Source organism: Centropristis striata, chromosome 1, assembly GCF_030273125.1.
Source record: "Centropristis striata isolate RG_2023a ecotype Rhode Island chromosome 1, C.striata_1.0, whole genome shotgun sequence".
In the NCBI taxonomy this organism is placed as follows: domain Eukaryota; kingdom Metazoa; phylum Chordata; class Actinopteri; order Perciformes; family Serranidae; genus Centropristis; species Centropristis striata.
Genome location: NC_081517.1, coordinates 13,902,893 through 14,149,514, shown reverse-complemented (window position 1 = coordinate 14,149,514; position 246,622 = coordinate 13,902,893). Strand labels below are relative to the sequence as shown.

At 38.5% G+C, this 246,622-nt stretch overlaps 12 protein-coding genes and 3 long non-coding RNA genes across 17 annotated transcripts; 10 read left to right on the top strand and 5 right to left on the bottom strand.

The window, feature by feature from the left end:
- The first annotated feature begins 3,929 nt into the window (after positions 1-3,929).
- Positions 3,930-4,759, top strand: LOC131970917 (uncharacterized). The gene is made up of 3 exons (XR_009394324.1): positions 3,930-4,041; positions 4,138-4,467; positions 4,629-4,759. It is a non-coding gene; the product is annotated as an uncharacterized LOC131970917 (long non-coding RNA).
- A 27-nt stretch (positions 4,760-4,786) lies between these two features.
- Positions 4,787-16,776, top strand: LOC131972619 (Fc receptor-like protein 3; the record flags this gene model as incomplete). The annotated part of the gene is made up of 10 exons (XM_059334262.1): positions 4,787-4,844; positions 5,316-5,576; positions 6,267-6,348; positions 6,451-6,508; positions 7,981-8,222; positions 8,372-8,410; positions 9,213-9,315; positions 9,396-9,535; positions 14,571-14,642; positions 16,728-16,776. Coding segments are annotated over 10 exons (1,104 nt in total), but the record flags the coding sequence as incomplete, so codon positions are not given.
- A 46-nt stretch (positions 16,777-16,822) lies between these two features.
- Positions 16,823-31,688, top strand: LOC131972606 (B-cell receptor CD22-like). The gene is made up of 8 exons (XM_059334254.1): positions 16,823-17,024; positions 17,456-17,785; positions 17,944-18,159; positions 18,561-18,821; positions 28,504-28,591; positions 28,694-28,751; positions 30,926-31,011; positions 31,103-31,688. The coding sequence occupies exons 1-7, from the start codon at positions 16,823-16,825 to the stop codon at positions 31,007-31,009; spliced, it is 1,239 nt and encodes a 412-aa protein (XP_059190237.1). The 3' UTR covers positions 31,010-31,011; positions 31,103-31,688.
- Positions 31,689-32,179: 491 nt separating this feature from the next.
- Positions 32,180-41,549, top strand: LOC131970693 (carcinoembryonic antigen-related cell adhesion molecule 5-like). The gene is made up of 12 exons (XM_059332124.1): positions 32,180-32,393; positions 33,131-33,472; positions 34,673-34,909; positions 35,001-35,378; positions 36,185-36,409; positions 36,566-36,835; positions 36,990-37,253; positions 38,438-38,704; positions 38,794-39,054; positions 40,791-40,881; positions 41,019-41,067; positions 41,171-41,549. The coding sequence occupies exons 1-12, from the start codon at positions 32,291-32,293 to the stop codon at positions 41,249-41,251; spliced, it is 2,568 nt and encodes an 855-aa protein (XP_059188107.1). The 5' UTR covers positions 32,180-32,290; the 3' UTR covers positions 41,252-41,549.
- Positions 39,398-40,154, bottom strand: LOC131970928 (uncharacterized). The gene is made up of 2 exons (XR_009394335.1): positions 39,763-40,154; positions 39,398-39,665 (listed from the first exon to the last, which is right to left on the bottom strand). It is a non-coding gene; the product is annotated as an uncharacterized LOC131970928 (long non-coding RNA).
- Positions 41,550-42,188: 639 nt separating the features above from the next.
- LOC131972590 (B-cell receptor CD22-like) lies at positions 42,189-58,464 on the top strand. Its single transcript, XM_059334253.1, has 10 exons — positions 42,189-42,320; positions 43,395-43,477; positions 53,448-53,801; positions 53,943-54,152; positions 54,250-54,579; positions 54,741-54,956; positions 55,414-55,674; positions 56,690-56,780; positions 56,920-56,968; positions 57,072-58,464. Exons 2-10 carry the CDS (start codon positions 43,423-43,425, stop codon positions 57,150-57,152), a joined length of 1,647 nt encoding a protein of 548 aa, XP_059190236.1. The 5' UTR covers positions 42,189-42,320; positions 43,395-43,422; the 3' UTR covers positions 57,153-58,464.
- A 2,203-nt stretch (positions 58,465-60,667) lies between these two features.
- LOC131970873 (rho-related GTP-binding protein RhoU-like) lies at positions 60,668-67,521 on the bottom strand. Of its 2 annotated transcripts, XM_059332233.1 has the most exons (3): positions 67,062-67,521; positions 66,766-66,824; positions 60,668-62,590 (listed from the first exon to the last, which is right to left on the bottom strand). In XM_059332233.1, exons 1-3 carry the CDS (start codon positions 67,330-67,332, stop codon positions 62,102-62,104), a joined length of 819 nt encoding a protein of 272 aa, XP_059188216.1. In that variant the 5' UTR covers positions 67,333-67,521; the 3' UTR covers positions 60,668-62,101. The 2 variants fall into 2 exon arrangements, 1 of the variants encoding a protein (XP_059188216.1); XR_009394293.1 differs by lacking the exons at positions 66,766-66,824; positions 67,062-67,521 and adding an exon at positions 63,935-64,160 and having other exon boundaries at positions 62,484-62,590.
- Positions 67,522-82,127: 14,606 nt separating this feature from the next.
- dla (deltaA) lies at positions 82,128-88,685 on the top strand. The gene is made up of 11 exons (XM_059332130.1): positions 82,128-82,795; positions 82,940-83,242; positions 83,539-83,599; positions 83,730-83,987; positions 84,951-85,011; positions 85,135-85,265; positions 85,907-86,076; positions 86,222-86,438; positions 86,556-87,336; positions 87,439-87,547; positions 87,650-88,685. The coding sequence occupies exons 1-11, from the start codon at positions 82,727-82,729 to the stop codon at positions 87,653-87,655; spliced, it is 2,166 nt and encodes a 721-aa protein (XP_059188113.1). The 5' UTR covers positions 82,128-82,726; the 3' UTR covers positions 87,656-88,685.
- A 4,651-nt stretch (positions 88,686-93,336) lies between these two features.
- zbtb45 (zinc finger and BTB domain containing 45) lies at positions 93,337-111,290 on the bottom strand. The gene is made up of 6 exons (XM_059332092.1): positions 111,180-111,290; positions 107,305-108,613; positions 106,797-106,931; positions 102,227-102,367; positions 99,369-99,642; positions 93,337-97,645 (listed from the first exon to the last, which is right to left on the bottom strand). The coding sequence occupies exons 2-6, from the start codon at positions 108,346-108,348 to the stop codon at positions 97,233-97,235; spliced, it is 2,007 nt and encodes a 668-aa protein (XP_059188075.1). The 5' UTR covers positions 108,349-108,613; positions 111,180-111,290; the 3' UTR covers positions 93,337-97,232.
- On the top strand, positions 109,781-112,775 carry LOC131970667 (uncharacterized). The gene is made up of 4 exons (XR_009394200.1): positions 109,781-110,685; positions 111,213-111,264; positions 111,906-112,019; positions 112,275-112,775. It is a non-coding gene; the product is annotated as an uncharacterized LOC131970667 (long non-coding RNA).
- Positions 112,776-112,903: 128 nt separating this feature from the next.
- On the bottom strand, positions 112,904-149,215 carry LOC131970646 (hexokinase-1-like). The gene is made up of 18 exons (XM_059332084.1): positions 148,905-149,215; positions 145,056-145,218; positions 136,111-136,259; positions 133,788-133,907; positions 133,456-133,551; positions 132,093-132,192; positions 131,478-131,661; positions 130,284-130,439; positions 129,584-129,817; positions 127,182-127,486; positions 124,827-124,975; positions 123,155-123,274; positions 122,006-122,101; positions 118,790-118,889; positions 117,636-117,819; positions 117,358-117,513; positions 115,948-116,181; positions 112,904-114,068 (listed from the first exon to the last, which is right to left on the bottom strand). The coding sequence occupies exons 1-18, from the start codon at positions 148,965-148,967 to the stop codon at positions 113,915-113,917; spliced, it is 2,763 nt and encodes a 920-aa protein (XP_059188067.1). The 5' UTR covers positions 148,968-149,215; the 3' UTR covers positions 112,904-113,914.
- myom2a (myomesin 2a) lies at positions 145,077-197,915 on the top strand. 2 transcript variants are annotated; one of them, XM_059332073.1, is made up of 37 exons: positions 145,077-145,206; positions 158,217-158,282; positions 163,781-163,873; positions 165,052-165,190; positions 166,767-166,921; positions 167,874-167,966; positions 171,471-171,559; positions 171,670-171,708; positions 172,865-173,029; positions 174,002-174,163; positions 175,727-175,868; positions 176,574-176,773; positions 176,862-176,915; positions 178,148-178,275; positions 178,770-178,953; positions 180,705-180,879; positions 181,835-181,956; positions 183,016-183,203; positions 183,537-183,663; positions 184,010-184,188; positions 184,824-184,938; positions 185,423-185,582; positions 187,122-187,228; positions 187,316-187,360; positions 187,459-187,595; positions 188,788-188,932; positions 189,181-189,240; positions 190,357-190,424; positions 190,514-190,627; positions 191,501-191,588; positions 191,696-191,734; positions 192,079-192,184; positions 193,614-193,777; positions 194,133-194,169; positions 194,252-194,274; positions 194,976-195,031; positions 196,448-197,915. In XM_059332073.1, exons 2-37 carry the CDS (start codon positions 158,230-158,232, stop codon positions 196,964-196,966), a joined length of 4,470 nt encoding a protein of 1,489 aa, XP_059188056.1. In that variant the 5' UTR covers positions 145,077-145,206; positions 158,217-158,229; the 3' UTR covers positions 196,967-197,915. The 2 variants fall into 2 exon arrangements, with proteins under 2 accessions (XP_059188056.1, XP_059188049.1); XM_059332066.1 differs by lacking the exons at positions 145,077-145,206; positions 158,217-158,282; positions 163,781-163,873; ... (2 more) ...; positions 178,148-178,275; positions 178,770-178,953 and having other exon boundaries at positions 166,753-166,921; positions 176,574-176,785.
- A 2,253-nt stretch (positions 197,916-200,168) lies between these two features.
- Positions 200,169-217,630, top strand: LOC131972115 (protein FAM83B-like). The gene is made up of 5 exons (XM_059333885.1): positions 200,169-200,612; positions 207,313-207,477; positions 214,541-214,665; positions 214,852-216,074; positions 216,147-217,630. Exons 1-5 carry the CDS (start codon positions 200,169-200,171, stop codon positions 217,016-217,018), a joined length of 2,829 nt encoding a protein of 942 aa, XP_059189868.1. The 3' UTR covers positions 217,019-217,630.
- A 3,406-nt stretch (positions 217,631-221,036) lies between these two features.
- Positions 221,037-226,520, bottom strand: lgsn (lengsin, lens protein with glutamine synthetase domain). The gene is made up of 4 exons (XM_059334647.1): positions 226,372-226,520; positions 225,472-226,156; positions 223,950-224,137; positions 221,037-222,461 (listed from the first exon to the last, which is right to left on the bottom strand). Exons 1-4 carry the CDS (start codon positions 226,393-226,395, stop codon positions 221,268-221,270), a joined length of 2,091 nt encoding a protein of 696 aa, XP_059190630.1. The 5' UTR covers positions 226,396-226,520; the 3' UTR covers positions 221,037-221,267.
- A 10,916-nt stretch (positions 226,521-237,436) lies between these two features.
- Positions 237,437-243,663, top strand: ptp4a1 (protein tyrosine phosphatase 4A1). Its single transcript, XM_059332045.1, has 5 exons — positions 237,437-237,572; positions 237,908-238,000; positions 238,615-238,745; positions 240,294-240,368; positions 242,451-243,663. Exons 1-5 carry the CDS (start codon positions 237,468-237,470, stop codon positions 242,566-242,568), a joined length of 522 nt encoding a protein of 173 aa, XP_059188028.1. The 5' UTR covers positions 237,437-237,467; the 3' UTR covers positions 242,569-243,663.
- The last annotated feature ends 2,959 nt before the right edge of the window (positions 243,664-246,622 follow it).

Below are 246,622 nucleotides of genomic sequence, written 5' to 3'. Positions count from 1 at the left end.
TTAAAGTTTGCAGGTTAAAGGTCAAGGTCACTTCAACCTCACAAAACATGTTCTTGGCCATAACACATGTACAAAATTTCACACAAATGACCACAATAATGAAGTGATGACATTTAAAACCAAAAGGTCAAAGGTCAACCTCCGCTGTGACATCATAATGTTCTGACAAAAACTTTTCTTGTCTTTATTCAACAGCTTAACTTAGAAATCTGTTGGGAATTTAAGATACCTCTTTTATGAATAAATGATACCTTGCATGGGGCGTCAAATATGTAAATAAAAGGGCGTTATCATGAATGCTATTCCTTCCATAAGGATATCAAAAATGTAAGGATGAACCTGAGCAACACTTGTGTGAATCTCACAGTTCAAAAGTGTGGTTAGATGGCTATCGAAATTATAAATAATTATCATAAATAATTATTAATTATAATAAATTATATGACTTTATTTACTCTAAGTCATACAGATCAGGGCACCACTCTGTAAAACACAGAAAAATATCGACAATTCACCTAAATCAGTCTCATAAAGATACTAAATTATCAATTTGGAACACTGATTAATAATTAACTTAATACCTATAAATCAAATTACCATATTTATATTTAATAATCGTTGAAGGAATTTGGAATTATTTTCCATAGAAGAGTAGATATATCGTTTATAGTGTACAACATCAACAGACAGCATTTGTGGTCAAAAAGGTATTTATTCTAAATAAACAAGTAAAAGCAAATAAAAGCACAAATCTATGGAGTTTAGAGGTATACAAAGTCTAATCTAATGTAGGCTTTAAAAAGTGTGTGTGTGTGTGTGTGTGTGTGTGTGTGTGTGGTATGGTAAAATACCCTGCTGTGAAGGGATGGCCTGGCCATGTGTTGCTGTGTGAGCTGCTACAAACTGTTTGTTTAAAGCCAATTTAAAATATATTGTGTGTGAATCAGTGTGTAAGCAAGTCAAAAAAGTTAGTAAGGTTAGTTTGCATGTCCGTCTGTGTAAAGCAAGATTAACATACATGATAACATAAATGATTTAGCTATACCAATATCACAACAATGATACCTAAACACATACAGTATATAAACCAAATCAGTGATTTCAGGTCAAATCCTTTGTAATTCCTTATCTAAGCCCAGTTACATTAGTTTATGACATTAGTTACAGGTGTCATAAACGCAAGGCATCCTGGGAGAGAGGCATCTCTCTGTCCCTTGTCAGATGCCTAAAACGGAGGGGAGATCTCTGGCTGTTTCTTATCAGAAAGACAAAATGGAGGTGGATAAAATGCTGCTGCATCTTATTCCACATCAGTTAAAGTCCACAAATGAACCCAAGACTCACCTGTGGTCCAATCACGACAAACCGAAGGGGAGATTGTGATCATATTTCACATTTGGTCAGACACTGGATTAGTAATCTGGGTTTAGTCATCTTTTGTGCTGCTGGGTCGAAGATGTGTGTGAAGTGTTTAGAACGCTAACAGAGAGTGATGTGATCAAAGTTAGAACGTTAGGCGTGCATGTTGCAGCATTTTAATAATCAGCAGTCATTCCTCTGCCAGTGCATACTAATGATGTAAAGAGGAAGGATACCAGGCTGGACAGTGTGAAAAGTATTTCTAACGACTGTAACAACCACACTTTTAAGACACACACCGTCTTTAAAGATCACATCCTCCTTTTTTAATGCATAAATGTTTATTGTGACTTCCTGATAAACAGTATTTCTCATGTATGTGATCTACCTGCTGGTTGCACAGAGACGTGAGCAGCAGCGATGAGTTTAACAGCAGCAGCGAGTGGATTCGTTGTCCTCCTTCTCTCTGTACAAGGTACTGCATGTCTACATTTATATCGTTAAGCAGTTAGTGCACCTCAGAAATAGACATTTTACAAAAAATACATAAATAGTTTTGATGTCATGCTCTGTGGTGTGATTCTTCTCTTTACAGAAGATCTGTGTGTGTTTATAAACTTAATAAACATTTTGCATCAGTAAAGCTGTGTCTGAGTGGATAGAAGCACTGATGATACATGCATTAACAAAGAAACAGTCCTCTAATTAATTTGTTGAATGAAACGTATCTCTCTCTGGAACTTCCTTTTATTGTTCTGCCGTCCTCTAACACAACGTTAGTCAATGTGCCTTCTAACATGCCCTTAAATGGAGAAAATGTGATGACGTATCCTCTATGTATAAACATTAAAGTGCATGTAGAGGCTGTCTGCTCTATGGAAGCACAATTAATACGGGAAATACATGAGTCTGTATCTTTCATGTCACAATAAGTACCTAACTGTAGGATTTGCACGGTGCGTAACAAAAATTCTAAATTCTAAAAAAGTTGTGACGCTGTGAAAAACATGATAAAAACAGAATGCAATGATTTGCAAATACTTTATACCCTGAACACAAGCTATGTGTCATGTCCACAAGTAGTAATGTGTCATGTCCTGTAACCATTTGACTACCAAGGTGCTCCATGCAGCTTTTTTAAAGGTGGAGCTCTAAAAACAGACCGTGCACTACCTGCCCAGCACCAAGACAAGGTTCATATCTAGCTAGTGAACATAGTGGAGCACCAGGTCAGTTATTTCCCACAGATTCACTGGCTGATGCTGCAAATATCTTGGTTTGAGAAGAGCATGTTTATATATCAGAAATGTAACTCAATACATTTTAACTAGGATTAATTAGGTGAAATTCCAAAGAAAAAAATAGGTTTTACACAGCTGTTATTGAAATGTCTACCCTTGAACTAGAAATGTGCATCAACTAAAGTTCATTTTTGCGGGTGTTCTTTATAAATATCAGTAGTTGTGTCTATTTCTCTCTCTGGAACACGTCTGTTTCTGTGATCTGCTTGTCACACTGTTTGCCCACGCCTCAGTGTTCTGCTTTTCTCTACAGTTTACACTCTGCAGCACCCTGAACACAGAGAGAAAAGCAACCAAGCAAATGTTTTATGTACCACACCCTTCTTCAGCTTTGGTCTCTCTCAGAGAAATGTGCTAAAGTAATGTTCACTTAACGTAAAATTAAAGAAATAAAATTAAAACTTGACTTAAAACTTTTTTTAAAAACCTAACACAGACTTAAAAATGTAAGAAAAACATGATACACAATAACTTTTAAACTCTGTTTAAAGATAAAACTGCTTCAACACAAAAAACAAGACAAGTTCTTCCTATGAGATTATCTTTGTCTCACACTGACCTGAAGTGGTAAAACATGACAGCATGTTGTTATGATGTAGCTTCACACACTGAAGATTTTTCTCTTCTAATGAAGTCGTCTCTTGATGTTGTTATGAGTCTGACTGTAGTTTTTTTGCTCTGTGTTACAGTGGTACAGAGTCAGAATGGTTGGGGAGTGACTTACACTTCTACTGAGATCTGTGCACCAACAGGATCAACAGTGGAAATGAGCTGCACCTACAGATACCCATCAAGAAGTAACCCTTCAGTTACAGTTGATAAAACATTCTGGTATACTAAAATGTATGGAGGTGAACATGTGGATCTGACAACAGACTCAGAATACAAAGGTCGTGTGCAGTCCAGTTGTTCTAATAACATCTGCACTCTGAGAATCTCAGACCTCAGAAAGAGCGACGCAGCTGAGTACAAGTTCAGGTTCTTTACAAACCAACCAGGTGGGAAATACACTGGTGAACCTGGAGTCACTTTGTCTGTCACAGGTAACACTTACATCCACATGTGGATCATTTCTAAAAGCTCAACACAATATGAATGAGTGCTGTGTTGATTTGTGTTTATATGCATTTTTATTAACAATTTTGTCTAAAATATAATTTCTGGTTTTTCTTCACATATGCAGATCTCCAGGTGTTGACACACTATAACAGGCTGCAGTGTGACAGCAGTTGTCGTTCACCTTATCGTTATCCCTATGTCTGGTACCAGAATGGACAGGAAATTCAGGAGAAGAGCTCTTATTATTTATACGGCTTTGATAATCGACACAGCTATTCATGTGCTCTTAAAGGATATGTGGACTTCCCTTCTCCTTCAGTGTGTGAGTTTACTCTGCAGTCTTTCACTAACATAACACCATCAAGTGAAGCCTTATCACTACATGTTTCTTTAACTGGCTTCTCACTGACTCTTTCAGGTGTCTATGGTAAAAACTGCAACAGATTGACTTACACTGACGAAAGAATCTGTGCCTCCAAAGGCTCTTCAGTGAAAATATCTTGCACGTACAACAAGTACAATTATGGTGAGGCATCAACATTCTGGTTCAGGAAGAGTCCATTACGACCTAAGGACCTTGTGGTAAACTCTCAGTATGCAGGTCGTGCTGAGGTTGAAACAGTGAGAGGACGCTCCACTCTGACAATCTCTGAGCTGACAGAGAGCGATTCAGCCGAGTATCACTTCAAATTCAAAACACCAAGCTCTGAATGGAGCAGTTCACCTGGTACAACTCTGACTGTCACAGGTACTGATGAACACAAACTGAAGTCAATACACTAACACAACACATTTAAAAACATTGAACATATTAATAACGATCAGTTGTATGTAGCCTTATTGCTGCTGTAGCATTGCTCATTACTGATTTTTTAAAATTGTTTTGTTGTGTCTTGTTCTCGTCTCCAGAGCTCCAGGTGCAGGTGATCAGAGTCTATCAGTCCTTTACAGACCTGAAGTGTCACAGCAGCTGCAGTCCAGCTGGTCGTTCTTCCTTCATCTGGTTCAAGAATGGAGAGAAATTCAGCGAGGGAGAGACAAATTATTATAGGGGCCGGCTTAATTCCAGAGACGACGTCTCTTGTGCTTTGAAAGGACACGAGGAGTTCCCCTCTCCTCCAGTGTGTGAGTTTGATTCACCATATCAGGAAACACACACACACACACACACACACACACACACACACACACACACACACACACACACACACACACAGTGACATTTTATTGTGTTAACTAGGTTAAGGCATAACTTCACTTGCGATGCAATAGTATTATTTATAGAAGTAAAAAGCAAAACTACTACCAGTACAAAATTCATTGTAAGAAAAGCAATATTAAGATATGCTGAATGTTGTGATTTAACATTTTTCCAAAATAAAACTCAAGGTTCACTCTCCCCAAATAATTACGTACAGTCTATTATGTAGACTTAAGCTGAACTTTAAGCTAAATTATTCATGAGAGATAATAAGGAAGTGGTCAGCACTCTGGACATCTACCATGACAAATAACAGGGAGAGTCTAAAAGAACCAAAAATAATAACTAAAATAGATTGTCTATATTTTCTAATCTTTAAGCCTTTTCTCCTCCAGATGCTCCAAGACTTCCCTCTGTGTCAGTGAGTCCCTCTGCTGAGATAGTGGAGGGCAGTTCAGTGACTCTGACCTGCAGCAGTGATGCTAACCCAGCAGCTAACATTACCTGGTACAAGGAGAATGAAGACTCAGTAAAAGCATCAGGACAGATCTTCACCATCACTGACTTCAGAGCTGAACACAGTGGGAATTATTACTGTGAAGCCCAGAACAGCAGAGGACGCCATAACTCCACTTTACATCTGACTGTTGCAGCAGGTCAGTTATTTGGATTCACCTACATTTACCTGTAAATTCACTGTTACTCTTCATGTCCCTCACACATGCTTGACTTGACTTGCGTAATGTCAGCTTCTATCAGGTTGCTGTTTCAAATAAATCAAACTCATCAACCCATTCATGCAGGCTACAAGCCTTCTTTAATTTCAATGCACTAAAACATTTTTTGTTTGTCCATAGGATATGGTTAGTCAGATAACATTGAGCTAAACTCACGTTAAAGCTACAGTTGGTAACTTGTATATAAATGTTTTGGTCATATGTGAACTTTAGACCCTTTTTCTGTTAGTAAACACTTTGTAATTTCGTGTGGGCGGAGCTTAGCTGGAGGCAGAGGAGAACAGACAAGAATAATGCCAGTGCATGTTTTTTTTCAATGGCTGAAGAAAATAGAATTTCTCTGAATATGTACAGTCTCTCTTTTCTCTGTGACCACAAGTGTTATTGGAAAAAGTTAACATTAACCAACTGAACTGTTGTCTGATTAACGTTACCTCCGGTGAAACAGGCGGAGATTTACACCTGATAGAGAAACAGAGTGTAAAGAGAAACTCCTTAATGATCATGTACAGGACGTGACAGATTTTATGTTTAATTATCAGTCGCTCATGAACCCAAACAACCTTTAATTCCAAGCTTACTGTATTCTGTTTGATCACTGTTTCTCAGGTTCGATGAAATCAGTCGCTGCAGGATCACTCACTGCTATTTTTCTGGCGCTCATATTCCTCGCTGTCTTCCTACTGATCAGGTGAGCAGTTCACTTTTACTCTGACTACATCCAGTAATGCTTCTGAAACTCAGTGAGTCATTCAGTAATTTCATTTGATTGTTCATTAATTCTCCTCTCCAGACGAAAGCGGTCTCAACAAACCACCAATCAGAGAGAGAGACCAGACAATAAAGCTCAGGTGAGGAGGAAGAGGTCAGGTGAGGGTCCACTCTCACCTGGAAACTCACCTGACTCGTTCTTCATGTCCCTTTTTGGACACTTTCTAAACCTTCTGTGCCTACTCTCCCCTCTCTTTCTCTCTCTCTCTCTATCTTTTGATAAACCCTTTCCCACATGTCTGTGTCACAGCCTTGTTTTCCTTCACCCAGTCATTCTGTGTCTTTAATTATAAGGTGCTGACACATGAACACTGGTGTTAATATTTTGGTTGATGCATAAATGTTAAGGTTTTGTTAATTAAAGGGGACTAACCCTTTAAAACCTGAGCCTCAAATTTTCCGCCTGGACTTTTTGTTTATTTTGACCATAAAAGGGTCAGAAAATGTCCTGTGAGTGTTTTTGCCCATTTTTCCTGAAAACTTTCAGTTGCACTTATTTACAATTTACTGTATTCTAGAAGAGTGAAATAATTTGTTACATATATGCATTAGTACCTATTTTTATATTTTATTCAGTTGTACATACCCCTATTTTTTTACTCCAATTTTTTAAATACATTTTCTATTTCTAATTGTACATATCTTTATTTTATTTTACTCCAACCTTTACTACATTTTATATTTCTAATCGTACATATCTTTATTTACTTAAGACTTGCATTTTTATTGATATTGTTGTAAATTTAATGTACAGTGTTTTTTACTTTTTACCTGTATTGTTTACAGAAGTACTTATTTTTCTATTCTTATACAGCAGCAACTGTAACAAAAATCAATTTCCCCCTGGGGATAGATAAAGTATTTCTGATTCTGATATTGATAACAGTTTTAAATAATAATTTTAAAAAAACAGAATTTGATTTCAGAGATTTAGTAGGGAAAAACAATGCAATTGAGGAAGAGTAACGGATTTTGCATGTAAAACTTGAAATTTGAAAAGTATAAAACTATTCACTATTAAATGTGAGTCTTTGTCTTTAATTGTGCAAAATTATAAAATGGAACTATGTACAAGAGTTTTTCCTCTCAATCCTTGGACTTTATCGCCCTCTACTGGTGACTTGTAGGAATTACAACTACAAAAAACTGAAACGAATTCAAACCTGTGGTTCATCTTTTGATCCCACAACAGAGAACATGAACTAAATGTTGAAACCAAGGAATTGTAGCATGTGGTGTGTAAATGTAGAATTAGCTCCTTACCTTTTAAAGCAGCAGATTTTTTACTATATGGTTAGTTTGTGTTACAAGCCAGTAAAAATATTACTTAACCTTTTTCGCCACATATTTTTGTGCATACAAACACAGTAGCAACACATCCACAGATAGTTCGACAGTTTTGTCTACAAGTGATTTAATGAGACCCAAAGAAGACACAAGTGCCTATAAACATTATATTATTACAGCTTTCACTACTGTTGATGCACGGAGCAGCCGTCTTGGATGTTGCACCATAAGTAGCTGAGCCCTCTCTGTGTTGTTCCCCCTTCAGGTTCATATGGATGCAGTGTATGACAGCCCTTCAGCTCCAGTACAGAGAAGTGCAGCAGAGCAGCAGGACGACCTTTGCTATGCCAGCGTGAGCTTCACTAGAAACCAAGAAGATCCTCTCTACTCCAACATCAGGCTAGCTCAGCCCCTCAGACACAAGGAGGAGGAGGAGGAGGAGGAGGAGGAGGAGGAGGATGTGGAGTACACTGCTGTCAACTTGAGGAGTGCCAGTGCTACAGCAGAGTGAGTCCACGAGGAATTTTTATTTGTTCAGAAACATTTTATTTCTGATTCATGGTGTCTGTTATTTTTAAAAACCTGTTCTGAGTTTATATCTTTTCTTTTTCTTTTTCATCTTTATGATTCTCTGATTATGTGTTTTTCATACACAGATCAAGAAGTCAAAAGGCCGTGGAGGATTCATCTGAACTGTACAGCAAAGTCGTCAAAAAACCAAGAGTATGAACAGGAACCTGTGGTCTCTTAAACAGAGTTTACACACGTATGAATGTGAGGTTTGAGTTTTCAGTTGAGTTTGAGTGGAAATACCTTATTAACAATTTAAATTAATGCTTGGTTGTAATTTATAAGTCAACAGAATTAGTTTTTTTTGTTTTCTAAGGAGCAATATCTTACTGCCAGTGCTGTCTGACTCTTTACTACAATATTTATCTGCTTTCCTTTTTTCAGTTTCAAATTTTGCGATATTACATTTTGCATATTATCTGCTGATTTTCTCGGTTTTTACTTCTGGTGCATCCCAAGTAGTGTTTAGTTTAGGTACTCATTACATCTTAAATGTGTTTTTTAACTGTGGTTTTGTGTGTATTTTATGCATGTGAATAAAAATTATTATGTTGATTGCCCTGATGTATAATGCTTAAATAACCAGATTTTTCTGTATTAAATAAAGATTTTCTGTTAATAACTTGTTCCAACTGTCAACATGTTTATACATGGTGTACAATGTTTGAGTTATGAGGGAACCATGGAGACCTAAGACCAACAAAAGTAAGAGTTTTGGACATATATAAAATAAAGTGTGAGATTATCATCTCTGAATGTGACTGTTTTAAGTGATAGCAAAGGTGTAAACAGACGCCTGAAAACCAGCCTGCACTGACACTTTGTCATGTGACTCACAGCTTGCAGGTTGAGCTGGTCTCTGAAAGTCTTCTCCTTTGTTGCACAGCGGTCATAGAAGTTTGTTCCTCTTTGTTTCAATGGTTACAGGTTTGGTGAGATAGAAAGCATCCGAGTTCTTCATGAGCGTTTCTGTGCCTTCCTCAACTTTAAGAATGCCAACATGGCTGCCAAAGCCCTGGACAAGCTGCAGGTGAGTGATAAACAAACATGATGTGATGTTTCTCATCTTCGATTTCATCGTCTGTGTCCGTTAACTACTGTTTCCTCCAGGGGGTGGAGATGGGGGGCAGCAAGCTGGTTCTGAGGTACCCCGACCGTTGGATCCAGAGCACCATGCCTTCCATCCAAAGGAGCAACACCAGCCTCAGCCCCAACACTGCAGGAACACAGCAGAGCTCAGCTGCCACAGGGTACACAGCAACTTATTCTCAACATGTGTATCTGTGGTGCTGCTTTCTCTGTCCACACTCTGTCTAAACTCATACTGGTCCTATACAAAGTGAGGACATGTTTAGAGTTATTTTAGGGTCTTGGTTAAAGTTAGGGTAAAGATTCATGTTAGACCTGTTGGTGTGACGTTTTGTGTGATATTTGGGGAATGCTTATTATCATTGATGATACCAAATATAATATAATATACTATAATGAACATATAACACATAAAATCTGATTTAAATAGTTTTCTTTCCTGTGTTTTGTTTTTAACTATTTTCTTTTTGTTTGCTGTTGTAATATTCATTTTGGCCACTAGATGCTGAAGTGCACTGCTACCCCATGTTCTCAATAGGATTAAAAATATTCATATTTTTCTTTATTCCTCCATGCACTCTAAGCAAATGGTGAAAATAATTTGGATCAGAAATTAAAATGAAAAGGATTTGTAGTATAGTAATCACCCTTTTGCTTTCTAGGTAATGTATTTCTTTTTAGTTTTCTTTTTCTGTCTGCTATTTTACTATCTCTAGCTGTGATAACTGCCCATGACTTAATGTCCCTCTGCCCTTACCCAGAGGATCACTGTTCACTCTCTTCACTACATTAACCCAAACAAGTCTGACCTTCAGAGAGCCTTGAGTTAATCTACAGTCCTCAGCTGTGATGCAACAGTGCAGCTATGCTAGAAGGAAAAGGAAGACTAATAAAAACTAATAATAGAGTTTCATTTCCTCTTTTAATTTACACTTACACAGAAACTATAGTGAACAGTTTACATTATATCTCTAGTTATAGCACAGGTATCATATGGACTGGGCCTGTAATTGAATTGGACCTGGCTTGTAACATTTCCAATTTAGGAAATTAATGGATGATTTGCTAAACAATTTGAGAATCATTTCTACATTTAAACTTTGAAACTCATAGTCTTAGTTTGCTGAGTTATCTTTGCATACTAATGATGTAAAGAGGAAGACAGGCTAGACATGGTGAAATGTATGTATTTCCTACTTTACTGTACCAACCACACTTTAAAGATGAACACTGTTTATAAAGGCCACATTCTCCTTTATTAATGTAGAAATATTTATTGTGACTTCCTGATAAACAGTATTTCTCATGTATGTGATCTACCTGCTGGTTCCACAGAGACGTGAGCAGCAGCGATGAGTTTAACAGTTTATAGTTTTGATATCATGCTCTGCGGTGTGATCCCTTCTCTTTCTGTAAAATGAAGTAGTTACAGGAGATCTGTGTGTGTTTTCTCCACCAGCAGCATTTCTGTGCACTTAAAGACAGTAAAGCTGTGTCTGAGTGGATAGAAGCACTGATGATACATGCATTAACAAAGAAACAGTCCTCTAATTAATTTGTTGAATGAAACGTATCTCTCTCTGGGACTTCTTTAGTTGTTCTGCCGTCCTCTAACTCAACGTTACTCAATATTCCTATCCATTAAAATACATGTAGAGGCTGTCTGCTCTTTGGAAGCATCATTAATACAGGGAATACTTGAGTCTGTATCTTTCATGTCACGATATATAAATAACTGCAGGATTTGCACGGTGCATAACAAAACTTAAAGTTGCATTAATGGATTTCTTTATCTATAGGTTCTATATGACTTTATAATGTGAAAGGAGTTGCTTGTACAACCGAGATTACATTTACATTTAGTCATTTAGCAGACGCTTTTATCCAAAGCGACTTACAGGGAAAAAAAGGGGAATAATCAAGGTATAGTGCAGAGTCTGGATTGCCTTGGACGAACGTTCATTGGAAGAGTGCAACGGTCGTGAGGTAGCATATGCCTGAATCAGGGCGTTCAAGTAGCTGGGTGCATAACCGGAGAAAACTTTGTAGTCCAGCATTAGAGATTTTAATTTAATGCAGGCTCTCTCTCTCTCTCTCTCTCTCTCTCTCTCTCTCTCCCTCCATCTGCCCATTTGGTATTAAATCAGTAAAGTTATGAACCTCCTGAACAATGAGCTGAAAGCAGCCAAAAACATTTTAGAGCTGCAGGAAACTGCAGAATCAGGTGATAATTCACTGTGGCTTAAATATTATAACATCCTAGTTAAAATTCGATTTAAATTTCTGAAATTTAAACGTGCTCTTCTCAAACCAAGAAATCTGAATTTGCAGCATCAGCCAGTGAATCTGTGGGAAATAACTGACCTGATGCTCCACTATGTTCACTAGCTAGATATGAACCTTGTCTTGGTGCTGGGCAGGTAGTGCACGGTCTGTTTTTACAGCAACTTTAGGAAATTAGAAAATTAGGGGAAGAAATGTTTTACTGTTTTATTATAATTTCCATTTCTAGCCTTAAAATATAAATAAAAATGTACTTTCATATTTTTTGAGTTTGAGCAGTTTTATTTTTTGTGGAGACAGAGCAGCACTTCTTACTACACTGTAGTACATACCAAGACATCAGAACAAAGTTCTTTACTAAATGAGATGTAAAGTCCCAGACTTCGCTTCCCTCTCTGAGCAAACTAAAATGCAGCATATATTTGGTGAACATGGTATCAGCGCCACAGAAGCAGCAAGATATGTGAGCGCCTGTCACAGCCTGAGAGAAAACCAGCACAACACATAGAACACACACACTCCTCTACTACACAATATTACTGCTGACACAGTGTCTCTTTATTTACTAGAGTTACTTAATGAATTGTATATTTGTCATTGATTTGTCTCACACATATATTTTATGAAATGAAGAGAGATGAGCAGTTGTGACAGAACTTTTTCAAACAAATATTTATATGTATATATATATGTATATATACATATATATATATATATGTATATATATATATATATATACATACATAATATTTTTTTACCTGAACTTTTAAATGTTTGTGTTCCTTATTGTTCAGAATAAATATTTTGTTTGCTCCGGCTTATTTTCCACATCTCCTTCATTTATGTAGTTATGAATCCAGTAAGCTCAGAATGCATCAGTCATCAGAAGGATTTTACTTTGACAAATATGTTTGGTTGAACCAAAAAGCCCACTCAGTGACAAACTATGAATTGTCTTAAAGTCAAGAGTTATTTTCATGTTTTGAAGAGATGATTTGAAACGAATCAGTGTTGAAAAATCACATCAAAAGGTTTTACTCAGCACCTTCTTTAGTCAGGTGTCTTTCATATCCCGACTTCCACATCATCTGAATGCAGAATCTCAACGTCTTTATAAGGCAAATTATATTATTATTTTTGATAGATGGACTCAAAGATGAACTGATTAAAGTTTGCAGGTCAAAGGTCAAGGTAATTTCAACCTCACAAAACATGTTCTTGGCCATAACACATGTACAAAATTTCACACAAATGACCACAATAATGAAGTGATGACATTTAAAACCAAAAGGTCATTGTCAACCTCCGCTGTGACATCATAATGTTCTGACAAAACACTTTTGTCTTTATTCAACAGCTTAACTTAGAAATCTGTTGGGAATTTAAGATACCTCTTTTATAAATAAATGATACCTTGCACAGGGTGTCAAATATGTAAATAAAAGGGCGTTATCATAAATGCTATCCCTCCCATAAGGATATCAGATATGTAAGGATGAACATGAACACTTGTGAATCTCACGGTCCAAAAGTGTGGTTAGATGGCTATCAGAATAATCAATAATTATCATAAATAATTATTAATTATAAAAGATGATATGACTTTATTTACTCTAAGTCATACAGATCAGGGCACCACTCTGTAAAACAGAGAAAAATATAGACAATTCACCTAAATCAGTCTCAAGTTACTAAACTATCAATTTGGAACACTGATTAATAACTTAATACCTATAATCAAATTACCATATTTATATTTAATAATCGTTGAAGGAATTTGGAATTATTTTCCATAGAAGAGTAGATATATCGTTTATAGTGTACAACATCAACAGACAGCATTTGTGTTCAAAAAGGTATTTATTCTAAATAAACAAGTAAAAGCAATAAACGCACAATTCTATGGAGTTTAGAGGTATACAAAGTCTAATCTAATGTAGGCTTACAAAAGTGTGTGTGTGTGTGTGTGTGTGTGTGTGTGTGTGTGTGTGTGTCTGTGTGTTTGTGGTAAAATACCCTGCTGTGAAGGGATGGCCTGGCCATGTGTTGCTGTGTGAGCTGCTACAAACTGTTTGTTTAAAGCCAATCTAAAATATATTGTGTGTGAATCAGTGTGTAAGCAAGTCAAAAAAGTTAGTAAGGTAAGTTTGCATGTCCGTCTGTGTAAAGCAAGATTAACATACATGATAACATAAATGATTTAGCTATACCAATATCACAACAATGATACCTAAACACATACAGTATATAAACCAAATAATTGATTTCAGGTCAAATCCTTTGTAATTTCTTATCTAAGCCCAGTTACATTAGTTTATGACATTAGTTACAGGTGTCATAAACGCAAGGCATCCTGGGAGAGAGGCATCTCTCTGTCCCTTGTCAGATGCCTAAAACGGAGGGGAGATCTCTGGCTGTTTCTTATCAGAGAGACAAAATGGAGGTGGATAAAATGCTGCTGCATCTTAGTCCACATCAGTTAAAGTCCACAAATGAACCCAAGACTCAATTGTGGTCCAATCACGACAAACCGAAGGGGAGATTGTGATCATATTTCACATTTGGTCGGACACTGGATTAGTAATCTGGGTTTAGTCATCTTTTGTGCTGCTGGGTCGAAGATGTGTGTGAAGCGTTTAGAACGCTAACAGAGAGTGATGTGATCAAAGTTAGAACGTTAGGCGTGCATGTTGCAGCATTTTAATAATCAGCAGTCATTCCTCTGCCAGTGCATACTAATGATGTAAAAAGGAAGGATACCAGGCCAGACAGTGTGAAAAGTATTTCTCACATCTGTACCAACACACACTGTCTTTAAAGACCACATCCTCCTTTTTTAATGCATAAATGTTTATTGTGACTTCCTGATAAACAGTATTTCTCATGTATGTGATCTACCTGCTGGTTCCACAGAGACGTGAGCAGCAGCGATGAGTTTAACAGCAGCAGCGAGTGGATTCGTTGTCCTCCTTCTCTCTGTACAAGGTACTGCACGTCAACATTTATATCGTAAAGCAGTTAGTGCACCTCAGAAATAGACATTTAAAAAAAATAGTTTTGATGTCATGCTCTGTGGTGTGATTCTTCTCTTTACAGGAGATCTGTGTGTGTTTATAAACTTAATAAACATTTTGCATCATTAAAGCTGTGTCTGAGTGGATAGAAGCACTGATGATACATTCATTAACAAAGAAACAGTCCTCTAATTAATTTGTTGAATGAAATGTATCTCTCTCTGGAACTTCCTTTTATTGTTCTGCCGTCCTCTAACACAACGTTAGTCAATCTGCCTTCTAACATGCCCTTAAATGGAGAAAATGTGATGACGTATCCTCTATGTATAAACATTAAAGTGCATGTAGAGGCTGTCTGCTCTATGGAAGCACAATTAATACAGAAAATACATGAGTCTGTATCTTTCATGTCACAATAAGTAACTAACTGTAGGATTTGCACGGTGCATAACAAAAATTCTAAATTCTAAAAAAGTTGTGACGCTGTGAAAAACATGATAAAAACAGAATGTTATGATTTGCAAATACTTTATACCCTGAACACAAGCTATCAAATCCTCATACTGGGAAAGTTTCAGTTTATTGGTTCATTACTTTTTAAATTACCTTTTACAAAGCGTCCCAACTTTTTGGGAATTGGTGTCATATCATTTAAGCCACAGTGAATTATTACCTGATTCTGCAGTTGCCTGCAGCTCTAAAGTGATTTGGCTTCTTTCAGCTCATTGTTCAGGAGAGAGAGAGAGAGAGAGAGAGAGAGAGAGACTGTTATGTATAGAGGGCCTTTATTTCAAAACTACTATATGCCTTATTTATAATATTGTATATATATAATACAAGCCTTTGTACAGTGTAAGTACAATTTTCCAATTTTATTATTATTATTATTTTTACCCCTATATTTTCTGTTAAGATATCTATCTATGCTTTTTGTTCATGTCATACTTGCATTGGCAATGTTAACAATGAATCCCATGCCAATAAGAGTGTATTGAGTGAGAGAGAGAGAGAGAGAGAGAGAGAGAGAGAGAGAGAGAGAGAGAGAGAGAGAGAGAGAGAGAGAGAGAGAGATCAGGATGTTGTAGTAATGTGTCATGTCCTGTAACCATTTGACTACCAAGGTGCTCCATGCAGCTTTTTTAAAGGTGGAGCTCTAAAAACAGACCGTGCACTACCTGCCCAGCACCTAGACAAGGTTCATATCTAGCTAGTGAACATAGTGGAGCATCAGGTCAGTTATTTCCCACAGATTCACTGGCTGATGCTGCAAATATCTTGGTTTGAGAAGAGCACGTTTATATATCAGAAATTTAACTCAATAAATTGTAACTAGGATTAATTAGGTGAAATTCCAAAGAAAAAAATAGGTTTTACACAGCTGTTATTGAAATGTCTACCCTTGAACTAGAAATGTGCATCAGCTAAAGTTCATTTGGGCGGGTGTTCTTGATAAATATCAGTAGTTGTGTCTATTTCTCTCTCTGGAACACGTCTGTTTCTGTGATCTGCTTGTCACACTGTTTGCCCACGCCTCAGTGTTCTGCTTTTCTCTACAGTTTACACTCTGCAGCACCCTGAACACAGAGAGAAAAGCAACCAAGCAAATGTTTTATGTACCACACCCTTCTTCAGCTTTGGTCTCTCTCAGAGAAATGTGCTAAAGTAATGTTCACTTAACGTAAAATTAAAGAAATAAAATTAAAACTTGACTTAAAACTTTTTCTGAAAACCTAACAAAGACTTAAAAATGTAAGAAAAACATGATACACAATAACTTTTAAACTCTGTTTAAAGATAAAAACTGCTTCAACACAAAAAACAAGACAAGTTCTTCCTATGAGATTATCTTTGTCTCACACTGACCTGAAGTGGTAAAACATGACAGCATGTTGTTGTGATGTAGCTTCACACACTGAAGATTTTTCTCTTCTAATGAAGTCGTCTCTTGATGTTGTTATGAGTCTGACTGTAGTTTTTTTGCTCTGTGTTACAGTGGTACAGAGTCAGAATGGTTGGGGAGTGACTTACACTTCTACTGAGATCTGTGCACCAACAGGATCAACAGTGGAAATGAGCTGCACCTACAGATACCCATCAAGAAGTAACCCTTCAGTTACAGTTAATAAAACATTCTGGTATACTAAAAGGTATATGTATGTAGGTGAACCTGTGGATCTGACAACAGACTCAGAATACAAAGGTCGTGTGCAGTCCAGTTGTTCTAATAACATCTGCACTCTGAGAATCTCAGACCTCAGAAAGAGCGACGCAGATGTGTACAAGTTCAGGTTCTTTACAAACCAACCAGGTGGGAAATACACTGGTTCACCTGGAGTCACTTTGACTGTCACAGGTAACACTTACATCCACATGTGGATCATTTCTAAAAGCTCAACACAATATGAATGAGTGCTGTGTTTATTAGTGTTTATGTGCATTTATATTAACAATTTTGTCTAAAATAACATTTCTGGTTATTTTTCACAAATGCAGATCTCCAGGTGTCGACACAATATATCAGGCTGCAGTGTGACAGCAGTTGTATTCTACGTTATGATTCTCATGTCTGGTACCAGAATGGACAAGAAATTCAGAACGAGAATTCTTATTATTTATACAACTTTGAAAATCGACACAGCTATTCATGTGCTCTTAAAGGATATGTGGACTTCCCTTCTCCTTCAGTGTGTGAGTTTACTCTGCAGTCTTTCACTAACATAACACCATCAAGTGAAGCCTGATCACTACATGTTTCTTTAACTGGCTTCTCACTGACTCTTTCAGGTGTCTATGGTAAAAACTGCAACAGACTGACTTACACTGACAAAAGAATCTGTGCCTCCAAAGGCTCTTCAGTGAAAATATCTTGCACGTACAACAAGTACAATTATGGTGATGCATCAACATTCTGGTTCAGGAAGAGTCCATTACAACCTGAGAACCTTGTGGTAAACTCTCAGTATGCAGGTCGTGCTGAGGTTGAAACAGTGAGAGGACGCTCCACTCTGACAATCTCTGAGCTGACAGAGAGCGATTCAGCCGAGTATCACTTCATATTCAAAACACCAAGCTCTGAATGGAGCAGTTCACCTGGTACAACTCTGACTGTCACAGGTACTGATGAACACAAACTGAAGTAAATACACACACACACAGCACATTTAAAAACACTCATTAATAATGATCAGTTGTATGTAGCCTTATTGCTGCTGTAGCATTGCTCATTACTGATTCTTGGATTTGTTACTGTTGTGTCTTGTTCTCGTCTCCAGAGCTCCAGGTGCAGGTGATCAGAGTCTATCAGTCCTTTACAGACCTGAAGTGTCACAGCAGCTGCAGTCCAGCTGGTCGTTCTTCCTTCATCTGGTTCAAGAATGGAGAGAAATTCAGAGAGGGAGAGACAATTTCTTATAGTGGCTGGTTTAATTCCAGAGACGACGTCTCTTGTGCTTTGAAAGGACACGAGGAGTTCCCCTCTCCTCCAGTGTGTGAGTTTGATCCACCATGTCAGGAACACACACACACACACACACACACACACACACACACACACACACACACACACACACACACACACACACACACACACACACACAGCAGTATTATTTATAGAAGCAAAAAGCAAAATTACTGCCAGTACAAAATTCATTGTAGGAAAAGCTGAATGATTTAACATTTTTCCAAAATGAAACTCAAGGCTCACTCTACCCAAATAATTACGTACAGTCTATTATGTATAGACTTAAGCTGAACTTTAAGCTAAATTATTCATGAGAGATAATAAGGAAGTGGTCAGCACTCTGGACATCCACCATGACAAATAACAGGGAAAGTCTAAAAGAACCAAAAATAATAATTAAAATAGATCTTAAAGCCTTTTCTCCTCCAGATGCTCCAAGACTTCCCTCTGTGTCAGTGAGTCCCTCTGCTGAGATAGTGGAGGGCAGTTCAGTGACTCTGACCTGCAGCAGTGATGCTAACCCAGCAGCTAACATTACCTGGTACAAGGAGAATGAAGACTCAGCAAAAGCATCAGGACAGATCTTCACCATCACTGACTTCAGAGCTGAACACAGTGGGAATTATTACTGTGAAGCCCAGAACAGCAGAGGACGCCATAACTCCACTTTACATCTGACTGTTGCAGCAGGTAAATAAAACTCATCAAACCATTCACAGCTGGTTTCAAGTCTTCTTCAGTTTCAGTGTATGTCTTCAGTATTTTGCTGCCAAGCTGATGTTATTATAAATGCTTTTATAAATTAAATATGTTGCACTAAAACAATCTTTGTCCACATGGTATGGTTAGTCAGCTAAACTCACGTTAAGGCTTTTAAATAAGTGTGTTTTGGTCAATTTGAACTGTGGAGCCTTTTTCTGCATGAATTTAAACCTTCGACTAAAGCTTCAGTGCTGTTTATCTAATGACTATCTGTCTCCATATTTAGATAAATCAGCTATGATAATAAATATCATCAGGTTCATTCTGATGGTTGTGATGCTGATTCCTCTGCTTCTTCTCTGTCTGTGGATGAGGTAAAAATTAACCCCCGCTGGTCTTTTACTGTGAATCTTTACTGTCATACTTTTGGACTTTGAACACTTTTTTTTTTTTAATCCAGGAAGATGAAAACTCTGAGCTCCACAAATGAACCAGAAGAGACTGTGGAGGTGAGAGAGAGAGAGAGAGAGAGAGAGAGAGAGAGAGAGAGAGAGAGAGAGAGAGAGAGATGAGCAGCAGTGACAGAACTTATTAAACCAAATATTTACCTTGATTCAACTAAACAGATATTTTATATGTAACTGAAATGAGTAAATCTGACAACAAAAACATGTTTTTTTAACCTAGAACTGGATAAGTAAGACGAGGCCTCTGACTCTCTTCTCGTTGTCTCTTTTCATCAGTTGGACGATTATCCTGTGTACGAGAACAGGCCAAACGCTGCAGCACAGAGAGAGGACACAGAGGAGCAGGAAGACCTGGTGTGAAGGTCAGCCCGGTTTTAAATCTGCTGCAAAAACCTCAGAACAACTTCCTGCTTCCATTTGTGAGAAATAACTAATTCAAATCTTTCTGTGATTTTCTGCAGAAGCAGCCAAACAGAGAAAGACTTGCCTGAAGTGGATTAATTTACCTTCAACTGCAAAAGTTTTTATTGTCAGTTTTCAGTATGGTAGGAGAAGATCGGAGCAGAATTTAAGTTTTATTTTGTACTTGTGCAGCATTACATATGCTCTGGATTTAACTTTGTATGCATAATGTTCATTCATTTTTTTTTTTCATTCATTACCATTAACCGCTTATCCGCAATTGGGTCGCGGGGGGCTGGAGCCGATCCCAGCTGTCATTGGGCGAGAGGCGGGGTACATCCTGGACAGGTCGCCAGACTATTGCAGGGCTAACACATAGAGACAGACAATCACACTCTCATTCACACCTACGGGCAATTTAGAGTCACCAATTACACCTAAGTGCATGTTTTTGGACTGTGGGAGGAAGCCGGAGAACCCGGTGAGAACCCACGCTGACACAGGGAGAACATGCAAACTCCACACAGAAGAGCTGGAGGCGAACCTCTTGCTGTGAGGCGAGAGCGCTAACCACTACACCACCGTGTAGCCCCATGCATAATGTTATTTCAGATTTTAATGCTATGAATTATTACAGCATCATATGACACCTGCAGAGAAAACAGACATGCAAGCAGATTATTGAACAGCGTGTCCAGTATTATTTGTACAATATAGTATATTTTAACACTTCAAAGAAAATAACTAAAGTAACGGTCACAGTTTGTTCATCATAACATTTTCACAGTATTTTAGTGGCTGGTTGAAATAAACATCCAGCTTCAGCAACAACTCTGCAGTCTGAACATCATGTCAGTTCTCTCTCACTGCAGCAGAGGGCCACAGTGTGCAGAACGTTTTTCATTTTATATTTATACATAATATTTTTTGACCTGAGCTTTTAAATGTTTGTGTTTCTTATTAATCAGAATACATTTTTTTTTTGTTTATCAGCTATGAATGCAAATTAAATAGAAATAAATGTGTTTGCTCTGGCTTATTTTCCACATCCTTTATTTATGCAGCTATGAAACATGTAAGCTCAGAATGCATCAGTCATCAGAAGGATTTACTTGGACAAAATATGTTTGGTTGAACCAAAAAGCCCACTCAGTGACAAACTATGAATTGCCTTAAAGTCAAGAGTTATTTTCATGTTTTCAGATGAGTTGAAGTGAATAAATGTTGAGACAAAACAATAAATGAATGAAAATCACATCAACATGTTTTACTCAGCACCTTCTTTAGTCAGGTGTCTTTCAGATCCCGACTTCCACATCATCGGAATACAGAATCTCAGCAAATTATATCAAATTATATTATTATTTTTATAGCTGGATTAAAAAATGAACTGATTAGAGTTTGCAGGTCAAAGGTCAAGGCCACTTCAACCTCACAAAACATGTTTTAACTCAAGAAATCATGTACAAATTATGACAAAATTTCACACAAATGTCCACAATAATGAAGTGATGACATTTAATATCCAAACGGTCAAAGGTCAACTTCAGCTGTGACATCACAATGTTCTGACAAAACACTTTTCTGGCATTTATTCGACAGCTTAACTCAGAAACCGAAGGGGAGATTGTGACATTATTTCACATTTGTTCGGACACTGAGTTGGTAATCTCGGCTCCCAACAAACTGATGATTTCATGGATCTTTTGTGCTGCTGGGTCGAAGATGTGTGTGAAGCGTGCAAGTTTTAGAATTTTATAATGCTTACAGAGCGTAATGTGCAATAAAAGTCTGACAAACAGCCAAACAAAATGAATCAACAAGCTTTACTCTTTTTGCCCCACTAGTAGAAAAGATGGAAGAGTGTTTGATTTTACATTCTGATTCATGCAGATTCCTTCTTGCTGTATTCTGTAAAATTTGAATAATGGATGCCTGCATAGATGAAGTGAAGAAACAAAAAAAATGTGGTTAGTGCTTATAGCTATATTATGATATAACACTTCTAATAATAAGTGTTATAACACTGGACCGCACACATCTTAACTAGCTGTGATAATTACTGTCCCTCCAAACTCACCCAGAGGATCACTGTTCACTGTCATCACTACATTAAACTCAAACAAGTCTGGCACGCACACGTACGGTCTTACGTCATCGCGCAGACAGACCCCGCACACACACACACACACAACTGAGGCAAAATGCACATACAGGCAGGAGATTAAAACAAAATATGATGGACGAAATTAAATGTTTTTGTGGAATTCACATCTGAATCTGCTTCACATGATTGGAGAGAAAGAAGCAAATAAGTTAGACATGATTCCAGCAGTATCCAATAACACTGTGTCGCGCCGCATCGATGCAATGTCTGAAGACATCCTGGCTACATTAGTCAGCCGTGTAAAAAGAAAGCAAGTTTTACTCTCTGCAAGTAGACGAGTCTACAGATGTGGCAAATCTGTCCACTTTTATGTCCGTTTATGTCAGTTACCTTTATAAAGGCATGGTACAAGAAGATGTTTTTGTTCTGTTGGCCCCTTGCTACCCAAACAACAGGAGAGGAAATCTTCAATTTTATTGACACGTTTATGAGGACCAACAGGATCGACTGGACACACTGCGTGGGCATTTGCACTGACGGGGCAAAATCGATAACGGGAAGCACACAAGGCTTATAGCTCATATCAGGAAAGTATGTCCATCCATTCACTGGTTACACTGCTGTGTTCACAGGAAGGCCTTGGCAGCCAAAAACATGCCAGCTGATCTATTTGTAGTCCTGAATGATGCTGTGAAACTATATTCAAGACTGTTCACACTGTTATGCAATGAGATGGGCAGCAAACACAAAGCATTGCTGCTGCACACTGAAGTTCATTGGTTGTCCTGCAGCAAAGTGTTAACAAGGCTTTTTGAACCGCGACACAAGCTTCAGCAGTTTTTTTTAGGACAATCTGTTTCATTTGGCTTCCAGTCTGCATGACGAGGACTTTCTGAAGAAGCTCACCTTTCTGGCGGACATATTTTCTGCTCTGAATGAATCTAAGTCTGCAGGGAGTCAGTGTTACCGTGTTCAACACACAAAACAAGAGCGAAGCTACGTATGATGAAGAAGCTACGGTTCTGGTCAAGCAGTGTGAGTGGGAACACACTCCTGTGTTTCCCTACGAGTTCTTGGGGGGAAATGACGTGCACCTGGGTGAGCATGTGAAAAGTCTCATAATTGAACACCTCAACCAACTCGCCCAGCAGCTAAGGAAATACTTCCCACCTATAGACACATCTCAAGCGTGGATTCGCAACCCATTTGAAGTTTCCCTCCCGGTCCCACAGCTGTCATTTCACCAGCAGGAACAGTTGATCAAGCTGTCATCTGATGGGGCGCTGCAGTTGCAGTTCAAACGAAAGCCACTTGTGGACTTTTGGACTGAGTCAATGCCATCATACACAGTCCTGGCAAAGCAGGCCTTGAGAGTTTTGATGCCCTTTGCTACCACTTATCTATGCGAGGCTGGTTTCTCTGCTCTGACAGCAGTTAAGACTAAACAACGGCAAAGACTGGATGCTGTTGAGAAAGATTTGAGGCTTAAACTGTCTTCAGTTTCGCCAGCATCAGAGAGCTTTGTGCCAAGATGCAGGCCCATCCGTCGCTTTAATATGGGTAAGTATTTGGCCAAATGGTATTGATATTATTGCTACAAATAAACTGGAAATACTCACACACACACCTCCCTCCTTCCCTCTCTCTCTCTCTCTTTCTCTCGCTGCAGGCTGAGCCACCTGTGCTGCACTTGAAAATCCGCAGCATCCTGTTTTATTTTTGTTATTTTAATCTGTTCCTGAGCCATGCTCTTTGTTTTTTATGTTGTGTGTAACTTTATTGCAATTTTATTCAAATTGCTGGTGTTCTAATTTTATTTCCATAACCTGTGTTATGATGACGGGGTTGTGTTAGCTCCTCGGTCATTTAAAATTGCTGCAATTTTTGTTCAGCACGGCTCAAATTATTATAACATTTCAACCCAGTCTCAGTGTTTCAGATTAATTCAAATGCGAGAGTACATTGTTGTGATTGTGATTATTTTATTATGTGCGTGTTCTGGTCATTTGAGCATGATTAAACATGCAGCCTTTAATATGGCTATAAAAAAGCTTGTTGCATTGTGTTTTTTTGAAGGTGTGGGGGATTGGGGGTGCGTCAACCTGGTTGGGACATAGAAGGGTCTAAAAAAGTTTGGGAACTGCTGATCTACACAGAAAAGAAAGAATTTGCAAAACGACAAGAGAATCATTTCTCCATTTAAACAGGGGAATTTACAGTCATTATTTTGCCCATCCATACTGATGATTTGAAGAGGAAGGAAGCCAGGCCAGATTTAAAAAGCTTGACATGTATTTAACAGGAATGTACCAAAATGAACACGGCCTTTAAAGGTCACATCCTCCTTTTTAATATAGAAATATTTGTTGTGACTTCCTGACAAACAGTAATAAGAATCTCTTATTAGACCCACAATAGGGGAAATTCAACCTCTGCATTTAACCCATCCTTCTTTGTCACATCAGTGAACACACCATGCTGAGGAGCAGTGGGCAGCACATTACTGCACCCCAGGGAGCTGTGTGAGAGGATTAGGTGCATTGCTCAAGAGCACTTCAGTCCGGTTACAAGCCCGGTTCGAGGCCACGGACTGCCCTAATCTACCTGCTGGTTGCACAGAGACGTGAGCAGCAGCGATGAGTTTAACAGCAGCGAGTGGATTCGTTGTCCTCCTTCTCTCTGTACAAGGTACTGCACGTCTACATTTATATCAGTTAGTGCACCTCAGAAATACAGAGAGGGAGGGGATTTAAAAAAATACATAAATAGTTTTGATATCATTCTCTCTGGTGTGATCCCTTCTCTTTCTGTAAAATGAAGTCGTTACAGGAGATGTGTGTGTGTTTCCTCCACCAGCAGCATTTCTGTGCACTTAAAGACAGTAAAGCTGTGTCTGAGTGGATAGAAGCACTGATGATACATGCATTAACAAAGAAACAGTCCTCTAATTAATTTGTTGAATGAAACGTATCTCTCTCTGGGACTTCCTTAGTTGTTCTGCCGTCCTCTAACTCAACGTTAGTCAATGTTTCTATGCATTAAATACATGTAGAGGCTGTCTGCTCGCTCTCTCTCTAAATAAATAAATAAATAAATAACTGTAGGATTTTCAAGGTGCATAACAAAACTTAAAGTTGCATTAATGGATTTCTTTATCTATAGGTTCGATATGACTTTATGATGTGCAAGGAGTTGCTTGAACAGCCAGGAAGCCGATTCTAAAAAAAGTTGTGATGCTGTGAGAAAATAATAAAAACAATGCAATGATCTGCAAATTCTTTGTACCTTAAAGACAAGATATCTGATTCTCAGACTGGAAAACTTTAGTTTTTTTTATAAAGATATACACTTGTTAATTTATCTTTTACAAAGCGCCTCATCTTTTTTTTTTTTTTTCATCGGTGTCATGTTATTTAAGCCACAGTGAATTATTACCTGATTCTGCAGTTTCCTGCAGCTCTAAAATGTTTTGGCTTCTTTCATGTTATTTTTCAGGGGGTTTATAGCATCATAACTTTACTGTTTTAGTTCATTCTCACTGGTCTCACCAGCCTTATTTCTAGCAGCAGCAGGAAGCTTTTTTCCATCATCTCTAATTTTAATTTCTACCCTTGAAATAGAAATGTGCATCAGCTAAAGTTAATTGGGGCACATTTTCTTTATAAATATCAGAAGAAGCAGAACACGTCTGTTCCTGTTACCACACACTTCTAAAATGTAATCTTCAGCTTTTTTTTTTTTTATCCCTCTGACAAATGTGCTAAAGTACACCGATTCAAAACGTAAAAAAAAACTAATAAACAAACAGTCTTAAACTCCTATTTCTTCCTATGAGATAATCTTTGTCTCAGACTGACCTGAAGTGGTAAAACATGACAGCATGTTGTTGTGATGTAGCTTCACACACTGAAGATTTTTCTCTTCTAATAAAAGTCGTCCCTTGATGTTGTTATGAGTCTGACTGTAGTTTTTTTGCTCTGTGTTACAGTGGTACAGAGTCAATATGACTGGGGAGTGACTTGCAGTTCTACTGAGATCTGTGCACCAACAGGATCAACAGTGGAAATGAGCTGCACCTACACATACCCATCAATGCAAAACCCTTCCACTAAAGTTAATAAAGCATTCTGGTATACTAGAATTAATCTTAGTGAACCTGTGGATCTGACAACAGTCTCAGAATACAAAGGTCGTGTGCAGTCCAGTTGTTCTAATAACATCTGCACTCTGAGAATCTCAGACCTCAGAAAGAGCGACGCAGATGTGTACAAGTTCAAGTTCGTAACAATCGCGCCAGATGGAAAATACACTGGTGAACCTGGAGTCACTTTGACTGTCACAGGTAACACTTACATCCACATGTGGATCGTTTCAAAAAGCTCAACACAATATGAATGAGCGCTGTGTTTATTAGTGTTTGTGTGCATTTATATTTTCAGTTTTGTCCAAAATAACATTTCTGGTTATTCTTCCAACAATGCAGATCTCCAGGTCCAGCGCTACAAGTCAACACACTCTGACTGGCTGCAGTGTGACAGCAGTTGTATTCTACCATATAATTCATATGTCTGGTACCAGAAAGGACAGGAAATTCAGAAAAAGAATTCTTATTATTTGTCCAGCTTTGATAATCAAAACAGCTATTCATGTGCTCTTAAAGGATATGTGGACTTCCCTTCTCCTTCAGTGTGTGAGTTTACTCTGCAGTCTTTCACTAACAAAACACCATCAAGTGAAGCCTTATCACTACATGTTTCTTTAAACTGGCTTCTCACTGACTCTTTCAGGTGTTGATGGTACAGACTGCAACAGATTGACTTACACTGACGAAAGAATCTGCACCTTTAAAGGCTCTTCAGTGAAAATATCTTGCACGTACAACAAGTACAATTATGGTGATGCATCAACATTCTGGTTCAGGAAGAGTCCATTACGACCTGAGAACCTTGTGGTAAACTCTCAGTATGCAGGTCGTGCTGAGGTTGAAACAGTGAGAGGACGCTCCACTCTGACAATCTCTGAGCTGACAGAGAGCGATTCAGCCGAGTATCACTTCAAATTCAAAACACCAAGCTCTGAATGGAGCAGTTCACCTGGTACAACTCTGACTGTCACAGGTACTGATGAACACAAACTGAAGTCAATACACACACACAGCACATTTAAAAACACTCATTAATAATGATCAGTTGTATGTAGCCTTATTGCTGCTGTAGCATTGCTCATTACTGATTCTTGGATTTGTTACTGTTGTTTCTTGTTCTCGTCTCCAGAGCTCCAGGTGCAGGTGATCAGAGTCTCTCAGTCCTTTACAGACCTGAAGTGTCACAGCAGCTGCAGTCCAGCTGGTCGTTCTTCCTTCATCTGGTTCAAGAATGGAGAGAAATTCAGAGAGGGGGAGACATTTTCTTATAGTGGCTGGTTTAATTCCACAGAAGACATCTCTTGTGCTTTGAAAGGACACGAGGAGTTCCCCTCTCCTCCAGTGTGTGAGTTTGATCCACCGTGTCAGGACACACACACACACACACACACACACACACACACACACACACACACACACACACAGTGACATGTGATATCTACAATTTCAGGCATAACGTCACTTGAGATGCAGCAGTATTATTTATAGAAGCAAAAAGCAAAATGACTACCAGTACAAAATGAATTGTAGGAAAAGCAATATTAAGATATGCTGAATGTTGTGATTTAACATTTTTCCAAAATGAAACTCAAGGTTCAATCTCCCCAAATAATTGGAGCAGGTGGAACTTGAAATGGCAACCATTGTTTAAAATAGCTGCGTTTTTCTATTCATGTTCTCCTCCAGATGCTCCAAGACTTCCCTCTGTATCAGTGAGTCCCTCTGCTGAGATAGTGGAGGGCAGTTCAGTGAATCTGACCTGCAGCAGTGATGCTAACCCAGCAGCTAACATTACCTGGTACAAGGAGAATGAAGACTCAGCAAAAGCATCAGGACAGATCTTCACCATCACTGACTTCAGAGCTGAACACAGTGGGAATTATTACTGTGAAGCCCAGAACAGCAGAGGACGCCATAAATCCACTTTACATCTGACTGTTGCAGCAGGTCAGTTATTTGGATTCAGCTACATTTACCTGTAAATTCACTGTTACTCTTCATGTCCCTCACACATGCTTGACTTGACTTGCGTAACGCCAGCTTCTATCAGGTTGCTGTTTCAAATAAATCAAACTCATCAACCCATTCATGCAGGCTACAAGCCTTCTTTAATTTCAATGCACGAAAATATTTTTTGTTTGTCCAGAGGGTATGGTTAGTCAGATACCATTGAGCTAAACTCACGTTAAAGCTACAGTTGGTAACTTTTATATAAATGTGTTTTGGTCATATTTGAAGTTTAGACCCTTTTCCTGTTAGTAAAAACTTTTTTTAATTTTGTGTGGGCGGGGAACAGACAAGAGTAATCCCAGTGCATGTTTTTTTCAATGGCTGAAGAAAATAGAACTTCTCTGAATATGTACAGTGTCTCTTTTCTCTGTGACCACAAGTGTTATTGGAAGAAGTTTTACATTAACCAACGGAACTGTTGTCTAACGTTACCTTCGGTGAAACAGCCGGAGATTTACACCTGATAGAGAAACAGAGTGTAAAGAGAAACTCCTGAATGATCATGTACAGGACGTTAAAGATTTTATGTTTAATTTTCAGTTGCAGGTTGGATGAAATCAGTCGCTGCAGGATCACTCACTGCTATTTTTCTGGCGCTCATATTCCTCGCTGTCTTCCTACTGATCAGGTGAGCAGTTCACTTTTACTCTGACTACATCCAGTAATGCTTCTGAAACTCAGTGAGTCATTCAGTAATTTCATTTGATTGTTCATTAATTCTCCTCTCCAGACGAAAGCGGTCACAACAAACCACCAATCAGAGAGAGAGACCAGACAATAAAGCTCAGGTGAGGAGGAAGAGGTCAGGTGAGGGTCCACTCTCACCTGGAAACTCACCTGACTCGTTCTTCATGTCCCTTTTTGGACACTTTCTAAACCTTCTGTGCCTACTCTCCCCTCTCTCTCTCTCTCTCTCTCTATCTTTTGATAAACCCTTTCCCACATGTCTGTGTCACAGCCTTGTTTTCCTTGAACAGTTGGTGTTCCTAAAAATAATAAACACAGTTTATCTCCTTTTTGTAGGCAAAAAACATAAAGTCTGATTTAAATAGTTTTCTGTCCTGTGTTTTGTTTTCAACTATTTTCTTTTTGTTTGTTGTTGTAATATTCATTTTGGCCACTAGATGCTGAAGTGCACTGCTACCCCATGTTCTCAATAGAACATATTGTTCTTTATTCCTCCATGCACTCTAAACAAAAGGTGACAATAGTTTTTATCAGAAATTTAAATAAAATGGATTTGTAATATAGTCAAATGAAATAATATCACTCCTCACATCTCATTACAATGGAGACTAAAATTTAAAGACTTTTTAAGAGAGGAAATCCTGTTTCCTCAGAGCTTGTTCAGGTTCAGATCCAACAACTTCCACTACGCTAATCGGTGATTTAAACACATATTATATTCACAGGATGATTGAAAATAGGAAAATGTATTAGTGCGTTCCTGTTTAATCAGCATATTCTTTAGTTTTCTTTTCCCGGAAACTAAATAAAAATCGTTTCCTAAATTCACACACATATCTGCCTCAGAAATCACCAAATAATAACTTCATCCCTAAGAACCAACAGCAAAATGTCAACAAAGCTCTCAAGGAATTAAAATGGGATAATCTAATCTCCTGCGATGACATAAACCAGAGTGCTGACTTCCTCTCTCAAAAAATCAAGGAGGTTCTGTTGTCTTTCTCTGGGGCAGGGAGCTCTAGGACCAGGCAATCCAGCTCCCTTCCCTGGATGAATAATGAGTGTCTTACACTATTAAAAGTTAGAGATCAGCTGTTCAAATCTTCACTGATAACTGGTCTAACCACTGACCGTCAAAAATTTACATCAGCACGAAATAAAGTAACATCAGCGTTAGGAAAAGCTAAAGCAAACTTCTTCTTAAACATAATTGAGAGTGCAAAGGGAAATTCAAAAAAAGTGTGGAAAGTGATCAATAACCTACCTGGCCGACAGACCAAACAAAGCAGTAAAGGACTGGAACTAAACATCAATAATCAATTAGTGAAAAGTCCTGTCACCTTGGCTGCAGAATTTTATTCTTTTTTTTTTATCAATTCTGTTCAAGAAATATCAAGTCCTTTCACAGCACCTGACTGTGTTTATTATCCTGTCAATTGTGAACAGCCTGTTTTTAACATAACTGAGATGTCTGAAAGAGAGGTAATGAAAATTAAGAAGTAAATCTGAAATGAACAACTACAGACCAATCAGTATTCTTCCTGTAATGTCCAAAATAATAGAAAATGGGTGGCTACACAGTTAGTAGAGCATCTCAACAACGATTGTACAGCGTTACATCCGATGCAGTTTGGCTTCCAGACTCATTGTTCCACAGAGTCAGCCATAAATATGTTTATTGAAAAAAACAAGTGTGTCCTGGATAGGAAAAGCTGTGTGGGAGCTGTTTTCTTGGATCTTAAAAGGGCCCTTGACACCGTTGACCACTGAATACTGAACAAAGCTGTCGAAGCTTTCTCTACACAGGCCCTCAATTGGTTCAAATCATATCTTGCAGATAGAAAGCAGTGTGTGGTGGTCGGTGGTGTCAAATCCTCGTACCTGGACTGTCCAGTAGGGGTCCCTCAAGGATGCATATTTGGACCTATTTTGTTTTCTTTTTACATTAACGATTTCTTTAGTGTGTGTAAGGGTATAAATGCACAGTTGTACGCGGATGACGCAGTTATCTTCACCCCCGCGAAAAACATAAAAGAGGCTGCTCAAATCTGGCTCCTCCTGCGTCTCACCAGGATTGACAGCTGAGCGTTGTGCTGCTCAACATCATTCTTGCAGATTACTTGAGAAGCCTTACTAGAAAATTACTTGACTCACCTGAACGGACATTTCATATGTAACTGAAATAAGTAAACCTGACAAAACGTATTTTTTAAATATAGAACTGGATAAGTAATACGAGGCCTCTGACTCTCTTCTCGTTGTCTCTTTTCATCAGTTGGACGATTATCCTGTGTACGAGAACAGGCCAAACGCTGCAGCACAGAGAGAGGACACAGAGGAGCAGGAAGACCTGGTGTGAAGGTCAGCCTGGTTTTAAATCTGCTGCAAAAACCTTAAAGAACAACTTCCTGCTGAGAAATAACTAATTTAAATCTTTTATGATTTTCTGCAGATGCAGCCAAACCAGATGGAGACTCGCCTGAAGTGAACTAATTTACCTTCAACTGCAAAAGTTTTAATCGTCAGTTTTTTAGTAAGATAGAAGAAGATCTGAGCAGAATTTAAGCCTTATTTTATACTCGTGCAGCGACATTACATATGCTCAGGATTGAACTTTGTATGCAGAATGTTATTTTAGATTTTAATGCTATTATTTATTACAGTATCATATGACACCTGCAGAGAAAACAGACATGCAAGCAAATTATTTAACAGCATGTACAGTATTATTTGTACAATATAGTATATATTAACGCTTCAAAGAAAATAACTAAAGTAACGGTCACAGTTTGCTCATTAGAACATTTTCTCAGTATTTTAATGGCTGGTTGAAATAAACATCCAGCTTCAACAACAACTCTGCAGTCTGAACATCATGTCATTTCTCTCTCACTGCTGCAGAGGGCCACAGTGTGCAGAAAGTTTTCCATAATATATATATATATAATATTTTTTGACTTGAGCTTTTAAATGTTTCTTATTATTCAGAATTTTAAAAAATGTGTTTCTCAGCTGTGAATGTGAATTCAATTGAAATAAATATATTTGCTCTGGCTTATTTTCCACATTTCCTTCATTTATGCAGCTATGAAACCTGTAAGCTCAGTTTCTTGGCTCAGCAACTGAGCTTACACAATGTAAAATTTTGAATCAACTGAACATGAGTCACACTAACCAAACATGCTTTATGGGACAGGCACCAGTTTTTTCTTGATGGGACAAGAATTGTAAAGGACACCAAACCAAGCTCAAAACAAACATTTACACGTTCTGACCGTCCCTGTCAAAACAGGTAGGAGATGGTGGAACTATAGCTGCCACATCCTTGATTGTATAGGCTGGGAGCACCAGGCCCAGGTGTTACCATCCTGTGAACTTAACAGTGAGGTGAACTATAAAAACACTGATGAACAAGTAACAGCAGGGGTCACCATCCATTTCTTTATCATCAGTTTCACTATGATAGGAAGATAACTATCTTATGTAATCATTTATGGCCACTTCCTGACCGCAGGATAGTCACAGACTTCTCTCTCATGAAAATGTAGCCTTAGTTTTTGTAATGCTAGTGAAACTATAGCAGTGTAAGCAGCACATCATCAGCTGCCACTTGTATTATTATTTGATTGATTTGTTTTTCATGTATGTTATTTACCAGCTCTCTGAATTCATAGCAGAGAGACCAATTATGGGTTTTAAAATAGCAGCAGCTGGATTTGTTGTCTTCTTTTTCTCTTTATCAGGTATGATATATATTTAAATTTCTTTCACTTTCACTGACGCTTTAGGCAACTACACTTTGTTCATATTTTGGAAACAATCAATAAAATGTGTGAGCATATTATTTACATTAATGGCATTTCTGTGCATTTGTGCATGATTTTGACAACAAATGTTGTGTGTATGTGTATTGTCAAGACACTGCAGAAAATAAACACAGGTCACCACATTGTACACTGTGTCCTACAATTAAACAGTCTGGACTGTATCACTCTTATTATAGCCTGTTATTACTGTTTGTGTGTGAGCCATGTCCATTTATGGTTAGAACTGAGCATGCAAAGTCACATGTTCTGCATTTCTCCTTTCACAATCAGTGACCTGGATACAGGCAGAACGAAACAATGCCATAAATGACTTTATCTGTTCACACACCTACCTGCTAAAAGTGAATGATCTGCATTGGATTAGATAGAAAATGCATATTTGAAACATCTGTAATGTTTATTACTGTTATTATGTCTTTGTTCACTGTAATTACATTCAATCATGTAATGTAATTTATTGGAACACATGTTTTCTTTCAAAGTTCGACAACAGAAATTAATTAATTAAACATTATTATTGACATTTTAACTTTCCGACAGTCCTTGAATGGATCATCTGTTAAGAAAGTTTCTGTTAGGAAAAGTCAACAAAACTTGTCAACCTCTGTACCCTGATCTATGAATCTGACTGTTTTTATTGCTCTGTGTTACAGTGATACAGGCTCAGAGTTACCAGGGAGTTACCTGCACCTCTACTCAGATCTGTGCCTTAGCAGGATCAACAGTGGAAGTACACTGCAGCTACACATACCCACACACAGTTACAGTTACAGAAACATTCTGGTTCACTAAAGGGACTGATATCGCACCGGTGGATCTGACAACAGATGCAGAGTATGCAGGCCGGGTGCAATATCACTGTGTAAACAACATCTGCACTCTGAGAATCAGAGACCTGAGAGAGAGCGACTCAGCTGAGTATAAGTTCACGTTCATGACAAACCAACCAGGTGGGAGAGTTACTGGCTCACCTGGAGTCACTTTGACTGTCACAGGTAACATGAAAATGCTCTAGAAAACACTTTGAGTGCCTGTGTGTATAAGTTAGGGGTGGGAATCATTAAAGGCCCCATGATATATTATCATAATACTTCATGATACAATAATTTTGTGATTTAAACCTTTATTTTATATGCTGAATTAATTGCAATTTATTTTACTTTTTTCAGCTCCTTTTTTTCAAATTGTTTTATTATATTATGTTGTAATCGACGTCTTACAATTGATAGTTTTTTTTATTGGTAGTTGCCAGGGCAAAACATACAGCTTACAATTATTTTTATTATATATTATTTGTAATTTAAGTTTCATTATTAGAAATGTATCATTAGTACTGGCTTGCAACTGCTACTTGCATTTTACTTCAGTATTTCCATTTCATATAACTTTCTTCTTCTTCTTCTTCTTCTTCTTCTTCTTCTTCTTCTTCTTCTTCTTCTTATTATTATTATTATTATTATTATTATTATTATTAATAATAATAATAATAATAATAAGAAGAAGAAGATAAGAAGAAGAAGAAGAAGAAGAAGAAGAAGAAGAAGAAATCTTCTTCTTCTTCTTATTATTATTATTATTAATAATAATAATAATAATAATAAGAAGAAGAAGAAGAAGAAGAAGAAAATTACATTTTATTTTTTTTAAAGTACTCTAAGGCAGAAGCAAGAATTATTAAGTAGTTAAAATTAAAACCCTGCTTACATAAATGCATCAATAATAATAATAAAATAATATATTTGGAATATATTAAACAATCTGATTGGATCCATTCTGCATAACAAGTACTTTTACTTTTGATACTTTAAGTACATTTTCATGCTGATACTGTACTTTTACTTGAGTAAGTTCTGAATGCAGGACTTTTACTCCCCAAAGGAAAACTTTGACAACATGTGTTGTATCTTATGAGATTAAAGTATATATAGTCCAACTGAATGCAAATGTGTATTTTTAAACAATGCATTTGTGCAAAAAATTTAAAAAAAAGAAGTTATGCAGCACCTTCAGCAACTGGGGAATTTGAAAGTAAGTTACTGTTTCAACTGAGCACCATCTAGTGGACTGAAAAAGAAATTGCTTAATTATTCTAGTACCCCAAAGGTTTCAATTGTATTTGCAGTATTAATACTTTATATAATAACATTGGGTTCTGTGTAAATATTGTGATATTGTGCTGTTCTTTACATGTACAGCTCTCCAGGTGCAGGCCAGGGTATTCAAAGCCTATCCCCATGCTGTCCATGCCGAGCTGTTTTGTGGCAGTACATGTCAGCTCCCTGGTCCCCCTTCCTACTTCTGGTACATAACTGGACGGAGTTCGATTAAAGGACAGACAAAGGAAGGAAGATCTTATCAAACTAACTTTTATTATAAAGACAGCTTTGCCTGTGCTGTGAGAGGATTTGAAGACTTTGCATCTCGTCCAGAGTGTGAGTGTTCTCCACATCCTTCATTTCCTTTATCATAAGTGCATTTCTTTCAATATACAGTAATTGTGATTAAAAATGTGTAATTTTCCAGGTGCCCACAACAGATACTGCAACATAGTGTCCTACACCAAGAGAAGCATCTGTGCCTTTCGGGGCTCATCCGTGGATATTTCCTGCAATTATTTTGGCAATGAATTAGGCTTATATATGGTATCCAGGTTCTGGTTCAGCCCTGCACGTAGTCACCAGTGGCAGAATCCTTCACAGCCTGAGGATATTACTAAAGACTCCAAGTATGCAGGTCGTGTTCAGTTTAGGGTATCGGGAGCCATTGCAACAGAACGAGGAGTTGCCACTCTGAAACTGACAGACCTGAGAGAGAGCGACTCTGCCGAGTATCACTTCAAATTTACGGCGCAACGATTCGAATGGATCAGCAGTTTACCTGGTACAACTCTGACTGTCACAGGTACAACACATTCACAATGATTTAATATAACATGTAGAACTGTTTAATGTGAACCTGGTGATGATTCATCTCACTCCCAGCTTAAAAAAGATTATCCTGTTTAGTCACTCTAAAACCACTTATCGTCAAATAACTGAACAACCAGATCATTAGTTTAAAAATAATGACACTATACAAATAACAGTTTTTTGTGTTGTTGTTTTTTTACTTTTCTATGACGGTGTTTGGAGAATTTTGCTGCCAGACAGTTTACTGTTTTTAGTCTTTCAGTCTTTTTTACATTTGTTATATATTCAATTTAAAATGTTACTGTAAAAAAAAACACCAGAAAGTTTCTATTTTTACAGTTTTATATTTATATTTAAACTTTATTTATCTGACTTTTCAGAGTACAATCACTGTGAGCCAATACAAATTCAGTTCAATGTGCATAATTTATGTCCAATAAAATAATAATAAAATAAATGACAATTAAGTCTAAGTCTTAATTTTACAGTCAGCAATATGATTTTTTTTTTTTACAAAGAATTCACTGTAATTTAACATTCAAGACCATTATATAATTGAATAATACTCAAAGAAAATCTATATTGTCCCATTTTTCAACATTCATTTTATTATTAATATTTATATTAAAAGTAATTTACCTTCTTAATGGCATTTGCACTTAATGTCAGAAATAATAAGGACATTTCAGGAAATAACTTTTTTTGCAGTGTAGTTCATTTCAACTTAATACTTTTTTAAAAACTTTCTTCAAGGTATTTAGTTCCCAATGTTATCTCTTTCCCTCTTCTTGTATCCAGCTCTCCAGGTACAGGTGACAAAAGTATTAGCCCAGCCATCTTATATTGAGGCAGAGCTGAGGTGTCACAGCAGCTGCAGTCCAGCTGGTCGTCTTTCTTATGTCTGGTTCAGGAACGGAGGGATTGTCCAAGGAGTTTCGTATTCATATAAAGGCCAGTTTCATCTTGGAGACAGCATCTCCTGTGCCTTCAAAGGATATGAGAGTTACCCCTCTCCTGCAGTCTGTGAGTTAACAATGTTTTAGTTTAATGTTTAATGACATATCAGGTAGTAGGTAAATATATGCCTCTTACTTTTAACTGAGATGGATATTGCCATGTCTTTCCTCATATAAATATATTGTTTTTAGTGATATTACGTTGCATGATATTTTTTTCCAGATGCTCCAAAGCTTCCCTCTGTGTCAGTGAGTCCCTCTGCTGAGATAGTGGAGGGCAGTTCAGTGACTCTGACCTGCAGCAGTGATGCTAACCCAGCAGCTACTTATGGCTGGTACAAGAGAAATGGTAATCCAAATGATGCACCTCTCAGTGAAAAACCACAGCTTGTCTTCAGCTCCATCCAGTCCTCTGACTCTGGAGAGTATTACTGTGCAGCTGAGAACGAGCTAGGGAGAAGGAAGTCTGAATACATCTCTATTAGTGTGAAATGTGAGTGAAACAGTTTAATTTAAAAACAGCAAACCGTTTATTGCCAGTACAGGTATGTTTAGTATTGTCAAACCGTTTACTGTGGTACATAATCTCTAGTGGTATGAATAAACGTCAAACTAAAGTTAATTTATGTTTAAATATCCTCCTCCAGATGCTCCAAGACTTCCCTCTGTGTCAGTGAGTCCCTCTGCTGAGATAGTGGAGGGCAGTTCAGTGACTCTGACCTGCAGCAGTGATGCTAACCCAGCAGCTACTTATAGCTGGTACAAGAAGAATGTCAATCTCAATCATCTCCGTGTAGGTCCACAGTTTGTCTTCAGCTCCATCCTGTCCTCTGACTCTGGAGAGTATTACTGTACAGCTGAGAACAAGCTGGGGAGGAGCACATCTGAATCCATCTCTATTAATGTGAAATGTGAGTGAAAACAGCTTCACTTGCAAAGCAGCAAACAATTTAATGCCAAACAATATTGTTTATGTAACAAGCATGGTGGGGACCCAATTGCAGCACACAAGACAGCAGGAGTAGTTGATAATTACTTATTCTTGGCAACATCAAGGAATTCAGCAATAGGTACATTGCAGTAAAGTTCAAAACAATGAAGCAGGTAAAGTATATGTGTGTTGGGGAGGACTCAAAAAACCCAGAAGGGGAGAATTGAGCTGGTTACTTGGGCACGCACATACAAAAGTTCACAGAAGGGCTGCCGTACCGTGTGAAGCAGGGCTGGGAGCGTAGCAATGGATGAAGCAGGCGAGTAGACAGGAGGCAGACGTGGGATCCAGGAGTGAGCAGAACAAAGTACAAACAAGGGGAATCAAGACTCACCAAAAGCATCAGGACAGACCTTCACCATCACTGACTTCAGAGCTGAACACAGTGGGAATTATTCTTGTGAAGTGCCAGGACAAAATTGGGCTTAAAAAAAAACTCGGCAGAACAAAGCACACAGGTGGACTCACTCAGTGCTGTCGAGGCAGGGAAATGCCACACTGCCACAAGAACAGGCAGACAGAAACCAGGAGGAGCAGAGGCAAGACTTGTGGTCGGGGACCAAAGGCTCATGCGTTTACATTGGAATCGACAAAGATTAAGATTACTTTTATTAATCCCAGAATGGGGAAATTCAACCTCTGCATTTAACCCATCCTTTTTTTACACACAAGTGAACACACCATGCAAGGAGCAGTGGGCAGCACATTACTGGTTAAGGGCACTTCAGTCCTAGACCTGTCAGTACCGGGATTCGAACCGGCGTCTCTCCAGTTACAAGCCCGATTCCTAACCTTTAGGCCTCTAAGCAGGACAGTCAGAGGCAGGCAAGGTCGGCAACAGGAAAGCAGTCCAAAGTAAAGCATTGAAAAGTCTGGCATCAAAGGCTTAGAACAATCTGGTAGTAAATGTGTGTGAAGCAAGAGTCTTTATACTGGATTGATTGGTGATCTGTAGCAGCTGAGTGAACAGGTGAGGTGGGAGTGGCTTTCAGGTAGAATGGAAAAGCACTGGGAGGAGCAGGAGGAACCAGAGCTGAACTGTGACCGTAAGTGTTAAGAGCATACATTTTTATACAAGTTAATTTATGTTAATTTCTCCTCCAGATGCTCCAAGACTTCCCTCTGTGTCAGTGAGTCCCTCTGCTGAGATAGTGGAGGGCAGTTCAGTGACTCTGACCTGCAGCAGTGATGCTAACCCAGCAGCTACTTATAGCTGGTACAAGAAGAATGGAAACCCACACCTGCCTGTCAATAAAGAACCACAGCTTGTCTTCAGCTCCATCCAGTCAACTAACTCTGGAGAGTATTACTGTACAGCTGAGAACGAGCTGGGGAGGACGACATCCGAATTTATCTCTACTGATGTGACATGTGAGTTAAACGCAGCCTACTTAAAAGAAATAGACACCTATTTTTTCTTCACATTCAGTCTGCTGAGTTAACTTTTCCATCTCCTCCAGATGCTCCAAAGACCTGCACTGTGTCAGTGAGTCCCTCTGCTGAGATAGTGGAGGGCAGTTCAGTGACTCTGACCTGCAGCAGTGATGCTAACCCAGCAGCTAACATTACCTGGTACAAGGAGAATGGAGACTCAGCAAAAGCATCAGGACAGATCTTCACCATCACTGACTTCAGAGCTGAGCACAGTGGGAATTATTCCTGTGAAGCCCAGAACAAATTTGGGCATAAAAACGCTACCATTTGTCTCACTCTTGCCACAGGTAATTTGTGATAATACCTCAACACATGTCAGAGTTTATCTTCATATTGACATTTACAAGTCAGGAACATTTTAGGCACCATTCATTTCTCCCCCAAAAATAAATGATTTCATAATATTTTAACAATTTACTTCTCACTTTTTGCATAAAGTGATATTATAGTCTAGTCAAGACTAGTCTTGTACAACAGCGTATTAGGGCCAAGTATGACAAAAAAAAAAAAAAAAAAAACGATCCGGGAAAGGGGGGGGTAATACTTCGAGAAAAACCTGCCACTTAATCTCTTAAATCTGCAACTTTCTCTCGTCGATTTGACACTTTTGTCATGAATCAGGCAGGATCCCACTGCGGCACAACCAAGATTGAGAACAAGGTCTCTTTTATTGTTCCACACATAGCAGGTAACACAGGAATCAATAAACAGGAACACAGTCTTGCTAGAGACTAGAGTCTCTGAATGTAACAGAAATACAAAAGTCATGAGTAGAGCTCTGAAGCAGGGAAGGCGAGTTCAGTAGTGACCGCCCACGATGTAGGAATGAACCGGCAGGGTAGGCCGGTCGAACACTGAGCTCCTCAGGAAACTCCAGAGATAGCCAGCGAGGACTTCTCTTCAGAGAAGCAGCAGACACCAACACAGGAACAGTGAAAATCCAACCAGGAAAAACACAGGCTGGAATCAAAGTCAGGGACAGAAGGCAGGTTTACCAAGGCAGAGATGAGGAGACGGAGTCAGGAACAGACGGGATTGGAACCGGGAAGTCAAGCCGAGAAAAAGCGCTGGAAAGTTCTGCATGGTACAAAGACAATCTGGCAACTGGTGCTGGGCTGGTGAGGCTTAAATGCTGGAGCTTGATGAGCTCAGAATGAGCTCCAGCTGAGCTTTGCAGGTGCAGCAGATCTCCTCTGATGAGGGGGCGTGGTGCGCTGCACCAGAGCCCATGAAAACTTTAATCTCATAAAAATATGTTTTTCTCAAAATATTAACCCCCTCCCCCGGATCCGATTTATTTATTTTTTTCGTACTTGGACCTAATACGCTGTCATAAGTCTTGAGTTTGCATGTCAAGTTTGCATGTTTTCCGCGGGCAAACTTTGAGGGCCAGCTTTAGCACAACTATTGAACATCAAAAATAAGTAGCTTTTTTTCCAGTAAGATAGTATTTTTAAAAGGTTTTTTTTAGGTTTTAAATTTTATAGGAGGAGTTGCAGGGAAAAAAAGAGTTCGGACACAATTCAAAATGGCAGAAAACAGATCTAGACATAAATGTCTGTGGCTTACCTGGATAGATTTTGTTCCTGAGACTCGAGCTACAAAAGTTACGGGTTTCACTGCGCCACCACCTGGCCACATTTCACCAAATTCTACACTGGAACACACCCACCAAAAGTTCTCCTTGTTCTTTTTGTTTTATAGTTGGATGATGTCAGTTTTGTCAGTCAAGGAAATTGATGTAACAGAAAGTAATGTTTACCTCAGAGTTTTGTCTCTGTTGTGTTTCAGCCAATGAGAGGACACTAAAACTCTGCAGTGAAACCAAAGTGATAAGAAACTCTTTTAGTGTTATGAGGAGTATGAGACATACTCTTTGTCTTAGATCATGTCCTTCATGATAGAGCAATGAAAATACAGTTTTTCTCTAGTTGTCATCATATCAGATTCACCTGGTAAACTGATTTATTACATAATGTAACCATACAGCTAAGGCATATTTTATGTCTATCCTCATTTCTAGGAAAACCTCCAATAGTAATTATTATCACAATTGTGGCTCTGCTGGTTCTGGTTCTGATCCTGATAGCTGTCCTTCTGTGTCGATGGATTAGGTGAACAGTTTCAACTTTTAACAATTTCTCTTTGTTTCTGCTGATCTTTTTTTGTTGACTTTTACTCCTTTTTGCCTACTCTTGAATTGTTTTCATTTACTTATTCATTTATTTTGTGATTGACTGATTTAATCCAGGAAGAAGAAAACTCTGGACACCACCAGTGAACCAAACGACCCTGTGAAGGTTAGAGTGAGCGAGAACTTAATCATAAAAGAAATATAGGTATATAAAACATGACGCCCATGTCAAGATGAAATCTAATGTTAAGCTGTTCTCTCCCCATCAGTTCGACTCTGGTCTTGAGTACCAGAGTGTCAAGACTGCAGCAAAGACTGAAGACAAAGAGGAACAGGAGGACCTGATGTGACTGCACCGTGTGAAATGTGCATTTTTTGAGTTTTTTTACATTTTGCACACTGTGTTCTTGTATTTCACTGCAACATACAAAATCTATATAAATCTTTAAGTGCTGTAGTTCGATGGAATCAGCACAATCATGGCTACAAGTGGGAACGACTCAAACATGTCTTTGTGTAGAATAACAGTAATAATGACATAAATCATTAAAAAAAAAAAAAAAAAAAGTTGAATTTCTCTGATAAATATTTTTTTAAATGGAATAAAATGGAACTTATATACCAACACCTTTCCAAGTGTGCCATGAATATTGGAAAAATAAATTGTGTCTCAACGTATTGAAGTATTGTTTTAAAGTCGGTTTTAAAGTCTGTTCAACAAAAGTGTAATAATTCAAATAATCTACTAATGTACTCTAATATGTGTGTGTGTGTGTGTGTGTGTGTGTCTGTCTGTCTGTCTGTCTGTGCAATAGTGCAATTTCAACTATTGAGTCTGTCTATATTATACATATTTTTCTTAATTTTATCTCTTCTTGCTTAACTTGTTAATACATTTTATATTTATGGTTAGTATTGCTTGTCTTTATTTATTGTTATTTTATTTATTCTTCTTTCTATTTTTGCTGCACACTTTGGGCGACTAATAAAAGACTTATCTCATCTTATCTCATCCTAAACTGCGGATATTACGACCTCTGCTGGTGAGCAGCGGGTATTATAACACCACCAGACTGAGTTTTCAGCAGTTTAGAGTTCTTTGGCATATCAAATCAGTATCTCCACTTTTTACCCTGTAGATATTTCATTCAAATTTTCTACGTCATTCTACAATGCAGAAACATTTTAATTACCACTCCAAGTAAGATGGCGATACATGTAAAGTTGTGTATGACCCAGCAGGAAGGAGCTGCTGTCTACTCCACCCTCAGACCCGCAGGACAGAGGAGAGGACTGAAACCAAAAACTTGTCTGCTGCTTTCGAAACTATTATGAGGTGTTTGGGGGTTTCTTAACGAGTCTTTTACAACTTTACCAAACGTAAAAAGCCAGTGAGAGACAGGACAACATGGATCTGAGGTCTGTCTTTATGCATGCACTTCCGATGCACCTTCTCTTTGTAACGTTAGCACGCCAGTAAATTCTTTGTATTATGTGACATGCAGCATGGACAGGTAAATCCTGTGGCTGAGGGTGCGGCCACCGAATGTGCAAAGAAGAAAATGTGACGCAGTCTTTATGTAGGCTACTGTCGTAAATTTAGCTTAATGGCAGCTGGTAGTGGTAATATATTATTGTAGGGTACTTATATTATTTTACTAATACTTATTAGTACCATCTGCAAACTTTTGTGTGGGCTGCACGGTGGTATAGTGGTTAGCACTTTTTGCCTCACAGCAAGAGGGGCGCTGGTTCGCCTCCCGCCTGCGGCTCTTCTGTGTGGAGTTTGCCTGTTCTCCCCGTGTGAGCGTGGGTTCTCTCCGGGTACTCCAGCTTCCTCTTACAGTCCAAAAACATGCAGCTAGGTTTAAGTGGTGACTCTAAATTGCCCGTAGATGTGAATGAGATCGTGAGTGTCTGTGTGTCAGCCCTGTGATAGTCTGGCGACCTGTCCAGGGAGTACCCCGCCTCTCGCCCAATCTCAAGCAACCCGATTGCGGATAAGCGGTTAAGGATCATGAATAAATATCTTCTGTATACTTTCCATATTATACATCAATATTTATATTTTTTGTGTATATATCTTTTTTATTTATTAATAATCTATTTAACATGCCACAATCTATTTTTCTCTAATGTGCAATATCTGTGAAATACAACATACTATAAAAAAGTATTTTATGTATATAATGTGCATAATGTATTATGGAGGTTGTAGTTTGCAGTCGTTTTGAACTGGAGTGCATTATATTAACTAATATTTTTACACCTGTCAATAATGCAGTATACCACTATGACCTCAATAACAAACAAAGTAGAATTATTAACTTTCTGCGAGTCAACAAAACCTGAAAAACCTCAATCTTGTTAATTGTAGAATGAATGGCAGAGCTGTTGTGTAACATTGCATTATATTGTACTGGTGTACCTAATGAAGTGGCCAGTCGGTGTATATTTCTCATGTATATTTTTATTTGCTTGTGTTTTCTGAAGTCACAGCAGAGTGATCTGAGGACCAAACATGAGTTGTAAAGTAGCAGCGGCTGGATTTGTCGTCTTCCTTCTCTCTCTGTCAGGTACTGTACATTTACGTTTTATTTATTCAACTGATTATGTTGGTTATTATTATAGCTATCAGTTTTTACGGTACAGTACAGTGTCTGCCGTTTACTTTACAAACACAAAACTATTTTGTACAAACTTTTTTGTTTCTAGGATTTAGCAATCCTGTGAATCACTAAACTAATATTTAGTTGTTTGACCACAGTTTTTTATAACTGCTTCACATCTGTGTGGCACGGAGTCAACCAACTTGTGGAACCTTTCAGCTGTTATTCCACTCCAAGATTCTTTAACAACATTCCACAATTCATTTATATTTCTTGGTTGTTGTTTTTTTAAACAATCTGTTTATTGGATTTTACATTTTTATAAAACAAACAAACAATATTGTTCCATACACCAGTAATTGCAAGTGAATACAACATACTACAGAACAGATACCAACCCCCCACCCCCCTCCCATAGGCACCTAGCCCCAAGAAATTGGCAAATATAGTTGAAAAGTAAAGATAAACAAACAAAGGAAAAACCCAAAAAGATGGGTTGTGATAAAAGAATAGATAAAATGATAAAATAAATAACAATAATAAAAATAAGTAAATTAATAAACAAATAAACAAATAGATAAATAAAATCAATAAGAAATAACAAATACCTAACGTATTATATATACATATACATATTTAATTTTAAAAAATTGTAGTAAAAAAAACAGATAACAAAAAATAAGTAAATACAATTAAAGGGAAAACAAACAACAAACAAACAAAGGCTCAGCTCATTTCAGTACTCAATTCACAGTCATCAGACATCTGGTGCTATTGACATAAGACAAAAAGGGATTCCAGGACTTCTCAAATGAGACAGCCTTACCAGTCAAAGTCAGTCTAATTTTCTCTAATTTAAGAAAATAAAGCACCTCCTTAACCCAGTGTGAATAGGTAGGTGGGACTGAGGATTTCCATTTTAAAAGTATCAACCTCCTGGCCAGTAGAGTAGTGAATGCTATCAGGTCCTTTTTAGCTGGGGAAAGAGTAAGTGGGAAAGGCCATACACCAAATAGGGCAGTTAAAGCATTGGGAGTCACATCCCTTCCAGTTACCTTGGATAAAGTACTAAAGATCTCAGACCAAAATCTAGTCAGAGAAGAACAGCTCCAAAACATGTGTGAATAATTAGCTGTGGCTTGTTGGCATCGATCACATATGGGAGACACTGTATCAAGTATCTTTGCAAGCCGCGCTTTAGTGTAGTGAGCTCGATGGAGAATTCGACATTGCATAAAGCTGTGTCTAGCACAGATCGAAGACCTATGTACTCTCCGAAAAATCTCCTCCCAAACATCATTTGAAATCACCTCTCCAAGATCTGTCTCCCAAATTGTTTTAAGTACAGTTGAAGAGCCTTGACACAGGTTATATATATTTAAATAAATAGAAGAGATTGCCCCCTTTAATGAAGAGAAAGGCTTCAGAAATGTTTCAAAATCTGAAGACTAAGGAAGAGCAGGGAATTCTGGGAATGAGCTACGGATAAAATTTCGCACCTGAAGATATCTAAAAAAATGACCTTTAGGAAGCAAAAATGTATCTTTCAATTGCTGAAAAGAGGGAAAAATAGAGTCAACATACAGGTCTCTAAAAGTTTTTATGCCCAGCCTAGCCCATATAGAGAAGGTGCTGTTCAATAATGATGGGGGAAAAATAGGATTAGCTGCAAGCGGAGCAACAGTAGAAAGTGTTTGCAGGCCAAAATGACGTCTAAATTGAGACCAAATTTTAATACTGGAGGCCACTATCACATTGTTAGTATAACCAGAAGTGGAAAAAGACAGGGGTGAGTACAATAAGGCTTTCAATGATACCGGATAAACAGATTTTGCTTCCAAGATCAACCATGATGGAGGGACCTCAATATCTCCATAATTAACCCAATAGTTCAAATTTCTAATGTTTGTTGCCCAATAATAGTAAAGGAAGTTTGGCAATACCATTCCGCCCAGAGCCTTGGGCTTCTGTAAAACTTGTCGACGCATCCTAGGAGTTTTCTTGTTCCAAAGAAAATCAAAAATAAGACTATCTACTTTACGGAAGAATGAAAGAGGAAGAAAGATTGGAATGCATTGGAATAAATATAAAAAGCGCGGAAAAATGTTCATTTTAATTGCATTGATTCTGGCAGCTATAGAAAGGTTTAATAGCGACCATCGCTCAAAATCTATTTTAATTTTTGTGAGCAGAGAGACAAAATTTTCCCTATAAAGATTAACCAACGTTTTGGCAACATATACTCCGAGATAGACAAAGCCAGAGTTCACAACTTTAAAAGGTACGTTTGGGAGTTGAAGTGAATTTTCATTTACTTTTCCATTAACAGTGAACATTTCGCTTTTGCCCAAATTAAGTTTATATCCAGAGAATCTACTAAATTTGTCTAGAACTAAGAGGACTGCAGGAATAGAACGTGACAGATTAGACAAAAATAATAAAAGGTCATCAGCATACAGCGCCACCTTCAGCTCTACACCATTTCTGGTTATACCACAAATATCAGGATGAGACCGCAGAGCAATTGACAAAGGTTACATCACAATGGCAAATAAGAGCGGACTTAAAGGGCAACCCTGCCTTGTAGAACGATGTAACTGAAAAAGTTTGGTGAATTCAGAATTTGTGCCATTTGTCCTGACCAATGCCTGAGGAGAAGCATATAATAACCTGACCCATGAAACAAATTTTTCCCCAAAACCAAATTTCCCCAAAATGAAAAAAAAGATAATCCCACTCTACCCTGTCAAACGCCTTCTCTGCGTCCAGTGCTATCAGAGCTTCTGGGAGAGCAGTTGGAGGGGAATTATAAACCACATTAAACACCCTTCTAAGATTAAAAAAGGAATGTCTGTTGCGAATAAACCCAGTTTGATCCAAAGATATGATTGAAGGTAGGACAACTTCTAGGCGTCTGGCAAGCAACTTGGACAATAATTTGAAATCAGCATTCAGCAGACTAATGGGACGATAAGAACCGCATGAAAGTGGGTCTTTACCTTTCTTTAAAAGCAGAGAAATGCAAGCCTGGTTTAGGGTGTGGGGAAGAGTGCCTGACCTATAAGACTCAGTGAACATCTCTAATAGGTGTGGGGCCAGCTGTTTCCAAAATGTTTTATAAAACTCGGCTGGGAAGCCATCCGGACCGGGACTTTTACCACTTTGTAATGATTTAACTGCTGCCTCAAGTTCAATCAATGTGATAGGACGTTCAAGCTCCTCAGCCGCAACCCGATCCAAAGTGGGAGTGCTAAACCTATCAAAGAAAGAGATCACATCTGCAGAGGTATTATGACAATCCGATGAATATAGCAATTTATAGAATTCCATAAAAGTTTTATTAATTTCCAAAGGGTCAGATGTTACACCCGAGCCAGTATCAATCCGAGGAATTAACTGAGACGCAGAAATTTGACGTAACCGATGGGCCAAGAGTTTGCTAGTCTTATCTCCATGTTCATAAAATTTTGATCTTGATTGTAGTAAAAGTTCAGTAGTGTATTGTGACATAATAAGATCATATTCAGCTTGTAAAGTAATTTGCTCCTTATAAGTATCTGGCAGTTTTGATACTGCATATAAAGAATCTAATTGTGCGATGCGTTGGGATAGCTTGGCAAGCTTCTCTTTTCTACATTTCCTCTGATGAGCCTTATAGGAAATAATTTCCCCCCTGATAAAAGCTTTCATAGTTTCCCACAACACAGAGGCAGTTATTTCTGGAGTTTTGTTATCCTGGAAAAAAAATTCTAATTGCTGAGAAACAAATTTAATAAAGTTTGTATCCAACAACAAATGTGTATCTAGGCGCCATGGTGGTCTTGTATTAACAAACTTCTGAAAGTAAACATTCATAGAAACAGAGGCATGGTCCGACACAACAATCGAATCATATTTACAGCCAGAAATGGAGGATAACAACTTATTATCCACTAAAAAGAAGTCAATTCTTGTATAGGTACGGTGACTATGTGAGAAAAATGAGTATTCTCTTTTATCCGGATTTAAAAAACGCTAAGGGTCAACAACATTAAATTCATTCATAAAGGCTTGAACCACTTTGGTTGATTTGGACAGAGCAGCCGCGGTTGAGGAAGAACGATCTAAGGAAGGATTCAGCCAGCAATTAAAGTCCCCTCCTAAGATTAAATCATATGTGGACAAGTCCGGTAGCATTGAGAAAACCTGTCTAAAGAAGGATTCATCATCCCAGTTGGGTGCATAAACATTCGCAAGAGTCACCTTTACATCGAAAATGTGTCCCATAACAGCTGTAAACCTGCCAGCAGAATCAGAGATTGTCTTGACATGGACAAAAGGAATATCTCTATGTAAAAGAATAGCAACCCCTCTAGATTTACTGGAAAATGAGGAGTGATATATTTTCCTGACCCAGCTCTTCCTAAGTCTAACACTATCTATCTCTTTTAAATGGGTTTCCTGCAAGTATATTATATGAGCATCAAGGTGGCGTAAGTTATGCAAAACTTTACTGCGCTTGATTGGATTATTTAGGCCCTTACAGTTTAAACTCACAAATCTAATATCCCCACCCACACTGGATAATGTTCTGTTAACGTGGGTCATCGAAAGACAAAGAATTCAGTATGTAAAACAGCAGGGGAAAAATAAATTACTAAATAAATAAAAAAAATAATAATAATAATAAAAAAAATAAAATAAAAACATCCACTCCATACATCTGAAAAGTAGCATAGGTGCCAACCCATTACCCGGAAAAATTACACGAACTAACAACCCCCCCACATATGAACAGAACACCCCACCTTCCTCCTCAACTAGCAGAAGCATCCAGACAATGATGCGTGCTACCTCGCCCAACAGCATTTTTGATGTCACCCCACAAGTTCTCCATTGGATTAAGGTCCGGGGATTGGGCTGGCCACTCCATAACATCAATGTTGTTGGTTTGGAACCACGATTTTGCTCGTTTACTAGTGTGTTTGGGTCATTGTCTTGTTGAAACACCCATTTCAAGGGCATGTCCTCTTCAGCATAAGGCAACATGACCTCTTCAAGTATTTTGACATATGCACACTTATCCATGATCCCTGGTATGTGATAAATAGGCCCAACACCATAGTAAGAGAAACATGCCCATATCATGATGCTGCACCACCATGCTTCACTGTCTTCACTGTGGACTGTGGCTTCAATTCAGAGTTTGGGGCTCGTCTCACAAACTGTCTGCGGCCCTTGGACCCAAAAAAAACAATTTTACTCTCATCAGTCCACAAAATGTTCCTCCATTTCTCTTTAGGCCAGTTGATGTGTTCTTTGGCAGATTGTAACCTCTTCTGCACATGCCTTTTTTTTAACAGAGGGACTTTGCGGGGGATTCTTGTAAATAGATTAGCTTCACACAGACGTCTTCTAACTGTCACAGCACTTCCAGGTAACTCCAGACTGTCTTTGATCATCCTGGAGCTGATCATTGGCTGAGCCATTCTGGTTATTCTTCCATCCATTTTGATGGTTGTCTTCTGTTTTCTGCCACGTGTCTCTGGTTTTGCTCTCCATTTTAGGCAAGGCAAGTTTATTTGTATAGCACAATTCAACACAAGGCAATTCAAAGTGCTTTACATACACATTAAAACAGCAAGACACAATTGAAAACAGTCAATTAAAACAGGGAAATACAAAAAAAATACAAATAAGATAAAATAAGATACAGCAGGATAAGAAAATAGATAAAATAATAAAAAGCACAAGTCAAACATTGCGTAGTTAAAAAGTAAGGGCAGTAGAGTACAGCAGATAAGTGTTGAAGTTAAGAGTACGCTGTAGTAAACAAGAGTGTTTTCAGTCCTGATTTAAAGGAGCTGAGCGTTTGGGCAGACCTCAGATCTACAGGTAGTTTGTTCCACAGGTGAGGAGCATAATAACTGAAAGCTGCCTCACCCCGCTTAGTTCTTGTTCTTGGGACACACAACAAGCCAGTTCCAGATGACCTAAGGAGTCTGGATGCTTCATAGAGAGCTAGCAGATCAAGCATGTAGTTTGGTCCGAGATCTTTCAGTGCTTTGTAGACCAGCAGTAAGATTTTAAAATCTATCCTCTGAGTCACAGGAAGCCAGTGTAGTGATTTAAGGACCGGTGTAATATGGTCCAGTTTCCTCGTGTTTGTGAGGACTCTGGCGGCAGCGTTCTGGATCAGCTGCAGCTGCCTGATTGATTTTTTGTTGCTGTGAAGATGCCATTGCAATAATCCAACCTACTAAAAAAATGCATGGATAAGTTTTTCCATGTCTTGTTTGGACAGAAGCCCCTTAATTCTAGCTATGTTTTTCAGGTGGTAGTAGGCAGATTTAGTGATAAGCTTTAGATGGCTGTTGAAGTTCAGATCTGTGTCAATAATTACACCAAGATTTCTGGCTTGATTTGTAGCTGTCAATGACATAGAGCCAAGGTGAGCGCTGATCTTAGATCTTTCATTTTTAGGGCCGAAAATGATCACCTATGTCTTCTTTGCATTTAGCTGGAGAAAGTTCTGGCACATCCACTCATTGATTTGATGAATACAGTTACTCAATGAGAGTAAGGGACTGTAGTCATGTGAGTACACTGAAATGTAGAGTTGTGTGTCATCGGCATAAGTATGATAGGAGATGTTGTGATGTTCCATAATCTGAGCTAGCGGTAGCATATAGATGTTGAATAGAAGCGGCCCGAGAATGGACCCTTGAGGAACCCCACATGTGATCTGAGTTCGCGCAGACTCATGGTTTCCAATTGACCTATGGCTAAGCCACACCCCCAAACGCGATGAGCCAATCACAGTGCACATAGCTAACTCAATACACTCGGACATTCTCTGCTTCCACATCCATTGAAATGCATTGGAGTTAGTCCTTTTTCAATCATTTTTATGTGTTTTTTGTTGAGATTTTAAGTTTAAAATGGTCAAACGGTGTGCATGGGGTACATGCAACTCTGACACAAGGTATAGCCCAATAATATGGGAGCAGTAACCCGAAGAAATCAATATCTATCAATATCAAATCCAGCGACTCCGTCTAAACGAGCGCTAACAAGGTCGGCCGGCTCGTTAACAAGAGCCTCTTGTTAACGAGCCGGCCGACCTCGTTAGCGGTAGTTAGCTACAGTTAGCTCTGTAGCAGTACAGTGTGTATGTGCTGCTGCTGCAGGAGGTGTTCACTTAGCGATCTCTGTTTGTTTACAACAAGCAGCGGAATGAGCGGTGTCAGTGGGGTGAAAAGACGAGTGAAAACCTCTAACCTGTTAATGAAGGCCCTTTTGGTGACTTCGAGATGATATTTCATTTTTCTGTCTCCAAAAGTGATTAATTGCCTCCTGTGAAATTTCTCTGACTGTCACAGGTGCCATAGCGCCCGTCACCGAATGTTGACAGTTTGTCCGAGTGAGTGGAGGGGGCGGGGCTTAGCCATAGGTCAATTGACACCAAAAAGTCCCTATCTTGTAAGTAAGATTTGAACCACTGTAGCACAGTGCCGGTGAGACTGTTCCAGTCTGCTGACTAGTATGTTATGATCAACTGTGTCAAATGCAGCACTGAGATCCAGTAAAACCAGAACAGAGGATTTGCCTGCATCCGTGTTCAGATGAATATAATTTAAGACTTTGATAAGTACAGTCTCAGTGCTGTGGTGTCGCCGAAATCCAGACTGAAATGTGTTAAAAAGATTGTTTTGCATCATAAAAGCATGAATTTGCTCAAAAACAACCCTTTCAATGATTTTCCCCAGAAATGGCAGATTTGATATTGGCCTATAGTTTCGAATTGTTGTGGAATCCAGATTTGATTTTTTTAGAACAGGTTTTATTACTGCAGTTTTCAAGAGAATTATTTATTATCTGCAGTACATCTGGATCTATGCAGTTGAAAACAGTTTCAAAAAAGTTTGAAGGCAGAATATCAAGGCAGCAGGTTGTGGGCTTTAATTTTGAAATCGTTTACGTTAGTGTTGTGGTGTCTAGGAGGCTAAAATGTCCTAGCTTAACTAGAGGATGGGAAGGCACCAGTGTTATCATTCCTGAGCTGGAGCTGCACACTGCTTGTCTTATCTGTAATATTTTGTTTGTGAAAAAGGCTGCAAAGTCATTACATGACTTGTTACACAGCAGTTCAGGAGGGACTGATGCTGTGGGATTTGACAGTCTGTCTACTACAGAAAAAAGTGTGCAGGCATTATTACTGTTTCTATTGATAATCTCTGAAAAATATGACTGCCTTGCATTCTTCAGTTCCTGATTATTGTTGCGAAGACCCTCTTTATAAATGTCGTAATATACCTGGAGTTTGTTCTTTCACCGCCTGCGTTCTACTTCTCCAGGGTGACTTTTTCCTCCCCGACAGAATTGTAAAGCATTGGAGATCATTTTAGCTGAACAGCCTATAATTGTTTGCGCCTCTTTATAAGTTTTCCCTTCTCCAATCAACTTTTTAATCAAAGTACGCTGTTCTTCTGAACAATGTCTTGAATGACCCATTTTCCTCAGGATTTCAAAGGGAAATGCATGTTCAACAAGTGCTGGCTTCATCCTTAAATAGAGGCCACCTGATTCACACCTGTTTTTTTCACAAAATTGATGACCTCACTGATTGAATGCCACACTGCTATTTTTTTGAACACCCCCCTTTCAACTTATTGCCAATTGCACAGCCTTAAGAGCTGCATATCATGAATGCTGGGTCTTGTTGGTTTTCTGAGAATCTACTGCACCTACTGGTACCTTGTTTGCCATGTAGCAATGAAAAATATACTAAAAACCTGGATTAATCTGGTTAGTTACATTGGACTGCTATTATATTGAACACTCCTGTATATCTTTGAATAAACTCAAAGGTTACACTTTGCTGTGATGTTAAAAAATAATAAAGTTTCAGCCATCTGTGTTTCCCAACCGGTGTGCCGGTTACAAACCGTTATTAATTCATTTTAAATTTTTTAATTTTAAATTTTTCCCAATACAGAGGCAAATTCTATACGACCATCAAAATAATTATTTTCAAAACTTTTCCTCAGTAGTTTCGCCCGTTGAAATAAGTGGCATTAAAACTTGATTTACAAAATAAGTCCATTTTTTTTAAACCTGACACAGAAGTAAAAAAATAATAATAATAAAAAATACATATATCTATTTATATATATATATATATATATATATATATATATATATATATATATATATGTATATATGAAAAACGTGATACACAATAACTGTAACTCCCTCCAAGCACCAGGCAAACACAAGTCGATTTCTTTCAACTGACTTAATTTGATCGTCATTCTTCCATCTCAAAATCCACCGTGAAAACTGCACATATATTATAAAGAAATAAAGGTTAAATCAAATTCACTTAAGATTACATTCCACAAAGTAAAATACAGATAAATCAAACAAAAAACCTTGTTGGCTGCATGCTACATAAAATGAATTATTATTATTTTATCCTTAGTCTCCTTTTTCACATTAATGACCAGTCTCTCTTGACAAACAATTCCATCTGAACCATTGTTCATGCTTCCCGGGAATTCTGCTATGCTCCAGATGCACCCGAGAGCAGCCAAACGAGACTTGGGTTAGATAGTTCACCTTCAAAATAGAAGTGTTGTAATGTATTCCAAATAAAATAACATTTAAAGAAAAAAATACAACTTAAATTAATTCCTTAATCTGTTGCAATAATTTGGCAACAGTTACAATAACATCATAAACCCTGTTCTGTTTAAAGATAAAACTGCTTCAACACAAAAAACAAGACAAGTTCTTCCTATGAGATTATCTTTGTCCCACACTGACCTGAAGTGGTAAAACATGACAGCATGTTGTTGTGATGTAGCTTCACACACTGAAGATTTTTCTCTTCTAATGAAGTCGTCTCTTGATGTTGTTATGAGTCTGACTGTAGTTTTTTTGCTCTGTGTTACAGTGGTACAGAGTCAGAATGGTTGGGGAGTGACTTACACTTCTACTGAGATCTGTGCACCAACAGGATCAACAGTGGAAATGAGCTGCACCTACACATACCCATCAATGCAAAACCCTTCCACTAAAGTTAATAAAGCATTCTGGTATACTAAAATTAATCTTAGTGAACCTGTGGATCTGAGGACAGACTCAGAATACAAAGATCGTGTGCAGTCCAGTTGTTCTAATAACATCTGCACTCTGAGAATCTCAGACCTCAGAAAGAGCGACGCAGATGTGTACAAGTTCAAGTTCGTAACAATCGCGCCAGATGGAAAATACACTGGTGAACCTGGAGTCACTTTGTCTGTCACAGGTAACACTTACATCCAAATGTGGATCGTTTCAAAAAGCTCAACACAATATGAATGAGCGCTGTGTTTATTAGTGTTTGTGTGCATTTATATTTTCAGTTTTGTCCAAAATAACATTTCTGGTTATTCTTCCAACAATGCAGATCTCAAGGTCCAGCGCTACAAGTCAACACACTCTGACTGGCTGCAGTGTGACAGCAGTTGTCTTCCAGCTTATCGTTATCCCTTTGTCTGGTACCAGAATGGACAGGAAATTCAGAAACAGAATTCTTATTATTTGTCCGACTTTGATAATCAACACAGCTATTCATGTGCTCTTAAAGGATATGTGGACTTCCCTTCTCCTTCAGTGTGTGAGTTTACTCTGCAGTCTTTCACTAACATAACACCATCAAGTGAAGCCTTATCACTACATGTTTCTTTAAACTGGCTTCTCACTGACTCTTTCAGGTGTTGATGGTACAGACTGCAACAGATTGACTTACACTGACAAAAGAATCTGTGCCTCCAAAGGCTCTTCAGTGAAAATATCTTGCACGTACAACAAGTACAATTATGGTGATGCATCAACATTCTGGTTCAGGAAGAGTCCATTACGACCTAAGGACCTTGTGGTAAACTCTCAGTATGCAGGTCGTGCTGAGGTTGAAACAGTGAGAGGACGCTCCACTCTGACAATCTCTGAGCTGACAGAGAGCGATTCAGCCGAGTATCACTTCAAATTCAAAACACCAAGCTCTGAATGGAGCAGTTCACCTGGTACAACTCTGACTGTCACAGGTACTGATGAACACAAACTGAAGTCAATACACCAACACAGCACATTTAAAAACACTGAACATATTAATAATGATCAGTTGTATGTAGCCTTATTGCTGCTGTAGCATTGCTCATTACTGATTCTTGGATTTGTTACTGTTGTGTCTTGTTCTCGTCTCCAGAGCTCCAGGTGCAGGTGATCAGAGTCTATCAGTCCTTTACAGAGCTGAAGTGTCACAGCAGCTGCAGTCCAGCTGGTCGTTCTTCCTTCATCTGGTTCAAGAATGGAGAGAAATTCAGAGAGGGAGAGACATTTTATTATAGTGGCCGGCTTAATTCCACAGAAGACATCTCTTGTGCTTTGAAAGGACACGAGGAGTTCCCCTCTCCTCCAGTGTGTGAGTTTGATCCACCATGTCAGGACACACACACACACACACACACACACACACACACACACACACACACACACACACAGAGTGACATGTGATATCTACAATTTCAGGCATAACGTCACTTGAGATGCAGCAGTATTATTTATAGAAGCAAAAGCAAAATTACTACCAGTACAAAATTCATTGTAAGAAAAGCAATATTAAGATATGCTGAATGTTGTGATTTAACATTTTTCCTAAATGTAACTCAAGGTTCACTCTCCCCAAATAATTACATACAGTCTATTATGTAGACCTCAAGCTGAACTTATAGCTAAATTATTCATGAGAGATAATAAGGAAGTGGTCAGCACTCTGGACATCCACCATGACAAATAACAGGGATAGTCTAAAAGAACCAAAAATAATAATTAAAATAGATTATCTATATATTCTAATCTTTAAGCCTTTTCTCCTCCAGATGCTCCAAGACTTCCCTCTGTGTCAGTGAGTCCCTCTGCTGAGATAGTGGAGGGCAGTTCAGTGACTCTGACCTGCAGCAGTGATGCTAACCCAGCAGCTAACATTACCTGGTACAAGGAGAATGAAGACTCAGCAAAAGCATCAGGACAGATCTTCACCATCACTGACTTCAGAGCTGAACACAGTGGGAATTATTACTGTGAAGCCCAGAACAAATTTGGGCATGAAAACGCTACCATTTGTCTCACTCTCGCCACAGGTAATTTGTGATAATACCTCAACACACGTCAGAGTTTATCCTCATGTTGACATTTACAAGTCAGGAACATTTTAGGCGCTAATCATTTCTCCCCCCAAAAACGAATGATTTTATAATATTTTAAAGTAAAAAAAAACAATTTAGTTGAACTCACTTTTTGAATAAAGTGATATTATTTTATAGTCTCGTCAAGACTAGTAGGGCCAAGTATGAAAGAAAACAAGATCTGGGGGAGGGGGGTAATATTTCGAGAAAAAATTTACGAGATTAAAGTGGCAAATCTACGAAAAAAAGTCACAGATTTACACGATTTAAAGTGGCAAAACGACTGGCAATGCAACTTTATTCTCGCATGTCGTGTTTGCATGTTTTCCCCGGGCAAACTTTGAGGGCAACTATAGAACAACTGTGGAACATCAAAAATAGGTAATTTTTTTCCAGCAAGATAGCATTTTGTTTTAGTTTTTAAATTTTATAGGAGGAGTTGTCGGGGAAAAAAAGTGTTTGGATACAATTCAAAATGGCAGAAAATAGATCTAGACATAAATGTCTGTGGCTTACCTGGATAGATTTTGTTCCTGAGACTCGAGCTACAAAAGTTACGGGTTTCATTGCGCCACCACCTGGCCACATTTCACCAAATTCTACACTGGAACACACCCACCAAAAGTTCTTCTTGTTCTTTTTGTTTTATAGTTGGATGATGTCAGTTTTGTCAGTCAAGGAAATTGTTGTAACAGAAAGTAATGTTTACCTCAGAGTTTTGTCTTTGTTGTGTTTCAGCCAATGAGAGGACACTAAAACTCTGCAGTGAAACCAAAGTGATGAGAAACTCTTTTAGTGTTATCAGGAGTATGAGACATACTCTTTGTCTTAGATCATGTCCTTCATGATAGAGCAATGAAAATACAGTTTTTCTCTAGTTGTGATCGTATCAGATGAATCTGGTAAACTGATTTATTACATAATGTAACCATACAGCTAAGGCATATTTTATGTCTATCCTCATTTCTAGGAAAACCTCCAATAGCAATTATTATCACAATTGTGGCTCTGCTGGTTCTGGTTCTGATCCTGATAGCTGTCCTTCTGTGTCGATGGATTAGGTGAACAGTTTCAACTTTTAACAATTTCTCTTTGTTTCTGCTGATCTTTTTTTGTTGACTTTTACTAACCCTTACCCTAACCCTTGAATTGTTTTCATTTACTTATTCATTTATTTTGTGATTGACTGATTTAATCCAGGAAGAAGAAAACTCTGGACACCACCAGTGAACCAAACGACCCTGTGAAGGTTAGAGTGAGCGAGAACTTAATCATAAAAGAAATATAGGTATATAAAACATGACGCCCATGTCAAGATGAAATCTAATGTTAAGCTGTTCTCTCCCCATCAGTTCGGCTCTGGTCTTGAGTACCAGAGCGTCAAGACTGCAGCAAAGACTGAAGACAAAGAGGAACAGGAGGACCTGATGTAACTGCACCGTGTGAAATGTGCATTTTTGGAGTTTTTTACATTTTGCACACTGTGTCCTTGTATTTCACTGCAACATACAAAGATATTTATGAATCAGGCGGCAACCTCCAGGTCTGAGCATGGAGGCAAACCAGGAAGTGCAGGGGCTGCAAAAAAAAAATCTGTCCGTTCATTTCGGTGCAAAATGAGAGAACTTCCCACTTGATTTATTACCTCAGAATTTTTTTTTAGGACAACACTTTAGTCTCAATAGCTAGTAAAACATCTTCTTCAAGACAATTTGATGTTAATAGTTCTAACAATGGCCCCATTTAGAAGAAAATAGAAGATAAAGAATCATATGATTTGGGGCGTGGCTAGCTTTGATTGACAGGTCACTGACAAGGTGAGCCCTCATCATGAGAGAAGCGGAGCAATGCGTATCCACGGCAACATGTCAATAAAGTTATATATAATGTTACATAGATATAAAAAAGACGTTTACCGATTTGGTCTCATAACTTTGACCCTTTCACACTGTATTTTCACTTAATGACAGTTTATTTGAGCGTTTTGTTCAGTAAAAATGTCTTGTTCAGTGTTTGGTTGGACTAACAGACACTCCAAGGAGTCGCTGTTCATTTTTCTGAGGTAAGTAACGTACATTTTGTTTTTTGCTAGCCAAAATTAACATCCCAGTTAATGCTAACATGGATTAGCTTCTCTCAGCCAGGTTGAGGTGTAGAGAGGCGTGTAGTCAGTGATCAGATCCCTCTCGCTCCTCCGCAGTCCAACTATGGTCTGCTCCCCTTATCGGAAACAAGATGGTGACGAGTGTAACGCTGAAGTCGATGCTTCCAACAGGCAGTCCACAAACCAATGGGTGACGTCACGGTGACTACGTCCATTATTTATATACAGTATGATATGAATCTATCAGTCTTGCAGCTCTTTGGAATCTGCACAACCATGGCTAGAAGTGGGAACAACTCAAACATGTCTCCACATATTGTACATATTGAAGTACTATCATGTTTCCAGCCTTTCCTGTCCTCTCCTCTCTGCTCTGTGTAAACAGCCTCTCCTCTCCTCTCTGCTCTGTGTAAACAGATTTTCAGTGAATATTTGTCATGTGACCGTTGGTCTCAGCAGAATCAATCATGTCTTCACAGTGTCTCTGAGGAGCAGAATTTATCTGGTTAGTGTAAACACTTTATTTTAAATGACATTTTGAATGAATTCTGACAGAAACTTTTCTGTCAAGGTCTGTCATAAGTTCAAATTTTGACAATAAAGCCTGTTTTTACATTTTTCTTTCTCCAATAAACTGTATTTTTTGCAGTCTTTTTAGTTTGAGTATCATTTCAGTTCCCTCTCACTGCTGCAGAGGGCAGCAGCGGTTAGAGAGTTTGGGATTTAATTCATCATTCATTTCAGATTGTAGGCAGAGGTTTTTCTGTTTATTTTCCAGAAATATTTGTATGCATTCATTTTTTTATGTGAAAAAGACTTCAAACAGCTGTAGATGGTTTATCAGCAGTGCTTAGTCGATTGAACTTTTTTTTTTCTAAAAAGAAAAAAACTGCTCCCTCCAGTAACTTCGATGTTAAATGAGCATTGGACAGCATTAGCAGCAGCTGCAGCAGCAGGACCTGATGATCCGACAGTTAAACACACCTGCTGCTGTTTGTGCCTCTGAGGGAATGTAGGCCAGGTGATGTGAGGTTAAACTCCCTCTGTGACATCTCTGGACATGTTGCAGAAAAAGACCGCTGCATAAAAGAAGATTGTTTCTAACGTGTTGAATCAAAACACTCTACATGCTTCGTACATGTTATGATTTAAATTGAATATGAATATTGGGGTTCGATTAGTTTGCTTTATCAAGAAAAGGCTTGTCAATTACCGACTTTTGCTTAACAACAAAATATTACATTTCTCTTCAATTTTCCTCTATTTTTGTTATAATCACGGGCTTGTTTTGGGGTTTTTTTAGGCCAAAACATATTTTCTATGTTAGAATTTTAGCACTTTGAATTAGATGTCCTATAATGTATGAACAAGTACACAAAAGAATAAGCCTATAGTTCTTGTTGTGTCTTGAAGTTCATTGGTGTTTTTCCCTTCTGAAGCCATATTATGTATTTGTGAATGTGTATTAATATGTGGAGACTATAATAAGAGGACTTACCCGCTTTTAGGAGAACAAGTTTACAACTTAAATCTTTAAATGCTATGGTTTGGTTATGGTTAGGTTTTGGGTCTACAGGGAATTAATAGTGTGTAGAGTCATTTGTAACCTAATTTATTAAATAAATGCACTATAAATACAATTCCTTTACTTGCAGGTTGCACATAAGAACTAGATAAGCCCTTAAAGGTGGAGGAATCTGCCTCTCCTTCCTTTTTAAAGGTGTGAGGCATCCGTGGGGAGAGAATCAGGCTCCATATGCTGGTCTAATCCAGTCCAGGTGGTCCTGTCTGCTCCTATTAGAGGAGCGTGAGGAGCGGCTCTGAGTCAGAGAGGAAAGCCGAGCCGAGCAGAGCGGTGATATCACTCTGATGTTACAGTGAAAACCACCCAGCAGACGTTCTGTTCTGCCTCTGACTGCCTGAGATAACACATCTGAAGTAACAATGCATTTTTATGCACGCAGGTCCGTCTAAGTCTGGCCGTGCTGGGTCAGTCAGGAGGATCAGAGCTGATGAGACAATCAACAGCACTTGATCCCTATTAACTCTGCAACATGGCCTGTTTCAGTGAAGGGTAAAGAGCAGAAGTTGTGCACGGGAGAAGCTGCTGAATGCTGCTCAATGTTTGCATGAAATCATTCTGTAACACCTTCTATGACTGTAACGCATCATATACATACTTAGAATGAATTATAATCTTCTTATAGCACTTCATAATTACAGTTACAAGCACGCATAAACATTCACAATGCTTTATAACAATAACTTAACACATTATAAGGGCATATGGGCACAGCAATATGCAGCCCGCTGCTCCTTGCATGGTGTGTTCACTTGTGAGTAAAAAAGGATGGGTTTAATGCATTGTGGAATTAATAAAGTAATTAATCTTAACCTTAATCTTAAATCTTAATATAAGGTCAAATGTCATTATACTTTATAACTGCTGGCCCTTTTTGTATTATAATCAGTTGTAATACATTCAAATATTTCTATAATGCATTATAATATGATTCTGGGGTTAGGGTAAGGGGTTAGGCTAATTCTGACCTAATAACGCATCATAGGTATGTTTATAATGCATTATAGACACATGCTTGCAAAAACAATGTTGGTAGGTGACCAGTAATTATGAAATATTTTGATACTTGAGCTTTTAAGTCAATAAAATGCTTTATAATTGGCTATGATTATTGTGATAGGGCAATGTGAATATGTATGAGTGCTTATAAGTATAATTATACAGTGCCATAAACACTTATAGACACAATCCTCTGTATTTCACTGAAACTTTGCTGCAAATATCTTGAAACATTCCTTTTGTTCAATAAAACACAGTTTACAGTTGTTATAAACTTTAATCAAGGCTTCTGGGCATATTAAATGATCAGCGATGGCAATGAAAATAACCATGAATAAATATAGAAATAATAACTTAACTTCAAACTAACAGTCATACAAAGTACTACAGCAGTTGGGGTGTAAAGTGACAAATAATACACAATGAGTCAAAAACAAAAGAGTGTATATCTCAGACTTCTTGCCTCTAAACAAAACCTGGGTCTCATAACATCTGTGGGGTTTGTTTTAACCTCCTGGGAGTCTCAGACGGATGGAGTTAGTCACATCAGGTCAAATTTAGAAAGAATCCTAAAATCCTGATCACATAAGCGTCCCGGCTTCAAGTTCCAGTAATTATACTGAGGCTAATAAAGCCAAGAAAAAACAAGGATATTATGGAGAAAAGGGAGCATCAAGAATCATGAAAGTGAGGAGAAAAGAATCTTGTAACAGCTGTTTCAAGTGAGCTTTGAAAGCAGCAGTGCCTCATTTCAGATGTACACATTTTTGTACTCAAATTAATCTTTTGAAGGCATTTTATGCAGGAGCTGTCACTCACTGTTTGTAGTAAGCATTCAAACGCAGCTGATCCTTCCCAACTCAGTGAAAGTGAAAGAAAACCCCCCAGATTCACTCACGTTTTGGGACAAGTTTTGGTGTTTTCCTTGCTAGATTTTAGTTTTTTCAATGGTATTTTTATAGCTTTGAGTGGCCCAGAACACAGAAAATAATAAGAAAAGAGAAAATACAGATCGTAGGCAGGGTCTCTGCAGATACAGACCCCACAACACACTTCTAGTTCGAGAGGGATTATTGTTGTGTAAATCTAGACTTTTTTTCTCTTGTATTAGACTCGCTTAAACCTGAAGACCAGAACATCATCAAACAGTGTTATTAAACAGATGGTGGTTACTTTTGTTAACAGTTGAATCCAGAAATTACAGATTGTGCTTTGTCAAGTTGGGGGACCTGCGAGACACAAAAATAATAATAAATAATGAAACAGTAGAGGCAGAGATATCCTGACTTTTTTAGTATGTTAGGCTCAGAAATCTTTTCCTAAATGCAATTCAATAACATCTCTCATTTGAACCTCCCTGCCTGCTAAATGCTCAAAATTCACACTCTTAGTGTCAAACCAAGGTTTCTGTTATAATTTAAAGTCTCGTGCATGTGAGCAGCTGTCAAAAGACATGTTACGACTGCTTTCACAGGCTGTTAAGAGCTTCTTAATGCAAGTAAACTGTGTAAAATCTGTGGAGTCTCTTGCTCACACTTTCTCTGTCGGTCTGGGGAATTAAACTGCCAAATGTCTAAGCTCTTCTGGACCTCGTGGTGTTGTGTGGTGATAATCCCCACCCATCTGGCTGAAACAAACCAAATCTACCAAAGTATTTTCAAACATGATGTGACCCAGGTTTGTAATGATGCAGGCGCTCACTTGAAGTCGCAGCTCTGCTCTCCCATCAGACAGTTGATCTTCTTCCACCAGGTCTCCGAGAGGCTCTTGAGCTTGTCGGGCGTCTTCTTCCTCAGAGTCAGCCTCTGCTGCTGGACGCTGCAAGTGTCTGTCTGCTGGATGCTGGCCAAGATGGCAGAGTCGAAAGCGTCCTTCAGGTTCTTCTGGGTCAGCGCGGAGCACTCGGCGAAGCTCACCACACCGAGCTCCTGGGCGAGCTGCTGGCCCTCCTCGGTGCCCACCGGCCGCTCCTGGTTCTTCGCCAGGTCGATCAGCACCTGGACGTCCTCCCTCAGGTCCAGCTGGGTGCCGACGAGAACCAGGGGCGCGCCGGGGCAGTGCTGACGGATCTCAGGCACCCACCTTTCGATCAGGCTGCGGAATGAGCAGGGCCGCACCACGCTGTAGCAGAGGAGGAAGACATCGGCGTTCTTGTAGCAGAGAGGTCGAAGGCGCTCCAGCTCATCCTTCAAGCCGGAAACACAGAGGTCAGAGGTCAGGTTAGAATAAAACTGAGTAAGTGTCTCTCAACACTTACTCACCTTCCTCACTGGTCTGTTCAGTTTCATTTTTATAAAAAGGTTCCATCATTGGCTAAAAAAGCTGGTCACTGCAGTTTTTTTAACCAACAAACAGGAGGAAATAGTGCATTTTTGAGGACCGTTTTCCGTCGTGGATTAATCCACAATTGGTGCTCTAGTGCAGAGGTTTTTTGAGCCAAAGTCCCCATACAAATAGAGAAAATACTCTTGACCCCTTGTGTAGCCTATTCATATACGTCTCTTGGAAAAATTTCACCAAGTCCTTTTTTCCCCCTCAGTAAAATAAATCATGGCTTCACAGTGTCACTGAGGAGCACAGTTTAACATTTTTAACAGGATCTAGTTACTCCCAACAGTTTAGTTTTATTTTTGGTTCAAGTTTTGAGACATGTAAAATAAAGTGATTTTGACAGAAATATCACAATTTTGAGGTTCCTTTTGGTTACTTTGTCTAACAGAAACTTTAGTAACCTATGATCCGTTCATGGACTGTCGGAAAGTTAAAATTCCGATGATAATGCCTTTGTTCACAATTTCTTTCTACGATAAGCGGTGTATTTTTGGCAACTTTTATAAAGGAAAACATACTTTTCAAACCCACCGACAGCTTGGTTCAGAGGGTTAAGGGACCAAAATATTCCAGTTAACGCTGATGAATTGAAAACAGTGGACTGTGGTAGCAACCTGTCAAACATATGGTAGCTCCACACTAAAACATCCCGCTTTATCATCAATTTTACTCTTAATGGGACCATAAGTTACAAAACTAACATCATGCTGTATTGATGAAGACTTAAACCGAACAATTGAGATTATATACTCATTATTAGAATGTATACTGAGGTCATAAATCTAATAAGAAATAGGCTCATATTTCCATTGTCTTACATACAAACTGAGTTCTTTCTGCAGCCAGAGGTGTCGCCCCCTGCTGGCCACTACAAAAATGACTTAGGCAGTGTGACGATTTCTAATATTTTTCACAGAGATGGCCAGTCAATTTTAGTAACGTAATTTTATAATCTACGTAATAGCGTTGTTTTACGTCGTTATGTCATCACGCCCTGATATCAGCGCCGTTGATTAACGGCTCTGCGTGACATCACATTTAGCAACTATTAGCTACAAATAGACCTGCCTGTAGTAACTTCCCCTGAAAATGAATTGGCAACAGTGTGGCTCAGGGGGAGCTGCCGCTGATAGCAGGTAATTTAGCAGAAATGGCGGGCAGTGAAACAACCGGAGGAACGGTAAAAGTGGAAACTGTACCCGACGAAAGGAAAAGAAAAGCCCCGTTGACGGAGAGAGACAGAAACAGATGTTCAGCTGGTCTTCTTTCTACTCGATCGGTTAGTTACAAAACATGCCCATTCATTACCACCATCAGTAATGTTACACTCTCTTTAACACAGCGTTTATATCGGTGCTTCAAATTGGGATTAACGGTTAAAAAACAACCGTTAAATTGGACGGTAGTCGGGATGCTAGCGGTAGCCATGTTGCTAACAAGCTATGTTATTAGTCAATATACAGTTATGAAAATGTCGCTTTACCTCTTCAGTAAACGTGCTTGCGTCTTCTTCTTCTACTACAGTAGACACGCTCATTTCCTTTCTATTGTTTCCAAAGTACGGCTGTGTTGACTGTAGACTGTATACACCTAACATGATGTAAAATGTCAACCTATGGAAAGTTACGTTATGGAAAGCGGTAGGGTTGTCTTTACTACAGCGGCGCAAACATTAATAACACTTGGAACCGCTAGGGGGTGCTAAAGGGCTAACAGTAGAAATGCTGGCTGTTGCCACATTAACCCATAACAACCCAGACCTATTTATCCTTGAAGGAAAATTATGGGGGATATACCACAGACCAAGTGGACCATATAGAACACATTTATGATGTTTAAAAAAAAAAAAAATACTACCCCTAAATGTCAAAGATCTGTGGTGTGACATTTATGTTACATTGAGCGTTTATGGTATTTATGTTTATGGTATTTCTTATTTTAAAATAAATAAACTAGACACCTACAGAAACACAAATTTGCCTTTTTCTTTACATCTCCACAACATATATCAAATTTGTGACAGGATAGGATAGGATTTTTTTTGTTGTTGTTTATATTTGGTCAAATGTACTTTAAATTGAACAGCAGAGCATATATTAATTTAAAATAATTCAAACAGTGAAAATAATTAAGTGGCCTATTACCATTTTTGTTATTGGGACAAATACGTCACATCAGGTTTTTAATTTTTAGGTTAAAAGCCTGATGTGACATATACATCACAACAATATTTTTTCTAACTTGTTTTATATTAATTTGTTCAGGAAATATGGTCAAAACAGGTTAAATGCAATACAGGATATTAACAGATTAGAATTGTGAAATTAGTTTAAACTTAGCCTAGTAACAAAAAATAAGCTTTTTCAAATTAGCTACTTTTCCGCATTTCTGTTTCCAGTCACAGCCACATTTTGGAGAAGTCACTTCTTGTCAAAGTCACATGACCACCACACCAGGGTGTTGAGTATGTGTCACTTAGGGATTTAATGAGTTAATGTCAAGCATAAAGCTGAATATGGGAGATTATAGAACATTTAAAGTGTTTGTTACCATGGGTTCTTATGGGTTAAAACCATTAAAACCCATAAAAAAGTTTTAATTTAACCTTTTAACTTGTTATCATTCTGCCACCTTTTAAAGAGAATTGGGTTTGTGTGTAGTGGATTTTTTAGGGATGATAGCAGCTCAACAATAGATATCACATAGAAGTGGTGTACATCACCTGTACATCACAGCTGTGACCCCAAAGATTCATTTGAGATGCAGTTCAGTACTGTCAAGTTGTTCAAGTCATACATCTCTAATAAAATGACTTAATCAATGAATTAAACCTATTAAGGTGTATGAGGGTTCAGCACATTAATCTTTGGCGTTCTGAAGTCCATTTCTATGCTTAACATACATTGCAGCAACTTTTGTGTTGATACCATTTGTTACACAAATTCTGTGCTGAAATAGACATTTTTTTTATTAGATGTTATCATGTTGGAGACATTTTCCAGATTTCTGTATTTTCAGCGATTGGATGACGAGCACTTCTGTTCTTTAACTGCTGAGAAACCCTTATTGTCAATATACACAGGAAAGCTATACATTCTCTGAATGCTACAGGCTGTGTAAGAAAAAACTACTTAATTTTCACCTACCTCCATCGCTCAGGTATCAGGGACACTTTTTTTTTTTTTTTTTTTTACAAATGTTGCTGCAATTTTTAAATAATCCTACTGTTTCATTTGACTTCATCATGCTAAACAAAGACTTGATTTTTTTTTACTTAAAAAGAAATAAAAAGCACTGAATCTCGTTCCCCAGCTTATTTCTAGGGGTAAAATGAAAGCTCCTTGAAGAAAAGGTTTGTTGATGGATAAGAAACACTCAACCAAAAGAGGGCGATGCAGCACAGGGTGAAAGAGGGGGCAACACTTCTGAATTACCAACTGGGTTTAATTCCTGCAGGGGGCGATGTAAGGTGTGGGGTCACAGGACTACTTGTCACTGGGGGGCAACTTAAACTAAAAAGGGTCTTAAAGGATTTCAGTCCAGGACTAAAAGCAGGCTGCAGGGAGCAACCACAACAGAAACAACTGTGAACGTTTATAGCAACAACAATAAGTGACAAACACTTAAACACTGATGACTTACATTGATTGATCCGTCAACCAGACCCCATTTCTATGATGTCAAAGGAATGCAAAAAGAAGAGTATTGCTGAGTGATTGGATTTCCAATAAGGGAAAACTATTATTCATTCACCTGATATACACACGGTTAAAAAAAAAAACAGTTATTTTTCTGGAAAATTAATGTGTTCTATAGGGTTTTTCTTGTTTTTTCTACATTAAGTGCAAATGCCATAGAAAACTAAATCATTTTTATTACAGGTATTAACCATACAATGGACTTGGAACTGTTTATTACCTATATTTTTCTGAATAATTTATCTGTAAAATAACTTTTGGTTGTTTACTGTTATTTGACGTTAAGTGTTACATTTGTTGTGAATCTCTGAAAGAGAGAAGGTGCAGCTCACCTGTCCAGCCGTGTCACAGAGCTGCAGTCTCACTGGTTTCCCGTCAACCACAACCATCACTGAGCAGATGAACAATTATTGTACATGTTAAATGATTTAGCTACATTATATTTATTGTAATACAAGCTTCGTCTGAGGTACAAAAAGCGGGAATGTACACCATCTACCAGCTTTAAAACAGAAAACTTGACATGCGAACGACTAAAAGAACTACAGCTTTAGGTAAAATCTTTTCAGGTGTGCGTAAAACCTGTGCGTAAAGCTCCAAAAACAGCCACACTGCTGTTAGACATTACCGGTGAAGTTGTCAAACGCTGTGGGAACATATTCCGTCGGGTATCCGTTGGTGGTGTAGCTGACTATGAGGCTGGTCTTGCCCACAGCTCCGTCTCCAACCAGGACGCAGTTCACCTTGCGCTCAGGTGCGGAGCCGGACCGCCGGCGCTTCACGCTCAGAGGGAAGTCCCGGTTCTTTAAGCGCCGAATCGGCATCTGGGGGCTGTCTATCCCGCACATTGGCTCCGATACCCGGCGGGGCTTCTGCTTCCCGACATCCTGAGGAAGCATGGCTCTGCTTTTTTAGACTAGGAAGGATTTGTTTTGGTTGTCAGACGGTTCAGAGTCTTTGGAGACTCCCTGTGTGCTCCATCTCCTCAACAGCTTACGTTTTTTTCTGCTGCTGGTTTAGTTTGCAACCCACAAACGCATTTAAAGCGCCAAACGATTTTTAGCTGCGTTTCGTGTGAGCCGTGGCAGAGATTTGAGGCGCGCAGTGGCACAGCCGTCGGGTTTCTCCGCGCAGCAGGAGCTCCTGATTGGCATTCTCCCTGCATCTGCTGTGGCCGTGATTCCTAAGAGGCTTACCGCGCAGAGCACCATATGAGGCTCCAGAGATTTCCAAGTGAAATGAACTAAGCTTACTGGAAACCTTTATCCCACAGAGTGAAACATACAGTATGTCACCCGCTTGAGCCAATTAAAACATAGAAATATAAACTTTCATACTGATTTATACATTTTTGTGCAGCAGTCTGCAACAGGAGCCATGCAATAAATAAATAAACAGGTTTATCTGAATCTTTTTTTTAATAAAAGTTATTTTCCAGACATTTACTGTATTATCTAGAGGGATTTTCTTCAGTTTTTCTCTACATTTTGTGCAAATGCCATTTTAAAAACGTAAATGACGTTTCTTGCAGTATTGAACATAAAAATCTTTTAAATCTGATAATGCCAGTATTATTCAATAACTCAGTGGTCTTGAATGTTAAATTACACTGAATTCAATATAAAAATACAAAAAAGAATACACATTGCTGAATGTAAAGCAGCTTAATGTTTTCTTACAGTTAAACCTTAAACTTAATGTAACAAATGTCAAAAAAGACAGTTAAATAAAATAAGTCTGACAACAAAAGTTATTATTTTTATAGATATGTTTTTTTTTAAAATACAGATATTTACTGTATGTTGTTATTTCTAAAAGAAATTATCAGTAAAAAAAAATGTTCTGCTGCATTAGTTTTTATTTTTTTGCAGCTGTCTACCAACAGTAGATTGTCTTTAACTATAAAAATCTTCACAGATTGAGCTCCTTGAGATAAAACCTGTCCCCTCTGTTCAGTAAATCGTAACATTTATCAATAATCATATCATTCTGACTCACTACCTCTGTGTCCAATTAACTCGATCAGCCTCATGTTTCACCTCCACCAGCCTGTTTATATGGAAATATGCGGAGGTGATGTGGCGGGCCGACGCCCCCTAGTGGTGGCATCACGTCAGCTGTTGGGACTGAGGAAGCAGGAGAGGATGCAGCATGAATCATCGTTTCTCATCACTGTCAGCAGCAATAAATAAACAGCAGAGAGAGAGAGAGAGAGAGAGAGAGCCTGGAGCTGAGAACAGATTAAAACATCAAAAGAGGAGAGAGGGGGCTGCAGCACTGTATAGAAATCTCAAGCAAACAAGGGGGGAAATTGTTTTTTGGGTTAAATGTGTTTTTATTAACAAAAACACACATTACACACATAGTTCTGCTGATATGGGGGCTTAAAAATATGACCCTTATAATAATGTTGAGAATTTACAGTTACACTTTCTAACATGCACATAGTTAAAATGCATTACAATCTGCGTATGACACTTTAAATATTCATACTACTTTATTACAATCATAGCACATTATAAAGCATGTCATAATGGCTTATAAGGTCACATGTCATTATCATTTATAATTGCCGGTCACTCACTGACATTGTTCTTAAAAGCCCCCGTCTATGATGCATTGTAAACATACTAATAATGCTTTATAGGGTTAGGATAATCCTGACCCCCAACCATAACCCTGTAATCACATTATAATGCATTCTGACTGTGAGAATAATAATACACTATGGTCCTTGCAAAAACAATGTCTGCAAGTGCCCAAGAAGAATTATGATGCTTGACCTTATGTTATTAAAAATGCTTTATAATGTGTTATGATTATTGCTATAAAGCATTATAAGTATTATGCAGATTATAATGCATTCAAAGTATGTTTACAATCCATTATAGGCATGGGAGTCATAAAAAGTGATACCAATTTTTTCATTTCTTGAGCATCTCAGGCCATTAAAAATCTCTGCAACACCTCTTTTAGGTGCCTCCTACATCCATTATGTTAGATAAGTTAAATAAGCAATTAATTGAAATTATTATATTGCATAAATCGGCAATATGGACTGTGAAATATAATGAAAAATATGCAGGTTTTACAGAACTTGTAGCTGTCAGATGGAATCCTTAATCGAGTCTTCATTAAAGGGCAAAGGCATTAAACTAACGTGGTTTTATTCTTTCATTACAGACGAGATGAGCAAAAAAAGCTCCCTGAAACACAGCAGGCGTCTCTGTGTGTCTTCACTTCTGCAGGAGGCTGCAGAGACACAACAACATGGTGAGAAAGCAGCAGCAGTGTGTGTGTGTGTGTGTGTGTTTGTGTGCGTGCGTGGGAGGCAGAATGTGTTGCCATGCATTGAAAAGCATCAAAAACACCAGTGAGTGGGAGTGAAACCATACGTACCCGCAAAGAACAAGACTCCTTTTCAAACACACACACACACACACACACACACAGCACACACACACAGCACACACTGTGTTTACATACCAACGTGTCATTAAATTGTCAGTCTGTCCAAATTTCTTCCTTACGACTCACCCTGCTGGGATCCACTGTCGGGGTTATTTGTCTCTGAAATTAAATACTCCGCAGAAATCAGTGCAGTTTTTTTCAGTTTTGACTCTGAATTATTTTCTGCCAAACACAGAATTTACATTTATCGAATAATAATGCAGTAAAATTACAGTAGACTATGTGAATCATTCCAAGGTGGAAACAGAAACGTTGTTTCGGATGGGGAGACACAACAGGACAATAAGGTTAAAACTTTTAAATGATGGATATCACAATGTTCTTTCTTTTCTGACATTTTATGTTTAAATATGTGATGCATTATCTTAGGACATATGTGACAATTTGCATTATTTCCAGATCGTAAATCTGAGGATATAATAAATTGGGTTAAAAATTCTCAATTTTTTTAATTTTTTTTTTGACACATCGAAGTCAAAGGTTATTTCTACGGACTATAGTTGACGGAAGCCACCAAATCAAGAATAAAAATAAATGAACTACTCAATAAATAAATTAATATGCCAAAAAAAGAGAACATTACTAGATGCAACAGGACAATAAGGTAAAAAGAAATTGAATTATAGATATCACAATTTTGCATTATGCATGTATGCATTACAGGGTTTCTGAAATATTATGTTTAAAAATGCAATTGATGCATTATCTTATTAAATATGTAAAAATGTGTATCATTTTCTGGATCAGCAATCTGAACATTTAATAAAACAGGCTCAAAATGGTTATCCATATGGATTACGGTGAATGGAAGTTGCCACATCTAAAATAAAGAAAATAAATGATTAAAAAAATAAACATAAAAAAAATACAATTTATCATTAAAAATTACTATAAATAAATAAATATCCCAAAAATAAAATTCAGAAAACATTTTAACATTAAGTAATTGATAAAATGCAACATGAATTTATATTTCTGTTTTTAATTACTTTATTTATTTATTTACCCCTGCATTAATGGTGGAAAATAGTAAAAAAAAAAAAAAAACTACAGTTTTGAAGCAAAAGCTTCAGATTTAAAGCCTGGTGTAATAGAAGGGATCAAAATTTGTGGTTCTGATGGGTTTCATCTTTATCTCTAAGGGTCTAAGTGTGGTCTTGGATGCACAATTTATTTTAGACTTAATAAAGGAGATGAGGTTGAACTTCTAAAATGTAAAAACAAACAAAAAAAGGCACAATTTTACAAAATGTATGCCGTGTTTCAAAGCCAAAATGATCTAATAATAGATAGTAGACCTACTTCATTTGCAGAATCATTTACAGCTTATAGCATAGCATATTGTTTGTACTTCTTCTGTATACTTATAAATTCTTATTAGGTCATTGACCAAATTAAGTCCTAACCTGAACCATGAGCCCCTGCTTCTCCAAAAATCTTACTCTTACTCTCCTATACTAAATTTGATCATTGTGAAGGCAGAAAAAATAGTCTCTCTGCTCCTCTACGGCTTCAGATCTGCTAAAAATAATCTTTAACCAGCCGCTGAAATCACTGCTTAACAGGATTAACGAAGAGTCAGAGAAAAACAACAGAGATCCACCAAGTCTGTGAATGGAGACGTCGGGCAGCCCGGCTCCAGGGGCTGGCACAAAACCCAGAAAACCCATAAACCCTGGCAACTCACATGCACACACACACACACACACACACACACACACAGACACACACACACACACACACACACACACATATAACGTACAAAGCTGCTATTCTCCTCATGTACAAACAGTCTCCCTCCTCCTCCTCTTCCAACATCTGATAAACTAGACACCTAATCAGAATCTTTGGGGACCCCGGGCCTCCTATTGGAGTTTGCAGACCAGGCAAATACATTAACTCAATTTAGAGTTTGGGATTAAGGACCCACCCCTCCCCCCTTACAACACACACATAGATACAAACACACACCATCGACCCTCCTCCTCCTCTTCTGCCTTTCCTCCTTCTCTCATCTCTCTTTTTGATGGGATCAGCTGAGCGCTACATTCTCCTCTTCTTCCCCTGCACCCTCTCTCTCCCTCTCTCTCTCTCTCCCCCGCTCTCCCTCTCTCTCTCTCTCTCTCTCTCTCCCTCTCTCCCTCGGGGGACTGGGGTGCTCGGACTCTATAGTTATGGGCCGGGGCCATCTGTCACCGTGCGCATTCACGCAGCCACCAGAAGGCCGCAACATGTGCAGATTTAAATGGAGAACCCAACTTTCCCAGGACACACAGGCCTGACCCCGGCAGCCGCGGCACCCACCCCCTCCTCCTCTTCCTCCTCCTCCCTCCCCATCACCCCGTGCCTCCCCCCTCCTCCTCCCCCTCTTCTCTCCCATCCCACGACCATCACCAGCATCCCTAAAAACCCAGACCCCACCCACCTGCCACACCCTCCTCCAACACCACCAAGAAATACTGTCTGCATGTGAATCAGTGAATTAGAGCCCCCCCAAACCTCCTGGACCAATCATCCACCCCCCACACAAGCCACTAAGTGTGTGTGTGTGTGTGTGTGTGTGTGTGTGTGTATGTGTGTGTGTGTGCGTGTGTGTGCGTGTGCGTGTGTATGGTAATGGCTGTGCAGCGTGCACAACCACCTTCTTTACACACAATGATGGATTTCCACCTTACGTAGCAGCTGATGGTGAAGGGGGAGGAGGCTGGGAGGAGATGGGGGTGAGGGCAACCCCTGGTGGATGTGTGAGAAAGAGAGAGATCAGCTGATTGGTAAAATTGATTGTGAAGAAGAGAGGGAAAGGAAGAAGGGGAGTGTGTGTTGAGCAGCAATATGAGAGTGTGTGTGTGTGTTGTGGTTTTTGTGGTTTGCGAGGAGGGGTGGTGGGGGGGTGAGGGGTGGGAGGGTAACAGGATTGGTCTTGTCTGTGGGACCCACGGGGAGGACAATGGGACCGGCGGGGGTGGGGTGAGTGTCACACGCTTTTGCTTTGTGGCTCGGTCAACAGGCGTGTGCCACGGGTGTCGTCTCGCCTCCCCTCGCCTGCTGTCTGACTCCGGGGAAAGGACCGGCAGCCATGAGAACCGGGGCCCCGGGCCCTTTAATGAGGGGCGTGCTGTTTCTTATCAAAGATGGACAAGCCATCATTACAATCATCATTAGAAGCTGCACAATGGAGCACGCCTCCCTTAGCTATGGATGGGAAAATCCTCCTACAGAGCTGCGGCGGCGGCGAAGGCGGTGGCAGTGGGGGATGAAATAATCACACAAAAAAAAAGAGCACAAAAAGTCTCAGTGAATGTGTCTATTTAGTGAATCTGCAACAGTCACGTCTGGTGAGGCAGCACGGCTCATCAGATGCAACACAGAGAGTTTCCGCTCCAAACAAAAACAAAATCCTCAAATTCAAATTCTGTCGCTCTTTTCTCTCTTATTGTGGCCAGTTTTTCATGAACTGACTCAAATGTCTGATGCTGTGTTCACATCATCTGGGACATGCGGTAGACATGATTCCCTTCAAAGTGCTCACATCCTGAGACAATTCAAGGAAAAAATACATCCTTTAAATTTGTGCATAAACCAATAATTCACTCCATAATCAAAAATAGATGGATAAGTAGAGTTTTTCTCCGACCCATAGTGCAGTTTTTTCAATTCTAATTGTTTTGGTGTGAGTTGCAGAGTGTTGCAGAGATATCAGCTATAGAGATGTCTGCCTTCACTCAGATATAATAAACTACAAGTGAGAATGTTTGTGGGGCCCAAAAAATGCATTTGAAAAACTCCTCTTCTCTTTACAGAAATAATGGCCCAAACAGACATTGTGTTTGGCGCTTTCAGCAGAATGCCATATAGTTCTATATATTCAAGAGAAAGCAGACATCTCTTGTCAACATGCCAAATAATCTAGGTTGATAAATAGCTCTGCAGGCAAGAGGAAAGATTTGTATTTTTAAATTATGGGGTGAACTGTTCCTTTATTACCTTTTAAACGTAAGATTCAGTATTGAGCTTTCCAGGCAAAACCTGGATATTGGTCCAACATTTTGTCTCTGTTCTTTTACAGATATAACGCCCTGCTCTCAAAATAATCCAGGTGCACGTCGGTACACCTGAAGTGATGAGGCTGCATGTGGATTAATGGAAACCTGATAAGATCAGCGTCAGTATTCTGCATAATGAAAGACGAACTTTGCTACTTTTATGGTTCGAGTCTAAAGTTGAAGTTGTGATTAGACTTTATAAGAAGCAACACATTCTTTGGTGCTGGCAGTATAGTCAGTGAGAGAAAGTGAAAGAAAAATTATTCAAAACTGTTTGGAAGAATTGAGAGGAAATTTGCAGCCGGGATCAGGAAAGGAGTGTAGTAGAACTTCAGGCTTCCTTTGCTTTTGGATCTCGCAGTAAGTTTTCCTCCATCACACAGAAATTATGATTTTTTTTTTTTATCATTCAGCACTGTGTTTCATTGGCTCTGCGGGGGCTGGGAGTCAGATCTGTCCAGGTTACCGTGTCGTGCACCGTAACCCTGCTCTGAGTTTGTCATCATTAATGTTCGGCCAAAAAACATGTTGCTCCGCTGTGGCCTTTCTCAAGAGTCTCCTCCAAGTCCTTTTTAATGCTCTCCGCTGGCCTGTGGCCCTGGCCGCAGGGAGCATTGTCATGGTGCTGAAGGTGGAGGGGATACTGGGAGGAGGTGTGTGTGTGTGTGTGTGTGGGGAGGAGGGGGGGCATGACGCTGCAGCAGTGGCAGCTGGCGGCCCAGCTTGCAGGGGCCATCTCTTCACAATGGAGAGCCTTCCCCCTGGGGCCAGTGATTTAGGACAGGGCTCTCTGGACAGGCCCCTGGAGAGGAGGAGAGGACACTGGCTTTGGAGGAACGCACCCACCCTCCCTTCCTCCCACCTCCACCTCCCCTCCTTTTCCTTGTCTTGTCCTCTAAAGCTTCCCTGCTGGTTCCCTTGCCCCCCCTCCAGCTCCTCCACACACTCCTGACACCCTCCCCTCATCCCACCGTGGCTAAGCTCTCTCCTGGGACGAGCAGCCAGGCCTCTGGACGGGGAGCATTCCTGAGGTGTAGCACGCTAACGCTAGCCGGACACAATAGGGGGACGACAACAGGTGCGTGTGGATCCTCTGTCGTCCAGCGGCAGCTGAGAGATAGGGACAGGGGCTATTATGGCGCCATTATCCGCCACTGCTCTACCGGTGGGCTGTCGGACCTCCTTTTCTCAAACAAAAACAAGGCTTTTTATGTGTAACCTGGTCTTGTACCCACCCTGCTCCGACAAGCCTCTCTTTCATCCTCCTACCCCAGCTAGCACCTGCCAACCCCGGGCCCTCCAAACCAGCCCAACGGCCACTTATCCCAAGACTGGATTCAATTCAATCGAACCCCAACTGCAAGAAAACCTGAGCCCACTTGTTTAAAACACCCACCACTTATAGCCACCATATTGGAGCCATAGAAATTATCCAGGCAGCCACCTCTGTACGCCGAACGGCCCCCCTCCTCCCCCCCCCCCCCCCTTCCTCCTCTGTCCCTCTGAATTATGTTATGTCTCAAATGAGCAGTCATACAGCAGATTGTGTGGTGCAGCCACTTGATATAACTGGTGACAATGCCTCTAACAGAGCGAGTGTCCTGGGGGGATAGGCAGTATTTGGTTACTGCATCCCTGATCTCTCCCCATTGTGGTCCTCTCCGGGTCCCATGGAAGGTTGAAAGGGGGTTTGGGGAGGGGGACATGTGCGCATATGTGGGCCCACAACGCAGGTGCCTACATCTGTTCATTTCTGGGCAGATGCTCGTGGTTGTAGAGATAGAGAGGGAGAGTTGGAGAGAGAGAGGGGAGGGGAGGGAGGTGGACTTCCTCCATTTACTCTCTCATCAGTCATACTGGTGATTAAGCCTCGATGGAACAAAACTAGAGGACAGAGTTGAATGGTGACAAATGGAGAGTTGCACTTCTTCTGGGTCCAAAAGAAAGAAATTCAAATCGCCCATGTGTTCTGTTTACTCTACATCAAATACACTAAAGTGTTTTGGTCTGGGGTTGATGGACCCTCGCTCCACTGGAAAACAAAAAGGAATGTTACAACGGCACTTTAGACAATAGTGTGCTTCCAACGCTGTGCCAATAGTTTGTTTTACCCGTTTCTTCTTTCAACACAAAGCCAGCTCCATTAAGAAATAATTTTTCCCAGTTTGGTTTAAAAGAACTGGATTTGACTGCACCTCAACTAGTGCTAAACCATTTGGAAGATCCATTGATTAACTGTTTACATAAAAAAATATTTGTTGATGTCATTTATCTTTCACAAAATTTTCTTTGTCCAGCTCCCTGAATTTGAGTTAGTGGAAAATCTTTTTGGGTTTTTCAGTCAAACAAAACACATTTCAAATAAACCAGCTTGCATCTTGGGTAATTTGATCAGCTATAAACTAGTTTTACTGATATTTTAGAGCCAAAACAATAAACAAGTGAATGGAAAAATAATCAACAATGAATTGATCATTTAAATTCCCAAACTGGAGTGTCAACATCAGTGTTGGACTTCACTGATGTTCTCGTGGCTGAATGGGAGCAAATCTCTGCAGCTGTTCCCAAAATGTGCTGAAAACCTGCAAGCAGAGCAAGAGGAGGCTATTCTAGCAGCTGATTAATGATCAATGAGATCACAGATGGGTGTCCACATACCATCATAAGTAAGGTGCTGGTCATCAAGACCTGTGTGCTCCCTGTAGGAGATAAGTGACTTTATTGTTTTATTATTTAATTTGGGTTTGATTTGATTATATTGTGGTAGTCAACTCTACTTTTATTTTCACATACGATAACCTGTTACCTTAAAGCATCAATGAATTGTTTTCCAGCCACTAGAGCCCATTTCCTGTAAATCACATCAGAGGAGAAACATTACGGCTAAAGCAAAAATGGGCGAAGCGGTGGAGCTAGATGGAGCTCAGTCGGGATCGTATGAACACTAGTTCAAGCTGAATTTAGTAGGTAACCTGCAAAACTTGTGTCCTTTTAAATTGCATACAGGCCACAGAGGCATTAAGGGTAGCTGGAGGTGTGAGGTAGATGGCACAAATCCAGAGCTTGAGACGTGGATCTGTGTCCTATTGAAAACTTCCTTTCTAATTTGATGTCACCAGTTCATTGGTTTTAAGCCTAACCCTGTTACTTTTTCACACATTTAACTCAGCCTCAAGTGGCCAATGTAGGAACTGCAGTTTTTGAAACTTTAGTTGGCTTCACTTTTCAGTACTTTTACATATTTTTCTCCTTAGTGTAGTTCTGTCTATCAGTCCAGATTGATTTGGTGTGAGTTGCACAGTGTTGGAGATATGTCTGCCTTCTCTCAAACAAAATGGAACTATCTGACACTAAGTTTACATCTGAAAAACCCAACAGTAAAATCTCCTTCCAGATGTTGTGATCTGGTAACTCCAGATTATCCACAGACCTTTTTGTGGACAGTTTCATGTTGAAACTATTTTCTTTTTAGTGTAGCTACATGAGACTGCTCACAAAAATGGGTCTCATGCAAAACCACAGATTTGGAGAGCTTACAGATTCACAAAATTCCTGTATTTTATATTTTCTCTCTGGCACAAACACAATTTATGACTGGCCCAGGTCTTGTGCAGTTTCACACTCATGTATTGTATATTTTATTACTTTGAATGGATTTTGAGTTTGAAAAAATCCTGCATAAATTATAAAGTGAGAGAAAGTTAAGGTAATACCATAAGGCCCAATGTCTGTGATGATTACTGGAAACAAACGTTATTGTTGAGTTTTCCAAATGTGTTTTTTTTGGCACTTTGAGCACTATAAAATAAGTGCCATATACAGATTACAGAAAAAAATAATTTTAGGGTGGACTTTCTCTTTAAGTTTCTTTTCTGCATTACGAATATATTTTGCACCCGCATATGTGACACTAGAAGAGTTCACAATGGCTTTTTAAAAATATATATATTCATATAATGTTGGAGGAACCTGAACACCCCACCCTGTCGTTCTACCTCATTGTTAAATATTCCTATAATAACCACATAAAACACTATATTTATGAAGTTTTTGTTGATGTTTGTTTAACCCTTTAGCCCGTCGTCATTATGGCAGCTTGATCTCTCATCAGCACTAACTTGAGTATTTGTTGTGGGTAAACGTGTCGCGCACAGTATCAGTTGTTGAATTATCGATTTTATTCATAGGGACCCGCATATGTTGTGGTGCGTCACCCCAGGGTGCGCGGCAGATGTGTTTTCATAAACATTGGCACGCGACTGGCCACGTACAGCTCCCTCTGCCTCCCCCTTAGATCCCCAGTGTCTCTGCACACACACACACACACACACACACACACACACACACACACACCACCCCTCCCCTCTCACACACACTTATAACGCACACACTTGCAGGCGCGTCTCTGGGCCCCCCACGTAATTACTGCGGCACTCTTCCCATAAACTTAAGCTCAGCACGTCTCCAGTAACAGCAACGTATGCAAATGAGACAGCAGCCCGGACCGGCAGCCTCGATGAGCCGTGGGAAGCCGTGGGGAGCCTCGCGGAGCCCTGAAGAGCCCTGGGGAGTCGCGGATCTGGCCTGTGGCCCTCTCTTCCAGCAGCTGGCCATAGTAATCTGATCTGGACACAAAGGGGCCTGTTGATCTCTGCGTTTCATCAGGTAAAACGGACGAACCAGACAAAAGTGAAAAAGTCCAGGTTTAGTCTTAAAACACGGGTCGAAAAAAAATTAAGGATAATACGCCACATCACGGCAAATATCCGACAAATAAAAATTGGATTAAATGCAATTAAGCACCCATACACTCACTATATAGTGTCATAGTATCCTTTTAATTTCTCATGTAATTTAACAGTCATTTTTCATCATGTTAATCAGAGGTTTTTGTGCGTAATGATCGTTTTGGACTCGGGGGAGGCGTGCGTAAAAGCACCTCCTGAGAAAGTGCTGATTCAAAACCTGCCATTTCCTTCAAGCTTTTAGTATCAGCCTACATTTTTTTGCACGAGTGCCCTCTGTGAGACACCCGTGGCTCCCCTCCTCCTCCTTCTCCCCCCTCCTTCTCATCCTCTCCATTCTATCCCTCCCTGCCAGTGTTGGTGCCTTGCTCCTCCCGCATCACTCAGGTAATGGAACCACCAACCCTGGCACCCTCACAAGCTCTGCTCAGTGTGGAAGCTTTCACTCCGGGAGAAGATGCATCAATATTTCCTCCACTAATGAGGTATCGGTGTAAAAAAAATCAATTGATCATCACACAGTGGCACCCTCCCTCCACCCCCACCCCCCCTTCCCCAATCGCCGCTTCATATGATCGATATCGTGTGATGCGCGCCGTGTTTACGTTCCCACGAGTGACCATGTGGTGTCTCCTCTTCGGGGACCAAAAAAGGAAAAAAAAAACCCTCCTGGCTTCCCCCTCGCCATATGGCCCCGGAGGGCCCATACCGTTACAGGTCCTTTAACATGCTTCCAGTTGAGTGTAGACGGAGCCCGGTGGACGGGCGCATAGAGACGTGCGCTTCAGGCCGGAGGAGGGAGGGAGGGAAGCAGGGAAATAAACGTCGTTTTCTGGATGTGGAGGGGGGGTAGTTAGTGGCAGATGGCTTGTAAGGGTCTGTCCGCGTCTGAAGGCGTGTCGTGGTCCTTCACTGAAGACCCCCTTCCTCCCTCCCTCCTGCATTCACAATCAATGGAAATTAAAGCGCAGAGAATGGATGAATAGTCAGACCCCGAGTCACCCTTTTTTGTTTGGCGCAGCTACTGGTGGGCAGGAGTTAAACTACAGCAGCCCCCTACAGTAGCACTTTAGTTAAACAGTCAGAGCTCAGCCAGCAGCATCTTGGCCTGGAGGAGAAAGGGGGACAGAGAATATAGGGACAACTGGGTCCAAATTGGGAGGAGTTTTTATTTTAGTCCCACAGATTCAGGTCCTGTTGTGTTTGATTCCCAGTTCATCACAGATAGTTCTGCCTCTAGTTTAGTTTCTATGCAGTCATTTAAGATGCATTTTTAGTCAAAAAAAATCTGTGCTGGAGTGCACAAAGACTGCAAAGTGTATAATCATGCAGGAGACATCAAACCATCAGTTCATTTAAGGTTTTTTTTAAAAAATATATATAGTTTGCCTAGTTGTTACCCCAACTAACAGACTTTCAGCACATATTTTAAGCTTAGACTTTTCAGGGTTGTATTGGAGTGTGAGCCTGCAGTTCTTCACTTTCTGGCCGTTAAAGTCTAGTTATTCTAGTGGCACCAAGCTGAGATTTGTTGTATGTAGAAACCTTTTATAGAAGCTGTAAAACATTTCCTTTAAAGACTAAAGAAGTCTCTTCTTTCTTTGAGTGAAAATATAATTGATTTTTTTGTGTCACTTAATTGCGACGGTCACGGTTCAGCCGGCGTTTGGTTTGAGGAACAGCCCGGTGTGAAAGGAGAGATGGACAGGTTTATTAATGGAGGAGGACTTTGTTTGGTTGTTGCTGCCATTGATTGAAGGTAATAAGTAACTACGGACACATCAGCCATGTTATGTGACATCACGAGTCAGAAGTGAAGGTAATTTGGATGAGAAAGGGAAAGCATGTCACTTTTTTTTGGGGGGGGGGGGGGGGGGGGGGGAAGCTTCGCCTCCCCCGCTGACAGCCGGATCAGCAGCAGGTAACGGACACCGGAGAGACGCCAGAAAAACAGCAGCCGTGACGTGCATATCTGAGCACAGTGACGCAATGTAGGCCCGTATACGTGCACGGCGCGGTGCGGCAGCCTGCTATAGGCCCCATTATACAGCAGAAAAATCACACTTCTAATGAACGAACTAATTAAGAAACAACCCCCCACCTCCTGATCCTTATTCACATGCACGCGCACATGCACGTGTACACACAAATACGACTTAAGTAATGTTTTTTTTTTCCTTTGGTTGAATATGTAAGAAACAAAAAATATACGCGATATGTGTCTGCTTATGTTTGTTTGATGTGAAGGGAAAAGTGTGTGTGTGTGTGTGTGTGTGTGTGGAGGGAAGGGGAGAGTATTGTGTGTGGGGAAGTGTGGGCGCGCGCTCAGCTAAGGGAGGCGCGCGCACGATGTTATTGAGGGGAGAGCAGGTGCTGGCCGAATTACCATACAGCTGGGGGGGGGGGGGGGGGGGGGGGGGGAGCGAGAGAGAGAGCAAACTTATTCCTCCACCACACACACAATAAAAAAAAAGTTCCCCCTCATGTTGGCCACGCGAGCGACTCTGGTACGCGCGCGCCCCTTTTTTGCACGCGCGCACACACACACACACACACACACAACACACACATCTATATACATGCACACACGCGTTTTTCTTTTTTCTTTTTTTTAAATCTTAGCCCGGAGAATGAGAAGAAGGGGAGAGCAAAATGCAAAAGCAGGAGTCCAGCCCCTCAAGTCGTTTACCTCACCACACAGCTCTGCCAAGGAATGTTTTCTTTAGTCTTTTGAGTCGATTCAAAGCATCAAATTCTTCCCACAACCACAAATACCAACATTTAGAGGGTGTGTATGCAGGGGAAGGAAAGAGGGAGGAAGAGAAGAGAAGAAGGAGGAGGAGGAGGAGGGGTGTAAACAATTAACTGAGTCAGGATTTGACCAAGAAACATTTTTTTCACAAAGAAGAACTTTTTGAATCAAGCTTTTTTTGGAGGGGGGAGTTTGTTTTTTGGCATATTACCCAAAACATCTTAAGACGCCAAAAACAAAGAAGTTTGTGCAGTGAGGAACAGCTGGAGGGACCAATCCAACTACATGCCATTAACATCCTGTCACAGGGAGACATGGTTTAGGTTGTTCTTTACATTTTCACTCTGCAGAGATTAGATGTCAGAAAACTGCTCCAAACTTCACAAAAGTCAATTTTATGTCCTCCTTAATCCTGTAAATCAAGGATGCTCTCTTAAACCTGTGAATTCTTTCTGAAAGATTTTGTGAAAAGAAACTTTTCATTTATCCCTTCTCTTCCATCTGACAGTGTTTCCATTCCGCCTGCAGGGGCCACGCAGCTTTTCACTTCTTATTTGCTCGAAATACTCTCACACATCTCCATGTTGGGCTCAGATATGGACGCTGTATGGCAGCAGCAGTAGTAGGGGGGTAATAAGGAGGCTGTTGGGGCACTTGTATGGGATCCCATTGTGGAGAGCCGGGCCAGATTGGGAGGTGAAGTCGGGGAGGAGGAGGAGGAGGGGGTCCATTTGCATGTTATTACCATAGCATGTGTCAGGCCGTATATAACAGGCTGCAGGCGGCCTTGGCTAGAGACAGACGCACAGTTCACAGTGAGGAAAGACATTGGGAGGAAGAAGGAAGCATGTTGGATCAGTGACAAAACTGTCCTTGGGTTAGACCAAGACCTTCACACAAAAAGCGACTTCCTAAAAAATTGTCACTTTCTTTTAAAACAAAACAAAACACGGAACCATTTTCTCTCTTTACGCACTGGATTAACGCTTTATAACGGAACTGGAGGACTTCTCTGATTGTTTTTCTTTTTAAACTCAACACCGAACTGAAGTTCACACATCTTGTTTTGTGGTTTTATTTTTCTTTTCTTTTTTAAGGTTTGGGATTTATCCTTTTTTGTGCTCCTCGGGACATGAATGAGAGCAGCGTGGCTGACAGCGGCAGCAGTTGATGAGACAGAAACGTGCTCAATGCATCTTCCTCAGAGGGATTGAACAGGAGCAGGCACCCTGAGGACAAGCCGAGCCCCGAGACTTTTTATTTTATTTATTTATTATTTATTATGTATTTATTTAATATGGGGCGCGCCATCCTGCTGACTCTCGCCGTCATGTCCATGCTGTTGTGCCAGGTAAGCTACTGAATCTTTATTTCTTCCTAACAATGAAGCATCTACCCCCCTCCTCCTCCCCTTTCCTCTCCCACCACAACACACACTCACACACCAGCGGTTCAGTGTGTATAGTTGATGATAATAAGCTGCTTTCCTCCGCAGGGGTTTTGTTCGGGAGTTTTTGAGCTGAAGTTGCAGGAGTTCCTAAACAAGAAGGGAGTACAGGGCAACAAAAACTGCTGTAAAGGAGGCCTGACCTCGTCCTTCCAGCAGCAGTGCGAATGTAAAACCTTCTTCAGGATCTGTCTGAAGCACTACCAGCCCAACGCCTCCCCGGAGCCTCCGTGCACCTACGGCGGCGCTGTGACGCCTGTGCTCGGCTCCAACTCGTTCCAGGTCCCCGATGTCATCCCGGAGAGTTCATTCAACAACCCTATCAGAATTAACTTCGGCTTCACGTGGCCGGTAAGTACAGCCATTCATGTCCAATTTCACTACAGTAAAGTAAAGTGAAATCAGCTTTAAAAAAAATCGCGCCATTTTGGGGGGTAAATCCGTGCGTAAAAACGCGCTGCGGCACGATTTCTGACCACAACTTGAGAGCTGAGAGCGCACAAAGTTTGCAGGTATTTAGTTTCAGCGGATCAGGTTAGCCAGTTTGCTTTCAGTGAGTGTATGGCACAATCGCCTCGGGCCTTTGCTTGATGTTATCGCCACATCTCCGCTGGCCACCTGTCTCATGAAGCCATTTGTCTTCCCAGGGGACCTTCTCGCTGATCATTGAGGCATTACACACCGACTCCAAAGACGACCTCTCCACAGGTAGGAAATAAACACCCTTTCCTTTCCTTTTTTTATTGTATTTAAAAATATATATTTTATCACTTTTAGGCCACTTTCACCCTTTCACCCATCACCTAACCCCCCTCGCTCTCTGCCTCCACATGTGTAGAGAATCCAGACCGCGTTATCAGCACCATGACCACCCAGAGGCATCTGACGGTGGGAGAGGAGTGGTCCCAGGACCTGCACACCGGCGGCAGGACCGAGCTCAAGTACTCATACCGCTTCGTGTGCGACGAGCACTACTACGGGGACGGCTGCTCGGTGTTCTGCCGGCCGAGAGACGACGCCTTCGGCCACTTCACCTGTGGAGAGCGCGGGGAGATTGTGTGCGACGCCGGCTGGAAGGGACAGTACTGCACTGAGCGTGAGTACCACGACTTTATGTGTTATTGTATCAGGAGTGTAAATGTGTGTGTGAAATATTTGGAAACTTTGAGAAACCATCTTAAAATGCATTTAAGGGGAAAAAACGGGATATAATCTGACATAAACTTCATATAAACCGATTTTAACATCATTTGGAAGTTTAATTCGCTGTTTAAAATGTATAAAAAGTACATTTCTGTGTTGGGTCTGTAATCAGATCCCCTGAGTGCCGTTAGAAGGCAACTTGTGCGTAAACACCACACGCACCCCCTCCTCCTCCCTTACACGCACACGCACACACACACACACACACACACACACACACACACACACACACGACCACTTGATTTATTCTAAGGAAAGTTTTTGGGAATAATCTCACGCGTGCCATAAATTTACATGCTACCTTCCGATTCGTTACTCTCGGAGTGGGCCGGGCGCTGATTGGCCGAGGCGGGGGAGGTATTGTTTGAAGTGGGCAGCTGCCGGCAGAGAGGAGACAATGGAGCAGCTGTCGCGCACTGGCAACACACTCGCCAGCTGTCCACTCTTATCTGCCCCAATCCGAGACATTAAGGGGAGTGTGTGTGTGTGAGCGCACAGAGTGAATAAAAGAGTTTTGACCCGCAGCGAAGAAGAAAAAAAGAGGGTGGTGGGGTGGGTTGAGGGGGTCTGTGTGTGTGTGTGTGTGTGTGTGTGTGTGTGTGTGTGTAGACTCTCTGTGGCACACACACATTCACACACTCCCTCCTTTGTCTCAGCACTATGTTAAGCAGAAAATTCTTCCACGGTGATAAGGAGAGTTTAAGGTAATAGGTTTAGGCTCCTTTCTTTTAATTTTAATGACTTTATTGAGATTTAGGTGATCAGTTTTATATTTCAGGAGCAAAACAAAAACCTGTGTTTGAGTTGTTTTTGGCTCAATTTGTCTAAATAAAAGTCTCTCTCTCTTCCTGTACAGCGATCTGCCTGCCAGGCTGCGACGAAGAGCACGGCTTCTGTGAGAAACCCGGAGAGTGCAAGTACGTTTTTTGTTGTTTTTCTCTCCCCACCAGTTCACTGGGGCATTAATTAATTAGTGGGACACACATGAGGTAATGTGAGTGGACTGACCGGTGTTCCCCCTCCTAATTGGACAACAACAGGTGCAGAGTGGGATTCAAAGGCCGCTACTGCGACGAGTGCATTCGTTATCCGGGCTGCCTCCACGGGACCTGCCAGCAGCCCTGGCAGTGCAACTGTCAGGAGGGCTGGGGGGGACTCTTCTGCAACCAAGGTGAGTGTGAGGAGAGAGGTGATGGGGAAGGATGGAGAGGAGAGGAGAGGAGAGGAGAGGAGAGGAGAGGAGAGTTGGGAGGGTGATTTTCTGGTCGAAAGACGTCTAGGTGTTCAGGTTAAAACTGGGCAAAGTAAGGCATAAAAGTAAACTCTTTTGATCAATTTATTTCAATGTGAAGCAGTTGGAAGAAAGTTAATTCAAATGCTGTTAAAACTGAAATTATACATTTGAAAAAAACAGACTTTTCAACCATATTTGGCCCCAATTTCTCCTACATTCCTTGACCTAATTTGTGTTTTAGGGGTTACTGGGAAGAGAGTGTTAGTGGACAGCTCAGGATCTGCATGACTGAAAACATTTTAAAAGTCTGAAACAAAGAGGAGGGAGAGGAGCAAAACAAGACACAGACATAGCAACATAACAGGCATCAACACAGCAGTAAAGAAACACAACAACAGAGCAGCAGTTGTCTTGAGATGAACAGCCAGAACAGGAGGCACTGGCAACAAAAAAAAAACACTGGAAGAAGAGAAAGAGTCTAGTGTGCCAGAGGACAAAAAGACATTCTGTCGCTGCTGCTGTTGTCCTGCCATGTGTTGTGCTGTGGCTAATCCACATGTGCTGCCGTGTCTTTCCAGATCTCAACTACTGCACTCACCACAAGCCCTGCATGAATGGAGCCACTTGTAGCAACACTGGTCAGGGCAGCTACACCTGTTCCTGCAGGCCCGGCTTCACTGGGGCCAGCTGTGAGATCCAGGTCAACGAATGCGCTGGAAACCCCTGCCGCAACGGAGGAAGCTGCGCTGTAAGTGCTGTGTGGTCTTTTCTTCCATCTTTGTCTGTTTGAACCCAGTTTAAAGCAGAAATATCATGAGGCAGCGTGCAGCAGATTCAAAGCCGTTTGTAGCAGATCTTGATGTCAAGCCTGTTCTATTTTTTCCCCCCCACAGGATTTGGAAAACACATATACCTGCACTTGCCCTCACGGTTTCTATGGCAACAACTGCGAGCTCAGCGCCATGACGTGTGCCGACGGGCCCTGCTCCAACGGAGGCCGCTGTGCTGACAACCCCGATGGAGGCTACTTCTGCCAGTGCCCCACGGGGTACGCAGGGTTCAACTGTGAGAAGAAGATCGACCACTGCACCTCCAGCCCATGCTCCAACGGTAAGAGGGACCATGATCCCATTTGTCCCATTTTCACTCCTGGAGAGGCGTTCATCACGTCACCCTGCCCTGTGTAACCAAACATCATTTTTTCAACATCTTCTTCTCTGTTCTCAGGTGCACGCTGTGTGGATCTTGTCAACTCATACATTTGTCAGTGCCCTGACGGTTTCACCGGCATGAACTGCGACCACACCGGGGACGAGTGCTCCATGTACCCCTGCCAAAACGGCGGGACGTGCCAGGAAGGACCCGACGGTTACACCTGCACCTGCCCGCCGGGATACACCGGCCAGAACTGCAGCTCACCCATCAGCCGCTGCGAACACAACCCATGCCACAACGGGGCCACCTGCCACGAGAGGAACAGCCGCTACGTCTGCGCATGTGTGCCCGGCTACGGTGGCAGAAACTGCCAGTTTCTGCTTCCGGAGCACGCTGCGATCCGGGGGTCAGAGGTGCCCTGGATGGCTGTGGGGTCTGGCGTGGCCCTGGTGCTGCTGCTGCTGGCAGGATGCGCCGTTCTTGTGGGATTTTTCCGATCAAAAGCCCAGCGCGGCGGTCAAGTAGAAACTGTTGGTGAGGGAGAGACAATAAACAACCTGACCAACAACTGTCACCGCAGTGACAGGGACCTGGCGGTCAGCGTGATGCCAACGCCGGGCGTCAAAAATATCAACAAGAAAATGGACTTCTGCAGCGGTGATCCCGATGAAGGGTCTTCACCAGGACGGAGTGGCTACAAGAGCCGCAATCCGCCCGCGGACTACAACCTCGTACACGAGGTCAACTACGAGCAGGCGGCTAAAGAGGCCATGCTGGAGGCGGCCTGCGAAGACAAGTGCCAATCCCTGGACTCGTTTGAGTTCGAGGAGAAACGCAGCAAACGTTTAAAATGGTAAATATCAGCAAGTCAGAAAGCTGAAAGTCTCCCCAACAACAAAAACACTGAAGCTGGTAAAACAATAAAACTAACCACGTTTTTCTGTCTCTCCTGCAGCGATGCATCAGAAAAGAAAGCCCCAGAAATGTCTGCATGTGCGGACACCAAGTACAAATCTGTGTTTGTGATGTCAGAGGAAAAGGACGAATGTATAATTGCAACTGAGGTGAGTTTGTTTTTTTCACCTCTCAGTGTAAACAGACTTTTATCTGTGGTCCTTTTGACAACAAACACTGACGTTTTTTTCTGTCTTTCTGCATCTCTCTAGGTGTAACGAGCCACCAATGGGCTGCCCGTTGCTCATTTGCTCTATGGGAGAGTTTTTATACTCCTTCAGATGCTGCTCTAACCCTAGGGGGAGGTGTCCCGCCTTGAGACTGCTGCTGATACTGAGACGTTTAACTGATATTCAGAGTGAGCTGGTTCTCTACTGGAAAATAAGCGCAGGCAGCGGCGGCCTGTGGGATAAGAACTGGCGGGGTAAAAAAAAAAAAGTTTACGGTTGAAAGTAAACTGCCACTTAGCTTTCTGTTCTGCCTTTTTGTCGGGGAGTGGGGGGTAAAATAAAATATAAACGGACACTGTCTCGTGGCGATGACGTGTGATGCTACGACTTTTGTTTTTGCAACATTTGCACCCAGGCCTTTTCTCTAACCCACACGCCGTTGCTGAGCGCAGGAACTGCATCAAACGGTGGATGTTTGGCCATACTGGCCTGTTCTTCATGTGTTCACGTGGGCTGTGCACCCACCACCACACCTGTGGAGACTCTATGTATACTTGATCACTGTGTTAACTGAAGTGCGTTTTCTTCCCTAAGCCCTCCAAACCATTTATGACATAGTATTGTTCAGTTTTTTTCAGTTTCTTTTTTTTTTTTTTTGGGACATAAAAAAACTTTGTCTTAATTAATGAAAAAAAATAAAAAATGTTGCTTTTTTGATACAGATTGTCCTTTTGTAAAATAAAGAAAGAGAAAAAAACAAGAAAAAAGTTTAAAATTATGATTTAATTTAAGTTAATTTAATGATTTTGTGTTATTTTTATTTTGTATTGTATATTTGTGATGTTTGTTATGATTATTTAAGTTGCTTTTTTATTAATAATAATAATAATAATAATAATAATAATGATGATATTTGCAAAGGCACTTCAGGTCAATGGGACTTTTTTTAAGAAAAATGTTATTTAAGAGGGATTGTACTGTACAAATTGTTATGTTACTGTCTCCTTTACCGTTTTTGAATGAAGGAATTAGCCAAGACTATTTTTCCAAATAAATATTGCTAAACGTGAAATTTTAATTGCGTCCAACTTTTGTTTTGTCCATCTGCAAGCACTCTGAAAAACACTTCTTTAGGGCTCTGTGAGCAAAGTTAATCAGTAACATCTGTTGTCTTCCCCTGGCGACCCCATAGTGGGCTTTTCTATGCCCACACTGTTGGCTACTGCCAGAAGTTGAAAGTGTCTCCCTGGAGACAGGAGAGGGGGCCTATTCATAAAAAACAATGTCCCTACGCTAGATTTACCACTCCTATTTCTCCTCCTAAAGAACGAGTCAGGTAATTCATGGCTCCAAAATCCAGATCAATGTAGAGAAACGCCTCCTGGACAGCCAGCACTTTGGTTTTCCACCCTAAAATCACTTTTCTTCTCACTTTTTTATCTTGCAGTAAAGAGAGAAAATGTGCAATTTTTTCCCTCCAATTACCTCTTTAAATTCCCCTCAGTTTTCTGTCTTAATTGCCCCACAAAGACGCTGATTGTGTTTAGACACAAATAACTGTAAATCATCGGCCCGGTAGAGTTGGCCTCCAAAGGGGTTTATAACCCTGCGGCATTATGGGAACAGACTTCGGCAGACAATGATGGAATTGACAATGGGGGCACACAAAAGGCCACCCTTGGGAGAAGCCTGCGTGTCCCTCGGCATGCTGGGAGAAAGAGAGTAACAGGAACAGATGTTGTTGAGTAACAGATGCCTTCTGGCCAGAGTTCAGCCGCGACCAGCCAGACCTTCAAAGGCCCGAGCTGCAGGGGAAGAAAAAGAAAAAAGATTATCTATGGGCCTTCAAGAAAGGACAGCTTTTACACTGTCCTCATGATAGATTTGTTGGGATTTTGAGGAATGAGGCAGCGATAAGAAAACACCTAAGAAGACCTTTGTGTTGAGTGAAGAATACAGACAAAGAAACTACAGTACGGCTGCAGGAACACAACCATTTCATTCATTCAAGCATGAATAAATAAAAAGAGATTTGCTTTTTTTTCAAGGACCAAAACAAGAGTGAACATGTTAATGTGGCGTTAAAAAAAAGTGTTGTTATAACTGCCAAAACAACACAGTAGCCACAAAGGTTGCAACTAAACGTTATATTCTCGATCACTTATTGGCAGGAAAAAATGGGAAAATATTCCAGTACAAGCTCTGTTGACATGATTATTTAGCTTGTTTTTTTCAGACAACCAGTTAAAAAAACAGATATTCAGTTTACTGTTACGAGATGTTGAAAACCAGCATGTATTCACATTTCAGAAGCTAGAAACAGTTAATTTTTGCTTAAAAAAGAGTAACTGATTATCAAAATGATTGACGATTATAGTTCAACATGCTGGATTTTGGGTTCATTTATTTATTTTTTACTGTTTACCAGCTAAAATATTCTGAAATACCTGCAGATCTGATACAGCAAGTCTGGTAAGGTTACTTCACTTTGGTACTTTTTCTGCTACTTTACACTCCTTCTGTCCTACTTACAGAGGCAAACTTGTCCTTTTTACTCTACTGTATTTATCTGTAATCTACAATTACGACTTGCTTCGTTAATCGTTTACGTGCGAAACATACCAGTAGCTTTTTAAATAAGATACATTGTTACTGATTAAGCTGCTTAACTGCATTCAAAGTTAGTTAATAATTGGAGGTGATAACTGCTTAATGAAAACCCTGACAGGAGCGAATCTGCGGCTGAATCAGCATATTTTACTGATAATGCATCAGAAGCTTTCAATACCTGATATGATGTGATATATGGCTGCAATTAATGATTATTGTATTGTTTTCTCGACTTGTTGTATGGGATATAAAATGCAGTACAAGTGGATGCCTTTGAATGCCTTTGTTTTATTTTGTCCAAAACTCAAAGATATAAACTTTAATATGACATAAAACAAAGAAAACCAGGAACTGATGAATCAGCTGAAAACTGATTCCCGCAAAAATATATATTAACCTTTTACTCCACTACATTTAACTGACAGCTTTAGTTACTTTTTAGGTTGAGATTTAACATAAAAACATGAATACATTTTTTTAAATAAATCAAAGCACATAACAGTATTTTAAGCAGTTAAAATAAGCCCTTCCTTTACAACAATAAGATACAGTAGTGTTAAATATAATAGCAGTCCAATGTGACTAACCAGATTAATCCAGGTTTTTAGTATATTTTTTATTGCTACATGGCAAACAAGGTACCAGTAGGTGCAGTAGATTCTCAGAAAACCAACAAGACCCAGCATTCGTGATATGCACGCTCTTAAGGCTGTGTAATTGGGCAATTAGTTGAAAGGGGTGTGTTCAAAAAATAGCAGTGTCTGCCGTTGACTTTACAAACTCAAAACTATTTTGTACAAACATTTTTGTTTCTAGGATTTAGCAATCCTGTAATCCTGTACACTAAACTAATATTTAGTTGTATGACCACAGTTTTTTATAACTGCTTCACATCTGTGTGGCATGGAGTCAACCAACTTGTGGCACCTTTCAGCTGTTATTCCACTCCAAGATTCTCTAACAACATTCCACAATTAATTTATATTTCTTGGTTTTGCTTCAGAAACAGCATTTTTGATGTCACCCCAGAAGTTCTCCATTGGATTAAGGTCCGGGGATTGGGCTGGCCACTCCATAACATCAATGTTGTTGGTTTGGAACCAAGATTTTGCTGGTTTACTAGTGTGTTTGGGCTCATTGTCTTGTTGAAACACCCATTTCAAGGGCATGTCCTCTTCAGCATAAGGCAACATGACCTCTTCAAGTATTTTGACATATGCAAACTGATCCATGATCCCTGGTATGAGATAAATAGGCCCAACACCATAGTAGGAGAAACATGCTCATATCATGATGCTTCACTGTCTTCACTGTGTACTGTAGCTTGAATTCAGAGTTTGGGGCTCGTCTCACTAACTGTCTGCGGCCCTTGGACCCAAAAAGAACAATTTTACTCTCATCAGTCCACAAAATGTTCCTCCATTTCTCTCTAGGCCAGTTGATGTGTTCTTTGACAAATTGTAACCTCTTCTGCACATGCCTTTTTCTAACAGAGGGACTTTGTGGGGGATTCTTGTAAATAGATTAGCTTCACACAGACGTCTTCTAACTGTCACAGCACTTCCAGGTAACTCCAGACTGTCTTTGATCATCCTGGAGCTGATCATTGGCTGAGCCTTTGCCATTCTGCTTATTCTTCCATCCATTTTGATGGTTGTCTTCCATTTTCTGCCACATGTCTCTGGTTTTGCTCTCCATTTTAAAGCATTAGAGATAATTTTAGCTGAACAGTCTATAATTGTTTGCACCTCTTTATAAGTTTTCCCTTCTCCAATCAACTTTTTAATCAAAGTACGCTGTTCTTCTGAACAATGTTTTAAATGACCCATTTTCCTCAGGCTTTCAAAGAGAAATGCATGTTCAACAAGTGCTGGCTTCATCCTTAAATAGAGGCCACCTGATTCACATATGTTTTTTCACAAAATTGATGACCTCACTGATTGAATGCCACACTGCTATTTTTTGGAACAAACCCCTTTCAACTAATTGCCAAATTACACAGCCTTAAGAGCTGCATATCACGAATGCTGGGTCTTGTTGGTTTTCCGAGAATCTACTGCACCTACTGGTACCTTGTTTGCCATGTAGCAATAAAAAATATACTAAAAACCTGGATTAATCTGGTTAGTCACATTGGACTGTTATTGTTTTGAACACTCCTGTAAGTCAAGATGTTCCTTTATAAGTCCCACAACGGGGACATTAATAATGTTTTCCATGACTGTATGTAGCACATGCTATCAAAAAAAATCAGTCTGTGCTATGGATGATTTACCATCTTAGGACCAGTGACACCATATGTTACGTCTTCTAGAGTGTAGCCTACAGATGAGGTGTTTGTAACTACATACGGATGCTAGAGATTTTTATGGATTGTGCTACAAAACTATCAACCTCTGTAGCACCAGTACCATGAGCAAAAAAGATAAAGTACAGCCCGTGATACATCCTTCCACTGCATATTGCAGTCATTTGACTAGAGCTTTTGCAAACGGTCAATTCATTTACATATTTCAATTCTACATTTAACATGTTAAATGGGATATTTTGGTCATTCACTAAATTTTTAAATGAGTGGGGTCGGGGATTCATGTTTGTTTTGTTCAATGAAATAATTAAAATTTGATAAAGTTCTACCTACAAATCTGTTTAAATGTTTATTTAATTATATTATTTTGCATGGATGTCAACAAAATGTTTATATGCATGTTTGGATATATGACGTTTAAATTACCCCTCAGTTTACAGTTAATTCCCATAATTTTCATGGAAAGTTTGCAATTTGGAATATTTCCAAAATTCCCCAGCTTAACATCCCATGGAAAGTTTCTGGAAATTTACCGGACATGTTCCACCCCTTTGCAACCCTATACAGCAGCAAAAATAGAAAGAAGTATCAATAAAATAACAAGAAATATTTGCAATAACATGCATATATATATATATATATATATATATATAACAATGAATGCAGAACTTTTACTTGTAGTGGGGTCATTTCACAATACAATACACCACAGACACACACAGACACAGACACACACACACACACACACACACACACACACACACACACACACACACACACACACACGAAGAATGAAATGGTGACGAGCAGCTGGCCTTGAGCCATAGAAGACTTTTTATTTGGAGAAAGAAATCTTTGAAATCACTCATTTTTAAAAGTCAATTAATTCATTGAGTACGACATCTAAGTTCTCAGAAAAAGTTAAAATCATGCCTTTAGTCTTTTTATACATAAAAGATGTGGTTTTACGATGACAAGTGATTTTTTTCATTTTTTATAAAATGACTGTTTTCTTCTTCTTCTTCTGACATATTTTAACCTCTGTTAAAGAAATATTAATGTAGAAAAACAATTATCAACTTCCCTCCCCAATAAAACAGAAAACAGGAAACAAAAATAAAAAGGCATAACACAGTACGTTACAATGCGCTGACATGGCTTCAAAGCACACATATTACAGTACTGTACAAGGGTCCGCCTCAGACAAAATGCACCAAAACCACTTCCACTGCTGAGGCTTGATCAAACCTCTGAAACAGCTCAACACTGCTTATTTACCAAACCCAGACCACAGCACGGTGTTGGCAACTGGCAAATGAGGTAAATATTTCCAAAAACAAAAAAAAAGCACCAAAGGTTTGGCGTTAAATTTCATATATATAGCTTATAACCAACAGTGAGTTGGATGAGTTCCAGTCCAGCTTCTCTTAAAAGTCTTTTTTTTATTATTTAAAAACTGTTTTTCATCCACTGGTGAAACAAATTAACTTGCAATGTTCAGAGGCCAACGCTGCCGGGCCTGCTCCGCGTAAATAAGCAGTTTCTCCACATTTCAATGGGACATTAAATGTCAATATTTATAGTGAAGTCCGGACAGAAAGGATTTGAATCTACGTCTTTGCCGGACTCACTCTGTTTAAAATGATTTAAAGTGATATCTTAAAAGTCAAATTATCTCATCACTCGCAAAGTTCTCAAGCTCAAAAATGTCCCACGTGTTTCGTGAGGTCCACTTATGAAAATCATGTCAATTAGAAGGCTCTTACAAAGCTTAAGTAAACTACTAAATATCATATAATGCTTCGACTGACAAACATTAAGGAAAATGAGCAAAAAGCGGGGACACAATAAGGTCTTTTAAAGATCACCTTTAAGGTGTAAAAAAGGGGAAAGAAAAACAATCTTAGGCCAAATACTTGAGGGGACAACAACACCTAGGTCTAAGTCATATGATGTGCAAACTCAATTGTGCATAGAGATCAAATTGTAATAAATATTAAAGTGATAATTAACATTATCACGAGTTTGACTTGGTCAAAACTTGAAGGGGTGATTGTACATTTTCATGATTAATTTAGTTTTACTAAAAGGTTAAAAAGGTTTTTTTTTTTTTAACAATAGTGCCGCAAGAAAAGCTTCTTCTTTTTTTAAGCAACAAACACTTTTACCCATTTATTATTAACCAGAGCCCCAAAAGACAAACACAACCAAACACTCATTAAAAATCCTGATAAAAATCATTGATTTGTCATAGTTATTCAACGTTTAACTTCCTCTGAATGGCTCTTTCACTTTAAAAGTTGTTTTTTTTTTTTATCGTTTTCTTGTTTTTTAAATGTTCTGCCTTATTTCTGCATCAAAGAATCACATGAGCAACAAATAACAAACTGAGCGTCATAGCGATGTACAGGAATTTTACATAGAAGTACTTTAGTAAGTTTTTTCAAAAAAGTAAACGGATCTATGGTAGCTTTAGTTTTCACTGTTTCTTCGTTTGATGTAGCTTAAAAGATGTGAAGCATAATGCCTGTCTTTGGACCACCGAGGTAATTGTAGGTGTGTGTGTGTGTGTGTAAAACATGCTGAAATGTTTCCCAAACATTTCAAAAGAGAAAATAGTGTCCCTCCGAGCCACGGGGGGCTCGTCCTGGTTCGAGGTATATGATCCTGGGGCCGACCAGTGGCGCCTGTGGAAAATGTTACAAAGCTGTCTGATGGATGATGGTGAATTTCATTCACACTGCTGTGCATCGCGCCTCCTCCTGCTCCTCCTCCTGCTCCTCCTCCTCCCCTTCCTGCTGTAGTCTCACTCTGCACGGACTACTTTCCTTCTTCATTGAATCATTCATCAACAACTCTCTTTGTCCTCGTGAATAGCTCCGGGCACCATTCACATTCAATTCAGTTAATTCAGGAAGTGCATTTTTTTCCTCTTTAATAATTAATGAAAAAAATAGGGGGGAAAAACTTGTAAAACAATGAGGTTAAGGTGCAAATTTAACTTTCTTTTACAAGAATCCGAAAGGAAATTATTTGTGAGATAAATTCATGCTTTTCTCAAAAACTTTAGGGTTTTAGTGTCACGTCCCTCGATCCGGGACACATTTCTGACGGGCTGAGGAGCGATAATGTCTGCCTCTTAAAGATCTTGCTGGCAGTGAGCAAAAAGGCCATAAAAACTGCCCCACTGCTGGCCTGTTTATCTACTCTGTCAAACAGCTGCATTTATTAGAACAAATGACATAAACAAAACTTACTGGGTGAAAAAATGGTCTGAAAATTATTGTATTTATTTTTTGATTTTTACCGTGATTATTTTCTGTATTATCTTTTAAAATATTTGTGCAATTAAAGTGCAGCTTTTTGGCTGAGACATAGACCACGTGAGTCGGCTTTCACTGCCGCTACTTCTTTAATTTAAATTAGGCGTTCTGGGCTTTTCTTGCCCAAGTTTCCACGGCCTGCAGCTGACCTGAACTTTACATTAAACTGTCTAGATTCGCCTCGAGTTCGGCTGAGTTTCAATTTTTTGTTCATTTTGATATCCGTTAATATGACCACTTCTAAAAACAAAACAGGGAATTCAGGGTTCATATTTAAGTGCTCTAAAATGTGTTTAACTAAATTTATCACCTTCAAAAGGTGTTGGGAAAATCTTTCTTTCATACTTTTACGGCTTCATTTATTACATAATGAGGCCATAATGTTTAAATCCACTTTTTACGCATTATTTTGACGTTCTTTTTAAAAGAGTGAATTTGCATGGGCATACAGTATGCTATAATGGTTAAAAAGTACCAGAAGTACGTAATAAGAACCATAACAAGCTGATAGTTCAGTTTTTCATCAGAACATGATAAGGACATTAACATTTACTTGGGTAAGAAAGCTTATATGACACGTTGATATTAAAACAGCTCTTCAATTTTAAGAGATATTCTGGGAATTTTGGTTGTTTTTGTCACAATTTTGCAAATCAATCGGTTATTTTTACTCTGATATTTTGAGACCTTGGGATAAACAACAACTTTGTTATTTTTGATTTTATGCACTTAAAGACATCAAATTAATTTTGAATTAAATGAATTGAGGGTGAATAAAACCCTGCAACTCCTCCCTCCCGCCCCACTCACTCTTCCTTCTCCTTATTTTACTGAACTTGCATCTCCGTATAACCCCTCCCTCCCTCCCTAACTCCCTCCCTCACCTCCACCTCCCCTGGTCCTCACCCACTCCCAAACCCGCTCTGTATTCCTAACCTCTTTGGTGCCTCTCTGGTGTCTTTGAAACAGGGTTCCTACACGTTCTTTATTTAAACGTCCAGGCTCATTTCCCACCCAAAATAAAAAACAAACTTTCTGGCTGGATTTTGGATGGCTGATCTTTAACGATCTCTAACTGAACGATCCGTCGTCACAGATGTCACAACACAGGAAACGACAGCAGGATTACATCTACTGGAGATGGGTTTTTTGAGTAGATTTTTTTTTACAAACTTTTTGAAGACTTTTGTGCAATTCCAAAACCTTTAAAATGTACATAATGTCCAGCCGTGTGTAGGAACCCTGATTGAAGGTGTCGTTAAGATAAAACAATGGGAACCTGTAAGCGCTGTTCCCTCTAGAACTAAAGATCAACAAGGCTGTTAGGACCAAATAAGGAATGGGCTCGCTAACCTCCCCCTCTCCCCCGTATCTCTCTCTCTCTTTAGGTGGAGGAAGCTCCATGGCTGGGCATGTTGGCCATGCTGCCGACCATGCCAGCCGCGCCAGCCATACCTGAGGGCCCTCCCAGAGCCGGAGGACTGTGCTTGGTAGGTGAGGTCATGTCGGCTCCACGCCCCTGGCCTTGGCCCTGGGGGGCGTGGTGGGCGTGCTGCAGGGCGTGGCGCTCCAGCAAGGTGCGGTGGGTGAAGGCCCGGTGGCACACGTTGCACTGGAAGGTGCGCTCGGCACGGTGGGTGCGCATGTGCACGTTGAGCGAGCTTTTCTGGGTGAAGCGCTTGCCGCACATGGAGCACTGGAAGGCCCTGACGCCAGTGTGCACCACCATGTGTTTGAGGAGGTAGTCACGCAGGGAGAAGGAGCGCCAGCAGATGGAGCACTGATGAGGTTTCTGACCTGCAGGCACAACACACAGACACACACACACAGACACACACACACAGACACACACACACACACACACACACACACACACACACACTTTTTGAGTTGGAATAAAAGTACATGTTTTCTACGTGGATTGTGGTAATTAAACAACTTTAAAAATTGGGAAAAAATGGAATTTATATCTAAACACTCAAGTTTTCTTTTGTTTTTTTTGGTTACCTTTGTCAATTCTGTATTTTATTAGCCTGGCTAACACCAGACTAATCTCAAATGAGATCTAGTCTGGCAACCAGCCATTCATTTCTCCGTAGAGGAGGTGTGGTTTACGATCCTCCAGAGCCGTTTATTGGGCGCTTAGAATGTCTATCAAAAGCGTCTGTAGGTAGCTCTTAGCCAATCGTATCAGTTATACCAGATGACGTATGTAGAGCAACAGAAATGGATGTTTGTTGTGTGTGTGTGTCTGAGAGAGTGTTGCTTGCTGCTTTGCTTCTCCAATTCTCGCTTTCTGCAAGATTATTTATTTTCACGCTTTATTCCCCCTCATGTCATTCAGCCACACACATCCACTGATTTTATGGGCAATAAACAAGCTGCTGCGGGTCTCTCGGCGGCTCCGCTGTCCCCCGGCTCGTAGCGAGATCACCGGCGTTACGGTAGCGGGGCTATTAGCCGCTAGCAGCGCTCATAGCCCCGCTAGCGGTGATCTCGCTACGAGCCGGTGGACAGCGGAGCCGTCGAGAGACCTTTCGCCTTTCAACTTTCGCTCTAAACTATTTAAAACACCATCTACTGCTAAAGAGAGTTTCGCGTCTGCAGCAGCCATGTTGGATCCGTAAGAAAACTACAAGCTTCCGTCTGCCGGGTAGTACGCGTCATCGTCTTGCCGTCCCTCCCCCCTCTGTGATTGGATCCCTAAAACAGGGCTAAGAAACGGCCCTGGTTGCCAGACTGGATGGAGGTTCAAAATTAAATTCGAGCACGCAAGGCAGTATGGGTATACCCCGGCTAGTATTTGATTGCACTTTTTGCACTTTTATGTGAAGCACTTTGGTGCGGCTCAGCCGTCTATAAATGCGCTATATAAATAAATTTGACTTTGACTTTGACAAGTGTCATGAATATTGAAAATAAACCATTTTCTCCACATATTGTACATATTGAAGTATTGTCATGTTTCCAGCCTCTCCTGTCCTCTCCTCTCTGCTCTGTGTAAACAGCCTCTCCTGTCCTCTCCTCTCTGCTCTGTGTAAACAGCCTCTCCTGTCCTCTCCTCTCTGCTCTGTGTAAACAGCTTCTCCTGTCCTCTCCTCTCTGCTCTGTGTAAACAGATTTTCAGTGAATATTTGTCTCATGACCGTTGGTCTCAGCAGAATCAATCATGTCTTCACAGTGTCTCCGAGGAGCAGAATTTAATGTTTTTAACATTAACCAGGATCTGGTTAGTGCAAACGCTTTATTTTAAATGACACATGGAGAATAAAGAGATTCTGACACAAATAAACATTTTAGGCTTCGTTTTGGTCACTTTTTATAACAGAAACTTTCATAACCTATGATCCGTTCAAGGAAAGTTCAAATTCAGACAATAATGCCTGTTTTTACAGTTACTTTCTACGTTAAACAATGTATTTTTGGCGATCTTATAAAGGAAACATACATTATAACAGATAACGAGGAGAGAAAACAAACAAACAGATAAGGAGGTGCAGCAGAAGGAGGCGTGTCCTACCGGAGTGGATGAACATGTGCTTGCTGTAGTTCTTCCTGGAACGTAAAGATTTGCCACAGTGCGTGCAGTCGAACGAGGTCTCAGATCCCTGGGAGGAGGGGGAGGGGCCCGCGGAGCAGGAGGAGGTGGAGGGAGGCGGGGCCGGGGTCATCGGGGCTGGGGGCGGGGCCTGCTGGCTGGGCTCGGTCCCCGCCATGCTGTCAATCCCACCCATGGGCCCGCCCACGTAGAACGGAGCGGGCTGCGACTGGCTCACTGGGTACTGGAAGAGGAGCTGAGGGCGCAAACAATGAACGGCGTTATTACAATCACAGTGAGAATCTGCTGAAGTATTTTAGCGTTTGATTATTTCCTTCTTTGTTATATTTCTGAGGTGGTAATGCTTGGAATATCTTTTATTGTGCTGTTTTGTTTTGTTAATTAGCTCTTTGAGAATATTGAAAATCCAAACTATAATCAGTTCACTCTGATGCAACTGATGCATTTTTAATCTGTCTTTGGACAAGTGATTTCCTATTTGCATTCTATATTCTAAGGATAGTTGAGAATATTTCACCAATCACAAAGAGAAAAAGCTTCATAGTTACAGAGAGCTTTCGAAATCTGCGTGAAAAGTGAACAGTATGTCTACAAACTCTTCCCATTATACTGTTTTTTTTTTTGTTATATATATATTTTTTTTCTTTAATTTAGGGGAATAAATACTTTTACTACTAATATATAAATACTAATTTAATTTAATATTTATTTATACAATTAATTTGCTATTACTACTGTTACTGTCTACATTTTTATTGTTGCTTGTCAAGTAGTCTTTTTATTTTTCTTTATATGTATATATATATATATAATTTTCTCTTGGTATCTGGGTTAGTTGGAATGCAAAATTATTATTATATTATTATTATTATTATTATTATATATTATTATTTTATAAAAGCAGATATAAGGACTCCAAATAAATATTGAATGAAAGTTAACTTTCCCTGAAATAAAAGTGCAAATCTAGAAAGATATTATGAAGATAATATATAAATCTAATATGACACTTTCACCCAAATTCTCCCCATGTACAGTTTGTGATCTGCAACATCTTTACCATTCCTCCTCTGAAATCTCTTTGTTTTCCCATTTTATTTTTAACATATTCTGTGGAATAAGATTGTTTTTCATCTCTTGCAAAAAGAACAATATTGCAGCTAAGTCTATGAAAAGATAATCATAATTATATAAACGATTTTCAGACTACATTTTAATTAATTCCTTTTTCATTCAAATCAAAAACCCAATATTCATAAAAACCAGTTTCAATTGTAATCAAACTATCTCTGACAAAAAGTAATTATAATTCACTTTGTGTTTACATGCAGCTCTCCACGTGGCCATGAGTTCGCTCTGCACATGCAAATCTTCATCATGATCAAAGTCAACACACCTGTCAATCACACCGCGCAGACAAACTGTCGATTCAAAGTCAAACTGCTGCCGCTGGTTGGTTTCCTGTCTCATTGTTCCGACTCGAGTGGGTTTATTCTTTAGTTTTACTGCTGCACTGCGTTAAATTTCGCTTTCTGTCAATCTCCTCCGCGTCACAGAAACCAGAAGAGATTCAGAAGCTGTCTGAGCTTTTAGAATTAAATCTCCACATCCTTGTTGTCTCAGATGCTGCCAGTCCAGAGGGTAAACCAGTCATATAACTATTTTATTCTTTCATTCATTCATTGATTCAAGGTTATTCTATCTGCATCCTCACACCTTTAGAGGTATAGAAACATGTCGGCACTCACAGCTTTTCTGGGTGCAGATAATCTGATTTTGACTGTATTTTATCGCCTGAAAGTTGTTTTATTTATTCATTTCCAGAATATTGTATACAGTTAAACGTACCAGTTTTTTTCAGTTTACAATAAATAATTCAGTACATTCTTTATGCAGCTGTTTCTGTTTATGACCTGTGCCACATCAATATTCTTTTTTTTGTTTTGCCTCTTACCCTTTTAGAAAGTAAGAAACTAAATGTATATTATGTTTACCTACTTACTTAAAGAAATATACATAGAAAAAATGGAAAAAAAAATACAATCATATATCTGAACTCCCTTATACATCCATTGCAAAAAAAATAAATAAATAAGATTTAATTAAAATGAATACATTTTAAATTAAATAAATGGTAAATAAGTAAATCAATAAAACAACTGATAATAGAAAGGGGGGAGGAAAGCTGTTTAGTTTTATTATGTGTGTGAAAAACATCCCCTCACAGCTCCTGTATCTGTAGCCAAGTTTTACATTAATAAATAGACAAAACAATTCTTGATTGAATTTAATTTTGTGGACACAAAATGCAGTTAAACTGTTAAATTGCAATATATTTTATTGTACTACTCACCATATTGCAAAATGCTTAAAATTGCAATAATATTGCAATTATATTGTATCGTGACTCAAGTATCAGGATACAATAACAACCGATTTCTTGAGCCCAACAGATTTACTTTTAATTCAATTGTAAGTTAAACGGCAGTTCTTATTTGACTAACCTTAAAGTATCAGTCATAACAGTACGCATTGCAAAAAAGATTATTCTTTAATGTTTGCTTCTACGTAGTAAAAGTAAAAAAAGTAAAAATTAAGGATTTATAAAATGTAATTTGTACAGACAACAGGCTATTTATGTACAATAGTGTGGAACTAGCAGAGAACATGGGGTTACAGTCTGTAACCCTCTGACTCCGCTACAGACTTTGTTGTCGCTCTGACAATCTTTAAACTCGACACCCAGCTTGTAAAAAAAGCATTTTGTAGTCGCAGAAAATCTTAAATGCACTCACAGCGAGCAACACAAGCACACTGACCTGGTTGTTGATGGACTGTGTGGTCGGAGGCGGAGTCAGAGGCTTGTTGACCCTTCCTCTGGGGTTGAAAGCCATGGCCTGAGGAGGCTCACTCTGGGGCCAGAAACTCTCCGAAAACACCCCCTGCTCATCGTAGAAATCCTGCAAGGACACACACACACAGACATCATTTTAGTTCCCAGCACACACTCAAATAAACCCTCATGTTCTGTCAATCTTTTCAGAAAACATTAAAGGCCCAGGGCCACTTCTGCCATTGACATACTTGCTGAAAGCTTACCTGCTCCATAGATCCTCTGTGCTCTTTTGGTGAATGTGTGCATAAAGAAACTAATCCTTAGCGACTTATGTTTAATACTCCACTGTGCCTCCTCTCATGTACAAATGCACATCCCTCAATATTTGCATTTAACAACCGATTTTTTTTCTTGCATGTAAAGGATTTTTCAATCCTTTACATGCATGAACCAGACCGACTCTCACGGTGCGGTCCGACCGGTCGAGCTACATTACTGTCAAAACAGCAGTGTGATCAAACATACAGCCTAATATATAGCCAAGGAGATAATCTCAGGAGGAATACGGGCATGGGTGGAGCTCGTCTTTTGCAAAGGAGACGGAAATCCCAACATGACTCAGACTTTGTTTGTTAGGCTGATGCAGTTTAACCCTCTGAACCCCAACAAGACAGGTTTTTTTTGTTGCTGTTATTACATTTGACTCACTTTTGTCAGTCCTGCAGCTCATGGCTAGAAGTGGGAACAACCCAAACATTTCTTTGTGTAGAATAACAAAGTTATAAAGACATAAATCAGAAAAAAGAAACAAATCAAGTTGAATTCCTCTGATAAATTTTTTTTTTTTTTAAATTGGAATTAAATTGAATCCATATATATGCAATATATGCAATTTTCCACGTGCCCAAAAGTGTTGGAATAATGGACATATCGTACATATTGAAGTATTGTCATGTTTCCACCCTCTCCTGTCCTCTCATCTCTGCTCTGTGTAAACAGCCTCTCCTGTCCTCTCTTCTCTGCTCTGTGTAAACAGCCTCTCCTGTCCTCTCCTCTCTGCTCTGTGTAAACAGCCTCTCCTGTCCTCTCCTCTCAGCTCTGTGCAAACAGCCTCTCCTGTCCTTTCCTCTCTGCTCTGTGTAAAAAGCCTCTCCTCTCTGCTCTGTGTAAAAAGCCTCTCCTCTCTGCTCTGTGTAAAAAGCCTCTCCTGTCCTCTCCTCTCTGCTCTGTGTAAACAGATTTTCAGTGAATATTTGTCACGTGACCGTTGGTCTCAGCAGAATCAATAATGTCTTCACAGTGTCTCTGAGGAGCATAATTTAATATTTTTAACAGGATCTGGTTAGTGCAAACGCTTTATCTTAAATGACACATGTAGAATAAAGAGATTCTGACACAAATATCAACATTTTAAGCTTCGTTTTGGTCACTTTTTCTAACCAAAAAAAAAAGATCTGTTCAAGGATTGTCGAAAAGTTAAAATTTCATAGATAATACCAGCTTTTACAGTTTCTTTCTACGTTAAACATTTTCATTTTTCACAGAAAACATACATTTTTGGGATTAGGAAGGTTAAGATTACAGAAATATCACAATTTTAATGGAAATCTTTTGTAACCTATGATCTGTTCCTAAGACCAGCGCAATTAGCGCTGATGGGATGGTGGGGTTCAGAGGGAGCAGCATATCTCATATACTGCAAATATAATTTGATATTGCACAAGTGATATGCATCATTACTTAGAACATTTCATGGAAATTCATTAGAAAAGCCACTCACAAAAACAACTAGAGTGAAATGTCTGTTTTTGGTTAATGGACTAATTAGATATCTAAACAAAATTAAGGCAGACTGATCGGAAGCTGCAACTACAAAAGCAGTTCTGCAACATTTCCACCTGCTATTATTATTATGTGAACTGTTTGTTGACAGGATGTTTGGACAATGACATCTGATCACCTTTGCATTTAGAAAACTGAAAAGATTTCTTGTGATCTATACTCTGCCTGCTTTGTGATTTGCATGTTTCACCTGATTTACGACATGCAAGCTGCAATTTGCAACATCAATAACATAATTTCCCCTTTTTCACTATTCAAACAAACTCCTTACTTGTAACTTCTGCATGAGCATGCAGTAATGTATCACTTGCAAATGTATCTGCAATTTGCAAGTGACCACCATTTGAAAAATAAGACAATATGGCCATGTTGTAACATTACTTCTACTGAAAGAAGGCAATCAGAGTAATGGGAGAAGTCTGCAGCACCGTCAGTAACATGGCTCTCATCTCGCATGATATAATGGTCTTTCAACAATCTCTCAAAGAGTTGCAGCTGTATGTTTTCTACAGATTATTTCCCTTTCTGAACACAAGGTCATCTGTAGAAATAAGATGTACATCTGAAGGTTTTTTTCTTAAAATGTGGTCCAACTCCTCCTTTACATCTATCTGAGATCCAATCACAGTGTGAACCGGAGCGGACGAGATCACATCACAGCGCCTCCTGTGAGCTTCTCCTTATCCAGACAAGATATCAGATTGGCTCGAAATGAAGTATTAAAAAGATTAGAGATAACGAGACATCCTCAGCTAAAGAAAAAGGTATGGGCAGGTATGGGCTTTTCTTTCTTTGTCTCACAGAATATTTCAACATAGCAACCAATCTCAGAAGCCACTGGCTTTCTGTTTCACGAGCCAAGACTTTTTCTGTTCGCTGATCATTGTTTAAATCCAATTTGCAACTTCATCATTACTTTTTGCAGGGGTCTAGATGCATATCACTATAACTATATAAACACCAACACATCCTGCCCGCGAGTTTGAAACGAATGTTTTCTGAAAAACATCGCCAAAAATACACCGCTCATCGTATAAAGAAACTGTAAAAACAGGCATATCATCATTTGAACTTCCCGACAGTCTTTGAATGGATCAAAAAGACGAAAGGGCTGGGCGATATATCGATATAAAAGATAAATCAATATATTTTTATATGTGATATGGAATTAGACCTTATCACATATATCGATATAATTCAATTTTTTTTCTTTCTTTATATATAAATGCTGCCATTACTAGAATTTGTCATATTTAGATTTTTTTTAATGTTCGTTATTCTTTTCTCATATAAATATATTTATTGCGGAAAAAGATTGTTATTTTATTTGATCGAATATTTTTAATTTCAGATTTTTTTTTATTTAAATGTGCACTTTATATATGTTCACTTAAATAAACAGTTTTAGGGCGTTCCCGGTGGCACACCTGTTAGAGCGCGTACCATAGAGGCATTGTCCTTGTAAGCGGGCGGCCCGGGTTCAAATCTGGAGCCCTTTCCCGCATGTCTTCCCCTCTGTCTCCCCCTTTACTGTGTCCTATCAATAAAGCCCAAAAATGGCCAAAAAATATCTTTAAAAAAAAAAAAGTTTCGATAAAAATACTTGTGACATCTCATATTTGACTTTGACTGAACATTTGCTCTCACTTTGCGATAAAAATATTGGGATATATATATTGAATATCGATATTCAGCCTAAATATATCGGGATATGACTTTTTGTCCATATCGCCCAGTCCTACTTGGGCGTAAAGTGGGTTAAAGATTGCATTTTGTCTAACATGTTCCGCCTTATTTGCTTTCCACAAGGAGATTTATTTATCTGCATTCAACCAAGACCAGTTCAAACTTGATTGGTTAATACAACTTGGACTAAAAAACACGAAAAACAATACCAAAATCTTGCAGATTCTGAACTCCCATGCAGATTTATCGAATCAGATTTAGAAAAAAATTAATGCATTAACAATCTTAAAGAATCATATTATGGAGTATAATGATAAAAATATGTGTAAAGTAAAAAAAAAAAATTTTTAAATCTTCAATGTATCACAACTGGTGAAACAACAGGTTTGTTTTTTTTGCACGTCACTCAGCTGTGCAGAGCAAATGTAACGCGCTAGCATAAACTGTTTTTAAATCACCTCTAACAAACACTTCACACCACATCATGCGAACTAAAGAGCAGAACTTAAAAAACTGCTCTTAGACAGAAGATTACATTATTCAAGCCGCTGCAGAGTAAATTGATGATCACATGCTTTGCTTTGCATAAAAAAAAACACAACTCTTTAACCTCCCAAATTGGGTGGATTATTCCATTTCAATCTCCAGTTACTCTGCAGCACTTTTGAGAAAACTGACAAGCAAAGCTGAATCCTTTTGACTGTGTGGCAGATGTTCCTTGTGTAGTCTGCAGGGTACAGCAGGCTGCGGCATAAATCCGCTTCACCATGTTTTTACCCCCCCCCCCACTTACTTCAGGAGTTGTGACAGAAATGCTGAGAATAAATTTTACACAATGAGGTAATTCTAAAAGTTTCCTTCTAAAGCAAAGTATTACCTTGAAATCAAGGCTCAACACTTAAATGTTGTCCTTCTGCAAGCAACACTTGAAAAAAGATATAATACATTAATATGGTTTTACATTTAGTTATTTCTTGCAGTTAATTGGCTCCCGTAGCTGCAGCTCAGCTCATAGTTAAACCCACCTGTCCAAAGCCTGCCATGGATTCCTGGGAGCCCTCCTGCTGTCCGTCTCTGCTCCCGTCCTCCAAGGCGTAGACAGTCCCATCTGGGTCCTGAACCCCTTCATCTTTCACCACCACTCCTTCTCCTCCCAGCACCTAGAGAGAAAAGACAACAACACCAATTTCAGTTTGAAGCAGTAAAGAAATTCCGGTTACAGCAGCAGAAGCAGAAGCTGAAAACGCTGCAGATAAGTCTGTACGGTGAATTGACCCCGGCTACAGCAGGCACTAATACGCTTAATGACCTACAGTGAATATGCAGAAGTCCATAGAACATCAGCAAGGCAATTACTGCGGAAGTTAAGGCGAGAGCTTCTCTTCAATTGTGCAAAGTGCAGAAACATCTCAGCGATATACGCCAATGCAGTGTGAGAAGAGGGAAAAGCAGAAAAAGAAAGAAAAGCAAACCGTTGCAGCTCTGCATGCCTGAAAGCTGTAACCATGGCAACCCTTCCCCTTATCCCCCTACCTGGAGTCTTAGCGGCTGCCTCTGCTTGCGGCTGTGGCTCGCCCCCCTGTCTCTGTCTCCGTCTCTTCCCCGCTCCCGCCCGTCCAAGTCCTCCTCCTCGCTGTATCTGTCCATCCCCACCAGGTCATCAGAGAGGTCGGTTGTGTTGCCGCGGAGGCTGTCCCTGCCGATGCTGTCCACGCTGCCCACGCCGGAGCTGCAGCCCGCCGAGAGGTTCCCTGTGCTACTAGTGCTGGCTCCGTTGGCCGTCTGGGCCAGCAGGTCTCGGAGCTTGTACCTGACGTCCTGAGTGCAGCTGGGGCTCTGCTTCATGAGGATTGAGCCGGCACCGGAGCCTAGTCCGTCACCGCCGCACATGGAGCCGGGGCCCATGTCGCCCAGTGCCATCAGACTCACGGTGTTGGCCTGCTCCATTGGGCCCGGGCCGCTCTCGCTGACACTGACGCTGGCGCCCCCCAGCCCCCCGCCCATATTATTACCCCCGCATTCAGCCATGAAGTTGGGGAAGTTTGCGTAACCTCCACCCCCACTCGCTCCAACCGAGCAGCTTCCACTGCCTCCGCTCTCTCTCCCTTTCCCCCCGCCACGCTCCTCTTGCTTAGGGAGAACTCCTCCGAGCATCCCTCCTCCTGCCGCTGCCGCTGCCGCCGCCGTGGCCGCCGCCTTCCTCTGAGAGATGATCTGGGTGCACTCGTCGATGACCGTCTTGATCTGCAGGATGCTGGCGGCGGTGAGGATGCAGAGGGCCTGCGACTGCAGCACCACCAGTGAGCCGCTGTACATGAAATCCACAAGCTGCTTCACGGTTTCGGCGGGCACCAGCGGCGGCACGGAGATCTCGGAGTGACCCAGCAGCAGCTTGTCCTGGAAGAAGGGGCTGCCGGCCGCCAGGACGCAGGCGTGGGCACGCAGAGAGGCGTCATGTATCCGCACGGTCACGTCACAGAAGAGGCCCTCGCGCCGCTGCGTGCGCAGGGCTTCCAGCACCGACTGGCTGGAGTTATGCAGGTGGATGTAGTGCACGGTCTCGGTGCCGGACACCATGGCGGGAGGGGGCGAGTCGCTGGGGATTGGGTGGGAGTGGGGGTGGGGGAGGGGGGGTAGGTGTCTGGGGTTTTGCGTCAGCTTGAGGGATAAGGAGGACAGGGAGGGAAACGGGTACAGTGCATGGGCCACCGTGGGTCCGCGTCCCCTCAAACAGTCATGAGTCTGATGGAAGCCTGCTGCTCTGCGGTGGATCAATGTGAGGAGCTGCCTTTGTTTTTTCCTGAGAGGAACGTCAACCCGTTTCACTGTCTCTGTTAAAGCCCTGTTGGAACAAAATCATATTACGAGAAGGATTAAACACTAAGCAGAAACAATCGTTGAATCGACAGTTCGTCTGACTTCGACTTAGCCTCCGGGGGTGAGGGCCAACATTTCTGGGGATATCTGGATAACAGATATCCGGGCCAAGACTTCCTTTTCTGTGCAGCAGTCATTGTTTACAGACTGATTAGCAACTTCGCATTTGAGAGATGACGTAACCTCTTATTACATTAAAAATGTCAGCAACACTTTGGCCAACATGATGTTTGACAAACAGCAAGACCTGGGCGCCTAAAACATAATTTCTGCTAAGTTGTTTTATTCATGAGGATATTTTAAGATTTTTTTTACATTCTTGTGGGATTATTCTGAAGAATTGAAAGCTAATTGCTCTCTGAAAGGGTGTGCTTGCATTATAATCCTATTAAATTGTCATTATATAGTAAAATGGCATCAATTGGTCAATCATTTCTGGGACAATATGAGGTACAAAATGAGGTATCGTGACTGGCCAGTTTCTATGACCGGATATGCTTCTTCTGTATTTTGGCTGACACGCTCAGCCTCTTTTGTTTTTCACAGAGATTGTTTATCTTCATAAAACCAAAGCCCGCCGTAACATGATCAGTCAGTATGACTCAAACTAAAATCAGACGAAGCATGAGAGACGAGCACGCTTCCACAACACCAATTCTTCAAGTTCTTGGTAAATCAATCAACATAACAAAAAATCACCAACAATTTTGATAGTTTATTGATAATTTCATTCATTTATGAAGCAAAAAATACCAAAAATGTCTTGATTTGCACTTCTCAAATATATTTGCTTTTCTTTGCTTTGAATGACTAAATTGAACATCTACAACTTTTGGACTGCTGGTCACACTAAAAAGAAAATGGTGATGCACATTTTTTTAAACATTACACATACTATTAAATTACTCAATCCAATAAATAGAGAACCTGATATTTGAGGCTATTTGCATACATTCTTTACACTGATTTGTGCCCTTAGGTAAATCAATCAGCATTAATAAAAAGTAACGAGCATTTTTTGATAGTTGATTAAGTCACGTAAGCAAAAAAATACCAAGAATTCCCTGATTCTTGCTTCTCAAATATGAATATATTTGCTTTATTTGCTTTGAATAGCTGTAAATTGAACATCTATAAGTTTTGGACTGCTGGTTACAATCAAATAATTACAAAACCTGATATTTGAGGTGATTTGCATGCACTGATTTGAGCCCTTAGGTAAATCAATCAACATAACAAAAAAATCACAAGCCTATTTTAATAGTTGATTAATCATCTAAGTAATTTATGCTGTTCTAAGTCCAGCTTCTCAAATATGATTTTTTTTCCTTTTCTTTGCTTTGAATGGCTGTAAATTGAACATAATTCCCAACATTATATATCCTGTAAAATTTATCAATTAATGTAAATAAATACAAAACCTGATATCTGAGGCAATTTGCACACAGTGTTTACACGGATTTGAGCCCTTGGGTAAATCAATCATCATTAAAAAATAATAATCACCAACAATTATTGATAGTTGAATGATCCTTTAAGTCATTTATGCAGCAAAAATACCCAATTCCAGCTTTTCAAATATAAATAATTTTATTTTCTTTACTTTGACTGACTGTAAATTGAACATCTGTGAGTTTTGGACAGCTGGTCACACCAAAAACTCGCATTTTCCAACACTGTTTATCCTGTAAAATGAATCAGTTAATCTAAATAAATACAAAACCTGATATTTGAGGCTGTTTACACACATTTCTTCACACTGATGTGTGTCACTTTGCAGCCCATGTCATGCAGCTGTGGCTGAAGGTGACAGAGGTGACAACAAGAGGATGTTAATTAATGGTCCATAGAGTCGCGTGCATGAGGTGGGAACACCTGTTTTGGACAAATGACAGCACGTGCCGTGCGCGAGTCCCAATAGCTCGTCGGGTCAGTTTTATTTGGCTATTTCTGCTCGGCGGGTGGCCGGTTACCGCAACACCAAAAGACACATTTTCTGACTGTTGTTTGTGCCAAAAGAGACGCACGAATAGTGAGGTAATGGCATCGTGACAATTAAAACACGAACGTGTTAAAAATGTGTCAGTAAACAAGCTGCTAACCAGCCGAGGTTAGCTCCAGTTAGCAACAAGCGACCAGGTTAACGGTGCCGAGCTAACGTTAGCTAGCTGTTAGCTGTTGACATTAGCCGCTTAGCTGCCGCACGAAAATCTGCACGAAATGTACAGATTTCTACATGCAAACCGAGCCTCGTCGCCGATTAAAACCACAACGTGAATTGTTAAATACCAAATGGAAACTGGCAACGTGCCTAGCATAACATAAAATCAGCTTTGGGAGCTCGCCCCCCACGCTCCGATACAATGCTAACCTAGCTCGATTACTAGCTCGCTAGCGCAAATTGCACAACTAGTTAAGTTAGCATGCCAGCTAACGGGCTACCACCCCTTTTTTCTCCACACAGCGCATTAATGTAAACACTCAGGTAGCTGACCCGTGTCATTGCATATTGTTTAATCGTGACTACATACCTGCAGTGTGCAGTGACAGCTCGGCTCTTTTAGTTTCAGGCAGATGGATGCAGCAGGAAGCCCTCAGTATAACGCACCCAACCTGGTGAGAGCTGGAAACAAACACACACAAACACACACTCTCAGACTCACGCATACATACACAGACAGGCACACACACACAAAAAGAAAGGGGGATGTGGAGTTTCTGCTGCCAGCTAAACCAGCCACAAATTTGCATACAGTGATTCTTAACAATTACGGGCTCACACACCCTTTTTAAAAAAAAAAAAGTAGGACAAATTCCTGCACACAAGACCACAATAACACACAGCTATCAGACATGAAATGCCCACAAATGCATGCAAACACACCTGTGCACACCCACACACATGCACACACTGCAGGAAACATACTGTAACAATAGGATGATACAAACAAACACATTGTTTAATCTTTACATTCAATTAAAATGATTTCCATGGGGGAGTTGGTTCATGGCAGCAGACATTCATTAGAAAAAAATATATTAAATGCATTGTATTGAATAGGTACAGTAATGCAACAAAGACAAATATTCACCATAATGAAACCATTGTTAGCAGATTTATAGGTTGGCAGGTGTTCAAATGTTCAGCTTGCACACGCAGCACGCAGAGTGTGAATGTGTGTGTGTGTGTGTGTGTATGTGTGTGTTTAAGGGCTAAAATAGCATTTGTACAGTGAGTTGTCCTCCCTGTGCTGCAGCTCTGTTCCGGGTGGATAAACTTCAGTGACAGTGGCAGCAGGTCTGATGAACTCGGCAGTCAGCGAGCGGTGAGATTCCTGGATAAGCTTGTACTTCAAGGACACAGACTTGAAGTGGGTATGATGCAAGAACAGAGATGAGAAATGTTTGAGACGTAAATTTAAATTAACTTAGTTACAGCTCCTTTCCTGGATATTTTCAATTAATTGTAGAACATTTCTAAATAGAAGCGTAATATGCGTCTTGATTGGCGTCTTTTTTTCAGCCTTTTTCTAATCTCTAAAGAGTCATTATATAGTCATAATAATCTCCAAAAAATGTGGCTAATAGTTAAAGATAAAATGTATTTTTTTTCTCTTCACCTGCAGCTGATGAAAAACAACAAAACAGGATGAAAATAACGCTTTTGCAAACATTTCGTGGACATTTTTCGACAAATGGTGACATCTAGAAGATTTATTTTGTCGTGAAGCTTGACTGTAGATCAAATAAATTTGACTGTATGCTGATTTGCACCCATGATATTAATTTTATCTTATTTTAAAAGAGATAATAACATGTATTTATGAAAAGCTCCACTTATAGTATTCTTTAAAATGTAATAAGATCTCATTTCTTAAGAAGAGGAGTTCCATGAGCAACAATTAGCTGAAAATTGTTTTTTATTACCAAAAAATATTTCTGTCTTAACTCCTCCTCAACCTTAAACGCAGTCAGCTTTATTTGAGAGCTATCGCGTTCACCAACGGCTCAAGTGAGCTTTATTCTGAGCCAATTTTTCTTCTCCTTTTATCCAATAAGTGCCCCACATTTTCTGTACTTGACATGTGTCTGCCCGTCATTGAGTTCCCATCTAGTATTACAGGTTTAGGCATGCCTCTGCGGCTGCTTGATAGTTTTTAAGAAAGAGACACCAGGATTTACTCCACAACAAAATATAATTTAATGAGTTCACGTTTCACTGTGGCGGTCACAAATCGCTATTGATGTAAAAAAAAAAAAAAAAGAAGAAGAAAGGCAGAAAGAAAGAAACAGAGATAAAAGATAATGATCCAGTACTCTCCTTTGTCTTAATGTAAGGCATGCAGTCTGCACAGAGCTTTGGACATTGAAAGCTACAGGTCGTTACAGTAGGACACACTGACACTCAGCCACAAATACACACAAAAGCGCTCGTAGTATCCACTCTTTTCTTGGGGCCCAATAAACATTTATTCTTTGCACATACATATGAGTAGAAGTGGGATTCATATCACAACACCAAAAATATAGTAGTTCACAAATAGCAACAGGATACGCTAACACTTTCACTTTCTACCCTCTCAGCTTTGGGGGGGAATAAATGGTGCGGTGGTGCTGCTGGAATACTTTTAACATGTGAGTTTACACTGATAGTTACACAAAAAAGGTTGTTAGTAGCCAAGCACGTCGTGTGAGCACGTAAATGAGGGTGATTTTTGAGCAGCCGTGACTCTTGCATTCAACCCTTTGCAGCGAGCCCTTTTGGAAACTGGTTTTCTGAACCAGTGGAGCCAGCGAGAAGGACGTCCTTCATTTGGAAGTTACACACTGAAATGCTGCGGTTGTAACTCTCATATAAAAAAGTGCCAACATTTTCTTGTGTCTATGGTGCAAAATCCTAATGACCTCTGGGATTCAAAGTGGCCTCAGCTATATAAATACAGTCATATATTTGCCTCCATATAAAAATAAAATTAGCAATACACAAATATTGCACGTCTACGGAGTTAAGATTTATCTTATCACTGACAAGCTATTGAGAGAAAATGTACAAACATGGAAATAATAAACCCTATGCAGTATAAATAAATATTTAATTCCCTATCCATGCAGCATGACTCTCTGGCAGTGGGAGGGGAGGGGAGGGGGGGCCAGGTGGGGTAGAGGTGGAGTCACGGCTGCCAAGAAGGAGATGGAGTGGGGCTGTGCGGTGGGTGGAGGTTGGGGTGGAGCGGCAGGTTGTTCAGGGCCGACAGCTCAGGGCTCCTCAGTGCTGCTGCTGCGCCTCCAGCTCTCTCTGGCGGCAGCCCACGGCGGTGATGAGGGCAGCCCCCTTGCCGCTGCCGTCCTCGGATAGCAGGAAGTTGACGTCACATTTCGGGGCCAGCTCCTTCACTGTCTGCTGAAAGATCCGAGAGAAGCTGCGGGGAGAGGAGAGCGACAGGAAGCTGTGGTCAGGAGGCAGCTTGCTACTGAACTTTAAGAAATGAGAGATGCTTTCCAGTACGAGCAACAAAAACAGCTCGCAAAACAAGTTTTACACTGAGGATGAGTAGCAAGGGAAGCCCAACATCCTGATTTAAGAGCCCCAAAACCCTCCAACACCTACAGGTGCATCTCAATAAATTAGAATATCATAGAAAAGTTTATTTATGTCAGTAATTCAATTTGAAAAGTGAAGAAAACATCAACAATTTATAGATCCATTACATGGACTTCTCCATCATATTCTAATTTATTGAGATGCACCTGTAATAGAATATGATGTAAAAGTCAATTTCCAGTAGTTCAAGTCAAACAGCCCCAACCAAGTATTGAGTCATATAGATGGACAAACTTTTCAGAGGCCAACATTTCCATATTAAACATTTTTAAATGGTCTTTTGTAATATTCACATTTTTTGGAGACATTAATTTTAGGTCTTCATTAAATGTAAGCCATAATCATTATAATTAGAAGAAATGAAATATATTAAGACATAAAATGTTTCATTCTGTGTGTAATGGATCTATAAACTGTGTTATTTCCACTTTTTGAACTGAGTTACTGACATAAATAAACTTTTCTAAGATATTCTAATTTTTAGAGATGCACCTGTACACCTGGGTACAGGTTTGCAGCGGCATTTATTAAGTGCTTAAAAGTTACAATTCTGATTTATTTAATGGTGCACAGACTGATTTAGTGAATGCAACTTAAAGTGCACACTCGGACTGCCACATCAAGTAGAGAGAATTCTTTCTAACTAAATCAAACTTTTAAGCACTATCTTATTTTTACAGCCTATGTAATGCTCTTTTTTTCTGGTGAAATAATTAATAATATGATATCTTTTTATTCTTAAAGGTGCATAAATCTCTTGTGGTGGGCCCAACTCGAATGTAGAGCCTCATGAAGAAAACCAGTAAAAGGAAACTATTACAACAATGCACTATTCAAATTTAAAGTGATTAAAATTATTATTATTATATTTTTTATATATTAATATATTATATACAGGGGGCTGCAAAAGTGGGTATACAGTACGGAGTATGACCAGTATTATAATAGTGGTGCTAAGATGTGAGAACAGTTTGAACATTTGAGAGATTAATATGTTTGTTTTTGATATGTTTGTACATTTTGCTTTTCATTACTGTATACATACTTCTGCAGCACTCTGCATTATTTATTTTTTATGTATTAATCAATTTTTTAAGTCAAGTTTACGAAAATTAATTTGAAATAAGTGCATCATTTTTCCAAAGTCAATTAATAGTAATAATATTCTAAATATTGACCTAAATGATCATGATTATGATTTTCATCATAATTGAGCGGCAAGTCAATATTTAAAAAATAAAAAAATTACTCAGCTACCTTTAGACTGTGTTAGAAAGGTTTGAAATCATTGCTTGGTCTGTCAAACAGTACAAAAATCCCCAAAAAAGAGAAAATCTGCAAATCTTAATATTGTTAATATATTAATGAGCTAGACTCAGCAGAGTTGCTTGATCAATTTATAAATTATTTGTTAACAAACTAAAACAAATTAATGTACTAATTGCTTCACCTCTAGTTTTCTCCTCTAAAGTCGTTTTTGATATTCTTATGAAGGGCTTTCAACAGTGAACTTTTCTTTGAATGAGTTTTTAGAGTCCCCCTTTGTGCAGGCTGACATAGTTTTTGTAGATACAAGACAATAAAAAAGATACTTCTGCAGCCTGATGAAAACCGATATGTGCTGTAATGTTTGAGAATGAATGAAGCCCTTTCCTCCCCAAACACGCCTCCCATTATGTCCTCCTCCCGTGTCTTACTGTGGGTGCAGCTTGTAGAGCGTGCCGTCCACGCCCACGGTGATGTCCAGGTGGTCCAGTCCTCTGTTCTCACGGATCTTGTCCACCACTGCAGCCATCCCGGCTCCGCAGATCTGCGCGGCGCGGCGGGACACCGTTCCACACACCTCCTTGACGATGATACTGTCATCACAGGTGCTGTCGAGCCCCAGCTGCTGCAGGATCGCCCTGACCTGCAGCAGCGCCAGACGATCACTGTGGAGCGGGACGGGGCGGGGCGGGAGAGAGAGAGAGAGCGTGTCAGAGGTCAGCCAACAGCAGGAGAGTCACCGGATACCTCACAGCTGTTCCCAGAGGCTAAGGTAGGCTTAAACAGTGTATAAACTCCAGTTTTCACATTGTGTCCCCCTCCTCCTCTCGTACCTGAGTATGTTGTATCCAGAGATGTTACTTTGTGAACAATGCTGCTTAAGCACGTGCCTTTATGTGCTTATCCTCTTGACTGCTGTTTTTATATATTTAGCCATAAAGTTTGATCAGGAGTATTTTTACTTTGTAATGGAGTTGTGCACTTGTGTCCACCACTGGATTTCAGCGCTACTTTCTGCCATTAAAACATGTTAGAAAACATTTTAATTGCTTGAAAAATAGTTTGTAACAAAAAGAATTTGCTTCTCTGCTAAACTAATACCATTTTTATCTTTAAGTGGCCCAAGTTAATTTACCCTTACCTCAGAACCCCACCTCTGAAACATATATTTTCTTTTTTTAAAATCGCCCAAAAAAACCCCACTGTTTATTATAGAAAGAAACTGTAAAAACATTATTGTCAAAATTTGAACTTTACAACTGTTCTTAAACAGATCACTGGTTATGAAAGTTTCCATTAAAAAATTACCCAAAACGAAGCTCAAAATGTTGATATTTGTGTCAGAATCTCTTTATTCTCCATGTGTCATTTCAAAAAAATAGTTCAATATGTTGAGACTTAATTTATTTTCCTATATATATATATATATATATATATATATATATATATATATATATAGGAAAATAAATTAATATATATATATATATCTTGTGGGCACTTGAAAGGGTGTTGTTTATATAAATTCCAATTGTTATGATTTAATTCCAATGTTTTTTAAAAATTTATCAGAGAAATTCAACTTGCGTTTTTCCTTTTTTTAAAAAAATGATTTCTGTCATTCGAACTGTTATTCTGCACAAAGACATGTTTGAGTTGTTCCCACTTCTAGCCATGGTTGTGCTGATTCCATTGTGCTGCAGGACTTATAGGTTTTATATATATTTTATATTTTGCAGTGAAATAAAAGGACACAGTGAATCAAATGTAAAAAGAGCCAAAAAAGCCCTCAAACAGCTTGTTTGTTTGTCTTCAGATGCAGTGATACAAGTTAACTCACTCACCTCTCTATCTGTGACAGGAACTTTGTCTCAAAGATGCCCCTGGTCTTCAGCGTCTCTGAGATTTGTCCCCGGAAGAGGAAGCCGCGCCTCGTCAGATCAATCAAAATCTGCCTGACGATCTCTCCGAGGTACATACCGCTGCACATCTTCTCATATCTGACACGATGGACAAACAGACAAGTCTATGTTAGCAGGAAAACAATACCTTCTTTGGTTTGGTTTATATGAATCAGCAACAAATACACTGAAATATAGTTTAATACTGGAGGCGTGCTCACCTTTGTTTGCCTTCGTTGAGCGAGTTTTCGTCCACCGCCTGGTCGTACTTCGTCCTGATGTCGTCCAGGCAGCCGTTGTCTCCGAACGCCCCCCACTCCATATTGACACACATGCGTCCCTCGCTGCCCTCCACGATTTCGATGTTCTTTGCCTCCTCCATGTAGCAGGCGTTACTGCCGGTCCCTGAGAGGACACACAACCACAGCATGTCAACCTCAAAAACATGCACAAAAATTCATGCAATTCAAACATGCAAATTCAAGACTTTTCAAACTGAAGGTCTCTCAATCAAAACCATTAATAAAAGACAGAGTTTGGTGACGTCATTAAATCACATGTGCTCATGGAGGTCTTCACCATCAGCTTCTTCTGGTCAAAAATGCTTCAGTATTCATTGTTCAGGAGGTTTTTAGCAGGGATCATTATCTGCAGAGGTTTTTCTCCTCTCCAGAACAAACAAATCAGCTGATTAAAACTAGTAAAACCACTGAATAAAGCAAGTTGCATCTAATATTTAATTACCTTGTTTCTCTGATAACTTCTAGATCCTGATATCTGATGACAAAAGTCGGTCATCCGGTGAAAATATATAGTTAAAAACTACCAAGATCTTATTTGTATAGTAAAACCTAACCCTGATGCATGTGCAAAAGCATGTTTTTTTGCTTCCTATAATTTCCTGATGACCTTGGGCACCCACAACTCAGGGCTGTTTGATCTCAGGGGGCCAAAAATCACTTTTTGCGGACAATGTCAAGGTACTATAATTACATAATTAGTCATACAAGTATGAAATTTGGCAGGGAGTATCCTGAAACAAACATGAAAGTAACAAAACAATAATAACACAGGGGCCTTTTGTGTGTCTTTTATGGAAATATCACCCACAACATGTGATCCCACAACATCAAAAATTATTATTTTCCAGCACTTTATGGTGAATATCACTGCCTCACTTGTATATAGAAGCTCAAAAGCTTTAATTTGAGCCCAACATGACCTTTCTATGTTAAAAATCACTCTTTCTGCGGCCTAAATACAGATTCTCTGACTTTTTAAAAATTGTTCATGTGGAAGGGTTAGAAATAAACCTTTAAAACTTCTCACAGCAGCTTTCTAGATTAAAATCTCCTTTTTTACTGTTTTCACTCACCTGCGATCAGCCCCACCTCACAGGAGGGCTCCTCGTATGCACAAGTCATCATCGTCCCCACCGTGTCGTTCACTATGGCCACCACATCGAGCTCAAACTCCTGCAGAAACAAACAACATGAAAATGAAATCACGATAGAAGGATGATGTTCTGTTACTGTTACATAATCTCAAATCTCACAATTCAAGATTCATGCTCAGTGTTACAATATAATAAATCTAAAAACACAGTTCAAATCATGTTAATTTTAAATTATTTGAATGACGAAAAACCAAAACTAACTAAATTACGTTAATGTACTGTAAAATAAATAAATAAATAAATCTAACGTAACAACAATAATTAACCATAAGTAATTTTATAGATAAGTTATTTAAAAATACAGATAATATACAGTAAATATCTGTATTAAAATGTGTGTGTATATATGTATATGTATATATATATGTATATCTGTATGATAATTTTTTTTTTTTTTACTTTAATATGAAGGTAAGTTTATTTTCTTACAAAGAATAATGAATAATTATGTGTTTTTTCACTGCTTCATTGTAATTTAACATTCAAGACTATTAAGCAATTAAATAATACTGTAAAAAAAATCTATAATGTCCCATTATATTAATTAACAGATTTCAACTTTTTATTTTATTGTTAGTTGTTATGGCATTTGCTCTTAATGTAGAATAAAAACAAAAACACTGTAAAATAATGCATTTCTTTTTACACAAATTTGTTTACATTAAGCTGTAAAACACAAAAAAACACAATTGCCTTAATTTTACATTCAGCAATATTTTTTTGTATTTTTTTCTCATATAATTCACTGTAATTTAACATTCAAGACCATTAAGCAATTGAATAATACTGTAAAAAATCTATGATATGCCAATATATTCATTTACAGATTCCAAATACTATTTTCTGGTAATTTTTTTTGTAATAAAAGTAGTTATTTTTTTGTTATTGCACTTAATTTAGAATACAAACAAGAAATACCCTGTGAAATAATACAGTAAATGTCCATAATATTACTTGTGTTTCCAGGTTTCCCCTCAACATTAAAGCTACATTGTAATGTTAAGTCCACATTTTACATCCAGCAGTTGTTGCTGAATGGCTGTGTTGACAGAAGGATTAATATCAGGCCTGGTAACTTTTTCAAGCGCCACACTGAGCACAATGCAGTTCACTCACATTCCTCTCCAGACCGCACAATAAAATACACAAGCTGTTTCAGAGAGCTGCGAGAATTCAGCAGCACTGCCAAGCACACAAAGATACAGAGGATCATCGGTGTCATCGCGGTGCTAAATCTGAGTTTTAAAAAACGCAGACGCAGACACACACTCCTCCACAATCTCAGAGTTCATGCTGTTACACACACACACACACACACACGCACACACTGCTGCAGTTCTGCACCGCTTTACCTGTCAGGGTTTGATTTACAGTCACTTAATACTTACTGGATCCTCCATCTAAAAGGGTGAAATCGATATAAGAAACTCAAAAGTGATGATGAGAAAACAACCTGCAGAGGATGCAATAAACTAAAGTTTATTAATTATAATGAGTGGTTGGCCAGTTGTGTTGGCTGTGTGTTTGCACAGTAGGGAGGTGGCGTTAAGTTGTCTGCATGCAGAACTACTAAATGCATATCGGTCCAAATGTGTCACTATCCCAGGATTAGCATGTAGAAACAATGTTGTATGATATTTAAGTTCTTTGCCCTGCAGGGTTGTACTACAGGAAGCTGGACTGTAATGTATACTTAGCTGAAAAAACAGTATTTCTATACAGTTGCAACATATGTAAAAAGGACTTTATATCTAAGATCACTTAATCCCATTTAAAAACATACGCAGCATCTATGAGTCACTCAGACCTTTTATGTGTGCACTGTAAAAATAAAAATAAAAGTCTGGCAGCAAAAATTGCCAATCACACCGTCAAATAACAGTTAACAAGCGTAAGTTATATTTCAGATAATTTCCTAAAAAATATGGATAAAATATGTATTAAAAACAAATATCTCTAGAATAACATGTGTTTACTTTAATATGATGGTAAGTGTTTTGCAACTTTTGCTGCAATGATGAAAATATGATTTTTTTTTTCCCAGAAAGTTGCCTTCATTTTTAATTTATACTGTAAAAAAATCTAGAATGTCCCATTATATTAATCAACAGATCTCAACTCACATTTTATGGTTGATATTTGTAATGAAATTAATTTTACAATTAAAAAAAAAAAATTAAATACAAAGATTTACTGTAAAAATAAAGTTGTCTTAATTTGACATTCAACAATATTATGTGTATTTGTTGTATTTTTACATATAATGAATTGTAAATTAACATTCAACACCATTTAGCAATTGAATAAAAATAAAGATCTATATAAAACCTTTAATGCCCCATTATATTAATTTACAGATCTCAATTTTTATTTTTGGTAAATATTTGTAATAGAAGTAATTTTCTCTTTTATTGCATTTGCACTAAATGCAGAAAAAAACAAGAAAAATCCTGTAAAATAATACATTTCTTTAAACATAAATAAATTCTGCATTATTTAAAGTTTTACTACAAAAAACAAACAGGAATTTTACATTGACCAATATGATGAGTTTTTATTTATTTTATTTTTTTACATATAATTCACAGTAATTTAACATTCAAGACCATTAAGCAAATTAATATTACTGTAATTTTTTTTTATATATAATCTATAATGCCCCGTTATATTAATTTACAGATGCCAACTTTTATCTTTTGGTTAATGTTTGTTATAAAAGTAATTTACTTTTTTATGGCGTTTGCACTTAATGTAAAAACAAAAACAAAACACAAGATAAAACCTGTAAAATAACACATAATTCTCTGGAAAATAACTTTCTTTTTTTGCAGTGGAGGCTTTTAAAGCAACAGTCTGAGCTGCAAAGACGACAAATTGCACAAGATGCATTAAATTATATTAAGTGCTCAAACAAAATCTACATCTGTGCACCAGCAAAGCAGCAGCCAGACGTGAATTTAAAGTAGCGGGAATATAATGCGTATGAGCCACATTTGTATTACTTTACTTATCTCTCTCCTGAACGTTTTACTTTCCAGCTGAAGTTCCTGATTTACCTCACTTTGAGCAAGACTTGTTGCTGCAGTTCTAGTAATATAATGATGATAATCAGCTGCACTTCCTGTTAGCCTTTACCTCTTTCCTCTTGATCGCTTCCCTGAGAAGCTCCACCACGTCTTCCCCCTCGCAGTCTGTGGCCTTGAAGCCTTTGGTCCAGGTTACGAGGATTCCCTGGAGAGCACATACAAGCACACTTATAGGCAAACATCAAATACAATATACGGATAATACAACACATTTTGGTGCAAGTTCAACTCTTGAATCCCGGAAGAGGAGGAGGAAATATGGATGGAGACAATAGATTAGAGAGGCTAATAAATCCTTGAAAAATTGGCTATATCATAGCTATTACCACGTCTATACTTGAAGCTTAAAAATAATTTTAAATGGAAGTAAATGTAATAAATTTCCCTTTTGAAACTAAAATAAAACAAATAAACACACATGACTACATCCAAAAAAGAAATAATAATTTTAACAGGCACAAAAAACTTTAATGGGTAAAAAAAAACATTTAACAAGGAAAAGGTCAAATATATTCAGTATAAAAATCAGAACTAATGTTCTCTTTATTTCTTCACTGAACATGATTTTGTTCTGAAAGTAAAAAAACATGATTGAAAAAAAATAAACCCACATTTGTAGGGGGGGAAAAGACTTCAGCAAGAAAAAAAACTTTAATGGGATAAAAAATAACAGAAAAAAACTTTAATGGGAAAAAAATTACGAAGAAAAAACTTTAATGGGAAAAAACACACACGGGGACAAATAACAAAATAAAAAGTAAAACTGGAGATAAATGTAAAATATATTTAGTATAAAAATATAGAGCTAGGAATGAGATACTAAAGGGGTTTTATTGTTGAGAAACACTTCTATACTTGAAGCTTAAAAATCATTTTTTTAAAAGTAATCTCTCTTTAGAAATGAATAAATTATTGCTGCATGTGTTTATGTGTGGCACAAGTCAAGTAGTCGAAATGAAAAGAAGTTTTTTTTTTTTGTAAAGGTAGATAAAAAATACACCGCATGATAACTGTCAACCTTAATAACATGGACCTTGAAACCTTTTTCTGGCACGCAATTATCTTGTAGTAAGTTCTTGCATTGATATTTGTAGTAAGCTCCACTTTTTATTACACAGGACACAGGGCTGGTTCTTACTACTGCTTATTTTTTCAAGACATTTTTGCTATTTTTAAGATCATTTAAAAGAGAACATACTGCGTCCAGGCTGGTCTGATGGCAGGGGAAGGAGAAGGTGAAGCCCAGTGGCAGGCGAGCACTTTTCATCCCCATGTAGTCCAGGAAGTCGGAGATGCAGTGAACGATGTGGTCAAAGAGCTGAAAGAGACACACTGTTAGTGGTTGATATACTGGGAGAGTTTTTAAGGCTCCCTCTTAGTTTTTACTGTGGCTATTAGGCATTAAGCAGACAATTATTAAGATATTGTTAACCCTCTGAACCCCAACAAGCTGTTTTGGGGCGTTTTATGCTCTTTTTACATTTTCCCTCTCTGTGTTCTTATATTTCACTGCAATATATAAAATCTCTATAAATCTATAAGTCCTGCAGCTCTGTGGAATCAGCATAACCATGGCTAGAAGTGGGAACAACTCAAACATGTCTTTGTGCAGAATAACACAGTTAGAATGACAGAATCAGAAAAAAAGTTAAAACGCAAGTTGAATTTCTCTGATACATTTAAAAAAAAATGTTTTGAATAAAATTAAATTATATATAAACACTTTTCCAAGGGTCACGAATGTTGTAAAAACACAAACAAACAGTCAAAGCTACCAAAAAGTCACACAAAATGACAGAAAAAAGTCACAAAATAACCCTAAAAGAAAGATGTAAAATAACAAAATAAAGACACAAAATAAAAAAAGATCTAAAAATATCGAAAAAGACCAAAAGAAGACACAAGATGACCAACAACATACAAAATATAAAAAAAGACGTAAAAATATATAAGTCACAAAATAACCAAAAGCAAAGATGTAAAAAAATATCCAAAAAAACACAAAATTATGACAAAAAAATGAAACATGACCAAAAACAGTTTTCTCCACATATTGAATACTGTGTAAACAGCCTCTCCTGTCCTCTCCTCTCTGCTCTGTGTAAACAGCCTCTCCTGTCCTCTCCTCTCTGCTCTGTGTAAACAGCCTCTCCTGTCCTCTCCTCTCTGCTCTGTGTAAACAGCCTCTCCTGTCCTCTCCTCTCTGCTCTGTGTAAACAGATTTTCAGTAAATATTTGTCACGTGACCGTTGGTCTCAGCAGAATCAGTCATGTCTTCACAGTGTCTCTGAGGAGCAGAATTTAATGTTTTTAACAGGATCTGGTTAGTGCAAACACTTTATTTTAAATGACACATGTAGAATAAAGAGATTCTGACACAAATATCAACATTTTAAGCTTCTAATATAATATAATAATATATATATATATATATATATATATATATATATATATTAATTACATTTTATTCAAATAAAAACAAATAGAGGAATTCAACTTGCTTTTTTTATTTTTATGATCTATGTCATAACTGTTATTCTGCACAAAAGACATGTTTGAGTACATGTAGAATAAAGTGATTCTGACAGAAATATATTAACATTTTAAGCTCTGTTTTGGTCTTTTTTTTTAAACAGAAACTTTCATAACCTATGATCTGTTCAAGGACTGTCAGAAAGTTCCAATTCTGATGATAATGCCTGTTTTCTCAGTTTGTTTCTACGATAAACAGTGGATTTTCTGCGATCATACGTTTCAGTGTGGGTGGGGTTCAGAGGGTTAAATATATGCCAAAATAGCAATAGAGTGTTTCTGTCAATGCAAAATAGACTGTTTGAATCTTCAGGGAAAACAAAGAACCAAATCCCCACCTCCTCTCCTGTGCCCTGCATGACTTCTATGGGAATGGCGTAGATTTTGTTGTGCATCTCCACCGATCTCTTCTTCCCACTGCGGATCTTTACCAGAAGCACGCGGAAGTTTGTCCCTCCGAGGTCCAGGGCAAGGAAATCTCCGTTCTCTGTGTCACAAGAAAGGCAAAGTTAATGAGTTAAAAATCGTCAAAACTGTCACCACAAGTTTTTCTCCAATGTATTTTTTTTAAATATTTTAAATAACATACTGTTCCCTGAAGCTCAAATAATACACTTTAAAAGCATAAACATTGGATTCACAGCAACACATTGTTAGTTTTATTACATTTTTAGTGCCAGTTTGAGAATAACTGATAAAATATCAAGTTTTTCATCTTGACTTGTTTGAACTCGTCTGTGATTCTCCTTGCTGTGGAAATAAGGAAAAAGAGACGACTGTTTACAGTAATAACGACATATTTTGCCCGTGGATCTTTTCAAAAATAATGTGGAAGAACCTGATTCACTTGTGCACACTACGTCTAGAAAACTGCCAACTGCTTTACCTTCATGTGCAATCTGTGGCTCTGCAACTGAACTATTGACTCAGTAACAATAGATATTCAAACCCACCATAAATCACATGCAAAAGTGAACACAAATACATGATTTATGGTGGTGATGTCATCCAGGACACATGCAGCCGAACAAACACCAACATTTCTGAACAGCAGCAGTATCAACCAGTCAGTTAACACTGTAAACTAATTTAAAATCTGTAGAAACTTCACAGAGGATATGAAATTGATAGAAGGTAGGAACTTTATTGCAGGGGTCAGCAACCTGAGGGGTGCAACAATAACTGTGCAAGAGAGTTTTTTGAAAAGTGTCCTCCAGAGGTGGGGAAAAAATCCATACTGCATAGTATCGGGATATTTTGCGTGGCCATATAATATTGATTTGTGGCCGCCAAGTATCGATATTTATCATTCCGGTGGGTCGTAGTGGGCTCACTGTTAATAATATACTGGAGATCCTGGTATCATATGAAACTAGAAGATGTAAGGAATCTATAGGTAACATCAGGTCAGGATCTCGTGCCAGGAAGTTGTCAAAATAACTCTGCAAAGTTTGGCTTTTTTATGTTTTTAATTCAACAAAATTGAGAGCAGTGAAGCTTGTTGTTTGTGAAAGTTTGATAAAATGCTGCAGTTGTTGTCGTCCAAACATGTTTGATATCAATTCAGTTCAGTTTGACTGAAGACTTTTTTTGTCTGTGGGTTTGACTCTCATTGTGGAGAAATAAAAAGACTGAAGCGAGATTAATACACTGAGAATTTTCTCTTATTTGACAAAACAATTCTTGATTGAATTTAATTTTGTGGACACAAAATGCAGTTAAACAGTTAAATCACAATATATTGTATCACATTAATCGCAGTAATATTGTATCGTGACTAGAGTATCGGGATAAAATCATATAGTGGGGCAGATACGCTGATTCACACCTCTCATCTGCACGCCGAATGACGGTTGGATAAGGATGTCAGCATTCTTGTATAGTCATATTTAAAGTTTGTTGTTACACTTGATTCTCCCTTTTTGACATTTGCTGCTATTGCAACATTTTGTAAATATCAATTAAAGCAGTATGCTGAAATAGGAACTGTGCATTCAATTTGTAACCACAACAGGTAAAAAAAAGTAGTTGTTTATTCCTGATGAACAAGATTGCTGGAAGGTTGGTTGGGTAGTACCTTCAAGTACCTTCAAAAGTACCAGATGGACTCATTACCCAGTACTTTTTTTGGTCAAATAAAGTTTAAATTCACAACGGGTGTATATATTTACAAAAACAGGGTATCCTCGGGGTCTTAAAAATTAAAGTTTTAAATCCAACAGATTGAATTTAAGGCCTTAAAATGTCTAAAATTCTCTTTAAATCTCAAAATGTCTTTAATATGTTTTGGAAAGGTCTTCAGAATGTATTAACATTACTTTTATTTAAAACAAATGTATGAACGTTACTCTCAATTTCTTAGGACGCTATAACATAACTACAAAACGGAAACGGGGGGGAGTCAAATTGTTGTTCAACTAAGTCAAAGTGGAAAAAATAATTTTCAGGTCTGATAGGTGAGGTTGTGCTAGAAAAAAAGGATACAAACATGGCATGTTTGGCTAGTGGTATAAACAGGCAGAAGGTAAAGGATTAAAAAAAACTGACAAAATAGACTGAAACTGCAAATTAAAGAACACTAAAAAAAGTTGGAAATGCATCAGTGATTGGTATAAGTTGCATGAGGGAATAAACCCTACCACAGGATGCATCTCATCCACCTGTATAGTTTGCATATAACTATTTTTATTCACCTGTCCCATCTGGTGTTGTCCGCACAAAAGTAGGCAGCATTTTGACGGTGGCGTCCTCGTGGGAGGTCTTCTTCAGGCCTCTCTCGATCTCCACCCTCATTCGTTTCTTCACCTCGAGCAGCTGCGCTTTGCTGAGCCGAAACTCTGCCATCGTCTGCTGAATCTGGCGCGCCTGCTCCGTCAAGCGGTACGCCACCGCCGTAACCATGGCTGCGCCTTTCGCACTCCCACTCTCGGACAGCAGGAAGCGAACGTCTGAGTCTGGGACCAGGCGGCGCACGGTCTTGTGCAGACGGCGGGCGTATCTGTGCAGAGAGCAGGAGATAAGAGGAGCCTGATCAGTATCACACAAAGCAAAACATCAATATTTGATTATTAAAAAAATCCAACCCTTTGTTGCATAAATTATTAAATTGACTAAATTAAATTAAAGATTTATGAGATAAAAAGTGGCAAATCTAGGAGAAAAAAGTAGCAGATTTAAGAGAAAAAAGTGGCAAATCTGGGTGAAAAAAGTAGTGGATTTATGAGAAAAAAATGGCAAATCTAGGAGAAAAAAGTAGATTTATGAGATAAAAGGTGGCAAATATTGGAGAAAGAAATGGATTTATGAGATAAAAGGTGGCAAATCTAGGAGAAAAAAATAGATTAATGAGGAAAAAAGTGGCAAATCTAGGACAGAAAAGTAGATTTATGAGATAAAAGGTGGCAAATCTAGGAGAAAAAAGTAGTTTTATGAGATAAAAAGTAGATTTATGAGATAAAAGGTGGCAAATCTAGGATAAAAGTAGACCTATTTGATTGTTATTGAAACGGGAACACGGGAAGATGCTGCACAGTGTTTTAGAGATGCTTCACCTGCACTTGCCTGTTAATTTACACTGAAAAGGTTTTACAGTGTCGTTCGTCAAATACAGCTAATTTTATTCCACAAATCACACATTTGTTTTTCAGATTAACCCTTGTGTTGTCTTCACTTTCTGTATACACCTCAAAAATGACCCGCCTCGACTAAACCCTTTAAATAAAGCAGTTCGATTTAATTTTACAACCCCAAATCTATTTTGCATGAAGAAACAACCTGTCAGCCATCACAAACTTGGTGAATATTGAGGTTTTCCCTCTTTACAGTGCAGAAAAACTGGATTTAATTATGGAATCCACTCGTTTTTATTACAACACACCTGTCGTAATTGATTAAAGTACGGGTTTATATTTATTATTTTTATTTCTAAAGGTACTGCATTTGTGTAAACATGATTATTTATCAAACATGTATGAGTTTAATGTTTTTTGTGGTATGAAAATGGTTTTATAGACAAGATTTGTACCCTGTTGGTGTACAGCTTTCATGGAAATATGCACAAAGGCGATGTTGTCTTATGGGGTCATCGTAGGAAAAGTCATGGAATTTCAAGTTGAAAAAAGATCATTAAGGGGGTTTCTGATGCTGTTAAACAGTCTTTTTTGACCCCTAAGACAACACAAGGGTTAATTGATTTGCACAATAATTATGTAGCACAATTATAAACAATATGTCAGCCTATCCTACGACCAAATCACCCCTGAGAAGAGTTTTCAATGCAGAAACCTTAATCTGACTTAAAAACAGCAGAAGTGATCTGGATCTGTGTGGGAGTATCTTTGTTTGTTTGCTTTTTATGGGAAATCTTCATCGTGTGCATCCTCTGTATTCCTCAGAGGATCTTGTTTGTTTTGCCTTGATCCTTCAGTACACTCGTCGTCATGTCATTCTAGTTTTGATGCTTAGTTTGTTGTTATTTAATTTAGCTCCTTTATTGTCACATGCACAACAAGTGGAAAGAAGATTCCCCTCCCAATTAATATATATAAAAATAGTTAATCTAAGACAGAGCAGAAGTTAAGATATTGGAGAAAAATGGGATGATTGGGATAAAATATAACACTTATACAAATAGACAGGCCATTGCATAATTAATAAACTGAATTTAGTAAATGTAGATGCAATAACATTTCAGAAGTATTGATACTTATTACAATACTGTATGTTTAAAATGTTTAAAAACTACATCTAGTAGTTTAGTAGTAGTAGTAGTACCAAAATAACAGATCTATAATCAGATTTTCAACCCTAGCCTGCAAAGATGGAAAAAAAGGGAAGAAAATCAACAGCTCCCCGGTCTTTATTACATCTTATATTATTAATAAAACAAAATAGAAAACAAAATGTTATATTCTGTGTGCCTGGGACTGTTTTTGAAATTCTGTTATTGTGGAAACTTTAATGTGCATAATAAGGAGTAATAAACATATTTATTCACAGATAAAAAGCAGGCTATAGAAGTATTTGCTGATGCAGGGACAATATCTCACAGCTTTAAATAAAAATTCTCACTATCCGTGCTCGTCTCGTTACTCACTGAGGGTGCATCTTGTAGAGCGAGCCGTCGATGCCCACGGTGGTGCGTAGGCGTGCGACTCCTTTGTTTTCCTTGAGACGGGAGAGGATGCCTCCGAGTGTGGAGGCAATTAGATTTGCAGAGCGGAAGGACACGATGGTGCACACGTGCTGAACGGCTAGACAGTCTTCGTCTGACGGCTCCACCCCGAGCCTCGTCAGGATCTCCATGCACTTCTTTAGTCCTTCTTTCGACCTAAGAGTCACGCATTTATTTGTATTTCAAAGCTGTTAAAGAGCGCACTGTACAAAAAATAATAATCTAATAAAATCAGTGTTGCTGCTAATCATTGACAAATTCCAGGCTGCAATAATTCAAACAATTGTTTTTTTCTTTGCATGTAATATATTGAAAATAATTCATATTTTCAGTTTTTTCTCATCTAAAATTATGGTAATTTAAAGGGTTAAAATCTTTAAAATCAATTAGTATTTTATATCAATAATTAGATCGGATGTAGGTGAAAAAAATCAGTTTAATGAAAGTAGAATATAATATTGAATAATATTTGCGCTAAGCAGTACAAATGTGCACAATATTTGAACCGGCCCTGAGGGTTAAAGAAGCAATCATTACTTTTCCTTTCTGCATACAGACTTTTTCCCTGAAAAATCATATTTTCCTGTCATACACGAGTCCGCGAGTCATTCTTTCCACTTACTTCTCGATGGCAGAGACGTGTTTCGTCTCAATCTTTCCTTTTGTCAAGAGCTCGGGTGTGATCCGGCCCTCAAAGAGCAGCCCCTCTTTGGCCATCTTGACCAGGATGAGTCGAACCAGCTCGCCCATGTACATCCCACTGGCCATCTTTTCAAACCTGAGCAATAGCAAAAACAAAAACAAAGCAGCGTTTTTTAGACGACGTGTCATGGATACAGCTTGCGTTGGTCATTGCAGCTTCTCTTTAGAGATGCACAGTAGAGTTGACATGCTGCTGAAACCTCTTTCTTTAGTTAGTAGAGGTAGGGGGAAAATAGATACAGCATGGTATTGCTATATTTTGAGTGGTAATATTATATAGATTTATGGCTGCCAAGTATCCATATTTAGTGTTTATTTAGCGTCAGTATTTTTTTGTAGCGGGCTCACTTTTATGAATATCCTGGCGATACAGATTTTATTGTAAAATTGTTATTGTTTTATTGAAAAAATGCTTGGAAGATTTGATGCTGGTTTGAAGGCAAAGGGTGGTCACACCAAGTATTGATTTGATTTACATTACTATTTTGAAAGCATTCTTATTTTACAGCATTTAAAAAAAAAAAAAAAGCCAAATAGCAGAAATGTATGTATATGTCTCATTATTTTTATTCTTAGACAAAACTTACTAAACAATTTGTTGCCTGTCTGTTAAAGAAACACAATTTCAGGTGTCTTTTTTTAGCCCCATTTAACCATACCTGGTCTCCTAAAAATTCTGTTCCCTTACAACAAAACTGCATTTTCAATCACGTTCTGAAGGAAACTTATTTTCTCCTGTATTTAAGATGTATCATAAAATATGTTTCTTGTGTCCAGTGTGAAATCAAAAGTCAGAGTTTACTTCTTATACTTGCACAACGTACTTGACTATAGACTAAAATAACAGAGTATTTTTTTTTTAATCTGCAGTTGATAACATTAAAACTAGGGGTTTAAACTTCGACTGTAATCTGGAAGAAAATGTTTTAATAGAGAGTGCAGTTATGTCTTGTGGTAATGTAACTTATATTTTACATATCATGTACTATATATTCCTCTATAACCACAGAACCAAATCAGAAAGTCAGTAGCTACAGTATTCCCCCCCTGGAAAGTTTCTCAGAAGAACTAATCTTGTCTTGAGTTAATAAAGCTTTAAAGGGGGAACTCTTACAGCTGCTTCCCCGGGTTGATGGAGCCCCGGTCGATCTCGCGGTCAAACTCTGTGCGGATGTCCTCCAGGGACCCGTCGTCCCCGAAGGCGCCCCACTCCGTGTTGATGCACATCCGGCCCTCGTCTCCCTCCACCTGGTCGATGTGACGCAGCTCCTCCATGTAGCAGGCGTTCGTTCCCGTTCCTGAAGAGATGAACAAACGAGTTTGTGAAGGCTTTGTAAAACATTTGGCGCCCCCACATGTAGAACTCAGCTCATGGTCCTGTAAGCTGCTTTCTCACTACCTGTCTGTCTGTCTGTCTGTCTGTCTGTCTGTCTGCCTGCCTGCCTGTCTGTCTCTCTCTCTCTCTCTCTCTCTCTGTCTCTCTCTCAGTACCTGTCTGTCTCTCTCTCTTTCTCAGTATCTCTCTGTCTCTCTGTCCTCTATACCTGTCTGCCGTTCTCTCTCTCTCATTACCCGTCTCTCTCTTTCTCCTCAGTACCTGTCTCTCTCTCTTCTCAGTACCTGTCTCCCTCTCCTGTAAGCTGCTTTAGATATATGCATTGGACCAAAAAGCACCAGTTTTTATGATCTACCTCATTAGTTCTGTAAAACATGCAGTCTGTGTGTTTACCGATGATGATGCCCACTTCACATCGCTGATCGTCAAACCCGCAGGTCATCATGGTGCCAACTGTGTCATTAACCACCGCCATGATGTCCGCCTCGTAGTCCTGAAGAAACATTATTATAACGTTGAGCTCAAAACAGTCAGTTTGGACCGAACAAACTAGTTGTTACTATTAACAACTGTCATTATTGGGAAAAACTTTTGACTAATAAAATTTGCTATTGTTAGTGTATTTTTAAAAGTGGAGGAAAAAGTATTCAGATCCCTTAAGTAAAAGTACTAATACCACACTGTGAAATTACTTCACTACAGTAAAAGTCCTGCATTCAAAACGTACTGCAGTAAAAGTACAAAAGTATCAGCATCAAAATGTACTTAAAGTATCAAAAGTAAAAGTACTCGTTATTCTCTTCTCTTCTGTTGATTTTATAATTTTTATGATTTTATGTGTATGCATGTATATTTTATTATGTGTGAGCAGTGCATTTTATTTATTTTATTCTATTTTTATTTTATCTTATTGTATTTTATCGTTGTAGTGAAGCACTTTGGAAACCTTGTGTTTGCTTAAATCGTGCTATATAAAGATTGGATTGGATTAGATGCAGAATGGCCCCGATCACAAAAAAAATATATTGATGCATTTATTTTAATTTTAGTAAAGATGAAAAAGGCCTTTTTAACTACTTAATATACTATTAATGAGGTTACATTTTTAAATATCTAAAAACAAGTAGGATTAAGTATATTTTGAGTTGTGTACTTATATTATCCCAAATATTCCAATATTTTCAAACCCAGAGAAATCTGTCAATTCAATCGCCTGTCAGTGGCGTCATATATGGTTTTATCCAGGTTTCTGCCACATTTTCACAAAGCACTTTGGTCATTTCTAACTATATATTTTAACCAGATGATGGATTTTAGTTGCTGGACATCTGGATCTTAAGTTATCAGAGAAACAAGCTGAGCCAAAGAGAAAGCATCAGAGAAACACTGATTATTAACATAACACTGATTTATTCAGTGTTTTTACCGGTTTTAATCACCAAGTTATTTTTGGAGAGTAGGAGATCTCTGTGGATATTTCATCTCCTCTTAAAAAAACTAAAACTCCTGAATGTCTGAATGTTAAGTTATCAGACAAACAAGCTGAGCAAATTTGCAGCAGCTCCAGAACAACCTCTGTCTGCCAAACAATGTGGAGAAACACTGATTATTTAATATAAAACTGCTTTATTTACTGGTTTTAATCATCCAGTCTGTTAGTTTTTGAGAGGAGGAGATCTCCTGAAGAAATCCTAACCTCCTGAAGGGAGAAGAATTACATAATGTTTGTTTCAAAGAAGAAGAAAAAATAACTCACCCCTCGTTTCTTGATGGCCCTGTTCAGAAGACTCACGACATCCATGCCTTCTACACCACTGACTTTAAACTTCTTTGTCCATGTCACTAGGACCGCCTATAAAAAAACAAACAAGAGAAACAAACTTTAAGTTACAATTCGGACGTGCTTGGCAAGACAAAAGTGTCTGTCTATTGCTATTCCAACCACAGAATCACTTTCCAACAACACATATACCAACTTCAGTTACAAAGCCAAACATCTTTTAAAGCTCAAGTTACCAAAGTATTGAAAAATAATAGTCTGAAAGTAGATTGTGGCTCAGTTTTTCCCTTTAACTTCTAAGTGTTTACCTCATTAAGTTTGGTTTGGGCACAGGGGAAGGAGAACGTAAATCCCACAGGAAGCTTTTTATCCTTGATTTTTTGCTTCTCCATGAAGTCGCCCAGGCAATCTGCAACATGGCCAAAGAGCTACAGACAGAAAGGAGACATTAACACCGCACAATGACAAGATAATAAAACAAAAACCCTGGATCAGCACTGGACACTATTAACAAACATTCTGCATTTTTCATGAGAGGTTCATGAGCTTCTCTACTGTAACAATCACTCTTAAAGACAGTACCTGTCTCTCTCTCAGTACCTGTCTCTCTCTCTCTCAGTACCTGTCTCTTTCCTCAGTACCTGTCTTTCTCTCTCTCCTCAGTACCTGTCTCTCTCTCTCTCCTCAGTACCTGTCTTTCTCTCTCTTCTCAGTGTATGTGTCTCTCTCTCTCCTCAGTACCTGTCTCTCTCTCTCCTCAGTACCTGTCTCTCTCTCTCTCCTCAGTAGCTGTCTTTCTCTCTCTCCTCAGTACCTGTCTTTCTCTCTCTTCTCAGTACCTGTCTCTCTCTCTCTCTCCTCAGTACCTGTCTCTCTCTCCTCAGTACCCGTCTCTCTCTCAGTACCTGTCTTTCTCTCTCTCCTCAGTACCCATCTTTCTCTCTCTTCTCAGTACCTGTCTCTCTCTCTCTCTCCTCTGTACCTGTCTCTCTCCTCAGTACCTGTCTTTCTCTCTCTCCTCAGTACCCGTCTCTCTCTCAGTACCTCTCTCTCTCTCAGTACCTGTCTGTCTGTCTGTTTCCCTCTCTCTCCTCTTAGTACCTGTCTGTCTGTCTGTCTGTCTGTCTGTCTGTCTGTCTGTCTATCTCTCTGTTTCTCTGTTTCCCTCTCTCTCCTCTCAGTACCTGTCTGTTTAGACTGCATCCATTTGTTTTATCAAGTTGTACCCATTAAACTGGTAGTGTGTATCTTATTATATTTTAGTGTTTAGATGGATTGATGAAGATGAAACACAACACTATATTAATTATATTATAGATACATTTCTTTTCACCGTTTCTTCACTTTTACGTTTATATTTAACTGTGTCACTCTCCATTGAAAGAAACCTCATTGTTAACAAACCTGTTCATACAGCACGATACATTTCTGGGCAGCTGTTCCCTTTTGACATTTCATTAAACGGCATCTGTCTCTGCTCTGTCTGAGCCAATCACACAGCCCTCAGACAGTCTCTCATGTTTTGGTTATCGGGTTACAGTCCGACTGCCAGCTGTTCGCTACAAGTTCAGTGAAGGTCAGCGGCGCTTCTGACTTCACTGTCGTTACTCTGAGTGTTACTGAGGGGCTCGTTTTACACGCGTTGATCCTCGACCTGACCTGGAGTACAGCTGACCTCTGTACGCAGCGGCAGACACAAACACGGAGCATTTTGAGTGAAAACAGTCGAGCATCTGATTTCAGTCGTATGGTATGTGAAGTGTTTGTTGATGATGGGATTATCACGTTTAGACAGACCGAGCAGCTACATCCATCCAGTTCTTGAGGGAAAGAACAACTTCATCCAACCCTTTATGTTCCAAAACTACAAAACAGTCAATATTCAGTGCTTAACAAATGTTTTGGAGCAGCGGTTTGTGCCACAGCTGCCCTAAATTAACTAAGCAATAGTAATAAAAATCTTTTTTTTTTAATGTTTCTGTGATGGTTAATACAGCAGTATGTAGAAGGTTTTTAACCCAAATAATATTTTTTATGCTAAAATATAATTATTGTTATTCATGACTTTTCAAATAGACTGTTTTAGAAAAAATTCCCTGTCTCTCCCCTCACTACCTGTCTCTCTCTCCATAGTGCCTGTCTCTCTCTCCTCAGTACCTATCTCTCTTTCTCCTTAGTACCTGTCTCTTTCTCTCCTCACTACCTGTCACTCTCTCCTCAGTGTCTGTCTCTCTCACCTCACTACCTGTCTGTCTGTCTGTCTCTCTGTCTCTCTCCTCTGTACCTGTCTCAAATTATATTTTTAATGCTAAAATATAATTATTATTGTTTTCCATGACTCTTCAAATTTACTGTTTTACAAAAAAAACCCTGTAAAAATAGTAGAGCACATTATTATTTCTTGATTAAGAGTCAAATTATGTTTATTTACGTCATTTCTGACTTCTCGGAGAAGCCCAGTAAGCCGGCTCAAATCTGGCTATAAAAAGGTGAATTCAGTTTGTTATTTGCAAAATAAATAACATTTTGTACAATATGTATGTTTTCTTGTTTGTAGGTGGTCGACAGGTGGTTTGGTACATTTGTTAAGCAGATAAAATCAAAGTTTATTTATGCTGTGTTCGTGGTTACCCGTGTCCCGTTGCCATGGATGATGTCATCCGGGGTCTCGTAGACCTGGCTCTCCATTTGAACCGGCTGCTTCTTGTCCTGCGTCACTTTGACACGAAGGATTCGGAAGTTCGACCCCCCAAGGTCCAGAGCTATGAAGTCCCCCTTTTCTGTCAAAATAAAAAAAAAACATACCATCTATAAAAAAAACTGCTCATCAGAACTACAGTTTGTCTCATAACCAGCCGCCTCCTTTTCAGCTCTTTTTTTAGATTTCCAGATTTTTCTCTTTTTGCATTTCATTCACTGTCCCTAAAATCTATATAAATCTATAAGTCCTGCAGCTCTATGGAATCAGCACATTCATGGCTAGAAGTGGGAACAACTCAAACATGTATTTTCTGCAGAATAACAGAGTTAGAATGAAAGAAATCATAAAGTTTAATTTTTCTGATAAAATGTTTTTTTAATTGGAATAAAATGGAATTTATATGTACAATACTTTTCCAAGTGTCCACAAGTGTCACGAATGTTGTAAAAAATACAAAATTACCAAAAAGTCGCAAAATGACAAAAAAGTCACAAAATAAGCATGTAAAAATATTATAAAAGACACAAATTTGCCCCAAAAAAGACATGAATTGACCAAAAAAGACCAAAAAAGGCACAAAATAACAAAAAAAGACATGAAATATGAAAAAGATCCCCCAAAAATCGAAAAAAGAACACAAAATGACCAAAAACAGTTTTCTCTACATATTGTACTTATCGAAGTATTGTCATGTTTCCAGCCTGTCCTGTCCTGTCCTGTACTCTCCTCTCTGCTCTGTGTAAACAGCCTCTCCTGTCCTCTCCTCTCTGCTCTGTGTAAAAAGCCTCTCCTGTCCTCTCCTCTCTGCTCTGTGTAAACAGATTCTCAGTGAATATTTGTCACGTGACCGTTGGTCTCAGCAGAATCAATCATGTCTTCACAGTGTCACTGAGGGGCAGAATTTAATGTTTTTAACAGGATCTGGTTAGTGTAAACACTTTATTTTAAATGACACATGTAGTATAAAGAAATTCTAACACAAATATCAACATTTTAAGCTTTTTTTTTTTGGTTACATTTTTAACAGAATTTTTTTTAAGAATACATTTTCTTTAAAAGGTGGGCCTCAGAGGATTAAATGATTAATTCAGGTTTCAGGCATTTATCTGACCCTGATCTCGAGTGAGTTACAATGTGTGTGAAGAAGGATAAGGTGTCTGTGCAAAAGGACACTGCAACGCAACAGAACACATGATCATTTCCTTTATCCGGCGTCAGACCTGTGACCTTTCACTTACAAAGAAAGCAGCCGGGACATCAAGCCTCCCTCTCGACAAAACAATGTTCTTCATTTAGTGCTGCCATGACTGTAATGTTTGCTGCATCGTGCTATTTATCTCCATGACCGTACTGGAATGAGAGGTGACCGGCGCCTGACATATAGAAGTGTTACTGATTGGCCGCAGAGCATGTGTCCCACTCTAACCTCAGGGATACGTTTATATACGTGTTGGCTTTTCGGCATTGATTGCAGTACTTTTGTAATTAAGTCCATCCAGTCTGGTGTTAAGCTAACACAGATTCAACCCTCTGAACCCCAGAAGGGGGATTGGAAGCTATGTTTCGCCATAGATACATCCTTTATCGTAGAAAGGAACTGTGAAAACAGGCATTGTTGTTGGAATTTCTGATTTATGACAGTTCTTGAATGGATCATAGGTTACTGTTATAAAAAATTAAAAAAAACATCCAAAACAAACCTTTAAAATTGTGGCATTTCTGACAAAATCACTTAATTTTATTCCTGGAAAGTGTATATATAAATTCAGAGTTATTGAGTTGAAATCAGAAAAAAGTTGAATTGTTCTAATAAATTATTATTTTTTTATTAAAAGAAAATGGAATTTATATATACAACACTTTTCCAAGTGTCATGAATGTTGTTTAAAAAAGACAAAGTCAAAAAATTATAGAAAAAAGATCTAAAAATATCATAAAAGACATAAATTTACAACAAAAGATGTAAAATGACTAATAAAAGACCAGAAAGGACACAAAATATAAAAAAGATCTAAAAATGTCAAAAAAGACCAAAAAAATATGTAAAATGACCAAAAGAAGACACAAAGAGACCAAAAAGAAAGAAAAAAAGATGTAAAACAAATGTAAAAAAAGACAAAATGTCCAAAAAAAATTGTTATGTGACCAAAAATAGTTTTCTCCACATATTGTACATATTGAGGAATTATGTCATGTATCCAGCCCCTCTTGTCCTCTCCTCTTCGCTCTGTTTAAACTGTGGTTACTTCCAGCCATGATTGTGCTGATTCCATAGAGCTTTCAGGACTTATTATTTTATATTATATATTGCAGTGAAATACAAGGCCACAGTGAGTAAAATGTAAAAAGAACAGAAAAAAAACCCTGAAATGGCTTGTTGGGGTTCGGTCGTGAAAGAAAAACTGAAGACAACGATGCACAAGCACAAGTTATACATTATTTAATATAACGTAGTTTAATCCTGGCTTTAATACTGGCAACAGACTCAGGGGTTTAGTAGGTTTTCAGGAGATAAAATCAGAGCCAGAGCCGCTGAATGTGTGTTCACTGAAAACATCCAAGTCCCAAAAAGTATTCAGGTCCAACTTTGTCTCATTGCACTTCCCAGGTTTGTGAACTTGTGAGTCTGTACAATCGAAGACACACCTGACCACAGAGCTTTGTTTCCTGCCACAGTGAAATAGTCATTAAGTATTGATAATGTCTAGCTTGATGATGAACCCTCTGAGAGCCCTCCCTGCTGCAGTGTGGCCTCATTGCCTCCTGAAGCACAAATATGGCTGCAGAACTTGGACAAAACCACTGAATTGTAGCGTTGCAATCCAAATATATTTTGCAGAGTGTGTGTAAGAGATAGAATTAAGATTCTACAAGCAGCCAGGTGTCTGTAGCCAACAAGTCTTACTTTTTTAGTGAATACTTTCTGGTAAAATTTCCAGAAAGTTTCCATTGGAAGTGAAGCTGTAGAATTTAGGAAATTATTGAAAAATGGGAATTATGGAAATGTCTGGGTATTTATGTGGAAACTTGTATGGGAATTAACTGGAAATTGGGGGGTAATTTAAACAAACTGTATCATATCCAAACATAAATATAAACATTTTGTTTTGTCATAAGGACACATCCATGTAAAATAATGCAAATAAACATTTCAACAGATTTATTTGTAAGTAGGATTTATTCAAGATTAGTCTAAAATATATTTTCCCCAACTATAGTTCAGGGCCAACCTTCAATTCCTGGTTTATTCCCATTAATTCCTGTTAATTTCCATGGAAATTGTCAAACTTTAAAAATTTACGGAATTTCTGCAACCCTAGATATGGCCAAGATGTATCACAGTATATATATATATAATTTTATATCACAGTAATGGTATATGTCATGATAGAATAATTGTTCTGTAAATTCAATTTAAGAACTGGTAAAAAATAACTGTACTGTACTTAAAAACAACCTCCTCACACGAGACAACAGTTCAAGGTTCCTGTGAACACTTTAATCATTTTTAGAATAGGTTACCTCCTCCAGCTCTTTATTTGCCAATACTTGCAGGCAGCTGGATTCACAAAACCACGAAAGTGTGCATGAACACAAGGCTGCACAAGAAGTATGAGAATGCATGAAATAGCTGCCACAGTAGAAACGGCACTGCCAAATCTCTGCCAGACACATTTTCTGTTGCAACCCTAATGGATGGAAAACAAGATTACTATGCAGCCTGTCACCAGTCAGCAGATGGTGACGGATAGATTTCTTCAGCTAAAATATTCACACAAACTGTGCTGCCACTGAGAGGCTTTTTCTGAGGTTTTGGCTTTATTTCTTTCAAACTGGCACTATAGTTTGATCTCAATCCCTTTGGTGCCTTCAGAATTTGCAGGTATGATTCGGGCTTGTTTTAAAAGTTTTATTGTCTGCAGCCATTACTCATCTGTCTCCCCTCTCTGGCACACCAATAACTGCTGGAAAACAGTAACTAACTTTGCATCACTTGTGATTTTTCCTGGGAATGTCACCACTGACATCCAGTTTCTTATACTGCAAATTCAAAGGGTTAAGCTTTGGGATCTTACTTTAACTCAAGGTCTCCTTCGCTTTTTTATGAGCCTTCAACCCCATCGGTTACTGATCATTTCAGTGATAACCAAGTCATCTCCATGACAAATGGGAAAGCTTAATCCTCGGAAACGGACTGTGTGTGAGGTGTGGTTGAAAGCTTGAAGAAGATAATACATTGATCTTGATTTAGGATTTTTTGGCGAAGTTTTTAAAGTTATTTTCATTTGGTCAAACACCATATTTGTGATGCAAATTCTCAGAAAAAGCTATTCAGTATGTGTGCAGTCTTTTAGCTGCTTCTCTATATAGTATTTCATTTCTGTGCAGGATTCACAGAAAACTATTCATGCACATGTGAGACATGATGCAGAAGAAAACATTTAGTCATCTTTTTTTTCACTCAGTTGATTTTTTCTACACGTGAAATATCCCAGCACAAACTGAGCCTGTGAGATTTAAGATGGATTTATCAGGCAAAGATGAGCTGGTCTTTCTACATCTTTATCTTTTATTAAGCTTTTCCTCTTAGAAAAGGCTTCCCTGTGTAATTAGATTAGACCATGATTAGCGATTAGCTGAGCCATAATTTAATTCACTCATTTTCCTTTGAATTGCATAGAAAGTCTTCCCCCCCACCCGAGGGATCAGATTAACTGTTACTGACACTACAGTGTTGCAGTGGAGGGAAAAAAGTGTTCTTTGTGCTTCCTGTTATGACGTCGCTGCTCTGGTATTCAAAAGTTTATCAGTTTTTACTGTGGACACGGTTTCAACTCTGCCCTTTACGTGATCCCTCAGACCTCATGTCGTTGTTGCAACCTGTGGCTATTTATAATGTGAGAGCAGGCAGGAGAAGGCCTATCTCTCTCCAATGGCCTTGTTCGGGCCACAGTAATGTCTGACAAAAATAGCATCAAGTGCCTGTTTATTAACAGAGACAGGGCAGCAAACAGGCATGATTTTAAGAGCGAGCCTCTTAACTTGGGCGAATGTGAATCTAAAAAGCTGTTCTGAGGGGTTGTTTGGTTTCTCTGAGGACATTTAAATATGTTTTCTCAAAGAAAATCTGCACACAGATTCAGATAAGTGTTTTCACTACAAAATTAGTATTTATTTGTTTCACCAGTGTCAACGTTATTGCTGTCAATCAAGGTTTGATCATTAAAATACACTAATGCATGAAATTAAGAGTGTTTTTTGCATAACTTCATAATGGTAATAAAAATTTAAAAATAACATGAAATCTATTGAAATACTTGGAAAATTAAAATATCAACCCAACTAAGTGTTACTGGAGGATATTACAAGACTTTTACTTTTTGACTTTTTTCAAAATGTTTCATTTTTATGTTGCAAATCAAGGACAGTTGAGTTATTTTTATTATTATTATTATTATTATTATTATTCCAGTATTGTTCTTTGCCCGATAAAGTCTTAAGGCTGTGATGTGTTTTCTATTGTTTTCTTTTATCTGTTTTTTTAATAGTTCACTATAGTAACTTAAACAGCTTTTCATATCTGCATTCTGGAGACTTTTACTTTGAAGTGTATCATTCCAAACTCCATATGCTGTTTGATTTATTTCCTAAATATTTTAACAATATCTATAGCTTAGAGTGATGGGTATTGTTATGATTGACTCCTCATGTGATGGCGATGAAAGGCAATAATTATTTTAAAGTTAAATTACAATTCATATGTAGTTTATAGCGAGTAAAACTTTTTACTATCCTCCTTGACGCTCAAGTTGTCAATCATAAAGAGGACATATTATGCTAATGTTTTGAGGTGTATTTTTGTGTTGTATTTTGAGGTTCCTCTATAAAATATGTATATACTTTAATGTAAAAAAAAAACCAACGACAACCAAAACATATTATTCTTTTCATACTGTCGCTCCGTTTTAGTGCCTGTCTCTTAAAGCCCCCTCTCTGTTTGGCTTGCAAGATAAATCTTGCACCTTTTGCAAAACTAGTTCTCAAGCACTGAGATATCCTGACCAGCTTGCATGTAACAGACAGATGCAACCAGCAGGAATTTCCCCCTTCCCGTTCCCAGGCAACTTCCAGGCTCTGGTAGTCTTCCCTTGTTGCTGGGTGCGTGCCTAGACTCCACTGTAAACACACTCATTCATTCATTCAGTTGCAGGGTGTCACCATGACATGGCACTTCCTTCACAAATGCATGAACCCACAGGGTGAAAAACAGATTTTTAATGGTGGAATACAACTACTGTGCTGTAACTGCATTGCACTTTAGTACAATTTCTTAATTTAGTTTGCAATATTTCCATTTTATGCTACCTTATACTACTATTTTGCTGTATCTCAGAGGCAAATATTCTACATTTTATTCCACTATAGTTATTTTAAAGCTTTGGGAGGTCAGGAAATTAGGTATGGCTGAATCAGTACGAAGGGAAGCTTTATATAAAGGGTGATTTTATTATTTCACAGTTTATGGGTTGGGAGCCACTCCGGATACACAAAGGTACGTGCACAAGCTTTTGAGAAAGTGAGTTTTTCATGATATTTTCCTTCAAAAGAAGCTGTAATACAGTTTGTGTTTCCTGTATTATAATGAGTTGTTGTAAAGAAGAATAAGGGATCTTCTGTTTTATTTAAGGCATCATATTTTGACAGTCTTCTTGTAAATTACGTGGTGGACTCGCTTAGTAAATACATGCACCCGGAAAACAAGTGGAGGCCACTGCTAAATGAATATAGCAGAAAACCTGTAACTACTGTCTGGTAACAGGCCAGTCCTCAGACTGGCAGTCATAAATATTTAACATGCACCAGGTTTTAAAAAGGATTACAGAAGACAGACTGCATTGAATTATCTTGTTAAATTCTAATCAATAAGGCCGACATGATGAGGTCTTCATCCAGCGTTTGGCTGCATGTGATGAGATGAGTACAGAGGGCGATCGGGCTGGTTGTACTGTTTGACCCCCGAGGGTCTAAAACAATGGTGATCTACTGACTCCAAACCAAGAGCACAACACAAAGAGGCCCGACCGTTTCACCACATCAGCACATTGTTTATGGACAGATAGAAACAGGAAGCATCAGGCAGCGCTTCAACACAGTAAAGAAAGATGGACTGTAACATTAAAAAAGACTCTTTTTGTTGTCATCAATGTCTGGATGGGATCACTTTGCCTTTAATGTGATTTAATTTGTCTCATGATGTTTTGTCTTTTGCAAGTGACGTTCCTCAGTTGTCATTGTTGCTTGTATTTTGCTTGTATATTTATTATTTTTAAATTATCAAGACTATAACCCTATGTTTACCCAAATGTATGGTTTCTTTAAAAGGTCGCCGAAAATACATTGTTTATTGTAGAAAGAAACCGTAAAAAATAGGCATCATCATCATCATTCTCTGCCGGAAAACGGTGGACTGCCCCCTCTGGGTGGGGAGAGAGGTACTGCCTCAAGCGAAGGAGTTCAAGTATCTCGGGGTCTTGTTCACGAGTGAGGGTAGAACGGAGCGTGAGATGGACAGGCGGTTTGGTGCAGCGTCAGCAGTGATGCGGGCGTTATACCGGACCGTCGTGGTGAAGAAGGAGCTGAGCCGGAAGGCAAAGCTCTCGATTTACCGGTCCATCTATGTTCCAACCCTCACCTATGGTCACGAACTTTGGGTAGTGACCGAAAGAGCAAGATCGCGGATACAAGCGGCTGAAATGAGCTTCCTCCGTAGGGTGGCTGGGCTCAGCCTTAGAGATAGGGTGAGGAGCTCAGACATCCGGAGGGAGCTCGGAGTAGAGTCGCTGCTCCTTCGCGTCGAAAGGAGTCAGCTGAGGTGGTTTGGGCATCTGGTAAGGATGCCTCCCGGGCGCCTCCCGTTAGAGGTGTTCCGGGCACGTCCAACTGGTAGGAGGCCCCGGGGAAGACCCAGAACACGGTGGAGGGATTATATCTCTCTCCTGGCCTGGGAACGCCTCGGGGTCCCCCAGGAGGAGCTGGACGTTGTGGCTGGGGAGAGGGACGTCTGGAATGCCCTGCTTAGCCTGCTGCCCCCGCGACCCGGCCCCGGATAAGCGGAAGAAAATGGGTGGATGGATGGATGATTGAAATTTGAACTTTCCGACAGTCCTTGAACAGATCATAGGTTACAAAAGTTTCTGCTAGAAAAAGTGACCAAACTTGTCTTAAATTGTTGAAGTTTGTGTCAGGATCTCTTTATTCTACATATGTCAGAGGAGAGGACAGGAGAGGCTGTTTACACAGAACAGAGAGGAGAGGCTGTTTACACAGAGCAGAGAGGAGGGGACAGGAGAGGCTGTTTACACAGAACAGAGAGGAGAGGCTGTTTACACAGAGCAGAGAGGAGAGGACAGGAGATGCTGGAAACATGACACATTCTTCAATGTGTACAACATGGGGCGAAAACATTTTTTTTCCCACTATTAGTGACTTCTTGCCATGATGATGCTTATTCCATAGAGCTGCAGGACTTGTAAATTGTATATATATATATATTAGTGGAAATTCAAGGACACAGTCCTTCCAGCCTGAATATTCCAAACAGAACATGTTCTCCAGTAGAGTAAAGATAGTTAGAAGCAACATATCAATTCTTTCTTTAAGATGCAACATACCCTGATTTTGGTGCCTTTTACTGTCTCTAAATAGCCATTCTTTCCTCTTAAATTGGACTTTTTCCAAAATAATCTTGATGATAAAACAATCTTCTATATGTTAAGTTTAAGCCTTTTTTGCACAACAGGAACCTAAAGAAAGTGGCGTTGGGCACTCTTAACACATGTTGAGTTATCATAATAATATACATGTGTTTTTGTACCTGATCCGTCAGGGATGGACCTGACGAAGGTGGGCAGCATCTTGACGGTGGCGGTGGGGCTGGTGTCGCGGCCGAGCCCGTTCTCCATTTCCCTGCGGAACCGGTTCATGATGTCCCTCAGCGTCTCGTCCGAGAAACGCATGGAGTACAGGTACTTATCGATCTGAGGACACAGACACAGGGTGTCAGGGAGGATTCAAAACACCAGATTAAAAACATGATCTCAGTTAACTTAAAACTGATTTGTAGATGAACCCTGATGATATTGGTGCTGTATGGGAATTTTCATGGAGATTGTGGACTGAAATGCAGCTTAACAAAAGTAGCTCTTAGTTGTGTCATATCTTACTGAGGCTGAGTGAACTTCACCAGCCCGATTGAAACGTGTGTTTTCTTTAAGCGATTGCCATTAATACACTATTCATCGTGGAAAAAAACTGTAAAAAGAGCCGAAATTTGAACTTTCAGATGGTCTCTGAACAGATCATGGGTAACAAATTTTTTTCAGTTGTAAAAGGAACCAAAGCAAAGTTTAAAATTGTGATATTTCTGTCAGAATTCTACATGTCATATTTATTTTAGATATATTATATTATTATATATTATATTTATATGTACAGTAACCAAAAAAACAACAAAAACCCAACAAAATAATCATCAAAAAAATAAAATAATAAAAGAAATATATATATATTTTTTTTTTTTATTTAATTCAATTAAAAAAATTAAAAAAATATATATATATGTTTATCACAGAAATTCAACTTGCATTTTATCTTTCTTTATGATTTATGTACACAAAAGACATTTTTTAGTTGTTCCCATGCTGAAAAAAAAAAAAACGCCCTGAATTGACTTGTTGGGGGTCAGAGGGTTAAAAAGCCAATAAATCAATAAATTGATCACTTCACACAAAGTGCCACAGATTGTCAGAGGCAGCCTGAACAAGGACACCTCGACCCCACTGAACCACAACACTGATCTACAACCCAGATTCAAAATATATATTTTTTTTATTTTAACATTATATCTTATTCCAAAAAAACACAGATAATATTGTTATGATATAGATAAAATAACCCAAATATAGTAGTAGTAGTATTATAGTTATATTTAAAATAATTCAAACTGATAAACTTTTGTTTTTGTAAATATATACACTGCTTATATTTTATTTTAGATATATTATTATATATTTATATATACAATAACCAAAAAAAACCCCAACAAAACAATAATTTAAAAAATAAAATAATAATAATAAAAAGTAATATATATTACTTTTATTATTATTATTGTTATTATTTATATATATATCACAGAAATTCACAGCAACTCAAAATAATAATAATAATAATAAAAAATATAGGGCAGTTCACCCCCACAGCACCTCAATAGTTTTTACAAAAATATACAGACCTATATTCACATAATAATAATTGTCAAAATTGTCGCACCTTTGAGATAAGCACAATGTTTGTCTGGCCTTACTAATAATTATTTACCCTGGTTATCATATTTTTAATGCAGCAGTCTCCAGTTTGAACAAAATATATTGTCTTTTGTTCTACACTTAATCATATTTAGGTTAAAACGTATTTGCAAGTCTTTGCATTATATTTTTCCAACTTGTTGAAAAATGACTGCGGTACAAAACAAAGTGGAGATTTAGCAGATACTTAAAAAAAAATCAATGCAGGAGCAAAGTAATCACTTAGTTTAAAATAGCAACACTGCATGCAGTTTAATTGCAGTTTCAGCATCTAATTAATGGGCTGTTTGTTGGTGGGGATTTGCCCTCCACTTCACTGTTATTGTTACATAATCACACGGAGCAGCCATCAGGCACACAGCAGAACAGAGGTCCAGCGTGAAGCACAGGCAACTCATTTGTTTCTCTGTGTGGCATTACTATTATTAGCCACTCAACAAAACAAATGCAAATAATACTAATGCATACTTCAAATAACAGTCCTGAATGCAGATTTTGCAGGAAATCACTTCACGTTTTCTGCTTCTATCTTTTGCTGTCAACCTTTTGAGGCTTTGTCAAGAAAGTTTGTTATCCTGACTGTTATTCAGCTACTTTATCTCCTGATTTTCTTCCTTACAATTGACATTGAACAGTGGCACATAAATATCTGCTTCTTCCAACATTTAATTGAAGCTATTTTTCATGATAACCACGATTAATTAAATATAAGGCACCATGTTATTTATAGCTGCACCATTACATCAAATAGAGATTTTATAGTTCCCCTAAACTTAGCCTGGCATATTTATTTAAAAGTGATGGGAAGTTATGAAGTATCCCGCAAGAATAAAGTGCTTTAATAGTCTGGTTAACATGAGTTTGTAATGAGGACCATGAGGGGTGAAAAGGTTCATATAAATATAAATATTCTGTCGATTCTGCCCTTTTTATGATTATCACACCTTCATAACAAACAGTTTCATTCCACCACCATTTAGCATGAACCAAAATGACTAAAAACATTCATATATAAACTAAGTAAAAGTATCTGCACATTTACCAGCTGCAACATTAAAGTGATGAACACATTACTGCATCACAAAATGAGCCCTTCTGCACAAGGAGTACTCTACTTTTTACGGTCTAATTTGAAAAAAACTCAGAACATGGGGTGTTTTGTTTTAAAAGAGGGGAAAAAATAGACATAGACATGCAATCACACCCTTACATATAAATCATTAGACGTGCATACATAAGGAAGAAGATTTAAACATAATAATTTTTGGGGGGGGGGGGGGAATAAACACTTTCAATTTCTGTCATAATTCCTCAAATTTATTTGCTTGAAGCTTCGGGGAGAAATTTTATCGTACCCTTCTCTTGTAGAGTGTTGAGGATTTTACTTTTATTGCTTCATATATATTTTGATGCTCATACTTTTACGTGAGTAAGATGTTTAAAATGCAACATTTAGACATACTATTGCTAAGAAAAGATATGAATCCTTTCCCCACTGCTTCTAAGTTTGACTGCATGTCTTATTATGGTCTGCAATGAACCAGATATAAAAGGTTCAACTTTTACCCTCTCAAGGATCCTGAGTCACCTCACCAGAGACTGTTGTAAATTCTACTAACCTACTTCAGCAGAGGCACGTGCATCTACTGCACTGTGACATCATGCATGACATCATAAATCTCCCACTCCTAGCCCCCGCCCCCCTCTGGGAACATCTCACCGGTCTGTCATCCAATGCAGTGGCTAATTTTCCTCCTGAACCAAAGGTCAGTTTATTTTCACGGCCGGAGGACTCATTCCAGCTCAGGTTTCATCTGCTAATTAGTTTATGTTGTGTCTCCCTAAGGTAATCAGAGAATGAGTGAATTAAAGGAGGAAAGATGAAACAGGAGAGAAAGAGAGGAAGGCCCCAGTGAGTAGAGTAGGCAGCCAGAGAGGGAGGAGAAAGAAGAGCTCACGACTTTTCCCCAACAGCCTCTCGCAGACACCTGTCTGCTTCAGACGCCCCTGCAGCCGACGCTCCGGAAACACTCTGTAACGAAGTCTGTCTGCAGCACATCACCACCATCTCTGCCCCCAACCCTTCTCAAGGACATCCATGACAAACCCTCCTAACCCCTGAGCAAACTGAAGAAATGTAATCCAAATTAGAGTTCATCACGGCCTCCTCTTCCTCCCTCTACTTCCCAAATGCTGCATCCTCCTCTCCCAGCCTGATACGCCCCACAGGCTTCAGTGCTGACATGCAGCTACTGTCAGCCGGCGTCCATGGCCGTCCACCCAGCTGCTCTCACGTTACACAACTCTCCAGTCCAGCAGCACAGAAAAAAAAGGACAACTGTGGCACTTTCACTCACCTTCTTGAGTTGATCATCCTTCAACTCGGTGAAGTAGTAGGCCAGAAGCTGAGCCGCTATCATCCTGCCTGCACGTCCGCCAGGAGCTGTCAGCGACTACGAGGTTGTAGAGAGTAAAAGAAGGAGGGGAAGCAAGGCTGCCGTCTGTTCTCTCTCTCTCCTGTTCCCCCCACGCTGATCCTTCTTTATCCTGGAGTGGAAGAAGGAGAAGAAGAGGCAGGCCTGAGCTGTGGCAAAGGCAAGGTGAAAAAGGGAAAAAGTCTGGTGAAACAAGAGTGCAGCAACGGCCGTGCCTGCTAGTCTGCGACAGGCACACACACAAACACACACACAAACACGCACAGAGGCTGTGTTTGACCGTGTCTCCTCCCTCTGAGCTGCTAGCTGCCTGTTAGCTCTGGGGAGATGCAGCCAGCTCCGTACTGGAGTGGTGGTTCTGCTATGCCCTGCCCCCACAGAGAAGCCTGATTGGCTGAGCTGGGGGACGTGAAGGAGAGGAAGAAGGGGAGGGGTGGATGAAAGGAGGAGGGGGCTTCTCTTACAGCAGCAGGGGAGGGAGAGAGAAGGAAAGAGGAGGAGGGGGATTGGGAGCTGAAGCAGGAAGCTGCATCTGCATGATAACCTGCCCGCTCTCCTCCCAGTAGCTCAGAGAGCTTAGAGACTTTCCCCGTAGCCGGCACGTCCAGCACGTTGCCACGGCACCCAGAGGTGTACGTGCAGAGGGGCAAGGCAGCCGCACGATGATGTCATCATCAGGCATCACACGCAGCATCAGCTACAGGCTGAAGGGCATCAGATACAAGCTGCAGCATCCAACCATCTTTCAACAGCTCCACACATGCTACAGTTAGATAAACAGGCTTCTCTCCCACAGCAACTGGTGTCATATTCACACCCAGAGACACGCTGCACAAACTGGCATGTAACTGCTTAAAATTATGCTTGATTACCACAATATCCAAGCCTCTTTCTGTAGGTGATTAAGCATGCATTCTTGACCTTGGGAAGATGTAAAATATCGCAAATACAAGGTTCAATAACTTGGAGTTTCCAGCTGTATCCCCCAATCTTCTATACAAGTATTTTAGTGAACAATCAGTACGTATTTTATGTTCTTACCAACTCACCAGTCTGTGATGTTTAGACTGAAAATTTACAAGAGGAATAACTAACTAAATACTTGCTTTTCTTCCATCTCAAGCAGCTGTTTAGAGGTACAATTCAAGTCAATACAAGTCTCGGACGAGCCCCCAATTCATGTGATATCCCGAAACCTAGGGGTGACAAAGTTAGCGTAGAGTCCTTACAGATTTTCAGCCGCATTTGGATGCCCAAAACTGTTTGAGTTATAGCTTAAGGTAGAAGCTAAAAGTGAAAGCAATGCTCTTAATTGCTAACAAACATACTCTGCTACTCTACTTTTAATCCAAAAAATAAAAAGAATGTAACATAAATCTCCATAAACCAAAAACCATGAGAAAGAAGGTAATTTCAGTTTCCAATAACATGCTAATCCTAACATTAACCACGTTTTATAGTCATGGAAAAAAATATTAGACCACCCTTGTTCAATTTCTTGTTCATTGTAATGCCTGGTACAACTAAAGGTACATTTGTTTGGACAAATATAATGATAACAACAAAACTAGCTGATGGGAGTTCAATTTAAGAGCTGATATCTAGACATTTCCCATGGTTTTCTTGTATGTTAATAATCATAATTATCATAAAAAAAGTAAAATTTGCAATCAATCCCACAATTTTTTTTAATGCAGCACGAATAAAACCTTTTTGTTCCATGTAACAGAAATAAAAATAGGATCTACTTTGGGAAAACTGGGAAAAAAAACGCATGTGTGTATGATGTATGTGAACAGTTGCACAAACAGTAAACAAAACAATGACATGCTGGTGCTGGTCCTCTAAGCCATGTGTAAAGCTTTTGTTCTGCCCGCTAGTTAATCACATTCAGTTGCAGCTCCAGGTGTAAATCAGTGACTGATTAGTAAACTAAAACTAAACTGAGAACCAGTGGAGAAGGACACAGACTTTATCTCACTCTGTAGTTCATGTGGTTCATATCCATCACCTTTGTTAGACATTATGGGGAGCACTGAGTGTTTTCTAAAATATTCATATTGGGTTTTTTTGCCTTCTGTTCAGCACAACAACAAAGTAAGAGCTGGGCTTTTATTAATGCAGCTTATATCATTCTTTGGTTCCTCTTGTGTTCGGGTCTGCACTGACCCGTGTTAGGTTTCAAATGCATAAAAGTACCATGCAACTTTTGTTTATTGCATCAACGCTTTTTGACTCTGCCAGGAACCTCTATTGAAACAAAATAAAACAAAAAAGTAATTATAAAATGCCCTGGGGAAAATTATAACATGTGTGTTGTTTCAGTTAGAGTATAAGATTATAAAACAATATTTAGTGAAATATATACAGGTCAAAATTGACCTGTACCACCATAGATGTTACTATAGTTAATATTAAAAGATATGTCTTCTAATACCCCTCAGTTATAGTCAGGTAACATAACAACCTTTTATTTTATATAATCTCTTGAGGTTCATTTTACCATTTTTTATGTTATGCTGTCAAAAAAGGCCCAGGGAGGCACACAAAAAATATTAAAACTAATCTTTTCATGGATACAGAAGCCTAACGAGGTCACACAGAGGTAAGAAACAAATTGGATGATTTGAGGGTATTTTATGGATCATTTAAGGCATGGGTCAAAACTGACCCGTTAACATAAGAGATGGTAACAGAAAGCTAACATAAGAGCAAGGTTAAGTGGACTTCTGTGTTGTTTGAATCCTGCACTATAACAGAATAGTTTGGACTCAATGAGGCAACAACCACTCCTCCATCTTCTGAAATGTGTCACCAGTAACATTAATTTAATGCAATTTGGAAAATATCTTAAAATTCCGTGTGTAGTTTGAAGTCTGCGTTTGAATTTTTGCCTGATGCAACAAATCTGAGCATTGCTGTACAAAGTGAGGCGACCCCTCCTCTCTCCCTCCTGCAGCTCAGTTGCGTCACCACGCTCGGTGTAAAAAATGTCTGCTGACTTAATGACGTACAAAGACTCTGACGTCCTCCCTTTTTTTCCACGCTAAGCTGCTGTGATTTAGGAATTTCCCTCCTTGATTCCCCTCTCATAATCCCCCCTCCTACTCCTCCTCTGTCCCATCTTCTGCAGCCACGAGTCACTGACTGCATGAATGAAAGGAGCAGCTCCACTGTCCCGGCTCTCCCCCCTCTCTGTGAGACGGAGAGGAGGGAGGGCTGAGGCAGAGGATCCTGCCTGGTGTCATGGCTGCTTCAGGGTGACCTTCTGCAGTGACCTTCACCTTTGTTATGTATTCAGTGTCCTTTACTGATACTGACAGACACTGCTGACACACAAACCCAATAAACTCTGGCTTATTGCAATATTCAGGGTTCGTACGGTCATGAAAAACCTGGAAAAGTTATGGAAATTGAAAATGCAATTTCTAGGTCCTTGAAAAGTTATTGAAAAATAAAATCCTTTATAGGTTTTGGAAAAATCATTGAAATCTTGCTGGATAATATTTAGAATGTATAAAAAAAAATAAAAAAAAATATAATAATCCCTATACTGTAGTTTTAGGAGTACGCTTGTTACCTTTAATTGTCGGTGCCAGCTATTTTTAGAACGGCAGAGCAGAGCCGTTAGCTGCTCAGAGCTATGCTATCGTAGCTTAATCGCCTAGCAACAGTTTCGACCGTGATCCGTGATCACATACGCGACGGATTCAACACGGGAGACGCAACTGTGGCCACCGTCACTAACTGCACAACGTCAGCAGCTGATCATAAACAAAGCAGCATTATAAACATAGTGACCGTGAATTAACCAGCATAGCTAACTGTACCGTGTCCTGTGCTTGTTGTAAACAGAGATCGCTAAGAGAACACCTCCTGCAGCAGCAGCACATACACACTGTACTGCTACAGAGCTAACTGTTAGCCTGTTAGCTATTAACGGCCCGTGGCTCGTTAACAAGCAAAAGGAAAGGAAACTAAGCTGTGAAGGTCCTCTCAGCAGTCAGAATATATAAAATGTTTCCTTGAAATAATAAGGAAAATTAAAACATGTAATGAAAAGTTGTGTAGATGCTTGATTATTTTAGAGAGTAAAGACAAGCTTTGCAAAAGTAAAATAAAATTGAAAAGACAAAAAAAATGCAATAGATACAGTAGAACAGCTGTCCTCCTGTAAAATAGTATTGGTTGAGCATTTAAATGTGATGGCTGCATTTTGTGCTGAATTCTTATGCATTAGTATTTCTTAAGCAGGTGTCAAGTGTTAGAAAAATTGCATGAGGAAACCTTGAAAACTGAATAATCTGACACCAACAGAGAATCCTCACCAATTATTTCTGCGTAGTCGTTGATGGGGAAATGATGAGCAGGAGGACGTCCAATTTCTCAGTTTAACAAAAGTTTATTACAATACGTCAAAAAATGCAGTTAGAGAGCTCTGGGTCCAAAACTACATGTCCCTGAATACAGACAGACGGGTTTCAGTTCGTGAAGTCTGAACCACGTCCTTTCCCTAAGACCCAATATTTATCCTCACAATTGTTTACAAAACATGCTTCTTCCAGGAAGTTCCGCCTTCTTCATCCGCTGATTCGCCAGTGCCACCTGGGCTTGCTGCCCGGAACAAGGCCGTGACATCAAGTCCTGATACAGTCTATGGTCCTGACCTGGCCTCTTCTCCAGAACATTCAACAAAAACCTCCTGCCTTGTTATGTCTTACAAAGATATTATGTCTTACAGAGATATAACAGAAGCCAAAGGATTTTCACTATCTTACATGGATTCTAAAGTCTAAAAAATATGAAATACAATATATTCTTTGTGATTATAGAATCTTAATCAGTTTAAGCAAATTAAATATATGTAATCAAAGTAAATAAACTCAAACTCAAACCTCTCCAAGGTTTAGTGAATTATGCATACATAGTGACCTTTGATAGTGCCCTGCGTTACGCACAGAGACAGACACGGACAGGCAACAGAGAAGCAGAAATCCAGCAATCAAATCATTTAACAAAATAGAGAATAATCAATTTATTCTAACACAAGTAACCTGGAACATGTTTCAAACACTGCACGTGACTTGGCTGTAGCGCGAATACAATTTCAGTCAGTCTTTTTTTTTTTTACTTTAATCCATGTAAATGTGTGTTAATAAGAACTCAAGTTGCAATTAAAACAGCAAGGTTTATCAAAATGTGTCTGTGGTTTGATTTAGAGGCACCGACTACAGTGGTCCGACTGAAATGCGTTAATTTTTTGGTCTTGAAAATTGATTCAAAGGTTATGGAGAATTAATTGAAAAGTTATGGAAAACCATTGCTAAAAAAGTGTACGAATCCTGAATATTGTTATGTAAGAACTTAAATGGTGCAAATTAGAGATTTGCTGCTTTTCTGTTTTACAACATGAAGAGTTTTCTGAAGCAGTTCTATCACTTAATTGAAAAATAAATTGGTGCAATGAACATGAAAAGAACACGTACGTAAGGAAAATAATGAAATTTGTTTAATATTTGAGAATTGGAAAAAGTTTTCTCTTTACATTACTAAGGTTTCAGATTTGACACCTGTATAATAAATGACAAAAAAATGTAAAAAACAATAAATCTCCACCTTAAGCCTCTGAACTCTACCATCGGGATTGAAACGTGTTTTCTTTAAAAGATCAGCAAAAATACACTATTATTGTAGAAAAAATAGTTTAAAAAAAAGGCATCATTGTTAATCATTGTTTCTGTGTGAAAAAGTGACCTGATGAAGCTTAAAATGTTTATATTTGTGTCAGAGTCTCTTTATTCTACATGTGTCATTTAAAATAAAGCATTTGCAACATTAAATTCTGCTCCTCGCTGTGAAGACATGATTGAATCTACGGTCACGAGACAAATATTCACTGAAAATCTGTTTACACAGAGCAGAGAGGAGAGGACAGGAGAGGCTGTTTACGCAGAGCAGAGAGGAGAGGACAGGAGAAGCTGGAAACATGACAATACTCCAATATGTACAATACGTGGAGAGATTTTTCTTTCCAATTTTCATGACACTTAAGTATTATTTATATAAATTAACTTTTATACGAACAAAAAAATCATATTTTATTAGAGAAATTCAACTTGCATTTTTTTCTTCTTTTAAAAAAAAAGATTTCTGTCATTCTGTGTTATTCTGCACAAAGACATGTTTGAGTTGTTCCCACTTCTAGCCATGTTTGTGCTCCATTAAGCTGCAGGACTTATAGATTTATATATATTTTATATATTGCAGTGAAATACAAGGACATATAGAGTAAAATGTAAAAAGAGCAAAAAAAACAACCTGAAACAGCTTGTTGGAGCTCACAGGGTTAAATTACTGTGTAATTGAAGAAAACACTGAAGCTTGTTCACACGAAACGAGAAGTGAATTTTCACCTCAGCTGATTTATGCAGGCTTCACTCCAGCCCCTGTTGCTGCTTTGCATCTGTTGAAGTACAAGAGGGAAGTTTTGGGACGAAAGTGAGTCAAATACCATAAAAACACGCCTTTAAATGTGAAAATATCTTGCGTATGTTTGATGAGTTTGGGGTGATGAATGAACCATCCTAACATCCGACTGGAGCCAAGACAAAGGAAGAAATCTATTCATTATCAAATAACAACATGTTGGAATTTCTCCTCATTACTGGAGTCACAAAAACAAACAAAAAACAAAAAAACAAGTGCATGTGGGAGTGGATGCAGCTGTTTTCACTCAAACTGTCTAAAAGTTTGAGTGAATGTGGCTCTGCAGTGATGAGGCCCCTCAGACCTGTGAACTTCCTGCTCATCATATTATCATGCTCCAATAATCCCTTTTATTCACACCACAAACGTGCTGTGTGCTGGGGCCAGAGAGACGAGGGAGACTGGGATTCCAGCGGGAGATCTCTCTCTCACACACACACACACACACACACACACACACACACACAAGATCACACACACGTCAACTGGCATAAATACAGAGGGTGTATAACCAGAGAACTATCTAACAATGCAGCAGCTCTCTAAACAAACTGCAATTATTTGAAGCTCTTAACGTTTGGTTTTTAGAGAAGAGTTTCAACTTTTTTTGCAGCCGTCAGTCATGATGTGCAGCAAATCTCCTGCTAACGGTATTTCAGTCAGCCTGCTGTGAGCATAGTCTGCAGGAAAAAAGGAAAATGCCTGAGAGAGCATGGGTCAAAGGGTCAACTCCCACTACAGTTCTGTTTTTTTGTGGTGTTCAAAAGCTTTGTTTTGCATATTTCAAAGTCACATTTTCATAATTTTTCAAACTCGTTTGAACTTGTTTATATTTATAATTTTAGGAAATGTTTAATTGAGCATAAAAGAAAACTTTGGTTCCGAAATTGTTCATATTTTACTTTTTGCTGCTTTCTATTGCACACTGATAAAATACTTGCTAATCTACTTGCATTAGATTTTATGTAGCTCAAGCAAGACTAGTATAAACGACCATTTTTTTCTCTGCATAAAAAAAAAGGCAAGGTCAACTTAATTTTATGCCATACAACCTGATTCTAAAGTTGCATAGCTGTTTAAAACTTAAATAAAAACAAAATGCATCAAATTTAAAATTCACAGTGCAAATATACGAACAAAACAAAAACAAAATGCATCAAATTTAAAATTCACAGTGCATTTATATGCAAACAAATTTTTTATTAGTTTGAACATATCTAAAAATAACACTTCTTCAGGTAGGTTTGGAGAAAGGGAAAGAGTTAGGATAAGACAAAATTTTATAATATAAGGACTGTGAGGCCAAAATACATATATGTAGTTTGATTTTAAATTTTTTATTAAATTTAAAGTTAACTTGTAGAAAACGTTATTTCACTGACTCCACCATTTATCCCGTGGGTAGGTGAATTATAAGAACTTAAATATATTGTCTTTTTGCATTTTTAGACTGAATATATGTCACAAAGGATGACCAAATTATCACGTTTTGTTGTATTTACATTTTAGACAACGTCCAAACTTTTTTAGAGTCTGGGTTGTAGATCAAGCAGGGCTAGTAATTTGATGATTTTAAGCCGTATTTCTGAAAATGTTATTTCCAATGCTTCAAACCAAACATAGTTAACTGGATAATTGATAATGCCTCCAGTTTCTATTATTAGTTACTGCTTCAGTGTTTTTAGAATCCTAGTGGTGTAGAAGTTTCTTGTTCATTGAGGAGAGATCTTCTCCAGCTGAACCCTGATTTGTGTGTTTTAACAGTTTATCTTAAGGCCATGGAGACTTTATCCTCGTGATCCAGTGCAACCCAGGGCTAGTCCCACTGTGCAGTTATATTAGACCAGAATAAATAAAAGAAGATTATTGTTTTATCTGTGTGGGTGCCCCAGAAAAGATAAATTTAAATTCATCTTGTTATGGTAGAAATTGAAGAATGTCTTGTGGTTTCAAAACTAGATATTGTATTCATGTAAAGATTCAAACTTAATTTCATTCATTTCATAATCTAAACTTGGATTGAATGATGCCACAGTTACATCTGCTCACACTTCTTTTTCAGTGCATTTTGTAACAGTTTACAGTATTTTTTTATTTCTTGTGTTCGACTTGAATGCTTGTAATCCTGCGATGCTGCTGTAAAACCTTGTTTCAAGAGGAGTGGTTTGAATAAAATAATTTATTAATAATTACTATTATTATTGCGTAAAATCCCAAAGAATAATCAGTGTCTTTCCCCAGACAATATCTCTCTTTTCCTCTTCATGAGTAGCACAGAGGAACCAAAACATATGAAGGAAAGAAAGGATTTATTATTCCAGATCAGCAACTTAACATGAATGACCACCAGGTGGCAGCATTTAACAAAGAATAACACTAAACTGAATGTGGATTTAAAGGGACACTCCACTGATTTTACACTCAGTTAACTGTTCATGAAACTACTCAGCATTTAAAAAAAGTTGTGTGATCTTTTCTGTGGCTTAGTCTGAAAGCATGAAGTTGAAGCGACAATAACGTAAAGTTATCTTGACAGGAAGAGTCTTCTAACACATTATTATCTATTTGTTTTGTAGAGGAGGCACATTAAGTCAAGTATTAGTACTTTTCAGTGTTTAGAGTTCTCTGCACCTTTTTGCACCAGAGTTTAAGTCCAGTAACAAGAATACATAAACAAAATAAAATATTTGTTTTGTATTGCATTTATAGATGAGGTGATTGTAAAGTAACTATGTTTTCTCTCTGCAGGATCTCCTGATGTATGAAGGCAGAAGGTGGATCATCCTCTGGTGTCAGTTCATCAGGACAGTTGCAGTAAGTGTCAGTCCAGATTTAGTTTATCTGTCCTTTATTTGCACATTTAAGAAAAGTCAAAGAATAAGAAAAAAAACATGTTTAGGTGAGGAGATGAAAAAAAGTGAATAAACATATACATATAATTAAAAATAAAATAAATGAATATAAAGAAATAACTAAGCAACACAAATCATTAACATGCATCTATATGAAATGTAATTATAATCAGTTATGTCAATCAGTCACACGTTCTCATCATATTTTTGAGTTAGGTGGCTGTAAATATCAGCAGGAAATTAAGTGTATTCCTTACAAAATCTTTTTTACATCATTGGGTCTATTTAAATACTGTCAGAATAGAGTTTGGATTGTTTGAGATGCCAAGAGTTAGTACCTCTTTTATTTATTTATTTTTTATTTTGTCCCCATAACTCCACCTAAACCCTCGCTAATTGTCTGTTTACACTTTTTAAACTGGACCTTGTTTCCTAATTCAACTCAAGTCAAGTTTATTTATGGAGCACATTTAAAAACCACTGATGTTGACAAAGTGCTTTATAAACAGATCAAATAAAACACAGACATAAAAAAGGAGAATTTAAGTAAAAGCGTGAAGCATCTTGGACACAAAATACAACAAATTAAAGCAAGGCCGTGAAGAGGCTTGTTTAATAGTGATAAATTAAAAGGCTAAAGTAAAGAGATAGAAAGGTCTATAGACTTGTTTTAAATGCATCAATGGAGAGGGAAGATCTTCAGCCACTTTTCCACACTGTCATATTTTTTACGGCCACTAGGGGTCGTGAGATTTAAAGTGTGTCAACATGTCCTTTTTACAGCCACACTTGGATCCTGTATGTTGGACATGTCATACACATTTTTAGTGAGTTTAACGTGTTTATGTATTTTATTTAAGAGTGTGCTTTAAATGTGAGCAAAGTTGCAGGCCAGAGTCCTCGAACAGAGGAAGGGAAGGTGACCTTTCCAGCGAAGCCTCATGGCAGCGACAGCAGCTCGTCTGGGCCATAAACTCTAACCTGCTGCTGCTTTCACTTCACTGTGAAATGTTTCTGTCACATCTGAACATCACTGAAGTTTTCTTTCCTCCTCTGTGTCTTCAGTTATTTTATTTTTAAATGCACTTGTGTGGTGAATGAAAATAGCTGCACGGGGTTCTTGTACAGTAAGAATTGGGGGTATCACTGTAACCAGGAGGACCAGCTGGTAAAAATAGCCTGACTGCTGCACACAAGTGTGGAGCCAAGGAGGACAGGCTGTCTCGAGAAACCTAAAAAGGTCTCACAAGGCTCTCAGTGTTGGGATTGCCAGCAAATTATCACAACATTTCTCTCGGGCTCTCAGATTAATAAATATCTGCTAAATTTTTACGGTGAGCTGACTCTCTTTTTAGAAAAGGAAATCAGTCTTCCTGCAAACAATAGAAAGAATGGCATTAAGCAATTTTAACACTGATTTAAAGACTTCAAAAATGAGCTATTATTGTGTGTAAACAGTATTTCATGTTAGAAATCCAGGCTCTGTAAGCATTACCCAAACATTTATAATTTCCTTCCACAAAATGTCTTGCAAAAAAATTCAATAAATGCAACAGGATAAAAACATACCTCTAAATATTTCAATTAAACTGCAGGTATGGGTGCACACTCTTCATCCTCAAAGTGCAGAATGAGAACAAAATTTGGGGGTAAATGCTATATATAGTCTTAAGTGCGTCCATACATGGGGTGGAAGGGGAACAGCATTCCTCCAGTGACAGGGTAATATTTTTGTTGCCATCAGCAAGTGCTTCCCAAGCGGCATCAGGCTGGTCTAACACCGCTTTGCGCTGTTTTAATCTCTTGGGGTAAGTCACTTTTCTTCATATTTGGGCTAATTTTTGGGGGGGGAGAAGTAACTTTTGCAGAGGTTCAAGAGCAGGAGGAGAAGTTATGGTTAGTGTGGGATGTGTGTGAGTGAAATGTGTTGCTTTATAATGAAAGTTAATCGGTCTCCTGTGTGGGGAACAGCAGCAGTCTGTTGTAATCTCCCTGAGTGGTACTTCATCACATAGCAGGGCATTAAGGGGTTACTGACCCTCTTTTTCCTATTTGTATAATCTAAACAAAATGTAAAGAACTCAGGCCAAAATGCTTGTGTGTTGAAATAATTAATGAAGCCTGAAGTTTGGATTTAACAGCTGGTTTGGATGTTACTTTTGTTTAATTTAAAAGAGTCTGATCATTTCCTGCATGATGTTTTTAATTAAATAACAGCAAGAGGGATGCTGGTAATCACTCTATTTCCTTCATTTCTCCAATCATGGAATAGGCAGACTGCTGCAAGCTATTCATAGCTGAGCTGTTTGAGGTTGTAAGGTGAAACATTTCAAGTGCTGAGCTCTGGTGTATGTTGGGACGCTCCTGGTGCCTCGTAAATATTGGACTTTAAATGTGTCTTCTTCTGAGATAAATGTGATAATAATGTACTTTTAAAATATCAACGTTAGGGCAATAGTCATCTATTCTGTGTGATATAAAGTCAAACAGGAGTTAGCAACACTAGAGAGGTGTTGATGCTTAAGTATGAGTGTTTTTCTAGTAAAACTGTGTATCTCAGACTTTATAATGGCTGCAGTGACAGTAATATTAAAGGGACTGACGGATTTGCTAACACATGTCTGGTCTCCACCCTCCCCCCTGGTGCTCGCGGCCAGGTCTCCTCGAAGTGTTCCAGTCATGGCTTCCAAAGTCACACCTTGGTATAAGAAGAAGCGTGCGAGCCAGGTCAAAACTGATTATGCTTCTTATCACCACACTCACCAGTGTGTGTGTACCAAGCAGCAGCAGACAGCAGTAAGGTACGGAGCTGGATTCACCTGCTGCTGCTCCCTGTGGGAAGCTGCTGCTGCTGCTGCTTTGAGCCGCTGCTGACAGGCGTCTTCATGTTCCTGCTGCAAACGCCTGCTTCCGCGCCGGCTGTCCGTTCGTCATCGGACGCCAGATTTAGAGCTGTGCAGGGTCCCTGGTTTTCAAAGTTGAAGGCCAATAAGGCCAAACTCCGGTGTTTAAGACGTGTAGATTCTCATGGAAAGTGATTTCAAGTAAGCAGTGATCAAAAGTTCAGCTCCAAACTGTCTTTATATCCACAAAAAACTCATCAATGTCGGACCTTTGAATGCTTATTTTTTTCGGGTTCACATCATCAAAGACTAGGTCATGTGTGCAACTAAGGAATTCACATTTATAATTCTTGTCAATTCTTGTCTTTTATTTACATTCTGTACATATAGGATATGTGGTTTTTTTTTTAAATTTAATTTCATCCATAATTAACCAGAACAGTAAGCATCCATGGTTTTCCATGCAATGTTCACTTAAGCAATGTTAAGTAAACATCAGAGTTAATTTTCTTTTCATTATACATTGATTTTTGTAGATTATTTTCTTACCATTACAAAGAAAATTTAACAACAAAGTGCCTTTACATTTTCAGCAATAAATACAATAAAAGGATACAATTTAAAAAATAATAGTTTATAAAAACATCCACCATCTTTGTAACAGAAGCAAACACACACAAGAAGAAAGAGAGGTTCTCTGTCTCTTTAACCACCTGTTCTTATCATTTTTAATGATAAGAGATTTGTTTTCCCATCCTGGCAGCTTTACTTATTAAATTAATCTTTTTTTAAACATTTCTTTTGATTGGACACCTTTAATTGGACAGTTGACAGAAAGAGTTGAGTATGACATGCAAGAACGGCTGGAATCAATCAGGCAACATTACAGTTTTGTGGCATGTGCTGTAGCTATTTGGCTAGCAAGGTGGCAGCTTTAACCATCCATCCATCCATCCATCCATCCATCCATCCATCCATTCATCCATTTTCATCCAGTTTCATCTGCTCATCCTGGGCCGGGTGGCGTGGGCGGCAGGCTAAGCAAAGACATCCCTCTCTGCAGCATTGTGAAAGCAGAGTTAGTGTTTTTTGTTTCTGGCTGCAAAAATAGGTCTAAAAAAAATCATAAAAATTAAGAGTCATTGGGGGGTTAAGTTGCCTGAGGCCATGATCACAGACTTCACATTATTTTATGAGTCAAGGCACAAATGTTTACTGTTTCTAAAGTAAGATAAGAGATAAGATAAGATAAAATAAGATAAACCTTTATTGGTCCCACAATGGGGAAACTGCACCGTTACAGCAGCAAGTGGAAAGCAGAAAGAAAGATAAGCAGTTCTTACTCAGAGTTGTTAACAAGAAAATATTCCAGAGTTTAAACTGAGAGGCTGAAAATGTTACTTAATTTTGTTGTATTCACTAGGAATGCATATTCATCCCTCTGATTGATGCTTTTGGTTACTCTGCCAGATGTTGATTTAGGTTGAGATGATTCAACCTAAAGAACTCTAAAGAGATAACTAAAGACATCCAGTGTAGATGGCAAGTGAAAACATGGTGGAACATTTTAAAATGGTCACCAGTGAGTCTGTTCTCCACAGCTGAAGATAATGCTGCTGATGCTCTGCAGCTTCTGCCAACAGTTTATGGCTCGTGTTTGTTACTTTGGTTACTAGATTGCTGTAGAAAGCTTTTTTAAAGCATTGCACCCTCCCAGGCTCTTAGTCCAGCTCTGCTATACAACACTGCTGAACATGAGCTTATCTTTGTGGTGACTTGTGATCAGAGCAGAACTTGAAACTGCAAGCCAAGTTCAGATCACCAGGTCATCCTATAGAAAGCTGCCCTGCTTTATGTCAGAGGCTGCCCTGAACCTGACCTACATCTGAGGCCAGTGGTCCTAGCTGCAGATACTAATATCAGCTCTGACCAAGTTTTCCATCACAGAGATGTGTAAAGAAAAACATGGAGGGCTGAGTGTTTAGACTCTTAGTTTTTATACAGAATATGTCAATTTTCCGCCAGTTTCATCAGTCAAATTCATCTATTTGAGACAAGTTTTTGGGTTAAATGGAGTCCCATGTGTCTGATGCTCATTCATACTAGATTTGGTTGTAGTTAAGTTAAAGTGCATGGTGAATGAGGAGGTGGCATTTTTAAGGGGGATTTGTCAAAATATAACTTTTGAGATTGAGCAAAAGTTGAGTTTTTGTTGATGTTGGCCATGATTTTTCTGAAGGTTATTTGTTCTTGTAAAGAAAAAAGTGGATATAGTAATCAATTATTGAGGATACTTTATTAATAGTATAGAATTGCATTATATTGGCAATGCAAAGGAAAGAAATTGCTCTCGACAATGGGTATAGGAGGAGGAATTTAGTCTAGAAGTTTAATTTGGTTTCTATCAAGACAATTGAAACACAATATAACTTGAGAGAACTTGTCCTTCATTTGTTTGAATTTGGCACCATTCTGTACTAATTCCTCCATTCTTTTCTTGAGATATTTCAGTGCAGCGATTGCTTTTTATAAACACTAAAACCCCAAAGTTATCACATCATGGTGAAATTTCTTTTTCAATGCCTGTTATGTAACGAAGGACCTCCCTCCCAAACAGGAAATCAAGCTCTAAATCGGTGAGCCAGGTGCAGGCCCAGGCCACAGAGGCTATGGCGGAACCAGCCTATACCATGCCGGTGTTTCGGCAGAGGTGAGTTCCCATTGGCTGCCATCACATGTCAGGCTATTTTAGGTGTAAGGGAATACTGAAACGCAGTCTCTACTAGCTGAGCCCAGTCAAGACAGCACATTTCTGCAGCGTTACTCGTTAATTCTTCAAGGATGATTCATTCTAATTGTCAGATGTTGAGTTGGAGTTGTAGACTCATGTTAGTCTGTCAGATTTGTTTAATTAACTTTACATTTCTGTTACTGTACCAGTAGGTACAACTGATTAAAAACCCATAAGTAATTCTGGTGAATACGTTGCCTCATTCTAAACATTATCAGCATTTTTTGATGATGTTTGAGAGGTTATTGGACATAATTAGATAAACCAGAAGTTTAGTTACTACTTTACTTTTAATTATGGGATGGAAACTGCCCATGTAGATGAGTTCAAAAACCCCAAAATTGAATATTTTAGTGCCCAACAAAGGCAAATAAGATAATTTCATTTAAGTTAAAAGTTTGCTACAAAAGTATTTTAACTTTCCCGAACACATTCACAAATCTGTATTAGATTAAGTAAAAATTGACCCCAAGTGACACTAAAATAATGAATTTTATGTATGCAGTTAATCCCTACTGTAGATTAATTATCCATTTATGTATTTGTATTAATATTCAACAAGGTTATTTTAGTTGACTAAAACTAACAAAATAAAGAAAACTAGAATTGAACTAGAACTAGAACTAGAAACTAAAACAAACTAAAAATTATAGTGAAAATGTAATTTTCATCTTTGTCAACTTTTTTCATGCTGTAAGCATCTGTAAATATTTTTTACTGAGACTGGGATGTTTCCACTATGTGAGTCGATTAGCTTCAAAAAGTTCAGCACAGCAAGAGTTAATAACCTTATTGGGGCTGAGATCGATAAGCCAGAGGAGATAAAGGCACAATTCATGTGACCTTTTTGAATTTCGCACCCAACCAATACTCCATTACAAAAAAACTAATAAAAACTAAACTAAAAGTAAGGATTTAAAAAACTAGCATCACACTCTAAAAATGAATTAAAACTAATTGAAATTGAAAATAAAAAATCACAACTAAATTAAAACTAATGAAAAATCCAAAAGAATTATAACCTTGGTAGCAATATTCTTGAAAAAAGTTTCAAAAATATTGCTAAAAAAGGATAAGTTGAGGTTGTGTGTTGGCAGGACTGCGGAGGAGGGGACTGAGGAGTACCAGCGAGTGAGCACGAATGTTGGGAAAGGACTGACTGTGATTCAGGAGGAGCTCCACAGGATGAGGATGGCCACCAAGGCTCAGGTGGATAGTCTCGCTATCCAGAGAGAGGTAAAGCTGCAAAACATTTTGCATTAAACATTTTTACGATATTTAATATAGTAGTATTTTGTTGTCTGCAAAACTCGCTGATAGATTTGGCGAGCTTGATTGTCATAGCCAATGTTTAAAAATCACACTAGAGTACAATATTTCAGCAGGTTGGCAGAAAAAACAAGTCAATAAGAGCAAAATTTAAATTAAAAAAAATACCTTCAAGAGCAGAGTAGTTTTTAATCATGGTTTCATAATTTCCTATTTTTTTTAATTTAATTTTTAATTGAACATTTCATACGCCAATGTGCAGATGACACTCAACTTTATATGTATCTTTTAATGTAATAATCAGATGAATGATGAGTGGTGTTTTGATTCACCACACTAGAGTTCAGTATTTCAGCAGGTTGACGTCAGTGTGTAAAATTTTTCATTTAACTTTTATTAACCTTGATAAACCTTTGAGGGCGAGCCGTTATTTTCAGTGATGTCAAGGGTACAATTACAACAAATCCTAAAAACACAATGAAGTTAACAAGAAAACAAACAGTCAATAAGAGCACAGTTTAAAACCGTTACATTCAGGAGCAGAGGAGTTTGTTATCATTGTTTAACAGGGAACAAATAATTTCAAACCGCCCATATGCAGATTACACTCAACTTTACATGAATCTTTTAATGTGATAATTAGATGAATTATCAGATATGTTTATGTTCTCCAGTTCAATTGGCACAAAATTGAGATAGCTGTTTTGTTTCCTGTTTACCTCATTGTTGATATGTACCAAAAGTATAATTAACTGACCAAGAAACATGAAAACAAATATATCATTAAATAAAGTGTTTTGATCAACATTTCTCAACAGTACACTGTAAAAAACAACAACATTAAAAACCATAAAAAATAGGTAAAATAAATATGCCAAATACTTGACATCAAATAACAGATCATTTCTTTGAAAAATACATGTAGTATGGAGTAAATATCTGTTGTTTAAAATGGAATAACTAAAGTTTTTTTTAACTTTATAACATCTGATGTCTGATGCCATTTTTTTTTTTTACAATTTTCTACATTCAATTTACACAATTTACATTTAATTTATACAATTCACTGTTATTTAACATTCAAGACCACTAAGCAATTGAATAATTGCCATTATAATAACCATTCATGTTATAGTTAATATTTGTAATAAAAGTAATTTACTCTTTATTGCATTTGCAATTAAGAAGAAAAAATATGAAAAATCCTGTTCAATTATACATATATTTTTATATATTTCTGGCAAATGTCAAGTATAAAATGTGTCTTATTTTTATCATGTACAGTTAGAATAAACTCAAAGAATAATGGCGTTCTGTGTATAAATGGTTGTATATATAAATGACCTGCCTGCAGACAGATTATGCTAAAGTTAAAAGTTGTTGCTGACTGCAGAGTTAACCGCCGCCTGCTGACCTCACGGCTTTAATGCATCTTGTCCGGTATTAATGATGATGACAACATGTTGGCATAGAATGGTTTTATACTGATGTTTTATTTTCACTGTGCTATATACATCCACCTGACACCGTTCACTGTCTCCAGGTTAAGGAGATGATGTACAAGAGGACGGATCTGTTAGATGATATCCCCAAGATGCCGGACTTCATCGTTGCCCTGCGGCCCCACACCGTGTGGGAGAAGACTCCCGTCAAACTGTTCTGCACTGTGCAGGGAAACCCGAGGCCCGTTGTCAAATGGTTAGAATATTTACATCTCATGGGAGTGGGTTTTAGATTTTCACCTTATTTATGTCAGAAAAAGCAGTTTAACCCTCTGAACCCCAACAAACTGTTTCAGGGCGTTTTTTGCTCTTTTTACATTGTTTCCTTGTATTTCACTGTAATATATTAAATCTATATAAAGCATTAAGTCCTGCAGCTCTATGGAATCAACACAATTATGACTAGAAGTGGGAACAACTCAAACATGTCTTTGTGCAAAATTGCGTCTCCAGATATTGTTCAAATTGAAGTTTCGTCATGTTTCCAGCCTCTCCTGTCCTCTCCTCTCTGCTCTGTGTAAACAGCCTCTCCTGTCCTCTTCTCTCTGCTCTGTGTAAACAGATTTTCAGTGAATATTTGTCACATGACCGTTGGTCTCAGCAGAATCAATCATGTCTTCACAGTGTCGCTGAGGTGTCGCAGAATTTTAATGAATGTCTTCGTTTCAGTTCAGTGGGTTACAGTAGATGCCATTTAAGCGAAAGTTTTTCTACTTCTTAGAGTTTTTAATTTAAACAACAAATCAAGCAACAAAATACACCAAACAATGAATTTAATAACTGTATGTTTTACTGTTTATGATTGTTCTTTTGGTTCTATCGTTTCCTCATAGTAGTAGACATTATATTTGGATTTTTAAGAGGTCTATTTTAGTTGTTTTATATTATCCTGGGGAGAAAAACAGCATTGGCACTTCTCCAAAATAGGATGTTTAGCATTCCTTTCATCCTTTTAATAACAATCAATGTTCAGCATTTGCTCCCAGTTGTCATCACCTTGTAAATACCTGCAGCTATTTAAGCACATGACACATTTCAATGCATTGTGTGATGGACCGTCAGTGAGTTATGCACGCACACAGATTCTCCTGGTGTAAAGTGAGATGTGCTGCCGTGAAAAATGCTCACTAACTGCTGGTTGTTTGCAGGTATAAAGGAGCAGCGCCAGTCAACCCACTGAATGCTCCTGGAAAGTACAAGATTGAAAACAAGTATGGAGTCCACAGTTTGATCATTAGCAGGTACGGCACAAAAACAACTCTGCAGAGAAAACATGAAATTTTCATTAAAACACACGTTGATTTAAAAGGATATAGCAGTCACCTCCATCACTGGCTGCACATTTTTTTGTGTGCAATTTTTTTTATTTATTTATGATGATATTATGATTTGTTTTGATTTAGTACTGTCAGAACAAACATGTCCATTTTTACAATGAATTAAAACTATTAAACATTTTTTTTTAAATTGCAAAATACAGTTTCTGGGCTGTCATATGAAAATGGATCGAAATTATTATTTGGTAGCGACCATGTCATGATATCTTGTCAGGTAGAGGTCTAAATAACGCTACAAAGAAAAACTGGCATTTTATCTTATTTTATTTTATTTTTATTATTTTTAGACGCACATCTCCAAAGAGCATCAGGTTACAAAAGCACCTATAAGCATTACTAGAAAACAATAATTTACAATGTGTTTCTCGATGGAAACAACAAACATAACATATAAAATAAACAAACAAAAAGGGTCCCTCTCACCCCAAGGTCTCTGAATGAAAATGGATCCTATTGGTACCCAGGAGTGTCCCAAAAATCTATTATTACATCCTCAGTCTTGACCAACGGTGATTAGAAATTAGAAGAAATACACTAAAAGAAATCATACGAACACAAAGAAACCTGTGGCACAGGGCTTAGAAATAACTATTGCAAAGCTAAATAATCTCCTCTCTTTGACTCTTTAATGTGTAATATTTTAGCGCTCCACCTTCCACAGAAAGTATATTAGGCCTTCTGTTTATTTTCTGTATTATTATATGTCATATACCACTTGTACTATGCTGTATATATCTCTGCATACTTTAAATATATTTAATGATTGATGTTCATCTACTACATGCAACAACCTAATTAACCTTTTTACGTGCCTATATATATTTTTCCTCCAATGTACAATATCTGTAAAATGCAAAGTACCTTCAGGAAAACAAACAAACACAATATATATATATATATATATATTTATAGATAATTAGTCTCATCTTAACTTGACTTATCTTATCTTCTTAACTTATCTTATCTTATCTTATCTTATCTTATCTTCTTAACTTAACTTAACTTAACTTAACATAACTTCTCTTATCTTCTTAACTTATTTTAACTTAACTGAACATATCTTCTTAACTTAACTTATCTTGACTTAACTTATCTTATCTTATCTTATCTTATCTTCTTAACCTATTTTAACTTAACGTATCTTATCTTCTGAACTCATCTTATCTTAACTTATCTTATCTTCTTAACTTAACGTATCTTATCAACTTATCTTAACTTAACTTATCTTCTTAACTTAACTTAGCTTAACTTATCCATCTTCTTAACTTAACCTAATTTAACTTAACTTAACTTAACTTAACTTAACTTAACTTAACTTAACTTTTGGTGTCAAAACCAAAAAGATGGTTGGTGGATAGAGAGGAAAAGAGAGGACTGATAGATTGAGCCTGCTGCCCCGTTCGTCATCTTCAAGTCTCCTCAGCTGTTCGTGTCGAAGTGCTGACCTTTGCGTCATTCGAGCCATGAATTCCTCCCACTGCTCCCTCTCTCTCTCCCTCTCTCTCTCTCTCTCTCTCTCTCTCTCTCTCTGTCTCTCTGTGGCATTGAATATCTTCGGTTCTCCGTCATTGGATTACAGGGTCAGCAAGGAGACTTCATCTCCCTGAATTTGTAAAAAAAAAAAAAAGAGAAGAATTAAGAGTCTAAGTGAAAAAGCTTTATTTGAAGAAGAGGGCAGACTCATTCATGTTCATGTCTCCCCACAGCTCAGAATATAGTCTTTTAAAATAGTCTGGTCCAGGGTGAAGGTCACATTTCTTCCTTCTATTCTCACCCGCCCGTCAGACTCCTGCCTCAGGGCACCTTCTTTCCACGTCTCTCCTGCCACGTGAGGTCGTTTTTCAAAAGAGGCAGTACATGATGTCTTGATCAAACATTAACTGGAGGAGTTAACAGCTGCCACCGAGGAGGCAGAGTGGTGTTGTTGAGGAAAGAAAGAGATTAACTGCTACACGTATTGATGTTTGACCGTCTATCACAGTGCCAAGACTTTAAGATGGGCTCAGTTTTCAGCTCAGTTTCCTCTCTTACTCAAATCCTTTTTGTCTGTCAAGTGAAATGTGAATGTGACACCCATTTTTATGGGGAAATGTCTAACTCTTCAAAATCAGAAATTCAGAATAAAATTGACTTTTGTAGATTGTGCAGTTTTAACTTATGCAGACCTGGGCATTAGGTGAAATTAGGAGAATCAATACAACGGCAGTGCTTTTATTTTGAAGGCGATTTACATATATGTGTATGTGCATACCTGCACAGCAATGCGTTTCACAAAAAACACTGTTAAAATAATAAAAAATAGATAAAATAAATGGAAAAGTGAGATAATGATTGGAGTTTTATTTTTATTTTTTTAATGCTATATTTGAGTTACTCCACATTAAATGGTCTTATCATAACATGTATTATTACCAGTAGCAGCTCAAAACCAGATAATTTACTGTATTTCATAAAGCGATGAAATTAAAATAGAGCAGAATTTAAGTTCAGAGTTTTGGTCCGGTCCCCCGCAACCTTCACAGTATCTCATGTGGCCCATTGGGAAATTAATTGCCCACCCCTGCTCTAATGTATCAGTTGTTTTGTCATTCTGGTTGTTTTAAAGTTGTTGTTTTTTTGTCTACCCTTGCAGGGACAACAGATGTAAATTAGCCACTACCTAAATCTGGTGCACTTACCTTTAATTATGCATTGTTCCTCTAAAAATAAACAGTTAAATAAAATATTTGAAATATTGTATTTCCCCACTACAACTTTATAAACATCACTGATAATCAACTATGAAAATTAATTTCTGTATCCATGTGATTCAGATCTGCTCCAAAATTTTAAGGGTTATTTCTTCACCCATGCTACTCTTTCAAGTTTCATGAAATAGACCTTTATTATTAATCAATATAATAGTGCAAAATAAATGTTAGAAGTAAACGGAGCAATTTGTGGTTATCAGGAAAAAAACTATGTTAAATTACTTCTTAATAGACTAATGTTAGCATGTCAGATTCCTCTTTTATTTTACTTGCAGAAATTACCAACAGAACTGGAATCAGCCTCAAATGTGAATGTTTTTAAATCCAGGTTAAAAACATTTATCTTCTCATGTGCTTATGTTAAAGTACATTGAGTTGCCCTCTGTATATAAATAAAGCAGCATTACCTTGTCTTGCCTTGCAGAAAATTATTTAGAAAAGTTTTTCTTTAACAAACGGAAAACCTTAATGTAGAATGAATATTCTACATGTCAGTTATTGGAAAATTGGCCTTTTTCATACTGGATTTTCAATAAACATCTGATCAAATAATTAGAAAAAAGTAAATCTGTAATCAATATATTCAGTAAGAAGATGCAGTCATATGATTAAATAATGCACATAAAGTTAAAATTATAACCTCTGTGTGGTGTTGCAGGTGCGCTGTGAGCGACACTGGAGAGTACCGGGCTGTCGCCACCAATGCTCACGGCACCACGACCAGCAAGGCCACAGTCACCGTGAAGAGTAAGTCACACTCTTATTCTAGCTCTGTTTTATTATTAATGTTAATATTATATAGCGCCATTATTCTCCTGTCATGTGTCTCTGTAATTCTGTTTTTCTTTCCTTCACAGGACCAGCAGGAGCCGGAGAGTCCAGCCATCTGGGTTTAGGTAAGGGGAGCGAGGCGGCAGTGGCATTGGAGGGAGGGAGGGAGGGTTTTTAATTTTTGGTTGGAATCAGGCCCAGACACAACCAGTTCCACCACATGGGATCAGCTGGCTACAAATAGCCGAGCATGTGAGGCCTGATAAGCAGTGGAAACTATTGTAAGAAGCTGTTGTCCTCATTCAGACTCAGACGGAGTAAAAAAACAAAACAAGAGAAACCTCACAGTAAATAGTTCAGCTCTCATGGATTCATAGATTTTATGAGTCCTGATTTAGTTTACACTGAACAAACAGTATTGTGGGGATTTTTCTCACCCAATCAGTGACATTTGAAAAATGGCAAAACAGGCTGACAAACACATGAATTACTTAATTTTCATGAGTTAATGAAAAGTTAACTTGAAGTTTAATTGACAGGTGAGCAGGATAAAAGGTCCCAACTGTCAAGAAACCAAAGAATCCTGCACACTGTTCAACTTTATTGTCAAACAAACAATGCTACACAGAGGATTGAAATTGCATTTCCCCACACTCTAATGTGCAAGTAAAAGTATATCACAAAACAACAGTGGACACAACATACACAGACAAACAATGGACCGATAAGTTATATAAAGAAAATTCACATTATGCCAGAGTGTAGACACATTTTGAGGTATGTTATTGAGGTGCTATAATGAAGATGCAATGTTGAAAAGTGCAAGGTGCAGAGTAGCTTGGAGATGCAGTTGTAAACATGTATGATATTGTGTATATATAAAGAGAATAGTGCAAGAATAGTGTAAAGTTTATCACTAATATAATACTCCACACTTGACACAGGTCAAATAAACATTTTATTCATCACAGTTTATAATGAATTTTCCTGCTAAACCTCTAAGTGTGACACATTGGTAACAAATTACTGCGCTGCATTCTTTCGTTTTCTCATTTTCCCTGAATTTCACTGTCCAAACTGTTGCACATGTAATACTGACAATCAAACAAATGTTATGTATGTTTGTGGCATTCAAGACAGACAGATGAGCTGCATTTATTCAATCAACCTAATCAACCATAATTTAATATGTCACAATGCACAAATGCCTTGTGCTTCAATGAATAATATGTTGTGATACATTCATGATTATTCACGGTGATGTTCCTCTTCTTGCCTTAGTGCCCCACCTGACTGAGATCCATGCCAGTAAGCTGGAGGTGAGCCTCCTCGACCGGTTCTCAGTAAGCTTCGGTGTGGAGGGCGGCTCCATCAGCCTGGTGTGCACCATGGTGGTGGTCCCCGACCTGCCCAACCTGCCCCCCCTCGCCCAGTGGTACAGAGACGGTAAGACGTCCATTCATTCATTCATTCACATGTCATTCATTCACGGGTGATTCTAGACTATTCTTTTATCATTTGTATTTTATTGACATATTTTTTTAAACATATATTTTCTTTGAAAGATTACCAAAAATGTACAGTTTATTGTAGAACGAAACTGAAAAAATAGGCTTCATTGTTGGAATTTGAACTTTTCAAAAGTCCTGAATGGATATAAAAAGTTCTAAAAGTTACCAAAACTTGAGTTAAAATGTTGATATTTGTGTCAGAATCTCTTATTCTACATGTGTCATTTAAAATAAAGCGTTTGCACGATTGATTCTGCTGAGACCAACGGTCATGTGACAAATATTTATTGAAAATCTGTTTACACAGAGCAGAGAGGAGAGGACAGGAGAGGCTGTTTACACAGAGCAGAGAGGAGAGGACAGGAGAGTCTGGAAACATGACATACCATGATGTACTTCAATATGTGGAGACACAATGTTTCCCTCCACATCATACTTGCAACCTCTCCTGCCCTGTCCTCTCCTCTCTGCTCTGTGTAAAAAGTTCAATATGTATACGTGGGGACCCATTTTTTTTCAATATTCATGACACTTGTGGGCTGTTGGAAAAGTGTTTTATGTATGGATTCCATTTTATTACATTTTTTAAAAATTAATTTATCAGAGAAATTTAACTTTTTTTTTATGATTTCTGTCATTCTAACTGTTTTATTCTGCACAAAGACATGTTTGAGTTGTTCCCACTAGCTAGTGACTAGATTGTGCTGATTCCATAGGGCTGCAGAACTTCTAGATTTAAATAGATTTTATGTATTACAGTGAAACACAAGGACACAGAGGAAAACTTAAAAGAGTAAAAAACACCCTGAAACAGCTCGTAGGGGTTCAGAGGGTTAAAGTCAGACCGCTGGTTGTTTTCTTTGTATTTTGTTTCTCCTCACGGTGTTTCTGTCTCCTCTGCTGACAGATAAACTGCTGAAACCAGGTAAACTGGTGGAGATGTCTGTGGGAGGAGGTGTGGCCCGTCTGACGCTGCCTCATCTGGCCAAGGACGACGAGGGTCTCTACACCCTCCGCATCTTCACCAAGGACGGTACCGCCGAGCACAGCGCCTACCTGTTCGTCTCAGGTACGGTCCTGCTTTCTGCACTGTGTCACTTTTTTTACATAAATTATCACCTCAATCTGCAATCCACAGATTCAGCAGTAAGGGTGAAGGCTGTTCCAAATTTTAAGAGCTACGAAGACAAAATAAAAATATAATGTAAAATAAATAAATAAATAATAATAATATTTAAATATATTGATAAAATAACCAGTAAAAAATCAATAATAAAATAGAAATAATAAATTGAAAATATATTAGTAAAATAAATAATATTAAATATTAAAAATAAATAAATTAGTAAATATATTTATAAAATAAAAATGAAGTGTGTTTATTTACTCGAATGTAAGTAAATAAAATGAGAATAATAAACAGTAAAATAAATAATATTATATAATAATAATAATGTGAATTAAACAGTAAAATGAGCATTGGTAGTCACTCATGGCTAAAAAATAGTGGAAACAACCTAAAGAAATTCAAATATCTCAAGAAAATCTGATGAAAATAAATTGATTTATGTAAAACAACAACCAAATCTTTATAAAAGAAAGATAAAAAAATGCCCTTTTAGTGATACCTGTTGCAATTAACCTATTGTACATCGTCTCTGCTAAATAAACAATGGAATGTTATATAATAAATATTAGGTTGTTTCCTTTCTAGTTGATTTCCTCTTTTATTTTAAAGAACCACTTGCAGAAACTTATTTTACTCACTTTGTTTGAAAGACGATGTAATATGATCTCTCCAGTCTTAGTTTCTGTGTTGATGGATAAATAGTTGTGGGTTTTTTAGGACTCAAGCCAAGTCTCAACCCTTTCCTAAATGTCAGTTGTTCAACAGTTACTCAGTTCCCACCAGACCTGATCTGAGGATGAGCCTCAACATGACAGAATGAATGACAGTTCTCTTTATATCTAATCCTCTACTCATCAATTACTGACTGCTTCAGTCAGGATATCTGCAGCTCCCACCATAATCGCTGTAAGATAATTGGTTTAGATTGATGCAACTTATAGGAGTTATTATATATAATTATTATATTCAACAAGAACACATGCAAATACTGTACATAGTTATCAAATGGGTGTGTAGAAATGAAGACTGTCGCCGTTTAAAGAAAAAAACACATAGAACAAGAAAATCAAAAGGAGAAAATTCTTTTCTTCTTTTTTTTTAGTGCTGAACAAAAAAAATCTAAGTCAAAATCACTTTATTTTACATGTCTCATTTAAAACGTTCAAAAATTCTGAACAGCAAAGTGAGAAATATTCAGAACAAGCAGGCTGTTTACACAGAGCTGAGAGGAGTGGACAGGAGAGGCTGCAAGTAGAGCAGGCTGTAGAAATGTAAATAATTCAATATGTAGAATATTTGGAGGCCCAATTATTTTTTTCCAACATTCATGATATTTGTGACACTTGGGAAAATGTTGTACACATAAATTCAGTTTTATTCAAATTTTCTAAAAATATTTTATCAGAGAAATCCACTTTTTTCATGATTTATGTCAGTATAACTGTGTTATTCTGCACTGAAAAGACATTGTATGTATTAAGTCCTTGTTTCCTCGCTCCCCAGATGCCGCCCCCTCCTCGGCCGGGGCTCCTGGCGCACCTATGAGTGTGAAGGCTTATGACATCAACTCGGACTATGTCCTGGTTGCCTGGAAACCCCCCAACACCGTCAACGAGGCGGCGATCACCGGATACTTTGTGGACCGGTCAGTCTGCACCCTGAAAACTCCTCAGGCTTTCTTTTTATAGCATAGCACGCTAACATCAATGCTGTTAAATTACACTGCACCCAATGCCAAGGAAATGATTACACCGGTATGATGTCATGGTTTTTATTCAAAGCTGCATTCATCAATATCTTTTACAGGAAAGCTGCGGAAAAACTGTCAGGTTTCTTTTGCCTCAGTGGCTAAAAAAATTAACAATTAATGCAGCTTTAACTAAATAAGGTTATAAAAAAAAAGTAAAATTAGAAAGTAAATCTTTTGATTCACTTTTATTATTCTATTTTGTATGTGTTGTCTTGTATAAAGCATTTTGTAACATGTTTTGTGACATTTTTTGAAATTAGGATTATTATCTGAGACAGACACAGGTTAAGTGCGTATTTTTACGTGCAAAGATTTTTTTTAAATTATTATTTACTTTTTATGTATTTATGTATTTGCTCTTCTCCTTTGTATAATTAATATTATTATTTTTATTGTTATTATTATCATTTAATCCTTATTTTTATTACTGAATTATTTATTTTTCTTCATATTATTATTATTATTTATTATTCATTTTAAATAAATCTAAAATAGAACATATATATTACCTTAAATATAAATTATATTTAGGAAATAAATGGGGAATTCTTGTCACTTTTGATCTTTCTTTGACACACTGACATTGTTTGTTTCCTGCAGCTGTGAATCTGGCAGCGACACCTGGGTCCAGTGCAACGACGCCCCTGTGAAGGTTTGTAAATACCCGGTGCACGGCCTGAAAGTGGGGCGCTCCTACCACTTCAGGGTCCGCGCCGTGAACAGCGCCGGCATCAGCAGGCCGTCCCGCAAGTCGGACAAAGTGACCGCCCTGGACGAGGCGGAGAGCGCCAGGCTGCAAGGTACCGACGAAGGTAAACACCGAATACACACCGACAGGACGCGAACGTTTCCTAACCGCTCTGTTGTTGTTGTCGTTTCCCGCAACAGTGATTAAAATTGAAGGGAAATACGACATAGTGATCAAGGATGATGACCTGGAAGGTACGGTGGTGTTCACAGGCTGATCTGGGGTCAGAAAGTTGGTTTTCCTTCCCTTTCCTGCCGTAATACTTTTAAAACTCTTCATCTTAATCTCACACAAACCAAATACTAACACATGTTCCTCTTTTCAAACCACTATCAGAATACCAACATTCAACATTTCAAAAGGGGATTTTTACTGCAAATAAAAAAGCAGACTAATTTTAAATAAATATAAACATATTTTTATCCACCTTTAGATCCCCATAACATCCTCAGAGCTGCTTGCAGAGGTTTGTTGCTGAATATCTCAACATTTTTCTGCCAATAATTTTCCATAAAGGGCTGTTTTCAATGTAGAAATCCTTAATTTCTTCTTTATTATATTGCATGTCAGTAAAACACAACATTTGCAAAACATACCTATAAACACATCTATTGCCCTAAATTATACAGCATATCTCCGTCACATAAAAACTAACCTGTTTAGTTTATTTTAATGCCACACAGAACCAAACATGTCCCGTCTCCTCTCCTCCTAACTGTTGTGCTTTCATCTTTAATTTAACTCCATCTCTTCCATTCAAACTTTAATCGACTGAAGTGGTTTTTAAGTTTCAATTAAACCATTTAAAGTGTGTCGAGTATCCTCTTTAAAACAAACAAAACCTTTTAACACAAAAACTAAAAAAACGCGAGTTGGTGTTATTTAACACAGGAGGCTGTTGTAGAAATCCCACATATTTACTGCAACAAACCCGAACATTTCTAGACTTTATGTGAGTTATTCAGGGCTCAGATATCAGTTTGTATCTGTACCTGTACAGTTTTGTAATTTGTTATCTTTCTTTGTAAAAAGCTGAAAAATGGGCAGTTTTTTTTAGCTAAATAAGGCTGCTAGGAGTTGAAATTCTACATTTTTCTGAAAATAAAAGATTATTTGTTTTGTTTGCACGCAACACCTAAAGCTCCTATGAGTTTTTGGTTATGTTGCTGTTATTGACTGCAGAGGACAAATGTTCCCCTTCAGTACAGAACAATTAATCAAAATATTCATTGTTTTTTTAGAAAGAGCAGAGAAAGAAACCCTGCATTAATCTAGTATGTCAGCTTAACAAGGGTTTAACAGGACTTTGGCTCTTTATTTTAATTAGTAAAAACCCTTTAGTTCAGTAAAAACACCAAGTGTGGGACTTCTACAATAGGAGCTGCCATACGTAGTTTAGGCCTCAACTCGTTCACTCCCAATCCAGGCTACGTAACGATCCCGGGGGAGCCCACCGACGTGCATGCATCGGAGATTTTCAAATCGTACGTGGTGCTGAGCTGGAAGCCTCCCAGTCCCCGTGGACGAGCTCCGCTGTGGTACGTCATCGAGAAGGTGTGTGTGTCGCTTCTCCTCCGGCCGAACATTTACATCAATGTAGCTCTAGAGATAAAGAACACGTTGACCTCTTAAACTCATAGTTTTCCCCTCCAGTGTCCCCATAAATTAAGTTGTTTACATTAAGATTTCACCTCCTCCTCGTCTTCCTCCTCTCTCTCCCTTTTCTCCTCTTTCTCTCTCTCTCCTCCTCCTTCTCTCTCACTCTCTACTCCTCCTCGTCCTCCTCCTCTCTCTCCGTTTTATCCTCTTTCTCTCTCTCTCTCTCTTCTCCTCCTCCTCTCTCTCTCCTCCTTTCTCTCTCTCTTCCTCCTCCTCCTCCTCGTCTTCTCTCTCTCTCTCCTTCTCCTCCTCCTCTCTCTCTCTCTTTCTTTCTCTCTCTCTCTCTCTCTCTCTCTCTCTCTCTCTATCCTCCTCCTCTCTCTGTCCTCCTCTTCCTCCTCCTCTCTCTCTCCTCCTTCTCCTCCTCCTCCCCCCCGACTCTCCCACAGTGCTTAGCAGGCACTGGAGCGTGGCAGCGGATCAACACGGCGGTTGAACTGCGTTCTCCCCGTTATCCGGTTTTTGATTTGCAAGATGGGCAAAAGTACCAGTTCAGAGTGTACTCGGTCAACATGTACGGCTCCAGCGAGGCGTCGGTGCCCTCTGAGCCCGTCCAGAAGGTGGACCAGGATGGTAAGGGCTCAGATTCAGACACAAGGTCTTATATATACTGCACAGTACCATACAAATAATATAAATGCATACCAAAATTAGCAATAAGCCAAATATTCATTTTCTTTAATGTCAATCACTCGTTGTTTTGTTGGGTGCAATGGTGCCCTCGAATCAAAATCATTCTTGAATCTTACTGTTGAACTTGTACATCTAGAGGAAAAAATTGGGTTAAATTAAAGGTTAAATAAAGGTAATATCCAAAGATTTTTTTTTTAAAGAGATAAACTCTGCAGGATTAAACATTTTTGTGTCTATAAGAGAGATAAACAAATAAATATTCAAGACAAACTTATTGAGGAAAATGAGGAAATTAATACAGTACACATGCGTCTTTTTATTTTTTTTTAGTTGGTATAGCAAATAAAAGCTTTTCTATGTTTCAATTACATTGCAGGTTAGTTGTTGCACTTCAGCATTTCTTTGCAAAAAAATATACTGACTAAAATCCATATTTATGGGGACAAGTCTACATTGAGCTGGCAAAAAAAGTTTTAAGTTTTGTGCTAAAAAACTTGGGAATTAGTCTTTACATTTGCACATTTATGTCCAGAAATGTTTGACATTAAGTCTCTTCTCTTGCAGCTTTTGGTCTCACTTTTGCAGAAAGAGACGTATCAATCAACTACAATTTTTGTATTTATAAAAACACCGCAATGGTTTTCCAAACACCCTGAACTGCAAACAAAAAGATATGCATGAAATCTTCACATTGACATTTTGTTAAAAGTGAATGACTTTATGTTGCAGGTACTGAGCTGCCGGTGGGTATGTACAGTTTGAGGAAAAACACTTTTCACGCTGCTGTAATGTCACCAATGAGTTAAATTTTCACTGTGTGATGAGCAGAGCACACTGGAAATGTAATAGTTGTGCACAGTTCTTTAAATGTGACCTATTAAATGTAGAGAGATCGGCAGAAAGGCTTGATCATGCAATAGAAGTTCCACAGGATCTTTAAAATAAACCCCACATGTTGTTTCACAAGCTTTAAAATTCACCATGTTTGTTCATGTAATTTGCACTCTTTGCATGATGCACAAGTTTATTTTGCAACAATATGTGGCGGACATAAAATCTGCAGATCAGACCTGCAGTAAGTCATTTTTATAGATAGTTGCTGTCCCGGTGGTTCATTGCTACCAGAAGGTGAAGATGCTAAATTTTTTAAATAAGTCGGGTAATGAATCCCTGGGAGTGACAGCTGATCTGAATCACCTTCATGTGGTAAATTATCAATTTCTGGTAGATGTTCATGGATTTCTTTACTTGTTTTGGGGAGATTGGCATACATTTTCATAATCTTTCTTCTTAAAAAGCTGAAACACAGTGCTGCTGTTATCTGTAAATATTCTGAGCTAAATACACAGCTACTAATTGACATTTTTCTGAAAATAAAACTTTATTTGCAACAACCGAACCTCCTATGAGTCTTTGGTTATGTTGCTGTTATTGAATGCTAACAAAACATAATTTTATCTTCCTTAAAATGCAGAGGACAAATGTTCCTCGCCAGTTCAACTTTTTTTAGAAAGAGCAGAGAAAGAAACCCTGCATAAAAAACAACTGACAAGCAGAATATTTGTCAGGTTAAAAAGGGCTTAAAAGAAATGGTAATTCCTCAGTGTTGATCCATATACCTCTATGTGAAGCCAATAACTTAAGTTATAGAAAAATCACTAGTATTTAACAATATCTTTCTCCCTGACCAGGCGTCCCCTCTGCTCCCGGTATGGTCATCGCCACCAGGAACACCAAGTCGTCCGTGTTTGTGCAGTGGGACGCTCCCAAACTTCTGAAGAACCTGATGGGATATTACATCGACGGCCGCGTCGTCGGATCCAAGGAGTGGTTCCCCTGCAACCACAAACCCTTTAAACACTCCAGGTGAGGCTGCAGGACCTGCAGAGTCCTGAACAGAGAGCTTTCAGGAGATCTGTCATCTCAAGACGCTAAATTCAAAATGAAAGAAGAAAAAAAAGTTGTGAATCTTAAATTGTAACTTGATGCATTCTCTAAGCTATCGTTCAACATACTTTTTTCTAAGTAAACAATTTATTTTTTTGTCATGTAGGAGTATTTTGGCTATTAGAAACTGCAGAAAAACTACAGAAAAACTTTTGTTCATGATGCCAAATATTTGTTTCACACTACAGTTGCAGACTAAATAGCAAATGTTAGTATGGAATTTCAGATGCAGCAATAGTTCAGCAATAACCTCAACCATCATTAACATTTTCTGCATACCTCACATAGGATCAGGGACTTTGGCTTCCATTCATTCTTGTTTACAGTGTTTTAAATCAAGTGTGTCGTAGCTGTAGCTACTTGCAGATTGATAAAGCTTTTGCATTATTTGCAACTCTGCAGTTTAAGTAAAAAAACAGTATTTATTTTATATAAATAACGCCCTCAAGCTGATCTACCATGAATTTTTTTTCCTCAATGTTGCACCCATGAATCTCTAGAATCTCTCAGATATGTTTTGGAGATTCTTGGACAAAAGACATTGGTGAAACACACCATTTTTTTCTGCATGGTACTAATTTGGAATTATAATGATCTATATGACCCACCTATAAATATGTTATGTACTAAAATACAGTGGTGGAAAAAGTATTAAGATTCTTTACTCCACTACAAGTAAAATATCCGATATTCAACACCTTTCTTCAGTAAAATTACAGTATTAGCAGCTAAATGTACTTAAAGTATCAATTACTGTTAAGGTAGGGTTCATTTTAATTAACTAACTGTTATGTGGTTATAACAGTTGAAAGCATCTTTTGTTTGTATTTAATTGAGTGAAAGTGAATTAAATGAAATTAAATGTGTGTGTCAGGTTTGTGGTCCACGGTCTGATCCCAGGAGAGAGCTACACGTTCCGCGTCCAAGCCGTCAACGTGTTCGGCCTCAGTGAGGAGTCTCAGGAGTCCTCCCCCATCGCCGTGGAGCCAGCCCTCGGTAAGAGCTGCACCATGTTTATATTAAACTCTCTTAAAATATAGGAAAAGTGCTTAAAACTGTGACAAATACATCTGGTAATGTGTAAAGAAAATGTTGGATCCAGAACGAGGTGATGTTTCACCACAGGGTCAGAAATGTGATAAAAGTTTGATGTTCAGTTTGGTTTATTTCATTATTCTGACCAGGCAGGGGGGCGGATTATGGTATGTATGAAATGTTGATTTTGTCCCATTTGAATCACCCACCGCTCGCACTTTGTCCACTCTCACTTTGCATTATGTGTTTAAATCACAGAACTGCACATTTGCAACACAAAATTCACTGCTTGGTGCCAGAAAGATCGCAATGTAACACTAAAACTACTGTACACTTATTTACCTAGGTGTGTTTTTTAAATTACACTGTATTTTTGTGATAATCGACACCATTAAAAAACATTTATTTTCCCTGTATTTTTTTACAGGGTTTTTCCTGTGTGTGTTCTACATTAAGTGCAAATGCCATAAGCAAAGTAAATTTGTTTTATTACAAATATTGACCATTACATAAAAGTTGAAATCTGTAAATTAATATAATGGATTTTTTTTTTAATTTTAGAGGGTTTTTTTACAATATTATTAAAATGCTTTAAGGTCTTATTGTTAAATTACAGGGAATTATATGTAAAATAAAAAAATACACAATGTAAAATTAAGGCAACTTTCTGTTTTTTTACAGTGAAACTTTAAATTTAATGTAAAAAAAAATGTAAAAAGAAATTGTAAAAGAAAAAAAAGTGTTATTCTACAGATAAACGTTTGTTTATACATATATATCTTAAATGTATATTATCTGTATTTTTAAAGAAATAAAACTTTTTTTTTTGTATAGTTAATAAAGTTTATTAATATAAATAATATAAATTAGTAATATAATTAAATAAGTTAATAAATACATGAAGAGCCGACACAGCTCACAGTGAAGTTAAGAAGATAAAATACTTTTTACAACTCTGTATAAAGGTTCCAGTTAAGTATCTAGGATGCATATTAAACATTAAATATTTTTCTGTTGCAGCAACTCCCAGCGCTCCCTTCGGCATCACCATGCTGAGCTCTGACGGCGCCTCCATCACTTTGGCCTGGAAGAAACCCAAACACCACGGCGGCTCCAAGGTCAACGCCTACTACATCGACAAGAGGGACGCTGACACTTTGGCCTGGAAGGAGTTCAACCTGACGGCCGTCACGGAGAGAATGTGCACTGTGAGTGGCAGCAATTAGGCTCAACATTACACAATAATAAAAGTAATAGATGTGGGTTGGTTTAAACTTAAACTTTTAAAACTTTTTACATATTTGCTTGTTTGTTTTAGACTGTTTTCATCAGCAAAAGTAATCCCCAGGAATAAATATTAAGTGAATTAGTGATTAACTTGAATATTTCTATTTTATGCAACTTTATATTTTTGCTCCACTACATCTCAAACGTAAATATTGCGCTTTTTTTCAGTACTTTTACTTGAGTTAGGATCTGGATACTCCTTACACCACGAGTATCCGACCAGATATTCATCGAGTCTCTCTTTGTCTCTTCAGGTCGACAATCTGAAGGACGGAACCTTCTACGAGTTCAAGGTCCAGGCCGCCAACATGGCCGGCGTCGGCCTGCCCTCAGCTCCCAGCTACCCCATGAAGTGTGAAGCTTGGACCATGGAAGAGCCAGGTGGGAGAACAGTCACTGCTTCTCTAATGATATGATACTGACATCTGTCTTTCCTCCTGTATCCTGCTGATGATATTAAAGGTCTTCCGGGTGTGCCTATTGTTGTGATAATAGCCCAAGTTCCCCTGATTTTAATGTGAATAAGTAGAATCTGTATTTTGACAATCATAGCAGTGAATGAACCTCCAACAGAAGTCAGAACAAGAACTTTACCTGAATGTTTAACCTGTATCACTGCAAACGAACCTACAGAGAAAACTAAGGCACAGTTCTTTTCTCACATTTTTTCATATATATACATATATTATATTTCTCATGTTTTCGTTTGATGCTATCTTCCCTCCAGGGCCAGCTTACGACCTGGGCTTCAGTGAGGTGAGAAGTCACTCCCTGGTCCTCCTGTGGAAGGCTCCAGTCTACGTGGGAGCCAGCTCTGTCACTGGATACCTGGTGGACATGGCCAAAAAGGGCTCCTCTGAGTTTGTTACCCTGACTGAGGAAGCTGTGAGCCACCGTTACCTGCAGGTAGGATACAACAAGAACAACAAGAAACTACAGCATAAAGATGTTTGATAGCAAAGGAAAACGGTAAGGTTTGAATTACAAACTTATGTTTCAGACTGTGATAGGGGTATAAAGGTTCTGGACCAAGACCTAATAACCATGATTTAAGATTTAGTCTTAAATGCTTATTTGTTTTAGTAACATTACCAGTTCTAGTCAATGAAGTCTTTACATTTTAGTCAAACTTTAGTAAAAATGTGTTCTTTCAGTGTTTATTTCGGGAGCTGTTTGGGCTTTAGTCTTAGTCTTTACAAGGAAAAAATCTTAAATACTTTAAAATTAATTTGAGTTATTTTTATCCTTCATAGTTTAGATCTAGTTTTGGTTGAGGACAACTTAAAAAATGTCCAGTTGTAGTTGGTGGAGTCTTCACATTTTAACCAAATTAGTAAAAATGTGTTCTTTCAGTGTTTATTTTGGCAGCTGTTTAAGATTTAGTTTTAGTCTTAAATGGATTTTACATTTAGAAGTTTAGTTTTATGAACCAAACCAAGGCTCAAAAATCAAGGTCTGAATGCTGCATTTGGTAAATAGTTTCACCCCTAATCAGCTGTGTCACCCTGTTGATGTAAATGTGTTTCTGTGGTCTCCTGCAGGTGTCTGGTCTGGAGGAAGGAGAAACCTACGTGTTCAGAGTTCGTTCTGTCAATGCGCAGGGTGTCGGAAAACCTTCCCAGCTGTCTGAGCCGGTCTGTGCCAGAGCTCTTCCAGGTAACAATAACAACTGAACACTGCTCACTTCTACTTATTTAATCTGTGAAACACCTTTTAAACAAACAAAATAACTTTTAGAAGATACAAATGTAACTGCCACTTTATAATGACGACGTAAAAGCATGATTGTGTTAAATTAGTGACTGAAATTGACATATTAACATATTTTAAACAAACAAATTTTGAATATTTAAGATTCACTGACCTAAAGGTACAGAAAGCACAGTTTGAGACCGACATCCCTCCTTAAAAAACTAACAATTAATATTAATAAAAAACTCATAGAGAAAGAGAACTTAAATTTGCCTTGTTACAACAGTATTTGGACCTAAAATGTAACACTGAACTTATTCTCTGTTTGTGACTCCAAATATGATTTTTCACACAGTCCTGTGGCTAAAAAAAGGTTAAGGTGTTCAGAAATAATCTTTTTTCAGAAACATTTTGAAAGTGTAATTTTGCATGTTATTTGTGTTCACAGGCACCAACGAGATTTTGGCGAGTGTGGACGAGGAGACCGGAGACGTCTTCCTGTCTCTGGAGGCATGTGAGATCTCCGAGACTTCCAAGTTTGTGTGGTCGAAGAACTACAAAGTCATCGGGGACTGCCCCAGGGTTTCCGTCACAGACAAGGGCAGAACGTAAGCTCGCTGCGCCGCATTTGTTTCTTTGTAAAGAATAAAATAATCTACAGCCCAGAGACGCTCATGAATACAGCAGAGAAGACGGAGTGTTTCACCCTCCAGGCTTCATCTGGTTTGCTCTCTGTAAGCGTTTCCTTGCTGAACAGGATCAACTTTCTCTGTTTGCTGTTAGAACAAATACGACATTATTTGCTCTTAATGATGTTTAATATCTCAACTCGAGATTCATCAGCATTACCAGGTGTACAGGGTTTTTATGATCAAAAACATTCTGTCAAAGTCATAGAAGTTACTTACTAGAGCTATGGACTTTCCATTCTAGACTTGAGACTTTCCCGCCTAGACTTGAGACTTTCCATTCTGGACTTGGGACTTTCCATTCTAGACTTTGAACTTTCCAGTCTAGACTAGAAACTTTCCATTCTAGACTTTTAACTTACCAGTCTAGACTAGAAACTTTCCATTCTAGACTTGGGACTTTTTAGTTTAGACTAGGGACTTTACATTCTAGACTGGGGATTTTCCATTCTACACTTGGGACTTTCCTGTCTAGACTTGGGACTTCCCAGTCGAAACTTGAGACTTTCCATTCTAGACCTGGGACTTTCCATTTTAGACTTGGGATTTTCCCGTCTAGTCTGGGGACTTTCCATTCTAGACTTGGGACTTTCCCGTCTAGACATTGGACTTTCCCCTCTAGACTTGCGACTTTCCCCTCTAGACTTGGGACATTCCAGTCTAGACTTGAGACTTCCTATTCTCAAAGAGGGACTTTCCAGTCTATACTAGGGACTTTCCATTCTAGACGAGGGTCTCTCAATTCTAGACTTGGGACTTTCCATTCAAGACTAGCGACTTTCCATTCTAGACTAGGAAATTTCCATTCTAGACTTGGAACTTTCCATTCTAGACTATGAACGTTCCATTCTAGACTTGGGACTTTTCAGTTTAGACGAGGAACTTTCCATTCTAGACTACGGACTTTCCATTCGAGACTTGGAAATTTCCAGTCTAGACAAGGGACTTTCCAGTATAGACTAGGGACTTTCCTGTCTAGACATTGGACTTTCCTGTCTAGACTTGGGACTTGATTTTCCCATCTAGACATGGGACTTTCCATTCTAGACTTGAGACTTTCCTGTCTAGACTTGAGACTATCCTGTCTAGACTTGGGACTATCCTGTCTAGACGTTGGGACTTTCCACTCCAGACTTGGGACTTTCCTGTCTAGACTTGGGACTATCCTCTCTAGACGTTGGGACTTTCCACTCCAGACTTGGGACTTTCCAGTCTAGACTTGGGACTATCCTGTCTAGACATTGGGACTTTCCACTCCAGACTTGGGACTTTCCAGTCTAGACTTAGGATTTTTGTGTCTAGACCTTTGTATTAAAGTTTTTAATTTATTTTTATTTCTCTGTAAAACAGCAGCTGGCAGCTTTTCAAACGTAATTAGTTTTTCTCCAACAGGATCGTTGGATTTGACTGTGTTAACCTGAAAATATAATTAATAGTTGCTGTGTTTTTTTTCTTCAGCTCCAGACTGACTTTCACCAACCCCGATAAAGACGATCTGGGTAGATACTCTGTGGTCGTCACTGACACAGATGGAGTCTCTGCCAGCCACACTCTGACTGAGGACGGTAGGTCCTTGAGTTATGAACAGAGTCTTTTTTGGCCTTCTTGTTGTGGTTTGTTTGTTTCTCATGTTTCTTGCATCCTCTCTGCAGCCCTGAACACCATGTTGGAGCTCAGCTATGCCATCAGACATCCAAGTGAGTACTGTGCATTAGCAGCAAACCGCTCATATATAGATAAATGATCACTGTTTTCCTCAGGGTCTTATCTGTGTGTATCTTTTCTTTCTGTGCAGTTGTTCCTCTGAAACACGGTCTGAACTACGAGATTTTGGAGAAGGGTCACGTGCGCTTCTGGGTGCAGGCCGTCAAACTGTCCCCGTCCGTATCCTACAGGTTCATCGTTAACGACAAGGAGGTCAAAACTGGAGAGGTGACGCTACTTAACATTCATAAAATCTGACTGAAATGTCAAATCAAGTTTCTTTATATAGCACATTTAAAAACAACCGGAGTTGACCTAAGTGCTCTACAAGTTAAAGTCAAGGGCAGAGCATTAGGATAGATAGTAAAAAAAAAAAAAGAAATTAAAATTTGAAAATATAAGGGAATTAAAAATAATCTAAAACATAATTAAAAAAAACCCAATACAAGTATTAAAATATTTAAAACCAATAAAAACAACCCAAGGCCATTGAAAACATATACATCTTAAGATAACATAAGATAAACCTTTATTAGTCCCACGGTCAGAAAATTGCACAGTTACAGCAGCAAGTGGATAGAAGAGAGAAGTGGAATTATAAATATATGTATAAAAATATTTATAAATATAAAGGGTAGTGTAAAAATAGCATAAATATAGAATAAATATAAAATAAACAAGGGGTAGAATAGAACAACATCAACAATTAAAATTAAAAACTTATGTACAAATGGTCTTAAATGTTGTCTTAAAAGTGTACAACTTTTATATACAATTTTGGGGAACTTGCACATCAAAAACATTTAAATATATAAATACTTAATCAATAAATAAATAAGTAATGGAATGAGAGACACATGCATGTTCTAAATAATTTGAAAATGATTCCCCAACTTTGTTTGAGCTGAAATCTGACACACGATCTGTTATTGTCAAGTTGCCATCAAGGAAACCAAACAAACACCAAACACATGCACCATCCAACCTGTCAAACAGCTCTAATGCCACTTTTAACCCTCAGGTTTCTCTTAAATTAAATACCTGAGGGTGATTATATGACTCAACCAACTGTATGTGTTTGAATAGTTACCTTTTCTGTGATTTTTTTTTAAATTTCCACTGCACATATCTAAAAATGTAGAGAAAAGATTAAAATGCAAACCAAATAGTTGCCCCGCCATCATTTAAAATCAAGTAAAAGCATTGATTGTTATGCATCAAGTCAATGTTTTTTTTTTTGCATATACCTATAAATTACTATTTAAGGCTTTAATATTATAGAATTCCAGCTGTTTCTAATGTGCACTAAAGATATAATCTGTAGTTCAGGTGGGAGATTGATTTTACAGTTGTGACAGAGAAATGTAATGATTTCTTGGTGCATTGTAAATATAAATGGTTTCCTTGTTTTCCCTCTCAGGGAGTCAAGATCAGTCACGACGTGGCCACAGGAATCATCCAGATGACGGTGGAAACTTTCACCAGAGCCAACGAGGGAACCTACACCGTCCAGATCCACGACGGCAAGGCCAAAACCCAGAGCTCCCTTGTCCTGGTGGGAGACGGTGAGGCTTTATGTACCTGCATAGAACTGCAACAAGTAGCTGATGTATTTTATTACAATATTATTTATCAGATATACATTATGGTAAAGTATGTGAGAAAGGAATTTATGTATGATTTATATGGGAATATTAATCAGAGAGACAAATTAGACAGACTTTTAGATGAGTAGATGTTGCTGTTACTAATTCAAATATCTAAGTGCTTCTTCTGCCACTGAACTGATTTATTGATCATAACCCTGTTTCAGTGTTCAAAGTTGCTCTGAGGGAGGCCGAGTTTCAGAGGAAAGAGCACATCAGGAAACAAGGTACTGACACACAAACGACCTGGAAACACTTCACCAAGGCTGCTGTTATGTTTTCACTCACACACTCACTCACTTAAACAAAAGTTGTGTTTCTAAGAGTAAGTCATTCAAGTTACAGAACTTTTCAGTGTCGTTTGTTTCCCAGCAGGATTTTATTGAATGGTTTGTCATATTTATATATATTTATTTATCTAATGAGGAAGAAGTCACATTTAAATTGAGATCTTGCTGACAAGTGAGACCTGAGTACAGAGAAAATAAACAAATAAATAAGTAGATAAATAAATAAATAAATAAATAAAGCTAATGGCATAGATATACAGTAATAAAATAACAAAGATTTACATATATTAGACAGCATGACAAATTATAAATAATTGCTTCCTTCAATAGCAATATGAATAAAAATACATGCGTATTATTTAAAACAGTAACACCTAAAGTCAATAGAAACCCTGAGCATATTTTTGAATTACCCTATTGAGCATATTACAAACAAATGGGGCATGCTTTCTAAATGCTGTCTTTCCAGGATAAGCATTTACTGTATAAAAATCCATAATCAAAGACAGAGAGAAAGGTCATTTCCACAATCTTTTTCCTGCAATAAAACGGGAAACCGTTTGCTATTTCTGTACAAAAACAATAAATTGTAGCCTTAATTGTGACTTAAGTTGTCTGCATGGGTTTTAAAAGTAAATGTATCATCAATCCAGATGCACTTTAAGACTGAGGGATACTTTCATTAGTTCTAGAGAAAAACATAAACTTTGTTTTTATCTGAATTTCAAATGAGTTAAATAGTTGAAAAAAGTCAGACTACAGGGTATTAAAAACATTGCAGATTATTGATGGCTGCTGAAGACTTTAGAGGTAGAATTTTATAAAATAATATATAATCTGCATAGAAATGTATAAATTACATGCACTGATGACAATGCCAACAATATTAATATAAACATGAAATAAAAGTGTGTCAATATTAATGATTAATATTATTTAAAAGGACACATTCAGGGGGATTATACAGCCTTGGCAGAATATTTTTGATCCTTTTTGTTTTTATTTACTGTAACTATCTATATTCTTGAACTGATGTAATTGTATTCCCTTCAGGTCCTCATTTCTCTGAGTATCTGTACTTCACTGTCACTGAGGATTGCACTGTCATGCTCGCCTGCAAGGTAACAAATAAATCACTCTCATTCAAGTTATTTCTCTCAATTACATGAATGAATCCTTGTGTCACACCTTTTGTTATATTGTGTCTTAGGTGGCTAATGTGAAGAAGGAGACGTCCTTCCACTGGTACAAAGAGGACGATGAGATCGTTCCAGAAACTCCTCCAAATGTCCTCTCCGGAGCCTGCGCTCTCCCCATCCCTCTGGTACCTGCTGCAGCAGAACACAGTCACTATCACTCTATATATCTCACTGTATTTATATATATATATATATATATATATATATATATACACACCTTATTGTATATATTCAATTTGTTCTATATAATCTGGACATTACTTTGCACTTGCAGTAGCTGCTTTTTGCACTTCTGTTTAGATGCTAAATTGTGCTTCATTCTCTCAGTACTTTTACACATTTAAATATAATGTATAATAATGTTTAAAAAAATGTTTAAAAAATCACAAATTATGCATGCGGTGCTGGAAGTTTGTTTACTTGTTCATTGGTTGATACAAAATATTAATCATAATATATTCTTAAACACTTACTGCATTTAGCATAGGATATAGTTGATTGCAGGTGATTTGCATTTAATTAAATCAGAAGAAATGGAAAAGTTCTTTCTCTATATGAAGTCTTACTTTATTAGTCCTGCAACATGGATATGTTTAATTGTCGCAGCAGCAAAAATAGAAATAAGCATAAATAAAATAAGAATAAATAGTAAACATGCAATATAAACAAGAAGAGATTATTAACAGCTATTTGTTAAGATTAAAATGTCAAGTTTTCGACAAAACTGAAAAACATATATATTAAGATTTAGGCACTGTCTTGAACCAGCAGGGATTTGTTTCTCTGTGTTCATGTGATGGATAAAGCTCTACAGATGATGCACGTTCACCTGGGAAAATAAACAATATATGCAATATATGAATCCCATAAAATAAAACATAAAAACAAACTGAGCTGTCATGGAAACCAAGTTTGCATGTGTTTGAAAATGTTCTGATATTTTAATGTTATTGCTGCTTATTGCTACTTGTTGATGCAGTAATCTTTGTTTGTTCCAGTTCTCCAGAAAGGATCAGGGCGTCTTCAAGGCCGTGCTGAGTGACGACAGAGGAAAGGACACGTCTGCCTTCGACATCTCAGGAAAAGGTTCGTTCTCATTGTTCAGAAAGAACTCATTTAGTTTGACGTTAATTATTATTCATGTAAACATGCTTTAAGGTGTTTTGTGTCTGTCGTTTTTTTTTTACTTGCAGTGTTTGATGACATCATCAATGCCCTCGCCCAGAATGCTGGTGAGTTCGGTCAGCTGACTCGTATAAATTACAAAAACACTCCAAGTTTAACTTATTTTAACTCGCATAAAACTTTCAAAAGACAAAGTTACATCTTACAACAAAGTACATAATTTCCTCTGACTGTGTGTGTGTGTGTGTGTGTGCGTGCGTGCGTGCGTGCGTGTGCGTGTGCGTGTGTGTTTTAAAGCTGCGAGGCCTGGAAATGGGAATGGAAAAAAACCTAATGCTCCACTTTCCTAATTCGCAAGAAACTGTTTGCAAATCAAATATCTTTGACTCTGGCCCCCGTGACTCTCACCCATACATTAGTAGATTACAATTTGAACTGTTGTGTCTTTCAGGTGCGTCTGCCTCTGAGCTGGTGCTGCAGTGTACACCAGAGGGCATCAGGCTGCAGTGCTACATGAACTACTACACAGAAGAGATGAAGACTGTCTGGAAACACAAGTACAGTAACAGTCATAAAGCATTATTAATGCAGCATAATTCACTATAAATGTCCCTATGTACACTATACATTGTGCAAATGCCATAAAAAAGGTAAATGTATTTTATTACAAATACTTACCATAAAATGCGCTTTGAAATCTTTAAATTAATATAATGGTACATTATAGATTTTTAAATAAAAAATGTAAAACATGGAACTTTAAAAAAAAAAAAAATTATAATAATAATAATAATAAAAGGTAAAAAATTGTGACACTTATTATCATATTAAAGTTAAAAAAAATACTTAAAGTATTTTAAAATTATTTTAATTTTTTTTTAATACAAATATTAATCATACAAAAGACGTTGAAATATGTAAATTAATATAATGAGACATTATGGAATTTTTTATATTAATTATTATTATTATTATTTTGTTTTATTATTCAATATACAGTGAATTCTATGTAAAAAAAAAAAAAATACAAAACATTTACATCACATTTCTAAAAGTAAAATTAAAGCAATTTTGCATTTCTTATCATAAAACTTTAATTTAATGTAAAAAAAAAAACAACTTTAAAAAACGTACCGTCATATTAAAGTGAAAAAAAACTGTATTTAAATAACTTTGCTACAAATATTAACTATGAACTGGATGTTAAAATCTGTAAATTAATATAATTGGACATTATAGATTTTTAAATTATTATTATTATTATTATTATTATTATTATTATTATTATTATTATTATTATTATTATTATTAATTTGCTTAATGGTCTGGAATGTTGAATTACACTGATTTATATGTAAAAATAGAAAAAATACACCTCATATAGCTCAATGTTAAATTAAGGCAACTTACTGTCTCTTTACAGTAAAACTTACAGTAGATTGAATGTAAAAAAAATGGTAACACTTGCTGTCATATTAAAGTAAAAAAAATTACTTTATTTAAATTACTTTACTACAAGTATTAACTATAAAATGGATGTTAAAATCTGAAAATTAATATAATGGGACATTATATAAAAAGTTAAAATAAATAATTTTAAAAATCGGTTTAAAAGTCTGGCAGCAAAGTTGTCAAACTCTTAGCGTCATATTAAAGTAAATGAGAAACTTGAATTATTCTACAGATTTATATCGTTTCATTACAGATATTTTGTATATTTTCCATATTTTTAAAGAATTTATCCGTTGAAAAACTACAGTTGTTTACTGATATTTGATGGTAAGAGTAAAAGTAAAACTTTTGCTGTCAGACTTTCACCATTTTTAAGTTGTTTTTTTCCCAGTGTAGCTCTGTAGCTGAGTTCTTCAGCAGAGACGCTGCTGTTGTTGTGTCTGCTGCGCTGCAGACGTTTCAGTCTTTGATCTCACATCTTTGACATGTGAACTGAAGTGACTCCCGTTGACCTGTGATGTAAAAACCCTACAGGGAGAGTAAGATCGCCTCCTCTGAGAAGATGAGGATCGGAGGCACAGCGGAGATGGCCTGGATGCAGATCTGTGACCCGTCCGACAAGGAGAAGGGAAAATACACCATCGAGATCTCCGACGGTGTGCAGACCCACGCCAGGACCTTCGACCTCTCCGGACAAGGTAAGGAACATACTTTACAACTCTGGAACTATTATTTTAATTCTCTAGAGTCCATTTTGTTTAAATATCTGTTTATTGGTATTTTTAAAGCAAACAAATAGCAAATACTGCATTAAATTTGAATACATGCAGAATACTACATATGAATTATCTATCTATTTATTTTTACAAAAATAAAAGTTTTTATACACAAACACATAGAAAACGGGTCATATGCAGGAAAAAGACAGTATAAATATTGACCAACGTACATCTAGATTTGTTTTTATGTTTTTTTTTGTTATTTATGTATTTTTCTATGTTTTTCTTGTTGCTATAAAACTTTTAAATTAGCTTTTTTCTTTTCTTTTTGCAGCATACACCGATGCCTATGAGGAGTACCTTAGACTCAAGTAAGTAATGTCACACTATAGTTTGTGATGTATCTTTAAACTGTATTTAAATCATATTAATCTTTTTCTTTTATCTTTTTAGGGCAGCTGCATTTGCAGAGAAGAGTGAGTATATCATTATTTATCGTCCTGACTCTGTAAGTGAGACATGATATGGTATGGAAGCCCATTTTTGCCAGTTAAAACATTAAAATTGAAACTTGCCTTTGTTGAGAATTTTTTTTTGCCCATATCAAGTTGAAATTATGGGAAGCAAGGAACTTTAATTAAGTATTTTTTATCTCATAATTTCAACTTTATATCTCATAATTTTTACTTTTTATCTCACAATTTTGCCTTTTTATCTCATAATTTTTACTTTTTATCTCACAATGATGACTTTTTATCTCATAATTATGACTTTTTATCTAAAAAATTCTCAACAAAGCCAAGTTTTCATTTTATTTTTTAAATGGCTGAAATCGCTTCCGTGGACACGTGAGCTTGTCCCTTAAAGGGAAATATTTATGATTTTTTAAATATTATAGATCACGTCATGATGATGCTTTTAAAGACTCCTCAAGCGACATTCTGAACATTTTTAGACAAATGTCGCCTCGCTGAAGGAGTTATTTGCATGCAAAGTACAAATGAATGTAGAAGTTCAAAGAGTTGCAGCTTTACGTTCTGCACGTCTCCAGCTTGTTACACTGAGACGGCTGGAGTCTGACAGTCTCACATGATCTCACAATGCAAACATATTCTCCAGTTCTCTTCTTTTATAGTCGGATCAGAGGTTTAATGTGTGTGTTGTCCTCTCTTCTCAGACCGTGGCAGAGTGGTCGGCGGTCTGCCTGACGTCGTCACTATTATGGAACAGAAGGTGAGGATGTGTTAATTATATGGAAGATGACATGGGGTTTTTTTCATTCATTTTACGGGGTTTCGTTTGCATCATTAAAGCAAGCAGTAATAAGAGGGTCGAGGAGCTGCACCACCCCAGCTGCATTCCAATATGAAGCAAGAGCTGAAACAAAAAGGAAAAATTTGCTCTAAGGGCTGTCACATGCTTTTATTTTGTATCAAGTCATGCAAATACTTTAGGTTTTATAGGTTTACCTTTTTTTTCAATTTGACAAAATAGTGTCAACTCAAGGTCAGTGTTGGAGTTCTCAGATTAGTTTTTTGTGTAACAAGTGATGTAACACATTAGTTTTGCAATTCAAGGAATCAGTTATTTTCTGAAGTTAAAGATAAAGATTAACTACTTTATTAATCCCACAATAGAGACATTCACACTCTGCATTTAACCCATCCTTTTAACACACAAGTGAACACACCTTGCTAAGGAGCAGTGGGTAGCTGCATTTCAGCGCACCCAGGAAGCTGCATGGGAGGGTTTGGTGCCTTGCTCAAGGGCACTTCAGTCCTTGACCTGTCAGTCCTGGGATTCAAACCGGAGAAAAAACGATTTATATTATGCACTTCCAAAAGAAGTCATGAAAATATGAGAATAAAATCGAAATACACTGCTGAGGAAAAAAAGGTAGAAATGGCGAGAATAAAGTATCTATTAGCCTTTAATGATTATCAGTTGTAGACGAGGCTCTGCAACGGCGTTATCTAATATATTCAGTAGCAGATGTAAAGTAGGCTGCACGCTCTCTTGACTAAAAAAACCAACATGTGCAAGAGCCGTTTCAATTTTTTGATGCAAAAGTACTCTTAACCAGTTTTTTTAAAAGTAATGTTATGCAACACTGCTCAAGGTCCATTAGGTAGCTTTATCAGAGGTCTAAACTACAACACAAAGTCCTGACTAAATGCACTAAATGTCGGTCAGCTGTCATGGATCAGTAGCTTTGATGATTTTTCAATGCACAGACCTTTCATCTGTGTTGGCATAACAAATAAGCAACAAAATTGTTTGATTTTTATCTTGAAAATCCAACCAAAGGTCTACTTACTATCTGATCCCAAGACAAACTGCTTTTTCCAAGGACAAGAATAAATGTTTCTGCTCATTTCCTTCATGATCTAAATTATTTTTTGAGGCTTTAAGACTTGAAAGACATTTGCAAGAAAGAGCAAAGATCTGAAAAAATCAGCCCTTTTGTAGCCGAAAGATATATTTGTCTCAGATTTATCTTTTGACCCTTTGGAATCCTGATCCCCACATTGGGAGCCAGTACTATGGGGATAAGTATGTTTATTATAGTTTTTGTTTTTTGGTACAGAACTTAGACAAATGTAGATGTTGAATATCTGTTAAACTGAGCTGACTCTCGACCCTCTCCAGTCTCTGAGCCTGACCTGCACCGTGTGGGGCGAGCCGACCCCCGAGGTCTCCTGGTTCAAGAACGAGCAGGAAGTCTCCTCCAGCGAGCACACCAAGGTCACGTTCGAGGGCGGCAAGTTCGCCAGCATGGTCATCAACAAGGTCACCCCCGACGACTCCGGCAAGTACAGCATCAACGTGCGGAACAAGTACGGCGGCGAGTTCGTTGAGATCACCGTCAGCGTCTACAGGCACGGCGAGCAGATCCCCGAGCCCAAACTGGGACAGCCCAAGACGGCCGCCTCCACGCCTGTGCCGCCAAAGTCCCCTGCCCCCCCGTCCAAGACCCCGACCCCGGTCCCCTCCAAGTCCCAGACCCCGATGTCCATGAAGAGCCCGACTCCAGCCTCCACCCCCGCCTCCACCCCGGTCCCCAAGTCTCCAACCCCGACCCCCAAGTCTCCAACTCCCCAATCCCGCGGCGCCAAGTCGCCCACCCCACCCAGGTTCATGAAGTCTCCGACCCCACCGAGGAAGTAAAACCGGTGGTGACGTCTGAGGGGGAAACGTTTGCTGTCTGCTGATTTAAAACGTTATTGTGTGAAACAGCAAGGTGTTAGAGTTTATGTAGATGATGTTAAAAGTCCACGACCACTTCCAGAGAACGACTTCTAACCAGTCTGACGGTTCTCCATCATTTCTGAGAACTAGTTCATACTGAGGGACTTCTACAGCGGCTACACTAGATTTCATTTTCAGTATTATTCAACAGGCCACTTTGCTTTTGACAGGCGTAAAAAATAAGAAAAATATGACAAAAATTAAAAAAAAAAAAAACAGGGTAGATGTTCGTGTTTAATGTTATAAAAGCTGCACCTTCCACTGTCAGTGGAAAGACTTTATACAGGGATAATTCCTGCTTACTACAACTTATTAAAATCATTCATTTCTATCAGAGGGCATGTAAGTCAGACAAACACACAGGTTAAACAAACTTATTTGGAAGGGAAATCAAGGTAAAATTGTCGCCCAGACTGTCCATTGTTTGCAGAAAGTTTCCTGCACACTGAGCGATAATTATTAACATTTTCAGGTGGGATTACTTTGAGTTTTACCTCCAAAAAAATTGTTTAGATGAGGTTTGTTCCCATATTTTAGTAGTTATCATAACCAGTAAAAACGAAGACTAAAACTATAGAAATGAGACTAAAGTTGTGATAAACTGGATTGCTCTTTGACCTGGAGGACCTGGGGGCATGTTGTTGGGTGGGAAATCAACACCAGACACCAGATTATTTTTTGTTTTTCTCTCTAGTGTGGTAGTGTTTTTTTCCTCTTACCAGCAAGTTAATTCACTCCCAGGTATCTTTCATCATTTGGAGATCCTGTGAATAGAAATATTCACTCCTGATCTCTGTCCATCTGTCTGTCACATGTTGTATTTCCCCCTGATGCTTTGTGATGGCAATAAACTTTGCTTATCCACTTATCTGTTTCTCATCTGTCTCTGTGATTCATCTCTTCTCTGACACCGTTTTTCTGCTTTTCCTGTAATAAATGTGTTAGCAGAGTTAAAAAACAACAACTGTGTAATGAAAATTTACATGTATTTCTGAAATAATTTGAACCCTTTAATGCCCTTTAAGGAACATTAACCCACATGCTTTAAATGATAAAAACACAAAATATTAAATATATTTTAAATATATATTAAACTGGAATTTTTTGGGGGGATTATTAGACCCTTGAATACGTCAATAATTAACAACAACATTGTCTTTAATACATTATTCATTTTTGAGTAGTGTGGGTTTATTAAAAAATAGGCCACCTTTCACCCTAGCTGCAAAAAATGTTCAGTTCTAAAGAAGTGCGGTAAAAATATTATATTTTTTTATTTTATTTTTTTCACTTTCAATGCATTAAATCTTTTGACCAACTTCAGTGCTGATCAGAACTATACAATCTACATGTATTTCTTAAATAACTTTAACCCTTTAATGCCCTTTTAAGAATATTAACCCATATGCTTTAAAAGATTCAAACTTCCATTTAATGGTAAATGAACCTGCACTTATAAAGCGCTTTGCGACCACTCAAAGTGCTTTACACTATAGACAGGACTCATTCACACACATATTCATACTGGTGGCAGAGGCTATCCTAAGCGGTGCCACCTGCCACCATTGTGAATTAATTCGCACACCGATGAACGCATAGAAGCAATTTGGGGTTCAGTATCTTGCTCAAGGATACTTTGACATGTAGGCTGCCATGGTCAGGGATCGAACCACCAACCATCACTGGACGAATGCTCTACCAACTGAGCCAGAGTCGACATCTGCAGTTTTGAATGATGTCAGAATACTGTTGGAAGATTTAAATTAGTTTTTGAATTCGTTTTCCACTCAGCTCCAAATTTATTGTAAATCAGAAACAGGTTTGTGTTTAAATCTGCTCACATGTTGATGCAAAGCTTCCAGTTTCTTAAACCAATAATGCTGATTTCTTCTACTCTTATTCAACTCTTGCTCAGGTATTTTTGTGTCTTTCTGCTCTTTCAGTTGTCAGTGGGGTTTTTTTCTGTGAAGAGGACTTTCTACAACCTAAAAGCGTAAAAAAAAACATTCAAACATGCAGAGTAATCCGCTCAGACCTCTGACTGGATATTACAAACTTTTTGTGTGTGTCTGCAGCTCTGAGTAAAGTAGAAAATTTACTCAGTATGCAGAATGACTCCTTTAAAAGTGCATTATTATTATTATTAGAGCATATTTTTGCTGTTTTTATTATTGTCAGTGCTGATTAGTAGATTAGATTAGTAGACTATTACTGCATCATATCATAAATAAGGTTTTTACGTAACTTAAAAAGTTGACTATTTCCATCTGAAAAGTTATGTCTATGTCTATTTAACGTCTATAAAGTTGCATAAAAAGAAAATTCACATGTAAAGTTCAACAATGTCATAGTTATAGTTAAGTAAATATTTGAGTGAATGTACTTAGTTACATTCCACCACTGGTCATGGTTGCACATATCTGAGTTATTTTCTTGTATGTAGTCATGACTTATGACTGGAAACTTTGTCCTTCATTCTCTAAAAAGTTCACAAAAAGGCAGTTTTTAATCCCTTTTCAGTCATCTGCCATTCTTGCAGTTTCCTGATTTATAAGCTGGGATAAGCAGTTTTATTAAAAAGGCAAAATAAAAAGTCAGTCTGTCTTTTGATGCCCATGTTGTGCTGTATCCAGGCTCACAGCTGAACAGGTAAACAAACCTGCTGCTGCTCCTGAAACCCAGGTGAGCTGAGAGGAGGGCGGGGCTTGTTAACAGTCTGAGAGCTGTCAGTGGAGCTGACTGGGCAGGTACGACGAGCTACTGGTTTGTATAGACGGCTCAGATCCACACCTTACTGCGGCTGCTGCTGCACAGACACACAAAGGGAGTTTTTGTTTTTAATGTTTTAAGTTTCAGGACTCTACAGAGGATTCCTGTCCCCAGTCATGAAGTAAGTCTCTTAATTTTATCATGATGTAGAAGTGAGTTTCACCACATGCATTGTACTGTTTACCTACCTGTGGTGAATCACACTTGACGGACAGGTTTTTGTCACTTGACTGCTTTTTTCTCTCTCAATGAGCTTTCCTCTCTGGTGTGTTGCTTCATTAGTCTGATGCATGGCAACAACTTGTCCCGCTGAAGGTAAAGGCTGCTGCTCACACAGACTCAGAGGGGATCCATGGAGTCCAACCTGTCGTGCCTGTCTTCGCTGAAAGACGACAACACTCCTGTTTACATCCAGCCTCACTATAAAGAAACCTACCGCCTGGCCATCTACGCCCTCCTCTGTGGAGGCAAAGAGGCCTACGAGGAGTTCCTCCAAGCCGAGCAGATCAGCCACTTTCTGTCCGAGGAGGAGATCCTGTTCATTTTGGCCAATGCAGAGCTACCTGTGGTGGAGGAAGATGACTCCTCGGAGGAGAAACGGGCCACAGAAGAGGCCAGCCCCTCCACCTACTTCCCAACCGAGTCAGATGAGGAGGTGCCTGACTTGGACCTGGGCTGGCCCGAGGTCTCTCTGGAGGCCGTGGACACCAACATCAGCCTGCTGTTCCACCCGCCCCGAGAGAACACGCCGACCATTAAAGAAGTGGTCCGCAAGCAGATACAGGAGGCGAGGCAGGTGAGAACATAATACAAGCTCTGCATCCAGGGATAAATGTGTAGAGTTTCATCTCCCTGTCTTCCCATATTTAACTCAGCACACAGAGGAGGACAATGGCACAAACACAATGAAAGGCGTTTCTTTGTACAGAAGAAAACACACATCACACTGCATATTTCTCTGCATACACAACACACTGCAGACCTTGTACTCAGAGCCTAAACTGAAGAAAAAGTTGGAACTAGTCTAAAAATAGCCCAGTACATTAAAACAAAACTTGCATTCAGACAGAAGTGTTGTCAGCAACATTTACTTTCATTCAAACATGCAGAGTAATCCTCTCAGACCTCTGACTGGAGATTACAAACTTTTTGAGCATTTCTGCAGCATTCAATAAAGTATTCAGTAAAGTAAAAAATGTACTCAATATGCAGGATGGCTCCATTATTATTAGAGCGTATTATGCTGTTTTTATTACTGTCAGTGTGGAGAATTTTAGATAATTTTCACTCTGTAGATTAGTAGACTATAACTATGAATATGAATAAGGTATTTATGTACAGTGTAAAATAAATGTAAAAAGTGAGTTAAAAAGTTGACTAATTACCTCTGAAAAGTTATGCAACGTCTATAAAGTTGCACAAAATGAAAATATGCAAGTAAAGTACAAAAATGTCATAATTATAGTAAATAATTGAGTAAATTTACTTAGTCCACCACTGGCCTTAATTGCACATATCTGAGACAGCTCCATGCATGAGTCGTTTTCTTCCTTGTAGTCATGATTTATGACTGGACACTGTCATTCATTCTCTAAAAAGTTCACAAAAAGCTGTTTTTAATCCTTTTTCAGTCTTCTGCCATCCTTGCAGTTTCCTGACTTAAAGCAGGGGTATGCATTTTTATTAAAAAGGCAATATAAAAAGTCAGTCATTCAATCTGTCCTCTCTTCATTCAGAGCTGGTAGTTAATTTCATTCATCCTGATTGTGACCTCGAAGTTGTTATTTAGCAGCAGTTCTATGAGACTGGCTGTCCTGTTGTCTTTGTAAAGCCCTGTGAGATGACAGACTGATTCAAGGCTCCAGCTCGCTGCAAAAACATGAACTTGAATCACCTGCAGCTCTGACAAACTTCTTTCACATCATTTTTTCATAACATTTTTACATCTCAGGAACTCTTTGCTGATATCGACACATGGTTTATTTTTCTCTTTTGGGTTTCTTTGCAGTGCAGGTAGTGGCTGCTGGTGCTGAAATAGCAACTTTTTGAATGAATGAATGAATACCTTTATTGTTATTGCATGTCAAATACAACAACATTTCTGTGCAGCTCCTTTAGAGACATGAAGTCCACATATTGACACATAAAATAAAATAAATATTGAGAGAATATTAAAGATATAGAATCAGTATATATACATCTGTATAAATAAAATGAGCTTCAAGGTGAAGGTTCTGCTACATACTAAAAGTAGTATAGCACATTTGGTGAATTTGTTGAACTTGTAACAGAAAAACGATGCTTTTGTCTTGTATTGAACTGACTGGAGCAGCACTCTGCAACCTTTACGATTGTAGGCCAAAAAAAAAGACTAAAAATGTTGGAATGGAGCCACAAACTTTGAGCCTCACAATGACGATAAAACAGCCTACTATGTCTAAATTAGCCTTCCAACATTAGTAATAGGTCATAATAAACATTTATCAACATGATTTTGTCAGAATGCATCAAGGACTCTGGTGCAAGTTTGCAATTGAAAGCTAGCCTAGTTATGGAAAACTCAAAACTTGAGTTGGCAAAATTTAGAGGTTAAGGCACCAGGCCATGAGCTTTTGTAAGCTGTGATGCACATTTTAGTTGACTAATAATGCCCCATACAAACTACACATTTTTTACTTGAAGAATGCAAACTGCTTTGGGTCTACACTATTGATAAACTAAACTAAAAATAACCGTTTTATTCCATATAATTTTTATGTTGCTGGCTGTCTGCGGAACCACATGTGGCTCCAAAGCTGCAGGTTGTCCACCCCCGGACTAGAGGAAGGGGGGGTTCATGGGTAGTTTTGTTCAGTTTAGCAATAGCATTGGGGTAAAAACTGTTTCTGAGTCTGGAGCTGCGGGTCTTTCAGGCCCTGTAGTGCCTTTTTCTGCAGGATTTTCTACCACGGAATCCAGTTTTCACCCTCTGAAGGAACCTGCATGTCAGCTCGGCCTTGCTCTCTTTTCCTCAGTTGCTGCTGATGCACAAGATGCAGCTTTTATCGTCTGTATGAGACGCACAGGCTTTCCATTAATGTAAACCCTTCTGCTGCATTATAAGATGCTTAGAGAAACGGATACAAGGAGCCCAAAGCTCTGTTCAGAGTGAGCAGTGAGGTGGTGGATCGGTCAGATAAATCCCAGACTTTAACTCATTAGTCCGGTGTTCGTGTCAACTGCATCAAGTGCAGAAGTAGTTGTTTTAAACCCCACCCTGTTCTTTTAACCTTAAGTGTTTTTATTGCGTAAAGTAATCCATTTCCTGTGAATTCAGAAGTTTATTCTGAAAAGCCACTATGAATGCAACTAGAATGAACTTGCACACCGTCCTTGATGCATGCAAAACTGATGGATAGGTCTCCTTGTGCGTCGCTGTCTGACGAGTTTGGATAAAAATTGATTGTGCATTTGATAAACAGCCAATAGAAACTCTCTCTCTCTCTCTCTCTCTCTCTCTCTGTCTCTCTGTCTCTCTCTCTCTCTCTCTCTCTCTCTCTCTCTCTCTCTCTCTGTCTCTCTGTGTGTCTCTCTCTCTCTCTCTCTCTCTCTCTCTCTCTCTCTCTCTCTCTCTCTCTCTGAAATGACCTGCGATTGGTTTTCTGAAGCCTGAAAAGAGAGTCAAAAGGAGATGCAGAAGTTTAGTTTTCTCTCAGATCATTTGAATTACAATTTGAAGAAAGCATATTAAGGAATTTTTGTGCAATGATGGCAAAAACCCTGCATACCCCAGCTTTAATAAGTACTTAAAAAGCTAGTTTTGAAGTGATTCAGTCCTTGATTTTATTCTTGAAAGGTGACCGCTTGCTTGTTTGCTTTCAGTGAGTTCTTTGCTTTTGCACTTGATTCAGTGAAGCGTTTCAGTGTCAGAAATGCACTCATTCCTGCACACTATGACTCTCTAATTCTGCACTCTGGATTTCTGGGAAAGATTGATGTCATCTGATAATTGTTCCGGGATAATTGTTGCACTTACGAGGAGAACGGTGCATCCATTCAAATAAAACGTGTAGAAGCACATCAGGAAATATGAGTAGTTACACTGGATGTGACTCAGTGGTCGTGTGGGAGCCTGCGCAGCAGCCGAGTGTTGGATCACACGTGTCAGAACGCAGCCTCCCGCTCCTCTGTAGGTCAGACCTGCTCCATCCTGCAGCTGCAAACTCACACTGATCAAAGATAATCACTCAACTAGAAGCTGATAGTTCTGTTCTGTTCTAAAAAGTCAAAGACAGGATTTATTTGGCACTTTAAGGTTCCCTGGAGGCATTTTTAAAACACAGTAACATGAGAGATATTGGAAAAATGAACAGTAAAGTAACAAAATACTGCATTCACTGAGATAAAGAGAAGTTCTCCCTTTAAGTATTATCAGTAAGAGATCATTAATGAAGTTGCACAGTAATTATTGTAGTAAACATGCACATGAAGTCAGACATATTCAGATACTATGAAATTATTCCACTACAAGGTAAAGTTCTGCATTCAAAACCTTAAAGTTTCAGCATCAAAATGTACTTCAATCCCTAAACCTGAAAAGTAACTAAAGCTAAATGTAGTGAAGTAGAATGTAAAATATTTACCTCTAAAATGTAGTGTAGTAGAAGTATAAAGATAAATAAAATGGAAATATTGTACTTTTTTACATCATTTTACATTTATTTGATAAATTAAATGACTTAAAATGACAGATTGAAAAAGAAATATGATTAATTATTATGCTTTTCAAGTTTGTTCCACATTTACCAGCTCCAAGTATTAATGACTACATTAATGCATCAGTATTAAACATAATATGTACATTTATTAAATGGGCCATAATTATTATTATATATTGTTAGTATCAGTATCCGTCAGCTATATGCACAACTTGCAAAACAAGTTTTTATCGGTGCATATAAGGTGCGTAAGCAAATAAATTATGACATTATTATATGTCATGAGCTACCAAACAGTATGTGAAGTATATTTATATAAAATATATGTAAATACATTTGAATTAGTCAGCTGCAATAATAAAATTATGTGCACATGAAAACATCAATAGTTATAATAATCTCAATGTTACTATTATTATTATTATTATTATTATTATTATTATTAATAATAATAATAATAATAATAATTACATATGGTTATTCTGCAAAACTTTTAGTTTTTGTTTTTGTTTCTTTTAAGTATATTTTTTACAAAACTTTTTTCTTTTTTTCATTAAAATCTTAAATACAGGACTTTTACTTGTAATAGAAAGTTTAATATTAGTTTTCAGATTAGATTTTAAAATGTTTTATTATCATTGCATGTTAAATATAACTAAATGTGTCTTTGCAGCAAATATTAACATGTTTAAATAGGAGGAATATATAAATTAATATATAAATAGCCATAGCCTATGCATACTGTACATGCACATAAAAATAAAATACTACTCATTGACAGTTATTGCACTTATTGCATTAGAGTTTACAGGTTTTGCACGTGGGGCTGTAACGGAGCAGCGAGAGTCATGATAGTGAAGAAAATGTGCTTCCAGCAGCGACTAAAGTTACAGCAGAGACTTTCAGCTGCAGGAGAAATAACGTACCTGAGGCGAAATATTACTCATTACTCCTTCTACAAGAATAAATGACGGAACATCTTGCTACAACATGCGGTGCAACTTACTATAACTCGAAATCTTCACATTTTAACTACATATTACTTTACACAAAAGCACTCTCTGCTCTGAGACAAAGGGTTAATCTGGCCTCTGTGGAAGGAGCTGTTCATGGAAAAGGTTAACATGAACGCCATGTTTCACCTTTTGACACATGACATTAACCTGCCAACGTGTCTCAGCCTGAATGTTCCTGATGTCCCAGAACTAAAACTTATAATTCACAAGTTAAAACAGGGCGTGCACGTGTGTGTCTTTTGCAGGAATTGGACGCACAAATCCTTCCAACTTTATTCAATGAAATGCACACGGTGCAGCTGTTTAATGAGCACAGTTTAATGTATCCACATGCTGTAAACAATATGTAAAATCCAGTCTGATCGTACCATAAATCAGCACAAAGACATGATTTCAGTCGTGCTTTTTCCCCCTCAGGGAGCCGCTCCTCTGACATTTCACTGAGCATCTATCTGAGGCAACATGCAGCGATGTGTCCTGTTAATAATTTACCTCATGAAGATTTATATCACTGCAGAGAAGGAGGTTTAAAAAAAAAAAGCATCCCTGTTCTTCTAACTCTCCCATGGCTCAATTATTTTTGTCTTGAAATGTCTTAATGCAGTAAGTCACAAAAAGGAGATTTTGAGCTGAGGATTCATTTAAAAGGGTTAAACTTCCAGTAGTTTTTAGTTCATTAGCTCATTTAAAAGGGTCACACACAACAGAACAGCTGAGTCAGAGTTTAGTTATTTAGCTAATTTGCATCTACGGCTGTTCAAAGACAATACAGTGTATACAAACAACATAATACAAACAATTCAAAGCAAAACTGTTTGCAAAATGTAGGTTATACAAATACACATTACATGAAAAAAGTATATGCTTTAGTTTTGTGCATGCGTGCAAACAATTTACTTTTCTTTGTTTTGGTGACTAATCTAGAATCAGAGTTTTTTTCCTTTCTGTCCATAACCCTCTAAACCCTGGGTTTGAAACGTGTGTTTTCTTTTAAAGATCACAAGAAATCCACAGTTTATCATAGAAAGATACTGTAAAAACAGACAATATCTTCAGAATTTAAACGGTCTGACAGTCCTTGAACGTATCATAGGTTACAAAGGTTTCTGTTAAAATTGACCAAAAATGAAGATTAAAATGTTGATATTTGTGTCAGAATCTCTTATTTCTACATGTGTCATTTAAAATAAAGCATTTGCACTAACCAGATCCTGTTAAAAACATTAAATTCTGCTCCTCAGAGACACTGTGAAGACATGATTGATTCTGCTGAGACCAACGGTCATGTGACAAATATTCGCTGAAAATCTGTTTACACAGAGCAGAGAGGAGAGGACAGGAGAGGCTGTTTACACAGAGCAGAGAGGAGAGGATAAGATGTTTACACAGAGCAGAGAGGAGAGGACAGGAGAGGCTGTTTACACAGAGCAGAGAGGAGAGGACAGGAGAGGCTGGAAACATGACAAAACTTCGACATGTACAACATGTGGAGAAAACTGTTTATGTCAATATTCATGATACTTGTAGGCACATTCTAACTGTGTTATTCTGCACAAAAATGTTTGAGTTGTCCCCATTCTAGCCGTGGTTGTGCTGATTCCATAGAGCTGCAGGACTTAAAGATTTATATAGATTTTATATATTACAGTGAAATACAAGGACACAGAGAGGAGAATGTCTGCATGAGTCTTAACTTTGACTCCTCAGAGATCTGCAAACATTTTTTTTATATCTTTTGGACTCAATACATTTGAAGGTTTCCAAATGTTTCTTGTGTCTCCAGGTTATCGCCATAGCGATGGACGTGTTCACTGACGTGGATATTTTCAAAGAGCTGATCACAGCCACACTGAGGGGAGTGGTCGTCTACATCCTGCTGGATCATTCCCAGTTCAAGAGCTTCCTCACCATGTCACGCATGGTGGGCGTCAACATCCAAGACCTCAAGGTGAGAAATATCAAGCATTAGACAAGAGACAAGGGGAGAAGTGTGTGAGGCTGCAGGCAAACATTGGACAAAACACACAGAAACTTAGAGTCTGTAGCCAAAAAATGTATTCTCAATTCTGGAGCCTGGAGAAGTGGAGCCTCCCATCCCCTATGTACTTTAATTCAAGAGTTGGATCTATTTTATTAAAACAATATTTTATTTGCACACATTAGAAGCAGTGAAGTGAGAAGTGTCCTTAGAGACAATACAATGTGAAAACAAAATGTGAATCTTGTGAAATCACACTTTTGCGAAAACTCTGAAACGTATATTTCATGTTTTGGACACCAAGTATTTTAAATGTAATTAAGACAACATGATCACAACACAACAAACCATTTTGTCCATATATGAAACTTTTAAAATGTTATCCAATGGAAGAAGAAGATAAATGTCATCAGCTCAAAACTAAAACAGACTCTTGAATTATATTTGAATTTTGTATTTCTACATCTGCACTATCATGGCCTCAACATCCACTTTCTGTTCTTTAATCCATGTGGATTTGTCTCATTTTAATGCATGTGTATATTTCAAAACAATGTTTATCCTGCAAGATTTTGGGACACCAGGCAAACATTGCAGATGTTAAAAGCATCTTGTAACTCTAACAAATGGCCGTCTTTTGTCGATTTTTTGTCGCCAGAAAAGCCTGAAATGCAAACATGAGATCTTAAACCAAACAAACACAGAATTTCAGAATAAAATAGTTCTTTACAAGCCTTAAGAATATAATATAAATATAAAATAATTTAATCTGCTCTAAATCTGCACCCTCACTCCCTAATGTAAACTGATGGTTTCTTATGTCAAGAAATGCACCAGTTGGTGGTTATAATGTTCAACCAGGAACTTTTATGCCTATTAAGAAGAGATTTAGTGGCATAAACTGAATGAAGCTGCGGCTTTTTTTCCTGTGCCTTAACTTAACAAAACTAACAGTGATGAAAGATCTGATAACAACCTGCTGGGCCTGCTAGAAGGTGAAGCAGGCCCCTACTTGCCCATACTTAAAGATTATAAATGCCCTTTCAATAATGTGATTTTGCAGAATGCAAACCAGTATAATTCTCAGCAGTCAAAAGATTAAGATAAGAGTGCAGCAAATGTGTTTTTGTGAGAAACGTAATAGTCAACCATTAATGCTTCAATGCTTTTTTAACACTCTCACTTTCAAATTACCTCATTCATTCAAGTGAGAACAGGAACATCAGCAGCCTTTATCAACTGAGGATTCAGCTCTGAATCATTTCTTCCATCTCTCATCCAAAGTTTGAGCGTTTTTAGCCTTGTGTTGTCTTAACTTTCTGTTTACACCACTCACTGTCCTAAGAGTCAGAAATGACCCACCTTCACTAAACCTCTTAAATAAAACAGCTTGATTGAATTTTAAAACCCAAATCTATTTTGCATGAAGAAACAACCTGTCACTCATCACAAACTTTGTGAAAATCAAGGTTTTCCATCTTTACAGTGCAGAAAATGTGTTTAATCAGTTAAATCTTTACTGTTTTACTAAGGTAGGGGTTTTTTACTATTATTTTTATTGCTAAAGGTATTGCATACGTGTAAAATTATTTTTTTCGCAAGTATGCATGGTTTTTTATGGGTTTTTTTGTGGGTTTTTTATAGCTGCCGGGTCAAAAATTACACCTAAAACAAGATTTGTCCCTTGTTGGTGTACAGCTTTCATGGAAATATGAACAAAGGCGATGTTTAACTTTTCTTCATGTTGGGGTCATTCTAGGAAAAGTCATTGAATTTCAAGCTGAAAAAAGATCATGAAAAATGTTTTCTATGCTGTTAAACAAAGTGGCGGCTCATTTTTGACCCGTAAGACAACACAAAGGTTAATAATGTCAAAAGACACAAGGGATAGACTTGTTAAAATGGTCTGATGTGGGAATTTTCAGACCTTTTGGGTTAAAAAAAAACAGCCATATGTTTGTAGATCTGTATTCCTGTGATGATCTCTGCCGGAGGAAGCTTCGCCTGTGGCCTGACCTTTCTTCTATTGGCAGGAGTATTTAGTGGATTAAGTCTGACATTTTGCTCCACACCCCGGTGAAAAACGCTGTCGTTTACGTAGCACGTACCTGCCGTGTGCATTCGGTTTCTACCTGTCATTATGACAGCAGCCGGAGGACAGACCTGAGAGCGGCTGGATTTTCCTGTTGAGCAGCATCAGCCCCGAAAAACAAGTCGTCAGAGGCAACCAGTGACGGCTCTGAGATCAAATTGCCTAGCCAGTAGCCACATCAAAATATCAGCCTGAAGAGAGACTGACGCACAAGTCTGATCTTGTTAAGAATCACAAAGAGTGTGTATATTTGTGTGTATTTGTGAGTGTGTGTGTGTGTGTGTGTGTGTGTGTGTGTGTGTGTGTGTGTGTGCGTGTCTGTCTGTCTGTCTGTCTGTGTGTGTGTGTGTGTGTGTGTGTGTGTGTTTGTGTGTATGTATGTGTGTGTGTCTGTGTGTGTGTGTGTGTGTGTGTTTGTGTGTGTATGTGTGTGTGTCCTTGTTTGTGTGTGCGTGTGTGTGCGTGTGTGTGTGTGTGTGTTTGTGTGTTTGCGTGTCTGTGTCTGTATCCATGTTTGTGTGTGGGGGGGGGGGGTCTGTGTGTGTGTGTGTGTCTGTCTGTCTGTCTGTCTGTCTGTGTCTGTGTGTGTCTGTGTCCATGTTTGTATGTGTGTGTCTGTGTCTGTCTGTGTGTCTATGTCTGTGTGTGTGTGTGTGTGTGTGTGTGTGTGTGTGTGTGCTCCAAGCCCTGGAAAAGGGAATGGAAAAAAACCTAATGCTCCACTTTCCTAATTCCCAAGAAACTGTTTGATTACAAATCAAATCTGGTAAAGGAAAATGTGCTTGACTCTGGCCCGTGACTCTCACCCATACATTAGTAGATTACAATTTGAACTGTTTTCAAAATGGAAAAGAGGAGGAAGTCATGTAAGATAATAAAGCAGGTGTTGATGTGTGTGTTTGTATGTGTCTGTCTGTCTGTGTGTCTGTCAGTCAGTCCGTATGGGTGTGTGTCAAAACAAAAGTCTAAGCCAAGAAAAAAAAGTCAAAAGGAGAAAAAAAAGTTGAAGTCACAAGAAAAAAAGTCAAAGTCGCAAGAAAAAAAAGTCAAAATAACGAGAAAAAAGTCAAAATGAGAAGAAAAGAGTCAGAGTCACAAGAAAAAAGTCAAAATGAGAAAAGTCGAAGCCATGACAATAAAGTCAGTCATGAAAAAAAAGTCTAAGTCACGAGAAAAAAGTCAAAATAACAAGAAAAAAGTCTAAGTTATGAGAATTAAAAGAGGAGGAAGTCATGTAAGATAATGAAGCAAGTGTTGGTGTGTGCATTTGTCTGTGTGCCTGTTCGGTGTGTGGGTGTGTCTGTCTGAAACTAGTTAGTTACTGTGTGTGTGTGTGTGTGTGTGGAAACTACACCCAAACTATAACTCTGACAGCTTTAGCAGACGAATGTGAGTGAGAAGACGAATTTCCCTACGTTTCCATGTATAAATTATTTCTGTAGAGTGGCATTTGCGGCCTCGAGCACAGTTTCCAAATTAATTTTTTGACAAATTTTTCTCTCCCTCTCCACTCTAGGATGATGTCATCCACTCTAGCCACTCTAGCCTCTCCATAGGGTAACAATGGGGGGAAAATATTTTGAAAACTGTTTGCCGAAACCCTTAGAAAAGTCATAGCACACTTGTCATGGCCGAGCCGGTCGATTTGATACCTTTTTAGTGTATGTGCGACCAAAACTCTGGGGGAGTAGTCGACCGAAGAAAACATGGAAGAAACAGAAGAGTAAAATCTAGGTTAAAGCCCGGTGAATAGTACATAGTGTGCTTTTTCAAGCACACTCAATGATTTTCCAACACAGAAAGTCAGAAAGTTCAGCTGGCTATACTTTAAGATAAGTCAAATATAGGGTCTCTGTTTCAAACAGAGGGTGAATACAGCTTTTTCAGACAGACAGTGGGAGAATAATAATGTGTTTTTTGATCACTAAAGTTGTGTTGTTATATACACTCTGATCTAAATTGCTGGATCGACTGACAGCCTGGTCAACCGACACAGCACGACTTTTTGTGTACAATTTAGTGTCTAAATACTCTTAATAATAGCTAGAGTAACATGCTATAATTGAGAGAAAATAGCTCTTTGAATACTGGATGCATGATTTAAAACTATGGCACGCTTATGCTTCACAGGTTTGCAAAACTCAAATTTTCTATGCAAATATATGTGTTTTATTCTCTCTAAACTGTTGCACATCATTACAGACTATTTAATTATTTTGCGGATGTCAAGCAAGCTCACATGAAATAAGAAACTCTTTTTTTCCCCCCAATCTTTTTATTATTTTTCCCCAGACAATACAAGGCAGTGTATACAAGGCAGTAGTAGCATGGCATCTGCTTGGTAAAATGAAACCTATCAAAAAGGTAAATAACACCCCAACAATAACCCCCATACCCTCCCAATGCCCACCCGCCCAGCTTCCCGATAGGGTTATGGTAAAGTTACCACTGAATGGTGGTTAGTGCAGGCACAATACGACATACACATAAGTAAGAGATGGACTCAGGGGTAATGGTAAGTTTGTTGCTGACCAAAGTTAGCAGATGGTCCCAGATCTTCCTAAAGGATGTCACAGACCCCCTTTGTGAGGACTTTAATTTCTCCAGTTGTTGACAACGTTTTGCTTGAGCTGACAAATTTCCTGTATCCATCTATTGTGAGTCGGTGGGGGAGTCTGTTTCCAATTGAAAATAATTAAGCACCTGGACAGTAGGGTGGTGAAGGCAATGACACGCTTTGCAGTGTTAGGCAAGTTTTCAGTTGGTGGTAGACCAAAAAGGGCAGTGAGGGGGTTCGGCTCTAAAATTGTATTAAGGGCCTGTTCGAGAGTCTTAAATATATCTGACCAAAAGCTGAACAGCCTTGAGCATGACCAGGACATATGTGAATGATCAGCTGGGGACTGTTTGCAGCAGTTACAAGCATCGCTGTGATTAGGACATATCCTAGCTAGTTTAGCATTGGTGAAGTGGGCTCTATGGAGTACTTTACATTACAAAAGGCCATGCCTGGCACATATGGGCGAGGAGCGGACCAATTTCAAAATGTTTCTCCATTGGTTATCATCTATGCCTACCCCTAATTCCTGTTCCCATAGACCCTTAAGTGATACAGCGGGGGCTGGAGTCAAGAGGCCAATTTTGTTGTATATGGTGGAAATCAGTGCTTTTTGATCAGCATCAAGGGAGAGGAATTGGTCAATTTCTGCTTCAGGGGGGCGGTTCGGGAAGTGTGGAAACTGTTTTTGGTGTGTGTCTCGTTTGGAGGAATCGAAAAAAGTGGCTATTGGGCAAGTTGTACTTAGCAGACAAAGACATGAAAGACATAAAGGTGTCTTTCTCGTACAGGTCGTTAAGTGTTTTGAGGCCTTCGTTCGACCAAGTGCGAAAAGTGGGGTCAGAGCAGGAGGGGAGAAATGAGTGATTGTTCATGATCGGAACATGGACCGAAGCTCTAAGCAGACCGTGTTGTCTCCTCAGTTGAAACCATATCTTAATTGTGTTAGTGACGATTGGGTTGTGCGACATTCCAGGAACACCTATGGACAGCTGAGAGCAAATCACCGAGTGTAGAGAGCAGTGGGACGATGATATTTCAGTGTAGGCCCAAGGTGGGCAGGTGTCTGTAAGACTGTAATGGATCCAGTGTACTAGTTTAATAATGTTGCAGGCCCAGAAATAGTGGCGAAAGTTTGGAAGTGCCAGTCCTCCTTGTTGAGTTGAAGACCAGATTTCTTGATCCGAGCTGGTCCATTCTGCCAGACAAAAGCATTGAGCTGTCGGTCCAGGTTAGTAAAGAAGGATTTGTTGACGCAGATTGGAATGTGTTGAAACAAGCATAGGAATTTGGGAAGGATATCCATTTTAATGAGATTGATCTGGCCCGCCACGGATAGAGGAAGGGCTACCCATCTGGACAGGTCTGATTAACACTTGTCTAGCAGTGGCTGGAAGTTTTTAAGGAACAGTTTCTTGAAAGAACTAGTAACCAACACTCCCAAATATCTAAATCCTTCTTCAGCTATTTTAAAAGGAAATGTGGTTTGTGGGAGGAGCCTCGCCGAATCATTAACAACGAATAGTTCGCTTTTTTGAATGTTTGATTTAAACCCTAACAGGCAGAAACTACTTTAACCCAACCCAAGACGAACCCATAAAGCTGATGAATTAATTCTGTGTAATGAAGCTGAAACATTTCCTGCACATGCCTGAGCAGTGTTTAAACAGGCAGCGCCACATTCCAGATTCTGATTCTGATGCAATGCTTTTGTTTTGAAAAGCTGATGACGAGAACAGGGTTTGTCCTCAGTTTTGTACTTGTTTGGACATCCTTTTTGAGTAATTCCAGGCATTTAGTATTCTTTTATTTTGTATGGAATGAATTAGACACAGTATCATTGCATGGTGCAGATTGATTGAAGAAATTTTGCAATGCATTAAGCATGCATTTTAGCTTCCTTCAGCTTTATGGTTTTGTTTTCCTCCCAACACAACTGTTTTTCACTCTCACCACTTTCACTGTGTTGTTTTCTGCAAAGAAACTACTACTTTCTACTTAACTACTTTCCAAGCATGAAATGACAGACAGACCAAGTTAGCAACGAGCTGATGAACAAATAAGTTGAGCATTCAGCATCTTAAGAGGCAGATATTACACTCATGAGTTGGTGAGAAGCAAAAAGCTTAAAAAAAGAAACTTATTATCATCAGGTGGCCAGAAACACCTCTCAGATTAATGCTTCTTATCAGCAGTGTATGAAAAGGCAAATGTTTGCTTACAAGTTGCCAAAATGTGTTACTGCAGGTTTGAGTAAAAAAAGACGGATTTGAAAATACAGATGTCTAAACAATTGCTCAGTTAAATTAATGACAATTCACACAATTTATCTATATCTTTCTGTGGCTGAGGAAGCTCGAACCTGACGACTCTTTATGTTTCAGAATATCCGTGTTCGGACAGTTCAGGGACCACAGTATCGATGCCAGTCCGGGGTGAAGTTTCATGGAGATCTGGAGCAGAGATTTATTCTGGTGGACTGCAGGACAGTGTTGCATGGAACATACAGGTGATTCAATATTTGCTTTTACTCTTTTTCACAACAATTAAACCAAAATCAGAGCCATAATTTTACCTGCAATGACTCCAATTCCCATCATTCAATTTTCTGGGAACTTTGTGCCTTGTGCCTTTTACTGTTTTGTTTTGGAGGGTTTTAAAACACAAAAGTAGCAAATTTCTTCTTCTTTTGCAGCTACACGTGGTCATTTGAGAAGATCAACATCAGCATGGTCCTGGTGATCACAGGTCAGCTGGTTTGCTCCTACGACGAGGAGTTTCGAAGACTGTACGCTCGCTCCACGGTGCCTGCCATCCTGTCCGCAGAGGGGACGCCTGTGCAGTACCTGAGAGACACTGTGGGCTTACAGAGCCCAAATTCAAGCCAGCTTTCCCTTCACCAGATTCACATGCGACCCAAAGTGATGCAAGGCATGAAGAACGCTCAGGACGACCGGTTCAACATGATGACCAGGGGCCAGAGCGTGCAGGAGAGGCTGCACCAGTCTCACTGTCTGGACATGGGGAACCTGGTGCGGGGGCACAGTTACGGCGGAGAGCTGCAGATGTTAAACTCCTTGACTCGGCTCAGGATGGGGACCAAGGACTTTGGAGCCCCTTTTCCTCCTGAGAAGACTGGAGCCAACCTGAGGGGGGACCTGCACCTCACAAACAGGCTGAGTCAGCAGCACCTGAGGCACCGGGCTCGCTACGGAGCAGACCAGAACCTGATCCCCTTCAACTCCGAGACGTCGCTCCATAGGTGGAAGATGGATGCCTACTTTAACGATGGCGACATGGACGCATCGTGCGATGCTATATCCCCGCTGGCTTCCCCGTACAGCAGTCACACGGGCTTAAACGAGCACCAGTCGCAGCTGATCCACAACAGGTCGAGGGACATTAAGCTCAGGATGGAAGAAATGAGACAGAAGAGGCTCAGTCTGCAGGATTATGCCAACTACAGGCAGAGCCAAGAGTCCTTGAGGTATCAGACTCTGGACAGGACCAAATATATGTCTCCACTAAGAGGCCTGGACGTGAGGCAGAGTGCGGCAGAGTTAGAGTCAAATAAACGAAACGGTCATGGCCCGGAACAAACCACGGCCGACCAGAAAGTCAGCGAGACAAAAAAAGAAGGCGATAAAAGACAGCTACCTCTGACTGACGGCCAGCGATCCACCTCTCACTACGATGTCGCAGTGGCTCCAAAGACAACACCCACGTACAACTGGCACGAGCCTCTCTCCAGGACAATCTCTGCCGCCGAGTTAGATATGAAAATGAACGACCCATCGCTCAAGCTCGCTCACCTGCAGTCCAGCGGGCTCCAACACCCGAGAGCCATGGAGTCTTTGACCCAGATCCCCGAAGAGAAGGAAGGCTCCCGTGTCAACAGCTCAGACGCATTCAAAGAAGAGAACGAGGAGCTTAAAAAAGACCAGAAGCCTGCTCCAAACAAGGACATTAAAAACGACGAGTTGCCTGCTCCAAACAAGGACATTAAAAACGACGAGAAGCCTGTTCCAAAGGAGAACTCTGTTAAGGCCAGCTCACCTGCAGAACCACCGCTGCGCCAGGACAAAGTCGAAGGAAGCTCCGGGTCTATAGGTAAGGTGGCCAACAGCTCTGGCTCAGCTGCTCCAAGAGAGAGAAAGAAATCAACATCCAGTGAGGTGCAAACTGTCCCGAAGACTTTGAACACTTCTGCAGGATCTCAGCATGCAGCAGAAGCGAAGAGCAGTCATTCCGAGAAAAAGCAAACACAGCGTGAGGAGCCACCGCTGCAAAGGAAGAACTCCTTGAGAATGAAAGTTTATTCAAAGCTTTCGTCAGACGAAAAGAAAGCTTCCAAGAAAGAGGAGAAGTCGCTCCAGAGAAGGGCCTCGCTGAGATCGCAGAGTTCTTCAGGATCAAAAGCAGAGCATTCACGTGCACCTGCTGCAGAGCAAACAGCAAAGAAAGGTCACTCGCCCTGCAGCTCCAGGCCTCAGAGCTCGCTCGGGAGTCAACCAGAGACAGAGAAGCATAAATCTCCGTTCCTGAGATTAACTCCTCAGCGCTTAAGCAAAAAGAAGACGAACCCGGCAGCGGAGCAGGACCGAGACTCGAGGAGCACTCTGGAGGACGAGGGAGTGACCGTCCATCACACCAGGAGAGAGAAAGCCTACAGTCGATTTGAATATCTCCTCAACACCGACAGTATTCCTCTGGATAAATCCATGTATCCCACAGAGAAGGACAGAAGCTCTTCCCTCAACAGGAACGACTCTGGATATCCAAGTTATCAGACACAGAGTGGCACGGACAACAAACTGGGTAGATTCATGCAGCGGGTTGGAAATCTAATAGGCAAGAAGTAGAAGTTGAATTACAGGGAGAGAAGAAGCACGATCAGCAGGATTATGAAAAAACTGCAGCCATAACAGTTCATGAACTGGGTGGAAGCGTGCAGCATGGACCAATAATGGAGGGGATACAGTAATTATTTTTCACTCTTAACATTACAAGGTAACGATGGCCTTGGTGGAGGTCTGCACTCTCTGAGACCCCTTATAGTTACTGATTTATCATGGCCCACACACTGAGACACAGGCTATGTTCAGACTGCAGACAAAAGTGTCCCAGATCCATCCACACACACACACACACACACACACACACACACACACACACACACACCTCCGTACAGACATAGCAGCTATCGCTCCACAAAAAAAATGTTTTGCTCTCTTTCTCCTCACTCTCTTTCGGTCACTTCAGGATCGTGAATAGGTCACACTAGAATCTGATATAGGCCACGAAAGATAAAATAATAAAATAATGTCAACAGACAAACAAAAAAATTGGATCTAAGCAAATCATCACAACTGACCTGCAGTGTGAACAGAGCCATAGATACTGTAAAAAAAAAAAAAGCAGATTATTGGAAAAGAATGGTGCATCGATTAAAGCCAGAAGTGTAAGAGAAACAGATAAGGAATAAATAATTCTGTACCTGAAGCATGTGCAGTGTTTCTCACAAAATAACGTGAACTGAGCCAGCACAGACTCAATAGCTCGAGGTCAAACGTTAATCCCGGACCAGCCCGACTCCCGACTGGTCAGCAAGTTTTTGCATGCGAGTTGCTGAAGGTTGCAGTGGGTCACTTGCCTGCAGCTCCAGGTCTCAGAGCTCGCTCGGGAGTGAACCGGAGCAGGTCGCTGAAGGCTGCAGCAGGTCTACAGGTTGTACTTGTCAGCTTGGCAGAGATCTCGGCGTTTTTTTGTAGTTTGATTTCTTATTGCACGGAGAATTAGATACTTTATGTGGTCATCGCTGCAGGATGCATCATTTTTATTTTGACTGGGTTTGACAATGTGTGAAGATCTTATCAGGGAAGATATTTACCACTGATGCCAAAACACAGTTGATTTAGCAGCTACTAAATCAGCATCTATGTGCAGCCTGCTCTCACTCCTAACTCATCAGGTACGGATATTTTGTCACGGCCCTCTGCGTGTGATGCCAACACACAAGGTCCGAGATGTGGCTTTCCATCAGCTGTAATGTAAACTGTCCACATTAATATTATACACCTTGAATAAATGACGTAATATTAATAGAGTGTAAGTCAAGTCAGGATAGATGAAACCAAGAATGAGTGCTGTTATTATTATCTTTTACCCTAACTTAGTCAAGTGGTTTTATTGCCAAAACTTAACTGTTTTCTGTGAAGAGTATCTGAAGAGTTGGGATGAGAATGCATTGCTTTTAGCTGGATGTTAGAGGGAAACAGGGTAGATATGATAACACCAGCCAGTCTGGGTGCTCACAGATGAAGGTACAGCACTGTGAAGCTGACAGGAGCTCTTACAGACCCTGAAAAATATTTTATCCACTTTGTTGAATTGTAAAAAATGATTGTGAAAATACACCTGTCTGTATATATGGAAAGAGTTATTTTTTAACTAAACCCAACAATTAATGTATCTGTTAAGTATTGTGTGTGTATCAAAGCCTGATTTATCTTCTTCCTCTGTGTCATAAAGCTTTAAAATCTATCAGCAGCAATCTGCTGCACTGTAGTTTATTTTTCACGCGCGCGCACACACACACACACTGTCCTGCTGCCACAAATTGCGCAGACCACCAAACATGGATTAATCCACCGCTGAAAATAGTCCTCCACTAATGCACTATTTCCAACTGTTTGTTTGAGGAAAATCTTCAGCAACCAGGAAATTACTTAGCTTTAATATTTTTTCACCGTGGTGTATTTCTAAACTGTTTTAAACATTTTATTATATCTCCTTGTTGGTTTTGGTTTTATCGATCATAACCAAAATGGCTTCTCAAAAAAAAGTTTGGAAACATTATTTTGGTCAATTATTTCTCCCCTAATAATACCAACTGGTGTTGTATCTTATATCGTTGGATAGCCTGATTAGTCACCTTTACAACGAAGTACTAACTTGTAAGGATCATGCTTTCGTGGAATGAGCAACTCAGCTAAACATATGGTTAGTGCCCAAAAAAAAGTGCCAAAATCCCCTGCAATACTCTCCTGTTGGTGAATCATGTTTTTCATGTTAAATCTAGACCTGGAAAGTAACTAAAGCTTACTTTAGTGGAGTAAAAAGTACATTATCTGCCTCTAAAATGTAGTGGAGTAGAAGTATCAAGTTACATAAATGGAAATACTCAAGTATGCTTCTTGTTCAGCTCCTTAAGTGCAAAGAACATGTTTGACCATCTACAATTCCACAACAACTGGGCAAATTCCATCTGCTAAGGAAGATCATGATTCAAAGCTCCAGAAGAAGTGAGACTGTTTTGTTTTTTTTGTTAATTGGGTGAACTGACACATGAAAATGTGGATTGTACCAACAGGTTTTTGCATCTGAAATACTCTGTAAATAAAAGCATAAAAATGTAAAATTAAAAATAAAATAAAAAATTATATGAAAAACAACTTGTTTACCAAAAGCTCTTATGCTTTATGCTTTTTTGTGAAAAGATGGAAGGTTTAGTAAGTACCTCTCTGAGGGAACAAGTCAGCAGTCACACTGGTGGCACCAAGAGGTTGTAAAAGTCATTACATGCCAAAAAAACAAAAGCCCAATCTGAATCTCCTCAAAACCTAAACACTAAACTCAAAGGCTCAATTGACATCAAATAATTTATATTTTTTATCAAACCAGCATCACTAAACCTATGATTTATGTAAACATAGAACATATGATTTGTTTATGTAGTGCCTTCTCCCTTAAACCCGGTGTCTTAATAGCATCACAACACTATAAATAGTGGGTTTTCAAAGTCTGCAGTAACTGACAGAAAGTGTGCAGAAAGGGCTGAAAATGTCAGCAAAAGAGACAAACCGAATCCCTCACAGACTTACCAGTACGTTGTGATTGAAATTGAGCCCAAAACATTCTGAAAATATTTATTATTTCTTCTTTCTTCTCTGACATACTGACTCAGTGTCCAGGCCATTTCCTCTATATTTATTTTTTATTATATTGGTTATAATAATGTTGCACTTAGCTGCACAACAGCTGCATCAATATTATTGTTGAAAGTAATAAAACACACAAACAACAAAATTGCAGAACACTGCTTTGCACATGAGGGTGTACTTATACCTTTATTTTGAGATAATTCTGAACAATAATCCGTGTTATTATAAATTATAAGCATAATATATAAAATAACAAGTTATTCAAGCTGTTTTTCATGCTTTTATTTGTGTAACAAGATGAAGTGTGCTTCTCATATTATTAGGGCTGGGTATTGTTTAAAAAATTACAATACCAGTACCAACACCAGGGCTGCATTTGATCCTCTTTTTTTATAATCTACTTCATTTGATCTCTCCTCCCCATCCAAATGAGTTTTACACAAATACACAAGCTGAACTGCCGGCTCCGCCAAATACACCAAGCTCTACTGCCGCAGTAGTGAGCTTCTCACACGTCGGATAAGATGTAAGAGTAGTGGGTACAAATAGGATTGAAGGTGGGTATCGTTTGACACTTGTCACTGGGTTAATCTGGTCGATTTCTTAAAGGTATCGAGTAGAGGTGTAAGAAAAAAATTATACAACATAGTATTGCGATATTTTAAGTGGCAATATAATATCGATTCATGGCCGCCATGTAACGATATCTAGCATTCCGATGGCCAGTATTTTAGTTTTTTTCAGAGGTCGTAGCGGGCTCAATTTGAGAAATAATGCTATTAATGCTATTTTTTTATGTTTAATGGTGATTTTCAAAGCAGTCATGTGGCCTCTGACGTCATGCTATCGCAATAAAAAAAAGGGTCTCTCGGTTCCCACAAGTTGACTCTCATTGTGGAGAAATAAAAAGACTGAAGTGAAATGAGTAGACAAAAAACAATTCTTGATTTAATTTAATTATTTGGACATAAAATGCAGTTAAACAGTTAAATTGCAATATACTGTTTCGCAGTACTCACCATATTGCAAAGTGCTTAAAATCGCAATAATATTGTATCGTGACTCAAGTATCAGGATAAAATCGTATCGTTGGGCCGATACGCTGATTCACACCTCTTGTATCGAGTATTGATACCCAGCCCCAGATATTGTAAAACTGTGAGGGTTTCTAGATGAAATACTCCAGACACTTGTTCCTCTCATCGTCCAGTTCTTGGGTCTCAATCTCGAACTTTTTCATGGCGATGAAATACTGAACAAACGGCTCTCCGAGGGTGCTGCAGATGACGTGGTCCTCGCCCAACACCTCCAGAGCATCGTCGAGCTTCACAGGAACAGCAAATTCTTTCTGCTGACTGGGGGATTTGTTCAGGCTGCTGTCGAAGTTCAGGTTTCGCTTGATGCCGTCCAATCCAGCGGCCAGAGTGGCAGCCAGCACAATGTAAGGGTTGGCCATGGCTGAGCCCAGCTTGTTGTCGATGTGCGTCTCCCTGCCGCCGTGACACTTGATGTTGAAGGAGCTGCTGTTGTCGTTGCAGCCGTAGGTGGCGTACAGCATTCGTTTGGGGTCCTTGATTGTCTTGGCGATGTGGCTCCGGCAGCCGAGGCCGGGCGACATCAGGCAGCTCAGGGCAGCCGAGTGTGTGAGCAGCCCAGACAGCCATTTCCTGCCGATATCAGACAACTCGCCTGTCTTTTCCCCGCTGAGGAACAGGCTGCGTCGCCCATTAGCATCCCACAAGCTGTGAGAGAGCACCCCGGCGTTATACAGGCCGTCGTCGGTGAAGAAGCTGGCGATGTAGCTGTGCTTACGAGCCATCTCTTTGATGCCAGTGCGGAAAGTGAAGGCGCTATCTGCAGCGGAAATCCCAAACTCCGGCCTCAGGTTGATCTCCATCTGGCCGGGGCCACTTGCAGACGCGATGCTGTCGATGTCTGCACCCATGCAGTACATGTTGTCCACCAGCTGCTGGAAGAAAGGCAGGTCGTGGTTGCTGAGCAGCGTGGTGGCCGGGAACATGAGTGTCTTTGGTCCGATGCGGTCCGGCGCCCCCAGGACGCAGCACTCGTAGGTGAAGGACGAGTGCAGGGAGAATCCGAGGCTTTGCAGCTGGCCGAGAAGCTGCTTGGCGATGAGGCGAGGTGAAGTGCGAAGGGGGCTTCCCGTGACCGTGCAGGGGTCGCAGATGACCCGGGCCGTCTGCTCAGCCCAGGGGAGGACCCTGAAGGTTGACAGATCGGGAATCAGGAGGACGTCACTGCTGAAGTTGGCGGTGCTGGCGTTGTCCACCTCGTTGCTTTTGGGGCTCAGGGTGAGCTCCAAGTAGCTTCTGGGCATCGGCACTCCGTATACCGCTTTCTCCTGTGGATGCAATGTTTACATTGGTGCAATAATTCAGCATTTTGGGAAATATACTACACTCTTTGAGAGTTAGAAGAGAAAATCAATACGAATTTCATGTCTGTGTGTTACGTATGGAGGTTACTAGCCTAAGACTGGAAGCAGGTTGGCTGGAAATAAGTCATTCAACACCTCGTATTAACACATTATTCTATATTTGTTTAATTTAAACACAAATATTAATGTTAGAATGACTATTTTAGAGTGAGTTGCATGGTTTTCTCTATGGTTTTCATGTTTTCTATTTCTATGACACATTTAAACCACAGTCTGTACAAAGAACAGCATGTTTTCTACTTCCTCCCAATGAACAACAGTGAAGCCAAAATATCCGGATAATACGGCTGCTGTCATCTTGCGCCTGGTGAGCCGCAGTATCGAGTTCCCGCCCAAACACCAGCCTGACCAATCACGAGTCCGTTACAGCCATCGATCACGACGTCACAGCCCCATTTTTAACATCAAATAACTAATAAAAATCAAACCTATCAGAAAAAAACACTTAGGCAAACATCAGCATGATAAGAACGACCTAAAATCACAGAAAACATCTTGGGGAAACATTTATTTAACCTCTACTTTGAGTTTTTAGTTTGGCTCATGCCCCATCCACTAACATGGAGGGGGCGGGGATTATATAACCTGTACTACCAGCCACCAGGGGGCGCTCCAGAGGTTTTGGCCTCACTTGTGGGGAGCTATCATGTCACCATCTTTATACAAAGTCTGTGGTTTAAACCATTCTCCTCGCACTTCAGACTGTCACTGTAACTTCACTGTTAGCCAAAGAAATAGTTATAATAAAAATAATAGACTAGTTGATGGATTGTTATGAAATATTGTAGAGACATCCATGGTCCGCAGAGGACCACTGTTAAGATGCATTCTTTGCAATTCTGCCCAAAATGTATTCATAAGCTCAGCGTAAACTTATATTTAGGTATTCATATATTTGAGGAACAAGACTTTTGTCGCCACTGACTACTTGCTATTTTGATTGACCATATAAGCTGAACACACTGAAGTAATATATTACATCTGTGTTGACCAACCACAACAAAAATGCATACTATCAATACTAACATGATCAAATACATGCAAAATGAATTCCCACCTCGCATTTCATGGTAATTAGCAAATATTAGCATGCTAACCTGCTAAACTTAGATTTTACACTTGATCCACAAACACCTATTTAGCATGAGCATGTCATAATGGGCATGTTAGGACATTAGTATTTAGCTCAAAGCATAGATTTAGACTCAAAGTTTGGTAAGATTTCTGTTTGTTTACAGTGTTTTTTTTATGCCTAGCTCCTGCTTCCAGTCTTAAACCTAAGCTGTATGCTATATGTCTCACTGCCTCAGCTTCAAACTTGTTTTTAAACATTTCTTCTCTTCTGTATCATACAACAATGCTTCTCAATAGATAGATAGGTGAGGTGATTACGTGGAAGAAGCGAACTGGCACTGTCTTGGACCGGGACACCCCGTGCAGGTCGGTTGCCTCGAATCGGACAAAGTTGATGTTTTCTCTGGCGATCTGCTGCTTGATTTGTTCCATGGCTGTGATGAATCTCTGATTCCCAAAGAACTCCTCTGTCTCGTTTGCGTTTAACGGGAAAGACTTTGAAATATCTGCAAAAAAATATATTGGACAACAATTGCAGAGTTTCATTTCAAATACAAAAGTAATCCAGAAAGAAATGTGCTGTAATCCATGTTTTACTTTAGTTTTTCTAAAAATGCAAAGCTTAGTCGTTAGTCAATCCCAAAGCATTTCCTCTTAGTTTTCAATTAAAACTGAGTACAGGTACAGTGATAAACCTGCCCATCTGAAATTAGCTTATTACTGACACTATCTGTGTGCATGGTAACTGATAAAAAACTAAATTGCAGCACAAAAATGCCACATCAGGTTTGAGACCATTTAGAACAACTATCACCATTACAGACTTTGTCCAAGAGAGACCGTGACGAGTTGATTTTTACACTGTAAAATATATTACTCTGGATGTATCCTGGTCACAATTTTTTAAAATCTATACAAAAAGCAAGTAAGAAACAATATTGTAATTATCTGTTTTCTAAGTCTGGTCGAAATGTTTTCTTTCCTCTGATTATTATTATTCAAGTTGAGAGTTTTAAAACATTTTTTTATCTGCAACAGGTTGAAAAAAAAAGCTTTACTACAATCAAGTTTTTTTGTTTTTGTTATCTCTACTGTAAAACTAGGATTAGTGTTTGTTGTTGTAAATCTATTTTCTGCCACTAGAGGCTGCAGTGCACCACCACCAGAGTTCTAAAAAGCAGTGAAAACATACTTTTTTTAAAATTCCAGGTTTGTTTATATCTTATTATGCACTCTAAACACAAGGTAGATACATTTTGTGTTAGCAAATAATATGAATGTCATGTCTGTCTTTTGACTAGAAACATATTTAATGCAGATGACTTAACCTCAGTTGTAGCTGTTGGTTAATCATAAATAGCTAATGCCAGTAAAGTGAATGCTAACAGCATATTATAAACACAGGACAGAAAACATTTTAAACAGACTTGGATGCTTCAGGACATCCATATACATCAGTATCAGCCTCATAAGCCCAGTATTATATGGACTGTAATACAAAGGACAGAGCAAAAGGAATCCATGAAAAGATATGTAGATCCTTCTGGGGAAGGCCAATACCAAGTTAATACCAAGTAGAAGTTTAATACCACAAAAGACCTGCACATTTTTTCAGGTTAAACAAGTCAATATCCATCAAATCAAGTCAAGTACAATGCGACAAAAAGGACAGGATATTTAAAGTTGACTTTAGTTGAGAGTTGACTCAAGATGGAGACTGTTAGACTGTTAATGGTTTGTCCTCACAGAGCTGAAGCGATCTCCTCTCTGTTTACTTTTAAGGAGACAAAATGCCTTAATATACAAGACAAACGTGTCTTTTAATCAAAGCTTCACCAACCTGTATTTGGAGCTCCGGTCTCTCCCCAGGAGCCACCGCTTGCATATGTGTGACCCCTAACTCCAGGCTGCCTATTTGTGTTGGCATCAGCCCTGAGTGAGCTGGATGAATCCACGCCGGAAGGCTGCTGAATAGATGTGCTCTCTCTGGACCTGGGCCCCCTTCTGGAAGCGTCAGACTGGGGTTTGAAGGTGCTGAACGTCCTGTGGGTTCCATCGTCCTGCCGTCCGTCGGGCCTTCCACCACCACCACTGCTGCTGCTGCTCCCATGAAGGTACGTATAAGGACTCCCCGGCTTGCCTTCATCTCTTCCCCGGATGCTGAGCAGCGGACTTTCCCTCAGGATGGTCTTCAGCTCCTCCAAGGTCTGCCGGGGGACACCTGTCTCACCGTAGGACACTCTAGTTTGAGAGGACGCCTCTGTGGTCCAGTCCTCCCCGCCAGATGGTTCGTCCTTCTTTGGATCTTCAACTCGCTCTCTTCGAGGCAAGGGGCCGATGGAGATCACAGTGGGGGTGTCTGGAGGTACATGGGTGCTGGTGGGTGAGTGCACGATGGATGGACCGCCTCTTCTGCTGCCCCAGTCCACCGGGGGCACAGGTTTCCCCGTCACCCTCACCCCCTTCCTGTTGTCCAGGCTCATCCTTGTGCCATCTATTTGGTCTTTGCTCCTACTCTGGCCCTCCTGAAAAACACATTGGGTCTATCACACAAGTATGGTAAGACATGGTCAAGTTTATATGAAGAGTTACCGAAGAATATGAGGACTCACATGTATGATAATTGTGGGTAAAAAAGCAAAGCAAGATGCACAAACAAAGTCAGTTAAATATCTGAAGCCAAAGCTGCCGTATCCATCCGTGAAAATACAAATGAAAAAGTTAGATGTGGAAGTTTTACCTTGAAATCTTCAGAGTCATTCATTTCTTTGTTTGAACTCTTTCATGAACTGTGATTTGGAATTTGATAGCCCTCCTGTGAAGGCAGAGCTTCACTCGCACATTAATTTTTATAGACAATTGGTACAATGGATGACGGATTAGAAAATTCTTTTTGCCCCCCAACACCCACAGGAGTCTGGCTGGAAAGTGACAGCGGCCGGCTGTTGGTGGACACAGAGCTGCCGCTGCTTTGAGCTCATTGGCTGCCTGCGAGGACAATTCACTGTCGCTTTTGTGTCATTGCAAAGTGAAACTGCAGAGCTCAGCAGCCCTGTCTGTGCTTCCAGAAAGATATGGGGAGCAAAACTATTTATTCCAGAGAGATGAAACACACACAAACTATGAGAACCGGACAAAAGCTGCTGTTTGTGATGGTCTGTGCATTAAAAAGCTGCTCTCTGGGTCAAATCCCTCTGCAATCAACATTTTCTCAAGGAAACAGCTGGACGTAATTGTGTACAGGCAGTTTTTCTTCACAGTCAGTGTGATTTCTAACTTTTTTTAAAGCAGAATGTGCACAAAAACATACACACATACAGTTTAAGCATAGACAGACACACATAAATCACATATTTACATTTAAAAGTGTGATTGCAAATACATGAGTACAACCTTTGGTAATGCTTTATATTTAGGTCCTTGTAATAACCATTAATTAACAAGTAATAAGGCCCTTGTAAGTCTTTACAAGATGCTTATTAACATTATTGTGTGTTTATAAGCTTATATAAGTGTTAATAATGGCATTACAAACACCCATGACCCACCCATTATGTCTTTGCCATGCCTTTATTAATCTTATTTTGTTTGCTTATTGATATTAAAATATACTTTATTGCTCATCTATTATAAGTTAACTATAAGTTACTATAAGTAACTATGCCTTTTGCAACTACTGGATCTAAAGCGAGAACAATGCCTTATTACTTGTTAATTAATGGTTATTAAGGACCTTATTATAAAGCGTTACCCAACCTTTTATTGTAAAATGTTGAGGTGAAATAAAAGAATGCAACTTCATATTTTTCTGGAGCTAATTTCATTTGTATGCAGCATTACTGAAAAATAAGCAGATACAGTGGCAAGAAAAAGTATGTAATCCCTTTCAAAATGCCTAGTTTTCTGCATAAAATGTGATTTGATCTGCAAGTCGCAAGTACAGAAAAACACAGTGGCCCTCATTTATCAAACGAGTGTACGACAGAAAGTGAGCGTAAAGTGGGCACACGATCATTTCTGCACAAGCCTCGGCATTTATCAATTTGGATGTGAGCGGAGGGTACAATCAGATCTCACGTCTGGTCTCAGCTCGTGTACACAAATTTGAGTCAGCATGAAGTCCACACGTCTGAGTGTAATTGAATTTGAATTGATTTTAGACTACTGTATCGATGCCTGGAGCTGATTAAACTCTATGGTGTTTTGATTTTTAATGGTGACAAACCAAAGCATGTCTGCGAAATTCCTTTTCTTTTGGAATCAAAACTTACTTTAAAACATTGTTTACATCCTGGCTGCAACCAAAAAGCTGTGAAAACTTTTAAGTCTGTGCTCCGAATATAAAATATTCACCGAACTACCAAAGTACTTTTATTTTATAAACCTCCATCGCTGCGTATTTCTGTAATATGTCTATTTCGTTCCTGTTATTTGTAACGGTGCACTTCAGTGCAAAAATCTTCTTTTTGGCCGTATTGCGTCCTTCTGTGATGTAAACTCTCGAGGCGAGCCTTCTGAATCAGGTATATATTAGGCCTTTTAGTTTGTTTCCAGCCGCCACATTTATCAACAGCTTATCATTCTTACGCTGTGATTGGAGAGATACGATCGTTTGATAAATCCCGCGTGAACCCTGCCGTAACACGAAATATACGCTCAGATCTGCACTTGCTAGATTGATAAATGAGAGCCAATGGGCTTAATCTAACGAATAACAATATTTCATGTCTTTGTTGAACACATCTGTGAAACATTCATAGTGCTGGTGGAAAAAGTAAGTGAACCCTTGGATTTAATAAGTGCAGGCAGAAAAAAGGGTAATTTCAAATGGTTCACATAGGTATTTATTTATGTAGGTTTAGTTAAAAAGCTGCTTCTGTAGGGTTAGGGCAAAAAAAAGTGCCTAATGTTTATGGCCTGACCCAACTCATTAGATGTATTAGGCTTGGTGAACTTGTGTGAATCTGCCAATATTTCCAGCAGGATAAGAGGCAACTTGGTTAACTCCATGCCCACTCCGCAGTTAACATTCATAGTCAAATCATCATATTGTAAGATGTCTTATTAATGAATTATATATTACATATTACAGATTATATTCATTATAAAGTGGAGGATAAATATTGCTCTTGTGACTGATTGATTGACGATATTTAGATCCAATTGCAGTTGAAATCATTATTAACACAGGTAGTGTGGCCGAGTGGTCTAAGACGCTGGATTTAGGCTCCAGTCTCTATGGAGGTGTGGGTTCAAATCACTGCCAGTCTTTCTGGACCTTCAAGATTATTGGAAGACATGTCCAGAGGTCAAAATCAATTGGAAGAAAATCATCCTTATACCCAAAGATATTGTTCTGTGTGTATCTCCAGTTCAGTTACACCATGTTCCTACCCACTATCTACTAATAATCATCAAGAACTCTATATCCTGTCCCTCTATACTCACATTACCATGCTTTCAGATGACTAAGCATCCATTGCTTCATGTTTCTGAAGAGAAATGTCTTTTGTCTTTATTGCTTAAGTGGATACCTTTAAGATTCTTGGACGGAATTGGAAAAAACACTAGAAATGTGTTCACTGCAAGGTCCACCAAATCTGTAATCTGCTTAAATGTTGGCTCCTGCAGGTCCCTAAAGACAAAAGAACCACAGATTTTTAAGCCTCTGCACCTGAAGGAGAAAGCAGAGTGGCGCAGTGGAAGCGTGTTAGGCCCATGACCCAGGGGTTGATGGATCGAAATTATCCTCTACTAACAACCAATGCTTTGGATCAGCAAGATTTATCTCTCATTTCTATCCATGCTCATGTTGCCACACTTTCAGATGACTAAGCAACTTTGCTTCAACTGTCTGAATTGAAATGTATTCTGTCTTTTATGCTAAAGTGGCCACTTTAGAATCACTAGAAAGGTGGTCACTGCAAGGTCCACCAAATGTGTAATATGCTTGAAATTTGGCTCCCGCAGGTCCCTAAAGATTAGTGAACTCTAGATTTTCAAACCTCTGCACCTGCAGCAGAGAGCAGGGTGGTGCAGTGGAATTGTGCTGTGTCATAACCCTGAGGTCGATGGATTGAAACCATCCTCTGCTAACAGTAAATACCTTGGAACAGCAACATGTCTCTACTGTTTCCATCCATCCTCACAAGGGTTTACGGTGAAATGCCTTTGTTCTTTATTTCTAAAGTGGACTACTTAAAAAAAATTCTGAAGGAATTGTAAAAAATCACTAGGAAAGTGGTCACTGCAAAGTCTGCCAAATGCTCAACTATGTCATCTGTAATCTGCATAAAGTTAAGCTCCCACAGGTTCCTAAAGACTAGTGCACTACAGATTTTCAAGCCTCTGCAACTGAAACAGTGAGCAGAGTGGCGCATCAGAAGCTTGCTGGGCCCATAACCCAGAGGTCGATGAATTGAAACCATCCTTTGCTAACAGCCAATGCTTTGGAAAGGCAAGAAGTCCCTAAACTTTTCATTCATACTCATATTGCCATGCTTTCAGATGACAAAGCAGCCATTGCCCCAAGTGTTGAAAGTGTAAAGTCCAAAGAACATAACTCCAAGGTCTGCCAAATGCTTCACTTTACAACCTGTTGAAACCTTGGTTTTAGCTGTAGCAGAATGATAACAGGTGAGGCCAAACCATTCTCCGGCAATGACACAAGAGAAGGTGAGCAGAGTGGCGCAGCGGAAGCGTGCTGGGCCTATAACCAAGAGGGCGATGGAGCGCAACCATCCTCTGCTAACCATAAATGCTTTGGATCAGTAAAAGTGAAATGTCTTCTCCCTTCAATACCTGAGGTCAGCACCTTCAAGATTCTTGGAAGGAACTGGAAAAAGGACTAAAAAATAAGGTCACTGCAGTAGGTTTCCAAAGATTCCAACATTAAGTGAGCAGAATGCTCATCATCACATATCCATGCATTCAGATGACAAAGCACATATGCTACCTGAATATTTTACAACTTAAAGCAGTGAAATATTACATTGTAAAAACTGATCAGGATGCATAAATGGCTTCATGCCAGTATGAGTAATGAAAAAGGTTTGAATTGTATATATTTATTAGTTATTTACTTCATAATTGTGTTATCTGACAATTAAAAACCCATCATAATTATTTTTCACCTTATTTTTTCCAATGAACTCCATAAATTTCAGATTTAGTTTACCCAAATTAGATGTAATGAACTCTGGACCCCCATTAATTACAACAATTAATTGCAACAATTTGTACTACAGTGATGTCTTCAAAATTCTGGATGTTTCCTTTAGTCCACCTGCGGCTCCAGGAGGTGAAAGAGCAGTCAGGCCTCAGTAGTCACCAACTGACCTGTGCAGCATGGAGGGAGAGATGTCTGGGCAGAACACCTCACATTTTCAGGGTGGGGTTTTAAAGAGCGGCGTCAAGTTCAACACAATTTAATATATGGAGAACAGGAAGTTCTCTGGGTTTTTCTTCAAAATACAGCTTAAAGTGTGTCATTTATGGACACAAAACTTGGAAGAAATAAAAGAAAATAACATATCAAAATACTTCCTTAAAATCCTTAAAACAAGCAACACAACATATTTATTTTAGAATATATCAACCTTAGTACAGTTATTCTGAGTTAAGCAGTAATATTACACAGCTTTAATTGTGGTAAATCATGGCTTACCATTCTCACTTTTTCTTCGAAATACTGTGATTCCAGTTTTGTCACATGTTTGTGGTAAATTTTATGTTTGAACTTAACTTGGAAGAATTCAGAGAATTAACCTGTAGGCTGATAAAACAAGTTGGACACTTTGTAGTTTTCCAAGTTCAAATAAGGATAATACTGTTTGTCTTCGTCTTTTGTCTGATAAATCAAGGATTGACACTTTTGCAACTGCTGCAAGTATTTTGCCTGTAACACAACACAGTGTTAGAGACTATATTGGCCTGAAATTATAGTTTACTGGAGATCACATTTGAAAAAAAAAGTCCCAAAAGTGTTAATGGAAAGAAGTAATTCTTCCATGAATATTCTTATTATTCAGGGATGCTTGTAGCTGCCACTGAGGACACTGAGGTCGTGTCCTAAGGGTGACTTAACATCTCCAAACTAAACATACGCACGGTGAGTATTTTATGGGCTGTTTATGGTATTTTAGACTCAATTTGTTTCAATCTATCTATATATATGTCTTCCTTAAGGAGCCATATTTGTATACAGCATGGAAATATTCATTTATTACTAATAAATGGATTTAACAATTTATAAACAAACAAAAATGAAAAACAATTGTTATTAAATTGAGCAGTGGTGGAAAAAGTACTTGGCAATACCACAATGTAAGAATACAAGTAAAAGTAGTATTACAATGAAATATACTAAGTACCAAAAGTATAAGTACTGTTAATGCACAATGTCCATTTCAGAATGGATTATAATTATTGATGCATTAATGTGTTAATCACTTAAATGTTGCAGCTGGTAAAGTAATTATCACCTGGTGCACACACTGAATAAGTTTACTGGTTCCGGGATTTAGTTTGCAGCAAAGAAACCTTGCAAAGAAAGGAAATTTCAAACAGAAAGAGTCATGATTTACCTTTTTTTCAGTTATAGAGGTGTCTATTTACTATTGTGGTATACAGAAAAAAAAATGCTTTTTGGGACTTTGGCAATGTCTTTCATAGCAATACCACAATTGGCCACTGGGAAAAATTGGCTGCAAAGCTGAGTGGCGGCCAGGCGGAGAAGCAAACCTTAAGCCTGCCAACAGAGGTCGCCCGCTGTGGTTGCAAAAGCACTCCGGTCCTATCTATCTCAATACAAAATGAGACGACTACTCACATGATGTATTGTCTCAGAAAAATTCTTGTGGCAATGTAATGGTCTCAATCGCTAGTTTCAAGTCTTCTTCAAGACAATATGATGTTAATGTGTAAATAATGGTCCTATTTAGAAGAAAATAGACGACAAATAAGCTTTTGATTTGGGGCATGGCTAACTTTGCTCAAGATAGCTCAAGATACAGACACATATATATAAAAAACAGAATAAAGAATATAAAAAATATGACATATACATACATTCTATACACTTTATATACATACATTTGGTTTTCTTGTTATTTATCAAACCAAAATTTGTATCAAATTGGATGACTTTATTGGTAGTAGAATTCACAATGGCAGTACAAGTTTCACACAAGATTTGTGCTGGATTCAAGTGTCTATATCAGGGATGGGCAACTGGAGGCCCGGGGGCCACATACTTTTTTGTTCTTGCACTGGAAAAAAAAAAGAAAATAAATCACAGTAAGTGGTTATTTTTTATTTGCTTTAAACCTTTTGTATTCCTGTTTATACGTGCATTTGAGCATGAAATATGTTGAGTTATTGCACTATAAACATATCTAAAATTGCAGTTTCATCATATGTGACCCTGTGGTAGTGTCGATGAAAAATTGTGGCCCCCTCCAGCATTTAAGTTGCGCATCCCTGGTCTTTATATATACACTGGAAAAACAACGGTGTTTTATTTTGAAAGTTGCGGCAGGAAGTGGGCTCCGTCTTCGTGTCCAGCCTGACGGAGTCGTCGCAGCAGATCAGGAGACTTCGGCTCCGCTCGGAGAAACAGCACACGACTGTATGGTGAAGAACCGTTTCATATTTTTTACCGTTTTCTGGGGACCGGCTGTATGATTAAGCTACAATCTTCAATGAGTAAGCATATCCCAGTAAGTAACGTCTCTTTTGTGGCTGCCATTTTGTCCTGTTTCTCTCATTCTGCCGGCTTGTGTTGTAAAAATCAGTTCGTTATCGTTACCAGCTGGCCTTCACGTTTGTCTTCGGTAAAATCACGGCCTGCTCGGCACAAAACCCGCTTTTAAAATCTCCATTGTCTCGTGCCACTTAAATATTTTACCCACAACCGACTCAACGGTTGTTTTTAAAACCGTTATGGACGGTTGGTGTGGTGTTGGAACGGTTAGTATGATGAGGGAGCAGCTGTGGGATGCGCAGCACGGGCTGCTCCTGGCCACTCACTCGGAAGTTTCTCTCGGATAAAAACGACGCATTTTAACTCGAAATGAGCTTTAAATATATATGACATTTTATATGGGATTTCCCACAAAGATTACCTATGTGTTTGGTTAACGAGGCGTCGTGTTGAAAGCATATTTTAAAGCATTAACGTGTGATAGTCCATCTCCTGACAGTGCCGAAAGGCCTCTAACGTTAAATGATGGCGCCCAGTCTATCCTCACACAAAGGACACTTCACAGCCTTGTAATGCAATGCAGCAACATAACATACATTTAAATGACTATTTGAACGCTTTTCACCTCTTTTATCATATTCTATCACCTCGCTCTTGGTCATCTCACCCCTCCCTTTTGTTCTGTGTAATGATTTTTCCACCAAATGCTGTTTTTCTAGCCGGAAAATACCGGATTAACAAAGCATACTTGAACAGCTTAGTGTTTTTCACCATAAGCTGATGAGAAACATGTCCACTAAGTAGTCAACAACATTCGTCTTCACGTTGTAAAAGGGGGAAAAACATTAAATGGCAGTGAGTCAGATTTGTGATGATGATGATGAAGATGATAACAGGGTGCATGTTTAAAGGCCGGCTGGTAGCCTCATGGTGAGCTCAGCTCTCACAGATATGACCTAGATGTCACAAATGACACATCCTTCCTATTGTACACCAGCAGCCATTAGGTAAGATATTACTTTGTGCTGCAGTGGGATTTTATATAACACACTGTCAGGTTGATTTTCAATTTTTTTTGTCCTTTTGAGTCTCTCATCTGGCCCTCTGTTGAAGCAAAACATCTTATATTTGGTTGGGGGCTCTTAAAAATAAATATAAACACCTTTCTATCTATACCTGCTCTGTCCAGTACAGGACTCAAACCACACACACACACACACACACACACTGGCAATGTTAATTTTTTAGGGGTGTAACTATACATCGATCTGGATTAATGTCAGTGATTCAACCCAAAATAATCAATGCAAAGTGATAATTTCAATACATATCATTTTTAACATACTCCTTTATTTTGAGATTAACACTATTAGGTATTCTTTATATTAAAAACAATATATTTATTTAAATTTAAACATCAGGAAGAGCCTTTTTTATTTTATTTTTGTGAGTTATAAAGATATAAATGTAACTGGAATCTGAATTTAATCAAATCAAAATATTACACGGATAGACACTGTGATTTCAGCTATCTTTGTCCAAAGAATTTATATAATATAACATAATTTTGCATACTTTTCTGGTGCTTTAGCACCCTCCACACACAGATTTGTATGATTGCAGGTCATCAATTGTTGTAAAACACTAAAACTATGTTATTATTGGAAATATAATACAAAAAGTCTATTACTTACATTTCACAACATAACACTTAAAACCATATAAAGACACATTAGACAAATGTCTGATGTGCGTTTGCTGTCTTTTGCTTCTCGTGAGATATTAACATAAGTGTAAAATCATAGCTGTGGAAGGAATAAATATTCTTTGAGTCTAAAATTTCAGTGGAGATGCAGTTTCAGTATTGGAGCCAACATTTACATTTCCAGTGATGTTACTCAGAAAGGTGTGTGTGTGTGTGTGTGTGTGTGTGTGTGTGTGTGTGTGTGTGTGTGTGTGTGTGTGTGTGTGTGTGTGTGTGTGTGTGTGTGTGTGTGTGTGTGTGTGTGTGTGTGTGTGTGTGTGTGTGTGTGTGTGTGTGTGTGTGTGTGTGATGCAACCATTTGGCAATACAGGAATGTCAACAAATATATTTTACTCCTTGTTGTGAACAGAAAATCTCCAACAGGGCTGCAACTGAAGCATTATTTGTGGTTTATTATTGAATCTGTTGATGTTTTTCAGTGAGTCCTTTGTTCTGTAAAATGTCAAAAATAATGACATGTTCATCTCAAGTTTAGTGCTGGAAAAAACCCACAGTATTTATTACATTTTGTGACAAAAATTGATATTTCTGAAGACCATTTTTACTATATTTGGTATATTACTAACTGTCCAGCTGCATCAGTTTCTTGATTGGCAGAAAAATAATTGGCAACCACTATGGATTTATCTATTTTTTAAGCATAAACATGAATTTCAAGCATGAATATTTTATGGTTAACTGAATATCTCTGGGTTGTGGACTGGTGGTCGCACCAAACCTGACATCTGAAATATGTCACCATGAGCTTTGGGCAGTGGTGACAGGCTATTTTCACAATTTGCTGCCATACTTAAAGACCAAACAATTAATTAAAGAATCATAATTATAATAATTTTTAATTGCAGATCAGTATATTTCTGTCTGTTAATTGACAAGTAACTAAAGAAGAAAGCTTAGTGTTTGTCGCAACTCATCAAAATGACAAAAACTTTAACTTGTTTCTGAAATAAGGATATTTTACACCAAAACTTGACATTAGTTGTGAAAAGGAATTTTTAATTTGGTGCCCACCGTAGACAAAAGTAGTGTTTCCATGAGCGCTCTTCAAATATAACATTGAAAACAAAAATTCTCAAAAGAAGAATCTGGTAAACATTCATTAAATTTTTTCCGTCTGATAACCAGTTTACCACTTGTAGCTGCTTTAATTCTGTCATAGAATCAAGAAATATTCACTCAAAAGATGAGAGTTCATGCAAAATCCTGAAAGTTTGGGAAATTAATTGATTGTAACCATTATGTTTTCATGGTGAGGAATATGCTTCGATTTGAATATACTCCTTGAAAAATGCTCAATTTTCAATATAATCTGGTGTTTAATCTACACAATCTTTCATATAAATGAAACAACCCCGTCATCATATTTGTTTTTTTGTCTCCTGGTGTTTCACTCCAGATGAGCTCATCTAGCTATGATAAATTCTCTGTTCGATCCCTTACTCCGGAAATTTAAAAAATAAACTAAATGTAATCAAAACATTAAAGCATAATAATATGCACAGCTGGTAAAAGAAACACTAATTGCTGACAGTGTAAATGGTGTTTTTTTTGCAATTGCTATTCATAGTAATAATTTAGATGTGATAATGAAGGCTTCAAAGTCTGGAAGTTCTATGTAATTTAAAACTGCATGCTTGAATTTAACTCTAAAAAAACTACACCACCAGTAGTTTTGTAAAGTTTCAATGCTGCTTGTTTGTTCACATCTTCACCCTCATCTCAAGCTTTCTGTGTTGTGTCCATTTTTAAAGAAATCTGTGTTTTTAAAAGTGTCCTCCCTTTCCCCCTCTGTGTCCTGCAGCAGTTCTGTGGTGTTCTGGGTCACACATTTATGGAGTTTCTGAAGGGCAGTGGGGACTACTGCCAGGCTCAGCACGCTGCCTATGCAGACGAGTGAACGGCCAAACTCGCCATCGATCCGACGCACTTGAGCCACAGGAGGGACCCCGGAAAGTTGGCAGGACCGGGACGCCTCCCAGAACCAGCGACAACTCGGCCTGGATGGGGTAACTCCACCCGCTGCACACTGCCCTCGTCGGCTTCCGCCTGGCCAGAATCAAGGTGGAACCAGCCTTGTTTTTTTCTTCCTTTTCTTTTGTTTGATTCCAAAGGAGAGGGTTTTGAGTTGTTTTCTGATTGTCCGCCCTTTTTTCGGCCACCAAATCCCTAAATTTCCGCACTTGCTTGTCGCAGCCTTCGTTCTTTTTTTTTGCCAACCTCGAAGAAGACCGGAGGAATTTCTGTTTCTGGGTTTCTAGAATCTCGTTGGACATTTTTGTTTGACATTCCCTCCGAGTTCAACTAAGTGTTTACATTAGTGTTTTTACTCTGTGGAAGTCTTTTGTTATATTTTTTTTAAGTTTTCACAATGGCTCGTATGAACAGACCGGCCCCTGTGGAGATCACCTACAAAAACATGAGGTTTCTCATCACCCACAACCCCACCAACGCCACCCTGAACAAGTTCATTGAGGTGAGCCCCCAATTTCACTGTTGACAGTTAGAATTATACTCAGCCAGATTCAAGGGGGGCTTACAAGCTTAGATTTTGACTTGTAAAGTAAAACTGAACAGTTTGATCACGTTAGGGAAACAAATAATAATACACTTTATTTATATAGCACATTTCCTAATAAAGTGCTTAACAAAAAGACCAAGGAAAGTCTTTGAATAATGCAAGATTATAAAGCAAAAGAGGGAAAATGTTTCAGCAGAAGATAAATTGTATTTAATGATACTTGAGTTGTATTGATTGTGTACCTAAATTATGTTTGAGATGGTTATTAATCCTTTGATACATTTTTACAGGAGCTGAAGAAATATGGAGTGACCACCGTTGTGAGAGTGTGTGAGGCCACCTATGATGCCACTCTGGTGGTGAAAGAGGGGATCCAGGTTCTGGTGAGTTCAAGCCTTCAGACCAAACTTCATGCAGTTTTTTTGCCCTTTCTTCTTCTAGCTCCAATGTTCCATTAATAAATCATTTAACAGAATAAATGTAACCATAACCTTGAGCTCACAGCTTGTACCTTTTCGCTGTTGCAAGTGGTACAATCGTTTTTTCCTAAAGTGGGCATCTTCAGATCACTTTTTTTTTGTTCCATAAACATTTTTAAACCCAAAGATATTCAATTCACAATTATATAAATAAGAAGAAAGCAGCTAATTCTCACATTTGAATAGCTGCAACCCACAAATGTTCTGCATGTTGTCACATCTTTTTCAGTTGAATGAGCCATCAAACAAATTATTGCTGCAGCACTAATTCAATTCCTGTAAGGAGCTTGAGGACTCAAGAACCAAAGAGTTTGTGTCTTTCAAGTATTGAGCAATAAACAGACTCTATCAGTTTATATGTTTTTTTATACTGATGCATGTAGGGAAAGTCTCCAGCCTCCCCTCCCCCTACAACAACATTTTTGTTTCCCTGCAGCCGGTTCAGCCCTCACACTTCTTTTGTTTTGGTTTCCAAGAAACCGTGCCGCTGACGTCATTTCCTCCCTCTTCTCCTCCAGGATTGGCCGTTTGACGATGGAGCTCCTCCCTCCAACCAGATCGTGGACGATTGGCTGAACCTGCTGAAGCTGAAGTTCAGGGAGGAGCCCGGCTGCTGCGTCGCTGTCCACTGTGTGGCTGGGCTGGGGAGGTGAGAGCGCTGTCACTCACACAGATTAAAGTGTTAAGTTCTTAACGTACGGGATCATATTTTACACGTGAGCTCTGCTGGCCGGGACTCGGCTGATAAAACTGAGATGTTTTCTTCTGATTGTGCATCATCTGATGCAGAAAGAGCTGTTGCTGGAAACATTATTTTGTAGGTGATTGAGAGAAATTTCAAGTTTTATTATTATATTTATTTGACGGGGATAGAATGAGACTGATGCATGTATATAGGCTTTCTAGCAGTGGATAATTAAGGGTTTTTATTGATAAAACGCATAACACAACACTCTGATACACATATAGAGATGCAACATACATAAATAACCAGTACAATGACTAAGAACAATGACTAAATATGACAAATTAAGATCAACACAAGTAAAAGAAGATTATTAGATTATACAGATCAGTTTCAACTTAATTTTCATGCTCAGAGAACAGGTGCTTAGTCGACATAATGCAGTTTAGCATCTAACCAGAGGTGCAAGAAAAGCGGTAAATTGCAGAGTAAGGAACATCTGTTTAGTATATTATCATATAGATTAAAAAGCAAACTAATGGGTTTATAAATATGCTGAATATAAACAGTATGAATATGTGTTTTTTATATAATTGTAGCTTTTTTTTCTGTTTTCTGGTATTCAGTAAACCATAAACAAACACTATTAACAGATTTATGCATTGTGAGAGTATGAAAAGTTTCTTGCACGAAGTTATTAGAAAACATTCCCTCATTTTAATCAGTATCTCAATTAGATTAGACAGCAATTCTGAAAAAAAAGACAGCAATTCTGAAGAAGTTTGGATGCTGGATAAAACATAAATAAAAACAGAATGCATCAATCAGATTTCAGTGTATATTTACAAAAACAGAACAACACAAAAGTTTATTAGTTTGACTGTTGGAGGGGAAGTGTTGGACCAAAATGTTTTTTTAGCCAAAGCTTATAATAAGAGAAGAAATGTGGGACCTAAAAGTATGTATGAGGCTTCATTTGAAGATAAAATCTTCTAGTTTCTGCAGTTGTGCTTGTGGCTAAAACACAACCAGAACAACATCAAATGGAAAAAACAACTGCCTGTCTGATTGGCAGGTGGATCTTCATTTGAAAGTATGTCTCAAATGATTTAAAAATGATCACATTCTGATTTATTAATTTCTTAGACAAAGTCCCAGCAACTCAGTGATATCTCAGAGAGTTGGGAAATTGATGTGCAACACATGTAATATGTTGTGGCTTGAAAAACAAACTATAAAAAAGCCAAACACAGCAGGTGTGGAGTGAACATGAATCATGAAATCAACCGCATTTCCTGTGTGTGTTCGTTTTATATAACCTGCCAAACCGGTTCTGCTTTCAACGGATCTGAGGTTCAGAAATAGCTGAACGCCTCTTCAACACAAATCTGTTTTTAGATAGTCTTTGATTAGCTGAGTCACTACAGGAAGGATGTACGACTTTGCTGATTAAGTCTATGGTCTCAGATTAAACCAGACAGAAGCTCACAGAGTTCCTCTTCTCTCCTGCAGAGCTCCTGTTCTGGTGGCGCTCGCCTTGATCGAATGTGGGATGAAATACGAAGATGCTGTCCAGTTCATTCGACAGTAAGTCACAAACGTAAAAATGCAAAACTTTCAACAGGTCTCACGTCCTCTGACAAGTTGTATGTTTATTTAAAAAGCCTCCTGATGATTCTTAAAGTCACAGTATGAACAGAATTATACATGAAGACATTTTGAGACTGATAATATTCCTACAAATGCTCTTTTTGTATTCTTTAATTAAATTTTCTTTTAAGAGTTTTATTAATAATCATTTTGGGTGTTTCAGCCTTTAGTAGATATGACAGTTTAGAGGACAGCACCATCTTTTCATAGATCTCTTTGGTTTGGTAGAATTTAGTTATTGTTACCAGAAGCTATACATTTATTAGTCAAAAAATGAACTCATCAGTGCTCTCTGCAGGACAAACTGTATTATATACACTCCCTTAAACATGTAGTGTCTACGGTTTTAATGTACAGAAGGATTCTTATAAGCGTCGCAATTATTCGTCGACTAAGCGATTAGTCAATGACATAAATAACTAATTATTAAAGTAATTTCCATGCAGAAATGGTGTGTGGATATATATATATATATATATATATATATATATATATATATATATGAGAGAGAGAGCTAACTTTGAGATCTCCCTGTTTTTCTGTGAGACTTATTCCTCACAGAATCAGTGTTTGTGTGGTAAATGAAGCAGTGAGTCATGACAGAGATGTCAGATAGTGAGCTGAGTGTTTCAGTGGGAGGAGGAGTGGATGGAGGGCTTTTAAAGAATGTGATGCGTCATAGTACCAAATATTTTTAGATCCCACATGGTTGCTCCGAAAAAATATTTGGATCAACTGAGAACTTGTTAATGGATGAAACTACCACAGAGCACTGTCTTGTTTCTGTAAAACTAAAGTGCTTTTATAACATTGATGCAAAAATCATCCAATAATAGCATTAAGTTCTGATCAGTGATTTGCAACATTGTCGAGAATGTTCTGAAATCTGTCTTATTCTCTCTAAATGGTAACTTTGTTAACTAATTGATTAGTTTATTTAATCAAAAAAGCATGCAGAAGCACCACTTTAAATCTGGTTTTCGGCAGAGATGTTCTGATAGGTTTCTTAGACTAAAAGGAGGCATTATTAAAGGGATATTTTGGATTTTTGTTATCGGGATATTTGTCCTAAGTGTATAACCCACAGTAGATGTAGTAGTTTGAAGAAGCAGGCAGGAGTTCTTACACGCTTTCTTCTCAACCACCAGCCTCTACTGACAAAAGCAATGACATGAATTGCTGATCTGCTGCTGCTTGGATGGGTTAGTTTGTTTGTGTAATTGTGTGACTTTGGTGAATCCTAACTAACCCTTTAAACACCAAAGTCACACAATGACACAAACAAACTAACTGATCAATGCAGTGATAAACTTGAAAATGTTTCTTATTGGAAAATAAGTTGATTTTGTATGGCAGTTTTGACAAGTTTCCTCACAGATATGGATTTTTCGATGCCACTATTTTGAGAGCAAAGTGGCTGCTTGCTGATATACAATAACAGTATCTTTTCCCTGCATCTGATTAAATACATGAATAAATAAGTTGATTCTTAATTTATCGCTAAACTTAAATGGACTAAATTTAACACTGTTATTTTGCATATTCTCCGTTTGCTCAGGTAGAAATTAAGTCTCTGCAGTGCATTTATTTTAAATTTAAAAAATGTCCACAGGTAACAGCTAAAACTAAACTTTGCACTAAAAAATAGAGTTTTAGTGCACTTCACTGCATTTATCAGCAGATAGCAGCATCACTGTTTGTTTTTGAGAGAGAATGAACATGTGTAAACGAACATAAATCAAAAAATAACAAACAAATGTCAGTGTAATGTCTCCCCTGGTGTTGGCGAACATCATTCTACAGTGGCCAATGGAAAAGCTCACCTGGGTCAATGTCTATTATATTGAAAATTCCATTAATTGGCCTGATTAGTTGGCCTGTCATTAACATTGACTCATAACCTCATACAACCCAACTTCAGTCTCTTGAAGTCTCTTCTTTCAGTGCTGCAGATATTTTGAATGACCTCATTACCTGATAAAGATGTGTTGAACTGATCCGACGTCTCGTCTCTTGCAGGAAGCGTCGAGGAGCGTTCAACAGCAAGCAGCTGTTCTACCTGGAGAAATATCGTCCAAAGATGCGCCTGCGCTTCAAAGATTCCAACGGCCATCGCAATAATTGCTGCATCCAGTAGAGCCGAACCCGGAGCCACGCCAGCCCCCCATCGTTTAAATTCAACCTCGCTAGCTTATTACCGGGCAGGCTTGTTTTTCTTAGTCATTGTGTTCAAGTATTTTACTTTTGGGAAAAAAATAAATAAAACAACCCCCCCCCCCCCCCCCCCCCCCCCCTTCCCTCTCCTCCAGGTTCAAAATCAAAAGTGTCAACAGAAAAAATAAAGAATAGAAAAAAGAGTTGTGTGAACCGGGATCACCGTGTTTTCTCTTCATGTGCCGGAAAAAAAAAAGAAAGAAAAAAACCCGTTAGGAGGGGCAGCGCTGAGTTGTGTGTCGTTGTAAGGTGTTGGATTAATTGTTTCTCTCTGCCCAAAGATTTCTGATTGGCCCGTGCGTTTACATCACCTTAGAATGTGCTTAAAAAACAAATAAAATATCAGTTTTGATTTGAGTAAATGATGTACCCCGTTAAATTTCAAGGTTCCGTTTCCAGACTGACTAGAAAGAGGTTTTGCCTTCCTTCAAATCAGATGGTTCATCCATAAATGCCTTACAATCGGAGTGGAACAAAGGCAATGGAGGCGGGACTTGAACCCGCTCGCATTTGGAAAAGGTGTTTCATTTTTCTACTCGGAACAAAAACAAAAAAAGTTGTTGCCTTTGTCTTGTGCAGGAAGTCTTACACTCACTTATGCCCTTTCAGTAACTATTTTTAATATAAAATGCTTAATTGTTGCAATATTTGTCAATTGAAAGTCTAGGAACTTGTGTTTTTTTCTTTTCTCTCTCAAACCTTCTGTTTACTAATTAACTGCCATGTCCAAAATGTGATTTTAATTTTTTTTATTATGTTTTTTTTTTTTTTTGTTTCTTTTTTTTGCTTCAAACTGGACTTCCAACGTCTGCGATATTTTGTATGCCTTTTTATTTGATGTCTGTAACTTAAGACTTGGATACTTGATGATTTTATGTATTTGAAAATGTGTACTATTATTATTAGGTTGGCTATTTATACTATCAATGGATGTGTGATTTAGTACCGTGAGCGACAAAGTTGTACCTGTTCACCAACTTGTGAGAGTACATTAAATGATACACTGAAAAAAAACAAATGAACGACTTCACGGGTGGTTATTTCTCAATGTTTGAATTGTTATTTTCACAGTTGTTTCTTTTCTCAAGACTTTGGGTTTGAATGGAAGTTTTTCACTGTGGATAACAAAAACACCTCATTTCAGAGTGCACTTACCAACTTTTTTCCAGGGCTTTCATCTTCATCTCTAAATTAAATCATGTTTATTTGTCACAAATGCAATCATAAATGCTATTCAGATCTGTTAAGTAAAAGTACTAATGCCACATGGAAATAACCACTACAAGTAAAAGTCCTGCATTCAAAACCTTAAAGTATCAACATCAAAATCTACTTAAAGTAACACAAGTAAAAGTACTGGTTATGCAAAATATCCCCACTCAGATTGTTTTATATATTCCAAATATATTATGTATGCATTTTTGACTACTTAATGTACTGGTAAATCACATTTTTCATGTTTAATCTCTAAATGTAGTGGAATAAAAAGTAAAATATTTACCTCTAAAATATAGTGATGTAGAAGTATAAAGTTAAATAAATTGCTACATTCAAGTAAAGTACAAGTGTAGAACGACATGTAGAATCAATTTGTGTCAAGCTTCAGAAAACTAATGGAAAATATTACACAATATGTTTACAAAATAAACAAAACAATGTATATAAGTCTAATCGGTTGTTTGAGTTTGCCAAGTTGTTAAGCTACTTTATAAATGTCTACAAACAGTTTGAAAAAGTATTATTTACATTTACAAAACAATAGGTTGCAACAGATCTTAAGTGTTTGAGTTTTATTTGGAAAATATAATGAAAGGAAAATAAATCTGTTGGTCAAGAACTCAGACTAAAATTCTGATTTCTTAATGTTTTCAGGTTTGGAGACTAATATCGGCAGATGAAAAAGGTTTTCTAGTTTTCTTAACTCTTGCTTGACTGTAGTCTGCTTTTCAAAATAAAAGTAGAAATCACACAAACCCTAAATACTACTTTCTGTCAAATCCTATATTAAAAATGGATGAATTTTATCACCCTCTGCAATATTTTATGTCCATTAATCACATTTTAGATCCTAAAAATAAAAGGAAATGAACTGTATATCAGCAGGTGTTGTGCGTGTCAAACGAGCTCAAAGGTCAGGACTGTTATAAAATGAAAAAATTAGCAATGAGCAGTTATTTGTAGGTTGGACTTTAAAATCTTTTTAAATAATCAGGATGATGGTTTGTCTTCCACCCTGTAATCTGCCCCCTTGTGGTCATTTTTAGACATACAGCCTCAAGCAGCAGGCTTATAAATATCATATATACAGTTGTGTTCAATATAATAGCAGTCCAATGTGACTTACCAGATTGCCCTTGAAATGGGTGTTTCAACAAGACAATGACCCCAAACACACTAGTAAACCAGCAAAATCTTGGTTCCAAACCAACAACATTGATGTTATGGAGTGGCCAGCCCAATCCCCGCTGTGTCTCCGGGCGTTCCCGGTGGCACACCTGGTAGAGCGCATACCAGTCCTTGTAAGCGGGCGGCCCGGGTTCGAATCCGGCTCGGAGCCCTTTCCCGCATGTCTTCCCCTCTGTCTCCCCCTTTCACTCTCAATATCTCTCTCTCAATAAAGCTACAAAATGCCCAAAAAAATATCTTTAAAAAAAAAAAAAATGCTGTTTCTGAAGCAAAACCAAGAAATGTAAATTAATTGTGGAATGTTGTTAAAGGATCTTGGAGTGGAATAACGGCTGAAAGGTTCCACAAGTTGGTTGACTCCATGCCACACAGATGTGAGGCAGTTATAAAAAACTGTGGTCATACAACTTAATATTAGTTTAGTGATTCACAGGATTGCTAAATCCTAGAAACAAAAAAGTTTGTACAAAATAGTTTTGAGTTTGTAAAGTCAACAGCAGACACTGCTGTTTTTTTGAACACACCCCTTTCAACTAATTGCCCATTTGCACAGCCTTAAGAGCTGCATATCACGAATGCTGGGTCTTGTTGGTTTTCTGAGAATCTACTCAGACTCTCTACTGGTACCTTGTTTGCCATGTAGCAATAAAAAATATACTAAAAACCTGGATTAATCTGGTTAGTCACATTGGACTGCTATTATTTTGAACACTACTGTACATGAATATGATATGAACATGACGAGATGGTTTAAGGTTTAAATGTATTTAATTATTGCAAACGGAGTCATTTGGCTTCATTTATTTACTATATTTTGAAAGAATCCAATTAGATGAAACTGTGGGAAAAATATGAATCTTCCATGAGAATACAATCTAAAGTATTTACTGTTGTATTAAATTATTAAATAACTAAATGAAATTATGACAGAAACACATATGAAACAGAGGTACAATGAGACCAAGAATCAGGCTCAACTTAATATTAACCTGCATAGTTTCTGTTCGAGCCCGACCCACGGCAGTATTTTTAGGCCAATATCCAATCCAAAACCTGAATTTCCGCTGTAAATATACTTATACTATACTATACTATATATATATATATATATATATATATATATATATATATATATATATATATATATATATATATATAATTGAAAAAAATATTAAACCATTGTTTTCTTAAATTTCTTGTTAATTTAAATGCCTGGTACAACTAAAGGTACATTTGTTGAAAATAACCAACCTGAAACATTCTGGTCCATACATCGTACTGTTATATGTGTGTTTCTAAAAAATAATATATGTAATTAAAAATATATTGATATATTTAATATATATATATTATATATTGAGAATATTTTATATATTTTTTTGGTTTGATTATTCTTAAGAATTAAATGTGAATTGCTCTTTGAAATGGTGCATTATAATCCTATTATAATATCATATCAGCGGCATAAATTGGTCTAAAACATGACGATCATTTATGGGACAATATATCGTCTAACAAAAATAGTTATTGTGACAGCTCATGTGCTCATGTTGCATTTTAAGCTTTTTTCA

Bases quoted from the DNA above. Each gene is read 5' to 3' on its own strand.
- LOC131972606 (XM_059334254.1), top strand. From the start codon at position 16,823: ATGTATGTAGGTGAACCTGTGGATCTGACAACAGACTCAGAATACAAA. The intron at 17,025-17,455 runs GTAACACTTACA...TGACTCTTTCAG, and splicing joins AGTCACTTTGACTGTCACAG to GTGTCTATGGTAAAAACTGC. The intron at 18,822-28,503 runs GTAAATAAAACT...TTTAATTTTCAG, and splicing joins ACATCTGACTGTTGCAGCAG to TTGCAGGTTGGATGAAATCA.
- LOC131970693 (XM_059332124.1), top strand. From the start codon at position 32,291: ATGTATGTTATTTACCAGCTCTCTGAATTCATAGCAGAGAGACCAATT. The intron at 36,836-36,989 runs GTGAGTGAAACA...ATCCTCCTCCAG, and splicing joins CATCTCTATTAGTGTGAAAT to ATGCTCCAAGACTTCCCTCT. The intron at 40,882-41,018 runs GTGAACAGTTTC...GATTTAATCCAG, and splicing joins CTTCTGTGTCGATGGATTAG to GAAGAAGAAAACTCTGGACA.
- LOC131972590 (XM_059334253.1), top strand. From the start codon at position 43,423: ATGAGTTGTAAAGTAGCAGCGGCTGGATTTGTCGTCTTCCTTCTCTCT. The intron at 43,478-53,447 runs GTACTGTACATT...TCTGTGTTACAG, and splicing joins CTTCCTTCTCTCTCTGTCAG to TGGTACAGAGTCAGAATGGT. The intron at 56,969-57,071 runs GTTAGAGTGAGC...TCTCCCCATCAG, and splicing joins AACCAAACGACCCTGTGAAG to TTCGGCTCTGGTCTTGAGTA.
- LOC131970873 (XM_059332233.1), bottom strand. From the start codon at position 67,332: ATGCTTCCTCAGGATGTCGGGAAGCAGAAGCCCCGCCGGGTATCGGAG. The intron at 66,825-67,061 runs GTAATGTCTAAC...TCATCTGCTCAG, and splicing joins AGCGTTTGACAACTTCACCG to TGATGGTTGTGGTTGACGGG. The intron at 62,591-66,765 runs GTGAGCTGCACC...TCCGGCTTGAAG, and splicing joins TCTGTGACACGGCTGGACAG to GATGAGCTGGAGCGCCTTCG.
- dla (XM_059332130.1), top strand. From the start codon at position 82,727: ATGTATTTATTTAATATGGGGCGCGCCATCCTGCTGACTCTCGCCGTC. The intron at 82,796-82,939 runs GTAAGCTACTGA...TTTCCTCCGCAG, and splicing joins TGTCCATGCTGTTGTGCCAG to GGGTTTTGTTCGGGAGTTTT. The intron at 85,012-85,134 runs GTACGTTTTTTG...GGACAACAACAG, and splicing joins GAGAAACCCGGAGAGTGCAA to GTGCAGAGTGGGATTCAAAG.
- zbtb45 (XM_059332092.1), bottom strand. From the start codon at position 108,348: ATGGTGTCCGGCACCGAGACCGTGCACTACATCCACCTGCATAACTCC. The intron at 99,643-102,226 runs GTCAGTGTGCTT...TTGCGCCCTCAG, and splicing joins CACAGTCCATCAACAACCAG to CTCCTCTTCCAGTACCCAGT. The intron at 97,646-99,368 runs GTAGGACACGCC...TTGTGCCTGCAG, and splicing joins GCACATGTTCATCCACTCCG to GTCAGAAACCTCATCAGTGC.
- LOC131970646 (XM_059332084.1), bottom strand. From the start codon at position 148,967: ATGATAGCGGCTCAGCTTCTGGCCTACTACTTCACCGAGTTGAAGGAT. The intron at 136,260-145,055 runs GTACAAAAACAC...TTATTTTGACAG, and splicing joins GTCCATCCCTGACGGATCAG to AAAAGGGGGACTTCATAGCT. The intron at 117,820-118,789 runs GTGAGTGAAAAC...GTGTCCTCTCAG, and splicing joins TGAGGTGGGGCTGATCGCAG to GGACCGGCAGTAACGCCTGC.
- myom2a (XM_059332073.1), top strand. From the start codon at position 158,230: ATGAAGGCAGAAGGTGGATCATCCTCTGGTGTCAGTTCATCAGGACAG. The intron at 158,283-163,780 runs GTAAGTGTCAGT...CCTCCCAAACAG, and splicing joins AGTTCATCAGGACAGTTGCA to GAAATCAAGCTCTAAATCGG. The intron at 180,880-181,834 runs GTGAGGCTGCAG...TGTGTGTGTCAG, and splicing joins AAACCCTTTAAACACTCCAG to GTTTGTGGTCCACGGTCTGA.
- LOC131972115 (XM_059333885.1), top strand. From the start codon at position 200,169: ATGGAGTCCAACCTGTCGTGCCTGTCTTCGCTGAAAGACGACAACACT. The intron at 200,613-207,312 runs GTGAGAACATAA...TTGTGTCTCCAG, and splicing joins AGATACAGGAGGCGAGGCAG to GTTATCGCCATAGCGATGGA. The intron at 216,075-216,146 runs AGAACGAGGAGC...AGTTGCCTGCTC, and splicing joins CTCAGACGCATTCAAAGAAG to CAAACAAGGACATTAAAAAC.
- lgsn (XM_059334647.1), bottom strand. From the start codon at position 226,395: ATGAATGACTCTGAAGATTTCAAG. The intron at 226,157-226,371 runs GTAAAACTTCCA...TGTGTTTTTCAG, and splicing joins ATGACTCTGAAGATTTCAAG to GAGGGCCAGAGTAGGAGCAA. The intron at 222,462-223,949 runs GTAATCACCTCA...TTGCATCCACAG, and splicing joins TGCCAGTTCGCTTCTTCCAC to GAGAAAGCGGTATACGGAGT.
- ptp4a1 (XM_059332045.1), top strand. From the start codon at position 237,468: ATGGCTCGTATGAACAGACCGGCCCCTGTGGAGATCACCTACAAAAAC. The intron at 237,573-237,907 runs GTGAGCCCCCAA...ACATTTTTACAG, and splicing joins CCCTGAACAAGTTCATTGAG to GAGCTGAAGAAATATGGAGT. The intron at 238,001-238,614 runs GTGAGTTCAAGC...CTTCTCCTCCAG, and splicing joins AAGAGGGGATCCAGGTTCTG to GATTGGCCGTTTGACGATGG.